The following is a 208,749-nucleotide window of genomic DNA, read 5'->3' as shown; positions in this document are numbered from 1 at the left end:
GGAAACAGCGGGCGTTCTGAAAATGGTCAGCTTTATCAGCAGGTGTTGTTCAGACGGACACTCCGGCATTATATGGTACTCCGGCCGAAAAAGGCTGGGTATTCACATTTGTGGCGTCTGCATCAGTGGGCAGCTAGCTTTCAGCTGTTGTCACACGAAAAGCTGTGGCTCATATCACTCCCATAATAGTGACCTAGTCAATGCCCACCCTCCACAACACCCATAACGCCTGGTTTTCTGCAGCAACTTGGCCGCCTACAATAGAACAAGACCCCCATGAATTGTTCTCAGCATAGTTGCTGCAGACAATCTTTACAAGGTCCCATTGGCTTGTCGTGCATTTAGCCAGTTTGCACCGGTGAAAACAAGGCGCCATCTTCTAGGATTGCCCATCTCATCTACTGCGGAAGAATTTGTAGCCCAGACAAAGGTGTTCATAGACTCTGACAGATATGAAAACAAAATATACCAAGACACCCGAGATTGTTGAGGTGTTATGTCTTAAAGAGTGTGCTTTCATTTTGCTTCACCGGCTCCATTCAAGAACGCGATGATCGCCATCTAGCCGTTCACTCTTGGTGCATGGAACGCGTCAGAGATTGCGCATTTGAGAAATGATGGCCGTCACCAATGCTGATCTTATTTTCTTGCGAAATAAGGGGCTCGGAGAATGTTGTCTGTGAAAGTTGCTCCGCTGTGCTCAGTCAAACTGTTTCACACAAGCTGTCGGGTCTGGGAGCTGAATGCAGTCAGGGTCTCAGGTGAAAATGCTGGAACCTGACCAATGGTACCGAAGACTCCACATCTAACAGTCAAGCACAGTTTACCAGCCCAACGATAATTGGGCAAGAAACGGAAATGTTTCTGCCTTAGATATTAAGTCTTCTGCGGGGAGACGCCTGCGACACCGGCACTCGGCAGTGACTCTCAAAGTCGAGATGAACTCCACGCGGGGAAAGATGTGACCGCTTTCGGACGTACCTATGGCTCGGTAGATTCGTCCCTATTCTAAGCGAGGAGTTTTTATGAGTTAACGTGACAGAAACAATGACCATGCCATTTGAGGTAACCTGTGCCCTGCGCGCGGGATATGTCTCGAAATCACCTCCTTCGCCATTTTAGGTCGTCATGTAGAAGCCAATCGGACACATCTACACTCTTCGGCCGACGCGGGAGGGCTGTCTGTGGCTGGCTCAGCTACGACAGCTAGGGATGCAAGCATGAGGACCCTGGCGTTTACCGACATCGCCTAGTTTCTCTCAACAACCACATCAGGTCTCGGGCACCCTGCAGATCACGAAGCTGCGAATGCTGCTTCATCGCTATCGAAAGCCATCGTTCTTGCCGGTAGGCTTCTTTGGGAGGAAATGGACAGAAATTGGGATCTTGCTAGTTTGGTTCGGTGCTGCTTTTGGACGTCAGCCATACTTCAGCTGTGTCTCAGCCTCTTAGGAACGAAAGTTTAGCTGATCATGCCCATACGCGCGGTATCGATGACCATTCTTTGAGATTAGCAGAAGCTGAGGTGACGGACGAGCCTGCCCGGCGAGTTCAAGGCCTTAAAAGTCCCGCGTCGCATGTGCGTTTTCGCCTGCCTATATCCGGCTCGATCAATTTGTTGATATTTCCCTTACCCCATGGCCGAGGGCTTCTATCAGTCTTTGGATTCTACACTTGCTTCACACTTTGGACTGCACGGCAACATGGCGACGACTCACGACCACAACCACGACCACTCCCAAACACACTTGGGAGTGGACGTTGACATCCCTACGCCGATCACTCCCGGCGAATCGGATTTGCTGACAAGCGAGATGTCGGGTCTCACCATCAACGAACGAAGCCGACCTCGTCTTCTCCCGTCTTACCCATCCGCAACATCTCCTCGTACAAGCAGTCCTACTGGGTCCGTCAGGAGCGCGTATACTACTAAGCGTCGCGTCAGCCGTCGTTCCTATAGCAATGAGTTCCATTCAAGCTCCCACAGCTCCAGCTTCAGTTCCGAAGTGTCGAAGGAGCTCACCCGCCAGGCAGAGCTTGAGTTCGCGGCGCTCCAGGAACTCATGTCTAGCATGTCGAGGCGAAGCATGTCGTTGCGCGAAGTCTGGAGCAAGATCATCACCGAGCGCGAGTCTGTTTACTCTGAGATGCATCGCATGACTGAGCGCTACGAGGAATTGACCGAGGTCATGGAGCGCAAGGAGAGGGAGCACAGTCACCACAACCACGAGCATGAGGGCCACAAGCAAGAGCTTGTCAAGGTGCGCCTGGAGCTCACTGCAGCCATCAATAGTGCTTCTAAGTTCAAGTTGGAGCTATCTGCACGAGACAACGAGTGCAAGACGCTCCGACACGAGATCGCCGAAGCCAAGGATACCTACACCTACATCAAGAAAGAACACGAAGAGCTGAAGAAGACCTCTGAGCAGACGAGACTCACCTTAGTGGCCACTACAGCAGCCCGTGCCGATCTTGAGGATCAGTGTGGCAAGTTGCGAGGCGAGCGTGCGGACATGGACCTGAAGCTCACCGAGCTGACCTCCAAGCACGAGGAGATCACTACCAAGTTTGAGTCGAGTCACAAGGAGCTTGTAGACATTAGAAAGAGCCACCTCATACTCAAGGAGGAGAAGCACGAGTGGCTCCACAGGCGGGGTGAGCTTGAGGACCACATCCGGAAGTGCGATCACAAGTATGATGAGCTCAAGCGGAAGTACAAGGAGATTGAAGAAATGTACGAGAAGAAGAAGTCTGAAGTCAAGGAGCAGCAGGACACTGTCATTAGAGTCAAGAACGAAAAGGAGGAGGCCATCACTAAGGTCAAGAGTGAGAAGGAAGAAGCCATCACTAGAATCAAGAACGAGAAGGAGGAGATCATCATCAAGATTCGGAACGAAAAGGAAGAGCTCGAGCAGTACATCATCAGACTCAAGCGTGAGCTTGAGGAAGAGCACTGCCGGTGGGAGGCGGCCGAAGACCACTGCGGTAAGTGGAAACTCAAGTGGGAGCACTGCGACCGTGAGATCATTTCCCTCCGCGAAGAGATCTCTCGTATCGAGATTTCATGCACCGAACTGCGGGAAACCATCACGAAGAAGACGGAAGAGCTTCGTATTCTCATCATCGAGAAGAAGCGCCTCAAGGACGAGGGCGAGCGTGCCGTCGGTCGCGCCAACGAGAACCATCGCCAGCTTCTGCTTGTGCAGGAGACCCTCAGCCACACTGAGAGCATTCTGAAGAAGTCGCAAGAGGAAATCCATACCAAGACGGAACGCATCGAGCGCCTCGACTGCGACCTGGGTGACTGCAGGAAGCAGATCGAGAAGCTCCAGATCGAGATCGAGAGTCACCAGTCCGCCTCGGCTGTGCTCAAGATTGAGGTCGAGACGCTCAACAGCAGGTGCGGCGCCCTCAAGGCCAAGTGCCATGAGTGGGAGGTCAAGTACGAGGAGGCCTATGAGAGCATCACCGAGATTGAGGAGGGAAGCTCCAGCTACGAGTACGAGATCTCGGCTATGCGTATCATGCTCCGCGAGGCGAGGGAGCAGAAGGAGACTGCCATCACCGCTCGCAACACGGCCGATCGCGAGCGCGACGAGGCTGTGGTGAGATTCGAGGAGAAATGCAGGGCGATGGAGAGGTTGGAGGAGAGAATGAGTGCGCAGATGCATGAAATGAGCCGATCTGGAACCAAGACTACTACGACGAGTACCACTCGCAAGTCGGGTCACCGAGTGAATAGTAGCGGCAGCGGCGTCATCTGCGTTGAGACCTGACATGGTGATCGTTGGCAGGATCGTGGGCATAAGATTTCGACCTGGCAACAGCTTTTTTCTTTGTAAACTTCATAAACGTGACCGGTTCTGAGTTATTGAATGGTCATTGAGCTAGTGCTAGTAATATCACACGTACACTCCAAGTTCCTCCCTCACTTTGCTCAAGCGGCCGTGATTCACAGCATGTGTGAGCAAATCATCAGATCCATTTGAATGCTCATGGTAACAACTCTTATTATATCTGTCTCAATTCGCCTTTTGGTATATCTCCGTATCTTCAACCTAGGTCCTGGGTATTATTTAATCTCGTTTGCCTTTTCCTCTAGCACCGTCCTCATCACTGCTCGTCAGCGTCGCCTCACTTGGATTGATCCTGAAGCTAAAGTCCACAACACCAACCAAACTGCTCACAGACCGTACCAAGCCCTCCAAGTCATCGCACACAAGCGAGCTGCAAACCTGTAGCACCGCGAACTCAGTATATCCGTGTTGCTCTACGTTCCTTACGTCGAGAATACTTCCGCTGCCAAGAGGGCTGACCATCTCCGATAACTCGGGCATACCCCCAATCGTTGAAGTATCGCTCGTCGGCGACTCCACCACTGACCCCACCACGCTAGGCTTCCGACCTGAGGGGCGCACTTCAGATCCTGTGCGGGTGTGCACCGTGACAAGCCTGTGCTCAAGCTCACTGCCTCTTCTTTGCATGGTCCGCGGCTCTGGGTCAGGGCCCTTGAGGTGGAGGAGCTTGCGGGTGAGCTCATTCGGTCTCGGAAGTTGCATGAAGGGCGGCAGTGATTGCCCTGACAGTAGCGAGTTGGACAGGAGCGTGAGTGTGGAGAGAATGGTATGTTGCGTCGGCTCAATTCCCGCTAGGACCTGATTGAGAGCGCGCAGCCAGGCCCGGTCACTGTCTGAAGAGGGACTGGCTGGCCTGTCACGCGGCTTCCATGTGATTGTATAAGCAATCAGCGTCAGGTACCGCATGGTGCTGGTCGACCGTCTGATGATATCTTCGTACGTGGCCCTAGGGAATTTGCCGCCGATATCGGGTTCCCACTTCTGCCATTGCGCATGCTGATCCAAGCTAGGGAGCAGCAATAGCAGCTTGCCTAGGATGCGACGCCTTTCCTTCTCCATCTTATGAGCAGGTGTGCCGGGCTTCTTGATATCGCCATGCGTCTCTTCCATCGTCGCCTTGATTGTCTCAGTCACAACACTGAAGTAGTTGGCCAGGAGATAGAGCGAGGCGCTGAGATCCCGTCGGAGCCAGCGTCGGTCGGTAATGGGAGCCGGGAATATGGTCCAGATGAACGCAATGAAACAACCGGCCGCTACACAGGCAAGACGATAGGGCGCCAGGAGGTAGGTCGGATAGTACGGTTGTCCCGTGGCTGCGGCGGCCTTTTCTCCGATCTTCTGAACCTGCAGCTCATACCCGATGATGAGGACTTGAGTGATGATCGTGATGAGCCACACAGGCATGAACCGCGGGTACTTCAAAATAAAGTACTGCTCGATGAAGATGAACAACCAGAGGAAGACGATGACTCCGGCGGTGCGCTCGACAACGATGTACCAGATGATGTAGGAGAAAATAACAGCAACGCAGGTTCCACCAACTCGACATACGAACCCAAAAATGGACTGGCCGGCCGTGATGGTCATGCCGATGGCAATCATGATCATAGCCCAAACCAAGCGTTGCTCAGTGAAAAACGTCTGGGTGCTCTGCAGGAAAGCCATGATGCCGACTGTCATGGTCGCAATGGCGACACGGAAGCCAAAGAGCGATTCACCTGATCCGACAAAGCCAGAAAATGCTCTCACCGAGTTCCCAAAGTGTTGCCAGACGCCGTGAGCAGGGAGATGTTCGGGGTCCTTCTTCTTGTTATACCCATCTCCGGCGTAGACGATATTCGCGCCCATCTCAGCGATATCCGGCGTCTGCTCGGGGGAAGCGTCCTCGGTACTGCAGATACCCTTGAACCATTTCTTGAGACGCTTCTGAGAAGGGATGATCAGGCGCTTCTTTGCCATCGTGCCGTCAGCCACCTTTGAGTCTGCGAATATGACCAGATCCTGCACTGCTTCGCCAAGGGCGAGCATAAGCTTTTCCATGTACAGCATCACATAAAGCTGCGTCTGGTCGCGCTCCCGCATCCTGGTCTCGAGCTTCTTCAGGTGAAGATCCTGGCGTTCCTGTTCTGTCGCGAGCTGCCTCTCCTTCAACCAGTTTCTGAGCAGCTCTCCCTTCTTGTCATTGAAGTCCTGCACCCTCTCGGCGAGGACTTCGGCGAACCCGGCTTCGCCTGGCTTCGAAGTCGCCTTGGCACCGGCATCCATCTCCACGTCGGCACCCTTCGTCTTCTTTGGCTTGGGTGTGAGTTCGAGGACGATACCGACGTGATCGAGTCCCTGGTCCATCGCTTCCGTCAGGATTTCGAATGGCTCCAGCAATTGGAGCATGATGTCGTTCCAGACTCTCTTTTCCCGTTCCTTCTCCGCGTCCGAGTCGCCGTTGCCATCATTAACGCCCCATCCGTGCTTTTCGGAGGCTCGGCGGAAAATGTCGACAATCGTGCTGATGCCGTTCAATGGGATCATGATGCTTCGCAGGCGGTTGAAGATCTCGCCGATATCCTTGGAGTTGAGCTTGCCGTAGGCGATATCCCTCTTGGCGAAGAGGATGTCTCCGTGCATCTTTCCAAACAGTGCCGAAATCGCCAAAGCCGTAGCCTTGAGCTCGCCCGCGGCCTTCGCCTCCTTCGTCATCTCGGGCTTCTTCTGTTTCTTGTTCTTCTTGAAGACGTTGCTGCTCTTCGTCTGGTGACGCTCGAGCATGTCGGGACTGGATAACGTCTTCAAGTAGTTGAGTTGCAGGGCAATAGACTTGCGAACAAGCCCAATGGCACCCTTAAATTCACCGCTCACCACCTTCCTGCTGGAGACGGGGAAAACGAAAAGTGAGACGCCGGTAGCAATACCCATGGCACAAAGCATGGCCACGGTCAGCCGCTTCACAAGCGACTCGGCGGCTGCGGTGGTCACCATGAGCGGGCCAAAAGTGCAGGCAACGTTCATGAAGATGGAGTAGATCATGACAGGCAGGTTCATCGCAGGGTATTTAGCTCTCAGGGTATTTGAAATCCAAATGTTGAAGAACAGCCAGACGCCGCAGACGGCAGACTGACTTGAGTTGTAGACGGGCAATCCGGTGGCCAGTTCCTCGGCAGAGGCGGTGTTCCTTCGTGCCTGGACACCGGACCACAGTGCCAGCATCGACAAGGCGCCGCCGATGCAGATTCCGGTGACATTGAGGACGAGGTTCTGCAGGTATTTCCCTCTGGGAAGGATGGCGAGCGCCAGCACTGAGATAATTGGCACGAGATAGCCCAGTGTTGTGAAGTACTGTGCCACGGGCGTGGATTGGTAGATGGCGATGCCGATCAGGGGCGGTAGTGAGCCCTTGAACATCATGATGAGCGTCGGCGCGTCAAGGCCCAATCTCGCCGCCAGGCCCGGCTTTGGCGCCGGTTTCTTTGTCGCCTTACTTGCGGTCGTCGGTGACCGCGCCGGGACGCCATCCGGATGAGTCTCAGTCTCTGGGGACTGCGACTCGGTGTACCGGTCAGCGTCCGGCTTCTGTTCGTCGGATGCCATGGTTCCAGTCGTTCTTTGCGTTTACGTTTACGGAATCATCGGCCCCTCAAGCGAACGAGCGGGCAGCTGTTGATTATTCGATTATGTCGTCGTGCCCGTAGATCACTCGAACATAATGGTCTCTTGATGTCTTGTCTCTGAGTGTTGCGATGATTTTGGGTTGAGTTTTCGCCCGGGCCGAGGGTGGGCGGTTTGTTTTGTCTCATTGGAGAATGATGTAATTGCGGAGTTCGCCGCGTCTATCTAGCCTTCTATCTACGCGCAGTACAGAACTCATAGTGTGCACGAATCCAGCACTGCAGGCAAGAGAATGCCGACAGAGTTTGCGCTAATGCCGTATTTTATGGACTTTGTACTCGTTTTCGGTCAAGAGGGGGGAGGGAAGATTACGGCGTAATAAGGCCCAAAATAGCTGGTGGCCTCTAAGAAGCCTCTACTCAAGGTGAGACGAGTCAGGATTCATGCACAAGCACGGGCCTTTATCTCAACGGTAGGACAGGGTGAGCCTGTGAGATGAAGTGAGATTAGATGAGATGAGCAGATCGTTCAGTCTAGAATCATGTCTTTCGAGTTGTGGAGATGCAGAATCTGCATTCATGATTTTTGCAAAGAGAATCACGATCGTGACCCTCATAAGCATTGGCATGGGGATGTGAATTATACATCTTACTCACGAATTGACAGGGGATGAGTAAGCCATACTGACACCTCATCTAGCGGCCAGAGATGAGCGTTGCTAGTGTGACACCAGCATCTAACCCCTCATCCTCAGCGCAGCGAAAGCTCAATGAGTCCTCACAAGTTCAATCAATGGCATTGGAAGAACTCCCAGAGAACCATGGTACAGCAGTATTGCTCTTCCCAATATTCACAATAACGCTGAAGGTCCGTAACCCCCTATCGGAGGAAATGAATGAAAAGAGTTCATCCGCATGTATCACCCCTGTATCTCAGCCCTAGAGGGCTTGAGAACCCCGCCACGTCGACTTCCCAACCACAAGCCGGCCGGCGTGTCCGGCAAAGCATAGTGGCAGAATTATAGCCAGTTCCGAGATCGTCCGCGGAATATTGAGACTGCTCCCCGGAGACCAACTCGATAGTCTCGCCGAAAACTCCGTCGGCCGTCGAAATAATGAATGCCAACCGTCTTGGATGAGTGCCGTGAGGCGGGTGGAAACTGAGGATCCTATGCAACTGCTGATGAGTCAGCCACGCTTCATGTAGCTTGGTGTTGGGTGGACAACACCACCATTTTCCCCGCACCCCGGATTCACTCCGGCAAGACGCCGCGCTGGCGATTAGCACCGGGGCCGTTGAGGCGAATCGAGGTGGGGAAAGTTAAGAGCCGCTTCTTAATGATGATGCATGTACTCGAGATAACGTGATATGCTCTGGGTGCGCCTCACGAACTGGCGTGTTGCAAAAGAATGGACTCGTTCATCTTTCATCCCGTCAATGGCTGAGCTTCTCGGAGTCTGATTCCTTCGCCGAGGGTAATGAAGGACCACTATTTGCTGCAGGCAGCAGCCATCTGAAGACTGGTGACCGAGCAAATCTCACCCGTTTTGTACTGGAAAATGAGGTTCTATCTCATCAATGTGGACAAGATCATGCTGCCAGGTGAATTTTCGAGTTGAAGTAGCTCAGACTTATGAAATGGCCTCGTCTTCTATCTACCAGAGCCTAGAACATGGATGTATTCGGCTTCTTACCCTCCATCCGTCTGACTGATTTGATTCCCTATCGTGCTCTTTTCAAGAGGTTTCGCTGGGGTCATTTCCCAGTTTGAGGCCGTTTCCTATGCACGGAAGACATCCTGTGCTTCTAAGAGCCTGATTATGCGAGCTAGCACATCAAATGGAAGCGCCAAAGTCATTCTGATCTCATCGCAAGTTGCATCTCTTCTGTTTACTCTTCGCGACCCTGCCGAAATGCGAACTCTGTGGATTTACGAAGTCTGCGTCGACCAGGTAAATTCATCCGAGAAGAGCACCCACATAAAACCCTTGCGGCAAGTCTTCGAAAGCCCTGTACGCGTGATATTCTGGCTAGGCTTTTCTGCCGAAGATGAAAGGAGTGATCCCGCACTCACGGTCCTCAAAAGGAATGCAATGCATAGAGAATACAATGATCAAGGCGAATACCTTGGTGGTTGAAGGGTTGGCTCCGACATAAGCTCCGAGCGTGGAGCTGGGAGGCCAGCGGGAGTTTCAGATGATGATGAGGGGGAGGACGATGAGGGTTACGGGAGCGGACCTCTTTCTGACTATGACCTTGATATCGTCGATCCCAGCACTTCTTCCATGGTCTCGTCTGATACCCAGGCCTATTTACCTTAGGGAGAGTCGATACACCAGGGCCACTTGTGTCTCATGCCGAACTTCTCCGGACCAAAGTCCATCAGGGGATTTCTGAAATCGCGTGTCTTCTTCCAACCAGATACCAATATTACTTTGTCTATGGCCACCTTACTGGAACCCATACCGATCTTTGAGAATCAGAAGAGCATGGGAAATGACCGTAGCCGCATGAGAGCTTAATCGGTCGCAAGTTGGCCATATCGCCTATGGAAGACCCGTTCTTTATGAGAGCCGCATGGAACACTTCTTCCAGGAACGTTACAAAGACGACTGGGAGTCTGTCGACAAACACCTTCAGAACCCATGGTGGAGCCAGACGTGGGCTATCCCAGAGGCCTGGTGTGCCAACGATCGAGCAATGATCCAGTGCGGGCAGCGGACGATCAAGTGGAAGACCTTGAAAAAAGCGCTACCGCTTGCTGAGGTCTGAGACGACGTGGGGAGACGATGATTGAGACAGGAATCGGGCGCATTAGCGAATGACCAGAAATGAGAGATCGATACGCCACTGCTTTCTACCTCTTGAAGCAACGACTAATGGATGGGAAACTATCGGATCTCTTGTAGAACATTTGGCCCAGAGACGCGGCCGATCCACGGGACAAGGTGTTTACGAGGCGCAGTCTCGCCGGTAGCTTTCGTGGCCGGTCCTAAGCGGACTACAACAGATCCGTGAAGAAGTTGTTCTGCGGAGCAGGAAGAGATATCATCCGTGAAGAGAACAGTCTCGAGATACTGTTGGCGGCAGGAAGGATGAATAGAGAAGATGAAGCGGTCTCACTGCCGAGTTGGGTGCCCGACTGGCGTAGAGGACAAAGCCCGCTCAAGGGACGGCCAAGCCCATGGTTGACCGATCCCGAATTCATTATCTCTTCGTCACCGGGTCTATAGAATCTCTCGTTGTCAACGGACATGGCTTTACGGCCTGCTCGAGCGCAATCCCAGTTGCTTGGTTCAGCCATGACCTAGACAGGTTACATGTTTGAGCTGTATTCATCGATGAAATGGGTACAATTGCTTTTCTACATGGCTCAAAGTCAGATATTGGCGTCAAGAACACCATAAATGATGCCTATCTCGTTAGTCAGGCCGCATCCTTTGATGGGATGCCTCGTTAATGGAGCAAGGATGAGAAGGATGGACTGCCTGGCCTGGCCAAGAGAGTCTTAATGGCCGGTTCCCATGGTATGATGGATGAAAAAGAGACTATAGGCGAAATCATGGTATTGCAGCGCTTCTTCATCACGAATAATGAGCGTTATCTTTGCATTGTACCAGAGGGAACAATGCTAGGAGACCGAAGTTTCGTTATTGCTGGGTGCAACCTGCACCTGATGCTACGGGCACATGAGCGGGCAACGAAGGATTTGAAGGGCCGATGCTATATGAGCCGGTAGGAGAGGCTTACGGTGCATCGCAATCATTTATTGTCTACTAATGGATCCTAACTGATTCCAGATGAAGTACACGGCATCATGCAAGGCGAAGCCATTGCAACCAGGAAAGCCGAGATCGAGTGGGAGACTTCAGCTTGGTGGCATGCCCCAAGGGGGGACCAAGTCTCTTGGGAGGATTTGAATATACAACGAGATTGAGAAACAAGACAACACCCCTTTAAATGCTCAGCCTAGCTACTCAGCCAGCACGATGCTGAGGTATACTCGGCAGCCCCCAATGTATATACATACTTATGTATAACAAATCGAAGAGATGTCAGATGATGGCCAAGCGGCATGCTCAGCTTGGTTTGTGCCGGTGAGGGCAAGCGAAGCTCCACGATGCAAAGATGCGTGTTCAAACATAGCTTTGGACCAAAAGCCACGGCCAAGTGTCTCTACATCGAAGAGGTAGGTCTACCTATTTGAAGTTACGGCTCGATATTCAATCATTACTCGGAAACGATTGGGCCAAGTAGAGAATTGGGAGGCTGGAAGAGAGAAGCAGTTATTCATTAGGCAGATATTCTGATTCACTTCTCGAAGTGTCTACTGCAGTTTGAGACCAAGAATGTATTTAGGATGTGTTGTAGGTAAAAGGGGCACCACTCTTGGACCAGAAAGATGTATGTTCATGCCTACGACCACCTTGGTGTGGCAAGTTGAACAAAGAGGGCCTATACTTCTGATTGAAGTTTGACAAAGGGAGTGCATCTTTGGCGTTGATTTAAACCAGGTAAAAACAACGAAAGACCACTCGGTCTGTCGATAAAGCCTTCCTGCTCGCACCGCCAGTCTGCGAGTGGTGATGCCGAGTAGTTCTCCGTCACAGATCAGATGAAATCAAGCATAGTGCTTCAACTCCAAGGTAAGATGCCATCAATGATCAATCACAGGCCTTGAATCTGAGAGTATTTCACGTTCAAAGGACCATGTTTGGACTGTCACGGGGATTTACCAACTCCATCGAGCTGACGGAACTCGAGGACCATAACACTCGTCAAATCCAAAACCAAACACCATAATCCAGCTTAATGACCAGATGTTGATCGGATTTGTGTCTCAATTCCCGGCCGCGCGTCTCTGTCACTTGCCAAAGCATGTCCTTGGTCCGCAAAGGCATTCTCCCGCGGCTCAGCCCAGGAGAAGAATAAGACAGAGGTCCATCGCGATCACATATAGCGGACAGCCCAACTCTGGGAAGCGCCCCAAGCCGATTGACTGAACGCTTCAAGAGCGTCATGTACGAAGAAATCTCAATTGTATCAAAGGTGTCGAAGGATATCGTTCGGGTTGTCGCGTCGAGAGGGTAGTGTCTGATCGAATAGTAAACCTGTTGACAAGATATAATCAGCGATACAACACCAATCAGAGCGGGGAGGACTTTGACACAAAAACCTCTCACACAATATCAATAGAGACTGGAAAAAGTCTGTAGAACTATTCAGAGGATTGTGAAAGAATCCAATGTCAGAATAGACCACCCATAGAGACGCGTCTATGTGGCGCCGGCCTGAGTACCATACCTTGATACACAATCATTCGGCGTCCGAAATGATTGTCCATCATCAGAGGAAAAGTATCAGATGAGGTCTCAGCTATTGCCGAGGTTCGTGACCCTTGAGCTGTGATAGCAGCGGTCGAGACACCAAGGTATTATTTTCTTTCAGTGGTATCGGAGCCAAGGTTTACCTACCTTAAAAAGATAGTGAGCGAGCTGATATCTTCGACAAATGGAGCCGTCAACCAAGTCTCACAGATATTCAATGTTCAGTTTGCATTTCCGACGTCCGAAGATCCTTCTCTTGGGCTTCTACCATTCGTAACCCGAGTCCCCCCCTTTCCGATTCTCTTCTCTTAGCTCTACGTTCGTCTTTCCGTTATCTTTTCTCGATTGAGACACGGCATCGCATCCCGGGCGCCGCATGGAGATGTGGTCTAGGCTCGCGATTCGGTTTCGTCGGTTTCGTTCAAACTCGATAGATCGGTCTTGGCATCTTCGTCGATAGCCGTTCGACTGGCTTGTCGCACGATTCAAATAAAGGACTACGAGTCATTAGAATAGTCCCATCGAGGCCTCCCTGACTCCACATGTGTCGATGGGATGGCAGGTGTTGGGTCAGGTTGGATGTTTATCGTCGTCTCCGTTGATTCATGGTGTTGAGACCAAGCATCTTTGGGAGGATTTGATATTGGAAATCGCCACGATAACGACTTCATGATGGATCAGAAATAAAAGAGAATGATTGCGAGGAAGTAATTCAGTATATGTATTCGATTTTACCGTCTACAATCATCATCCAGTCTATGCTACCAACATATCTCGCCCTCCAAACCAAACTTCAGCTCCTTCTCTCGCCCATCCAAACTATTAACAAGGCCGGCGCACCGCTCCCGGCTCTACACCATCCCGCGTTAGCATAACCGACCAAAGCAGTCCCTAAGCTTCCCAGGACCCATGGTAACCAAAGAATCCTAACCAGTGAACCACCCACCCAAGAATTGCAATTTCTCGTCAGAATAATAGCGACAAAACAAATGCGTTACCAAGGCTCGCAACTCTGCGGAACAACCAGAGCCTCAGCCTTTACAGAATCGTTGGTGTGGAACTACGGACCAAACCTTCCAAAGAGACCAGATCAGACCAGAGTCCAGACGGGCACCGGGGCCCTCTCTGCCTCCCCTCCTTTCCTTCTTCATCCCCCCTCATTTCCCCCATCATCCAGAGACTCGTCACTCAGATCAGAGGCAGAATAACTGCCTCAGCCTTGGACCTCCTGATCACCAACCACCTCACTTCCCATTTCCTTTTTGCCGCCTCTTCCTCTGAGATCTGTGCTCCGGGTGTTTCATTGACTGACTTCCGCGTCGTCATTTTACCGCCACGTTCCGCGATCTTCTGCAAAGAGAGAGAGAGTCAAGTTTTGGTCCTACCGCCAAGGTCACAATTAGAGAGGATAAGTGAATCTCCTATGCCGAACACGCCCCGGGGAGTGTATAGGCACAAGTGATGGTGGAAATCCGTCACTAGTGGCTGGGCCCTAGCCCAGCATGGTCCTTCCTGGGAGAGAGTGAGGATCTAGACAGCATTCGAAACTGCCCGCATGTCTAGTTAGGTGGCGGATCAACGCGGCCGAGTGGAAGTACGATGGGTTCAAAGCTCAGTCTCAAAACACATCTCGTCCCAACTTATCCATCGGCACATCTTGGCAAGGCGACATAAAATACCACACAGACTTGCGCCAAAATCTGGCCGCGGATGTTCCGATGCAATTGCTAAAGCACGTCACCTTGATCCGTCACATTTCCCGATTGTGAAAGCCGTTAGTAGATGACTGATCGGAGCCGTAGCCCCCCTTCTCCCCCACGATGGTGGCCAATGGACGATCCGATCGGTGGCTGGTTTGTCTCAACGGCTGTTAGACGTTCGATATCAGTCGTGGGCCGATGTCTAGTCCATTGTTCGTATGTGTATGATCGCTGTCGTCTCAACTATGCATTGACGCAGTTAGACTCTGTACAACCGGAACATCAAACCTGTCATGGTTTCTCTCTGCGCAGTGTCATTGGCAGAATAATCATGGCTGCATGACACTTTTCAGAAATTTCCAATGACACGAGAAACCCATATTGGACCAGCATCTTGCCTTGGTAGACCTGCAAACCTAGAGTCCAATCTCCACCGGACACGAAGATGCAGTATTGGCCATGGCTCGATTATGCTCCATTTATTTTACAGAGGCGGTATCTGTACTTCGTGTCTCTACTCCGTAGCCTCTAGGCTCTGAGTCTGGGGCTGGTGAGATTTTTAGCGTCTTAGTGCTCTCTGTTGGGCAACCCGATTCTAAGCGCGATGTAACGGCGGCTTGATGAACCGCCGTGAAAGTGCAACTGTGACCTCGATTGTGGACTCAACGGATTGCCTCGCCTACTAAGCCGTGCGATAATGCATGTACGCTGTCTGGTCCCACAAGCGGTGATTTGGAGACAGTTCGGTTTGTGCAAATTAGTCTAGAATATGTTTCCAACCGAGTTCAAACGAAACGAAACAACTAAACTTCCGGATCCATCACCGGTATTTGATCCAGAAGAGGGGCAAACGACAAGGTGCTCGAGACCCCGAGTGCGCCTCGGTTGATGATGAGGAAATTGGTCGCCTGGGGAGAGCACTCAGCACGCATGGGGGCTCCAGTCATTCGAGGGTGCGCATGGTGTGCGATGTGGAGAAACGGCGAGAACAAACTTCAAGTTAGAACGCCCGAGTCGATCTACCTAATTACCTACCTTAGCTTGAGCCTTGGGATTAGAAACATGTGGGTAGCCTGGGCTGGATACGATGCTATGGATGCTTTACCCGGCTTTCTGGCTTCGAAGCGAGGAATCTAGATGAGGGGGGGGGGGGGGGTCAAGAAGAGCAGGATTTCCGGAGAATCCGTGAATATTGGTTGTGCTTCAACGGTCTCCAAGGGGCTGCGTTGGTAAAGGATATCGTCAAAGATTGGCATGGCAGGGCATTAGTCGACCGGGCCACCTGCTAGCGAGCCGTGTCCCGCCCGATGACCCGGACCCCATCCAGGTTCAGATATGGAGCGAAGTTCTGGCCGACAACAGTGTCAGTATCGACGTGCGCTTCCGCTGTGGGAAGCTCGGAAGAAGTGCCAGAAAAGCACACGCAATCTGGGCGCGGGATGCCAAAGCCGGCCAGGAGATTGGGGCGGCGGATGGCTGGCGTGCTCCTACTTGCAGTGTAATATCGAACATGCAAGCTTGACACCAATTGACTCAGGGGACCGCGGGTGCGCGCGTTCTCCGTCGGCCGCAGCAGTGGCCGCAGAAGACATGAAAGGCCGCAGCTGGAGAGGAATTGTGTGCGACGATACCGTTCCAATCCATGATAGCCCTGACCGACGGCTGCAGAAGACTGAGCTCACTAAGGTACGTCTTGATTCTGTTGGTACATGGCATATACCATCACAGTAGAGAGTTTGATGGATGGCTTGCAGAGGTTCGTTCCTACACAGGAAGATCATCTCGACGACGCCTACGTTGTGCATTAGATGGCCCCTTTGGTCGTCTGCAGTGCTGCACTCCGCATTGCGCTCGTGGTAGAACCAGCCAATCCACAGTTCTGGCGCGCTGTCGGCATTCACCCTCGCAAATGACGCCAGACGCCCCGAGGGATTGCAAGGCATGGCGAGGCCAAAGCGATCCCATTGCATGCGTAAGCCAGGCTGTCTGCAACTTCTCTCTGCCCCCAGCGTCGATTTCTTTTCTAATCTCAAGATTGAATAGTCGCAGGCGTGCCTGTCTTTCCGCGATCATTTGTGCAGTCGCGCTGTGGAAGGAGGGACTCGAAACATTCATCAGGCGAGCCGAAAATAGCCCAAACATGGCGGCAATTCCCCAATTGTGCATGAAACATGGGGCTCGCGTTAGAACAAAGACGACATGGGTTCTCTGGGGTCCTCGTAGCTCGAACGACGTTGTTGCTTGGGTTCGGAGATTCGACTATTTGGCGACGATGACCGGCCGATAGCGATGCAGCGGACGGACGGGTTGACTGTCAACCTCGATTGCAACCTGGCCCAGCTTCCCATTGCTGGCTCTTGGCCGTCTTCTGTGCAGACATGTTCCATCATATAATTTCGCAGAGACCCAGTCTTCATTTCCCCATGTCGCCTGCAACGTCGTAGGTGACACACACTTCGCCTTTGAGGGTTGTGTCCGTATCCGTACTTTCACAGGCCAACAGCCATCTCTGATAGTGTGCAGTGGTCCACTGTCCAGCCATTGATCCTCTTCCCCCCTCCCAGCCAACCGCCTCTCGGGTTTCTCTTGCGCTCGGAAGATTTGTCGGGAGCCTTGAACCGACGTGGGCTCTTTGTGAAGCGCGACGAGCATGGTTGGCCAGACTGACGTGACATTGGGGGTGCGCCACTGACAGACCGGATGACAGGCTCAGGGTTTCTAGTGGGCCGCATCAAACGTTGCTGATGACCTGGGCTATTGGCCCTTCTTCAACGGAACTTTGCGATTCGTGAAATGGGTCTCCAAAGACCGTCCAAACGAGATTGAGTTTGCAAGGGCGACCTTGTTCTGCGCAACGAACCACAACCCGCAAGGCGTTGAGTCGACAGACAGCTGCACAATCACTACCACCACTGAGCATCCGCCACTGTCATTATATCGTTGGGGACGATCTTGGGTAACGCAAAGTCGTCCGAATAAGGTTGAGACCTTTGAGAACTCCAAGATTCCGACGAAAGCTAGACTTGACTCGATCGACGTTATAGCTAATTCTGTTCGTGCCGAGCCGTGTATTCTCGTCATTGGGCGGGTCAGTGACGTTCTGTCAGGCGCCATTAATAGCCGCGCATCATGCAAAAGTTCTTGATGAGTATCGTTCAAAGAGTGCATCAAATGTGCGAACGTAAACAACGGCAGACTCGGATTTGTTGTCTGATCACAGAGAGAGGCCCAATTGAACAGCCTGTTTTGCATGTCAGCTGCCGACACCCCGAATGAGCCTTGATTACACCTCTGAGCAAGCAGAATAATTGCCGTGACACTCGGTCAGATGTGAGAAATTGCCAATCTCTCCATATCCAAACCGGCAATTCGTCCGCAAGCAAGTTGTAGGGTGGTGATGTGCGTAGGTTGAATATTAAGTTCCCCAACGCCAGACATAATTGGGTAGGCTCATATTGAGTCTCAAGAGATCTCTGGCTAGGTGTCTGGCATCACATAAGAGTATACTCCTAAAACTCAATCCTTACATTGAAAGACGTTTCGAGATCGATATCTTGAACCGCTTTGCAAGAAAAGATCATCAAGAGATGGCTCTTGTTAGTGCAGTTCGGCCGAGTGCAAGTCTTTCGGGTTGTGGGTGGTGGGTGTGGAATGAAATGAAGTGGTGGGTCACAGAGCCGATCAGCACCATGCCGCAGAAGACCTTCGCAAGACTCCATGTGACGTGACTGCCATCGAACTCAAGAGCAGACCGTGACCAAGCTCCGAATGGGCCATCTTGATCCGACAAGACTGTTGCGTCCCATATGTGCAAGTCAAAGGCACCAAACCATGTCAAGCTGCCGTCAACTTCAGTCTGACCTCGAAAAGATGATGGAATCCGGGAGTTGTATCGAAGATCCTCAACGAAGCACGACTTGAACGGCGGGTTCGCAAGAACGCCAAAGCAAAACTGGGTTCTGAGGAATGTCTCTTCAGTTGACGCGATCCGTCTCGGGGGCTAACCATTCAGCCACACTAGTTATTATTCATCGGTCTGATCGACCTTGACGGGTATCCAATTCCCGTGTCAATGCCGTGCGCGGCATGACCCAGCGGAAGCCGTTGGCGGGAACCATGCCGTCAAGCTAGATTAACGGACGTTGGACGCATGGTTGGTATGCAGCCTCTACACTGTCGGAGCGTGCTGAAGAGGACGCCGCTTGGACAACACGTCAAATTTGGCCCACGGACAGAGTAGACAGCGAGCCAAAAGCGGCCACATGGGTCTCACTCCAATCCGGTGGTGGTGAATCAACGAGAATCTCAAGTCGGATTGAGATGGTGCCTGGCCTGTTCATGACTTCTGGTCTATCTCGTCTGTTATCGTTCAGGTTGGATTAGAGAATAGCTTTCCTCCTGATTAGGGGACAATCTCTGCGAGCATTCCAGCGTGAAGACATTTCTGGAGAAACTGATCAGCGGAGCGAAACCCAGCTGATAGTTCTTCATCAGTAGGCCCCTGATCCCCTGCCGGACATGGAACCTATTTCGAGGGCTCTTTTCTTGGAAGCCATAAATCGCTGCAGGGGCGTTTCACGTTATTCCAGAAAGATTGCCGACGAAGGTTGTCAAAAAGGCGTTGCATAAGCAGGCAAAATGGAAATCTGGGGGATGATGCCATCCCGCCTGTGGTAGAGGAAGTTGTGCAGGGGGCATCGGTATGAAATAGAGTTGTGAGTTCTTCTTCTAGAAGACCCAGGGATGAATGACAGGCTGAGGCGAAACAGTAGTCCAGCTGCAAGAGACTCGTAGAATTCGCAGCCTTGTCGTGTGGCCAGTGGCATGCCGGTCGAGACAGTGCAGTGCCTCCTCCTCGGACTTTGGTGCGGCGCGACCTGGTCATTGTGGTGCAGAGGGGGAATAGGTGGTGTCGGCGATTGGCAGGGGCAGAAGGTGGGCAGAATTCCAGGAGGAATCTGATATTGCATAGCCTTGCGGTGCTCGTTTGAAGGGGTGTTTGCTGGGCTGAGTGCGAGTGATTGCTGACAGACTGCGAAATTCTCCTTCGCGTCCCATGATGCCCCGCCGAAGAGCTTGCTCGCCGGTCAACACACAACGTCAAGAGCGAGGAGGCTGGTCTGAGAGGCAATCATGTCGTCCATCATTGACTATAGCCGTCGTGACCCATAGAAGGGGGGGTTCCTCGTTTTAGCTGGCAGCGATATTTATCGTGAGGTGGCTTATTGGATCCGATGGGCGTACTCCAGCCCAATGCGAGGCCAGAGTGATGCAGGCAAGCTGCAAACGATGCCATGTCGAAAGCCCAGGGAGGATGATATGTCATTGGTGATGACAACGGAGGCCTCTCCCAAACAGAACACATCGGACATTGCCGTGATATGCGAAATAACAGTCGGTGACGGAGTCATCTGAAGTGTTTGTGTCTGCCCAGCGACCGCTCTGGTGGATGGGGTTAGGCGGGCGCTGACTGGCAGGGCGTTGGAGTGGACGAGGGTTTGGAGGTGGACCGGAGCGGAGGACGACGGTTTATTTGTTTCATCAATGCCGAATTGGGTAGGCAGGTCGCAAGAACAGGAAGTGAATGCTGGCAGTGTCAAATGATTTGGAAAAGGAGAAGCATGTCGAGTATCCGTAGAGTCGATTCGGAAGCGAAACAATTGTGCATGTTGAACATGTCCCGCCGTGAATGGGATTGTGGCATTGTGTTCGGCGAATTTCTTCATGCCGGTGTGTGATGGAGGAGGGTGGGGGATGTGTCATGGGAAGGGACTCAGGAAGAAAGGGACGCCCGGAAGGGAAGGAATGACAACCCAAAGACGGAAGAGGGAGAAGGAGCCAACGGGAAACCTTGGGACTGGGACGTACCTAATGCGTCAAGTTTCTCACCTCGGGTACTGAGGTAGCTGCGTTCCCCATTCATTGGAAGGCAGGTGTCCATGCCTTATCCCAATGGAAAGTAGAGGCATCTTTTTAATATCAGCGATGAGTACCTGCCTCTTTTGAACGTTACGCACGATCAACTCAAAGTGACAAGAAGCAACCTGAAGAGGGCGATAGTACGTACGGATACGTACTGCAGATACATGGAAGTGGGAATGGGAGGAACGAACGACTTTGCAAAGTCGCAAACAGACAGCGGACTTATCCACTTCCTCAGCGGGATGGACACAGAGGACCAAGAAGAGTGGGGATATGTCACATTTAATGGGTCCGAAATAGGGAACCCGAGTACTTCGGTACGTATCCGCACGTCAACACCTCATTGTGGTGGAAGGTGCCCTGCACTGAGCCATTGTGCGAGGAAAGAACCAGCAGGGGAGTACCATCTCTGCTCTGTCTTTGCGCACCGTGATCCCCAGCCCACTTGCAGTGTTTGAACATCGTATTTTGTCACAAGTCAATGTTTTTCGCACAGTACGGCCAACCAAGGCAGGAACAATTTACCTGGAGTCACGTTGTGAGCGGGCATCGTCCCCATCTGTGCCTTGAATTCACCTCTCCTGCCCTGATCAAGGTAACTAGTGAAATGCATCAATACCAAGAAGAAAGTGAATCTGTCAGGTCATACCTCGCTCAGGTTGCTTGATCTGTTCCTCGTCAGTTGGGCCGCACGACGATGGATACGTAAGGCACCTTAAGGTAGGGCAAGGTCCAACCAGGCCCAGGCACAGGCAATGGAAGGCTGGGATCATTGACAGCTGTCAAATGAGCCACTCTCCGGAGCTTCAGGACCCTCGACGTGCCGCTTGGATGTTGGTCCTGCCAACATCGGCATTGAAACTGACTATTGTTATTGCGGATATCGCAGTATGCTAAGGTATGAATGCCTACCCGAGTCTCCGAGGTGGCATCAGAGTGTCAGGGATAAATGGCGTGGAGGACGACAAGACCACAGCCTGAATGTGTATGTGACCATTGAGCACTCAAGTTGGTGTGAGATGGCACTATCTATCTCAGATATCCGAATCTTTATAGAGCATCAGTCTGTGCTGTTATTGTTGTCAGCTGAGGTTCTCGTCCTGACAAAGAACTTTGAAGAACTCACGGTCCTCGACGAATCCCCCGTTTTCCCCGTGTGGCCCAGTCCGCCCCGTGTGGAGCAGCCCGGAGTTGGCCGAGGCAGGGCGCGATTGAAGATTCGGGTCAAGCATGTGCTTCATCAATACGGATAGCGTGGATAGTGCAAAGGAAGGAAAAATAAACGCGAGAAGAAAAAAGAACGGTCAATCTTGTCTGGTCTTGGAAAGACGTTTTACCCGTCAAGCCAACGTCTGTCCAAGCATTGTCTCAGAAGCTTCCATTCATGCCTTGATGCCTGCTACGACTTCTTCTTTTTCGCCGCGCACAGACGGCAGGGTGGAGCCGTAGACTTCCGGTCCGGGCACGGCACCCAAGGCCCCAGGGGCAAGATCAAGAGGAGCAGGGATCAGGGATGTTCGCGTCAAGGATCTTGTCAAGCTGTCTTCTCTGCCCGTCAGGGGACAGGGGGGAAAGTGGAAAGCACGGAGGCAGTGGTAGTGGGAAGTCGGAGAGGAGACACAAAAGTGAACTGTGAGGAAAGAAGTTTAGGCACGGGAGAGATGAAGATGATGGGCGGTGGGGGTTGACCAGGGGCGAACAAGGGGAGGAGAAAAGGACCCGGTCGTGGATGATGTTCTTCTCTCCGCAGAAACGGCCAAAGCACAGTGACTTGCAGCATCGACGGTCAAGAAATGGCAATGATGTGCCTACGCGTTGCTGAAATATTCGTTTATGCCGCGGGAAAATCGAGGAAGAGAGAGAGGAAAGACAAGAGATTGTCCCGATTGAATCTCAATCGGCCCATCTCTGGCGTTCACGTAATAGCTGGATGTAAACCCCTAGGGGACCTTATGCCAGGGCTGATTCATCTGAGATACAATCTATGGTGGCACTGTCTGTGTTTTTTTTTGTGGTCGGATCCCGCCGTCTCTTATTCACTGCACTTTGCACTTTGTACAGGGCAGAAAATAACCGGACAGAGCAGGGATCCTCCCATCTGGTGCAAGGCGAAGCCGCGAAGCAACAACGCAGAGACTACGGTAGAGCAGAGACGATTTCCGTATGCAGGCCCTACCACCCGAATGATTCTCCCCTGTCTTTTTTTGTTGCCTTTTTTCCCGACATCCACACACTCATTGACTTACTCTCACTCTCACTCACGTACTTCGTGCACAGTAGAGTCAGGGTAAAAAGTCTCGAGTCACTGACCTAATCACTCGGACCACCTGCACCTCTTGTTGACTACCTTACCTAAGGTAGGTAAGTGAGCCAACCTGAGGTACAGATGCAGCACCTCGCAGCTTGCCCTGTTCAGTCTTGCTCCTACCCTTACCAACGCAGCTGGCGTTACTTCACCCACCTTCACCTGCCTTAGCTCAGCTTAGCTCCAGATCAGGCTACTTTACCTGCGTTACCTGAGGCAGAGACAAGACATTCAACGCATGGTGGTGTACCTCGACACGGTCCAACACGTGTGTCGGTACTTTCTCGGGCACATGGAGCACATGAAGCAGAGACACCTTAAGGCAAGGCCAACGTCTGCGCCTCTGTCCAGACTCCACGCAGCAGGTAGGCCTCGAGGTGTGGAGAGAGAGGCAGAAGAAGGAGGGCAGGTTGCAGGACCATCTTTCCCAATGTGGTCTGTTGCTCTGTTTCCTGTTCCATCCTGGACTGAACTCGAGGAAGGAAGTACCTGCCTTCATTTTACCAGCCCAGCCCAGCCCTGCCCTGCCCTGCCTTACCAAGTTGCGACTAAGGTACCTTACCTACCATGGTGCGGTACCTGTCTACTTGTGGCGTACATCGAGACATCACAGACGACACACCCGCACCCGTCTCGAGGACGGACCAAGTATCGCCTACTTCCGCCATCCGTGCTTTCTCGTAAAGACGGAAGTCACTTTAGCCTGACAAGGTACCTTTAACTCAGGTAGTCCACGCATCTCCCGTCTCAATCACTGCTTACCTTCAAGGGATATCCTTCCTGCTTTACTGTGTGCGCAGCAAGCAACCGGCCTTCGCGCCGCGGTCCATCTGAACGCCCCTTCCCTCTCAACTTTACGGACCTGGCCTCTACTGTGGTAGGTATACAGACACGTACCTAGTGTAATAGGTCGTCGATCCAGACGTGCCTGCCATTCCACAACCTGCACGCTCCAATGCTCCATACCTAGTTCCAATGGGTGTGTGGATGCATCTGGGTATTGCCTGCCAGTGTCTCTTTCCCCATCTTTTTGATATGCATGGGTTATGGCCAATACCGACATGGAACGGTTACAGAGACTGAGCGGAATGGACATGGGGAGGCACGGTAAGGTAGGGTAGGAACGGGAGACCAGGTCCCAGGTGAACGCCTTCCACCTTCTCCCGTCCACCACCTTCTTCCTCCGTGTCAATCGACAACTCCTTCCCTTTGCTATTTATCCAAGACTCTGTGAGGTAAATCATTCTTGTTTACCTAAGATAAGGGAAGGGAAGGTACCAAGTCACTTTGACGTTGACTCTCGCGCCTCGCGCCTTGCAACCTCACTTCCTTCTTTTCCCCTCCACTGATGAATATCAGATCTGTTCCGTTCACTTCATTTCTCCTCTTCTGCATCTTTTCCCCTCAGAGTTCCCTGGCCTGACACTTCATCGTTTACAAGGCCCTCACTTTGGCCGGCATTAACCTTACATGAGATCCACTTGGACATCCCGACTGATGTGGTGAGGCCCTCTGCGAATGCTCCCGTCAAAAGTTCCCTCCCGACCATCTCCGGGACCCGTGCCGTGTCTGACTTAGTCCATCATCGTCTTTTTCTTCTCGCCGCATGAACGCACAGAGCAAGTCAGGACCCGTCAGAAATTGCTTCTAAATCCGACCGGACCTCTCTTTCATCTGCGCGTTCGTCTCAGGGCCAAGCCACGTTCTTCATCACGTCGTTGTTCATCTTCAAGTCATCAATTGCTCATCAACAACAAGACGGCACCAAGACTCATCTGGGCAGCAAAAACGCTTACTCCGTACCCTATGTTCGGATTACTTTCCGCCTTGCATCCACATATGATACATCGGAGTACCCAAGCTCAACGGCATCACCAAACCCATATTGAGGATTATTGATTATCCTCCGGTAGCAAGAACGCTCGCAATATCTGTTACTCGGCACAACACGCTCACTGCCAAACGACTTCCGCACGAGAGTCAAGTCAGCAGAGTCCAGCCCAAGTCAACCTGGCTTCCTTGACCGCCCCCAAACCGCCGCTTGACAGGTCGCTTCTTGCCGAAGGTTGTCGACTGACCAGACCCGGGACGACCAGGGACGCCTCCGCCAAGAGACTCGAACCTCGCGGCACAGACCAGAGCGACACAGGGATTCTTCATCGGTCTCTCCTCAATCTTTCTGCCCCCGTCGGAAGGCAACCAAGGCCTGGGCCTAGTCTATGCCACCCCAAGAGTTCCGTCCAGCATTTGGCATCCAGCTCTTCTAAGCATCCTGATAAGTGTAGGAAGTACCTGCTCTAGCAACCCACAGTCGACCAAGACAACAGAACCGGACGCCCACTTACCATTTGGCCCTATCTTCCGAGCTACGCCCTTGCCCATCCTTTTGAAGTTTGAAGGCGAACCCCGTTGCATTCAGATCGAACTGTTCGTTCCTGGGTTAGAACGTCCGGCACCTAGACATGGGCTTGGGGTTTCTCTGTGTATCGTCATTGTCTCCAAATCGCGGTTGAAATCCCCGGTAATCTGAGAGCCCCTTTCAAAGAGAAAGAAAAGGGGATTCATTGGTACGACACACCGTGCATCCTACCTATCCCACCTTGAACTGCCACACCCCCCTTCCATCTCCCACTCCCACTCCCACTCCCACTTCCAATGCTCCTTCATTCTGCTGTCTCCGTCCAGACAGTCCTGTCAGAGAAGAAACAGGCAAGCATTGGCCAAGTGAACCATCTCTTGGGACAGGGTTCATGGCGAGGCAGGTTGGGGAGACGGAGACGTGTTATTCCTCGGCACACCCCCCGCCATCCCCAAGCTTCTTTGTTGCTCAGTGCTCGCAGCTTGGCTGACCGTTTTCTTTTCACAGTATTCCCAGTCCTAATCCCATACACCCAGTTCCAGTCCTCGTCGTTGGACGCCTCTTCCCCATCTCCAAACGTCTCCATCTTGTACACACCCCTTCATGCGACCCCTGAGGTACGGTACCCTCTTCTACTCCACCCATCTTTCCCTGATCCTGACAACAGCTTCCAGGGCCGTTGAGACCTAGTTGGCCTGCCCGACTTTATATCAAGATCACTGCTTTACCTCCTAGTTGCATTTTCATCAACCATCTATCTACCACATCAGGTTCAACGGCATATCATCTCGGATACTCTCCCGAAGCCTTCTGCTCTCGTCCCCATCTCTTACTCTTCGCAGCAAAGCCAATCTTACCCGACACTCGACTTTTGATTCCATACTGGGCGACTTCAAGGTAAAAGAGGTTTAGGTTGCGTTTTGGTGGTTGTAGCAAACTCGGACAAGTATACGCGCAACGATTCGTGCGCCCGCTACGCGCCACTCGTGGACCTCGAGTTGTCCATTTCTGCCACGGCGCTGTCGACGTACCACTGTGCTCCTCAACTGAGAGGGACGGGTGTAGCTTGCTTTGCCATAGGTAGGCCAGACCCTGTCTATATCACCAGCACATGCTGTGTCTGTGTGGGTATGCTGGGAGAAAGGCCATTTTCGCTGACCACTTAGAAAGTAGAAAAGAGCCGCTTTCTTGGATACACTCCAACTCTGCTCTTGTTGCCTCTCCGCACAGGAACATTCCGATCAGTCTCCCCTGCTGCCGTCCTGTGTCCCACCTCGAGGGATCTGCGCCTGATACTGTACGGAGTACACTACTTCGCGCTACCATCATCCGGCAGGGGTTCAACAACCATCAACTTCTTTGTCGCATTAAATCTCCTCCTTCCACCACTTGCACTTCTTCCACCACTTGTCGCTGTCACGTATCGTATCAGATAAGCCTCACCCACCCGCATCCATCATCAACGGCTCCTCGCACTCGAATAATCAAATATCGTCTTTCTTACCACGCCGCCCATTTCGGAGATAAAAAGTCTCTCGTCGTCACGGCAGACCAGCTTTCCGGGTATCAAACCTACCCTGCTACACTGGCCCAACATCGAACGAACTGCCCCTATCTCCGACGTGTCAGGATATTCTGGACATAATAGACCAGCTATTTCTTTTCTTACCAAGGAATAACGAACCGCGGGACACCTCACAACACATTACATTGTCATCCAAAGTATACCAATCAAACACGACGACAAATGTCGTACCAATCTGGTTGGCACACGGGACCGGCTCCCGACCCCCAAGAGTATGTCTAAGGCTCAACATTATCATGGATGGGGGAAGATTGGGTGGAAGCTGACAAGTCCCAGCATAATGAGGGATAGGGACTCGTTGCGTCTGGTGATTGCTCAAGCACCGCAACACGCCAAAGTAGCAACTGGCAAAGAAAAAGGTTCGTCTGCGGTTGACAATGCTACTCGATGTGTACCTAATGCAACTTCACAGATCGTAAACCTATTGACCCTCCACCGATTCTCAAAATCGACATTAGAAGTCACAACCAGAATTACGCAAACTTCATTCTGTCTAGTAAGCTGCGAAATCATCCTGCTGAGCCCTGTCTGCGACCTAAGCTTGGAGGACGCTAACCGTGCAATAGGCCCTAGCTTGTTCGTCCAAGTCTACCTCAAGCCCGGTGATAAGAAAACCAAAATGGACCCCGAAACCTGTGCAAAAGGTCTGGTGGGATCGACAGTTTCGTCCCTGCAAAAGTACAAGAGTATCGATGGCCAGGACGAAGGCTACTTTGTTTTTCCTGACCTCTCTGTCAAGATGGAGGGCTTTTTCAAGCTGAGATTTGCGCTGTACAACATGAAGGGTGGCGAGGTGTATTTCATGACAGAGATGGAATCCCACGGCTTCCAAGTTCATACGGCGCGGTCCTACCCTGGAATGAGTTCCTCAACGGATTTGACCCGCCATCTCAGCGATCAAGGTTGTAGACTGCGGATTCGAAAAGATTCGCAAGTTGTCAAGAATCGCAAACGACAGTTCCAATACGGCATGGACTCTGAGCAAATGCGCAACGTCAGGCAACGCCAGGGCATGGCTCAACTAGCCCAGCAAGCCCAGCGCTCGAAAGATCTCGCACAACAGCAAGGCTTCTCTCACCAAGGCTCCGCGACGGGAGTTCCAAGTCCGGCATCGTCTTCTCACGGAAGTGCACAAGCATCTGCCGGGACAATAATGCAACAGACGAGTCGGCACCAAGTCCAGGCGGTCAGCTACGCGCATCCACAACCTTTGATGGCACATTCCATGCCAGGGATAATGGGCATGCAGTTGCCGCATTCGTCAGTGTATCCGCCACCAACGCCATCTTCTGGGCTGTCAGTTGCTTCGCTTCCCTCGACTTCGCCTACGCAGAGCCCAGACTTGGTGACTCCTTCATACTATCGGCTCGACGCAGGCCTCTACGATTATGCGGCAACTCAAAACAGCTTAGGGGACACTTTCTTCCAGCAGGCTCATCAGCCTTACAAGACTGAACAATATTGGGAGAGAGACCCGGATAGTAGGATCAACAGTCACGGACATGGTCACAGCCATAGCTAAGATGCTAGAGCTATGGGCAGGTGAACAGCAAGAGCTCAACCGCTTTCAGCATGAGACTTGGGCGAGAACATCAATATGGCGGTTATTTTGGGTTCATATTTGGCTTGGTGCACATTGGCGAGGGGTCTCTAAAGACGGTATTGCTTCAAGCGACATTGCATAACACCAGGAACAGTTGTTGGATATGGGTCGATCCGGCGTTGGTGGTTTCGAAGGCTTCAACAGAAAACAAGATACCCTTGGGATTCTTTCAACGGGCATTGGTTGGTAGCACAGTGGTGCAGCGGGAGCATAGAGTGGCATGGAATCTCAAGCAAGTCATCACTTTAGACTTTGTCCGTAGCAATAACAGTTATTTCCTTCCATACCTTGCATGGTGTGCTGGCTAGTTCTCTCTCAGGTGCAGGAATACCAAAACTAGGCAACCAAACCATTGGCAGAGGCGTAAGGTAGCGAAGAACCCAGGGCCCTGGTTTCTCGACGGAGCGGCCCTCCGTCAGGAATCCTTGCGCCATTAGGCCGAATATCTACGGAGCGCGCTATTAGACTTTCCAAGTGTATTGGACCAGACCCCTGCCCGTCACAATTTTGCTTGCGATGCGCGATGAATAGACCTTGGTACCTAGCAGGCAGACAGGAAGAGACCGCGATCCCCGCACTGGTACTACTTGAAACAAGACAAGCTAAGGTACGGCAGACAACAGCATGAGGTAGGTAGTCAGGGGGGTGTAAAGGAGGCAGGGCAATGTCAGGATAGGGCGTGAAGAGAGTTGATTGGAGTTCAGACCCTCAGCTTTTCAGCCTTTCAGGGACTAGAAAGGGAGGGAGGGGTTAGTGTTGCCAAGCTATCAAGCGCCAAGCATTCAAGGGAGGTGTCAAAATGTGTCAGGACTCTGGCGTATCCGGACTAAGTAAGGTAGGTATGTGCTCTGTGTATGTGTGTACGGAGTACGGAGTACGGAGCGTGTCTTATTGTCGGAAGATGCCGTTTCGGATATCGGCGAGGGTGCATCGCGTCTGGTGTAAGTGGTGTGTGTGTGTTGGTGTGTCATGGTTTTGCTTCACTGGTGTGTAAGGTATTAACTTGGGTACTCACTGACTGATGCGGCGCAGGTACCGCAGTGCGTCTCCGTAAGGCTTGTCCGGCGGCATTTCGGAGGGCCGGGCGCCCGGCCGGGTGTTGGGGTTGTGGGGCCTTAGGGGGGGAGGGGAGGGGAGGGCCCCATCACGGCGTGCCTTACCTTACGCTTGGTGCCTACAGGTATGCTGGGGAATGTGGACACGTCAATGAGAGATGGGTCCATTCGTATGAGCAGATTTCGACGGATTGATACTAGTCTGTGTGGGATTGGCTAAGGGAATGAAGAGTCGATGAGTGGTATATCCCGCGGTTTGCTTCGTGGGGGCACGGTTTTTCTTGGTTCTGTGGTTTTTGGGGCTGACGGATTGGGGGTTTCACGTAAGGTAAGGTACATGAGGTGCGGTGCTAGTAAGGTGGTAAGGTAGTAGATATCGGATGGGTGTTGAAAATTCTGTTCATGGGCCTTGAAATGCCTCAGACTCACTCTGAGCGACATTATTTCGTAATAGGGACATTGACATTCTACCTTAGGGGTATTGAGTAACGTAAAGGAAAGCATTGACGTTCGATTGAGTAACGTAACATTGAGCATGAGCATCGAGTGACGAATTGGCCCACGGAATCCGCGCAATTATTCCGTTCGTCTAAGGACGCCTTTGCCTCGGTCTCGGCTCAGCGACGTGGCTCGGGCGTGTGAAGGAATTTTTAATCATGAACGTGATTGCTCACGTGTGACCGAGGTTCTTCCCGGCAGGATCAGTATGAGTTTAGGTGAATCGAGTTTTCAGTAGAGCTCGGTCACAAGTCACTGCTTGCTTGAGAGAAGGAAAAAAAACCATCGTGAGGTTCGAACAAGGTGAACACAAAGTTTGGAAGCATCTTTACCCGGCAGCCTTCATGCGATGGATTCATCTAATACCAGCCCTATGAGGCTAAGGTACGACGCCAAAGTCAATTGCCGCCATGTGTTACACCGTCCATAGTGAGCGCAACCAGACGATCGGTCCTACGAGTGTGATGATTGCCACATCTTTTGGTCTTGGGCTATCTTTGAGTTCGAGCTCACTGCGGGTTGACCAGAGTCCTGGTGTTCATCGTGAGCCGTGTGACGGTTTAACTTGGTTGTGGCGTTGGCGCGCACGTGTGCCATGTAAAGTCAGGCACATCACAGCGCCTTAGCCTGTGAGACTAAGATGAGACGGGCTCGAGTGAGCCACGGGAGTCATGATGCGGCAGGATCAGCGCGCCAACTCAAAAAAAAAAAAAAGTGACAAGTTACGGGTGTTTGAACCTCTTACTGTGAAATGGAGCATCGTGAGATGAAGTCAACTTGTGAGGTTCTGCGCCGATGCGGTCAGTTGACAGCTACTCCCTCCCCGCACAATGGAGGGGCGGCGCGGGGCTGCGTCTGACAGGCCGCGGGGTCCCTGTGTGCGGGGAGCGAGAGAATCTGTAACACATGCTGCCCAAGTTCCCGGCACTTCGTCTCACTCTCACTCTCCCCACACCACCAACTCAACTTCAACCTCGACATGACGATTTCTATCTACCTACTGGGGTAGCTCATGAACGTCTCATAGCAGGTCATTCCAAAAGCTTCAGATCAGGGGCATTCTTACTGCTACGATCCGACTTGGCGACGGCAACAAAACACTGCTGATTCCTGTCACTCTGCCGTCGTCCCATGATCCAAGCTGCAAACCCGGGCCGGAGGGCGCAGCCGCCTCATCCCGACAGGAGATCATGACGATCAATCACCACCTGGTCGACACATCACACTCGGGACCTTCATGCGGCTCTTTCGTGATCCGACGTACCGAAGATGCTGCCCCCCTCGATCTCTTTACTGAGACTGTATCCGAACTCCGGAATGTGAGGCCTGCATCCATGCCCGCTCACAAACTTCACCCTACCCACCACCACCTCGTTCACCCGTGATCTGCAGCTAGACAGTGTGGTGATCACGCAAATATCCTGACACCCTGCGCCTCACGTCTGGAACTTTTAGAGGATTGGCCTTTCTATGGCATTGCATGCTGAGCAGGGCATCTCGGAAAATCCGGTGTTTGGGAGGCCCTTGGTGCATATGCGATTTGAGTACTACCCATGCCGTGTGCTGGGCGTCTCGACTACCCTTCACCGTTTATTCGTCTCATGTCCAGATGAACACCCCATCGACGTATGAGATATCGATCGGCCATGACGTGCGTTTCGAGGCACTTGAATGTTGAGGGGCAAGATCCGGTCGATCATACTTCAATGAACCACTGCGCCGTCTCTTCTGGAGTATTGACGCTTTGTTGCACGGGTTCTAGTGTAGAAGTTTACATCACTTCATATCACTTGGAAGGACATAGATAGATGGGGGAAATTTCCATTGGAAGAAGGTTTAGCTTGAGTTTATTTACATGTTCTAAATTTAGCTGTCCGAGACCGAAGAAGAAGGGTGCCCAGAGAGAAGAAGACTTTGCCTGTGATTGCCACATCGTCGGCTAAATGAACGTTCTTGAAGGTCGCATCTAGTTGCATGGAGATGAGGGTAAGGTGAACAACCTGTTGGAAATGCGAGTCGCACAGCGAACATGACAAACATCAGCCACCCGAGCTTGCTGGTTTCCGTCTGAATTTCAATCTCATGTACCCCTTGCCGCTCAGATTGTCACCTCGGATCTCGGGAGTACTGCATGCATGGATTTCAAAGGAAGCATCCGGACGATCATACGCGCAGAGGCCTCTTGACACAAATCTTCCCATAAATCGGCCAGGCACAACGAAAAGAACTGCTCAAAGAACAGAGACTTGATGATGTGTGACTGTACTTTGCAACTACGGTATCGGCTGGGATTGCTGCACCAGACACTGATGTCACGAGGCCTGTCGGATAGGGCTGCCAGCACGGCATTAACACGCTTCCGCTTCAAGGTCGGGAGATAGGAAAATGGAAACACTTTTCGACACACTTCAGACCATTTACGGAAGTTGGGGTGTTTCTGGGTGTGAGAACTTGCCAATTACCAGCAGCTTGAGTTTGGAGGGTAGGTGTATTCAGCACCCTTGATTACGATTTGCATGGCTCATGTAACATTTAGCAAAGTTAACTACACATTGACTAGGTATTTCGCAACAGAGAAACTGCAAATGATTGTGCGATGCCATCATGTTCGGTATTGGTGATATCGCATTATGCCCACTCAATTTCTGCTGAAACCTACTGATAAACAAGAACGTGGCCAAGCCGCGTGGCCACTCTTTTTACAACCTAACCTACCCATGGAGCACTTCAATTAGGTCGACATACACATTTGCATCTATCGATTTTGCCTAAAGTCAAACATTTAGACGTGATGGTGATGCTAAGAAGCCCTCACAGATCATATTGTAGTCAACCAAATCCCTTTCTCCATACCCTGGTTGAGGTGCATTGTGCATCTACCCCAATCAACCTCTAGATCTTAGGTGGCATCCAAAAAGCACAGGTAATGATTCATACAAGAAGCGCATGGACTTGGATGCTACAAGCCGGACGATCACACATAGCATGTCACGACGACACAGACCTTTTCGGGAGAGTTTTGCCGGCCGGAATTGCAATAGAGAGTTCCCTCAAAGAGCATCAAAAATAGCCGCGGGAAAGTTAATCCGGCAGTTCCGGATATTAAGTATTCCGAATAACCAAAGGTTGGCACAATACTCATCGCGTTCGGGACTCCAGCCACAATTGTATTTGGAGTCAGAATCTTTAGCCGGCATAGAGAGAGAAAGAGTTAGAGCAAATCGCATAGTGTGACACGCGAAAGGTCGGAATTTCAGGCGAGAGAAGACGGTGACGGACCGGATTTCTTCGGCCTTGAAACCCCACATCATCGGTGTCTGAGCTGAGCTACATTCGGAACTCTCCCACCGGAAGGAAGATTGCAGTCGGTTTAAGGTCTCAACAAGCATCCCATGCTAAAGACTTCCGGAAAAAGTTCAGGAACTCACCGACAAAGCATTCGGGATCCTCGCAACTCGTATAGACATTTTTTTGACCTCCGGTGGTCAAAAGACTTGTCTGCCGTCGGAGGTTTTCCAATTCGGCCATCCCGAGCGGACAGATGTCCGGATTGGTAATCCGGCATTTGACGAATACTCAATTAGGCTCAGAGATTTCCAAACTGGACATCTTGGGAGGAGATGACTGCCAAATTAAGCTGCTTGTCGGCAACTCGTCGAACGCCCGCCGCTCCCTGTTATTCAAGACGATTGAAGCCTATGTTCTGCCTTTCTGGATGTCGATCTTGGGGGCTACATGACTTTCATCCCATCTCCAGACGTCTCAATACCAGATGGCACTTTTTAACCGCATCGCGGGCAGATGCGACAGTTTCAAGTTTTCCGCTGGCAGGGCTGGAAAACACTCAGCTTTGACGAACGGTGCGCTCGTTCGCTGCACCTCCTAGGAGCTGGTTATGCTTGTTCTGATTCTCGCACGTTCGGGCCGTACGCCGCAACTCGACAACGCCGCCCTGCTTTACGGTTTGCCCACGCCCGCAACACAGACCTCGCATCTCCATCCGTGGATATGAAAATACTCTTTCAGTCTTTCAGAGACGTTCCGATCCCTTGGTCTGAGCTTAATTGACTTCGCTGGCACTCCCGAGCCAAGACCGAACTTCACTGAAGTATGCTCATGGTTGGTGGGTAGAACAATCTAACAGAGCCTACGAGGCATTTGGTAGGCCTCGTTCGGGCCCGCCCGCCAAGCCCCTGGCGCCGTTCATTATCGGTCTCTCCATCGTACGAATATTTGCTTTTTCTTTTCTTTCTGGTCTTGAACCCCCGGCTACTCTATTACGCGACGAGATCTCACATATTCCATGCTCGGCATCATCCAGATGATCGCCCTGATGCCATTGTCCGATGCAAGCCAGACATGGGTTCCTCGTCTGTCCAGCCAGCCTCTCCAGTCATTTTCAAGCTGCATACACACTACCGCCCGGGCACCCAGATGTATATGGTACATACGACTTGACCTAGACCAAAAGTCCTCACAGCAGTAGGCACAAGGTGGCACCTCCTGCAACGGCAATGAACAGGCATCACAGCCGGAATGCTTTAGCGACATGCAGAGATAAGCATATGCAAGTTGGTAAGCTATCCATCAGCTAACCCCAGACGGTGCAGACGGGCGCCAGACTGTTGGCTCACTCCCCTAGTGATCCCGCAACGCGCGGGCTCGCCTCGCCCCCAGGCCGCGCCGTACTAAGGATTTCCATCACGCATCCTACGGCGGGAGTGGCTGGAGAACAGAAATTTCTTTTACGGTGGACAGCCCGCTGAAGGCGGCATCTGCGTGAGAACTGGGCAATGATCGGATCAGGTAGTAGACGACCGTCAGACGGCAGGACGATCACCTATATTGGCGGAGGAGTGGCGGAAAGCTCCAGATTGGGATTGTCGAGCCCGATCCTGGCCTCCCCCTTCCACATGAGGACAATACTCAACTGCCCTTACCCTTCATACAGCTATATTCACCGCAACTATACCGTCCTCCATCATCGTTATTCCCGCCGCCTTGCTTCTTTCTCCCGTCTCGCGTCAGCGGTCGCTCAGACACCTCAAGACTGATGTGCCATTCATAGGTAACCCCTCACCTCACCTATCCCCCGCTCGCCCACTTTCCCATTTACCCCAACTGGCAGTTAGACTGGTGCTGGATGCCGCCGCCGGATCGTCATGGGTGTGTGCGGATCGAGACGACCGGGGTGCCGGGGGAAGTTGGTAGGGCCTTGCCGGGACTGCGATTCCGAGGCTTGAAACATTACGCTAGAAGCAGGGCCGATTCCCAACGGGCCTTACGGCGCGACGGCAAACTCTGCCCTTGGCTCCATAGTGGTCCTTTCGAAGAGACAGGCCGCTTCTCTCAAATGGTCATTGACGTGTATGTAATAAATGGGAGGGGCAAGACGTTACTTGGCACAGTCCAAACATCAGCAGATGGTGACATGAAGCTTTCAGGGGAACAACCCCAGAGCCGTGGGAAAAGACCTGCTCATTTCGGTGGCATTGATGGTGCCGATCCAGTTGCGAGCATGCATCGCACGGGACATCTGTCAACCCTCATCTGCTTGCCTGGCTAGTTCGACCCAGACTCTGCGGCCTTGGCCACCGACAGGCCGGGTTCTTTTGACATTTGCGTCTCATTTCTTTCAACACCCCCGGGTCTCCTCCCCCGCGCGCGGACGGTTTGCCTGCCGCAGGCCCCAACCACCTTGATGTTGACACCCATCTCGCCAATGTCGGGGTCTGGACCCGATGCCGCGAAAGACTTTCCGCGATTATGCGTTACACTGTCAACATGAGAGTCGGTGGCCTCGGCCGGGACACGATACCTCCCGTCCCTGGTCTGTCGCTTAGCTGCACCTTTGCCGCGCATGGCATTTGACTCTTACCTTGCACGCCGGTTAATTACTCCCGCTAGGTGATACGAAAGGACGTGTTCACTGTGGCCATGGGTTCACCTTGTGCAATAGCCCCGGTCGGTTATGGTGTTGACCTCATCTGACACCCATAGTTCAAGTCTGATATTGACATCAAATTAGCCACTAGCTATGGATAGACCTGGCTTCTAGACTTTCTTGCCGTGTTAGTGGCCCAAGCCCGAGGTATGGGCTCCGGCCCGCCAATGGTCAAAGCCAACTCTTCGGTCTGCAATGCTAGCTTGACGGTTGGTTGACAGGAAACCGTTATGAGAACTGCACGTGCAATGGAACGCCAAGGTCGCCCTTTTTTGGAGGCTCAGCCTTTGGAGTAGGGATCGTCTTCCCGTCGTCCGGATTGCCCAGCCGTGGCGTTGGGAATCAGCAGGCACAGAGGTTGTCAAACCGGACCTTTTGACTGCAAGAGAGTCTTTCGATGTGATACTCATGCACAGGGATACGTTCGGCACTGTGCCGAAGGCTTACAAGGGTGAAGTTGCTGTTTGGAATACATGCGCCGTGAAGTATGGTGGCGAAAGTGTTGGCAGCGATGATCGTTGCCCAGGCAATCTTGGCATATTGGTTTCGAAGGAGTATGCATCAACTTGTGAATAGCTTCACGTTCCCCCTGCTGCCGAGGTGATCTCACAAGGTTTCTCGACAAGTAGCTTACGATAAGAACATTTCCAACTCAATTTTGTCAGACCATGGCTCTTACACAAAGTCACAATAGTCATAAGGTAACAAGACTGGTGATAGATCCTAGTATTGTTGCCCATTTGAATAGCCAGTAGTTTCAGGACTGCTAATACATGTAGTTATGGATATTACCTCCCAAAGTGAAATGAAATTCGAGCATGTAACGTCCCTGCAACCGTTGTAGGTGCTCTAAGGAACTATTTGCGTTTTTAGGTACGAGCAGAAACACTCTGGGGGTTGTGGAAAATATCCTTGGGATCCCAGTGTGTCTTGATATCTTCCAGAGCAGCAAGACCTGACCCCCAGTATGACCTCTGAGCATCCCTAAGCTCGGTGTCCACAAACCCTGGGTAGGTGCCGGTGGCCTCAGGAAGGGCGTTCATCAGCTTCCTGTGAAAGTCTCCAAGAATGGTGCGAGTCGTCTTTGAAGCATCCGGGGCGTATGATTGATAGAACATGATCTTGTCTCTGTGGGCATAGGATGTGCTGCCAACAGGAACCTCTGCAACAGCACCGCCAGCAGCCTGGAACTTGATAGACCAGTTTTCTTCCATGAGCTCAGCTGGCAGACTGCCAAGAATACTGGCTATCTCTGTCCTAGAAAGGACGTCACTGCTGCTCAAGGCCAAACTCTTCGAGTAAAGCTTGTTCGGGGTGGAAGCCGTATGGAGAGCTTCTTCGGCAGCGAGATGAGCAAGGGAACTCTCCCAGGTCTCTTGACGAGTTGTGATAGAGACACCAGCGAGTTGAATGCGGCTGAGAATACCACTCTGCTCAAGCTCTGCCTCTGAGCCGACCCAGGTAGAAGAGATGCGAGCACCCGACGGGCTGAAGATCATTTCTGTACTGAAGCGCTTGTCGAGGGCAGGATCCGTGGCAACAGATTGCCAGGTATGCAGGACGTCGGCAACCTCTGCTGGGTGGCTATACAAATGACTTTGGCTAAGGTGGATCACACTTAATGGCGCCGGGTGAGTACTCATGACGAATTCGGTGACGATACCAAATCCTGCACCGGCTCCTCTCATAGCCTGTAGGAATTTGTCAGTAGTTGGAGCATCGAGAATTGATGTTGGGAGAAACTTACGAAGAACAAGTCCGAGTTCTCCTCGGAGCTCGCGCGTACAACTGTCGAGTTTGCCGTGACAACCTCGACTTCAACCACATGATCCAGGGTTGTACCCCACATACGGGACATTGGACCAATTCCGCCCTGAACACAATTTGTCAGTGTTCGTCTGAGAGAGCTCGATCTGCTCGAATTACTTACAACGGTGGCGTGGCCTCCGATGCCGATACCGAAGCACATTCCATGAGGTATCGCTCGCTGGGAAGTGCCCAGATGCTCATCGATTTGACCCAGTCTCGTACCGCCACCAACTATGATGTTGTTTGAGCTGGAATCTTGCGTATATTGGAAGTGTTTCATATCTACTGATACGGCACCGTCTTCGCCTCCAAGACCTTGCAATGCAGTTAGCAATCGCTCTATATTGTGTTTCCAGCGCGCAGCAATAGACAAGGTATGGGGATAGCGAACCATAGTTGCTGCCATCAAAGTTAGTAATAGAACGCTCAGCCTCTGTATTGAGGGTCAAACTCACCCCCAACCGTGACCTCCTGCCGTCGCCTGGACTTTGACTTCATGCTTGGCTGCGCATCTTACAATGTTGGCAACCTCTTGGGCGTCTTTGGGTCTGACGATCGCCGCGGGTGTGACTGTGCGACCGAGATTGAAAGGGACCATCCACGTATCTTCTCCCGCATTCTTTTGGTTAGGGAACTGAACGCAATCTGACCTTCCTGCACAGACGTTGTTCAGGCACGACTCGATCGAGGGGGTGGACTTGTGAATAGGCCTAGGAGCAAAGTAGGTCTGCGCCGTCAGGCCTGCCAGTACTGTAGCAGCACCAATGGACCAACAGTTCCACTGCACTCCTTTGGTAGCCTTGGCTAACCTAGAGGGTTGAGTTTTATATGAAGTGGACATGGTGAGATGTGCTAGAAAGAGCTCTGGCTTTTGCAGTAGGTCAAAGATGTGTGAAGTGAGTGTGGTGAGACCGTTGAACTGGGATGACGATGGCTGCTTCTTATAAGTCCAAAACAAGCAAGATACCCGATAGCATAAGATAGTTTCTTCACCGCTCCCTCAACTACACACCTACTAGAAGGCATGTGATTGTGGTGATGGACGACCCCTTCGGACGGTGGACGTTTGCCGGACCCGGCCCCGCATCGCCGATCGGTCTCAGCCCGGGTGTTCAGAATCCGTGGATCGGCGAACTTTGATAACGCAGCTGGCTTCCCCTTGGCCGAGTAGAACTGTTGCCGCGCGTAACGCGGTACCCAATTGCAGGGATCTCATGCAACGAGCCTGGAACCGGGCATATGTTTCGGGATGAGCCCCATCAGGAACGCTCAACTTATAACCCTTTACGGGTTGGTGATGTCTTGGATCGCTCAGCTTCGCCAAAGCTATTGAGACATCAGCCCCAATGCGTTCTCCATATGTTAGCGCATTCGTTCTAATAACACTGTTGAAAGCAGGATAGGATGCATAGATGCTGTCGATCGAACCGTGTCCTTGGCCTTTTAGATGTCTAGGTGCTTGTTCCGAGTTAGGCGTGTCTCGTTCGTAGGTTTCTCGTCTTAGACTCTCAAACCCTCCGAATACCAGTCAGTCGGTCGCTATCCAAAATATAATACATCGCGATTCCCTCATCAGATTCCGAGACACAATGCATAGGTAAGTACGTCATGTCCTGAATGGGAGACACCACTCTAACCCGGTGAGGAATCCCGCATGTCACGATAGAGCGCCTTCATGACATCACCCTCCGTAACTATTCACATGAAATTGAAAGTTGAAGATGAGAATGGCAGGACAGTCAGTAACCACTAAAACAAGGGCGTTCACTCTTCACTTAGAAGTGGGTGCTTGACTTGATGTTCCTCCCTTGAAATCCCCAGTCTTGGCCAACTTTTGTAACATTTCAAGCCTGAGAATGGTACATTCCACTCCTGTGGATATCGTGTGAATATCAACCACGCCAATGCAAGTTCTGCTAACCATTCATGCTACTGGAAGTACCCTAGATGCGAGTCTACGTAGCGCGATGCCGAGTTGTGACGATTTCAGCCTCCTGTTCGCCAGTAGTAGTCCTTGTTCGAAGTAGCTAATATCAGAAGCATTGTGAGAATACATGTGTCCTTGACTCATGATGCTAGGGGTGATTATTGAAGGCTTCAATATCTGAGTAGGTGGGTTCAACAGCACCATCTGAATATCTTAGCGCGGACTAATTTGGTACATCGCGCTCCATCGCGGATGAACTTCCCAGACTTTAGATCTCCACCGTTGCTCAATTTTTCGCTAGTCATCTCTTTCTACCCGCTGTCAACCTCCACCGCTTCCAGCCAGTCTTCCAATAAGATATTTCTCACAATGGCCTGTCCTATCATAGCACATCGACCCCAACAAACGCTACTAGTCTAACAAGCTATGACCCATGTAATCTTACTTCATCATGGTTGCCTTCAAGGGATCCAGTGAGCTGGTAAAGTCGGCGGCCTTGGTGGCCATATCAGTGGGGAAGCTCAAATGCTCGTGAATCCACTTCCACTGCCCCTCTGTGTTCTTCCGCGCGATTCCCGTCCTTCTAAAAGCTGTGTCAAATGGCACACCGCCAGCTGTTCCCCAGGTATGCTGTATCATGGTGGAGTAGGCATAGTCTTTGGACAGAGCCGTGATCTCAATGTCCTTGAACTCCATGTTGCCGTCATTCCAATACGGGAAGATGGAGTCAAAGTGCTCTTTGAAGCTGCCTCGGATGGTGTTGCCGAACATGTCGTAGCTGAGCATTTCATCAAAATCATAGAACCGCCGAGCGCCCACCATTCCGTTGTGGTAGTCTTCGCGCGACTCCTTGTTCCAGTAGTGCAACCAGCCGCGGTAAAGCTGGTCCATAACTTCTTGCTCTTCTGTCGCTAATTCTTCTTTGTGATACTTCAATGTAAAGGTCAGCCTATGCCTCGTCTGTTGGTTATAATGATATGGTATCACTAACTTTGCTGGCTGGCATGTGGAGAAATTCGATCTGCTTCCGAACATCGGCGTAATTGCTCTTTTACCAGTCAGTTTCATCTGCTCGCATGAAATTTGTTGCTACTGACAGCATCTTCGACAAAGCCCTGATCGTTCATGTTGGATGTGCAAGCAGAGTAATCAGAAAATTGTGTCTATCCTGTGAACGCTCCAGCAATTAGTGGGAAAGAGAGTGACGAGAGAGAGCAGTGTCTCCATATTTAGACTTCGCCATGGGCCTGAAACCCACCGCGGTTGGCGATGCGGCCCGCGTAGTCGCGGACAGATTCTGGCCATGAATTAGTCCGTCCGAACAGTTATTCGCAAGTTTCGCAACCACTTGCAAACTTGAAAAATGCCAGAACCAATTACACAAAGATGGTTGAGAGAGCAAAGGTAAATGAACCAAATAGTCCCGCCAGTCGAGGAAAACCTGCGGAAGTTTGCCCGCACCCACATAAGCTCGTGGAGTGATGAGCTCTCACATTTGGCGACATGATTCAACTGCATCATAAAGGTGCATGCGGTTCTTCCTCCTATCTCTCTTCTCAGTCAAGTGCATGATCATTGATCTCATCAGCTAGACTTCGTACCCTGCCGAGTCTCTTCCTAGTTCTGTTTACAATTTCTTCCCAGCAAGATGGGCTCTCTGTCCTCTCCCGAGTACGATACCATCATCGTTGGTGGTGGCTTCGCCGGATGTTACACCCTTGACCAACTTCGAAAGGCCGGATTCAAGACCCTTGTGATCGACGACGCAGCCGATCTTGGCGGTGTCTGGTATTGGAACTGCTACGCTGGAGCACGTGTCGACACACCCGTACCTCTCTATGAGTTCTCTGAAGAAGAGATCTGGAGGCCATGGACCTGGTCCGAGAAGTATCCCGGAAGAGAAGAGATCCGAAACTACTTCCAGCATGTCGAGTCCAAGCTACACCTCAAGAAGGACGTTATGTTCAACACCCGCGTAGTCAGTGCCGACTTCGACAAAATCGGTTCCCACTGGACCATCACCACTGGCGACAAGTCCGTCTTGACCGCTCGATACTTTATTCTCTGTACTGGTTTTGCTGCGAAGCCAAACATCCCAGACTTCAAGGGCCTTGAGTCTTTTGCTGGCGTCTCGTGCCACACCTCGAAGTGGCCTCAGGAGGGCATTGACTTCAAGGGAAAGCGAGTTGGTGTCGTCGGTAACGGCTCAAGCGGTCTCCAAGTCATTCAGGAGATTGCTCCCGACGTTGACCACCTGACAGTTTTTCAACGCAGCCCAACCTACGCCCTTCCCATGCGACAAACGCCCCTTTCTATTGAGGACCAGAAGAAAGAAACATATAAGGAGCTTTACGAGCTTCGTAAGAATACTTTTGCCGGCCTCGACTTCGAATTCAGTCCTCAGGCCTGTGCTGAGACAACCGCGGAGGGGCGCCAGGCATTTTTTGAGACGATTTGGGCAAAGGGCGGACTATCTTTCTGGTTGGGGACATATCAAGATGTCATCCGGAACAGAGAAGCCAACCAACACGCATACGAATTCTGGCGCAGCAAGGTCCTGGAGCGTGTCCATAAGCCCGCGATGCAGGAGCTTCTTGCCCCGGAGAAGCCGCCATACTACTTCGGAACCAAGCGAGCTACTCTCGAGCAGAGATACTACGAGATCTACAACCGTGACAACGTGGCTCTGATTGACACCAAGGCCAATGCCATCGCGGAGGTTGTCCCCGACGGTGTCTTCACCGCCGATGGCGAGCTGCACAAGTTTGACGTTCTCATTCTTGCTACTGGCTTTGACTCAGTGACGGGAGGTATCTTGGCGATCGACATTAAAGGCGAGAATGGGCAGTCATTGAAAGAGAAGTGGGCGAAGGGCACAACGACGCATCTTGGAATGATGACCGCTGGGTTCCCCAATGCACTATTCGTCTACGGGCCTCAAGGTCCGACATCGTTCTGCAACGGACCTACGTGTGCTGAGCTCCAGGGCGGTTGGATCCGCGACACACTTGTTCACCTACGAAAGAACGGCAAACGCTACATTGACCCTCGTCCGGATGTTGAGCAGGAGTGGCGAGATCTTGTCAACCGTATTGGAGACGAGACTCTGCTGCCGCAGACAAAGTCTGAGTACATGGGAACCAATATTCCAGGGAAGCCTAAAGGTAAGAAGTTATCCTACCCCCCTTTTTGCTCAATACTCAAAGACAACCGCTGACTTATAGCAGAGATGCTCAACTTCCTTGGCGGCGTCGTCGAGTATACTCGACGCATCAATGACTCGCTCAACATGGGCCTCCAGGACTTCATCGTCCAGTAAGAAGGGATAGAAAGCATTTAACAAGTGAAACCGTGCGGGAATTTGCTTGCTCGTGAGTCGTACATAGAAATATACCATCTCTTCTTTCCTGTTGAGGAAGCTCGGCGCCGACCCGGCGTTGTTCCCGGTTGCACGGCGCGGCAGCGTGCATACTGTATTTCTCGGCGGTGTCACATCGGGTTCGCGGCCAACAGGAAACCCCGATGCGGTGTGCGGTCTCCTCCGTGCGAGCATTGATCAGCCACTTGCAGGCTACGGACCGGTCCGTAGTGTCTTCCAGCCCTGGTCCGGCAGTCGTCGAGCAAGGATGGGCACATCCGTTGCGGGGGAGAGGCGGAATCAAACGTGACGTTGTGCAACGGAACAAATCATACAATAACGCCGCTATCTTACCAAGCGACAGCAATATGCCAAGAAACTGAGTAATGGAGTGGAGTCATGATGTTACAGATGTGATGGGGACTTTATGGGCATCAAGAGGGGGCTTCTCCGGTAGCACCTTGCGGGCATAAAGACTAATAATCCCAGCATTGGACCTGGCGTGAATTGAGTCGTAGACGCAACCAAGACCGACAGCTCAGTCTATATTATCACGATGGCCATGAGCTCCTTTTTGTTGTTGGAAACTCAGTCGCTGGCTCACATTGCTTTATTGGCACTTAGTTCTTGGTTGCTCTTTTATCTAGCTCGAGGCATTTATCAAGCGTATTTCTCACGGTTGAGCCACGTTCCAGGCCCCAAGTCGTGGACAATATTCCCTTTCATTCCCAAGTTTAAGATACTATTCGGCACCATCGACCAAGATATCCGCGAGTTTCACCGGAAATACGGCAATGTTGTACGCTATTCACCAAATGCGGTGACGTTTACGACAAGCCAGGCCTGGAAGACTATTTACGGACATGGGCACGGGCAGTTTTCAAAGTACAGTGCCTCGAAGCAACTCGACCCTGACTCCAACATCCTTGATGCTGATGATGTCAACCACGCTCGGATTCGCCGAGGTGTAGCCCACGCTTTCTCGCCACGGTCTCTGGCTGAGCAAGAGCCGATCATTCACGACTATGTCGATAAGCTCGTACGAAGGTTGTCAGATGTGGCTGAGTCTCGAATGCCGACAGAGATGGGAAGGTGGTTCCACATTGCTTCCTTCGACATTATCGGCGACTTGACGTTCGGAGAGTCTTTGGGTGGTCTCGACAATAACGAGTTCCATCATGTGGTAAGCTCTGTCCTCATGTTTATCGAGCGAGCCAGAAAGCTCTTCGAACTCAACACACTGCTTGGCCCGCTATCGTGGATCGTCTTGCCGATTTTAGCGCGGGATGTTCAAAGGGGCTTTATGGACCAATTTGACTACACCAGAAAAGCCGTAAACAAGCGATTGGAGAATGACTCTGAAATCACCCGCAAAGACTTTATGCAAGGTCTGCTTCGTGGGAGAGACGAGAAGAGTATCAATTCCATCGAAGAGATTGTCACAAACTCGAATACCCTCTTCGTCGCCGGTAGTGATACCACAGCCACTTTGATGACGGCTTGCACTTTCTACCTCTTATCGACCCCTCATGCACACAGAAGAGCAGTTGAAGAAGTCAGAGCTGCGTTCAAGTCACCCGGCGAAATCAACTTTACGGATGCTACGGCACGTCTGCCTTACCTTCTCGCCGTGCTCAACGAGACCTTCAGACTCTATCCACCTGTGCCGACTTCGCTTGAGAGAATTGTTCCAGACACAAAAGAACCAGTGTACATTGAAGGAATGTTTTTCCCCCCCGGAGTAAGTGCTTGATAGTCTTTGACCCTCTACTCGTCCAAGCTTCAAAGCTTGCTAACAGAGACGTGTTAAAGACTCGTGTTGGGGTTCATCACTCCGCTGCCGGTCTGTCAACTTCCAACTTCGCTGAGCCGGAGAGTTTTGCTCCTGAACGATGGCTTCCCAGTGTTGCCCAAGACCCTAAGTCTCCATTTTATGCGGACAAGCGGGACGCCATGCAGCCATTCTCGTATGGCCCTCGCAATTGCATCGGGAAGCACTTGGCATACAATGAGATGCGCGTCATCATTGCGCGACTGCTATGGGAATTCGATATGAAGCTCGATTCGTCTTCGACCAATTGGACACAGCCATATTCTAAGCACAAAGCCTGGTCCATCTGGAAGAAACCACCTCTGTTGGTGCACATCAAGAGACGTCCTTTGGCAATCTAGAACCTGGCCGAAAGTGGGATTAAACAAGTTTGCAACGTACCTGGACGACGAGGTTCCTTGCATTTGCAACAGTCTCAGCCAATTGGTATTCAAATGAAGAGGATGATCAGCTTCAATGCCGCCATGTTGCTCTACTATCTGCCAGAACAATTCTACACATTACTCTCCTACGGACCCAGGCCTCCCATTATCTTCAAAATCTTGCTTATGGGGCTCTTGAGCTTGTCTGCCTTCTTCCAGTACCCTGCAGCCGCCAAACCGGTGACTACCAAAAAGTCCATGTCCAGTGTTTGAGGGGGAACAAATAGTTCGAATACCGGACTTGGGTCGCCCGCTCGACCTTCGGGCTTTCCTGACCATCTTGCTAAAATTCGATTCCCATCAGTCTTGAGGTAAAGCGTGGTCGTCGACATGGTATTTTTGGACATAACCCATCGGTAGTTGCAGCCGTTGAAGTTGATTTCGTGTCCATGACTGTAGTCCGTAAGCCCCAGGCTTAGTTCTGATCTACGTAGGGTGATTTGTGTTCTCGAAGACATGGTGTGGTATTTGATGATACCAATAGCATTGCCTGCGGGGACCTGTGCTCTGGGGTCGGCGGAGACAATCGCAAGTACGCCGTTTTCAATGTTCTCGTTGATAGTCCACACTGGAAATTGTCGTCCGCTCTGATCAACGCGATATATGGTTCTTTGAGTTCCGCCGTAAACATCTCTCATTTGAAGAGTTTCGCAGACTGGGAGGTTGATCTTCGAGTCTTTAATGTAGTCGTCGGTGATTTCATACCAGCCCATGATGAGGATGGAACGCAGTGCAAGAGAAATCTGGATATATATTGCTTAAGCCTTGCGTGTAAGATAGGGGTCAAGCGATGTGTTATGGCACAAAATGAAAGCAGAGAGTGATGGCTCTGTGGATGGCAACGCTGCTACTTAAAGTTCGAAAACTGAGCTGGAGGATCCTCTTAGGATTGCCAGAAGACAAGACAGACCACATGATGTGTAGATGCACTTCGCCGCAAACCTATGCCGAAGAATTACATCATTGGATCTTTTCCGGCTCATTGAGACAAACTTGCCCGAATTAGGAAGTAAAAAGTCCTCTGTATGTGAAAGGCAGCAAGGTTGTTCCGCTAGGTCTTACTTCTCTGACCAGTGCCAAGCGTGGCTCATCATCGCAAGCGAGCTTAACAGGGGTCAACTAACCTGTCGCGACTCGCCAGGCTCAATATGAGGACGGAAACTCCAACCCTGCCGGTTTTCTTTTGTGATGACCTTACAAATCTACTTTATCTGGTCGTGTTCAACACGACTGGATATAAGTCCCATCTTCTCCAGACTTCATCATTTTGATTTTGCATTGACTTTATCTATCCCGATGTTCCATATTGTTGTATCAGCTTTTCGGAGCCGTTGAACTCGAAGGGAAAATGCTGTCAGCAGTGTATTCCAGAACCCATGTGCCGGCTTCCCAGGTTTCCCAGTCCTCCTCCTTCGCCGCATCTCCAAGCATCTTAAGAGCCTTGACGCGCCAGGTGTAAGTACCAGCCGGCACGGGAGCTTTGTTATCGTCGGAACCATCCCAATACCAAGTCGAACCGTTCCATGGGACCTCTGACGTACTCTGGTAGGAGTTGACCACTACTTTTCCAGTCTTTGCGTCTACCATGTGAATGCTCATGTTGCGCGACTGCAAGAAGAGGAAGACCTCGATGCCGGGAAACTCATTGCCTGGGAACGAAGCTGGAACATCTGCGGTGATGTTCAACGTGCAGGTATAAACGCGGCCTGGTTCGGCATGCGATGCCTTGCCGGCAGTTACATTGTATGACGACAGATAAGATTTGTTCCGGTTGATGCTGTGTAAGGTAGTCAATGGCGCGCCGAAGCCGGTGTAGGGTAGTGAGAGTTTGTTGATGTCGATTGCACCCTTGGCTTCAATGTTGATGTAGCCTCCAAAATAGGACACACGAGTTGAAGCTTCCGACAAAGCGGGCTCTTTTGAGATCGAGACTGAAACAGTGGCTGTCTTCCCTGGCTCAACTGAGAGAGTTGTGGGGTTGATGCTGACTTCGGCGTACACTGGATACACCACGGCCTCAGTGAGTTGGTAGCTATCCACCTTCTCAAGCACATAGCCAGAGCTGGCTCCAACATGACTCAGATCGTAGGTGGTAGCCTTCAAACCGGTGTTCTTGATTGTGAAGGTCAACTCTTTGGGGCGGTTGGCCGTGTCATTGAATGAAAGGGCAGAGGCACTGAGTAATGTGGTCGAGTGAACTGCTCCCCACGCGTCGACAAGACCAGACCCTTGTTGGAAGACGGGTGCCAGGAAGTCTCCAGTGTTTCCTTTTCCATCGTACCACTTGACAGGTCGTGATGTGGCTGCGATGACATTCCGGATGTCTTCAGAGCTGTAATCTGGGTGCTGCTGTTTGACAAGCGCAGCGATGCCGGCGACAAACGGGGTGGCCTGGCTAGTGCCTAACGTAACACACTTATCAATGACAGTGCCCGCATAGCTCGCGAATAGAATTTCAACTTACCACTGACTACTCCATAGCCTCCAAGCCATCCAGGGAAAGTACTCAAGATGTTTCCTCCGGGGGCATGGAATGCGGGCATGGATCCTGCTCGAAGAGTTGGACCCCAACTGGTAAATACAGAGCTCATGAGGCCAGAGCGGTTATTGGCCTTATAAGTGAGACTAACATCTGCAACGGAGACCTCATTTGCAAGGAACACTTGAACGGAGCCGTGCTTTGCCTTGGCATCCAGTAGTTGCTTTGCTGTTTCATAGTCCACCGTGACAGACCCTTTCTGGTTTGCTGCAGAGACCTTCAGGAATAGCGGGCCTTCAGAGACCGTGTAATTGCTCCAGCTGTAGTACATGACATACGGGATGCCAAACTCTTTCGTGAGAGAGACTGTAGAGTTATCGGCTGCCATCCAGCATTGATCAAACTGGGAGAGGAAAATGACTTTGGATAAGTCGGCCGGCAAACTAGACTTATCAGGGAGGAGCTGGCAACCATTGGTGTTGGGTGTGTCTGAAGTCCAGACTGTCAGCCCTTCGTTTGATGGGAAGTCGAACGGCATGCCAGGGACAAAACGAAGCGATCCGCCTTCACTTCCTGCGGTCCAATTGCCTCCCCAGTTGTAGTAAGGAGTTTGCGAGTTGTCGGTAGACCCAACGGCGGCGACAGCATCTGCACCTCCAGGGCTAGCGCCTGTGAAGATGCCAGGGCCACCGTTTCCAGCTACAAGGGAGATATAGGTGCCGTTATTGAACAGTCGTGTGGCTACGATAGACCAGGGGTCTTGAACCTGTCAGTACTTCCCCTTCTTTGAGTTTAGATCTTTAGAATGGGGCTAAATTACCTTCAGGGAAAGTGAGGGCACCCCCATACGAACAAGATATAACGTCGACGCCTCTTTCTGCAGCTTCGAGGAACGAGTTGATGATGGCGTCATCCGTAGTTCCTGAAGTACAACCTGTGATGCGGTAAAGCTCGTATGTGGCATCAGGGGCCACGCCAACGACACCAAACCTCCCCTCATCACCCTTGGCTCCTACAATACCCAGAACATGAGTGCCATGGAAGGAACAGTTGTCACGAACATCATTGTCGCCGTCTGTCATGTCGTGAGCATAGACAATGTTGGTCTTGCTGAGGCCCGGAGTATCGACGTCGAAACCGCTGTCAATGACTGCCACACGGATGCCTTTACCCGTGATATTGCTGGCGTGTAGCTTCGACACCCCAGTATCAACATGCGTCGGCAAGGTATCAGCTGCGATATTGTCTCTTACTTGGAGAGCCAAGACCTGAGACAAGTCGCGCTTGGACGATCCATGAGTGCTGCTTCCCCAATCGCCGTCAGAAATACCTGGAATTCTCGGCATGTGGACGGCTGGTGCTGCTGAAGTTACAGGCCATTCCCAATCGCCGTCAGAAATACCTGGAATTCTCGGCATGTGGACGGCTGGTGCTGCTGAAGTTACAGGCCAGGCCTTCTGAATGGCATCAATCGACTGTATGGTCGACAGCACCGCCTTCTGAGAAACTCCATTGTTGGTGCAGTCAACGTTGAAAGATCCGCCTTGAAATACAGCGTGAGTGAAATGGTATCGCGAAGATGCAGTGCAGTCTAAGCCAGAAGCTGCCAGAGATGCCCGAGTCCGGCTGATGAGATCCGCTGGGCTCTGTTGCTAGGTTAGTGGCATCTACGCTACCGGAATACACTTGGGTGGCTTTACCAATTGCACTGATGCATCGAACTCAACAACAAAGGCGTCATTGTAATCAGCCACAACCAACCATGGGAGGCAAGCTGCGAAGGCAGCCTGCTTAGCGAATGACTTCATGATGGTCTGGCGGACAGCTGAGTAAACCAAAAATTTCACCCGTGATCCTTCGGCCACGATCAATAATCGCCTCAATCCTTATAAAAGATCTGAGGTTCCTGGGGAAAGACCCCTGACTCGCGCAGACCATCGCTTGGCCCCTACTGTAAAGTGCAATACGGGCTTTCGCTTTCGGTGCAAGCCGAATTGCCAGTGGTCGAACTCTAACAAATTGAGCGCAATTACCGACTTCTCCGTACACCTTACTGTACGATCCTCGACGCGCTTCTTGCGCCTTGCCACAGAATTAGCATAAAGGGGTCGGTCCTGGATATCCGTTCTGTCCACTCGTCCTTTGGCCCAGTGACACCTTGAACGCTTAGCGTGCAGTACGCACAGTGTGGTTGTAGTTCTTAAATTCTTGCATCTGGACTGCACGTGGCAAGACCATGCTTCCATGTCTCTTAACAAGGCATTGATTTGGGAAACTGAGCTTGCATTTCTGCTTGAGCAAACTTTCCGTGCGATGAGCTGACACCCACAAGATTCCAGGTTCACTTTGAAGACAGGCAACCAGACAACACATGCTCGTACCCGCTCCGGTTTGGCCGCACCGAGACGTCCGTATCTGTTCGTTCCAACGGCCATAGAAGGGGAGCATCTCTCGTAGACCCGCTAGACCGGGGGGGTGAAAGTCAAACGGCTCACAGGCCAGCCATCGTGGTCAAATACCTCCGGCTCAGTCCCTTTGGGGCACGCACTTCTTCAGACACAAGTATGGATACTGTTCAGACCTGATACTGCACATCTGTGATATCGTTTGCCGCGGTTCTTAACGGCATTGGCTTATGCGCTATTCCCATGATCTGTGAATTTTGTTCACCAAGTCCCCGTGCAGCAACCCAAAAGTGATTTCGCAACTCATGTCGTCTGTCGGTGCACCAGGCACCTCAACAAGTGGATTTGACGGGGATAGTCGAAGGTTGCGCAGTCTTGCTAGGCGAGCTTTTTTGATATCAGACTACCTTGGATACCTGAGAACTTACATGTGGTCAAGTGTCCAATCCACGTTTGCCGCGAAACCGGCGCCATTAAGTACGGGCACTCCGGGACATGCAGGACTTAACAATACGACCATAGGGTGCGTTTTCAACCTACATATATCCAGTTTCAATATCTCAAGTAGTGGAGACCACCTGCACTATATCAATCTCTGCCAACAGCCCATTTGGCGGCATCCCTCAACCAAGAAAAGACCATGTCCGTTCCCTTTGACCCGTTTCTGGCAACAAGGCCCCTCTTTGGGTCGGGGTCTGGACCCGGCGCGTTGAAAGCTTCGACCAAGCGCGTGTTATCTTTGCCAACTTCCAGAATTGATCCTCCGACAAGAGCCTCTTCCTCGACGCATCGTAGCATTGCCTCAGCAACTTCTCGTGGGGTGACCCAACCATCCTGCGCTTCGTCCAGATTAACCAGCTTCTCCGGATGCTCAGTCCAGAGCGGTGTCTGTACGACGCCCGGTGCAACAGCGTTGACGCGGATCCCGTTTGTCCCTTCCAAGCGAGCGAGACTGCGGACGAACCCAGTGATAGCGAATTTGGAGGCTGCATAGAGAGGAGCATTGATGTTTGCAACCTGTCCAGCCACTGATGAGATGTGAACTATGCGCTTTGGGTTCTCGGGCGAAGCTTTGATAGAAGGTGGCAAGGCGGCGTTCGTGGCCTCCTTGGGATGAAGCCAGTACGAGATGGCCAGCTGCGTAGAACGGATGGGATGGGTGATATTGATATCAAGCAGAGCATATTTTCCGCCTTCTACACTATCCTTGCTCTCGGATGACCCAGGAGGGTGCCAGAAGTTGGACCAGTGCGGCTCATAGACACCCGCTCCGGGACAGAAGATGTCGAAGCTCCCAAATTCCTCGATGGCGACCTTGAACATGTTGGACAGTGCCGGCCATGAGGTCACATCGGTCTTGACGAAGACTGCGCGTGGCCTGGCGTTCGACTTGTCTTGGTAGCTCGAAACGAGCTGCTCCGCCTCCGGCCGAAGAGCCAGGTCAGCAATGACGACATTGCAGCCACGCTCAAGGAGCAGCTCAGCAAAGGAAAAGTTGATACCTAGATTTAATGGAATTACTAAATATCCTTTTAATGCGATGGTCACAGGTCCGCTGGGTTGATACCTGAGCCAGCCCCTGTGATAATGGCCGTCTTTCCGACCACGCTATAAGGTGCGATTGATTTCTTGGCGGGGTCTGTCATCTCGCCGAATACGTTGGAAGTATGGAAAGACCAGCTGCTAATCGATAGAAGTTTGACTGCCCGCGTTCGCAGTCCACGAAGGCATTCCTTTGAAGTAATGTACTACGGTGTTATGAAGGTGCTACGCTAGACGATTTTATGGTCTGAATAATGCTAGTCTTGGGGCACATAAGTCGGGGTAAGTAGCTCAGCGAGAACTTTGACGAGGGGTGAGAGCATGGATCGGCTTGTACACGCTCACGAGGCCGACGATCGGGCCCTGAGCTATGTCGAATGAGATGAACTGGCGAAAGACAAGTCCACGCAGTCTGTAACACCATGTATGGCTTCTCCACGGGGTGTGCTCCGTTTACCCCGCAGAGGAGCTGGTTGAGACGAGCGGAGGCATGGCTAACCTCATCCAGGCGCTTAGACTTGCCTCAAGTAGGTACTGTGACACCACAACATTTCTACCCACCAATGCGGACTGGACGAGAGCAAGGTCAACGAGTGGCTAGTTCACTAAAAACAAAGGAATCCTACAGAGTCGTATAGCAAATATCGGATGGGAGGACTGCTGATGTTCGAAGTGTACCAGCATTCTGATATGCTATTCAGGTGATGGCATTTTTAGAAATCAATCGCCCATGAATCTTTACTGCAACTAGGTGTCTGAAGGCAATCGCGATTTAACACTTGCCCATCAGAAAGACGAGAGAGGGCAGAGCCAGACGTACGATACCAAGGCAAACTCGCCAGATAACCTAAAGCATTATCTATTGAAGGGTATTGAGATTTTGAATCAGAAACTATCTTAGTTAATAGCTTTTCAACTATCATTCTTGAGTACCTTTTGCACTGAGTCCACCACGGAGCTGAATTTCCCCAAAGTCATGAGTGGTGAATTGACTGTCATCCGAGCGAAGAAGCCGAGCGTCGAAACCAGATATCTGAAGATCGTGGCCCGCTCATTCGCCCTTGAGATGAAAGTCGCAACGAGGCAGAAGGAACTGACAGCAATGCGCACCAAATTCCTGGAAGAGTGTGAGGTTAGTGCTAAGAGCGAAGAAGACAACGCGACGGAGACATACTGATCTGTGCCCGCCTTGGTGGGATCGACCTCGACGAGTAATTTCAGTATATCAATAGCAGACTCAAGAACCATTTGCTCTATCTTATCAGAGCTTGAGTCACCCAAAGAACTAGCTGAAAAACGTCCACAGACGCACAACACTAGCTCGAAGTAGAGCAGGCTTGCTGAGATATCCCCCTCTGAAGGTGTCATACACGGACTATTCGGTGAGGCGATTCTCGGATCCCACGTCATGGCTAATGCGGGCTGATTGCGTGCCGTGAAGACGTCAACTTTCAAACGCTGAAGCTGTTCCAGCCAGTTGTCTAGGTTCTCTGATGTGAAGACCGTCGACTGCGAAAGAGCTTTCTGACTGTCGAAGTCGCTAGCTATCCTGGCACAACATTGAGCTAGACGGTAATGAATCCCAAAGGTTTGAATCAACGGCTTTCTAGCTTCGATCCCGGAAGACAACGGCTCGTGGTCGATGTAGGCATCATTCAAAGCCTAGGCAAGAGTATGGAGGTTAGTATATGACTGATATGGCTAGTGCATAGAGTCGGCAGGCTTACCGAAGCTTGTCCGTTGCGCAAGCGATACGGCTTTTCGATGGTGTACAGCAGCCAGAACGCGTGCTTTAATGATTCGACCTCTTCGTTCGTTTGACAAACTGTCTTCAAGCATGCTAGGTTGTTGAGTTTAAGGGATTGGGCGCAGGAGACTGCAACTCCAAGCAACCAATCCGTGTCCGCTGGTTTCCACAAGGCTGAGGCAACGAGCTTTGCGAATAATGTCAGCTATGGAGGGAAACTTCACATACTAGTGTTTAGAAGCCTTTCGAATTCACTCTATACTTACAAGTGTAGTAATTGCCTATATAGTTCAGTCAGAATGGCAGGCTGTACTCAAGTTGCGCGATGTGTAGAAATACCTTGAAGCTCAGAGCTCTTGAAGGGCACATGTGCAATTTCTCGATGTGCACCATTGCGTTGCTATACAAGCATCTCATGTGCGATTCTGCCTCTTGTGACACTCCGGATCGCCTCATCGAGATCAAACATCCGATAGAAAGGGCCGAGTACACGATCGAACTATTGACATGGTCCGACATCCCCTTCATAACCACATCTTCGAAGAGTCGTGAAATTTCAGTCTCTTCTATGTATCTCAACCCACTACAAGAGATTGTTAGAAAACACTCGATCTGTAAGAATCGTACGCCATAATTTCGAATGACTCACAGATATGGTTCAGATGCGGTGAAAGCTGAGAGTCAAGTTAGCCCCAATTCCCATATCTATCCAGACTGCTCTTGGAACTGATAGCAGTGTACCATGAAGAAACTCAACTAGTGTTTCAAGGCTGGGTTGAACCCTTTGATAAGTGTTCTCAGGAAGCTTCGGGCTGTAACAACAGGTGGTGGATTCGTCTACAAGATCCATGAGGTTCTGTCCGAACTGTTTAGAATTGCTAGAACTCCGATCCCGTCCTATGAGGAGCTTCACCATATCGGTTGTTGAGTACGCAGATGTTACTAATCATCTTGTCAGCTAAGCTCAGATGTTCCGAAATCATGATACGTAATCATACCACGAACAGGATGGTCAACAGTGCTCTCGTCGTTGGCTGTCTGCAGATTTGAAAGATTCCAGCCGGCTGTTACCAGACCGTCAAAATCCTGTAGACCAGAAACGCTATGACCATTGGACAAAAGCTGTGTGCTCCAACAATACTCCAATGCCGAAGAGACTGGACTGGCGATGATCTCCGTGCTTTGTGTTCCTAGAGCTTCAGGCGAATTCAACAGACCACTTGACAACGGTCCCCAGTGTTCTTCGAGGGATTCAGTTGTCACAGGGGTCGGGAACTGCCCAAGATCCAAGAGTCTGTTCACTCCAGAGAGTGATGACTGAGTTGGTGATGGCCCAAAGTAGCGTAGATGGTCTGTTGGTGATGGGGGTGATGTAGACTGCTGTGACGCATAGCTAAAGTCTTCGAATGAAGCACTCTGTCTGGCTGTTGCGTTCAAGCCTGGGTGGTCATGCTTAGTTGCTGTATGGTAATCAACGCAGTCTGTTTGGATCTTCCTACTGTTTTGGCTGGATCTTCCTCTCTTCTTCGGTGTGACGTAGAAGCAGAAGGAGGCGGATGACTGCAGATCGTGAGACTCCAGTGGTATTGTCGAGGCATCAGTACACTTACAAGGCACTTATCGCAGCTCGGCCTGCCACCATCGCCTAGAAAAAGTCAGGTTGTTATTGTGAAGATTCATTTGAGCATCCCAACCCACATTTTCGCTTTCGTACTTTGCAGGTTTCGCAAGCGCCAGGTCGACGTTTGTATACTCTCCCGCCAACGTCCGTGGTGTTTACTGAAGTCGGCGAAGACATCGCATGAAATAGCTTGGAATGGAATATGATGGATGGGATGGCAGAGGAAACAGACACAAGAGAGCTTATATCGTCGGGGTCATGGTGTGTTGTGGGGGTCTTGGAATATGTAAACCATCCCCGCTTCATGTTCATCACAGCTGTGCGTAGTTCAAAGCACTGATAGACCCCGGGCCGTGATTTCCGAGTCGAGATGCAGGAGATCATTCTGCGAGGACCATCTGAGGTAAGGTAGGCTGGTAGCCCGATCCCTGTCCAATGAGTCCTGAAAGATCTAGCCGGCCATGGTTCTTGGCCTACATGTAACAAATATTATGTCTCTGGAGGACGCTACTAAACCTTGAACAGGCAATGCTTGAGTCCTGCAATCATTCAGACGCCTCGTGGAATGGATTCTGCTGGACTTCTAGCCGAACTTTGATGGCTTGACCCCCCTCCCCTCCCTACCCTTCAGCTCAGGTCCCCATTGTTTCTAGGCCCGTTCCTATTCCCTGGATAGTAGTAGCTTGGGTGCATATCGAGAGAGACACATGTCTGGAGGTCAAGGCCTCCGGTCCCCCTCTTTGGAGTCGGCCCCACCCGCCGCATCGTTCACTTCGTGTTCCTATCTAAAAGCTCAGTGCGACAGCCACGGAGTTCTATTGGAGAAAGAGTTGTGATGATCTGTTTCAGAAGATTCTTTTATCCGAAGAAGGCTTCCTTGACTATTCCAGATGGTGAGCATTACCCGCAGGTCTGATAGAGACTTGTGGATCAACTTCGGATTTCCCTTTCACACCTTAAGATCATACAATCAAGAGCATCGCTTCACGAGGTTGATATCTGTTCATCTTATAGTAGAGTTGCTTGCTGAATTCACAAGGTGATCACCCACTCGTGTTTTGTTTTGCGGCGGCCTGTTACTTTTCGTCGCCTCTTTCTCTTTCTCGCTCTGATATAAAACAATCACTTCATATGTACTCTTGAGTCTGGGCGCTGTTTCCCCTCGCTGCGTTGAACAGCTTTCTGGTCCTGAATGATGTCCGAACTAGTGTCTGAGACGAGTGACTTACGAGAGATATGTTCATTGTTTTCATCGCCATCGCAACTTGCATCGATGATCGCCATGGGAAATGGTATCAGCGCTGCCAGCCGGATTACTTCACCAGGCCTAGGAACTCAAACGGTGCACAAATGGCCTGACTTTGACTTGCCGTGATGTTATCCGAATGAATGTTGGACAAGATTAGACCTCCCGCTAGGGTCACAACTCAGGTGTCGAGGAACATATGTATGCGTTGACTCGGGTGCAGGTGCGCGAACTCTACTTATGACCCAATTCGTGGTTTGAAAGCAGGCCAAACCCTTGCTCGTAGTCTCCTGGAGTCGAAACTAGCGAAGGTTGGTAAATCTTCGGTAATGTTAAACTCTTTCGATTGCACCGTTTGCCACAACGAACTACCATCGTGGCCTGATTCCAGACTAAGCCCATGCCAGCTAGAACGGGCTTGGCCTTGTTCTGCCCGCTTTCGTACTTGGTCGTATTGTCCTCAGCCCTATCCGGCGGCCTGGGTGCTAGCCTCTCCAACCAGCAATCCCCAATCGCATATGACTGGGCGTAGAAAGTTTATTGTAAACCCCAATTGGGCGAGCTGACGCAAACAAAAACTCAGTACCTCGCGACTTCGCCAAGGTCGTGCGGGGAACTATCAGTTCCGCGGGGTACTGGTTCGCCTCAGTAAAGTTCTTGGTGCAAGTGACCGGCAGGCAAAAGTCCACGGTCCCCATCCATAGCCACCTTATCTTGCATTGGCTACCTTACATGAAGAATAGCTTATGCTGCTCCTAGCGTACTTACTGTGTGCCAGAGCTTCTCATCTGAAGTCTGGGTGGTATCAAGCATTTTGGAGTTGCCTACAGCAACATAGCGTCAACGTTTCTAATGGGCACATCCGAAAACGCTTCATATGCCATAAACATGGCCAACGGGGCGTGGCTGAGTCCACCCATATGAGCATAATCATTACAATGAGGAAATAACTGGTCGCTCCATGTGCTTCCGCATACGTTGTTCTCGATTTGCATATTTCACTAGCCTTGATATATCATTATGCACGGAAAGGGATTGGAGAGCCTTGTCATGTCGGGTCGTTTCATATCTCCGACATTGACTATGTTGAGCCAATCCGTCATGTAAGAACCCTCACGCGTTCTTTGCAGGGAGAGGCCGAACCTGGCCGGATATCCCGAGAGGACAAAACTCGCCGGGTTAACACACAACCGGGAGCAGCCGTGGCGTTATTCTCATGCTGGGGTCGGGTGTGAGGAAGGAGGGCAGAAATCTCCAGTTTCACACAAAACCCCCATCGTTCTGTCGTCTGAAGCTTTACTCTTTTCTCAAGATGACTTTTACTGTAAATTGAGTTGATGGGAAAGTCCAACCAGTCGCAACCTCTGCCGCCCCACGCCTCCCAATGCCTCCCCACGGCTTATTACCCACCGCGGCTATCCGGGGACGCTGGCAGTTACGGCTATATTCTGACTTCGGGCCATGTAGAAATAGCGATGCTTTCTTTGATAGCCACATTTGTCTGCAAACATAGACCCCGTTGTTCTCGAAGAAGACTCATGATGGCGATCATTGTCGGGAGGTCGGGCCTTGCCCCGTCAGAAGTGTGAGTTTCCGGCCGGTGTTCATTGCACGCTAGGTGAGGCTGTGCCTGAGCCGAGATCCGACCACGTCTCATGAACAGGTGAGGAAATAAGTCTAAATAAATCGCTCATGACGTTGGAGAATTCCTGATCAGCTATGACTGGGCAGATGAAAGTCGAAATGATGCTCCTGCCTCCCATCCTGCAGATATGGATAAGGCCGCCACAGCAGGCCGTGAGCGGCAGGATTATTCTTTCCAATGGCATTTGCACTGCAGAACCACAGACCACTAGACTAGCCGTAGATAGATGAACAGAAAGGCACAGAGCAGCCCATCGTCGATGCATTCAGAGCTCATACCAGCTATGAATTTGACCCAATCAAAGGATCCCTTACACGATGAAAAGCGATGGCCACGCTTTGCCTGACTCAGGAATCCGTTGACAGTAGCTTGAAGAGCCATACAGATGCGCCGACATCTAACATTGACCACAGTTGGCAGCAGATTCCTCCACATTCTCTAGGACGTTGAGCGTTCAGCTGCATATATGATGTGGATAGGGCCATGCCAAGGACCACGGACCAGGAGTGTCCGAATCGAGTCACTCAGTAGCTTATCGTCATTCACCTTCGTCTTCTTTTGGGGAGAGACCGTTCACTCACTAAGTGGACTAGCTCGATTAGGCGACAACACCCGCAAGCCAGATGCCACGGTGCCTCCACAGCGGGAAAGCCCTGCTTCCATGTCCTCACAGATGTCCTCACAGATCATTCTCTAAGTCTTCAGCACGGGGTCTATGAGAAACATTGAGTCGGACGCTGAACAGATACTGCCTAATGTTGAGTCATTTCGCCGAGATTTGCGGCTGACATTATAATTGGCGCATCAAGAAAGTACCAGGGCAGTAACACTACCAGCTCGCCCAAGAAAATAAGGCGAAATTTGCCTTCCTCGTAATCCTGTCACCGCTCACAAATGCTGCACTTAGTCAAGCTTAGAGTCGGCTAAATGGACCTTCCCCGCGCGTTACATCGTAGAGCCATTGAACCTTTTCTGCTATATCATGACTCAGTGAGAACTCACCAGCGATAGTAATGTAGTAACTACATGTTGAATTGAGACAAGAGCCACGATGAGGTCCAGCTTCTGGGGGTCTTTTACTCGATAAGCAGACTTGACAGCCCTGACAGCCCTGACATCGGCTTTTCCGCGGCGCTTCGGCCCGAATTTGCCATGATCATGTACCTCAAGCACAACATGGATCATTGACCTATCTTGCGTAGAGAAAACATGGAGACAGATCGCTGGCGGTGATCAGATCCTACCAAACCGGGGACAATAGGAGTAAAGACTGAAAGGAATAGCTGCACATACTAAAGCTGAAAAGGATATAATTGAGCTTATTGGAGAAATGTTCATGATGTAGGAAGTAGCAAAGTCATGCAGTCCCAAAAATACAGCTCTTGTTTGAACTTCAGGACATTGCCATTAATGTTGACTGCTCTCCTAAAACCTTGCTGAGATTTTCCACCCCACGGCAAACACCCTGACCGCGGCGTAGCAAATGAAAGCAAGAAAGTAAGAGACACCGGAAAACAAGATCAGTCCCTTCCAATTTTGGCCTCCTTCCTTTGCCTCGAGAATGGCACCAGCAATTGGCAAACTGCTCAGAGTGCCGAAGCTGGCCATCATCATTGCCGTGGACAAATACCGCCCATATTCCCTCGCGTCACATAATTGGCCTAGACATACCGGGACCAGGCCCAGATTACTTCCGCTTGCGAAACCGAATATAGCCACAAAAGCTAAGAGCATTGGTTGAGAGTTGCCCGAGGGCAGCCAAAGACCGAGAACTGTGATGAAGCAGAGGGCGATGGTGATGAGAATGATGTTGAATCTTCCGTACTTGTCTGCAGCTAAGCCCGGCAAAAACCTTCCCACTGCTGATGTTGCGTTGAGGATGGAGAGAATCGTATACGAATGAACGTTGCTGCCGGGCAGAGTCGCGGCATAAGAGATAATGTAGGTTATGGGAACAAAGAGACCCCATTCCATGAAGAAGATCCCGACTGCCGATAGGGTAAACTTGAGATTTTGGAAGACGGTGAAGTCAGGCCAGATGGATCCGGGTCCTTCCTTCCTTGGCAGCCGAGAACGAATAAAGAGAGTCGCGGGTACAGTGAGTCCCAGGAGAATGAAGCCAAGAATCCGTGCTGTCGGACCAAATCCCAGAGTCGGAAACAGGTTCTGAAGCAAGATGGGATACACTATTCCACCTATCGAACCAGCTGTGGCTGCTATGCCCGTGGCAAAGCCTCGGCGCGAGTCAAAGAAGTGAGCAATAGCGCCATAAGAGGGCGAGTTTAGCAGCGCACCACCCAAGCCACCTAGAATCGAGTACGCCAGAAGGATTTGATAGTACTCTGCGTGATACCCGTTAGGAAAATTGATGAGTTTAGCCGTGAGAAGGGACAAACCTTTGCATAAGCTCAATAAGAGAAGGCTTGCAGACATGCAAAGACCACCAGCGACAACGAGGCCGCGGGGACCATACTGGTCAAATAGGGGGCCAACTTGAATGCCAACAAAGAAGACAATAAAAAGGTACAGGCTGAATATCCATCCAATCTCGGATGAAGAATGATCAACGAGTTGGTTTTCAGAGAAATATGACTCAAAGACGGCAGCCGAGTTGATGAGGCCGAAAACCGAAAGCATTGCACAAAATGATCCAAAGACCACCAGCCACGCCTGCCAGCCGCCCTCAGGGAAGGTCAATTCGTTGAGACTCGCGGCATCACGTTCAACATAGCAGGATCTATCTCTTGACCTTGATCTCCCTTCGTCGTCGTGAAAGTCTGTAGATGGTGAAGATGCTATAGGGCCGTGAATGTTTCTTAATTGTATGGACGATGTTTTTACAGCCGTTTGCGACATCTTCCGTGCAGGTTCCGTCAATTGCACGTAAAGGCAAGTTTTGAATGCACCACTTCTTTGACTCGAGTTGGCTGGGCTTTTGTAAAGGAGTTGTTGAAAGGGGCCAGTCTCCTCTATCGCAGTGGTGGTGAATAGATAAAGTTGAGGCACTGTTAATGAAAGAAGATGCTTGACTCAAAATCCATTTTCTACTTCTTTGCCAGCTTTTGTTACACTTGGATCCACATGCACGTGTTGCGTCCTTTTGGCCCCATCTGGTTACTGGGAAATATCAATCTCTGCTTTGGATTGCCAGTTGAGCACTTTTAGTACGTCGCCAATCTAGCACTAAGACCGAAGATGGCTAATACCTCGCTCATCAGTGCTGTCGTAACGACGTACCTAGCTAGAACAAGGAGGGTACCCCGATACCGTAGACCAACAGCGCATTTAATCAGGGCCCGACCACATGGCTCCCTGCTCAACTTATGCTCACCTTTTTGAGAATCAATCCTTCAAATATTTCACAAGGCGAAGATATCTCATAGACATGAGAATAAGTAAAGGCAACTCTGATCAAGTGTGGGCTTGCTCATTTAGTAACAGAAAAATGAAAGACAAGAAAGGAAAAGACAGCCAATGCGCAGCAGGGTTTAGCAGCTCAGCAGCCCTTGCTTGGAGGGATCGACCCTAGCGACCGTTCTCCGCCGCTCTCCACCGTTGACCGCTGTCTCTCTTCCCGGGTAATTATTACTCAATTTAGACGCTTGACCTAATGACCATATGAGAACTTCCCCGAATAGGCTCATTTTGTCGGGGTTAAGGTGAGAGTTTCCAAACGAGTGACACCCGTAGGGTTTCAAGTGAAGCCACTTGGCCGATTGAGGTAGACACACTATTCCATGTAATTTATGATTCTCCCAGAAATCAAGTACTGCCCTCACTAAACCGTGTAGGGCAAACATACATAAACGGTTGAGTTAAAGACTCTCAGAATGAAATCGTGCCTTTTCCTTCCGATGACGAGGTTCGTTTACGCATGTCTTGGCTGATTGTGGTAAAGCCGCCACGTAGGTAGGTACAGCACCCTAGGACATAGGCCTAGGACATAGGTCGTGGTCTATTGGGTGTCTAACGCTGTAAAGGTTGGTGAGCCATACTGTACCAGATAACTGACATACAAACTACGTACTGAATGGCTGTAAACAACAAACACGGTGAATATGAGACCACCCCTTCACTCAACGCAACCAAGGTAAATCCAGCCTTCCGACCTCAAGACACTTCACCGCTACAGTTCGCATAAGGATCTGCGTTTTGAGTTCAATCATAGGATTGCATAGGTGATACATCATGCACAATCTTCGCAAGAGTTGTGTTCAGGCATGGAATGCGGATGGGCCCAATCATTATCGATCTAAGTAAGGTAAGTAATGTTGTAGTAGTAATACAAGAGCAGTGAAGAAAATACACAACTAAGGCTTCTATTAGTTTAAGAGGCACAGAAATCAATCCAATAGTCTATAGGGCGACTCCCGATAGACGTGAGGGGTCTTCGCAGATCTAGAGGCAAAGACCACTTTTCCTCTCGTCGTCTCAGACGATATCAGTTTTGTTTAGGAAAAGTTGGCATCCAAGTGCACACAATAAAGCTTGACCAAGCCGAACAAATACAACAAAATCCACTCGATCAAGCCCTCTGGTCTTTGAGCTTCTGGAGAATCTGTTTGCTGGTCAGATAGTCGGAAGTGCCGTTCTCCGGATCAGCGTCCGTGGCGTTCTGAGCACCGCAGACAGATCCAGCACTGTATTTGCCTGCAGGACCATCTACACCGGCGAAATCCCGCTTTGAATTTGCAAGCAACATGTTCTCGGCAGCTTCAGGAAGCCATCCATTGATGAAGTCGCCGTGTGTGCAATAGGCGGGGCCGCAAGCCAGTTCCAGAGGGGCGGTCCCCTCCCAGCCGTCAGGCAAAGCCTTACGAAGATCATAGCGGATGCTGAAGCGCAGTTGGGGCATCCTCTTCATACCAAGAGGGCAGCGGTTGGCAGGCTTGCTGCTTGCGGTCCAGTGTTGGGTTCCTGAGTATGTGGATTCGAGTGTCTCTTGGTTGACACAGTCGTGGAACAGGAGGATCGTCTGCAGATGGGTGTTGCAGGTCTTGGATGGAAAGCCATTGACGTCCTTCCCTATGCTGGGGCCACCCTCGCAAAACCATTGGATGCCCGCTAGAGGCTCGGTATCAGCTTCGGACTCTGCGGAGGCGTTGCCGACGACAGCCTTGTAGTCTTGTGGAATGGCGACTTCTGCCTTTTCGATTGCAACGTAGTAGGCACTGAATCGACTGATGGGAACTGGGGCAGTGGCGGTTCTGTTTTTGTAAAAAAGGGTAGGAACCCCTAATTTCGGATTAACAAACAGTCTTCCCTAACTTGATAGAGGTTATCTCTTTGACAGAGCTTGACTTACAGTAAGACGAGTAGTCGTTTGGGTTGACCGCTGTGGCACAGCCCGTTTGCAACTCTTTGGAGGTGGTTGTGTTCAACGTCACAGCATCAGAACCGAAAAATGTGTGCATGTGGCTGGCGTACTGGCCTGGTATAACCACAGGATCAATATTCTTGTACATGAATTTGTCAACGATGGTGACGGTGTAGGCACCAGCTGCACCGGCAACTGCCAAGATGTTTGCGACCTTCATGTTGCTAAGGTAGGGGAAGATTGGAGAAGAGAATAGAAAGATCGGCTTAGGTCGGTTCTCAAATGAGCGAACAAGATGCAGGCAGGCTGGCGTAAAGAGCGACGACACTGAAAAGTATATGATCAAGAGCGAAAGCAAAAGTTGAAGACATTAATCAAGCTGGACTATCGGTTATTACCTCGAGACTTCAAATAGTTCCCTGAAAATTCTTAAGACTTCTTCGCTCGATATCCCTTTGATGCCCCTTGTGTCTGTTTGACGGAGCAGTCCGCATGTTGAGATGTGGGCACGCTTCTTAAAGCAGGGGTTTGGGTCTGATTAAGGTATAGTCATCTCCACGCTAAGAGCCCAGGTGGGAATCCGATGGATGACAGTCACGCTTTCAGAAGTTTAGCGTATTGGTGAAACCCATCAGAATGCAGTAAACAGGCGTTACGCCGATCCTGAAATCTTCATTCCTGCGCGCTTACACGCTGACAGTTGGAGCACGGTGGTAACTTTGGACTTGATCCTAGCCTACTGCCACGAGGACGCCATGCTTTGATGATCGGACCTGGTCTTTCTTCCATCCTTATCCGTGAAACCTCTTTACGGCAGATGTTTTTAATTAGATGTGGTTTCAGTTAAAATACGTCTTCATCGCTTCGCATCTGCCTTGGGCCTACGCCATCGTTCATATCCCCATGTGGAATAGTGTCCTGAGAACGCATGTTACCTCAACCTACATACTCCTATGTCTTCTCCAGGTGGGAAGATCATTGTAGTGAATGTTTTCCTGGCTTGAGTGAATCTGAATTGGCAGAAACGGATGAATATCTCAAATACTCCGTAGTTCACCTTTTTGCTTCCAGGCAGGGCGAAACAGCAAAGCTCCATACCTTTACTACATCCACACTTCAGATTATCAACACTCGTGTATCTAACGAAACAATTTCAATCTCATCATCCTAATGTGGGATATCAGGTCATGGAGACGTCCTTTGTTGGGAAACAATCTTCCAGGCCAGGAATCTCGTCATGGATAAACTGCACGGATCGGACATCTCGTCCGGAATGTGAAATTTGTTTTCCCATACTGGTCCTGGAATCCGACAAACTTGCCCCGCCAGTCCGGCAGATCTGGACGCGCAGACGACGATCACTACGGCTCACCTGAAAACACCCACACTTGCTGGCTAGGAACCTGGTACGGTTGAACGGAGCGACCCGCATTAGCCCGAAGACAGCATCCACAGGGATGTAGTTCAGTATGTGTATGCCACTTCGGGGCAATGATTGTGCGGGTGTCTCCTCCAAAGCGAAGGCAACTCCAATTTGTCACAAATGCTGCAGTAAAGGGTTGGCACAAATGTTTCGCCTGGATAGGCGCATCGTTGATCGTGGACGCAAAAGTTTCCTTTGCTCCGAGAAAGACGGTTTATGCCGGCAAGTTCACCGTGGGGCCCCGCGTTTACGCTCAATAATGTGCATGAGATGGCGTCAGTTCAGCTCGACATGTCTTCTCGGCCGAAAGGTTGGGACTCAACTGGTGGACTCAGCCATCATATTGTCCGTGGCCATCATGGGAGACCTCAAAGATGAGAGGTCGTGATGCTCATGAGAGACGTATTAGGGGACTATCAAAGCTATAAAATGTTGCAAGTCAGATCGAAGAACTCTCAGAATCTCGAGAGGTCATCGAGCTCGATGAAACAAGTACATTCAGGCATCGTCAACAAAACCACCATTACTTCGCCATCGCTAGCTTTCCAGCTTACAAACTTCGCGTAATGAGATCCACCGTCTTTACATCAATTCTCGCATTGGCGGCGACGATGGCCATGGGGTCGGCGGTGACTCGAGCCAAGAAGCCGCCGTATTTCTTTCTCATCGGCGATTCCACCGTGGCGGTCAATGGAGGTTGGGGTGACGGCTTTCTGTCTTACCTCAAAGACTCCGCCGAGGGCGAGAACAGAGGCAAGAGTGGTTCTACCACCGTCTCCTGGAAGTCAAACGGCCGCTGGGCTTCACTCTTGCAGGGTATCAACGACACCAGGGCAGACTATGAGCCAGTTGTCACTGTCCAGTTTGGCCACAATGACCAGAAGAGTCTTACTTTGGATGAGTTCAGGGCCAATCTGGTTAATATCGCTACCGAGCTCAAGGACGCCGGGGCGACTCCGGTGGGTTCGCATTTCATTTGCAGTGTACCAAATACGGCGACTAATACTATGCCTAGATCCTCATCACGTCTCTTACTCGCCGTCGCTTCGAAGATGGCGAAGTGGTTCGAGATCTTGCTGAATGGAGGGGCAAAACGATCGCAGCGGCAAAGGCCAGCAGCGTTAGGTGGCTTGATCTAAACCTCGCGAGTACCGACTATGTCAACACCATAGGGGAGGAAAACGCCGAGTACTATAATCTGGCTAGCACCGATAGAACCCACTTGGGGGAAGCTGGCGAGATCGTGTTTGGCCGCATGGTAGTAGACCTCTTGTTGGAAAAACGCAGCGATCTAGAGGTCTACTTCAGCGCCGACCAAGAGATCACTGACGCTATTGCGAACGGCGAATTCACTACCGGAGGCAAGTGATGGAAGCTGAACAGACGACGACCTCCCAAAGTTCTCACAGAGCAGGAAGGACTTGGTACTTGATGATATTTGGTGCATGTGTACATACCATCAATTGAAGGGTGACTGTGATAGTTGAGAATCAACAACATAAAGCCGTGGTTGAGTTTTTTACTACGCACACATTTCTGGAGCTTGCACAGTGATGATTGAGTATCTAGCCAAGGCCAATAAGTGAAGAAAACGATGAGAGAGAATTGCAAAGCACCACCCAAATCAAGTGTTTTGAACACACAATGTAGGCTGGGAATAAGTGCATCGAGGACACAAGCGATCGTGTTTCTAGGATGGCAGATACCAGGACCATGGGACTGGTGAGTGGGTCCGGACGAAGAAACATCGCCAGACGATGTGGCCCAAATTGGAAGGTCGTCAGTGATCTGCAAGAAGGATGCTGAGATGGCAATGAACGAAATAAGGAGGCTGGTATACCACAAACCAACCCGAACCCCGCCTGGACACCTAAACCCCGCCTGGACACCTATACGCACTTTAGGTACAGACCTAGTTCTCTTGAACGATCCTCTCTTCTCACCCCTATCAAACTGTTCAATCCCAACTCTGTACTGCCATGATGAGGTACCTCCTTGCACTCATCTCAACTCTTGTCGCGAGCGCGTCCCCTCTTGCAGTGACGCGGGGTGTCCATGAGCGGAACGTGAACCTGACTCTGAAATGGGACATTCTACCGGTCAACAGTCAACAACAATTTCGAGGATTGTCGCCCGTGTCGGACCAAATAGCCTGGGTGTCTGGTACAGGAGGAACGGTTCTTCGCACCACCGACGGCGGTGCTTCGTGGCAATCAGTCGGTCCCGAATTGTCGACCGAAGACGCCGACCTGCAGTTCCGTGACGTACAGGCCTTCTCGGCCGAAAAGGCAATCATCCTATCTATTGGCGAAGGAGCGGACTCGCGCATTTATATCACGAAGAATGGTGGAGAGTCTTGGACACAGAGTTTTGCCAATGAGGAGGCATCGGCGTTTTTCAACTGCGTCGACTTTGAAGACGATGAGAGGGGCATTGCCGTGAGCGACCCAGTCGATGGCAAGTTCCGATTGATTGAGACGCTCGATGGGGGTAACACCTGGACCACCGTGGACCCCAGCGGCATGCCCTCGGCTTTAGATGGCGAATTCGGATTTGCAGCCAGCGGGACTTGCATCTCTACCGCAGCGGGTCGTTGGTATCTTGCATCGGGTGGCATCGATCCCGGCAGGGTCTTCCAGAGCGCAGACGGTTATGAATGGGATGTCTCGGGCAGTGGGATTGCGGGTGGTGCCTCGGCTGGGGTGTTCTCGGTACGATTCAGAGACGCGCAAAACGGCATTGCAACTGGAGGCGACTTCAACGTGGTCAATGGTTCCCTCCATACATCAGCATGGTCCGAGGATGGCGGAGAGACCTGGACCGCGTCGGAGGTGTTTCCGGGCGGATATCGATCGGGCTCATCATGGGCCCCGGGGCTGTGTGGGGTGGCTGTCGCAGTTGGACCATCTGGCTCCGACATCACGCTCGATGCTGGAAAGACTTGGGTTACATTTGACAGAGGCTCATTCGACGCTGTCGAGTGCGTTTACGGCCGAGTCTGCTGGGCGTCCGGCTCAGCCGGAAGGGTGGGCAAGCTTTCATTGAGATGATAAGGGATGGCCACATGCAGAAATGATGAAGGCCTTCACTGCTCTCAAGGAGAATCCATGGAGGGCTGGAAGTTTCCAACTCAATTCTTCAGAAGCTCACCAATGACTCCCCTGTGCTGCACGGGAGACAGGCATTGAGTAAAATAAACTCGTTTTCGTTCGATATTCAACAGCTCTCGGTTTGTGTGAAGGATGACCTTATGTCTTTTCGGCTTCTTTGCCCTTGGGAAACACGGCCAATACGAGTGCGATGGCGGAGACCACCCCGATTCACCTAGCCTTTCTAAGCAAGGTTCGAGACAAGAGGAAGCGATACCCTGCATATGCTATTCCACCCCTCCACGAACCTGCACTAACATGATCTGTATGCGAATGCGGTGCCATCATGTTAGGTCACCTCACGACCCAGAGCAAAGATGAGACGGCACGTACCTGAAACAGGTCACAGCGTGCCTCGCTTAAGCACGCAGGATTCGACAGACATGTTCCCAAAGTTCCAATCAAGAGCTCTTGTGGGGAGCAAACGGTGCCCAGCGAGGGGCATAATAAGGAACTTTGGAGGGGGATGTTGCTCGTTGTCAGAGACTATTGGAGGCAGCTGAAGAAGAAATGTAGCTACCTGATTAAAGTAGAGCTGTAGGTATCCGCCGGCAGCTCAAGTCCCGTCCAAATGACAGGCTCTAGCCTAGCCGCCAATGCAGCCAGCGCGTCATGACCTGAAGCCCAAACCAGCATTACCAATCGTCGACTCCTGAGCGGTCTGTTGTTAAGGTCCGAAGTTCCACCTACACATCTCCGTCTTACTCCTACACTCTGGGTTGATCTCAGTTTCTTTTCTCTGCAAGCTAGAGACGACGATGCTCAGAGAACGATAGCCCTGCTGTACACTACGTCACCATGGCGGGCAGTCTTCACGCCCAAATCACCGAGTCGCTGACGCCTGGGCGCGTCTTCAGCTCCCTCTTTATCGTCTTTGTTGGTTTGCTCATTCTCGATCACACATGGAAGCCCACATACCCAGAGAACATTCCCGTTGTGGGCTATGGGAAGGGGACCGTCGCACGCTTCAAGAACTTCTACTACTACATGTTTCGTTACCGAGACTGGGTCATTGAGGGCTATAAGAAGGTATGCTATCACTCCCAGCGCGAGCGACTTGGTGAGGCTTGAAGAGACACTGACTTTGTATGTGACAATGTAGTACAACAAGCAGAACCGCGCATTCGTAGTCCCCGCTGCCGCTAGTAGAGCGCCCGACATCATCCTCCCGCAGTCCCTCACGAAATGGCTCCTCGAGTACCCCGACTCAGTCGTTTCCGCCCATGAAGCGCATAACGATGTCCTCTACAGCGACTACAACTTCCTTGGAAAGGTTTATGCCGATGATGTGTGGCATACTCTGGTAATCCATAAGAGTCTGGCCCGCCACCTGAGCACACTGATCCCCGCGATTGAAGAAGAGGTCTCCGTCGCTGTCGACGAGGCCTTTGGCACGGATACCGAGGACTGGAAGACCCTCAACCTCTGGGACGCCTGGCTGACGATCGTGCCGCCCGTGACGAATCGCATGCTCGTGGGAGAGGGCGTATGCCGCACCAAAGAGTTCTGCAAGGCTATGGTTTCGTTCGTCGACCAGGTCATTCTCAACTGCTTTGCGCTGCACATGGTTCCCCAGACCATCCTGCCCATCCTCGGACCCTTGATCGCATTACCCAATTGGTGGCTTTGGCGCAAAGCCTCGAAGCACAGCCTACCGGTAATTAGGAAACGGCTCGACGATATGGCAAGGAAGGAGGCGGGGGATCCGGCCTACGAGAGCTGGGTTGCGCCCGAAGACTTCATCACCTGGGATATCCGCATGGCAAAGGCTGAGAAGAAATTCTTCGAACTTGACCCCTACGTTATTTCGAAGCGACTGTTGCCTATCCAGTTCGCCGCGATCCACACGACTGTCATTACCGGCCACAGCATTGTCCTAGACTTGTTGAGCTCCGACCCAGCGAAGGGCTATATCGAGGGTATCCGGGAAGAGGCAGAACGCGTTCTCCGCGAGGAGGGCGGCAGCTGGACAAAGAATGGACTATCGCGGCTGTATCGCCTTGACAGCGCAATCCGTGAAAGCCAAAGACTCAGCAACTTTAGCTGTACCCTGATGGAGCGTAAGGTCATTGCCAAGGAGGGCATCACCAACGAGCAGGAGGGGTGGCATCTGCCAAGAGGCACGTTTCTCACCGTTAACCTCGAAGGCCTCCACCACGACGACGAACTGAACCCCAACGCGAGGGAGTACGACGCCTTCCGGACGAGCAGGAAGAGGGAGGAGTACGAGGCGAAACCGCAGTCTGAACGCAACCTGGACGAGGGGCTTAGGTTGAAGAACCTTGGCATGGTCACAACGAGTGATGCTCATCTGCCATTCGGCCACGGACGACACGCTTGGTAAGCAGCTCTCTCTCTCTCTCTCTCTCTTTTATAGCCGCCATCTTCTCAGAACTAACGATATGCAGCCCTGGCCGCTTCTTCGTCGCCCACGAGCTGAAGATGGTAGTTGCCAACTTGTTCCTCAATTATGACGTTAAGCCGCTGGCTGAGAGGCCCAAGCACCAGTGGGTCGGCGTCACTGTTGTCCCTCCTGTTGACGCAAAGATCGAGCTGAAGCGCAGGAAAGGCACTGTATAGATAGGATGGTGACAGCGATTTATTTGATGGTAACGAATATCATGAATGACTGGCGTATTTGGACAGGACTGGATTACAGAACTCGACATACTTAATTGTGCACAAGATATCAATATAGCGTCGTTTTACCCTCATTGTCCCTGGTATCTAGCATTTTTTAAGCCGCCCCTTCCTGTTTTCTTCCATGATTTATGTATGTGGTTCTCGTCCAACCACACCGAATCTCAAACGAAGAAGTTGGCTAAAGCATCATACTCTCTGTAGCGGCCTACTCGTCGTCTCCGGTTGGCTTCGGCCGCTTAGCGATGGGGATTCATGTTCCCTCACAGCGCTCGGCGATGCTCCCTCAAACGTGCGTAGACAGCTTCGCCTCCAACATTATCCCAGCTAGGCAACTCCGACTCTGTGGACGCCTGAGAGCGTCCACCTTCTTGTTCCATGAATATTTGGACAGGCACCAACAGAGGAAGCTCGGCTCCTCCCGCCGAGACCTTGATCTCAAGAGTATACGTCCGCGAGATCAAGCAGGAGTGGAACGTAGGCGGAAAAACGTGACTTGAGGTTGGCAGTCCGAAATCGACTTGCGTCGAACATGTATATGTGATTGGTACACCATCATCCTGGGTGCTGCTGTTGCGTATCACCGTGATGTCTCTCGATCCTCGATTACCTCCCTTAGTTCTTCCTGAGTTCCCATCCTCCAGAATGTGAACATGTTGAATCCATGGTGTGATGTTTGTGGCGTTGACGATAGTAGGGGTAGACAGTGTGATTGGCTCTCGATTTACGCCAACGTTGGGAAAACTTTGTGCTGGTCGCGTAGAAGCCCAGTTTTGCGCCAATATACTCGTAGACTTGATCTTGACCTGCGGCGGTAGCATATCTGGCGCCGTAGGGCAGAAAGCAAGGTCGATGTAGGCTGACGAGCTGGACGCCGCGTGTCCATCAGAGCTCAAACGGATAGCTTGGGGTTGGGATGACTTGGCCCTGATCTGGCCTGTAGGTACAGAAAATATATTCTTTCTGACAGGTTTGGCACTTTCGAGGGCGTAATGAAGGTCGTTCTCGTCGAGGATTAGGGGCGGATCTTCCGGGGATGGCGCGAGGATGCTAATCGGATGCTCAGACTCTAGAATCGGTGCCGGTAGTTTTACGGGACTACTCTCGTCGATGTTGAAAACCCTGGCCCTCACACTGTATTGTATCTTTGCCATATTTGTTGCTAAATCATTCTTCTCAAATCCGGTCAATGAAGACGGCAGGCGGAGATGGTGGTGTCGCACTGCTTCTGTTTGGACTTCGTATTGGCATACATTGCTGGTGAGTTGATGCGGAATGATGAAGCTGAAGGGTATTGAGTAAGTGTGTCCACGTCTGAATAACCTCGTTGAAGGGTAAGCTGATTCGGACACAGGCATGTACAGCTTCAAGAGTGTCTGTATCGTTTCGGTCACGACGTGGACATCTTCCCGTCGAACAATGGCTTTTCCCAGAAGATTAATCTCGACGAACCCGAAAGCTGTATTTTGTTGCGTGTTTACTTTGACGGTACCGGAAACCTGGGATCCTGCGGAGTATATCTTCGAGGTGTAATGATTGTCGACATGAACTTCCACGTCACTTCTCGTTGGCATGCCGATCAGTTTTGTCATCGATATCATTTTATTTCCGATTGCTCGCATGGTTCCTTTCTCATTGAATATTCCGCCTGACAGTGCGGCAGAAGCACTGGATCTGAAAGCTGAAGCTGACGGCTTGGATCGGTGATTGGAGCCAGCTTGGTTGGCTGTCATGGTAAGGGATTCTGCAACATTCTGAAGTTCATGGGATTGGACGAAAGCTAAACCATATGACTTCTGCCAAAGTAATTATGGATGCTGTGAGAATAAGATCCATAACACACCTCTATTCTCAGATAGGTCAGCTGGTTCATCTTTACATGTGTGCAAGCCTGCAAAAACTTCGCTGCTCGTGTGCTTGACTCTACGCCGATTACGCCGACTACTCCGCAACAATATCATAATCCATTCCGTTGGTTAGCTGAAACTGTCCGGATTCTCAAATCCGCCTGCCGACTCTACTTTTCTTACCAATCAGTGAAGGACAATTTGAACATTTATCATGGATGGTAGTCATAGTTGACTCCCAACTCCAAGGCTATTGCTCACCCTGCTCCATACGTGGGCCACTTGGCGCCCCAGTCACCGAAATGAGTGCACTCTTGACAAGGTCTCCATATGACATTCTGCGCCCTTCACTAGTTCAAAACAGCCAGGTTTATGTGCTGGCTAAGCTCCCTAGATTTTGCACATTCCGATGTCGGCAATTCGACCCGGCCAGTTTCCAACCCGCCGTCAATCTAGCCAAAGCCTCACATCTTGGCCTTTTCGAACTTTCCATGCCTTCCCGCTCCCTTGGAAAATTCCGTTGCACCCTGAACACTCTCCGTATTGATCACTTTGATTCCCTGGTCGAATTCGTTGCTCAGAGCATCCTCAAATGAGCTAGCGTTGTATGCCGAGTAGTAACAGCTCGTTCTGTCAGTGTTCATGCAGGCCTGTGGGAACGCCAGCAATTGTCGAGCAATATTTGTTGCTTCTGCCAGAGCCTGGCCCCTGGGCACAACCCGATTAGCTAGGCCCATCTGCAATGCTTCTTCTGCGGATACTCCGCGGCCGGTGAGTATCATATCGAGGGCTCGACCGAGGCCCACGATGGCTTGTAGGCGAACAGTGCCGCCGTCAATGAGAGGAACGCCGAACCGTCGGCAAAAGACTCCAAAGACCGCATCATCTTCAGCAACACGGATGTCTCCGAGAAGAGAAAGTTCCAAACCTCCGGCAACGGCATACCCTGATACTGCACTGATGACTGGCTTCTTGATTTGCATTCGCGATGGGCCGATGGGACCGATATTGCGGCCTCGAACTCGATGACTGTGTTCGATGATGGGCCCATTGTAGCTTTCTTTCCCAGACCCATGCCCATACTTTGCCACTTCATGGAGGTCGAAACCAGCACAGAAAGTGCCATTTGCTCCATTGAAGACACAAACCTTCTGGACAGGGTCGTTTTCGAAAGCTAAGAAGGCGTCGGTAAGTTTGTGAGCAGTCGGTCCATCAATTGCATTCCTTCGATGCTCTCGGTTGATGGTTATGGTGGTAATACCATCGGATGATTTGGTCACTTGAACTGCTTGTGGTTCATTATGCGCCATTTCAAATCAAGTTAAATTGAGCTCCAGTACTTTTTGTTTGACGTCAGAGTGAAATTATAACTTCTTCGACCCTGCGAAGAGAATGGTCAGCTTCAGAGATGATTAACGCTTCCACGGTTCTATCTACGTCATCTTGACCGGTCTTACTGCAGCTTCCCCGCTATGATCATGGCCGAAAACCTTGAGCTGTCTTGTGACTATGACGGTCTCCAAATATCCAGGTTCAACCACTTAGGTATGTGACACTCGGATTACTCCGTTGATAGCTGAGCCGACGGCAACCGAGTATCGTTCATTCTTGACGTTCATCACGCGGGTTGATTCAGAGTTCATTAAAAAGGTGAATAGGTCCAGAAAAGTGACCTGCTTGTTAAACTAGCTGCAAAATTCCTCGCTGGAAGACCTTTTCGTAGATCTTCCAAGGGCACTCCGCCAAGCGTCAGGCACAAGGATGGGCCTCTGTCCCAAGCCCGAGCTCTGGGATGTTGACAGCTCTCCAAGCCCCCGGAAAAGGGTTACACACCATAAGCAGTTCCAATCAACGCGGAATCCGACAGGCGGTCTAGTTGGTTTCTGATTTTCTTCGATATACAATTGTCCCGCAGAAGGTCAGACAGCTCATGAGGTTCAAGCCTGAATCATCAGACACTTAGACTTCGGACCAAAGGCAGTTGGATTTCTTCCAGGACTCCTTAAGCATCTCTGATATCAATGCGCCGACATCTTTGGGTGTCAATCTCAGGACTTGTGTAAGAAGATACATGCCAAAACCAGAAAGACTTTCATGGACTGAAAGCCGGGATAAGTCCCCAGCTTCCTCTAGCTTTGGGTTGCTGGGCCATTCATAAAGTGGTGCCTTCGTTTTTTGCTCCACGATGTCAACGACTCCAGTTTCTTGTAAGAGATTCTCAATGTTGTATCTCTGGCAAGTAGCAAAGTCCGACCTATTTTCTCGCCGACCAAGTCCAGTTCAAAGTGCAATCGTCTGAGATAAACTCGACGTTCGATGGTACCCAGCCAGGTTGGATTGACCTTAGACTTCGGGTGCTGGTCCCCTAAGTCAATGGCCCAAATTCCGGTTCCTGTTCCAACATCGAGCACCCATCCAGGCCTATCGTGTCTGTCAATGGGAATGAAAGATAAGCGGTGATCCAGAAATATCTAAAGAGCATGGTGGATAAGATCGAGTCCCTCATTCTGTTTCTCGTCGTTCGGAGCCCAGTACCCTCCGGTCTTGCTATTTTGATATGTTCTATCGTGTAGTTGTCGGTATTACAGACTACTCGAGGAGACTGGAGTTGTAGATGAGTAGATGCTTAATGTTTCCTGTGCATGGGCTTAGACCTCTGCATCGAGGACAGTCGCTATCTTTCTACGTGGGTCCGATGTCATACTGTCGGTTTCTTGGTATTATCTTTCACCCGTTATTCGGGCTTCTCGAGGGTAGAGGCTCGTTCAAGGAGCCCCGGAAATTCATGGGCTTCATAGGCCGAGCACGCTTCCTTTAAACGCCCGAGAAGTTGGAATGATTCTGGCAAGCTTAAGTTGTTGCTGGTTTGTGCTGCATCTTGATACAGGAGTGTGGAGTTGAAGGAGAATTCACAGCATACTCGTTGAGGCACAAGCTACAGGGGTCTCGACTGGTACCCCCAAGAGTTTACATCTCTGTTCAAGCGTTGAGGATCCAGCAATCTTGGCTTCAACTGCATCTTTGATAGCAAGGCTGGCCCCTTGCATCACAAGAGTCTCACACAGAGCCACAGGGTAAGAAAGGCACGTTGCCATCAAATTTGTTAGGAAACAACATCAATAAGAGATGATGCCTCGATAGATTAAGCCTCCTTAGCTATGTGGACTGTTGTCACTTTACTCTATGAAACACATACACAAAGATCAACGCTCCTTTTGTCTGAGAGAGATCTCAAGTATCTCTTGCATTTATTCCTTAAGATGAGGTTGGTTGAAAGACTTTGTACACCGCAATCATATCCTGCTCGCTCAGGCCGGCATCGCTCGCCTGTCCGTAAATCGAACGACACAACTCTGCCAGAGGCGACTGTACGTTCGCCCGCCTCGTGGCTTCGGTGATGAGTTGCATGCTATTGTAGCAATCCTTCATAGATGCTTGTGGGTTCCAATCCCCATTGAGAATCTTGGCGACCTTGATCTTCGAATATGCGGAAGCCATGGGACCGGCGTCGAGTACCTGCCCGAAAGCATCGAGATCGAGGCCCTGCGCCCGAGCGAGACTGAACGACTCTGCAAGAGCGACCGTCATGGTGTTGAGGTAGAGATTGACCGCGTACTTGGTCTTCAGGCCTGAGCCGATTGGCCCGCAATACACGGCAGCGGTGGTAAGCGGCTCCACCACCGCCTGCATACTCTCCGCCACGGCCGGATCGCCGGCCATAAGACCCACTAATTTGCCTTGCTCCGCCGGGATTCTGCTGCCGCTGACCGGCATTTCAAGGAAGTTGCCTCCCGCTTTGTGAACATGGTCCGCTACTTGTTTGCTGACTTCCAACGGGATCGAGCTCGTGTTTATCAAAGTTTTGCCGCAGAGTGCCGATTTAAAGTCGTTGTTGAAAATCGAGATTAACGCTGGGCCGTCGAAGAGCATAGTGAAGATCACATCAGATTGATGGGCCACCACCGCCGGTGTATCGCCGATCTTAGCGCCAACTTTTGTGAGCGCTGGGTATTTGGAAGCAGTCCGGTTCCACACGGTCAGTGGAAACTTGTGAGCGAGGTTCAGGGCCATCGGAGTTCCCATGACCCCCAAACCCAGAAAACCAACACGCATTTTCCAAAGCCTGGTCTTCGAAGCTTTGTAGACGGTTGTCGAAAACGCGATATGGGGGATTGAACACGTATGAAGATAAGAACCGCAACCTTAGAATCTTACACTACTTTGCGGGAGATGGATAACCCGTTGGCTTTAGAAAAGTCGGGAAAACAACTTCCCATTAAACAATATTCGTGGATACAGGAGAGACAAAAGCTTCGCTCTAATACTCTGCACACGACTAGTACCTTACGAAATCACTAAATCCATTCGATGAGGGTGGACGAAGCATTGGTTTTTAGCGAGATAGACTCACGCCCTAGGGCGGCATTTCTATCAATAGGACAGGTTACGGAGTAGTCCCTGCTGACGAGCCCCATAAAATCCATGTCAACTGCTCCCTACGCCCTACTTGTGATCCAAATCGCAGGGCGCATGTGGATTCGGCCGGTATCGCTGCGATGCGAGTAAAAGGATGGTTTGTTCAAAGGTATCTTGAGTCATCATCTCTAGAGACTTCAATGGTGGACTCCTTTTCTAGAATTTTAGAATGACAGGCTCAAGTGCTACGCCTTTCGCGCGGAGTCTAACGCATGGGGGCTGAGAAGCTATACACCATGGACCAGTCCAATGGAATGATCGCCCAATCTCGTACAGCCACATTGGAGGCAAAAATCTTGTTCACGAGTGACTCAGTCCTGGGTCATCGTCAAGAATGCCCATCTCGCGCTTAAAGTCTCGAAGCCAGTCTGGGTTGTCCGCTGGAGTTTGATTCCATGGATCATCACTAAGCTATCGTCAGCTCTGAGTTATTATAAGTAAGGTAATCTTCAAGAGGTATTACTCTTCGAAGGAAATCCACCTCGCCTGATGTTGGAGTTCGGCATCAGTGGGAATTCGCCTGTTCGGATTGCGTGGTGACGTCGTGATGGTCACGAAACGAGTGAGCTCTTTCATAAGTTTCCTGTAGCAATTGTCGTCGTTGACGAAGAACGAGGAGGTCGAGTACACTTTGCTAATGTCGCCCGTCTTACCGCCGCCAGCATTCACCTGTGTCGGATCCGGTGTGCTACCTGAAGAAAGATTTGCCCCCGAAAACTCGAGACCGGCCTCAGCTGCTATGGAGCTTAGAATGCCTTCGGATACGCCGGACGGAGGGATAGCATTCGAAGCCTCCGACGGCAAGAGTCCAGTCCGATGACGGAATGCGGCAAGCCAGTGAGGAGAGCCATTGATGAGACTAAACAAAAAGTTTGTAAATATTTCTGACGGATTGGGCGAAGAGGCCTCGATCCTTTCGACGATGTTGCAGGCCTCTCGTTGCAATTCGTCGTCGGAAATTTGTGGCTCAATCAACTTGGATATCTCCACGTAGCTCTGCAATTGCTCTTCCAACCCGCAGGCCTCAAAGATGCACGCTTTACCGTTTATGCTAAGATACGTGAATCGTGACCTTGCGTTGTTCTTCATCGGTCGGACCCGCGCCTGCTGTACGATGGATTCCGATGACATGAGCAGATCTCGCAACCAGCTCTGGGTTGACGTTGCAGGTCTCTTGGAAAACGAAATTGAGTCGCATCCGAAAATGACGCAGCAGCTCTCGTATAAAAGTTCTGCATTCGTAGGCATCTCGTCCTTGGTGTTTTGGTGTTCGGCGGAAAAGTGTTCAAGCTCTAGCTTGATCAGCTCGTAGGCATTGGGCGGTGTCTCTGGAACACCTTGCTTCGTTGTAAACGGCCATGGTGAGTTGCGTTCCATGTGAATCAAGTCTGGGCAGCACCGATTAGATCTTTCATGCTTCGGTTCTCTAACGGCACAGCGGCACTTACAAGGCTGCACCGAATTCTCGACCATGTTCAAGACATTGTCGTCGAATCCCCAATCACCATGCCAATCTGCCATCGTCTTTCCGTCTTTGAAGTGCTCGGCCAGATGATCTATCCGGTCAGTCCACGAAGACATCGTGTGGCCGCAAAAGCCGCACCGGGAACGTATAATCTCGCTTTCGTATTTCCAATCTCCCATAGGCCACCTCAAGAATTTGGCATCATGAACCAGCTTCAAGTGTTGCTGCAGGTGATCTTTTCGATAAAACGTCCGGTCTTCAGGCTGACGGTCCCTACATGCTTGATAATTATGCTTCTCCAAATGTTCCTTATTCGGGTTCGCTTCGCTGCAAAAGATGCAAACCGACTGCCCGCTGGCGTCAGGGACAGTCGCACCGGTTGGAGCGCATTCCCAGCGCTCGAGAGAGAGATGCAATGACTTTTCGTGACGCTGCCAGTTGTGTTTGGTCTTGAACGTCTCTGTACAGAACGTGCACTGATATGTGTTGCTGGTCTGCCAAAGGGTTCCTGTGCCCTTGGCCTCAGGGCGTTTCGCCAGCGCTCGACGTCGTCTGCGCTTGACTGCACTTTTTCCAAGGGGTTCGAGAGACCTCAAAGACGTGTGAGAGTTGTGTGAATATGCTGAGTTGGCCGAGCTTCTACTGGAATGAGACGTTCCTGCACTGCTTGCCGAAGACTGCCCGTACAAGGATCGTGTCGGAATAGTGTCTGTCAATGATCGGTCGCCCAAGTCTTCTCCTTCTGACGAAAATCCAGACACAGCGTTGGCAATAGCAGATACGGACGCAGGTTCATGCTCTGGAGGTGAAACCTGCCATCTCTGGAGAGGGTTCAAGTGTTGGAAAGTGTCGGAAAGGCTGGAGCCTGCAGGAATGTCGATGGGCATGGTTCTCGAAGAGGTAATTGCCGGAGAAGGCGGACGTTTCGGCGGCACTTTGAAGCGCGTCCGTCTGCGGGTGTTGGCCAGCCAATTGGTAATCTGCTGTCTGCTGAGGCCGGTCTGCCGCTGTAAGATTTCCATGTCCTCGGTGGTGGGATACGGGTGATGATTGTTGTTGGCCAGCCATGTCTTCAGAATGCGGAGGGACTTGGATGAGAAGCGAGTTCCGATCTTCGGCGGCGTTGTGGTATCTGAAGGCTGGAGTGATGGTATGTTATTCCCTTCGTTGCCAAACAGGTGGCCCATAGGCTCTCCATCGCCCAAGGCTTCTGAAAACATAAACACGCCAGGCTCGTCAAATTGGTTGACGTTGTTCACGGGTTGCCTTTCGGCAAAGTCCATGCTGACATGTTGGCTACCGAGAGCGGTTGGGGCGGGGCCAATCGCAAATGCATCTTGTTGATGAGATGACTCAACACCAAGAACGCCGAGAGGCTCAATAGCACCAATGCCCTGTAAAGTCTCTGAAGTTTCGTTTTGTCCAGTTCCAAAGTTGGTAATATCGACTTGCTGATTATTAACAAAGTTCGACGTGATGAAGCCCAACTCAAGCGCGGCGGTGAAGTCGTCGATGCTGAGAGCTTGCGTGTCATTGGCTACAGCCGGTCCCTTGTCCATCATTGTGCGAGTTGTGTAAATGCTTGAGGATGCAGCGTGTCAACGTTGGAGAAGTGGCATCTGTTAGTGCTGTCCAAGAGCAGATAGGATGAAAGTTTCCCCGAATAAGCTCTCTACTTTCAGATGGTCAGGGAGGGCAGTCATATTGTGCCCGCACTCCCCGCAGTGAATCTTGTTCCCTTTGCTCGGGTCATCGTCAGCCCGGCTATCGACACACCTCTCAATTACTCTTTATCGCTCCTCGTCAATCTCCTCCCATAACGTGAGAGTTGCATGCTAGCTTCCAAGACAAAGCTCAGGAGAAGCTTAATTGACGTCAATATGCTGTGGATGACCCCATAGAGCACTTGTATCTGCGACAGGTTATGCGATGATTTTTCTTGCTTTTTTTGTATATCTACACACGCGACTTTGAGGAATAGCAAGTGATCGGCTGCCTTCCACGCACCACTCCGCTACCACACTCCCTTTCAGTTTGCGGATAAAGATGCGGCTCAATCACACAACGTCTTTCGTATCTCTGTTCCAAAATAGAATTCCGCATCACCGGAGCCGAGTCCGGCACAGGACTGCATGTCGGCAGGTCCGTTGATACCACGCGACACCGACTTCGGCTGAGCATTCGGCGACCGAGACGTTTGTTCGGAGCCGGCCGATCTCGGAGCTCTGGGCACTACGCAAATGATCCGTCGGGACACAAACGTTGCCGCGCTGGTATTGCTCTCGGTCAACCCCCACCATTTGGCCTTGATTGTTAGCCCCGGGGCGAGCCCGTCGGGAGATGTCCGTCGCGGCTAACCCCCGCGCCCCAACAATGCTACCATGAATTCAGCAAGGCGGTGTCTGATTCGTGGGGACGCAGTGATGACTTCTGTTTGAAGCAATTCATCTACCAATTTTGCGGGGACAACTGGGCTATTCCGAGGGATGATCTATCAGTCCAGTCACCGACTTCGGAAAAGTCAGCCAGGTGCAATGTGGTAGACGTTTCCGCCGGGTGGATTCTTCACAATGCCGTCGGTCAACATCCTTTCTTTGCCGAGTTTTTCGGGCAGCTAGCTCTGAAAAACTTGGATTCCCCATTCATTTTTGCGCAATGGCAGTACTATGTGGTCGCCAAGTCACGGTCTTTTCTAAGATTCATCCCCGCATGGTCGAACGGAGAAAGCCAAGCCAGGTCTCTCGTCCCACATCGGCAGCCCGCAAACATGTCCCACGACGAAGTCGAACAGTCTGAGAAGCCGGAGCCGAGCAGCGACGGCCGGCCCGAAACCCCGGACTTGGTACCGACTACTTCCAATGCGGAGAAGAGTGGCAGTATTGTGCCGGCCGTGGACGTGAACAATGCTGGTCTAAGCCGCCAAGACACCGAAGCTGTTTACAACAGATTCTCGCCAGCCAAGAAGAGGCTCGTAACAGCCGTTGTAGCATGCGGTGGGATTGCGTCCACGGTCTCTTCCTTGTTGCTTCTAGCTGCCATCCCCGAAATCGCTGCCGATCTCAACACAACTGGAACTACCATCAACGTCAGCAACGCCATCTATGTTCTATTCATGGGCATATGCACCCTCTTCTGGGGCCCTATCAGCCAAGTTTACGGTCGAAAATGGGTAGGTTGACAAGTTTCGCTTCAATATCTTGGCACGAGCTCACAGAAACTACGCAGCCCTGCATTATTTCAGCATGTACCTTCTTTGCCTTCAATGTAGGAACGGCCTTGTCGCCAAACCTTGCAGCCTTCTTCGTCTTCCGTATGTTTTCGGCGTTCACGGGAACAGCATATTTGGTGCTCGGCTCCAGTTGCATCGGCGACATCTACAAGCCCACGGAGCGAGGCACCGCGCTTGCATTTTTCCTCAATGGCACTCTCATCGGTCAGAGCTTTGGCCCATTTATCGGTGGCGTTATGGTGAACTTCCATAGCTGGAGATCATTGTTTTGGTTCCAGTCTGCTCTCGCCGGGCTCACGGCAATTCTTGCGGTGGCATTCCTCCCAGAAACCAGCCACCGACTGCGCTCAGACGAGTTAAGGGGATTGAGCACTAAGGCAAAGGTAGCTCAGGTCTGGGACTGGGCAAACCCGTTCCGTGTACTGGCTCTCTTGCTAATACCTAAACTCTTCGTGGCTGTAAGCTGTACTCGGAAGTTATTCTATATCATTCACTGTTCTAATCATGCGACCTAGGGAATGGCTGCCTCAGCCTTAGTGTGGAACATGCAAGCCTTGCTCACGCCTATCCGATACGTCATTAACCCTAGGTTTCACTTGACGTCGCCTCTCGAATCAGGGCTCTTCTTCCTCGCACCAGGATGTGGCTTCTTCTTTGGCACGTATGCCGGAGGTCGCTGGGCCGACCGGACCGTCAAGCAATGGATCAAGATCAGGGGCCATAGAGTCCCCGAGGACCGTCTGAGGAGCTCATTCGTGGCAATGGGAGCTGTGATCCCTATCTGCATCATTATTTACGGCTGGTCCATTGAGAAGGCGGTCGGCGGGATCCCACTTCCGGTGATCTGCATGTTTATCCAGGGCTTCGCCCAGGTAATCGCATTTCCCAGCATCAACACTTATTGCTTGGATGTGTTCAAAGGCCGGAGCGCCGAAGTCATAGGTTCGTCCCTCCTTTACACACTACAGCTTGCCTTGTACATCAAATATTAACAACTTGTGTTCATCCAGCGGGAAACTACTTCTTCCGATACGCTATCGCAGCCGTCGGTACTGCTTCATGTTTGCCTGCAATTCAAAGCATTGGCGTCGGCTGGTTCAGTACAATCACTGCCTTATTTGTGTTCTTCGCCGCGGTTGCTGTATACTGCGTCGTCATAATTGCCGCAAAGGAAGATGCCAAAGTCAATCAAGCGGTTTGAAGTAGAATCGCAGCTAGATCTAATGATACCACGTGGCTTTGGATGAAATGATACTTCTTGGCTCATCTTATCTCAAGACTACCTCCGCATTGAGTTTCACCAAGCCAGCTCATCTTTACCCATTCACGTGCCACTGTCGCGTAGCGCTATTGAATGCTCAATAGTCGATCATTCGGCTTCCGGGCCTGGAATTGATTCCGAGTAAGCATTATGCATATACTGTCCAATCTGATACAGCGAAGCTCAGCCAAGGCGAGGAAAGGTTTGGCAATGATCGCCAAGTGTACCAAGCAGCTACTTAACAGCGAACCAAAGCCCAATACTAGCAATCGCAGCGAACTTTGGGGGAGTATGATGAAACTTGACGTAAAAGGAAGCGAGAATCATGGCAGGATGGCATACTTTGCTTGATAGGCCGGGCAACCGCTCTCGCTCGGTCCCTCTATGTTGTCTGCACGGATAGCAAGACGAACTGGGACCTTTGTGAAGTGGCAGAGACCGAAAATGCGATCCCGAGTGTACCTACAAGCTATCTTGGCAAAACGGTCAGATGTTTCAATGACTCGATCGGGCGAACCTTGCTATTGCGAGAAGGTCGGGGGCAGCCGAGTCTTTCCCCATGATAGCATCCCGTGAAACACATCAAAACCATCTCGGTCCGGCCAATAATCATGTTGTCTTTCTCGGACTTTGTCGGCCCCGCTTGCTCCAGTTATCTCTATCGGGCTTACACCTAAGTTCACGATATTACAGGGTCAAAACAAGAATCGTCCATCGATCTGTGTACGAGCCTGAGCAAAGAAAGCGGCCTCTCTGGCCCCCTCGCCCCTAGATATGGCGCAGGTCAAGGGGGCGATAGGTCAGAACCTGTCAACCGAGGAGGCGATCGCGATTACGTGCCTAGCGACGGCTGGCATCTACAACGCCCTCGAGTTATACGTCCTAATCTTTACGAGATTTCGCCGACGAAGCGGACGATACTTCTGGAGCATGCTAGTTGCCAACACCGGCATCCTGCTTCATGCGTGTGGCGGCCTGGGTCGGTTTATGCAGCCGACGAAAACGGTGATACCGGGGATATTCGCCCATATTGGCTGGTACTGCATGGTCACGGGCCAGTCCGTCGTATTGTGGTCACGATTGCATCTCGTCGTCTACAATCGCATCACTATCCGGTTGGTGTTAGCGTTGATTATAACGTCCTTCTTCTGCGTTCACATTCCGCAGACGGTCCTCTTCGCTGGAGTCTGGGCAGGCAATAGCCCAGTCTGGGACACCCGCTTCAAGATATTCGAAAAGGCATCCTTGATGGTGTTTACTCTGCAGGAAATGATCATCACCGGAATCTTCGTCAGGGCTGGATTTCGAAACTTCAAAAGCCTCTTCGAGTTCAAGGCACAGGAGGCAAAGGTCCTGCTCAGCTTCCTTATCAGTATGTTCGTGTTGGTGTTCCTCCTGGACACCGGGCTCGTCATTCTGGAGTACACGGGCTATTTCGTCTTCCAGACAACTAGCAAACCCATCGTCTACAGCATCAAGTTGAAAGTTGAATTTGCGGTTCTGGAAAAGCTTCTGGCATTCACACGGATCAAGCAGTGCGACTGCCATCAGCTGGAGGACATCCCGAAGGATGCAGCCAAGTCTTTCGCCAACAATACTACACTCGCTACCACGATGAACACGATACCTTGAGGGCAACAAACTGAATACAGAAGATCAACATCAATTCTTGGGCAGAGAGAAATATGGTATGACAGCGAGGTGCCCTCGCGACGCTTAGACAGATACCAAGCGAGAAACCAGGGCCGTCCGACATCTTGGGTTGCCACCAAGGAGAATGACTATAACCACCAAGACTCTCTAGGCGCCGAGCCATCGTTAATGAAGCCCCTAGCTCATACAATAGACATTCGGAAAGCTACCATGGGTGAGTGCAGAAACGTTCTGCAACTGATTTGGGTCTCAATGTGGTGTATCATTACTAATTCCGAGTCATAGAATTTCAAGGAGTCTCTTGACCAAACTGTGTTACCAACATTGACTCTGCATCTAGTTGACTCGTCCCAAGGTTTCATCTGTGCGACAATTCGAAGACAATAACAGCATTTCAATGTAACTACAGACCGTGGAAGAGATCTGGTAAGCTGGCAGACGAGGTTGTATATGATAAGAAACATGTGTCTCAAGGGACGTACTATTAGACGGCGAACATACAGTCGTCAATAATATTTAGCTTACAACTCATATCTAAACTCTTTATTCTCAAGATCCGTCAAATCCCAGAACTCATGGTTCTCTTCCACTTTATAAGCATTTCCTAAAGCCGCCTTTTCAGCATCACGCTTTTTGTTTCTTCTCTCCAACACCCAGCGCATCAAGAATAAGTCGACCGTAACCAAGAAGTAAATAATGCAAATGGATATCTTTGCAGGGAGATATCTAGGCGCATCCCGGGCCTGGAAGGTCTGGGGAGATATGATGTTACCGATGGTGTATGCGATGGTGCCAATGCATGCGACGGTGACTTTCTTGGTGGAACCTGCAACATTGGTGCTCTGCAACCCCAGAATCGTGGTCCATCCGATTGGGATACCTCCTGAAGTGTAGTACCCGATCAAGGCTGGGACCTTCGAAGTTGTAGCCATGAGAATGGCACCGATAATGGCAGGGATGTGACCGGCAATGCACCAGTAGAGTCGTTGTCTCGTCTTCATTGCTAGCCAAGTCAGGCCGACCAACGCCACAATCTCGTAAGCGCCGAGCGGTGTGACGAGAAGAAGAGACTCCTCACTGGTATATCCCATGCCTCGCACTAAGATGTTGCCGAAGCTGGTTGCAATAGAGTTCGGGATGTTGGCCGCGAAGATCCAAAAAGCATAAAGCCAAGTCATTACGTCGAGCAATGCCTCCTTGACATGCTTCCATTTGAACTCCTGCGAGCCAATACCTTGCTCATTATCCCGGATTCGCTCAAGGTGAGTTGCCTTTTCTTCTTGAGAAAGAAATCTGGCAGTGGCCGGCGAGTCAGGCATGATGAAGAAGAACGCGATACCAACGAGTGCGGTCAGCAGACCAAGGAACAAGAAGATCACTTGCCAACCCCTCAAAGCTGCGTTGGGGTCTTTTCCAACGTGTGTTGCGACGCCATATGCGAAGAAGCCACCAAACATTTGAGCGGCACCACAGACAGAGAACCATATTCCGACGCGGAATGCCTGTTCCTGCTTGGTGTACCACTGCGAGGTGAAGAGAACCCATGCAGGCACTACAGCCGCTTCGAACGCACCAAGGAGAAAACGGCAGACAAGCAGGCCAGCGTAATTCTTGCATGCGGCAAGGCAAGCTAGGACGACGCCCCATAGAATGACATTAATGGAGGTGTACTTCGCAAGAGGAAACATTTGGATGAGTCGGATGGTTGGGAACTCGAAAGCGAGCTGGCCAAAGAAGAAGATGGAAGCAACCCAGTTGAACTGGTTCCCGTGGAGACCCGTGGATTGCTGAATGCCTGTGACGCTGGCATATGAGATGGCTGTCTTGTCGATGTATTGCAAGAAGTATACGATGCAGATAAGCGGCATGATGTGAGTATCGATGCGGCGCTTTAGCCTTCTATTCAGCTCCGGGTCAACAGTGCGGGCTATAGGGCCAGTTTCGTTGAGAAGTTCGAGGGCAGCATCGGCGCCAGTCTTCGGAAGGCTCTTGGCAGCTTGCTCCGGGTTCTTTGCTCCCGTCGGCGCCGAGTTCGACGCCACGGATGCGGAGCGCTCGTCTGAATTGGAAGTATCATCTGTAGCAGGTGGCTCTGCCACTCCCTTGATGTCGTGGTCGGCCATAGAGTGTACTGTCGAGTTACGAGACGACAATGCAACTAGTCGTTGTTAATCAGTGATCGGGCAGCTTTAACGTTGACAAAGAATGTCCGCAACAACTTATCCGTAGCAGAGTTGCAAGGAAAGATGCTTGCTCTTATCACTTGCATCTGCAGCATCACAGCATCGTTTCGAGCACACCATCAGCAACGCCTCGTTACTCATGGCTGGGCAAATCCATACGCAAGGTGCAAATACCAAAAGTTTTCACTGGCGATATCCACATAATTCCGATAAGAGACGACACATCCACCAGAAACCGACGTATCAAGACAAATGTCAGACGACTTTTGATCCTTCGTGTTACTCTAACAAGCACGTCATCGTGAGTCTGATGGTGCAAGCTTTCAGAAGTTGCCTATTGTAGATTGTGTACCCCACCTGCTCGGCTCCCCAGCGTAATGGTTCAACTCGGAGACCCACGTCACGGCCAACCAGAGCGGTGGCAACCGTGAAATGGCGGCTTGAGTCGGTTCTGGAAACCACAAGAGTGACTAAAATTCTATGCTGACGCTTTTGATAGTTTATCTCTCAGTAGACTCTTATCTGAGTGCCTAGATACCTGGGTTCTCTGGGTTCCGCCGCTATGGTTTAGCTCAACCCATGGGGTCCCATCATGCAGGCAAGACGATGGACTTGCATGAACGCCTTTCCCATTTGATGAGACCAGCAAGGCAACTTCCAGACACATGAAATGGCGCAGAAACGTGAATTGCGTAGTCATTTCATGAGGAGAACGTAGATCTCATAAGATTGGGACAGCTTCGATGGTGGATTCTGTCTTTGCTACCCTTCCTGCAGTTGGTATTGACAATGGAACACTAGTAATGCTCTTCATCGTTCCAGTCGCGGTATTGATGAGATTATCAAAAGCTCTCAAATGATGATGTTCCGCTATTCTAAGAAGGGATAAAGAGGGGGCGCAGGTTTTCCCGTCTAGTTTCTGAACCTACTTCGCCCAAGCTGAATCGTTGAAGAACATTGCAGGTCATAGAACGATGACGACCTAGGACAACAAGCCGATCAACAGTCTGTAACTTACCAGCTTGTATCGTTATAGTCGATCATTGCCATTAAATGCTGCTGTCGGCTTTAAGCTTGGTAATTAGTTGACCTCCCTCCAGGTTCCTCTCAAGTCCAGTATGGTGTAACTACATAATGAGACGGCCCACGTGTGCCCAATGGTGGAACCCGTACGCTGTTCAAGTGACGTGTTTGCCCAGCCTTCAAGATGTACCAAGGGTGATTTTAGGAGATGTTCTTTGCTGCGACTAGTACAATACACATTCGTACAGTCTCGTCGCATGAGTGAGCCGCAATCGGGCCCCAAAGGTTGCGGCGAACATGCTTGGAGTACTGCGCAATCTCAAACTCAACACCCCACCTCCTGACTATTGAAGCTGTTGCCAAAGGTTGTCAGCACTTAGCCGGCGTTATCGGGCGCAAGTACGGAGTCTCTGAATAATCACCGCTCAGTAAATCTGTTAATGATGACAATTCTATGAGGATACGACTGTCGAGCGATACTCCGCGTATCTCGCATCAGACCCGCGGAGAACCAACCAGTCAGATGACAACGCATGGCTCACTAAAGAGTCTTCCCGATACTCCGCACCCAAATCGCGGCTGGCCGTAAACGCGCCTTACAGACGCCCTAGATCGACGCAGGCCCCCGGCGACTGCGGGGTCGATATTCGCCGACACTTTGGAAGACTCTCCGCTTTCGGGGTGGTTGATCGGGATCCGGTTGGCCGGGCCGTTATCAGATGCTGCAAGCTGATGCGGGGAATCTGCTGACAGCTTTTCCAAGATCAAAACATTCATTACACGTACGATGTCAAGGTCGTGGAGCAGAGATCGTTCATCATATAAATCACTCGTCTGCCGCAGCCTGCAGCATAATTACCTCCAAGTCTTTGACGTTAAAGAAATCCATTATGCCACCAAATACGTTCAACATCTCCTGCCTTTGCGGTGGCGTCTCGCAGCAGGTTCAGCCTGTCGTTGCTCATGGAGAGGCTATCAAGTTGTCCATCAACCATGGTGACGTCGACCGACACGCCACAGGCATTCTCTGCGCCTCTTACTACCCCATCCATGAACCTCATCAAACGGATGATACGACTGCGTATCATGGCGTTGATGGGTGGACAAGATACTTTTGCAGCACGTGCGGGTGCCATGTCCTCAGACGCAGGGATATTGATGGAGTGATTGTATGGGAAGCAGCCACTGGCGTCCTACTACACAACACGGCCGAGGACGTTGGCGCGGACGCGCGTTTTGCAAGGCACACCGGCGTTTCCGATACCAAAGACGGCGGGATCTCGATATGGCTGTCCGAGATTGATGGACAGCGGCTGGAATCGACGACAACGCCGGTCACTCCATCATCACAGCCCACAACGAAGCTTCCTCCCACGCCAGCTGGCTGTTCAAAAGACTCTCTGCACGCCTCATGCGCCTGTGGCAGAGTGAGCTACCACATCACACGGCCAACCGAAGAAAGCTATCTACCGCACTCCGGCTTCCCCGACCTACAATATGCTCAAGTCGAACATTCCGCCGAGTTTATGAAGAACCCTGACACCGTCAAGTGGTGGATTCGAAGCAACGGCACAAAGTACTTGGCTGGGACCTGTGCTTGTCGGTCTTGCCGCCTCATCTCCGGATTTGAGGTTCAGACATGGGCATTCGTCCCCCGATGCAACATCTTCTTTCACGTCCCGGGACCAGACGACGGCCAGTCCGGAATTCTCCCTCTCAACTTCGCGGACTTGCCCGCCGGAATCGTGAGAACGTATGAATCCTCACCTGGCGTCTTTCGCGAATTCTGTGGTAACTGCGGTGCAACGATATTCTGGCGCGACAGTTGGCGACCGGACGTCATCGACGTCAGCGTAGGGCTGCTTCGGGCAGACGAAGGTGCGCGGGCCGAGACGTGGTTGGACTGGTGGACGGAGCGATGCAGCTTCGAGGAAGAGACGGAAAGGGGTCGATCAGGAGAGCCCGCGCGCATTGCCCGGAGGCTCATTGACGGTCTTGAACGAGGCTTGCGCTCAGGGGCCCAGTCAAAGTGATGCAGCTTGGTGCTACGGCAGATAGTCATACGTAATTTAATCAGAAACAAATCGTTCACCGTGACGCTCTTTGCAGGTCGCTAGCAGGCCTATAATAGGCAATTTGCAGAATCACGTTCTTCTTGGCGAACAGGATAACAAATCATTTTTGCTACGGACTATAGAAAGATGGATCAATCCGGCAATCTGAAATCTGGATTCCATTGTCCTACCCCTGAGATGAGCCAAGGATACCCGAGTCATCCCATGTCCGTTCCAAGTTTCGCAATGATTGAACTGCTTTCCAATTCGGATGAAACAGGCAGGTTTCTATATCAATCCAGAAAACATGAAAACAGTGCCCGTGAACTTATCAAGCATTGTTTAAGGGGCTATTTCGGCCCGCTTCCCAGTGGGATAGACTTGGCGTATGACTCGGGGGTCCCCTTTCGGGCCTGCCAAGCGCGCCGGGCCGGGCGGGGCCCCCTTAACGGACGGACACGGACTCTGTCAAAGGTCGGGCCCGCGGCGCCGGGTCCTGTGGAGGGACACGTGGGATATTGGCGGGATACTGGATTCATGGGACCGGAGTTGGCGGGATACCGGGCGAGCTCATACCTACCGACTTCTCCAGGTCGTCAAGCTGAACTCACCGTTGTCTGACCGAGCGGTTAGTTTACTTGGCATGCTTATGTGCCTTGGTGACAGCTACTCGGATCGATTCCAAGCCCCGCAATCCTCTGGGTGCTGACAGCTTACTGCTGCGCCTCGGGGTAAGGGTAGCATCACAAAGACTCTCACTTTCAGGCCATCCTGTGCCGTTGCACAGGCAACATCTGTCCGTATCTTCACAAGAGGTCTAGTCTATTGATGCACATCGTTGATCGGGATGAGTCTAAAGCGAGTATCGCGCCACTTCTCACTTTCTAAGGATGTAATACCGACTAGACCAAGGAGCGCTGACGAACCGAGCCTCCATTATTGGTAGCTGAAAATAGAAGAGGGCATCACCCGCTTATGCAGTGTGATGGAGTTGGGGCCTCAAGCTTGGCATGCACAGCTCAACCTAGTCCGCATCGCGTCGTTGGTTTGAGTTGCGACATAAGGTCAACGACATGTCTGCTTTCTTTGAATATCTCGGTGCTGTGAGCTATTTTCATCTTCATCTGTACTGGCAGAGGAACGTGGGCATCTGATTTGTGCGTCTTGAACTGCGGTTTCCAGACAAGGCGGTAATTTTCTTGGCTGCTGGCTGTGGAGTAAAATTACAGTGAACGTCAGTAAGGGCTCGCTCGACGTGGAACACAAGTGTTTACGACTTGAAAAACATTCAGTCAATTGCTCTCGGGTGTAAGTATGTCCGCGACGGAGTTCCGCTCACGAAGTCAATGCCATTTGAATCCGATACAAGCCCATGATCAAAAGCCGAGACGGGCATAGCCTCTTGAGCGGGAATCCGTTCACTTACACTTCCTTGAGCTTACAAACATTGTTGGAATATCACTCGTGACTACGAAATCATGTTGCATGAACTCGGCAGTGAGGAAGTTGGATGCCAAAAAGTAAACTTCTATAATGATCCATGCTGACCCTTCAAGTTGGTTCATCGCCGAAGACGAATAATATTGAGCAGTATTAAGTCCGATGAAAATTGACTTAGTAGCCCGGGTCTGTGAGTTGGGGAACTTTTGACTTTGCATGCAACTCCAAGGGAAGCTGGCAGAATTGATCACATGGATCACGGGTTGCATTTACCTGTCCTTCCCAAATGGAAATGTCGTCCGCCTCGGCATCCTAGAGCAAAGTCAATTGAAGACAATGGTAAGTTGAACGGAGTGAAAAACGTACTTATCTGTTGTCACTGTGATCCTTGCCGACTTTGACCGGCGTCCTATAGAATCGAGGCAGTTTATAATCAAAATAGGGTGCAGCCGAGTCGATCAAGGTTTCCAAGTTTACTTTTGGTATAGTGGGAGGGGGCAACGCGATATGATTCATCATTGGTAAGTTTGCGCGCGTGAAAGGGTGTGAGATGAACCCCGAAAAACAAATCTCCCAGTTCTTGAATAGCCCGTGCTCCCCTCCCCCCTATGTTGTGTGGCGTTCCCCGAGATGATATCGCAAAGGTAAACTTTCCGTGCCCCCTCGATACTGCATCCTTCGTATAGGTAACTATAGCTGGTCGTGCACGTGTTGGGGTGGACATGGACTGTGGTCTGTGGAGGAAAAAGATTATAGCATGCCACGGACACCGCGGACGCATACGGCAGAGACGAAAGAGGGTAATGTTTCCGGCAACTAAGTGTGCAGTGCCCAGCCAATGTGGTTCGACACATTTCTAGTACAGGCTCATGACCCGTCGGCAAGTGGGTGTCGGCCGAGTAGCAAAACCAGTCTACAAGGATGAACGTGATTCAGAGAGTTGCACGCTACGGTAGTTGACAGGGCGGCAATCTCATTCTCATCTCAGCCACTCTCAGCGTCAGATTTCACCTCTGCTGTCACCGTGCTCCCCATTGCGGCTTACCCCAGCAAACTCCCAAGGGCCTCCGGGTTCGCAGTTCCCAGCCAAGGGAATGGTGTTGCGTGTCCAAGGCCCAAGGGGACTCTGCATGTGATGAGAAGCCACCTCGCCAAGCATCTTGGCAGCACAGGTGGACGGGGTGACTGATGTGGCTATACACTACTCGGGGGCAATCTTTTGGCTCGGGCACAGCCGGGGTCGCAGGATTTTCGGCCGACAGCTCTCTTACTGTAAGGTGCATGCACGAATACTCGCGTACCTCAAAACTAGCCTTCCTGTTCAGGATGGTGGTGCTGGCTGGGTTGGCCCGGCCTGTCGAGGGTTTCTTTCGTGCTTGCAGCTGGCGTGCTGATCTGCCACGCCGCCTGGCTGCATCCCATCCCGCCCGCATGTCCGTGTGGGTGGTGTCACCTTGGAGTGTGGTTCCGAGTGTTTCTGTGCCGTGCGTTCCAGTCGAGGCCGTTGAAGGCCGCCATCAACGGCCGGCCGGCGCGCGGGGATGGATCGTCGAGGAGGGTCGTCTAGGAGGGGGGAGGCGTTCGGGTTCCAGATCCTCCCCTCCAGAGGCTTGCTTTTGCTTCTTCCCACACCCAAATACTTGCCCGCCGCCAGAGGGAGGTAGGGCTGAGTCAATGCACGATTGATGAAAAGCTTCCTTCATCCCATGTTGGGTGGTCGCGATTTGGGCCAAAACCTTGTGCGACTCTTTAGAGCCTAGACCTGTAATGGCAGGTTGTCTACAGCTAGGTTGTCTAGTCTCCCACCCGGCATTGCATTCGGGGGGTTTTGCTGGGACATGGATTCTCGAGACTCCTCTCTAGGAGTTTCGCTAGGAACAAAGTCGCAAGTCCGCAGAAGCAAGATGAATGACGGAGGCATCAATTAGCCCGTTGCGCGCGGGCAGCTCCGTACATGCTAAGTGTATATGCAGTCCTAACTTCTAAGTGGTGTTTACAGACAGGGTACAGCAGGATATAGCAGGGAGAGGGCGGGTTGATATGATCCGATTTGTTGCTCTTCGGAGTTTAGGGGGCGAAGTCTATTAGATTCAAAAGTGGCTCCCGCAGCTTGGAAACTGTCATCGCACAATTGGTCGCGGTTGGTGTGAATTATTGCAGGCTTTACAGAAATACTACCTTACTCTTCCAGTCACCCAGTAACTTGGCACCGGCCCGCATCAGACTGTTGACTTTTGGCCATCGGAGCAGGGAGCACAGCTCGTCAGCTCCCCGGATTCCCTAGCTTATGCCTGGCTATGGATCAACATCTGAACTCATGATCCCGGCCACGCCAGCCCGATCCTGGTGTGTTCTCCTCCTTGGGCCCCATGTCTTCTCCATACAAGTTGCCGTAAGTTTCACCCATATGGACATCGCTTAGGACACAATCCCCGCCCAAAAGTGTGAAAAGCGGACCAGACCACACCAAAGAGCCATCTGCCAATCTGCGTATGTTCACGCCCATCCTAATCAAACAAGATTGTTATTCCAGGCGCTTATTCTGGATCGCAAACCTTGCCATGGGAGCATCTTAGTGCGCAATACCGACTCGACTGCCGTTGTAGGAAGCTTATTACCAAGGCCCCCGTCAGCGATGCCTTGCGCAGCATTGGGGACGCCGGGCTTGGAAGCGGCCTTCGCAGGTCTTGGTATTGTTACTAATCATGGAGTTCTGGAATCAAAATATTCCCACATGGAGATGCTCCATCGTGGCTCGTGGTACCTGCTCAGAAGCCGTGTCATTGCTCGTGAGTCGTAGGTCGCCACAGTTTATTACTTATGTCCTGGGGTTCGTCCCATCTTGGAATAAAGATTTGTTTCCTCTTCTTCAGGAACACACTCATCTCTCACCCGTTGAGTCTGCTACCCCCCGGTCTCACTCTCACCTAGTCATTCCTTCTTTGAACGTCCTCTGGACCAACCTGTCTTGTCAACATGCACGCCAAACTTTCAAGCTGCCTTTTGGCGGCCTCTGCTCTCCTGCCCGCCGTCACGGCTGAGGGTTGCCCTTTCGCCAAACGCGATGGTTCCGTCACCAGCGAGCTCCCCAAGAGGGACACGGCCGAGGGCTTCGGCCGATGCTCGAGAATCAGCAACCAGGCTGGCGGCGGCACTCGCAGCCACGACTGGTGGCCATGCCAGCTCAGACTCGATACTCTTCGTCAATTCCAGCCCGCGACCAACCCGTACGGAGGCGATTTCGATTACACTGCGGCTTTCAACTCTTTGGATTGTGAGTAGATTCGATGGAGAGAGGGAAGAATAAACGATGTGTGGGAGGATCCTCACTAACACCCCACGACAGATGAGGCTCTGAAGAAGGACCTCCACGCCCTGATGACGGAGTCCCAGGAATGGTGGCCCGCCGACTTTGGCCACTATGGCGGTCTCTTCATCCGCATGGCCTGGCATAGCGCCGGCACTTATCGCGCCATTGACGGCCGAGGTGGCGGTGGAATGGTGAGCCGTTTTTTCTTCACTGCATCTCTTGGCTTATGTTTTACTCTCTTCTCTTTGGCTGTGCTATCCCGAAAGTCCTTCCCTCCCTCCCCCCGCTCTCCCGGTCTTCCTAGTGCTTTCCCCTTGGCACAAGGTAGCTGGAAGAAACACCGCGTTGTAACCCCCCCCCCCCCCCCCCCCCTCCATTTTAGCATATTTCTTATTCCTTGCCTACCGTTGCACTTGATCATCTCTTCGCGGTCCTATTCGTCTCGCGTTGGAAGATCAATTAGTTAGACGGAGGTTTTTGTCCTATCCCGGATCAAAGCCAAGAGGTGCTAAAGCGTCTCCGTCGACTTTTTCTCCACCCGCACCGCGTCACGAAATATGGACCTGGGCTGTTTGCATCTTATCACATCTCTGCATCAGTTTGATTCTTGAGGACTGGCGTTTACTAATATTGGACTGCTGCAGGGCCAACAACGTTTTGCTCCGCTTAACAGCTGGCCTGACAACCAGAACCTCGACAAGGCTCGCCGCCTGCTGTGTAAGATTTTCCGTCCTCATGCGCTCTTTTGCGATTCGGCCCACCCATGTTCGACTTGCATCATCGACTCGGGAGCAATATCCACTTTGCCGTGGCTCGATGGCGCGAGTAGAGCGATGTTGTGGGCCTCTTGAGAGATAGAGAGAGAAGAAACGTTTGCTAATCCTAGCTCTTCCATGTTTTACAGGGCCTATCAAGCAAAAGTACGGCAACAAGATCTCATGGGCCGACTTGTACCTGCTCACCGGCAACGTCGCCCTCGAGTCCATGGGCTTCACCCCCCTTGGCTTCGCCGCTGGCCGTCCCGATACCTGGCAATCCGATGAGTCCGTCTACTGGGGAGGAGAGACGACTTTCGTCCCCAAGGGCAACGATGTCCGCTACAACGGCAGCACCGACATCAACGAGCGCGCCGACAAGCTCGAGAAGCCCCTGGGTGCCACCCACATGGGTCTCATCTACGTCAACCCGGAGGGCCCCGATGCCAGCTCCGACCCCGCCGCTTCGGCCAAGGACATCCGCGTCGCTTTCGATCGCATGGGAATGAACGATGAGGAGACTGTCGCTCTGATCGCCGGTGGACACGCCTTCGGCAAGACGCACGGTGCTGTGCCTGCAAGTGAGTTGCACCTCATTCACGCGTCCCCTCTTCACCATCCCGGTGCTAGTCGGACGAACGCGCGCAAGAATTGAGCGTCTCCGGAGAGAGCTCCGGCTCACCCCCGGGAACACACGATTTTCACCGCCACTTTTGGAACATGCAAATGCTAACCGGCGTCTCTCATAGGCAACATTGGAGGTGAGCCCGAGGCCGCTGACCTTGGCGAGATGGGTCTCGGATGGCACAACAGCGTTGGCGATGGCAATGGTGTCAACCAGATGACTAGTGGTCTTGAGGTTGTCTGGACCAAGACCCCTACCAAGTAAGTCATGATTGTGATGAGTCTATTTCCGTTTGCATATGATTTGCGCCCCTCAGGGTCTTGGCACTCCAGTCACTCTCATTTCCCCTCTTCTCACTCTTGAGAGGTCTTTTATCTCATTTGCCGAATATTCGCCCATGAGAGAAAGAGAAGGTCATGGGAGAAGTGATGAGGCGACAAACGATGAGGCCAAGAAAAGCTATTTATACACCAACCACACCGGGTGATTATGCAGTGACACACCGACGCTAATCCTTGTACCTGCAGATGGAGCAACGGCTACTTGGAGTCTCTCATTCACAACAAATGGACCCTCGTCACCAGCCCTGCCGGCGCTCATCAGTGGGAGGCTGTCAACGGCACCCTCGACTACCCCGACCCCTTTGACAGCACCAAGTTCCGCAAGGCCACCATGCTCACCAGTGACTTGGCTCTCATCAACGACCCGTCCTACCTCAACATCACCACCCGCTGGCTCGACCACCCTCAGGAGCTGGCCGACGCCTTCGCCAAGGCTTGGTTCAAGCTTCTCCACCGTGACTTGGGTCCCGTCGCCCGCTACCTCGGTCCTGAGATCCCCAAGGAGACTTTCGGCTGGCAGGATCCCCTTCCCGCCAGGGAGGGTGAGCTCATTGACGATGCTGATGTGACCAAGCTCAAGTCTGACATCCTCGGCACCGCCGGTCTCGACGTCTCCAAGCTCGCCTCCGTCGCCTGGGCCTCCGCCTCGACCTTCCGTCACTCCGACAAGCGTGGTGGTGCCAACGGTGCCCGTATCGCCCTCGAGCCCCAGAACAAGTGGGTTTCCAACAACCCTACCGTCCTCGCCGAGGTCGTCGACGCCCTCAAGAAGATCCAGACGAGCTTCAACACCGGTGCCAAGAAGGTCTCCCTCGCCGACTTGATCGTTCTTGGTGGTGTCGCCGCTGTCGAGAAGGCCGCTTCTGACGCTGGTGTCGCCGTCACCGTCCCCTTCACTGCCGGCCGCGTCGACGCCACCCAGGAGCAGACCGACGTCCGCGCCTTCAACTACCTCGAGCCCCAGGCCGACGGTTTCCGCAACTACGGCAAGGGCACCGCCCGCGCTCGCACTGAGGAGATCCTCGTCGACAAGGCCTCGCAGCTTACCCTCTCCGCCCCGGAGCTGACTGTTCTCGTCGGTGGTCTCCGTGCCCTCGGCGCCACTTTCGACCAGTCCAACACCGGTGTTCTTACCGCCAAGAAGGGCCAGTTGACCAACGACTGGTTCATCAACCTGCTCGACATCTCCACCGTCTGGTCCAAGACCGACACCGAGGGCGAGACCTGGACCGGTGTCGACCGCAAGACCAAGGCCGAGAAGTGGACCGCCACCCGCGCCGATCTCGTGTTCGGATCCCACGCCGAGCTCCGTGCCATCTCTGAGGTCTACGCCAGCTCCGACGCTAACGAGAAGTTCGTCAAGGACTTCGTCGCTGCTTGGGATAAGGTCATGAACCTTGACCGCTTCGACTTGAAGAAGTACTAAAGTGCTCTACGCACTAACCCAACTGTTTCTATGTTAAGGATTTAAGGTGTTGGCGGCTATTCTTGTATCTACTTTATACCTCATATATTCTCTCGTCTGCACTCTGTCCCCTCCACAGTTCATAATCGTCGTGACTCATCATTCAGTTTAGTCGGTCGGCTTAAGAAGTCAAGTACATGCCCTTAAAACCAATTCCAATGTCGAGACACTCAACAGTACTCTGGAAGACTATTCAATTTCTAGAATGTCTAAAGAAATTTCTATGGACTTGTGTTGGGCTGACCTGACTTTTTCGACTTCGGCTTGATGAATATCGCAGCTAGAAGCATGCAACCAGAAACGCCAGCAAAGAATGCCCACATCACACGCAACGCAGACATGTAGATAGCCTTGCTAGCCCCTGGAGTTCCATCGTTCCCATTCTCAGAACCAAGCTTCCCTGCCGTCAGCTCTCCACCACCAAGGTTATGCTGCAACAGCACCGTCCCGATGACAATGGACATCGAAGAAAAGAGAGACCTCACAAAACTGAAAGCCGACATAGCAGCCGCCATATCTTTTTGCTTCGTGTGAGTCTGAATTGAGATCATGGGACTTTGGAAGAGCACACCGGCACCGAACCCAGTAATCATTTGGAAAGACACAATCTTGGCCCACTCCGTGCTGATGCCAAAGCTGATGAACAGGCCATTCCCGAGAGTCATGAGTGCCGAACCAAAGAAGATGGGAACAATGTAGTTGCCAGTCTTCCGGGTGAACAGCCCCCCGAGCATTGTCATGACCGTGAGTGGGATAAGCAGAGGAAATAGCGTTATTCCAGCGATGATCGGTTTGAAACCAAGGACGACTTGGAAATAGAGCGGGAGGAAATAGTCATATGAAATGAATACGAAGCTGTGGATGCAAGCAAGGGTGAAAGAGGCAATGTTGGTGACCTTTTGGCAGATTCGGAATGGAATAACGGGGTTCTTTGCGAAGCGAGCCTCCCATACGATGAAGAGCGCGAGAATGAGGACCCCGAACAGGATGAGGCAGATGACCAAGGCAGAGTTCCAGGGTACGATGCCACCGGCACCTGTTTCGAGGCCGTAGAGGAAGCAGATTGTGCCACCTATGATGAGAAGGAACCCAATCCAATCGAGGTCCCGAAGACCGGTAATGAATGGCTCTTTGGGGGTTTCAACCTTGAGAGTGAAGAATAACACCGCCAGGGCAACGCCGTCGAACGGTAAGTTGATGAAGACTATCAATTGTCAGCTCTATGCCTCCGTATTGGATTTGGGTTATCCTTCTCACAACACCATCTCCATCCAATCGTCTGTGTAAAGACACCTCCAAGTACTGGGCCGACCGCACTCGCAATCCCGTAGACGATGCCAGTCATGCCATAGTACTTGGCCCGATCCTCCAGCTTAAAGATATCGCCAATCACAATCGTGACCAGAACCAACGATCCACCTCCCCCGAGCCCCTGTACAGTCCTCCCAGCGATGAGAACTTGAATGTCCCCAGCCAAGGCCGCGATCAGGCTTCCCGCCATGAACGTCGCCGCCGCAGTCATAATTGTGAGCTTTCGGCCGAATATGTCGGACATCTTAGCCCAGACCGGGGTGGATGCCGTGCTGGACAATGTGTACGCGCTTCCCACCCACGCGTACTCCGATGCTGTGGCTGGTGGGCGGCTGTGGCATGGCAGGGCGTCCATGGCAGGAGAGGTGGAGGCAGGAGGCAGAGGAGAGTCAGGCAGAGGGCACACATGACGGCGCGGCGACGGATCGGGCTCATTTCAGGAGGAACATAAGATGCGGTTGTGGTTACGCGATCCAGAGCACTCTGGGTGTTTCCATACTGCTCTGCGTTCGTCTCTTGGGGCTTTTCGGCCGATGTTGCTGCAGGTGAATCACCCATGACGATCCTGCTAAAGCGACTGACGCTCTGTTGGTCCTTTGTCTCAGGAATCGAATAGAATGAAACGATGCAGACTGTCCATGGGACACACTATGACACTGCTTTTGGTATAATAAGCGGCAAGCAGTTCCTTCGAGGATTCTTTTCGTTCCTTGCGATCACCATGTGGCTCGGTTCGGTTCGGTTCGGGGATCTGGGGTAATGCAGGTCGATGGGGCCAGACTAAACGATCACTTGCAGCCAATTGGCCGATCTTTGCATATCAAATCTCTGGAATTCGCTTTTGATTCATTACTCAGGTTCATTGCACGTCTTTGAGCTCCAGAGTGAAATGCAACAAGACTTCCCTCCACCCATCCAACCAAGTCGGATATGGTTGAAGAGCTCGCTCGGCCGGAACAGTCGCCAGGTCCGATATTGCCTACCACTCGATGATCTCGTCCGCCACACCGGTATACCGATCAGTCAATGGTTTCCGCATGCCCCGTAAGTTCTTTTTGGATCCAACCGAAAATGCTCTCCTGAAGTTTGCGGTCCTGACTGAGCTTCGAACCAGATTCCGCCTTAGCAATAGGACCGTAGTATTGCCCGCTCTTGGCGTCAGGGCTCACGGCTGCCCAGATCTGCGATAAGGCACCCTTCTCCACAGGCGTAGCGAAGAAGATGGCTGCGTTCAGGAAAGGTTTGAGAAACATGCCGGTGGAAGCATGGTGAAGATTGGTTGCAACCATCCCCGGGTGGACAGGAACGATCTTGACTTGTTTCTCTCGCTCTGCCAAAGCCTTGGCGTAATGGAGGTCAGCAAGCTTCGATATGGTGTATCGTTGGGTAGTAGCTCGGTTAGGCATTGTTGTTCGAATTTGTTCGAACTTGTAGATATCGTTCGGGGCTAGGGCGTGAGAACCTGAAGACAGCATGACGACACGCGTCTCGGGGTTCGTCTTGGCCGTTTCGCGTATGACAGGTAGCAGAAGCTGGGTCAACAGCGCCGGACCCATCACGTTGGTTCCGAACTGGATCTCATACCCTTCCTTGGTAAGGCCCTCGGGTGTCATCATGATGCCAGCGTTGTTGACGAGTATGTCCAACCTAGATTCTTTCTTGAGGAATTCGGCCGCGGCAGCCTTGACGCTGTCAAAAGATGCTAGGTCAAGTTCGAGGAAGGTGACGTTTGTTGTCTCGGGGTTCTGTTGTTGGAGTTCTTGGATAGCCTTTTCCGCTTTGTCTCGGGACCTGGCTGCAAGGTAGATTCGGGCTGGGTTGTGTCTGCTGAGCTGCCGTATCGTCTCGAAGCCAAGACCGACGTTTCCTCCGGTTACAATAATCACCTGATCGCGAAGATCAGGGATGTCATTGGCGGTGAAGGATGGCATCTTGGGGCGGAGCGTGCAAACGGCTCGACTATGGTGGTTGGATCGTGGCAGGTAGAGAGACTTCCTCAGATTAGCATACGTCAAGATGTTGGCAAGGAGGAAGAGGCGATTAAATACATTGGCTAGAAGTAAACTTGACTGTGAAGAACGGAAGTCTGATGGGCGGCCGAAGGTGCCACGCGGGAGCTTCGACGAGCCCGAGGGCACAATGCTTGATAAGCCGGTCAAACGAGCCGATCTGGGGCGTAAGCAAGCCATTGAAAGAGGAAGATTCAGAACCAAAGAGGAAAAGAGAACGGAGCGGGCTAGAATTTTCTTCAGGAACTTCCAGTCCTCGGCTCTCAATTGTCAGCCATAAATGCTGTCGGAGGCTCTGGCATTCTCAATGAGCCGACTCGCGACTTCCTCGTTGCTTACACCCCTGTCGGGGTCCGGCCTGGACTCGAATTTGGCAACGCTCCTTCCCTTCAATGGGATAAAGTACCTAGATACCACACTGTACCTAAGGTACGTAGATCATACCTAGATACCTGTACCGGGGCGCGGGCCGTCATGGAAGGACGGGAGGTACGTAGTCGGGAGCTCGGCGTTTGTTTGGGCCGGGACAACATCCTCGTATCACTCCGTAGATCTCGGTGACGTCCCGACGGTTCTCTGGTTCTCCTGACTTGAAGATCACGATGCCCTTGTTCAGCTGGGCACCTTATATGGCTTCAGATAACGGGCGCGTCGTGACCTGCGGCTTGAAGCATCTTCGTTCTCTGGGCATCTTGCAGCGGATGCTGTCGGCTCGAAACTCACGGAGCCGCCCTCGGAATGTCAATCCTGAGGCTTAGACAAGCATCTACGGACAGGAATTTCTTATCCAGAACGGTTCGATCTTTAGAATAATTCGACTCCCATCCTCAAGCAGTACATAATACCCCGTGCTGTAGTGGAGCGCGCTGTGTGGTTGTCTCTAATAATCATGCGATCCTTGCTTGGTGTTTGGACATCTACTGAGGACAAACTCACTACTTCGGGGTTGCGTCAGGCGCGCAGAGTTTGCTATGGCTGGCGGACTTTCAATGGCTGGCGGGTTTCTATCGAGGAAATTACCACAAGTCATTGTACGGAGGTCGCCAGTTGGCAGTGCGCGGCGACCGACAGTATTGTCAAGTATGGCGGCGAACCCCCATTCCGTTGCGTCCAGGCCGTGATGGATGACTCGTGAGTTTTTTGTCTTTCAACAGACCATGACGGCTCAAAGGAGGAGCCTTTCCGGTTGGTCCTCGACCGAACAGACCAACCTCGAATCAGCCTAGAACAAGTCTGAAGATTCCTTCTTTGCCCCCAATACTCAAGATCGGCGAATGGCAAGCTGCCCCTTCAAGCCCCGTTGACAGGGGAGTAAGCAATCTATTTCTGCGACACAGCACGTCCCACTGGACCTTTGAGTGTAGTAGGTTCATCCCAGCTAGCAAGGGAGTAAGCAAACTATTAATCCCCCATAGGAACACAATTCTGAGAGAACATCGCCCACAGCATGCTCAATAATCAAGGCGCAAAGATTTCGAGATCATTATTTTCGAGATGGAACCGAAGCAAGTAAAGGCACTAGACGATGAAGACGATTGGACAGGCGTGGCGAGCGCCGCCGAAAGACGAAGACGGCAGAACAGGGTCCACCAAAGAGCCTACCGTAGGTCCATTCCACAACCCCGCTGTCAAACATGCGATCCCGTCGGCGAAGAAGGCTGACATTGCAATCCAACCAGGGCAGAAGAGACACCTGAAGCGCATTGCTTTCAACCGTACTACAGCTTCGGCTTCCGCAGAACCTCAAGCCGAGATGTCCCTGATCCCCGCTGCTGCGCCTAGTGCGCATAGACCCATGACCTCGTCCCAGATGCAAGAGATGCTTGGGATTTACTATTTGCTCAGATGCGCCGGCATACGCGAAAACGTCGCCGAGTTCCTGCAAAGAGCCTCTTCGAACTGGACCCTGCAGCTCCCTACCCCGCGAGACCTTCCCGCTCTCACGAGACTCAACGCGTTCGACGGGCTAGCAAGAAATGCGCTGGTGTTAGGCATCCCGGTGGAATTCATCGAGAGTGACGATGGCGACTCTCTCTTCATACATCAAGGCCCCGCGCGGCCTGGATCAAGCGAGGTCCTCCCCCCTCATCTCTCACCAACGGCACTGCAAAGGACTGTCAAGCATCATCCATGGCTGGACCTATTCCCAATACCAAAGATGAGGGATAACATACTTCGTGGTATTCAGTCAGGCGAGATAGACGAAGATGAGCTGTGCAACTCTTTGGTCTGCGACCTCTTGGATTTGGACTCCCCCTCCAAATCATCGCTTGTCATATGGGGAGACGCCTGGGACTTGAATGGTTGGGAGCTGGGTCCTGAATTCTTCAGGAGATGGGGTGGGCTAGTGCAGGGCTGCCCCGAAGTGCTTGTAGCTACCAACTACTGGCGACAAAAAAGAGGTGTAGGGAAAATAAGAGAGATCAACTCGGGCGGCTCGCTGGCGTTAGAATCACATGATGATTGAAAGTTGTTTTCGGCTATTTCAGTTGCAGCTCCCAAGTCTCTCCCACTCGCTTCTCTCCCCAGGCTTGATGTTCTTCGGTGGCTTTCAACTCGAACCCGGCCTTTGCATACAACCGCCGCGCCCCGATCAAGTGGTTATCTGTTGATAAGCCAATGCTCTCGAATCCAACCTCCCTTGCAAACTCGACACAAAGCCGTATCAACTCCGTTCCCAAGCCGGACCCTCTTGCGTCCTTTTCTACAAGGAAGCATCTCAGCTTCGCTTTGCCTGCTGTTTCGCGGTCCTTGATGAGCATGATGGAGCCCAAAAACTTGTCATCTCTCTCCGCGATCCAGCATCGTTCTTTCGCTGGGTCGAACTTGAGGAGGAAGTCTGCCGTGATTTGGCTGACCATGGCCTCGAAGAGCGCGCCATAATTGTATTCTTTGGAGTAGATTGCGCCGTGTCGGTGGGTGATGTAGCCCATGTCCCCCGGGCGGTGGTTCCGGATTGTAATGGAATTGAGAGCATTGGAGCCGTTGGTTGAGACCATCTTGTGCGGATCGGCAATGTGCTGCAGGCTGGACGAGTACTGGTCCCTTGAGTTCTCAAAGACAATGCAGCGACTGGGAGACTGTAATAGCTAATGATCTGATCGCGAAACTTCAAACCGTCGCCAATCGGATTCTCTTATCACTTGTGGGAGGGGGCCTCTCTTGATCAGCGGTGAGCTTGTTCCTGGCCTCGGGCCTCTGGTGGGGAATGTCATAGCCATGTCATCCAAGGGCGCACTGTACTTAAGCGCCACGCTGCATGTCATATTTAGTGTCACTAGCAGACACCAGTGACCTCAGAGAGTCAGCTTGGATGCTTCTAGAGGCTTCTGAATTAGCCCGCGCTCAGCAAAGATACCACTGGCAGATAAGATTTTAGTAGTGTCAAGCTATCATCAGAACTCGGGAATAGTAATGCAATCCTCTGGCAGGAGAAGCTAGAACTCGAAGTTCAGATACAGTCACTTAACCGTGTATCGAAAAGATTCTAGAAAGGACATGACTCAAAGCAGTGTGACTGGTCAAGTCTGGTTCTTCGCAGCAAATGACTTAAGGTACATTAAAGAGACGGGTGAAAGTTCCATATTGCAGCTCTTGTCACTCTCGAGCCTAAGAACCCATACGGAATTACTGTACAAGGATGGTCCGACAAGCCCGACTACTACAATGCCATCTCTAGATAGATAGGACTCCAGCGACAAGTACCAGTGAAGCACCTGCTGGCTGGCGTAACACGCCGTTCAACTCCTCCGGACTGCTAACCCCCGTCCACAAGACATCTCAGAACCTCGAATAATTTCGCCAAGCTCACCCGCATGTATGACATGTTAAAATCCATGATATTCTGAGGATGTTCTGAAATTCAGATAAAGTCTGACTGCCAGCTCTCCCGGCGATGCACCCAAATTGTCACTAAGCATTTCTCACCTCTCCAGTCCAACCATATCATGACACTGAATGACTCCAATAAACCAAACATGATGCACCCGAGAGCCGTAGATCCTCGGGATAACCTACAGACAGAATGCAGCCACCCTTCCTCGTCATACTTTGGTATGTCCATGACTCCACACACCCATATCTGTGCTGCAAGAATATCCAATCTGGAAACGGCAGAGAATTTGCGTAATTGAGGTCGAAGTGCGAGGATTGTCCAATACCGGCGAGCGTATATGCCATGGACATCAATGCGAGGATGACGCTGACGATTAGCATGAGAACAAGGCTGAATCGCGCCCACTGCACCATCTAAGATAAATCATCAGCTGGCGTTGTCGGCGGTAGCTGCGACCATGATCTCCATTAGTGTAGTCTACGTGCCTGGACAGGGCCTCGTGAAAAGGCACGAACGGCAATGAAAGAGACAGTGATTGAGGTGAAGAGACCGATTACTGCGTTTGCGAGGTGCAACTCGTAATATAGAGGCAGCATTTTTCGCGGATCGTATCTCATGGTTTGCCCGCCGCCGTAGTATTGGGAATTACCGGGAACCTGCCTGAAGATGCCGCTCTTATACTTATAACGGCACTTTCTCTCCTTCTTGGCAAGTCGGAACTTGTTGCAATGATGGCCCCATCACAAACGCTTCTTCGGGTCCCTTGAATGGACACTTGTCGCCTTCATCATAATGGGATGGACAGGAATAGTTCTGCTAAAGATGCTGATAGTATAAATCACCATTCATCTTCCCAAGGTAAGATAAGAATGAGCCTGCACAATGACAAGCATTACACGAGCATCTTCAAAGCAGATTACCGCTAGAACTCTACCAATCATTCGTGCTGATATCTCTTCCCATCAAAATTGACACCAAGATGCATTCCTCCACTCTCAGGTTAGCCTTGGTCGCTCTGATCGGATTGATTACTTTCTTCAACAGTTCCCAGGCCCTGCCCATATGCCTCGAGGTTTCCCAGGAAGTAAGTAGATTCAGACTGAACTGAGACAATTACACTAATACTTCCAGTATACTGAGAAACATCTTCCATACTGCATTCCCCGTCTCGATAGTCGAACTCCAGCACCACCATCCAAGCCTCCCAAGAATCCTGCTCTCAACGAAAAGTTGCCCGGCAGTAACACCCCTAGCGGTGCAGGCCGTGGACCCGGTGGCTTACCTGGCTCAACTCCACTAAAACAAGCACCTCCTGTAAGTCACTCACACAACACCGAAGCAACAAACTCAGAATGAAGGCATTTGCTGATGGTGAGTGGTAAAATAGACTGCGAAAACCCCCGAGCAAATCTTGGCCCCTGGCAATGGCTGGACCGTCACTATATTCGATGGACTTGCCAACAGGGGCTTCAAAGTCAACCATAACAAATACTCAAATGCAGTATCCGGCAAAGTCAACGCGAAAGAGGGATCCTTGATTGTGTCTCACGCTAAGATGAATGATGCCAACAAATTGGTTCCCCTTGATCAACAAGTCAAATTGTCGAACATTCAGGTGGAGGTCCTAAAAAAGGCAGGAATTACCCCGGAGAAAACGAAGAAGCTTAGTTGCGAAAATGTCCAGGAGTCAAGCACTATTCCGGTGCTACAGGCCGCCATGATAGAAAAGGGATCCGCGCGAGAGGTGGACTCTTTTACCGTTAGCGCCTCTGCCACTGGTGCTGACAAGAAGATTTTCGATGACATTTCGAAGACCATGTTTGGGAAGAATGCAAATTGGGTCAATTCGGACTACGTCAAGAAGGGCGTTTCGGGATATCGAGTCTATGGTGGCTTGAAAACCCCCAACTTGGACGCCCTCTTCCCTTGAGGCTCCCTTGCTTTATATAGCAACGCCCGGCAACAAGCTGTGCCTTTGCTCCTTCTAGAGGGCAACCTCGTACCCAGATCAATTCTGGCAACCAGGTGACGTTTGCGCATAGGCTGTTACAAATCATCTATCGCCAAATTCCTACTTTGCTTCTCCGGACTGGCTTGAGACAGTCCACATTCCTATCTTAGTTGATTCATGTTATCTTTGCTTGATTCAATCAGAAATACGAAATATTCGACAAAAGATTGAGCGTTGAAGATGTCTTGGTACCCCAAACTCCCTCACAGCCATCTTCTCTTTCATTGCGCTCTTGCAAGTGTGTTGCACTAATTCCACCAGCGTGAATTCCACCAGCGTTGACGTTGACCCCATCTCACTTGGTCTTGTAGTTATCATTGCAGGTGTCTCCATCGCTATTGACGTATACCGTGCCGTATACGTACACAGCGATGGAGACACCTGCAATGGCGTGGTCTTCGTCAAAAGGGTTGCATTGCATCAGACGGACCCAAAACGTTGGCTTGCATCAACCCGCGTGTAGCAACCAACAAACAAGCCAAGAGCTTACAGGGGAAAGAGCGATCCCCAGAAGATGAGTATAAATAAAACACTGAAGGCCTGCCCAAGTCTCGCGCTGGTAATACTATTGACCCGACTCTCCACCCCAAACATCAACGTAACATCCAACAAGCCGTGTAGCCACCGACTTCTCACAATGCACATCCTCGATTTCCCCCAAGAATTGATTCACAAGATTCTTTTTCACATGGTAATATCTAGGGGCGTCACACGAGCCATGAGATTGCGCCTCGTGTGTAGTAAGTAAAGTCCGATTTTCATTTTGGCCTTGCTTGAAGCGGGCGGTGTTGACTCATCTAGAGCTGTTCCGGGACTCTTTGAGGGCTGCATTGTTTGAAACTCGTCTCCTTGATGAATTCGAACACTTGTCACTGTACTCTGGTGGCCGAAACGAGGAATTCATGAGCGACTGGTACATAAGGGAACATCACGGCCTCGAGGAGTTTTGGCATGCTTACATCTCCTATCGAGTTCGAAATGAGACCAATCCAAACGTTGGCCGTCTACTTGAGGTTCGACAAGTTGCAGAGGCTTACTGCACTCGGACTGCCGCGGCGAACTTAGACAGCACCATCGACTCGCTGTGTTGGATGACCCTGGAGCGAGCCGCGAGATGGCCTACCGTTGCTCGCATGTGGACTCTGGATATTGAAAAAAAATGGACGAATTGCTGAAAATGGTGTAGTCACGGATTTAGGACTCAATCTTCCCAGTGCAGCAGCGTATCTCGGGAACTTGCCGCTGGCCAAGGAGTTGTTGGAAGAGGGCCACTGCCCAGCAGACACCAACGAGCTTTTCGACACGCCCTTGCAACTTGCCGCCTGGTCACGCAATGCCGAAATCTTTCAGCTCTTCCAAGAACGAACCGGTAGAACTTCGATTACGGGAGCTGCAATGTCCGGGGATGTGGAGATGCTCCGCTTAGCCATCTACCCCCCCTCGCGAGCCGATTCGGGCAGCACAGACTTCGCCGGGTTCCCGTATGGACACGTTCTCATTGACTCATCGGATGGCCAGGTTTACGAGCTTTACCGAGCAGTCTACAAAACGAGATCAGTGGACGCGTTCAAATACATCTGTTCTTTTTTGAGCATGAAGAGTATGGATATCATATGCTGAATAATGTGATTCGGCCCCATTGCGAATGGGGAAACCTGGATATCGTCAAGCACCTACTTGAATCCAGTGGTGGACTATCGTCAACGAGATTCAACGTTTATGGCATCAATTCTTCGGGTGACAATTGTCTCACCGGGGCTGCCCGTGGATGGCGGGAGGACGTCCTTGACTATTTGCTAGAGTCCGGCATGGACTCCAAAGGGGTCATGGGCGACATTCCCCCACTGGCCGCGGCAATACGTGCTGGAAGTCTTTCCATGGTACGGAAGCTTGTCAACCATGGCGCGAGTCCGCATGATTGGGACGGAGAAACCCTGCTTCAGTATGCCGTACGTCTTGAGCATACAGCAATACTTGAGTTCCTCCTAGATAGAGATGTCTGCCGTGATGAGCTGTCAGAGTTGGAATATGTTAGGCAAAGAGCAATGGATTTGGGGCTGGAATCAATGGCTGAAATTATACACCGACGGGAGAAAGAGTGGAACGCCAAGAACGTGGTGAATACATGTACTACATAGTAGAGGTGTTCTTGCTGACTTCTACGTCCGACTATTGTCAAATTAGCCTACCATATTCCTCTTAGTTCGCAGTAGAATCGAATAACCAACCAGGTCTCGTTTCCAACGGGTATGAGTGCTTGACACTACAGTCAACGCACAGGTCAAAGGTTGCATACAAAGGCCAGTGCCATTGTTCCTCTTTGGCATCTGGTCATTCATCTCTATGACAGGTAGAGTGGTCATTCAAATGGCAGGTTTTCGTTGTCTCTGCTCAGTCATGGCCAAGCTAGCAAGACCTCTTGATCATTTTGCTGGTCTTTGGATTGATAGCGATTCTTCGTTTGGAAGCAAGTGCCTTTGGTGCTGAAAAATCCGGAGAGCAATGGTAAGTTGAGCACTAGCATCAATGACACTTTCCTGCTGTGGTAAAGAAAAGCTCGACAGTCTCCTGTTCTGCCATGTGAAGGTTAGGGAGCTTAAGGCATGGAATTGGAAGGCTGTCACAGATTCGAAAATGAACATCCAGAGTGCGTTTAACAATTATTGCAATAATAAGTCGACCCACCCCCTTTTGGCCACCCCCCCCCCCATTTGGCCACCCTAACAAAACATAATATGGAAAATATCGTTACTAACTATACTTAATTAATTAACTACTTTTTATTACTATAATAATATAATTATTATTCTCCTTAAATAATTTAACCCCTATAAATTAACTAAGATTAACGAAATAATTACTAAAATCTTCCTAAGCTTTTATATATTTTAAATATTAATAAACTTAGTATTTAGGTTTATTAATATATTTTTTTAGCCTTAATTAATTAATTTTAGTTTTTAGAACTCGAATTTAGTACTAAAATATAACTAAATAATAAGTTTACTTATTAAAAGCTTTTTATTTTTTAAATAATAAGTATTAAATATTATAATCTAGACTAAGCTCTATAAATAATTTTAATTACTTATAAAACTCGCTAGTCTTTTTAAAAATTAACTAATTAATAATAAATATTATTAATACCTAGTTAACTACTTTTTAGTATTATTAGTTATTTATTTAATATTTACGGTCTTTTTAATTAATATAATTAGTATTAAAAGATTATAGGATTAATAAATAATTTAAATATATTAAAGGGATATAATTTAGTTACTTTTTACTTATTTTATATATTTAATAATATTAAATTAACTAAATAAATTTTTAAATAATAGTTTAAAAGTATTATTTTTAATAATAATAAAATTATTTATTATATCTTTTTACTAAGCTCTTTTTATATTTAAATTTAATAAGTTTAAAAATAGTTATATTTAATAATTAAAAGATATAAGAAGTATATAAAAATAAGAATAGTAAATAAATATTATTTTTATAATATTTTTATATAAATTTAGTTGTTATATAACTTTTATATTTATTTAAAATTAATAATTAAAGCTTATTAAATAAGTTAAGCTCTTTAGGGTTTAATTTATAATAAAAACATTATTTTTAATTATTTAAAAATAATATTATTAATAATTTAATTATTATTTATTATTATAAACTCTTAAGTAATATATAAGTTAAGTTTAAATAAAAATTATTATTATTATACTAACTTTTTTATATATAATTAGTAATTTAATAACTTAATTATTAATAAAAATATACTTAATTATAAATACCTAAGTACGTAAACTAAGCTTTTTTTATATTATTATAGTTTTAATTATATTTAAAATTAAGTTATTATATTTTTACTTTTTAGGATATTAATTTTATTTATATTATACTTATTAACCTATTTAATATTACTAATCTTTAGTATATTAAGTAATTTAAATTATAATTTAATTATATTAATAATAGCCCTATTTAAATACTATAAATTAATAATATAACTTTTTAAACTTTAATTAGTAAGTTTTTTTAAAAACGTTTATTTATCTTTTTTAAGAGGATTTATATTCCTTAAGATCTTAGAACTTATTTAATAAATTCTCTAACTTATTTATAAATTAATATAATACTTAAATTATATTAAATATAAATTTATTAAGCTAATTAATTTTCTTATTATAAAAGAAGCTTTTAGAGGTTTATAAATATTATTATTTTTATTTAATAACCTCTTTTATAATTACGAAATATTAATTTTAAAACTCGAACTTAATCGAGGCCTTATTAATTAAAAGACCGTTTTTAATAACTATAAAAGCCTAATTAATTTTATTTTTAATATATAAGATTATAATATATTAATAAATAAGTATATAAAAAAGAATTATATTTAGACAATTTTTATAATTATTATAATAGTTTATAAATTAAGGATAGGGTTTTAATGTAATAGCTAGGATAGAGAAATGGGGTAGCCAAATAGGGGGGGTGGCTAAAAGGGGGTGGGTCGACTTATTTAGGTGAAATCTTGTATCTCCGGAGTATATCTTCTGGTAATGGCCTTACCGAGAGGTCTGCGCCTCAGGCGCCTAGGGCACCTCGGTGAGGCCTTCAGATCACCAAATCACGTGTCGAAGAGGCATCAACATACACGCTCCTTCCTCTCTTCTGGATGGAAAGAATTTTAAGCGAGGCGCTAGTGAGGTTGTGTGCCTCACTGCTTCTTCGTTAGCTGCCCACACGATCTCCTCCTGTCAACATCACGATCCCAACTTTCCCATCCACCAACCTTGTCCCCCACAACAACCTCATCTAAACAAATCCACCTTGAGCGCACGTCGACGCTAGGTTCCCTTTTTCACGCCAGTCAAGGCGTGGAGTTGACGCTTTCCCACTCACCTTCACTTGTTCTCCCCCTACAGGCTACATCTTACCCCTGATCGTACACCTCGATACAGCAGCCAAGATGGTGGCGCACAGTCAGCTGTCTCTTCGATCCTGTGCTTCTCTATTCTTTTGGACTGCACTTGCTCTTGTCCAGGTTCCCCTTTCTTTGTGTGGTCCTGTCCACATTCACGATGCTTCGCCACGAGCTGCCTTTGTCTCGCTGGTGTCCGAACAGCAAAAGGAGCAGATGGTAGCCTCCGTTGCCCAGCTCGAGCAGCGATTCAACCACAAGTACCGCTACGATTGGGTATTCTTCAGCCACGAGGAGCTTAGCGAAGAGTTCAAGGACGCTACCTCCAACGCTACTGCCTCAACTGTCACCTACAACCTGATCCCCCAGCAACACTGGACAATTCCGAGCTCTGTTGACCCCGGTCGCTTCGAGGCTGGTCTGGTGCGCACTTAGGGAGTGCACGCCGACAAAGCCCTCATCAAGACTGCCCATCACAGGCGTCGCTGGTCTGCTGGACTCTTTGCCCGAGAGAAGCGTCTTCAGGCCTACGAATGGTTCTGGATGGTCGAGCCTGGCGTGAGTTGGCATTATTCTTTCTTCCCGTCTCCCCTTGGCTTTGTCTTGGCTAACAAGGCTCTTGTTCTAGACCAAGTTCCTCTGTGACATTACAGTCGATGTCTTCCGTCTCATGCGAGACCGCGGAATCGCCTATGGAGTCAATGAGGTTTCTTTCGAGGGTGCCGCTGACTCTGAGCTCCTCTGGAAGAGCACCAAGTCCTTCATGGATACGCATCCTGACATGGTCCGACCGACTGCCGATATCACCTGGATCCTAGGCAACAGTGCCAAAGCCAACAAGCCTACTCGCTCATCAGACTACTACGTGGATGGGGCTGACGATATGGAGAGCCTCGACCTGGGCTTGGAGGACGAGGGCTGCAGGGCCATCGGACAGGGAACTGAGGGTGACATGCTTCCCGGCGTTTTCCTTAAAGCTGATCCTCAGCAGTGCGAGCCAAACACGGTTGCCGATGCCTTTACCACTCGGCTTGCTGCGAGCTACGACCAGTGTGACATGGACACCCCTATCGAGATTGGCAATCTCAACCACTTCCGCGGACCTGAGCACAGCTCCTACTTTGACTTTCTGGACAATGCCGGCGAGTTCTACTATGGAAATACCAGCAACGTTCCTGTCCACTCTCTGAGTGCCAGCATGTTCCTCCCACGCGACAAGTTCTGGCTCCTCGGTGACATGGTTTGCGAGATGCACGGCCTCCACAGCTGCCCTCCGATGCCTCACCCGACCTTCAGCTCCAACCTGCAGACCGACAACAACCCCAACTACCTGGCCGATGTAGTCGAAGCCTCTTGGTTTGGCGCCTATAAGGACAACCAAGTCTTGCTCATCCACCGCGTCTGGGAGAGAATGGCGTCCGATATCGCCCGCCAGAGAGGTATCCCAGCAGCCCAGCTCGGACACACTGCCCTCGATGAGCGTAACTTCAAGCTCTACAAGCCCGAGAGATACCCAGTTGATGTCACACTGACTTGGTACTCGCTGGAGGATAGCTGGCGTTCCTGGTCTTGCGATCGCCTCAAGTGGTTTCTTGGGGTGTTGGGATGGTAAACTTTTGATATGGAAATCAGAGTTAGCCCCTGGGGCTCGGGCTTTCATGGAGAGCCAGAGACGGCGCTTCCAAACAGCAGGGCAAGGGGGTTCAGACTTGGGATTTCACTTGTTTCGCGGTACGATTTAACCTACACAGCTTCTATCAGCACCAGGTAGCCATCCTCAAAGAATGACTGATGATTCATACCTAACATTTCCGCCTGAACTGCCTAAAGTACCTGCCTATTCCACCTACGTGAAGTATTTTGTGGTTTTTTCTGATCAATATGACTGTGAGCATGCATGTGAACATAGCGCCAGGCAAGACTGTGAACATGGCGCCAGGCAGGACTGGGAATTCACCACACGGACGTGTTTTGGGAATCATCCATGGATACAGGAAAACCATTGAGCTAATCAAACTTGTACATTGAATGCTACGGGAAAAACAAATACGTTCCTTCGTACCTCAACCTCAGCATCGCATAACGAACCCACCTTGCCGGTAACAATGTCAACCTTCCCCATAATCTCAGTGGTCGTGGTCCTCATTGCGGTAAGGCCAATCCGAGTAGGCTTCATCATCTGTGCTATCATTCGCGTCCTCTTCCATCTGTCTCTCCCGCCCCATGGAAGCCATGGCCCTACAAGCGACGCAATTGTCCACCATCTCAATATAAGACACTGGCCCTGCAACCGTATACTCGCTGAACTCCATGCTGACTAGTTTGTAGTAATCGTTGAAGTCCGCCGTGATGAGTAGCTGATGATCGCGAGGACTGGAAAGGCCATGTTCGTCGTCGACTCTGTACCACGCATGGCATGCCATGTGGCCTTGACCGTAGGTGTAAAGGAGTGGAACAAACTTCATGCGGGGCTCAGCATTGTATTGGCTGGCGAAGTAATCGTTGATTGTCTCTCTGCCTTCAAACGTTGTTCCCTCGTAACGTGGAAGATCGATGCTTGTCGTCAAAGTCGCGTCGGCGGCGAACCATTCCCAGCTACTATGGAGACCTCCGGCGTTGATGTTGTCTATGAGGGGTAGGAAATGAGTGTGCAGTATGTCTTCGAGCCATTCTACGTTCTCGTCATTGGACCAGAACTGGCAGGCATCCTGAACGGGGTCAATTTCGGAGAAACCATTCATGGTGAAGACCTGAAGTAATGTTTAGCAATGCAACAATGACGGCAAACTTTCTCTCCCTTGCAGCTTACGGGATCAACGGGAAGTCTTTGCCTGTTTTCGAATAAGTATCAGACAATGGATGCGCTCTGCGAGGTTATGGGATGATGGCAAAGAACCGCGAGCGCAAAACGTAGATGGACGCCGTGTTGTTTTGGGTGGGGCGACAGAAGGCCAGGAGGAATTATGGCAAGTGATTCTGACAGCTCCTGCGGGGCCTTGGAGGTTCCTTCGCGTTTCCAGTGAGTAGGAGAAGAAAGAGCGAGTATGTCGGGCTTGCAGACGAAGGAGGTCGTCGAAGAAGTTGCGATGCAAAATCACCAGGCAGTCGTTCTTGAGAACGCTTGCCTGCCTGTGCATAGCAGAGCTCACTTGCCACTGAGTGCCTTCTAACGGTGATAAGAAATGATTTTTTTTTCTCTTCTTTTTTTTTCTCAATCCATGCTAATTACATATTCAAAAGGTAAGTTCCTCAATGTTTCCAATGATATATGTTCGAGCTTGCGCCTTCTGAGTCCCATCATTGCACCTTATTCTTTGCGGTAGCTGACTTCGAAATGCCTCTGCTATCACGCAGTTTCTTCGCTGACGCTTTCCAAGTGCAGATCAACTTTTCGGGCTCTTGTTGCCTCGACAAGCTGGTTGAATGCACAGTTGAGCGCCACGGTCTTTGAGTACCTGAACTCCACTCTCTTGATCATGACATTTTTGTCGAGGAATATCACAAGGGATCCCCCGAACTTGCCGACGCGGAAGTCCCCTTTCATATCCTCCTCCGCTTTGAGCGCCTCTTTAGTCTTTCTCGCCTCCTCAGTCTTGCTCGCCCCCTTGGTCGTGGCTTCCCGTATCAACCCCTCCCAGATAGAGAAGATTTGGCCCTGTATAACCAATGTTGAGATTGGGATATATCTGCTGGTTCTGACTTTCTCTGCAGATGGACTGTCGCTTCCAAGTGCTTCGATTATGCTGCACTTTTCATTTACGACGTAATCTGGGTACCTATTTTCGTCAAGTGACGGGTCGATCAAGGTGCAGTCGTCGGCAAGCCATTCTAGGACACCTTTATCGACCGTGGCCAATCCTTGCATGAAATTTTCAGCCGCCTCTTCTAGCAAGCGACGAACTTTCAAGTTGTTGTATTTGACCCCAGTGCCGCTCCCTTGTTCCTTCACTTCCTTGATAATGTCAAGGACAGGACGAATGGTTTGGTCAGAAGCAGCCACTACACACAATTTTAGATGGGTATCGCATCACTAAGGTGCATCTTCCTTACTTTCTACAGATACGTGGGCGAGCTTTTCTAGTGGTCGATGCAGTGAAGCGTGTGATAAGGCGGTGTTCAGGCGAGTCTTGGTCGATCAGATTCTGAAGATGACGTTTTGGTATTCTTTTCCGTTGTCACGAAAGTGCGCTTGGCCAAATTTGAAACTTCAGACTGGCGTTTGAACATTATTTAAGAAACATTTGAATTTGGGCCTCCTTGGTAGAGGATAGTACACGACATACGATGACTTCCAAGTTGGGAAAGCCGGAAGTCAAGACAAACAGGGCCCGTATGTTGGTGAACAGGGCAACAAGGCGAGAACAAGGCCACAGAATGTGGCGCCTGAGAGCGCGTATTATTACGGCAGTAAAGTGATGATTTAGGAGATGTGGCGGCGCAGGTATTCGGTAAAGGATGCAACCCTCACAATTTCGCTTCCAAACTCACATCACCATGTCAGTGGGTGTTGGGAAAGTTGTCGGGATTGAACAGACGAGAGCTTGGTAGGCCGCACAAAGATGATGCTCCCTTTTCTTTCTTATCTCGTCATGTCACTGTTCAGGTTGATACCCTTCCTATTCACTAGTTCAAGATCAGGATCGAGGGAATGGACCTTACGTCACGAAGGTTGATATTGAGGCACAGGCACTATGTGGCGTCACGATCTCGTGTTACCACTCCCCTTCAGGACTGAACAGAAGAATAACAACTTCACTTTGAGGGTGTGCTCCTAGACTTATTGAGGGAAGTTCAGAAGTCTGCTGACTATCATATGCCTCTGTGTCATCCTCAGGTCTAGACCCCTTAAAACCTCAATCTTCTTTCTCCTGTCATTGTTCACAACCAGGAACCAAACCTATCTTCCTCGTACAACCACATGTGACTCAATTAGCAGTGGCATGAGTACTTGAGTTTCCTGATCATGGTGCGAATGTTGGTGATACGTCCGCGGTCGGCGATGCGTGGTTTCGACACAGGTAGTGGTTCTATTGAACTCAGCAAACTGCCCCATGGCTACTTGTCTTACATGTCGGATTTTGCCTTGTCTACCTGAACATGGCATGGCCATACACCCTCCAGTCATCACTGATATAGCTTGATTTTGAAGTTTTCTTAGACCATTCCAGGCTTAGATTTGAACAAATGGCTCCGGTAGTAAAGTACCCTTGAGAGTCCATGTTCCGGGGGGCGGTTAACAGTGTGCTCGCGTATATAACTTTCCTTATCTCCGAACCTCCGCATTACCAAAGTGAAGGAGTGCTTGGGTTGCCCTCGCCAGACAATCTACGTCGCCATGTATGGTGATCTTCGTGACTTCGAGTTAATTTGGATCTGAGATATTTATATAGGTGAGAATTATGATTTCCGTCGACTTTGAAGAATGTTTTTTGAGACTTAAGGTGAACATTGAACGATGCCATGATCCGAAAAATTCAAGATCAGAGGCATGGGCCGCTTAGCCTTCTGAGGAGGAGGTAATACATCAACATCCACCTGCTGCCTGATACCTGGCTCGCTCGCGTACTTCCTTCGCGGTCTACCTAACTGACCGATACCAATGTGCCTGGGGACTTACCTACACAAAGTCCAAGCATCTCAGCTGGCCGTCAAATCTGGTGACTAGTGTCACTAGCCTGCCATGTAAAACCTGATTCGAACCTTGTTCAGGGACTGCAACAAGCGCGGATGGCCCAAGTTTGGAGAGGCGTTTGCCCAGGATGCGACTCTTAACATGAGACCAGATGTTCCGAGTCGAATCTACAAGAATCGTGACGATACTCAATCTCTCCGGCCGCGGCCGCGTCGCCTGCCATGTGCACGAAGTAGCAGATGGAGTTTCTCGAGAAGGCTGGGTCATCATCAGTCAGAAGATTTTCATCCTCGATATCGACAACGCAACCCAAGTCCAAAAGGTAGAGTGTCGATCCATCGTAGGTGAAACCCATCTGTTTATCAGTGATAACTTCGAGTTTTTCATGAGGGATGATGCATACACTGAGTCCACCGTCGAGCCATTCTCTATGCCTAGGGAAGCGATGGCAGTTTTAGAGTCGAGGAAATTCTGACCTCGTGCGAGTGACACTTTTTTTGATGCAATGGGATGAGGCAGTGAAGAATTTTGGCGAGTTCGGTGCAAGAGTCTGGTTTACACGAATGAAACATGCATTTCGTCCTCATTCTTCGAAGAGACCTGGCACGAAGCTCGCTATTGATATAGAAAAGGATGCCATTGTGCATTTACTTTGACCAATGCAGGTAGATAGTCTGATCGATCTATGACAGATGTTCGCGTTCTTGCTCGTAATGGCACAAAAATGTCACGAATTCAGGTCTAGAATGAGAGCTTGTGCTTGAAATCCTTTTCTGTGATTTATCGATCTTGGGATGTGCCTATCTTTCATCCTCAAAGGTTTTGACCGTCTCCTTGAAGCCCAGAGACCTTCTCTAGAATCCGAAATTCTCCTTCATGGCCACAACGTCCTTCTTAGACTCCTTTGCAGCGTCTCTCATTTCCTTGAGGCTACCGTCTGTGGTGATGGTCTCTTGATCTGTGTCTCGGAACTCGATGCGTCTGATGAGGTACTTCTCGTCCACATCAAAGATGCAGACCATGCGTGCTCGCTTGAACTTCGATGCAGCCTTGGCTGCGACCTCACTTTCGTAAACTGTCTCAATCCAGAAAGCCTCAAAATAGCAAGTAGCTCTGCCCCTATCGACGACTAGGAGCTTGACAACAGTGCTTTCATGTTCCTCTTGGTTATATTGATAGTATTCGATGACCTTGTCCGCACCATTGTAGATAGAACCCGGGCTATCCAGACTGCCTACGAGCTTGGCGTCCTCTCTCAGGTAACCCTTGGCCGCGTCCCAGTCTTCTCTCTCGATAGCGTTGTAGAAGCTTCGAGTTCTGGTGTCGATGACACTACGCATGGGGCGATCTGACACCTCGCCATTCACCTCAGCGGTGAATTGCTCAAGGTCATCTCGGTCAGCGGACATGATGACGTTCTTGCCGCAAATTTGAAGTCAGCATCAGTTTAGGAAGGTGCAGAGAGTATTCAAGAGTATACCTGAGATTTCTAAGTCGAGAGACCAGTCTGAATTTGAGTAGTTCGGAGGTGGCTTGGCTTGAAGGATAAGCGATGTTGAACGGCAGCGGTAGATGGCCGTGTTTGCGCGGTGCCTCCGGTGATTCTCTCATGCCAAAGGGGATAAATAATTAGAGCAATGTTTCTAAGACGCGATGGCGAAGCTGGACACCAAAGACCCTGGGTGGTGATTGTGGTGGTCGTGGCAACGTCGAGTGGTTGGAGGAGGGAGAAAGGGGAGATGGAGGGAGGGCTGGAAAGTGTTCGACTTTTAATGGGAATTGAGATAGGCGGAGAGCGGTAGAAGAAAGACGGAAGGTACGATTTTAATTCAAAGGGCAAGTACGTATCCAAGGCTTTTATTCCTCCTGGCGTGTTCTCATTCACGAGATCGTTCCAACGTACCTAGGCAGCTCGATTCACGTTTGGAGCCCTACCTAGCAGATAGGCAGAAGGACAACGCGTACTTGAATCGCTTGCTTCCTCTAAGACTCAGTCACTCTCTTAATCAAACTAATTTTGAGAGCTAGGCTTCCCAGTCGTACTCATGGTGATATCAAAGTCTACCCTCCTTCCTGAGAACAAAAGCTGAATGACTGTCCGCATCCTTGCTGATAACCAGCAGAGCCCATCATGTCCTCGAGCACTAGGATCTAGTCAGCGAACCTTTTAACACTCTTGCAACTGCCAGAATTCTCACAATTTGGACCGACTTGCAATAATAAGCGACAAGCTTCATTCTCTTCCCAGCCCTCTGGGCAGCAGCCCGAACCCTAAATAATCTGCAGTATGATCAGCCCTTTGACCCGTATTCTCCGTGTATCGTTTGAGCAGTTTACTCGAATTCAATTCTTTTTTTGAAGGCAAGATCATGAGAATAAGAGAAAATTGAAGCATAAGGACAGTGGTAATAGGGATAGAGGTCACCGATGCGATGACCGGCATAGCATCGTACCCCCCACTTGAAGCCCGAATGTCCCACAAAACTGCCCCCGCGACCGTGACAAGCAACGGAGCGAAGGGACCCCACCCGGAGCGAGCTTACCGAGAGAGGTATAGCAGGGAACCCGGCAGATGGTCTACCCCACCTCACCGGCCCAAACTTCCATTCCCTTCACAGACGGGTGATGGGTGGCTCGCAAAGTCTCAATCCGGGCGGGCATGACGTGAGGTGACGGACATTTGTTCGGAGGCGGGGGTTGAACGTCCCGCTCGAACCCCCTCCTCCGCATGCAGTCTCGAGCTCAACCCTCGTAGAGTTAGGTTTCGTACGGATCCGGGCACCACAGACCAAAGGTGGGAGTTTCAAGTATCTTCCAACTACATCCTCTATTCATTCATTCATTTGGGCATCGGGCCACGATGCCGAACCAGATATCTAAGCAGTGGTATAAGGACGAGTACCTCATCTCTACCGACCGGTCGCTAGTCGACCTCAACGCCGTGAACGATGCCTTTGACTCTGAGCTGCTATGGTGGACGAAGCGCGTTCCGGAAGTCGCTCTGAAGAGGCTGATAGACAATTCGTTGTGTCTGGGGGTGTACAAACTCCCACAGTCTACCTCCGACATTGCAGGTATGTCGACAAGCCTTCCGTCGCTTTTTCCCTAGGTTCGTTGTCTAACCCTCGAGAAGGAAAGAAAGGCCCTGAACTGGTGGGCTTTGCCCGCATCGTGACGGATTATGCCACCATTGGGTATCTGGCGGACATCTACGTCCTCCCCACGCACCAAGGCAAGGGACTAGCGCCGTGGCTGATGCAGTGCCTGAACGAGATCTTGGACGAGTGGCCCGACTTGCGACGCTTTCTGCTTCTGACGTCCTCGCCGCAAGCGAGTAAGCTGTATGAGCAGGCCTTGGGGACAACGGAATGGGGCGTGTCACATTCAGGGAAGCTGTATCTGCTGGAGAAGCGCGGCCCTGCAATGCCCAACGGTCCGTCAGACGAGGAGGATGAGGATTGAGTGCGGGCCGCTTTGTGGTATTAAATCGTTGTTGTCATAATCATGCCTTAATTGACGTCTTGCCGTATGCTCCGCCAGCGGCCTTTCTCAACTCAATTGCGCGCTTGTACGGGGGTGCCGTCGGTGGCTGGACAGGGTCCAAAGAGACGTGATCCTCGGGGAGTTGGTATGATGCGTCAGAATCAAACGCCGACAGGTCACCACATGCGATGAAGGGTGCAATCCACCTAATGTGCTTATCGTGATCCGTCGTCTCGTCCGTCTCGTCGTAGGCTTCCACCTCAACAACCTGGCCATCTCCCCTCGTCGCAGACGCCGTAGGAGCAGAGTCCCATTTTCCAGTTAGAGGGTTCTGCATAAGCGCATCAGCAATGACAGGCAGCTGGCTCCTCCTCTCTTCGACCATCTTGGGTAGCTCGTGACCAACACCAAGCGGGTTCTCGAGACTGGCCTGGAAACCAGCAGGGGGCTGGAAGTTGATGCAGACGATGAAGGCCTCCACACTGCTAGCACGAGAGGATCTCGGCTTCGCGACGATGACAGTCTCGAAGAAGATCTTGAGTTGCGCGTAGAGGAGATCGACGTTGCGGCCGCGGAAGATCTTGGCGACGAACTTGCCGCCGGGCTTCAGTACGCAAAGAGCGAGGTTGAGGGCGGCGAAGAGAAGCTGGGACTGGACGTAGATATCCAGGTCGTGAAGGCCAGTGACGTCTGGAGCACCATCGCTGATGACTAGGTCGACACGATGACTAGCTTGCTGGCTCTTGGAGTTGGCGGCGTCATAGTCGGGATCCAAGGCCTTGAGGAGAAGGGGTACCGTGGCGGGGTGCGTGATGTCGGCACGCAGAGTAATGATGCCGGGGAGAGGGCTGATGGGTTGCAGATCGATGGAAACGATCTTGACATCCTTGCGAGGTTGTGTCTCTTCGGGAGCAGTCTCGGTCTGGGTCTTCTGCCCTGCGACAGCAGATTCAGGGGTAGCCGGGAAGACGCCCAGCATCTCCTGGCGGAACTTGGCCTCACGATCCTCCCATGCTGAACGGCCAAACTTCTCTCCCTTGATGAGAACGCGAGACAGCACCTGGGACCAACTACCAGGGGCGGCGCACAGGTCAACGACTCTTGTCACGTTGGCGAACAGGTCAAACTCTGGGCCATCATTTAGCATTCATAGTCAGAATGTCACGGGATGGCGGGGTAAAATGAGTCACCTTCATCCAATTGCAGCAGCTTGAAGGCACTGCGTGCACGCCAGCCTTGCTCCTTTGCAAGACGGTAGTAAGCATCGCGCTTATCCTTGGAAGATTTGCCCATCTTGAAGCGATTGCGAATGTGGCCAAAAGGACTGTTGAGGGCTGATCTGAGACCAAAATGGCGGGGGAGGGGAAAAAGTGCCAGCAATATTTTTTTGGAGGGGTCGACGCCCGCTGTGACCGCCGAAGAAAATTTGCTGCAGCGCTGTTCTCGTAGGGCTGAATTAAGTTGCGGTCTGTGCATCGCCTGGCGCCCAGGGGGTTCTCTTCCCCGGCTGAAGTATTTTCCGGGCCCGCCAAAAATTTCGAGCAGCGCAGCAGCGGCGGCGCTCAATTGCAGTGGAAATGCGCATCGACTCTTTTTTTTTTTTTTTTTGATGTGAAGATTACTCGCGGGGCATTTTCCCATACCGTTCTTTTTGCGCTCCTTGTATATACAACACCAGGACCCTCAATATGCAACACAAGAGGAAGCAACAGCCTTCTGGGGCTGTTCAGAATCCCCAGAAGCGCCAAAAGTCGGCTGGGGGAAAGGCTGCGGCCCCCAAGAAGCGCAAGGTCGCCGTCAGTGCGCTACCATGGAAGACGGTCGAAGTCCCCGAGATGTTTGACGATGCCGAGGGTTTCTACGGCTTAGAGGTTATCGAGGGCGTTGATGTCGTCAAGCATGGCGATAACGTTGATTTTGTATGTCTTCCAGCCTATGCTTCTCCTCCTCGCCATCCCGAATGCGTTGCATGACTGACTGCAATCTAGATTGCTGCTATTCCCTCTGGCGACGAGAAGGAGAACGACGAGGACGAGTTCGAAGGCTTCAGCGACTCTGAGCCAGTATCTACACAAACCGATACAATAATGGAGGAGGCGGAGGTAGCACCAAAGGTAGAGGCCAAGAAGATCAAGAAGGAGAAGAAGGCTGCCGCCAAGGCAGAACAAAAGGCACAAAAGGCACAAAAGGTGGAAAACACAAAGGGGGACAAGCCTGCAGACAAAGCCGATGAGACAGACGCCGCTACACCTACACCCGCAGCCGAACCCGAAGGCAAGAAGAAGAAAGAGAAGAAGCAGAAGAAGGCTCAGCCTAAGCCGGAGGACGCCAAGCTTGAAAGCAACGTTTTCAAGGCTCTCGAGGAAGCTGAAGAGGCTGAGGAGGATATCGACACGGCTCCCTGGGTGGACCTCGGTCTCTCCCCGGCGACTGTTGCGGCCATCGCCAAGCTCAAGTTCGCCAAGCCAACCAAGATCCAGAGCTCGTCGATACCCGAAATCCTCGCCGGCCACGACGTCATCGGCAAGGCCTCTACGGGTTCCGGTAAGACGCTTGCGTTTTCGATTCCCATCGTGGAGGAGTGGCTCGAGAAGTTTGAGGGAAAGGAGGACGAGAAGAAGCCGGATAACACCCCCTTTGCGCTCATTCTGTCGCCGACGAGAGAATTGGCACACCAAATCACTAACCACATCAAGAACCTTTGCGCCGGTCTGACCCACGCGCCCTTCGTTTGCTCGGTGACGGGAGGTCTGTCAGTCTTCAAACAGCAGAGACAACTAGCCAAGGCAGATATCGTTATTGGTACGCCAGGTCGTCTGTGGGAGGTCATCAGCTCCAGCACGGAGCTCCTGAAGGGGTTCCGGCAAATCAGGTACCTGGTTGTCGATGAGGCCGATAGGCTTCTGAGCGAGGGACACTTCAAGGAGGCGGGAGAGATCCTAGACGCCCTTGACCGTGAGGTTGTCGAAGAGGATGACGATGATGAGAAGGAGCTCTCGGAGCGACAGACGCTGGTCTTCTCTGCTACGTTCCACCAGGGACTGCAGCAGAAGCTGGCCGGCAAGGGCAAATGGGGCCTCATGTCGGAGACGGAGAACATGGAGTATCTGCTGAAGAAGCTCAACTTCCGCGAGGAAAAGCCAAAGTTCATCGACGCCAACCCCGCCAAGCAGATGGCCGCCGGTCTCAAGGAGGGTCTCATCGAGTGCGGTGCCATGGAAAAGGTAAGAAAGAAGCGCTCGCCCAAACTATCATGATGACCTGATCTAACATGTTGCAGGATCTCTACCTCTACACAATCCTCCTCCTCAACCCGAACCGCCGCACTCTCGTCTTCACGAACTCCATCAGCGCCGTCCGTCGTCTGACCCCCATGCTCCAGAACCTCAACCTGAACGCCATGGGCCTCCACTCCCAAATGGCCCAAAAAGCTCGTCTCCGCTCCGTCGAAAAGTTCACAGCCACAAAAGCAAACACCACATCCGTCCTCATCGCCACCGACGTCGCCGCTCGTGGTCTCGATATCCCCGGCATCGACCAGGTCGTCCACTACCACGTCCCCCGTGCCGCCGACATGTACGTCCACCGCTCCGGTCGTACCGCGCGTGCCGAGAAGACGGGTCTGAGTATCATCCTCTGCGGACCGGAGGAGGTTGTACCGACGCGCAGACTCGCGGCCAAGGTCCACGAGAAGCACTCGAGCAAGAAGAAGTACTTTATGCGCACCATTGACATCGATCGCCGCATCGCGTCCCGCCTCAAGCCGAGACTTGACCTGGCGAAGAAGCTCACTGACGCGACGCTCGCCAAGGAGAAGGGCAACAAGGACGAGGACTGGGTCAAGGCTGCTGCCGAGGAGCTAGGCGTAGAGTACGACAGCGACGAGCTGGAGAAGGCAGGGACGTGGACGGGTCGCGGAAGTCAGCGGAAGAAGAAGCAACAAGAGGACAAGAACATTAGCAAGGCGGAGATGGGAGCCATGAGGGCGCAGCTGCGCGAGTTGTTGTCGAAGCGCGTCAATGCCGGTGTGAGTGAAAAGTACATCACGTCGGGTAATCTCGACATTGAGGAGTTGTTACGAGGCGGCACGGGAGATTTCCTGGGCAAAGTTGACGGCTTGGACTTGGAAGATCTGTAAGATGGTAGCCTCACGCATTCACAAAAAGACAATACCACTTGATTTCAATGTTGCAATCAAAACTTTTCATTCCTGGTCCTCTTGAGCTGCCCGTTCGGCTCAATACCACGACCAATCAGTATATCCATAGGGGAATTCCGTGACCATAACCGTAACCGTAAACGTGAACCGTGTCCTTCATCGTGACCATCCTATTATAAACGAAACCGAACCGGAACCAAAACCATATCCGTATCCGTGTACTGGGCTCGCCGGCCCTCGTCACAGAAGTATACTAAAACAAGAAAGAATTGTGTTCTCACTGAACAATAAGTAATCGAAGCTCGTGGCCTCACTCACTCCTCCATCACCGACGAAGGGCCCGCCTCACTCTTCGGAAGCTGTTCAGACCTTCTCCTATTCGGGAGTGGCTTCATCGGTCGCATCGTCTTCGCGTCTGAGCTTGACTGCGCGCGTTCGGGCTTCTTCTCCGGAGTTGACGTAACCGAGAGAAGGTGCTTGCCTTCTTCAATCTGCTGCAAGACCGTAGAAACACTTCCGGTCTGCAGGGCAGTGAGTCTGGGGCCGGACTTGGGGTTCTGAATCTGGTCCTCGAGATCTCTGACCCTCGAGGCCAAGAGTGTGAGGTCCTCGCGGCCCTTCTTCGTCTTGTCACGCAAGGTGAGCCTGCCCGTACAGCTCATGGAGTACTGCGACTCCAGCTTCGCAATCTTCTCGTCCTTCTTCGCAAGTTCGGCCTCCTTCTTCTCAAGTTCTTCCTCGTGAGTCTTCTTCATGAAGCCCAAGATTCCATCTTTGTTGGACAACTCTTGAGTCTTGTTTCTTTTGGCCAAATTGGCCTTCAGGAGCTCTTCGTTGGCAAACTTCTTCATCCTAGCCGTCAAGTTGGTGTTTTCGTTGAGAAGGCGTTGCACCTCCACGTTCAACCGTTCGGTCTCGGCGCAGAAATCATCCTTGGCCACCTTCAGGTTGCCCATGGTGTGAATTGAAGCTTTCTCGGCCTCCAGTGACTTCTGGAGCTTCTCTTGCTCCTCTGCGAGCTCCTCGATGTATCCCTCGATCTCCTCCTCCGCCTCCTTCTTCTCCTTGCGGACAGTGCTCAGGTCGATCTCCAACTTGGTGACTTGCACCGCCTTTGCTTGCAAAATCTCGACTGCTTTTTGCTCTACGACCTGGGCCTTTTGAATCGCAGCGTCTCTCTCTTTCTGTAATGGGGCAATCTGGGCGGCCTGGTCCATTAACTGCTCCACTTGCTGCTGTAGGGTATCCCTTTCAATGCGTATCTGCTCTGTCTCTTGTTGCAACGTAGCAACCTGAGGGCTCAGGGCAGCCATTTGCTCCACCTGCTGCTTGTAGTTATCGTTCTCGTCGCGCAATTGCTCTGCTTCGCTTCGCAGGTCAGCAACCACTCTCTCAGCTTCCGCTTTGAAGCCTGCGGCTACTTGGATCTGGGCGCCTTGCGCCTCAATGGTTGCCTTGGCTTCTGCCTTGACATTGACTAACTCCGTCTGGAGCGCGAGAATGTCTGCCGACGCTGATGCTTTGATATCTTGCTGAATGACTTGCCACTCCGTCGCAGTAGTTGCTTGAGCTTGGGCCTTGGCCAATTCCTCGCGAAGCTCGACAATGACCGTCAATAAGTTGTGCTCCGTGTTCTGACTTTCAGCCTTGAGATCGTTCATCTGGGTCTTGTTGATGAAACGCTTGAACGTGGCTGAAGTCGCCAATGCCTGATTTACCGAAAGCCTGGCTTGGGTTAAGGCGAGCTGTTCCTCGAGATACTGTTGGGCTTTGAGAGCAGTCTCTACCGCTTCAGCTTGGGTTTCCGTCGCCAACAGCTCTACCCGAGGGGGACTATCTTTCTGACGCTGTAGTGCCTTGATGTCGGTACGTAGCACGCCAATCTGGTCTTCCTTGCGCCGAGCATATTCTTGGAACTTCTCCTTCTGAGTGTCGATCTTCTTCTGAAGGTACTTCGCTTGCGAATTGGATGCCTCCCGACAGACATCGGCGTCGTGGGTCTGCGCTTTCTGGTACTCCAGCTCTGCCTCGAGTCTTGCGATGGTTACTCCGTCTGTCTCGTGTGCAAGGAGTCTCGCGTTTGCTTCCCGGAAATTGTGTTCGGCCTGTTGAGCACGGGACCGCTGCACATTGATAGCGTGCTGAAGCTCCAACACCTTCGCGTCCATTGCGCTCACTTCTGATGCGTAGGAGTTAGACTGCCTCACGGTCTTCGTCAGCCGTTCCTCGGCCTTGTCACATTCCTCTCGTTGGCGGTAGCATCTGTCAAGGTCTTCTTGCGCGGGCATAGGAACTGGTTGTTCGATTATTTGCTCCGGGAGCTTTCGGAGGGCAACTTGCTGCACCTCTGTATCCGGGACCGGCTGGCGAGATGCAGAAGCTCGGCGAAGCGTATCACACAGACTCATCACAGCAGTTTTGAGCCCCCAGATAGCCTCCATTATGACAGCGCCCACGCTGGATAAGACGCTAAGGGCGAGGTCTCCCGTAAGAGGATGAATAGAAGCCAGGGTGAAGATGACGAGGATGAGACATCCGATGCTTTTGGGATCGAGCAGGCCGTTCTCGCGAAAGAGCTGGTAGATCAGACTGCCCAAATAACTGAGAGCCATCAAAATGGTAATTATGCCGGCAAAAGCGAGGGCGACGCTGAACGGGTCGATCATGATGTCGGTTCCGCGTTCGTAAGAAGGATGACACCGATGGCGGTTGAGACGATTCTCGGCTAGCGATGAATGGATGGATGGATGAGAAAGCGAGATGAGAATTGGGGTTCGAAGTGAAAAGATACAATCTTCTGATGAGAATTGGTTGTCTGAAGAGAGATATGGTCGGCAAGAAGATGAAGGTTCTTGCGATAGTTGATTTCTTCGGCGTATGGTTGAGGACGGCTCACGAAGGGGTTGAAGAAGAGAGAAATTTGGAGGGATGGATGAGTGAGATGAGGGCTCGAGTGAGAGTCGAGGATGAAAATTCAGAGGGATTGAAAGGTGAGGAAGGCGCTGCTGGGAAAAGCTGATGTTGAGGGAAGGTGCGTCTGGAGGAAGGCGCGAAGGTGAGGCAGGTGCGAATTGACGGAGCGACAGAATTTTTGCAGTGGGTAGGGCTTCTATGAGGTCTTCTTCATCTTTTACTCACTTGCCTGAGGTGAGAAGTCGATCTCTTGGATTTCACAGGCACCTTTATCAAGGGCAGCTGTCTTGTCCTGCATCTTTTCACCTATTCATACAATGAGTTGGGCATACAAAGGGAGTGAGCTGAAAGAGAAGTGAGCTCACTCTTTTCAACCCGAACTCTTTGACACGAGCTGCTGTGTTTCAAAGCGGCCACCTTCTTTTGGCCTAAATTGATCAGAGGTAGAGACTTTCTAGGTCGAGGACGACGTTGATCGCGAAACCAACGCGATGTCATACAGTCTAGAGTTCGTTGGCTCAGAACTTCCATCACAAAGGTGTTGAAATGTATGGCTTAGCACATGAGCCCGATTCTCTGATTCTCGATGTGAAGAATTGCCAAGATCGGTGCATGTTGTGTGTGGTCGACCTTAGCTATTGTGCAGCTCCAATCTCATGATGTTGGAAGTCACCTTGTCCTCACCGAGATCTCACCTAGCTCTCACCGAGGCCCCCTATTTCAAATGCAAAGCGTCGGTCTTCACGTTCCGCCAGGCTGGACAAGTATCAGGGTATTCCGGAATCATAAATAGGAATAATTCATAGTGTCAAGTTTGCGGTAAGGCACCATATAGCGGCATGCAATTCCGGGTTTTGAATGACACTGGTAAGCCAACAATGGAGAGCGTTCGGTGAGCCGGTGACGGGTGACGAGTGATGACAAGGCCCCAAAGCCACAAGGCAGCATCAATCCTGGTAGCATTCTCCAAATCTGGTGCCATCGGCGAGGTATAGAGAATATCATCCGCAGGTTTGCTTTCACGATTGTTTCGAATCTTTCTCCAATCAGTGTCGGCTCATCCCCCGCCCACGGGCATACGATCGCATATTGACTAAGAGTGATTCATTTGATCGCCATGTACAATCAATCTCTATTCAAATCATTCATATCTGGTATCAAGTGGCGCTAACTCATAATTATTAATAGTGTAAACCTTCGTCCGAGGCCAGCCTGGGTGTCCATCAATTGTCGGTTTCATGATCTCATCTATGACCCTCCTTGAGCGAGTCGAGCTCAATTGAGCTTTCGCCTTCGCTGAGTCCTGTTAATCTTTCATGCCGCACTCTCACTTCTTCGGTCTTGATGATGCCGTTCATGCCCGGCAGCGGCGATGCCTGGCCGCCTTCCGCCTCTTGAAGGGCTTCCTGAGATTCTTGCCATCCTCCGGTGGACATGACGACGACAGAGTTCCGACCGTATTGCGACCCGGGGCCATATCTCTTCGTTGACCTGACCTCCTTCCTCGTTCCTGTGTCGAGTGCATGCGATTGTGATTTGTTTCGGGCATAACTTCGTTGAGTTGACTTGAGCTCTCGGTATAGCATTCTCCTACACGGTGTCAGACGTCAAGAAACAATACGCTTGATGAGGGGGGGAAGTCCACATACAAGACTGGGATAGACACTGCCATGATTGAGGCGGCAGGTTCGGTCAAAGTCCAGATCGTAAGGTCGACGCGCTCGTAGGTGATGTCTGGACTGGTCATGTTGACCACCAGGACAGCTTTCACGATGCCACATATTCCGGCACTGTCGTCGATGTTAGTTCACCGCAAAAGTGGCCAGGGTGGGATCCGGGAGTCTTACATGGCACCCAAGCTCATTGCTACGGCGACACCAAGCCTTTCGCGGCGCCGCATCGTTGCGCCCATGAGGATCGGCCACGGGAGGAACGCCAAGACAAAATCGAGAATGGCGGAGTAATCTGAAAGCAAGTGAGCATGCAAGCCTCAAGAGAACAACGTTTCGCGGCAGTCTTACAAGCAGCAAACAACTGGAATTTAACAAGCTTCTTCTTGTCCCAGCAACTTCCCGGCACGCTGCTGTCCCATACTCGTTGCAACGGTGTGCATTTGGCGAATCCAAAGATCCATACCAAGTTCATCGAGATGTTGATGGAAACGATGATGAAGATGAGAAAGTATTTCAACCATTGGTTCGTGACAATGCGGTACAGCGTCAGGGCGAACGAGCTTTTGCTAGTCGTCGTTGCGATGATTCCGAACGTGGCGACGAGGATCGTGTTGAGGTTGATGAGCTTGAGGTTGTCGCTACTGATCGTATCGATATGGCGTCCAAATCCGAGAGAGACAATGTAGGAGTTTATCGAGATGGATATCACCAGTGACACCTGCAACTATGAGCTAGGGGGGTAAGGGCAATGACGGCCGTCCTTCACATACCATTGACGCAATCAAGAGATGGTCATCCCACCATAAACCACGTCCACGCCATAGCTTACAATAGATACGCAACGAAAGCAGCGTAGCGCTAGCGACACAGAGAGACCATGTTACGGCGAGGAGTCTGGTGCCTCTATCGTCGACCATCGTCAACCTCACGGCACGCGCACAGTGCCACGAGATATGATAGAAGACGTCGTAAGAAACAAGGACGGGAGTCAATCAGTGGATCCCCGGGAATTCTGCTCAAAAATCGGTCGAGGTCAGCGCACACGCGGGAGGTGCATCACTCCCTCATATTATACATTGGCATCGCACATGATGAAATCTAAGATCAGCGTCCTCAACAAGGGGGCCCCCAGGTACCAGAAAGCCTCCTACCCTCCATGAACAGTCCTTAGTTTCGGGGAGTGCAACCGACTTTTCACGCTATGTGCCCCCCCTCGAAACCGGCGAGAGTATTGCCTGTGTCGGCGATAGGATTCTCCCCCTCAAAGGGAGAGAGGCAGGGAGGGAGGCGGAGTTCGGACGAAGTCCCGCCACCTGCCCCAAGGAATACCTCGTCACGGGCAGGCGAAAGACAGATCAGGCTTCGACCGGTGCACGACATATATCACGGCGGGCGGAAGCGGTAGATTTGGGTTCGTGGAAAAGTCGAGGCCGGCCGCCAACACGGCGGTGCTGGGACCAACGTTTGATTTCTGCTACTACGGGCACATTACTTCAAACAGAACTGTTGGATCGCTGGGCCAAGTTTGTTTTGCGTCTGTAAATCCACCGGGAGGTACGGATGCAAGGGAACTAGCAGCCTCACAAGAGTCAACGGCTCACCACTGACGCTGTGGCTGTTTTTGGTTGCAACCACACTTGTCTTGGAATGATCTGATGGGAACACGAAGTTGGTTACTTAAACAGTAAGGTAGGACTGGGACGTTCCCGTGGGCTTGTGGTTCGCTCGGGGTCCATCTGAATCGGAGATCCAGCGCCATGCTCCAACAGCAGCTCCGCATACGGACCACGTTCTCCTCTACAGACGCATAAAGGGTCCACTGGCATCACGCAACTGTAATCAATGAAAATGTAAAGGTGTGTGTGGTCTCGTTAACGGATTCTGCTACCAAAGTTCCTTTAGCCCTGCCAGGCCGGCCCAACCATGCCGGGGCAGCTGAGGAATGTGGGAATGTGCCCACTCCTCAACTCAAGATGGCTGGGGTACCGGTCTCTAGTGCCGAACTCTAATCCTGGGGCTTGAGCGGAGAGATCCCATTCGTGCGCCAGCGATTTTCCCCAGGATCATAGCCGATGGTCAATATTACATATCTCGTTTAAACAGTACCCATATGGAGTTTCCGGGGCTCTAGAAGACACTAAGAGAGTCTACTCACCAACACGAATATTGGCTGCGCCGTTACTGCGCAGTAGCGTGGTCTCACCATCGATTCTGCTAACCATAATGAGGTATGCTTCTCCGATGTTCTGCCAGGCCTTGGAGGGCAGCGGGCAACACGGACGGTTACCAACTACGGCTCCAATCTGCGGGGGATGCTGGGCATCAGGCCACGACCCGTCGAACCCGTGATGGATGAATTCCTCGGCCGAGAGATCGATGGGCGAGCCTCGCTATGCTCTCGTCATGCGACACAAGGATGAACTTACGTAGTAGCATCTGATCGAGCCCCCTGAGCCGAAGCACGCAAATCGTGTTGGAGGGCTGCCAAGTGCCATCCGCAGGGGCAATGAGACGGTACGGACTTCTTGTATGTGTCATCGTAATCTAAGGTATGGACTAAGTCTGCTAGGGGTGATCGGCAGAGCCTTGGAAGAGCCGGTGATTATTTTCCAAAACGGCTCTTAGTCTACAGTCGTCGTAACCCAATATTCCGGGCAGTGCAGGGACTAAGAGGCCGTCTTTACGGAAATTTCTTTTCACGCCAGCGGACGTTGAGGCAATTTCTAGACGATATGTCATGATTGGTTCCCGAGTAGCGTCGACGGGCTTGATCAAAATCTCCCTACCTGAACCTCTGTGCGACTGACATGAGACACACGCAGGTGTTAGCCTCCCTTTCCTTCTACACCGCATTCTAGAAGCTGCACCTCTTCGCCCGTTGAGCCTTGCCTGCCATGCGTTCCCACGCGTTTAGAGTTCTTCTGGCGTTTTCGTCGTGCTTGGGCGTGTCCGAGTCCTCCTCGCCCGCCTATTGGGGTCCTCGTCCCAAGCCCACGCCGCCTGGACCTCCTGCGGTGCACCTCTCAGACGGAACCTACGTCGGAGTGCGGAACCAGCAGTATGCGCAGGACCTCTTCCTTGGTATCCCGTATGCACAACCCCCCGTTGGCCCTCTCCGGTTCGCTGCTCCTCAACCGCTCAACGAGACGTTCGAGGGGACTCGATCAGCTGCCGAATATGGCTGGATGTGCATAGGGTATGGCTCCGATACTGCCAACTTGGGGAACCCCGTTTCGGAGGACTGCTTGACCATCAACGTCGTGCGTCCGGCCGGTGTCCAGCCAGGAGATGATCTGCCTGTTGGCGTTTGGGTTCACGGCGGCGTAAGTTTCTGCCAAGTGTAAGACAACCTTTACCTGGTACTTTTGCTGACTTTGTCGAAACAGAGTTATGTAAACGGAGGCTCGCGCGACCCGAGGTACAACCTCAGCTACATTGTCGACCAATCCGTCAAGGAGGGAAAGCCTATTGTGGCTGCATCCATTAACTACCGTGTTTCGTATTGGGGCTTCCTCTTCAGCAACGAGCTGCAAGACGCCGGTGCTGGCAACATTGGTCTCCGCGACCAGCGCCTCTCGTTGGAATGGCTCCAGCAGAACATTGCCGCCTTTGGCGGCAGCCCTGACAAGGTCACCATCTGGGGAGAGTCTGCGGGTGCTCGTTCCTTGGGCATGCAGCTCGTCGCCTACGATGGCCAATACAACAACCTGTTCCGCAGCGCCATCCTCGAGAGTGGCAGTCCCATCGCGAGGTTCGCCGACGCCGACGACTGGCAGCCGTGGTTCAATGCCCTCGTCGACAAGACGGGCTGTACCGATGCCGCTGACAAGCTGAGCTGCTTGCGAGGCCTTCCTTGGCAGACTATCAACGCCATCTACAACGGCACCAACCCCTTGAGCGTAACGCCGCCTACCATCAGCGCCGTGGTTGACGGCGACTTCATCACTGCTCAGGGATCCGAGCTCTTGGCTGCGGACAAGTTCGCACATGTTCCTCTTCTTCTCGGCAACAACTTCGATGAGGGCACCGCGTATGCAAAGCAGGGCATCAACACCACTGAGCAGTTCCAGGCCTGGCTTACTGCCCTTCAGCTGGACAGCGAACAGGTGGCCGCCATCTCGGAGCTTTACCCCGACGATCCCGATGTTGGAATCCCCGTCTCTCAGGTTGGCCGCCCTGCGGCGAACCCATTCGGCCTCCAGTGGAAGCGGGCAGCTGCCTTTGCCGGCGACTACCAACAGCACAGCGGTCGCAGGCTCCTGGCCAGCACCTACGCTGGTGCCGGACTGTCCGTTTACTCTTACTTGTGGAACGTCTATGTCAATGGCATCGCGGCCGTCTACGGAGCGACCCATTTCCAAGAGGTCGCGTTCGTGTTCAACAACGTGAACGGAGTTGGGTATGCTACCAACCCCTTTGCAGGAAAGCCAGAGACCTTTGTTGAGCTGGCGGACCTCATGAGCAAGATGTGGGTTGCATTCATCCACGACACCGATCCCAATGTCTGCAGCGGCCCCAAGACAGGTCCTACGTGGCCATTGTACACGGTCGATGAGCCTAACAACATCGTCTTTGATGTAAACCGTACCGGTCTGGCCTATGTTGAAGAGGATAATTACAGGGCGACAGAGATCGAGTATCTGTTGGAGAACGTCTTCGTGTAATGCCGACGCTTCAGCGTCCATCAAACTCATCTCCAAATCATGTCTCGCCTCAAGTGCCTAGATTAATAATACCTGATCGATCATTCTATCATAGCCTTTGTAATAGAGACACTTCATCTCATTGAGCTTGCTTTCCACAGGCCATCTAGGCCTTCTCCAATGGCATCGTTTCAAGTTTGAAGGAACCTAATTAAAGGATCTTCCACTCTTTCTTAAGGGCCCGTTTGTACATAGAGGAGTAATCAAGGAAATGCTCGGGATAATTCGGAGATTTTCTATAGGCGAGTCCAAACCGGTTGCGTTTGGCGGCAAGTCAGAGTATTTAGAGTTCATCGATATTAATATCTGCCCTTTGATCAATGCAAACCCAGCCGTTGCTCTGCAGCCTGTGGATTACTAAATGCTTGTGCCAAGACCTAAACCCGCTTCTCGTCACAATCCCGGTGTTGATCTCGCCGGTCTATCAATTACCCCGATCGTGAACCAAAAAATGCCACAATGCCAGCCACATCATTGCGGGGTGGCGGGGTATTGTAAACATACATGTATGTTCACAAAGAATCGTCAATGGTGACTAGCCATCTCCACGAGATGGATAAGCTAGCCGTAGGATGTATAGAACTCACGAGAATCGTTATGAGATCTTGGGATCACCTCACCGTGAGAACGGCACTCTTCATCAACGGTCTCCACCCCTGTGTCAACGACACATCAAGTCAACCGGATCAAATGAGAGCAGTCGCCAAGAAGGTATCAGGGACGGGAATAGCTGCTGAGGCTGCATCATCATCGCAATCCCCCAAGGACCCTGTTGACTCATTGACCTCTATGGCTATCTATTGGGCTGCCTTGTGTGGCGAAGGCCAATTGATCCAGCCGTCTTCTGCCGCAATCTTCAAAAATGAAGTGTCTCTAGAGCCTGGAACATTAGAGGAGCGTTATGAAGGCCTCAAACAAGATGTTGCACATCATCTGAGAACACATGCCATAGCAGCTTCTCATGCTCACGTTTTGACCGATGTCGTTCATTTAGCGTCAAGAAGATGGAGGGCGGACCGGTCAAGGTCCTCGCTTTGAGTAAGAATAAGCCTTGCGCCTCATCAGCCTAGACATGATCGATGGCTTGTAAGGTTTCCTGCTTCCGTCGTCAGCCTCGGCTATGAGGATACGGAGATCTGATATGACATGATCTAGTGGCGTGATGGCCCCGATGAATTCAAGTCCGATGTGAGCCGTTTCGAGACCTCTATGGGCGAGAAAGTATAGCACTGCTATGAGTATCTATGGATTTAAAACCTGGCTCATGTGTTTTCGGGCAAGCCAAGTTCTCGAGGGAAGGAGCAAGCATAACAACCTTGAACATGTACGGCATTCAATCAACAGTCCTCGGGAGGTCGCGAGATTCTTCCCCAATCAAGATGTCACCACCGAGGAAATCGGTTGGGCTCGAGAGGAGAATGAGCTGCTTCTCCGCCAGCAATATCAGCAAAGCCGCCCCTTTTATGATGGCGTTGGATAAGCAGCTATACCAGCCCTACAGCCCACGAACGCCTCTGATCATGACGCCTATACAGAAAGACGAGGTGACCAGCCCAGCTCGGCGACAGCATCAGAGCGGCCCTTCCAACGAGTCTAGCGTCGACAATTACTTCGAAATTCCCTACGATGCCGACGAAACCCGAGCCGCGCAATCCCCAGAGACAGTGGAGGAAGAGCATATCGAACAGGAGATGAAACAACACGAAAGGGGCGTCGCGGAGGCATGCACCTTTCTGGAAGGCTTTATCATTGAGCGATGGGAAACGCAATTGCAGGCGGGATACATCAAAATCGTCTGCAACTTGACCTTGGACGAGATCAGAGAGCTTGGGAGACTACGCATGGCAGAAGGCACAAGAGAATGTCGAAAGCTCATCACGGCTCCGGTACTTCACGATGCCATCGGCTATGCTCTCTGGCTTGAGATGGCAAATGAGATTGGCCGGCACGAGATGACCACACAATTCGCCAACACGAGCCTGGCTGCAGTGACCGAGAAGGAGGAGACTCCAGGACCTTCTGTCATCAAGTGGTCCATCGAAAAAGAGGTGGCCGAACGCAGAGCAAGATCGATGAGGAGGCGGGCTACAGAGGGCGACGTCTTCACTGAACCAACGCCCTCCTTGTACCGCTCAATTCCGTCCACCGCAGATCGTACGAGGCGAAAGAGCGAAATGCCCACCCTTCGACCCGATCAGATCATGTGCACAACATGTGGAAGCCGTGCGATGCCCGACTACAAATCTGACGAAGAGCAAAGCCAAACTGATGGGGACGAGAACTGTGATGTGGACATGAGCACCATACGAGAGAATGGCGACGTTGAGGTACTGGAGGCGAGAGACAGCATGGAAAGGCAAGTGAAAAAGCGGAGCAGCATTTCGAGGCGGCTGTCCCTCAAGGTGAACCAGACTCTAACAAAGTTCGGTGAGGGTCTCGCGCCTGGCTACATGTACGGTGGTGGCGCGGGCGGCCGGGTACTGAGTTGAGTGACCAGCCGCGAGGGGAAGTTCTGCCATTCTGAAAGTGTTTGGCCGGGCCCATCTATTTTCAATAGGGACCTCTCGTTCCCGGACAAGGTGGCAGAAGTCAGTTGACATGGATCGATGCCATCAACAAGTACCGTTTGGACAGATCAAGGATCGCGAAGCAATGTAGGTGGAGGAGGATACCCAGAATGATACCATCATGGTGAGAATGAGAGACTCCTCACTCCTGTATGTAGGAACCTGGATAGTCTGTGGAAGGTTGATCCATTTGTTTGCAGCTCTGCATCACTGACTCCGTTGATCCTCAAGTTCTATTCTGAATATGGCGATTATTAGCGACATTTTGGTTATGTCACGGACGAACCGCGCCGAGCTCGGCCGGGCGATGACCCGGTTGCCGTCGTTTATTGACTTGCCTTATGTAAGCTTAAATTGTCCTACTCTTCCCCTGGTGCCTGTGGTCCATCTTTGATGAATTCTCCTCTCAATCAGCACCTCATTATGAACCCAGACACCCCCGACACACAGTTAATCAAGGCTGCTGTGCTTCTTTTAACTTCACGCCAGCAAATTATGTTGGCCTGCCACGATATTCAAGACTAGCTTTGAACGGAATGTCTCACCTGGGCACGCCAATCGCGTCTACCGGTTTCTGTCGCCCCTGGTTTGTGGCGTCTGCCGGCTCCTGAGTCATTTCTGCCGCCAGCGAGGGTCAGCGCAAAGAGTTTATCATCATATTACCATCCCGACGCCATCACGATGGGTCTGGACAGTAGCGACAGATCGAACAACCGGTGTTGTCTTCTTTATGGATCACTTGTCGACTTTCTGAAAAGATGTTTTCCTCGCCAGCGAGGCAAATGAGTTGTAATCTGTTGCGAGTGCGAGGTCCATGGCTGTACACTACCACATCATCAACTTGGTTTGCCTAGCTTGCTTGGCCTAGGCTGAACCAGTGTTTGATTAAGAAACGCCATCGCGGCTGCAGCTAAGCTGTCTTGTGGACACCTCCAACGTTGCCCCTATTTCCGCGAGGGTAGAATGATAAGAGGCTCGTTGAAACGTGCGAAAGCTCTTTGCCAATTACCAGCACCCGTTCATGCTGTTCAACTTTGGCATTGCCACAGAAAATGATGAGACTTGATATCTCCAGGGTATCGAAGACTCCGCCAGACTCCGCGATGAGTCGGCTTTTTCGTGTTTATCCGGACAATTGACGCGGAACATGAAATCTCCACTGCGGAACCGCAGAAGCGATCACGTTGAAGCTATCCCTGGCTCAGCCCTTCAGCTGTCAAGGGGGTTGTGCAACTTTAGCGCCATGATGACAGGGGTTAGTGACCGTCGTGGTGATGATTGACCATCAAACCACCAAGTCTGCCTAAGCCGAGATAGAGAAACTAGGTAAGCTTTCACGCTTTTCACGGATACACGGGCTCAACGGTGGACTCCATTACCCCTTGCAGCGAGTTAGGAATTGTCTCTCCCCCGCGCTTAGCTTCCCATGCCTTGCCGGTCACTCTAGGCAGAGACATGGCCATTTGGCCCCCTCGTCCTTCTTGCATCATGCTTCGTGAAAGGCTCATCCTGTCTTTTCTGACTCTGTTGACCATTGTCGACGTTCCATTCCTTGATATCCTTTGATTGCTGTTGTGGTTTGCCTGGGAGAGATGTCGCGGATATTGGCCCAGCTATGGCTGTCTCTCTTCCTCATCGGCCTTGGGAGAGCCGCAAGTATCGTTTATGTCACTGATCTTTCCATTTACACGTTGTTGGTACGTCCAAAACCTTTGCCGGACTGCTGATTAGGACGATACTGACCCATAGTAGGCACCGTGTGTACAGACTGCCGTGTCGTACAACATCTTCTCCCAGACCTACTCAGCGTGCGGCGAAGCACCGACAGATTTGCAGTCATGTATATGCACGAAGAACAACAATCTCGCCGCCATCTCAACATCGATCGCGAGGTCAATCAGCTACAGCTGTGGCTCAACCGCATCCGATGACCAAACCAGCGCCGCGGCAGTCATCAGCCAGTACTGTAACCCCGATACGACGGTCAACTTTCCGACACCTACGACCAACATCGTTACCAAGTATGCCACCGACATCGCCGAGTTCGCCAACATGGCCCCGTGTGCCCAGTCTGGCGTGTCGTACGCCATCAGCTCAATGTCTACGTACTGCCCCGAAGCCGCAAGTCTGATGGCGCCCTGCATCTGCTCGAAGAACGACAACTCAGCACGCGTCAGCCGGTCCATCGCATCGCTTGTACGGTACTCATGCTCCAACGCCGCCGACGTGACTTCGGGTCTCGCTTTCTACGATGCGTATTGCGCCATGAATAAGGGCACCACATCGTTCCCGCAGCCTTCGCCGCCTCCAGGAGATATGACCTACTACATGACGGCGCTCTCCCAATACAGCTCGCTGGCCGCATGTGCACAGTCAGGGTTTTCGGATGCTATCTACTCGCTCACGAGATACCAGTGCCCGACGGGGCCTCAGGCCTTGGCATCTTGTATGTGCTTGAAAGATGGAGTGACTAACATCGTCATGAGCACGGTGACATCAGACATCAAGTGGTATTGCTCATCTACGGCAACGGATGATGTATCTTCTGCGGTTGCCGTGTTGGATTACTATTGCAAGGCTGCTAGGAACGAGGTAGTGGCCACTGTCGCCGAATCTAGTGAGTAGATCATGCTCAATGATCGCACCAGCCTTGACTAACCAGGTGATAGTTGCTCAAACTTATCCAACAGCACAAGCCGGCACGGGGTCAGGGACTTCGGGAGCCGAAGCCACTGCTACTGCTACTGGCTCTTCGGGTACTTCTGGCGACAGCACGAATGCCAATGGCAAATCGAAGTCCAGCATTCCAAGCCTTGCAGCCATCATCGGAGGCGTTATTGCTGTCGTTGGTGCCTTGTCCATTGCCGCTCTGATCGCGTTCATCATCTACCGCCGTCGGAAGAAGAACGAAGCTGGGTTCCCGCTTCCAGGTGCCGCCGGCCCTCCTGAAATGGCGGGCAAACCTGAACTAGGCGGCACGATGCTGTCTGAGCTGCCACCCAAAAGCCCTCAGATGAGCGTCTCTTACACGACCGGTTCTCCACATCCGGATATCATATCGCCCGCGTCTAATGCTGGTGGTGTATGGGCCCAATCGCCCACAGGCGTGGAACTCCACGGCCAGACGAGATTGCCGTCCGAGATGCCAGCCAATACCAACGGCCAGCTGCAGCCTGCCGGACAATATATGCCTTCGGAGCTCCAGGGACAACATGGCCAACCGGCATATCCGCAACAGCAACCATATGGCCAGAGCCTGCCTCTCCCACCCGAGCTTCAGACCAGCTACACCCAGCCACAGGTGCAAAATACTCTAGCAGAGGCTCATGGGCAACCGGTTCATCAGATTCCGAGTGGGCCATCGGCGGTATATCAAGGGCCGGGACAAGGCAGGGCGGAGCTTCAAGGGATGGGTTGGCATGCAGGCCCAACGCCAGGATACTCTGAGATGGATGGGGGCCGGCAGCGACAGTAATGATGGCGCTGGTAATGGCTGGACTAATGGTGAATTACTGGGAAGGGAGTTCAGGCGTAATGAAGACCTCGGGAAGAATGGTACCAAGAAGACACTTACACTTACTGAATCCTTAGCTCAGTCCAACGATGTAAGAAGAGATATACCCATTTTTACACCCCAAAGGACTCAACTTTAAGCATCGGTGTGAGAAACCAGCTACATGCGCTTTCACGGGAAGAAAGGTGTCGAGGGAGGAAAAAAGCTAAGAACCAAGAAGATCCATAAGAGGGAGGACGATAGTGAAGAGCCTGTTTGAGGGTCTAAGGTGAAGATGCAGCTCGTTAGTCTGGAGCTCACCCCTCGACGGCCTGGGGTTTCGGTGAAGTCTCACCGAGCAAGGACGGACGTGAAGATCGGCGTGCTCGGTCAGGAAGCTCTGACTTCATCCTCTCACCGAGAGACGGCCCCACCAGTACCTACCTTATTGAGCAGAGCTCTTGATGACTCAGCCGGATGATCCTCGGGAGTCTTTCCAGCTTCCTTGTGCAACGCCCTCTGATTGGCCTTATGAGTACCTTTGTCGCCCGTGGTTGCAGGCAGCTCCCCCCAGCCTTGTACCTGCACTGTGCGTTGGCCAGAAAACATTCGCCTGGTCGCGCTCTTCCCAAAATCTTGCGATCTGCCTAGTAGCCGCCAAATCCCACCAAATTCCTTGTCGCTTGGAATCAACTCTTGACCGCCTCAACCAAAATTGGTGGCTCTCGAGCGATTTCTCATCTTCTTCCGTGGGGCTATCCTCCCTGCTTCTGTTTCCATCACAACAACACCTAGGCACCTTGGCCTTCCGACCGGTGGGGTGTTTGACGCGCGACGCAGCGAGCCCATCGCCAAACAAACCTACCTACATTCCGACCGCAAACGACCTCGCAGTCCCCTTTCGATGTCTATGACTAGACCCTGAGCTTACGACAACATGGCAGCGGCGGTGGATGTAGGCTATGTGGCCGGCCACCTAGGGCTGTCCGAGTCGACGGTCTCGACAGCCACAACCGATCCGACCCCCGAGCTCGTCGCGAGCCTCCTCGAAGCCGTCATTGCGAAGGCACGCGAGCATGATGAGTTATATGCCCAGAAGCTTCAGGTCGACATCGAGCTCGAGAGCGCACACCACAGCGCCGAATCAAGATGCCAGATATTCAAGGCGACAGCCGACAAGGCCCTGAAGGATGTCGAGGAGATTCGCCAGAAGCTCAAAGAGGAAGGTTTGTTTAATGACGAGATTGGACGATTGGGGTGTCAATATCTGGGTGACTGACTTGACCATGACAGAAACGAAGCGACAAACTGTCGAGAACGAGCTCCAGTCGCTCAAGTCTCGCGGATCCGATCACGACTCTGAGATCACCACTCTCCGCGACCGCGTCGAGTCCCTACAATCTTCCAACCGCGCGAATATGGCTTTGCTTGAGTCTCGAAACGCCCGCGATTCAGAACTGTCCGAAGAGTTGGCGAAGCAGCACCAGAAGAACGTCCAGCTTCAAAAGGAGATCACGGCTCTACAGCAATCGGTCCAGGCCGCTCAGGCCGCTGTGAGTAGCGCAAAGTACCGAGAGGAGTCACTACAACAACAACTCGATCTTGCTCGACGCAATGGCGAATGGTTCGAGACTGAGCTCAAGACCAAGAGCGAAGAAGCTCTCAAGTACCGCCGCGAGAAGGGCGCTCGGATCGCCGAATTACAACGACAAAACGAAGACGCGAAATCTAGTATCGAATCCCTGAAGCGAGGTGAACAACAGCTCCGAGATCGCCTCGACGCAGCTCAAGCCAAGGCGGAAGAGGCCCTTACCAAGGTCCAGCAACAACAGGAAGCATTCGCCCGCAGCGAGGAGAGCTACAAGCACGAGATCGAGAGCAAGCAGCGCGTCGTCGATATGACCAACCAACTTGCCGACAGTCACAAGGCCCGTGTGCAGACCCTGGAGGGCGAGAAGGAAGCCTTGAAGGAGAAGCATGCAAACGAAGTCCGTCGCATTCAGCACGAGCTCGAACGCGAGAGGGAGACTTGCCGTGCCTTGGAGGAACGAGTGACTCAGCTTGAGGGCGAGGTCGACGAGCTTCACGCCCGCATGGAACAAGGACCCCCACCGGGATCTGCACCTCAGACACCCCGTATGAATGGATCCCTTCTCGGAAGGCCTGCCTCGCCTTTTGCTACTCCCGCTTCTGCGCGAAACAAGTCCGCCATCACCGCAACACAGGCTATCGACGAATTGTACAAGGTCAAGGGACAGCTGGCTGGAGAGAAGCGCCGCAATCAACAACTCGCCGAGGAGCTCGACAATATGATTGCTCTGTTGGAAGCCAAGACACCTGAGATCGAGGAGCTCCAGAATGAGGCCGATACCCTGAGATCCGAAATCACTAGAATGTCCGAACTATCTCAGTCAAGCTTCGAAGAGCGCGACGCAGCAAAGAAGAGCGCGCGAAAGGCTGAGAGTGCCTTGGCCAACGCTCAGGCCGAGTCCAAGATCCTCCGCACACAACTTCGCGACCTCAGCACACAGATCCAGATGTTGGTCTTCAACATGCATGCCCGCGAAAAGGGCTTGGAGCAGTTGACTCGCGAGGAGACTGTCCGCCTGGAGCAACTTTCTCGTGGAGAAATTGCCGAGGGTGCCCTTAACGACATGTCGGATACCCACCAGTTCATTACCCAGAAGTTTGTCGTCTTCAAGGACATTCAGGAGCTACAAGCCAAGAATCAAGAGCTTCTGAGGGTAACCCGCGAGCTGGCAGAGCAGATGGAGAGCGAAGAGGCCGTTGCTGCCAAGAGCCAGGCTGTAGAAGATCACCAATCGGTTGAGCGACTGCAACAAGAGCTCGCCAACATGATTGAGGAGACCAAGTCCCTGAGATCAACAATGGAGAGCTTCAAGTCCGAGCGCGACATGTTCAGACGTCTACTTCAGCAAAAGGCCTCTGCCGGCGAGCTCGCTTCCATTCTCGGCTCCGACGACGGCCAGCGCCTCCCGCTCACTAGTATCGAGACTGAGGAAGGCGACGGCCTGTCTCCACAAGCTGCGCTGCGTAACCTGCAAGTCGAATTCGACACTTACCGAAACGACGAGGAATCCGTCCGTCGCTCCTTGCGGGAGCAGATTGACAGGCTTTCAAGCGAGAAGAACTCCCTTCAGGGCGAGGTTGCAAAGATTACCAGCCAGATTACCCTTGCCTCCGAGAGATACGAGATGCTCCACTCCAATTTTGTTGCGCTGCAGAGCGAGAACAAGGAGATTCAGAAGCGCAACCAGTCGCTCTCAGAGGACTCCATCAAGCACGAAATCCGAACCCAGCAAGTTGCCGAAGAACTCATCGATGCCAAGGGCTTGCTCGAGAGCGTTCGAAACGAAGCCGCCAACCTCAAGGCAGAGAAGAAGTTATGGAAGGACATCCAAGATCGCCTCAATCAAGACAACGAGAGTCTTGTGCAGGAGAAGACGAGACTGAACAACCTCTTGGCAAGCCAGCAATCCATGCAGAACGAGCGTGACATTTCCGAGTCTGAGTACAGGCGGAAAGCTCAGTCCAAGATCGACAACCTTGAACAAGAGCTGAACAGCACGAAACGCAAGCTATCTGATGAAATGGAAGAAGGCAAGAAGCTTCAGCTCAGGAAGGAGTTCGATGCTCGCGAAGCCCAGAAACGCATCGATGAGCTCTCTACCAGTCTGAGCCAGATACGCGAGGAGCACGTCGCTGTTAAGACCAGCCGCGACCACCTGCAAGCTCGCGTTGATGAGCTCACCATCGAACTTCGTAACGCGGAAGACAGAGCTGGTCGCCTGGCGCCCCGACCGACGCCAAGGCCCGGCACGATGGCACCTCCTACCCAGACTGACCAAGACAGCGAGGCCGAGGTTCGCGAGTTAATCAATGAGGTTTCCGATCTCAAGAGGGAGCTTGACATCGCCAAGTCTCAGCTCGAGAATGCCAGGGAACAGACAGAGCAATACAAGCAACTCAGCGAACAAAATGAAGAAGCTCTTACCGAATTCACAACCACCACAGAGCAATTCAGGGAGGAGATGGATGCTGCGTTCGCGGCCAAGGACGCCAAGATTAAAGAGTTGGAGCAGCGTGTTGAAGATCTGTCATCGGAACTCGCTAGCTCCAACAAGGAGCTGTCCCACCTCCGCGACTCCCAGGCCGAAGTTGCCCGCAAGTACGAGGACGAGAAGACGATTCTAGACGAGGAGGTGAAGCGTTTGAAGGAAGAAGCGGACCGCCACTCAGAAGCCGCCAAATTCCACCAACAGGACCTTCGTGCTCAGTCAGAGATCACCGCCAAGGCTCAACAGGACTACGAACACGAGCTTGTCAAGCACGCCGAGGCTGCGAAGCTCGTCCAACAGTTGCGCACCGAGTACAACGAGCTCAAGAGCCAGACGGCGACTCTGAGAGCCGAGGCGGAGTCGGCCAAGGTTGCCCTGTCTCAAAGTGAAAGTTCTTGGGAAGAGAGGAAACAGCGAATCGAGCAGGAAATGTCAGAAATCAAGGCCCGCCGCGATGATGTCAACGCACAGAACAAGCTTCTGCACGAGCAGCTGGAGAGCATCACGAAGCAATTCTCTGCGCTCAAGGAGGGTCGCAATGCGGCGGCCGGGGACGCCAACGATAGCGCGGAAATCAACAGCGACGGTGCAGCTGACGGTCTTCGGGAACTCAACAACTATCTCAGACGGGAGAAGGAGATCTTGGAGGTGCAGTACGACCTCAAGGTGCAGGAATCTAAACGCCTGCAGCAACAGCTCGAGTACTCCCAATCCCAGCTCGACGAGGCTCGGTTGAAGCTCGACCAGGAGAGACGCTCACAAGCTGAGAGCGGCCAAGCCTCCATTGCCCACAAGGATCTGATGGATAAACTCAACGAACTCAACCTTTACCGTGAGAGCAGTGCCACCCTCCGCAACGAGCTCGCCCAGGCCCGGACGCAAATCTCGGAGAAGAACACCAGAATCGAGGAACTAGAAGGCAAGGTACAGCCTCTGGAGGCTAGGATCGAGGAGCTCCAGACTCAAAAGGGCTTCCTCGAGGAAGAAATCAAGCAAGTTCAGGAGGACCGCGACAGGTGGCAGAAGCGAACCGAGGGCATCCTTACAAAGTACGGCCGTGTTGATCCCGCCGAGATGGAGCAACTCAAGAAGACCATCAATGATCTGCAGGCCGAGCGCGACGCTCTCAAAGAGTCTGAAGGCCCTCTGCGAGCAGAGTTCGAGGAGATCAAGCAGACATTGGAGACGGAGAGGACCAATTGGGCGAACGCTCGCCAACGCATGACCGATCAGTTCAAAGAGCGGTCACGTAAGATCACTGGCGAGAAGAACGAGGCAATTGGTGCACGGAACGAGGCGGTCACGGAGAAGGACGCTGCGATTGCTGAGCGTGAACAACTGCAGCAGCAACTCAACTCTATAAACACTGAACTCGAAACAACAAGACAGAACTTGCAAGCAACAACACAGCAGCGCACAGAGTTTGAGCAACAAGTCAAGAACTTCCAGCAACAGGTACAAAGGCTACAGCAGGAAGCCCAAGCCAACCAGTCTGGCGCGCCACCTCCTGCCGCTCAACCCACGACAGACGGGTCTCCATCAGTATCTTCGGAAGTAGTCGCCCAGCTGGAGCAGCAACTCGCCGAGTTGCGAAACCAGTTGGAAGCCATCTCAGCCCAAAAGACGACCGCCGAGCAAGAGCTTGAGGGCCTGCGATCGCAATTGCAGACAGCCGTCTCCGAGAGAGACCAGGCTGTCGAGGCCGCACAGCAGGCTGCCCAGGCGCAGCTTCAGCCCGCCGCCCAGCCGACGGCGGAGCATGTTGCCACAAACGGCGCGACTGGCTTATCCGACACTGAGCGGAAGACTTTGGAGGAGAAGATTGCTACCGCCGAAGCCAAGGCTACAGAGGCTGAGCGCAAGGCGAAGGAGCTCGAGGAGAACATCACCCAGACCATCAAGGAACGGTCTGATAAGATGCGCAACGCACTCAATGAGAAGCTACGCCAGTCTCGCGAAAAGATGGAAGCCGAGTTCGCCACGAGGGTAGAGCAAGAAAAGGTTATTTGGAAGGCTGAGCAGCAAGGCGCCGCAGCTGCTAAACCCGCAGGAGAACAACCAGCTGTGCCTGCTACGCCCATCAAGCAGCAAGACCCGGACGCAACCCCGGCAACGCCAATGACCGGTACACCTGCTGGTGCCGCGGATCTATCTCAACTCCCCGATGCCGAGATTCGGAAGTTCCTTTCCACCAATGCTACCGTGCGGAATATTATGTCGGGAAATCTTAGAAAGAAGCTCGAGGAACAGACTGCCAAGGTTAAGAACGAGACAGAGACGAGTATGAGGGCCGAGTTCGAGCAGAGAATCGCAAACGCTCGCGAGGAAGGTCAGCTGCTGGCACAGAAGAAGTCTGCGCTGCAAATCAACATGAAGGACAATCAGCTCAGGGGGGCCAACGCCAAGATCGAAGTTGTGTCCACGGCCGCAACAAAGACACCTCAGCGACCCGTTGGGGAAGTTTGGGAGGAAGCTAAAGTTGCCAAACCAGCTCCCGCCGCGCCGCAGCAAAGCCCGGCGAAGCCCGCTGGCAACGCGCAACCCGCCGCACCCCGTCCTTCGATCTCGGCGCCCTCGGCTGCCGCACCAGCCCAAGCTGCTGCTCCGACAATTGGTGAGTTTATCCAACTGAACGTGCAACACTCTACTCTTTCTAACCGTCCTCAAGCCCCGCCAGCCTCAACCAACCAAGCACAACCATCAACCGGGGCCGCTACAAGTGGAATCCCTGCGCCGGGCAGTAGTATCCCTCAGAAGAGACAAATACCTACTCCTGGGGATACAAAGCCGGCAGCCAACAATGCTGCAGCGAACCCGTTCGCGGCCGGTGCTGCTAATGGCACTCCGGCCCCGGCCAACCCGTTCTCACAGAGTACACAAGGACAGCAGCAGCAGCAGCAGCAGCAGCAGCAGCAGCAAGCACCACAGCAGCAACAGAACCCCTTCGCTTCCAGTACACAAGGAGCAGCGGCGGGTCAGGCCGCACCGCAAGGTCATGGGCTACCGCAACCACCGGCTCAGGCTGCTCCAGGCCAAAGGAGTGGCATCCCTCTTCCCGGACGAGGCGGTGCGGCTGGTCGTGGTCGGGGTGGCGCTTACGCTGCCGGAAATAGGGTGTCAAGCGGAGGTGCAGAGAGAGGTGGTCTAGCAGGACGGGGCGGACGTGGCGGTGGCCGAGGAGGACAAAATGCCGGCTCGTTGAACCCTGGTGCCAACGATTTCCAGCCTGGTAACAAGCGGCCTAGAGGAGATTCCGAGGCCGGCGGAAATGCTGGCGCGAAGCGAGCCAGAGGAGGTGGACACTGAGTCTCGATTGGAGACACGAGTTCATGGGCGATGTGGTAATAGCGGTGGTTATTGCTTTCCAGCTTTCATTCTGTATCGATATACAAAAGGGGTGCAAGGTGGTTCACGGAATGGATGAAAACGGGCAGGCCACAACGGTCTGCAAGTGTGTATAACCAGCATTTACTCTACAAAATGAATTTTCCTATGTTGACCAGATGTGTTCTTGTTGCGAGTAGTGTGCTGCTGCAGTTCCACCCTCTTTGGTTCTTAGGGCAGGACGGCCGAATTTGAGCAACACGGCGACGTGCCTCATCGATTCGATCGGATACGACGCGCCATCGCATCTGTCGTGGTCTGCCAAATCTCCAGAGCCCATGAGTTGAGATACTTCTTCACCCCTGCCTTACCTACCAGGTGAAGACAACTTACTTCCACCCATGAGGCAACCCCAAGAGCTCTGGCGCAGCGAGCTACTCAAACGTACCATACTCGGACTTATTTTCCTTCTTATCACAATATTTGTAATGTGTTCCGTCGGGCAGTCTGTAAGTCTGAAACGGAAAAGAAGGCTAAACTGACACGTATTGCATACCGGACCGTCCACCAACCCCAACTGGGAGCACATCGGCCTGGAAACTGACTACTCGACTCGCGCAAAGGTAAACAGATGGTGTCATGGCGGATTTCTTGATCCCGGGACATCGTCCGGCCCCTCTCAAATAGTCTCCGTCCGGGACCCGCACCGGAGTCCATAGAAAAACAAGCCCTACCCTCCGGAAACGCGGTAACCCTGTCAAAAGACACAACGCGTCTAGAGATGGGCCGTGAAAACTATGTACACCACCCCGTCCGGTCCATCCACCAAGGGCTCCATGGACTGATTCTGCCTTCCTCTCGACAACACACCAAGCCATTGGATTCTATCCGCCCGGCTAGCTCAATCGGTAGAGCGTGAGACTCTTAATCTCAAGGTTGTGGGTTCGACCCGTAAGTTATAGCTCATCACCACATGGTGATCACTGAACATCATCACTAACTCTTCCCAGCCACGTCGGGCTCAATTCCCGTCAGCGATTGACGCATTCTCTTTTTGCCTTTCTCGAAACTTTTGTCCACCTTGCGGTTGACCCAATATTGAATTGTTTCTCCTCATTCATGCCTTGCTTCTCGTGTGTTTTCTCTTTCTCTCTCACAGCTCAATCTCTGGGGTCCTCGCCCTGCATCCAATAACCGTCCTTGGATCCGGCACAAAGCGACTGACGAACATGCTTGCCGGGGGCTTGCCTTCCACAATCCTCCAATCGTAGTTCATGATTAGATGCGCCAACACAATCTTCATCTCGTTGCTGGCAAAGAATCGTCCCGGGCACGCGTGCGTCCCATGGCCAAAGGCGAGGAACTCGGGACTCGTCGAGACGAACTGCCACCGATTCTCCTGCCCTGGCTCTTCACGCATACGCAGGAACCTGTGGCCGTCGAATTTCTCGGGCTCGGGTCCCCAGAGTGCTGGATCGCGGGTGTTGTGTGTGGCTACGGTGATTAAGGTGCCCTTTGGGAGGTACGTTCCGTCAGAGAGGGTCATGGCCTCTTCGACTCTGCGGTTCATGATATCTGAAGGGCGTGTTAGCAGGTCGTCAGTCCAGAGTGGCTCGCGGTAGGACCCGAATGTGCTTACGAGGACCCAATATGTGCAATCGCTGGCTCTCTTTCATACAGCTGTCCATCAACTTCAACTTGAAGAGACTGTTCTTGCTCCAACCCCCGTCCTCGGTAAACACCTTGACAATCTCTTCTCTCAACAGAGTAAAATACTCTGGGTACGCCAGCAAATCATACAATATGGCAGTCACCACAGAAGACGTCGTGTGAATAGCCGCAAATGTGAGAAACAGTTGTCCAGCAACGACATCAAACTTTCTCCCTCGCCGAACATCGTCAATCCACGATAGTGAATCCATAGGTCTCTCCTTCTCACCCCTCGCCAGTCTTCGCGCCGCAAGCTCGGGCTCCATAATCCTTCGTGCCTGCGTGATCTGACTTCGAAGGTAGTTGAGCGTCGGTACGAAGCGGTGCACAAGAGGACGAAGAAGAACTGGCCAGGCGCGCAGAGCTCGGCCTGCGCGGAGAATGACACCGGTGAAGTTGATGGAGACTGTTATCCACTCTTTATCGCGACAGAGACGGCCCCCGAGGAGGATCTTTGCAGACAAGCGTGCAGCGAGTTGAGTGGCCACGGGAAAGAATCTGACTTCTTGCCATTCTTTGCTTGACGGGAGTTGTTCTCTGAGGATAAGAGACGCCTCTTCGCGGAGTCGCTCCGTCAAGTACACTGAGATATAGATCAGCATTAGCGCTTTTGATGTCTTTGCCTGGTTCTCGCTCTTTCGAGGAGCTCACTTACCAAGTTCTTGGTTGAGGTTCTTCCGCATGGCTTCTTGTATGATTTCTTCCTTGAGACCATCTTGCAGGATATCTAAACCGGGATACCGCGTGAGCCATTGCTGTGACGGCCAAGGTTAGAAGAATTCTACTCATAGGCCCTGACCTTTGGTAATTTCAAAGTTCCCTATTCTGCAGACTTACTCGGTCGATGAACCCGGTGAATGTTAAGCGTTTGTCATTGCGAACTTCGTCGCACAGACTCGGGGGCAGCATCACTAAGGGACCAAACGGGGATATAACTTGAAATGGCCGGCCCTTTGTCTACGAAATCAAGTCAATATTATGAAGTCTCAAAGATTGAAGTCGGTTTCAGCATACTTCCTCGAACCCTGTCCGCAAGAGCTCAAAGGCATTGTTGTTCCATCTTTCCCTCGCCTTCTCGTACGACCACTCTCCTCGTTCTTTGCCGATCAACTTGAAGCCCGCATACGGCTTATCTTCGCGGAAATGCCAAGCTAGAAGTCCTAGAGCACCGAGACAAGCGAGTGTTAGTGTCGTCAATGCTCCAAGCTGGTTCCATGGATGGTAGTCAACGAGAGGTTGTAGAAGGATGCCCATGTTGTTTCGGAGATTTGGAAGCCCTGCGATGGTGATCCTAGTCTTGGACGCCTTGGCGTAGTCAGATGACGCGGGGAAGCTCGGCAGTTGAGCCTTGGTGCGAATGAGAATGTTATGGCTTTCGATTCCTCTTAGTTCTCTGCCCAGTGTGACGGGTTGTCTGAAGTTAGAATCGGATGGGTGCGCAGTGTCTTTTCTTCCTGCGTGTCACTGAATGGAGAACACGAGGGGTAGGCATCAGACATCCGGATGAAATGGGGTTCCTGTTCTTTTATCCTGAATTCCATGCTACATTACTCGGTGTGACAGTATTTTGACTTTGCCATGGTTCGGCTTTTTGAATCTAGCGAGGCCGTGCTGATACACGCTGCGAACTCTATTTTAAGCTGCAGCGGGAGATGAAATCAGATCAAATGCACGTACCCACATCGTCAGGGGTTCGTTAAAGACTGAAGGCTGATGCTCTTCATGATGTAGTTTACGGCGAGGTGAACAAGGACTCTTGATTCACAATGAGTACCGAGTATTCCACGGACAGAGTCTCGACAGAGACGTCTGATGATAAGTCACATGCCAAATAGAACCAGTCTCTATGTAGTCTATGCCAGATTTCGAGGCATTCATGTAGTTCCGGCTTTATAGTCGGCAGATAGACAGGCCTCGCGCGAGCTTGATCGGCAAGGCCAACATGGTGTAACAAACATTTGTATGACCTACCTTACACACTGAAGGCCAACTACTAACAGGACTTGTTGCAAAGACGATCCCTGTAAGCAGCCTCCAGACAAAAGAGCGAACAGTTAGGTACCTAGCGAAAGGGAATGTACCTGAGTTGAGCGAAGCAAAAGATGATCTTGAAAGGGACGAGACTCGAACTCGCGCGGGTTGCCCCACCAGGAAACAGATGTTAAGCTGACCTTAACCTGGCGCCATAACCAACTCGGCCACCCTTCCAGATGAGCCAGACTCCGTTGGAGCTGTTGTGGATGCAGGTTTGCGCTAGGGAAAGCGTCGATATTTCCAATGCACGAGTGATTTCTGCTTGTTGTGGAGCGTTAGAGGGCAGAATTATCAGTGCGGCCATCGAGGGAGCTTCAAGTGTCTTAGTGCGGTGGAGTTGGGTTTGAGTGTGGTTCTTCGAGTGATCCAGGCCCATCGCGGCCCGCAAGTGAAAATCCGGACTGGGCGAGAAGTTCCCGTAGAATAACACGTGCCATGATTGAGGATTCATCATGAGTGGTTCTCACGAATGCGAGTCCTGAATAAAGAAGTTACAATTATAATTCTAATATTGACAGCAAGAAAAAAGACGTAACTCGTCACGGCACTCGCTCTAGCCTGGGCCCACAACATGTACCCGCCTAGTCCTTTAGAACCCATGCCCTCGACGTGAACTTGAATGACCAAGGCACTCGAGGATAAGTATGTCTTCCGAATAGACCGCCTCTTGGTACAATTGGTCTCAAAAGCCTGGGGAGCTTTACCCTGGTTGCACTCGGTACATTCGTAATCAATTTTACTCAAGGTATAGATATTAAATATCAGGCCCTCATGCCATGCTCTTTGAGCTGCTTGACCATCTTAACCTCCTCTTCCAACAGGTGGTTGTCCTGTCCCACAGGCCCGGCGGTGGGATAGAGCAGATGCAGTGGTACCTCCCTGACGCTGACAAAATTGTCATCCTTGCTTCCAACCAACATCGTCTCCACAACATTTCCGTCGCCAAATTCAGGCTCGCAAAGAACGCGCATCAGGACAGCAGCGCATTGCTGTGGAGTGAGAGTCAGGTCGTCGGGACGCACTCTATCACGACAATACTCGGGATGAAAGATGGGAGTCTGCGGACATTCAGTATGCTATCGGTATGAAAGAGGGAATACGAGAAGAAAATAGCGCGATGTAACGCAGGCTCAGGTTCACTCACGTAGACCGCTCCAGGACACACTGCAGCGTTTCGGATACCCAGCTCCTTTCTGAGGCCACCAAGACTCTTGACCATGCTTACAATCGCAGCTTTGCTGGCAAAGTACATTGGCGTGTGCATTGAGTGCACGTAACCACCCAAACTTGCAATCCAAAGGAGGTTGCCTTCGATATTGCGATTTTGAAGCCAGTAATCAATGGCGATTTGAGCCAACCGGATTGGTCCAGTGGTGTTCACCGCGAACGTCTTGTACTGGCCGACTTTGGCATCAATAGGATCCTGTGCAAGGGGACAAACCCCAGGTATGTTCCAGAAACAACTTGATGGAGGCTCATAGACGCCCGCGCCATTGCAGACGATGTCTACCTGCGGAAAAGTTTCGAGTGCGGTCGCCCACAGTGAGCTGATTTGGTTCCAGTCGGAGACATCTGTCTCGTGAAGATGGCGTGAGCGCCACGAGTAGCAACAGAGTCTTTGCAATGTTTAGTAATGGTCGCCTCAGCTTCGGGCCCTAACTGAATGTCGGCAATAATGACTGAGCATCCTGCCTCCAAAAGAAGTTCAACGAATGCATGATTAATACCTATTCAACATACATTAGATTTCTTGCGTGGAATCTCATGTCTTGCGGTCTGGGACGTGGTGTTGACTTACCAGAACCGGCGCCTGTGACAATGGCGAACTTGTCCTTGACGTCGTAAGCTGACATTTTCGTCAGTATGTGTTAAATACGGTGACAATGCAAATAAAATAGAAGTAATACAATACTCAGGAAGGAGAGATGCCAACCAAGCTCTGTGAGTCCGATCGTACGTTTTATTCATTCAAGTTGGTTCCATGTCATATGCCCTCGCTTCGTCCTTCAACCCTGTCTCTGTTGGTCGTCTTTGCATCGGAGTGGATCTCGACACGGAGGTGCTTAGGGAACCTCGACATTCAGCGGGTAAGTAAACCGAACTTCCGCAGCAGATACCTTGCCTTCATTTGCAAGTAATGGAAACCCATGATCCCATCTCAGGTTCCGCTGCATGTCAAGTTACGGAGAAGATCGTGGGAAAGGGGTCTCATCAGCTGTAATCTTTGGCTACCTCAAGGTAAAGAGATGTCGCCCCGCCAAGTCAATGGGGTATACGAAGTTCACAGCTGAAAAATCGGTCGCCGGTCGGATATAACGATGCTTCTCGTTCGTGCTCCGGTATGGGCCCAGTTGCCAGTGTTTTGCACAGCCATGCATTCATGAAAATTGGGAATCAGCCACTTATCTGTCGCAACGTGCACCAAACGGAGAATGAAATGATCTGACCAACACACTAAGAAACTTGCGGAATAGACACAACCAGGGTATCATTGGGCAATCGGTTGGTTTGTTCGCAACGTTCTCCGATGCGGTTGGCAGCTCGACCACTGGATCAGTAACCAACGAAAATACGGTACATCTGATATTGGCTGATGTCGCATGTAGCCCATCATCAATCATGCCTGTGCTGTACTGACCATGCACCTGCAGCAGTAAGCGGAGGAGCACAGTAGTAAATCAATGTATTATGCAAGGATCTTGCCAGGCAACTATACCGAGAAGGGCATCGCTACTATCACTTGTTGTCAGCTCGCTAAAAGGGGAAGTAAATGTAACCCCATGTCCCTAAGAAACATGACCTCTTATCTAGGTATTCTACATGAACGAGCTGATAGCATCCTTTGTGATTTGGAATATGCAGATATACAAGGTATACTCGCTAACCCGCGACTCCGACTTCCGCATGCACTGCGGTGAATAGCTCAACAATCGAAGCGTTCATTGGGCCATGTCAAACAGTCACGCAACACACCACCAGGGGATCCACACACAGGGTAGATAGGCGGCTTCGGACCTCCTGCGTTGCAACACTCCCCCACGTCTATTGATGTCTATTGATTCTTGATGCCCAAGGTGGCCACCAATGTATCAGCGTCCTATCACCTTCTAGAAGATCACAAGTTCTCCTGCAGGAGGGCAGAGGAAGGTTTTGTACTTTGCAGTGGATGAATACGAAATCCATGACACCAGGCATTGACGAATGATCGATGTTGCCAGCGAAGAAAAAAGTAATGACTGCTCCTATCAGCTACCCAGACCTTTCAATAGTCTGAGTAGAATGCCACTCGCTTAGGGTCAGCTTTCATGTAGAGCTGAAACTTTAGTACAGCGATGTTCCCTCAACATTTGCCTTTTCATCGCGGGGTTGTGTGGACTCCCGAAAAGCACGAGTACGCGAAACGTTCACAGCCGAAAATACGAAAATCTGAGCCTTTGAACGATCATCAGCATCGTTGTACCTAGCAGCCCGCCGATGTGATTTCCTATTGTAGTCGATGTGGCTGGATAAGAAGGTGTGTGATTGTCAGCACTTATGCGACTGCATCGTCTGATCCACTTGACAAGCGATGCTATATGAACCAGCATCATGGCGCCCCAATGTCTACATTTACGGAAGGTGTCGAACTTGACAGAAATTGCATCTCAGGAAGTTTGATTGGTACATGCAGAGGGAAGACCCGTCTGACCTCAGCTGTGCTTGTTACATAATGTGTCTAGTATATTTACATAAAAAAGTCCTGTCCTGCCCCCTCCTCCAGACCACGCTCGCGAGACTTTTGCATCTGACCTTGAACTCTTGTCATCCTACCCGTCATGAACATTGATTCATCAAGGCTATTGGCGCTCTTTGTGTGTTTAGGGTTGGCAATATGTGTTGAGTCTCTATCCGCGACATGTCAACAGCTATCCGCATCGACGAAGATCCAACAATACCAGGGGATTGAGATAGAGTACACCCAGGAGCAACAAAACTATTGGTAGGTTCCTCAATACGGCGCTGAATTATCCTAACCGCCATTAGGTCGACTGCTTGCAGCAACCTGAAGCCAGGCTGTATCTTGGTTCCAACGAGTGCTATAGAGGTTTCAACTATTGTCACTGCCCTGCTCAATAACAAAGAACAGTTTGCTGTTAAGTCGGGAGGACATAACCCGAACAACTACTTTGCAAGCGTACAAGGTGGCCCTTTGATCTCTACCAAAGGGCTAAAAGAAGTCGTGTACCACAAGGAGAACAATACGGTCAGCGTCGGCCCCGGAAACAAATGGGAAGAGGTTCACGAAGCTCTCGAGGGAACTGGAGTGACTGTCGTTGGGGGCCGCATCGGGAATGTCGGCGTGGGTGGCTATCTTCTAGGAGGTATCTTGATGTCTAACTTTGACGCCTGTATGGAATGAGGTATCTAACGTTCTTCAAAGGGGGGCTCAGTTTTCTCAGCACCCAATACGGCTGGGCATCGAACAATATAGTGTCAGCGGAGATGGTACTTGCGAATGGATCGATAGTAACCGCATCCGATACTTCCAATCCGGACCTTTTTGCTGCCATAAAAGGAGGTGGCAATGCGTTCGGAATCGTAACAAGGTATAACTTGCAAGCGCATGCAATAGGACAGGTAAGTGCTGTGGTCCCTCGACCAGCGACTTCCCATTGGCGACAGAATCTGCTAACACAAGGGGCAGATATGGGGCGGGAACTTGGTATTTGGCGGCGACAAAACAGACGAGATACTCGCGGCGATTCGAAACTTTACTGAGAATTATCATGATCCAAAGGCAGCCATCATCGCAACTTCGGAGTTGACTGTATTGAACAGCGTCAACATCTGGATCTTTTTTCTGTTCTACGACGGGCCACAACCTCCATCTGGAGTATTTGATGAATTCTTAGATATCCAATCGTCGCTCAACACTTGTAAGACGAGGTCCTACACCGACTTGCTGAAAGCGAACAACGTCTTCGTCTTGAAAGGTAGTGTCTACACTATCGCTACGGAGACGACACCTCTTCCGCCAGCTGCAGCAGGCGCAAAGGTGATGCGATCTTACTATGACCATTGGTACAACACGTCAGCTGTAAAGTCAGGAATAGCTGGGATCATTGCCTCGATGGCTTTTCAGCCCATACCGAAGTCACTAGCCCGGATCAGCCGAGAGAGAGGTGGCGATCTGCTGGATCTCGACGATGGGTTCGACAGAATCATCTTCGAGTTTGATTACTCCTATTTGTTCCAACTGGATGACGCTGCAGTTGATGATACAATGGTCAAATTGTACACTGGTATGAAGTCTCGTGTTGATGGATTTGTCCAAGACGGCACTCTTCCAGACGCCTACAGGCCCCTGTTCATGAACGATGGTTACTTTCGACAGGACTACTGGGGAAGATTGAAGCCAGAGAATAGAGAGTTGGCGGAAAGAGTGCGGACTTCGGTTGATCCAGAGGGCTTGTTCCTCAACAGGACCGGAGGATTCAAACTCTGAGTCCAAACCTTCCAAATCCCAAGTATGCAGACTTTAGCCCGCGTACTTTTGTGACTAGCTTTGGTAATCATTCAAATTGCGCGGTGTTAGGCTAAACTTATGTGCTCACACCGAGCTTCTCGCGAGCGAATCATTGACACCTCGTCGCCTCGGATTCTGTTGAGTCTTGACCTCTATCAAAAGGGCAATATGAAGTTGAGATCAAATGGCCTTTGGAGAAGACTTTGGGTAAGCTGGGAAGTTACGTAAGAGCTCGTCGTATTACGCCGCAAATTTCCTCCTTTGTCAAGCTCTTGCTTAAAGTAAATGCGCATGTGGAAAGCTGCTTGACATTCAAAGGTTCTCTGCGTGTAGTTTTCAAATGAAGATATGCTCCAAGGGCCTCGTGCCGTCGGCTCAACCAGACATTGTCAAGATAAAGATAACCTCAAAGGGTGTATCTAAACTCCTTGTTCATACGATCAGTCATATCGCTGAACTCGACATCCTTCAAGTGGCCAAGCTCCCCTGCTTGAACAAGTCCATCCCGTCGCTTATTTTCCCAGATGTAATAGTACCTTAGCATCAACGTGAATACCATCGCCAAACCGCAGGTTACGATGATTGCTGTCTTAGCTGGGAGGTATCCGAGCGCAGACTCTGCCGTGAATGTCAAGGGCCCGATAATGTTACCAACACAGAAACAGATGAGCAAAGTGGCGTTCATAGTGACCTACGTTTTCATGCATTAGTTCTGGATTCGAAAGATTGTTGAGAAAGTCGCACGTACCTTCTTAGTGTGACCTGCATAGTTGGCACCAACAAGAGAATACAACAAAGGCAAAGTTGCCCCGATACAATTCGTCATGTAATTTCCAATCAGTTTACCAGCTTTATTGTCCTCTGGGAGGAAAGCCATCAGCGCAGCTCCGATGACACCGGGTATTAGAAGGCAAATAATGTTGATCGCTCTCTGATTGAACCTTCCTGCCACGGTGGTAGCCGCCAGAATCGAGACGATACTGACTGCACCTGAAGGGATAGATAGAAGTGCAGTCTCCTTGGATGTATACCCAAAGCCCTTGATGATGGTGGCCTGAAATGAGGAGACGGCTCCATTGGGCACATTTGAAGCGATGGTGATGAGCGCCAAAAGGTAGGTTTGTGGGTCTGTGAAACACTCGATTGCCTGCTCGCGCTTGAATCGCTTGTTTTCGACGCCAGTTTGGTTGCTTCTTAATCGCTCGATAGCCCAAATTTTCTCCTCACGGGAGAGAAAGCGCGCGCTCATCGGATTATCCGGAAGAATTAGAATTACCGTAATACCGATGGCAATGGTGATCAGGCCGCAGATGAGAAACATGATCTGCCATGAGGTAAAGCCGGAGCTGTGGTAGTGCTGAAAACCGAAAGAAATGAGGGAGCCGACGATGGTGCCGCCACCAGTGCCGAGATACCAGATGCCCATCCTAGGGGGCTGTTCTTGACGTTTGTACCACTGTAGACGAAACGTTAGGAAGATTACAGGACGCGAAAATACAACAAAAACTGACCATGGTCGTAATGACGATGAGTGAGGGAGCAACAGCACTCTCAAAAACGCCTAGAAGGACTCTGGTCACAACTAGCCCGGCCCAGTTGTGGCAGGCTGATGTAGTTGCCAACACCGTACCCCACATGCAGACCATCATCCCAATGTATTTTGCTGTTGGGAATCTCTGCATGCCCCAAGCGTGAGGGAACTCGAATGCTAGATAGCTTACGTAGAATATCATGGCCAGTTGAGAGTATTGATCGCCAGTGATGTTGGTGTCGCTCTGCAACCCCATGACGTTCGCGTAGTTGATCAAAGTCTTGTCGAGATACTGGAGAATGTAACACGCAAACATGAGAGGAACGATTCGCCAGTCAATCTTGCGCTTCAAGAGGCGCTCATCCTCCGCTGTCATGGGTGTGACCTCCCCCCCGTCTCGAAGGAATTCCAGCGCAGCATCAGCGTTCTTGATGTCCTTGACCTCTCCGACCAATACCTCGAACTGACCACCACCAAAGCTTGGGGCCTTTTCGACATCGATCTTTCCGTCGGAGCTCATGGTGATGGCGTGAGGAGACTCGGCTGCAACTTCAGGCTATAATGGTAGTTGGGACGAGTGGCTCGGCCATCATTATATGGGACTGCACGTCGAAACCCCTTTACTGATATCACGGCTGTCTATGACGCACCTATATATAATGGGGTGTAAGGATCGCGTGGAGATATTAAGCATGTTGGAGAACTCCCCATTCTCCCCATCGATAAGTATGTGGCGATCGTCAAGCCGTTGCTGCTCAGGCGAATCAAATGCTGCGTTACGCCGAGAACCATGCCATTGCAGGAAGGTGACTGGGGTGTTGGTTGGGCCCGGTAGTCGTTATCTCTCAGTCCGGAAAAGAAGGACCCGAAGATATCATCTTATTCCCGAATGTGGTGCGGCAAACCACGTCTGAATGCCGATAGAGCTGTCCATCATTATCTAGTTCAGCTGATAGCGCAACGCTGCAGTTGGGGGGTTTCGGGGAATGCTCGGAGTCGGCGCTGACGACCTGAAGCAGGAAGAGTTGGTCGCAAAGCCTCGTGGTGGAGCTTGCCGATGGCGGAACAACACAGTTGCTTATGAGATGTCTTAAGCTTACTTGAGTCAGTACTAGGAATATGCGACCAAGTCATGTTATCAGACAATTATTGGCGACGAGGTGTTCTGCATGATAGTGATATGTTGAGATACGTTATCAGGCTGCAGATGTAAGCAATCAAGAGGCGGCATCCCACTTCTTGCTCACTTGGCTTCCCTCGAAAGTGAGATAGTAATATTTTGTAATGGACACTACCCCACGTTGGTCCATGACACTACTTTATACACATCCGTCACGCTTGGTCCTGCTGATCATATAGATGCAGGGCATGCCCTCTTAGTAATCGTTGGAGCAATTGCTCGCCAATTAGCAATGAACCCGAGCAATTCCACTGGGAGTGATGTCTGCTGTGTGTGCGTGCACAAACCAATGCAGGCATCGAATCTCAACTGAACTATTGAGCGGGTTTAGTATATGAGAGTGGGCTGAATTTCTCAAGGGAGACCATGACAATCGATACGTAGTCCAAGCCTCATAGATAGGTGCTTAAGTGAAAAGCTTCTATTACATCATGGAATACTTTCTGCCCTCTCTGCCCTTTAGGTTGTATTATGGACCTCTATGAGCCTTGAGTGCGCCTAATCATTCGATATTACTAGCCTCAAGCCTTAGACACCGGAATCATATTGATTCAAGTCAGACTGGACCACGTAGTTCATCCAGTTGGCGCAGGTCTGGTTCAGCACATCCGTGTCATAGGTGATCTCCGACTCTCGCTCAACGATTTGCACGGCGAAACCCTCCGAGGTGTGCCACGCAATGTGGCAGTGCATCAGCCAAGCCTGAATTACACGGCAGTCAGTGGTCTGAAGATCTGGAAGCAACTTAATGTGATCGAAGAGGTACTTACACCAGGGTTGTTCGTCTTGAACGCGATGACCAAATATCCACTGCCTGGCATCATAGCTACGTCTCTTCTGGGAGCGTTTACCAAGGTCAGACGGTCAGTCTGAGTGCTGTCAAAGTTACCGTAACCAGAGTCTAGAACCCAGAAGTCGTGGCCGTGAAGATGCATGGGATGGTCCTGAGCAAAAGGCGAGTGAATGACCATGTACACCCACTTGTCAGCGTCAGGCAGGTGGATAACGTTTTGCTTCGTGAGCCAAGTCGAGTTCTTCTGCGAGATTTGCATAGCGGTGGGGTACTCCCATTGAGTATGCATGGAAGTCTTGTTCATCGTCCAGAGAAGGGCATTGTCTGTAACTTCAACGGCAACCTTCTCATCTGCGCTGATGTAAGTGTCAGACGCGTTGATGGCGAGGTAAGGCACAAGGTTTGAGGATGCCTCGTCCAAGCACGAGTCAGTGTAACTGTAGGCCGAGGTCGTGGGGTCCGAGGTAGAAGAGTTGGAGTAACGAATAATACCCTTGACATCGTCAACAGCATCAGACTCGGAGCAGGACTCTTGTGCAATGGATCGCAGCCAGAAATCACCGTTGGTCAGGTCCTTGGCCTCCACAATGATATCGTAGCGCTGGCCCATACCAATGCTCAACTGGGTGGCGTTATACGGGACGATGGGGACAAAATCTGTTGCGATAATCTCCATGGTGTGATTGTCGATCATGAAACGGAAGTGGTTATCTGCGGCGGCGTTGACTAGGCGAAGACGGTACCTGGTTCCGGGTTCGAACACTGTTTCGAATCTAGAGCCCATGGTGTCGTTGAAGGTGTTGGTACCGTTGATCAGACCGTTGACTGCTGTGGGGGGTCCTCCCGTAGCAGCTTTGGTAACGAGTTCATCTGCCGTTTGCTAGGTGGAAAAGTCAATCAAAAGTTCTTGAGTTCTTGCCAAACAATTCAAGCATTCAACTCACGTGGTACCAGTCGTTCAGGAAGAGGTGACCTAAGTCGACGTCGTAATTTGCCGAAGCCGGTCCGTTGATAGTGATGCCACCAAAGACTCCATCCCAGGCTTGAACGTAGAAGTGAGAGTGATACCAACCGGTGCCGTACTCAACAGCTCGCCATTCGTAGGTGTAAGTGTCGTTGGGGGCGATGGGGCACTGAGTGATACTAGGAACACCATCCATTTGATCCGTCCAATTCTGTCTGATGCCATGGAAGTGAAGACCGGTACCGTTTGTCTGAAGCGAGTTCGTTAGGTGGACGACTGTCGAAATTCAGTGTTAGCTCTTCAAGTCAAGAACACTTAAAGTAGGCTCGTGTCTCTGTATGTAGGTAAGTACGTACCAACAGTGTCACCCCAGTCAGCAATGATGGTTGGGCCGGGGAATGATCCGTTGATGAGCTGCACTGGCATCTCGTATCCATCTGGAGCGGCGGTGCCATTCTCGACATTGAACCAATATTCTCTCACTACTCCTGTATCCGGGACCTCATCGTAGTAGTTTGTGGATAGGTCGAAGCCTTCAGTCCAGCAAGCTCTGTTCGAAGGACTGTTGACGCAGGCGGCACCGGAACCAGTTGAACCAGATGAGTCAGATGAACTAGACGAGCTTGGACTGGCAACAGCCTCGGTGACTGGGGATACATCAGCAGCATCACCGGCGGTCTGGTGTCTGTTTGATGTACAAGCTGCAGTGGCACCAGTAATAACAGCTACTGCCCAAGTGGCGAGAAGCTTCCCGCAAACCATAGTGTTAACAGATAAGAAACAACGAAAGACTATTAGCTCACAGCCGAAACAGTGAGAAACGAGTGTTGAAGTTAACGATTAAAGAAAGAGTGGTTGGGGAAAACACAACGAAATCTGCCCCGTCTGCTGGTCTCATTTGTATCCTTTTGGGTTTCGATGGTCACTGAGAAGTTGGGGACAACCCTGAATATCTGGCGTCTCCGTACCTCTCTTCGCAATTCTTTGGACAATTGATTCTCTCCCCCTTTCATGATGCGGGATGTGGGCTTTGGTGATTAACAACAAAAGACGGATTTTGCCGTCGGTTCGGGCGTTCTTGCGGAGCAAGATGACTGTCGTCTTGTGGGTGCAAACAGAGTTTCTGCCTCGCAGAGACTAAGTTGTCCCACATAGTACGGTGATTCCGCACCGGGATAACCTCCTCTGCCCAGCAGGCCGCGATAGATTACACGTCGACTACACGTCAAACCTGCCGGTGAGGTGAGAAGAAAGCCTGCATCGGTGGGGCTGTGAGGACGGGTCAGATGGGACTGTCTATTTCCAGAGTGGCCGTGGGCATTATGGTTGATTCACCGTTAAATGAGATGCGGGTGATGATGGATCTAGCCACTCACCTTAAGCCGTGCAATAAGGCTGACCAGCACCCACAACGTTGGAAGAATGACAGCCGCAACAGAACTTCAGATGGAGGATCCCGGCACGGCCCCATTTCTCCAGGGGTAGAAACATCAGAGCCTTCCTAGTCAGGAATAAATCCACAACTTTGACAACGCTGACTTGTTTATTTTGTTGTCTGTGCTTCCCGAGGGTGGGCTTCGATTGCGTTTACGAGCTCGGAATTGCCCCTCTTTGCCAAAAGAACCAACGACGATCACCGGGCAAGCGGCATCTCGAAATCGGCAATGTGGGGGGGCAATGCTTAGCATCTCCTTGTGGGTTGGGTGTAAATCGTAAACTCCGCGGTCTTTAAGATATTACGCCAACCTGGAAAGTCTCTGCTATGTGAAGCGACATCTATGTGCTCCGCGTTCTTCGTTGCTGGATTTATGACTTAACCCGGCCGCATTCCTGTCCATTCAGCCCCCGATCTCGCCAAAGGTTCTTACATTCATTCAGTCGTTACCAAAATGCATTTGTCCAATGTTGGAGTTCTCGCTCTCCTGCAGGCCGGTCTCACCTGTGCCTCAGTTATCTCTCCCTCGTGGAACGTCAATGTCAAGCGAAAGGCCGAAACAAACGCAACACTTTACGCTTACGGAACGAACTCATCTTCATGGCCTATTGCTTATGGATTGGATGACGGTACGTATTCCAGTCATCGGTAAATCGAGTTTTGGGGTAACAACGAGCGTTGCTAACTTCACCACATAGGATATCTGTACATCACTCAGACCCCTGACGATGCCAATGCCAACCTTGTCCCGATCACTTGGGATCTTCCGTCCATCACGGGTGAGAACTGGAAGGTCAATGGCACGTTCGTGAACGGAACATCCGCTGGCTCTTTGACCATCACCGACAGCGATGATAATGCAATGGGTCTTACTCAAACCCCTCAGGTAGTCACTGTTAACCAGACTACCTATGGGTGGGCGCTTTTTGCCACACAGCTGGTGTACAACAATAATTCACAGCTGGAAGCGCAGTTCTGGGCGAAGCCATCTGAATGGGAAGACACGTATCTTCTGTTCTGGAACGCAGACGACCTCGTTTCCACCGGAAGTTTCCCTGTTGTCGTCAAAGGGGTAGAAAATTCTTAGAGTACGCATCGTCTGCGGTTTGTGAGCGAAGGCTATCCACATTCGCGATAATACATCTTGTCCAGAGATGGTGTAGGGCAAGTTGGTTGATGGGCTTAATGTGTGGTGCTATGAAAAGTCGTAATTACATCAACTATTTATAGAGAAAGGAGCTAGAATACTTGTTTCCGTCCAGAAATCTTTTGTCATCAGTCGGAGCTTAGTCTACCTAGGTGCAAAAACACTATGTGAGCACTTCATGCATTGTTCAACGAGGATGCTAAAACCTTCGAAGATACCAATTCTAACTTCAGAACTTGAATCAATGGAGACTCGAATTGGCAACAATGTGCACTCTTGGGGGTGGCAGTCGAAACTTTTACTATTTCTTTCTTCTTTTACGATTACTTGTATATAGCGACAGTCTTTTCAGTCGTTGTATGTTCCAAAAATCCGACGTGAAGCGAGTCACCTGTTCGAGGATCAGACTCCATGGAAGACACCCTCGAGGATGTCACGAAAATACCGCCCAAACATTTCATGCAAATCAATAAACGTCGCCTCTATGATAGAGGTCTTTCCGTGCCTTACTCTACCATGCCATGCCATGCCACTTTCCGCTTATGGGGGTTTCCATCAAAGCTGCTGCCCCTTTTCCTCGGGTGGGGCGACAACAATTGTAGCAGGTACTTCTTCATCTGCTGCGGTAGCATCTCGTCGCTTTCGCTTAAACAGTCGGCCAACAGGAGCAAACATTCTCCCGAGGAATCTGTACACCAGTACGAAAGGCTTTCCGACGAAAACAGCCACTCTTTCAAACCAGACATCCGGGAAAATACGAACCAGCACACCCCATGGCAAAGACATGAGGGCGATCACGACGGAGATAGCCCACTGAGTTCCGTTGAGGCCACCCTCCTTGATCTCAAACACGCGACCGCCAATAAACACTATTCCCACCTGAAGACCGACCATCAGGAGGTTGATGAAAATGAAGAATTGGTTGCGGTGGACACCCTCGAGCACGTTGAACTTGTTGTCGAGGCGTCGATTATTGAATTCGTTGAAGATTTGCATCCAGACAAAGGTGTTGAAAATGACCGTATCGAGTTGAAGCATTTGATCCTCGCTATTTCTGTCGTAGTTGAGAATCTCGGGGCCGGCGAAGTAAAGGGTGAGTGTGATGATGAGCTGGAAAATGGCTTGTCCAATAATCATCTTCCACATCTAAAGTCGGCTGTCAGCTGTGTTTGCAGGAATCAGCAACGGAGGAAGGCTTACGTTGATCGTGATAAGTGGTGCATCCTTTCTTTGAGGAGGGCGGTCGAGAATCTTGTCAGTCGGAGGATCCGTTGCCAGTGCAAGCGCAGCAAATGTGTCCATGATGAGGTTGACCCAAAGCAGTTGAACAGCTTTCAGCACCGGCTCCATATGAGGGTCATACATGGCTGTTATAAACGCCAAGAGAACAGCAGTGATGTTGACGGTAATTTGAAACTAATCGTGAACAGTTAGCAACCTGGTGATGCAGATTTGAGTGACTGGAGTCGACAGCCAGGTGACTAGTCGCCTCAAGCGAAATGGAACATACTTGAAGGAACTTTTGAACGGCATCATTGACTGCGCGACCCCACTTGAGTGCAGTCACGATCGATGCGAAGTTGTCATCCATGAGAACAATTGCGGAAGCCTCCTTGGCCACTTCGGTGCCCGAGATGCCCATCGAAAAGCCGACATCTGCGGCCTTGAGTGCGGGAGCATCGTTCGTACCATCACCTGTGACAGCGACCGTCTCTCCAAGCGCCTTCAATCTCGTCACGAGAATCCGCTTGTCTTCAGGAGACGAACGAGCCAATACCTGTAGCTTAGGAAGAATGTTATTCATGTCCTCATCAGAAAGCTTCCTGAAAGCTGGTCCTTCCATGATCACTCCCTGAGAGCCGGTGAAGATGCCGCACTCTGTGGCGATAGCTTGAGCGGTGACGATGTTGTCGCCCGTGACCATACGGACTGTGACGCCAGCATGCTGCGCAAGCCTGACCGCCTCGGGAACACCTTCTCGGACGGGATCTTGAATTCCAACGATGCCGAGGAACACTAGGTCAGAAGGCGTCAGTAGAGACTCAAGCTTGACGTGCCCATCTTCTGAAGGCATGTTTGCAGGCGGCCACTGGGGGTAGTCCTTGTAAACGATGCCAATGGTCCGGAGGGATCGTCGAGCGTATTCGTTGATGGTTGATTCGAGAGATTGTCGCTCGGTGACCGTCATGGGCTCTTCAGTCAAATTCTCCAGCTGAGTCTTAGATGAACAGTACCCAAGCATAATCTCAGAGGCACCCTTGACCAGCACACGATATCCCTTCGAGGTGTCGCGAAGTTTGATGACCGCGGCCATACACTTCCTTCCGGAGTCAAAGGGAAGCATCTGAACGACCTGCTCATTGGCGCGTGCCTCAGCAAGCGACTGGAGACCAAGGTGATCTTTCGCCAACTGTAAGAGGGCTGTCTCGGTCTTAGATCCGATGAAAGTTGCCTGACCATCCTCTTGACCCTCAAAGGCCGTGGAGTTCACAGCAACCGACTGAACGATAAGTTCCTTGGTTCCTGTAGGCAAGCCAGCGGCCCATGCAGTGACGTGAGGTGTCCCCGATGTCTTCTCATTGTCGGACTGGGACAATGCAGTGAAGCTAGTGGTGGAGAAGGTGCCGGCCACGACCGTCATCTTGTTTGTTGTCTGTACACTGTCAGTTGCTGCTCGGTTCATATCAGGAAGAACGAATCATACCAGAGTGCCTGTCTTATCCGAGCAGATTGTCGTTGCGTTACCCATGGTTTCGCAAGATCGAAGTACGCGAACGAGGTTATTCTCCTTGAGCAGCTTCGTTGTCGCGAACGCGAGGGCAAGAGTGACGGCCAGCGGCAAGCCTTCAGGTACTGCTACAGCAATGATGGCAATAGCAACGACAAGCAAGTCCATGAAAGTCGACGCCTTGTCAGCAGGCAGTCGGTCATCACCAGGAAGACTGGCAACGAATCTGAAAAGCAGGATGAAGAACATCAGAGCCGATGCACCTCCACCGAGCTTGGCGATGGCGATGGCAAGGCGTTCAAGCTTCTTTTGTAGAGGTGTAGCTTCGATATCGTACCGTACAGACATCATGATCTTGCCGAAGCTGCTGTGGACACCAACAGAGGTGCAAACGTAGGTTCCCATACCTGCATTTTATCAGCTTATAAGTTTGAAGGATAGGGGATAAAGATCGTACCTTCGAGGACTTTGGATCCTGAGATGATAAAGGGGTCCAGGTCGTCATGATTGTTGTGTTTAGAGTCCAGAAGCTTCATGACTTGGTCGCCAGCAGTCTTCTTGAGAACATCGGATTCACCAGTAGCCGAAGATTCGTCGCACTTGACTTCGTGTCCTTCGATTAGGATTCCATCGGCAGGGACCATATCGCCAGGCTCCAGATGGAGCACTTCGCCTACCAGGATCTCGTTGACATTGATCATGACTGATTTCCCGGAACGAATGACCTTGACTTGACGGTCATCCTTCTTGGTGTTCAACCTGACGAATGCCTTCTCCTTCTGCCAATCGTTGTGGGATCCGACGAGGACGACAATGATGACCGCAGCGCAAATGGCGACGCCTTCGACCCAGTCGACAGAAGCCGGTGCGCCTGCAGGCCTTTCAACGCCGAGTGTCTCGTATAGTCCGAGGGCCAGAGAGATGACTCCGGCAACCGTCAAGAGGATAAGTACCGTTTCATTGAACGCAATCCACATGAGCTTCCAGATCGACTTGGGCTTCTTTGGCGGCAGTACGTTGCGACCGTAAACACGGGTACGGTCCACGAACGGTGCTCCAGAAGACGGCACATGCTTCTCTGTCGTTGGTGAAACCGGTTTGCTATCGTTGTGGTTGTCGACTGCTTCATTAAAACTGATTCTTGATCTGACGCCTGCTTCGTCGACGCTGAGACCACTGCGTACATCGGTCTGAACGCCACGAGCAATACCTCGGAGCCCGCCGAGCGCCCTGAATGCTGAGAGGGACTTGGGATTCAGCATTTGTTGAGTTGACCAGGGGAAAACGCGAAGGGGTTGTTGTCCACGTGAAAGTCGCGCTCCGTGCCTGGGTCAGGCCTCAAAGACGATTCAACATCTTCAAGGTCGAGGCTCGCACCAGCGGTACTGGGGGCAGCGGTGGTCCCGGACGGCGTGAGAAACGGATTGGACCCATCCGGGGCAATAGTGTCGGCATCACTCGTGGCCCGTGAACGGGAGTCCGCATGTGGGGGGTTGGGGCTGAGAAACTTGTCAGCCATCATGAAGGGATGTCATGTACAGCCCGGCAGAAAAAGAGAAAGTGCTGTCGAGCTCGAAAGCAAGACGTGCCGAATAAGCGGCGCCCAGAGAATATGAATACTCTTCCAAGGGCAGCTTTCGCCGGGCTACCTCTTTCAAGCTTGACCATCCAACCTCACCTTCATCATAGCTCTCCACTTTCCGACAGAGCGGCAAAAGCAAAAGAACTCAAACCCCGGCCGAACCAGCACTGCCACACTCCAAGAGACTCATTACTGAGGAACCGATATTCCTGATCTCATCTGATAAGCCCGAATTAGGTAGATTGGGGCCGGGAAATCGTCCTGACAAGCTTAAACAAGCAGGCATAGCACCGTGTGTGTGGAGAGATGACCCGCCGGAATGCGGCCCAGGTCAGCCTCAGAAACCAACGAACAGCACATGATGCAGGCTTGGCAGTTTAAGAGAGCATTCACAGGAGCTCTGGTTGATGATCAAGAGTAGCTAGAGGTGTGAAGCTTGCAGAAAACGGGAAGGAGGAGGCGAGAAAGGCGAAGACTAGCTTGGGGATTGGCAGAAATCTTAGCAGAGACAGGGATGAACGAGGGATTTTCGAGCAAAGAATAAGCGAGATGATGGTAGGATCAGACGAGTTTGCGAGAAGAGGGGAAGGTTTAGCCGTACATGACAGACAAGAGTCTAGATGGCACGGGTTTTGCTTCTATTCCTCGCACTGGAGACAGGCCAAGAGTCAGGCAAAAAGAGGGGTTTCAAATCCTATTTGGCAACGGACAAACAAAAAGTTCTCCAATATGTCGTCGGCGGCATGTCAGGAGCTTCAATGGCAGGCCAGGCGGAGCACGTGTGTGGTTGAAACGACCTCGCCAAATCTTTCCCTGTCAACATCTCTCGTCACCTCTAGCGACATCCTGTTGGGCGGGGGCAACCCCACCCGATTAACAAGTGTTTCCAGCTTCCATTTGGTTGCACATCGGCGTTCGGGCGGAGTAAGCTCCAGTTCATCATTCGTACCGTTTCCCGCGCGCGCTTTGACTCAGGGGCCGGATCATGTTGCAAAGCTGTTGAATCGTGTGGCACTCTGTTTCTTGGCTAAAAGTGCTGTCGTTTCCGCTGAAAAATCTTCCTTTTGTCAACATTTCATGACGCCATGTTATGGCCATTGTCAAGACAGAGTCATCGCATTGAAGGACGTTCTCTAACATGCACAGCCCGGCCAAGAGTCTCGGAGAGCCTCACAGAGTCTGAGGTTGGCACGGAAATATGATCTTCACGGAGTACGAGACCGGTCATGTCGAGCCGAAAGCCCCTCACCCGCTGATCACACCTACTACTGCATCGCAATAGAAAGCCAAGAGTTTGCTGACTCCTTAGCTTCGCCATCTTATTTTCAAAATTTGAGCCCAACTCTCAGCATGCAAATATTGCCGTTGAATTGATGCGACTCTGAGCTCGGAAGTCACTGTAGCCGATGCGAGCTATTCAAGAAGTCCGGTCGGCAATAATTACTGGCGCAAGCCGGCGAGCGCTTACGTTGGTCGCCGGCGGGAGGTTGCAATCGAGCATGCGGGGAAATTTCAGTCTACAATTGACTCGCGTGCTCGCGTTCGCTTCGACATGCACTTCAATTTTGACCGCCAATTCAATCGGTGGTATTCTACGGTAGGCAGCGTCAAAGCCAACTGCAAACATGTCAATCCAGACTGCCGTACAGCGCGGAGTCTCTGTCGCCTCAATTACAGCTCTCTGCCTCAACCTAGGTAGTATCATACGCTGCTGCCTACTAGGTATCGCATGTAGAGACGAGTCCAGAATCTTTTGAATGCAGGGGACCTTACCATCCATTTTGAACTGTGTTTCCTCGGGCTTAAGCAAAATAAGTATCGATGGCAACCTTTTCCATTTTGAGCCTTAGCGTAACTCAGGTCTTAACAATGCGCACTCAGAAGGCAGTCGAAGGTATGGCATTCGCAGCAGTATCAAAGACAGCTTTTCGTTGGAGATTTAGATCTGCCCTCCAAGGGTTCAGAACCAATTCAATCACCAATGCAAGTCAATCAACGAGGTACAACAATGACCAACAATTTCCGAAGCTCTGATATTGTTTCGTTGCCTCGTCCATCTCTTGGTGTAGTGAAAGGACAAGCAGGGCGTTAGACTTGGCCTCGACAGCAGCTTAAGTTGGGTTGCCTCTGTTTCAGGCGACTGCTGTCTGTCTTCTTATTAGCATCAGATCGACTCCTTCATCTAGGCTAAACTCAGCAACGCACGACGAATAAATAAAGACCAGGGTGATCAATAGAGAAACTTCTGATTGAACAGTTTTCGAACCCCTCCTAAGCTCCGAGAAAGACTTACCTTTGCAGTGGGCAATAAGAATGTTCTCGGGTCAAGTTGCAGCAAGGCTCTGAGAACAAATAGCTGCAAGTATCAACATGCTTCTAAACAAAAGAACAAATTTCGGGGTTCAATGAATAGGAAAATATGAGCGTGAACACATGAATGATTATCTGGAAGCATCAAGCGATACGACTTGAATGGCGTCATAAAGGATATGCGTTGAGCACTCATGTGGCGACGAAGAAGGGAGTTTGAACTTGAGCAAGTCAGTTGAACAACACACAAGTGAAGGAGTATCCTCAGTTCTTCGGTACAAGTATTATTAAAAAGCTACCGGTCGGCTCTTGAATTGAACATCACGCTCTCAGCTACCTTACCTTAGACAAGTCTTGCACTTATAGCAGTGATCTTTAAAGTACTTAAGGTACCTACTTTATCTACCTTACCTAACGCAAATATTGATGCGATTTTCTAATTGTGTCAGCGGGAGCAGCTGGTAAACGCAACTTGAGCGTGGAGATTTTGGTGTTTCAAAACTCAGAGGGAGTTGGTCTGTCCCAATATGTGCAGATACTTTCCGCAAGATTGGATATTTCAACCGAGCTTCCAAACCTCAAAAACGCCTTTTTTTTTTGTCGAGTACTGATCTTAATTCAAATATTGCCGATACCACCCCAAGACAATCAATTGTCTCGATCCGCGTGATGGGCGGCCCGCCGGCCCTTTCTTGAGAACGAGTTCCAACGCACAGTCAAGAGCCGACTCAACTGGGCAAATTGGGTACTTGTCTCTCTGTATCGGGCGTAACGGTTTAGGCACTGACTGTATGAAACTTTCTCTTGTCTCATAGTTCCCTGCATAGACACGCATCGAGATTGTGGAGAGTCAGGCTAGTGGACTGACTACAAGCTTCATACTTGGGACCAAACATTTCTGGGGCTACCTATTGAAGCAAGCGGGGAGTAGGGCAGCATTGATTCGCATTGGTTAAATAGCGTTGTTCTCGGTAGACGATGACTTGAGCACATTCAATTCTCGTTAAAGATCGTAGCCAGGTCTCATTATCGTGGTGCTGGTCTTCTTGAGGCATATCTCCTTCTTGAACCTCCTCAGTCTGTTGAGTTAGGCCATATGTACCTTGGTACTCCTTAGGGACTCTTGCTATGTTCAAGCATACGATTCAAGAGGCTCAGAAGTGAAGTAAGTAATAAGATAATCAGGCTTCATAAGATACTTCACTTCGTCCTACCCACCGACGCTTCGTCGCAGCGGTCTAGCGCTTCTTCGCTGGAGAATGTGATTCGACCACTCGCACTCTATCTGTTACTCCACAGTTCAAACCCTGCGGCCCGAGCCAGTCAACGGGCGACTAGGGTTCAAATCCGACAGCTCGGTCCAAGGTCTGCTGTAGGCAGTATTGTCCGGTAAACACTCAAGACTCGGAGTCTAGACCATCAGGATCTAGCCAAGTATCATGGCCATCTGCTCAGTCATAAATAAGCGACATGCGCTCCGTAAGTCTCTTTGACCCCAACTCTTCTCTTTGCTCTCAAGGCACTCATCATCAAGATCTCAACCTCCCGCTGGCGATAAGTTACTGGCTGGCATATCATTCGATCTGGTCTTTCCCAACCATGGACCCTCCCAGCAAATGCGTCGCGCTCGTTTTCGGGGCTAGTGGGATCTCCGGATGGGCTGTCACAAACAATCTGTTCAGTTATCCCACAGCATCCACATTTTGCCGCATTATTGGTCTGACAAACCGACCGATGGACCTGTCAGCAAGCCAACTTCCCAAGAACGATCCTCGTTTAGAAATCTACTCTGGCATCAACTTGCGCGAGGATATTGAGACTGTCAAGGAGCAAATGAGAACCAAGATCCCCAACTTGCAGGACGTTACGCATGTGTATTACTGTGGTCAGTACTGCAGCCGTTCACGAGACATGGTATGTGAATTGAGACGGAAAGAGCCTACTCGAATGCGACAGCATATTCAGTCGACGTCATGGAGATTCGCAATATCAACGTCACCATGACTCGAAACGCTGTCAAGGCGGTTGATGAGATCTGCTCAAGCCTTAAATTTCTGAGTCTACAGACTGGCACCAATGTTAGTAAGCTGCCATTTGCTACGCTGCTGTATTCATCGTGTGCCACTACTCACGATACTTACTCAAGTAGAGCTACGGAGTGGCTGTCTTTCAACATCAGGACAAGATTGAGATACATCCTCCATTGAAAGAGTCTCAGCCAAGAATTCCATCTCCATACGGAGATGAAATCTTCTATTATGGGCAAGTAGATGCTATTGAGGAGTTACAGAAGGGCAAGTCCTGGAGATGGTGTGAAGTCCGCTCTGATGCAATCGTTGGCTTCGTTCCTGGTACGACTTCAATCATGACGTTTCTTGAGCCGACTGCTCTGTTCCTTGCGCTCTGGCGCTTTGTCCATGGGCTCGGAGCCGAAATCAAGTTCATTGGCACAGCTGCGAACTACACCCACACCAACACGGACTCATCGCAGGATACTATTGCAAAGTCTCATATTTATCTCTCGACTATGAAGCCGGAAGAATCAAACGGAGAAGCTTTCAATACTGCTGATAATGCAACTCCAGTGTCCTGGGTGGAGCGATGGCCCGTCATGGTCGATTATTTTGGGCTGCAAGGGACGCCTCCGGTTGAGGGAGCACAGAGTGAGTTTCTGTACCGCTGCTATTCCTTTTTGATATATCTTAACATATTACTCAGCAACATTTCCTGTCGAAAAGTGGTGGGAAGAACACCAAGATGACTACAAGAGGATGTGTGCCGAGTATGGCCTGAAGCACCGTGATATTCCAGCTGCGTCTTGGATCTTCACGATGGGGGTCGGCTTTTCTCTCTTACAGAGGAATCGGGCAATGTGCCTGGACAAGATCCGGTCTATTGGGTTTAAGGAGGAGTTGGGCATGACCGAAGGCTATCTCATCGCCTTTGATCGCATGGTTGCTGCTAATATTCTTCCCCCGCGGAAATTGAAGTAGACTTTGTGGGTCTAAGGCTGCAACCAACTGGTGACCTTCGCATTCCATGGTACAGGAGTAGACAATTGCTGGTGATTCAGTGATCACGACAGTGTAGTGGAACTTCGAACTCTCCAGTGAAGCGCTTCGCGGCGCAGAAGATACGCCGGATGAATGTAACCCTGCTTTGGGCGCACACATAGCTGCATTAACCCCAACCTCCTGTATCATTCACTACGAATGGAGCCTAAGTCTATGTATGTGCAGCGGGGCTTTCTGGTAAACCTCTCATAAGCCAACTCCTCCTTTTCTCATTTCGACCTTCATCGGAGCATGTTGTCGCCCAGAAGCCCCCGACCATGTCTTCATGTCAAGATTGCCGTCAGCTTGATCTTGCCGACCTAGTTGATGAGGAATGCGAAGTTCAAGACGTTATTCTCCATTCTTCAGTTGCTGATCTCGAAAGAAATGTCACCGCGTGCGATCTGTGTCAACTCTTTTACACATCTATCACCGAAAAGCTCCGGGTCGAGGGAGTTAGTGTTGATCAAGAGGCTTGGAATGACACAGACTCGCCGGTTATCTTGCGAGGCATTCAGTACACAGATGAGAAGTTCGAGTCTCGCGGACTCTTTTGGGTCAAAGTCCGCTGCGATCGCCTGAGCCCGAGGGCATACTGCTATTTCAGCTTCTATCCCAAAGACGAGACGGCCCGGCTAGAGAACTCCATCCTAGGCAGACCCATCAAACCTCCCGCTAAGCAACTCAGTCTTGTGAAAAACTGGGTGCGCGAGTGTGAAGACCACCACCAGAGTTGCCATTCAGCCCCTGCTACTCTGCCCACACGAGTTGTAGATGTTGGTGTCGAAGGAGTGATGGAGCCTCGGCTCGTTGTGACGAGTGGAGAAGTCGGCCGATACATGACTTTAAGTCACTGTTGGGGCTTGCATCCTGTTATTCGCACCACTAGCGAGACAATCAATGACCACATCAAGTCGTTGCCAATGTCCAAGCTACCTCCAACGTTCAGAGACGCAGTCTTGATAACGAGGTCACTTGGCGTTCAGTATCTATGGATCGACTGCCTCTGCATCGTGCAGGACTCACAAGAGGACTGGGAACTCGAGAGCGTGAAGATGGGCACTATCTACGCCTCTTCATGTCTGACCATCGCTGCTTCAGCGTCCGCAGACTCTACAGGGGGTTGCTTCTTACCGCGTTCAACTTCAAATCACGTTCAAGTCAAGTGTACTCGGAAATCGAACAATGAATCGGTATCTATCCCCGTATTCTTACGACCTAGACCGCGTGACTTCAGTCACCTGCCACAAAGCATCCTACATTCACGTGCGTGGGTAACGCAAGAGCGCCTGCTATCTGCCCGAATAGTACACTACGACTCTGATCAACTGCTTTGGGAATGTCGTGAATCTCGTCTGGCAGAAGATGGGGTACCGACAGATGCATTCGCAGTGCAAAAGTTAGTGTGGGACGAACGACTTCACCTTTCATACCCCTTTGCGCAAGGACGCCTATCCACATCAGAATTCGTGTGGGACTGGTACGATATGGTATCGGCATATAGCAGAAGAGGCATCACCAAGTCCTACGATCGGCTACCGGCGCTTTCCGGTCTCGCCAAGGTGATGGAGGAATGCACCGGACAGCGATACCTTGCCGGGTTGTGGAAGAACCACCTGCATTATGGTTTACTTTGGAGGAGAAGCGAGTATTGGCTTGAAACCCCGTCAGGTGGCTTTCGCGCTCCAAGCTGGAGCTGGGCATCTTTGGAAGGCGCTGTCATGATGCCCGAGATTGGAGACATTCTGCCCTCGGGAAACGAGATGGAGGTGGTGGTGAGGATTACTCAAGCAGAGACGACGCCACTCGGCTTGGACCCGAGGGGTATGCTGAGATCAGGATATCTGCAACTGGAAGGAAAGCTCAGACTAGCCGATCCAAGAGAAACCCCAGAAGCCCCGGGTTTTCAGAGGTTCTCGACCTATCGGAAAGAGTTAGCAATTGATTTTCTCAAGGAGAATGGGATCATGGTCGGATTAGCAGTGTTCGACAAGGATTACTGCGGAAATAACATCCCTCTCTACTACTTGCAGGTGTCGAGAAGAGTCAAAGAACCAAGCCGTTGGTACGGGCTCCTGCTAGAGGCAACAAGCCAGCCTCAAGAGTTCCGTCGTGTTGGCTTTTGCCGCACGGAAGAATATCCACTTCGAGACTGGTTCGCGCATGTCGCTGAAGGGATGATCACGATAGTCTGAGTATTTGTTTCAGTTTCTAGACAGTGCGGATTTTAAGAAACTATGATACGGTTTTTGAGCCCCTGACCTTGATGTGAATAACAAATATCTTTGGTCGGAATCAGGTACCGTGGGTACCGCTGGTAACAGCATATATCATTGTGCCGAACTCGTCTAGGTCCTCCAGCCATGCTTTTACTCTTGTACGCCTGTGGATAACTTCAGTCTCGCTGTAATTTCCAGGCACAGGCCATAATTCGTCGATAGTCAGCCAACTATCTGGCCATTCTGCTTGCTCAAGGTCATATCCACCTATCCAGTCGCGCCTCGTTCGAGCCTCCCACAACGCCTTGGACGCCGGCGCTGATAACCCGCGTAACTCGGTGGCAAGATGAGTTGGGAGGCCGTCGTGTGTCAACAGGGCGCTATCGAAGAGGCACATCGTGAACAGAGTTCTTCGCTTAGCCTCGGCGGCAATCCAGCACTCCCACTTGGGACGGGGCTCATCTACGGAAACGCAAGCGAGTCCTTTCTTTGCCACCGCACATGCGAGGTCCTGGGTACTCATCATGGCCTCCCGCAGAAATGGGTAGTAAGCTTTCCCGAATTTGAAAAAGATGACCATGGCGTAAATAAGATGCGCTTGAAATGCTGCGAGAAGTGTCATGTCATCGTAGGAGGTGTGTTGGCTATAAAGCCTCGCCATCTCTACCTTGAGTTCGTTGGCTACAGCCTCAGCGCCTGCCATATCGGGTCCGTCATAGCTTCGAATGACGAAAAGACAGTTTGACAAGGGTTGGCTTAATGGCAGAGTTATCTGGGACCAGTGTACAAAAGGAGGAACCTTGCGGCCGCGGATGGAAGAATTTACGTAAGATTCCAGAATTCTTTGGATAAAAGCCGATATACTCGACGAGTAGTTCTTTGCCAATTGTCCCGGTATTGGGACGAAGTTATTCAGCCATCGATTGGCAATGTCATCAGCGTTGATGGTGCAGACAAGGCTCATGTCCGAGAAGTCGAACACATCAGGCTTGAGGACGTCTGATCGATCGGTGTCTGTGGCCAGCAGTTCGCCCGCCCGAGATGAAGCGCTCGTGTCGCTTGACGGAATTATTCGAAACGGCGAGAACCCCGCGTTCGTTTCCACAGTCGCGGATATCGTGGTTGCTACGCGGTCCGTATCGACCTCGGCTTCAGCCTCCGTATGCAGACCGGCAGCACCCGGCGCGGATGAAGGGATCGTCCGAGCCTGTGGATAGAGACATGGGAGGCCCCGCTGGTGGCACCGGGAACATGTCACAGCTTTCCGGTCACATTTGGCTTTGGCGCTCGCGCATGGCTGACATGCCTTTTGTCGTGAGGTCGAATACCTGGTGGGCCGCATTGCTAGGCTAGCTCGGCTATAGTAAATGATCGTGTGTGTCTGGAGAATTTGAGCATCTTAGACCCGGTGGGATAAGCCGGTTTCGCAACGAGAGCCGCGTTAAGTGAGTTGAAGTTGCATCTAGAACACGAATCTGCATGGACACAGCAGAGAGTTGGAGACGAGCAAACTTCCCCGCAAGTCCAAGCGAGGCGGGGAAGATGAGCTTTACGTAATTGAGAGACTACGGTGTCAGTTCATGTACTAAATGTTATGGGGCTTGGAATAGGCGCTATAATGACACCGTAGATCGAAAATTGAGTAAGTAAAATAAGCAAAACTGATGTTCGGCTCTGGGTATGATTTGAACACACGACCTGCAGGACCGCGGTGAACGGCACCTGCCGCTCTCCCTACTGAGCTACCAGAACGTTATTTTGGCAATGATGTCCGCCAGAGAACGAGCGAGCGAGCGACTTGATGTAGTCAGATGGGAAGGACGCAGCATGATTTCAGGGATTGTGTGGGTTGCATTGGCTATAAGAGAAGCACACACACGCTGGCCGGGGTTGACACATAGGGATATGAGTCAACAGCTGTAAGCAAGCCATGGATCACCGGTGTAGCCTGTATCTCTGAGTCCAAGTGGTTGAGCTTCATTAAACATTGCCAAGTTGGAGCAAGGTGCCCAATCAAGACCAGACGTCAAGAGAGAATGTAGTCGCACGTTTGACAGAATGTTATCGTCATTGAAACATCAAATAATTATCGTTATGCTACCAGCAGCTTTTACCACATCTTTTCCCAGGTTCTCCTGACGAAAGACATCTCAGCCAGTCTCGCTCTCTCCACCTCCTCGATGCCACCCTCCTCCCAGTGACGGCACTCGGCATCAACCTCGGCCTTTCCGCTGATGAGATCTGCCTCCTTGGGGTGGACGAAGCGGGTCCTCTTCAGAACCTTCCAGATGAGAAAGGTGACGACGCCAAAGATGAGACCAAAGTAGGAGGTGATGAAGCCTCTCACGCTGAAGGGATAGAAGTTATCAAAACCGACAAAGATGAGAGCCAGGATGCCCAAAAGCAGAGCCAGACCGGGGAAGTACGGGGTCCAAGGAGACAGGTAGGGGAGCGTCTCGGGAGGGAAGTTCTGCGCCATGCGGGCGCGGTAGAAGCCCATGTAGGTGATGAGCATGAAGGTGTAGGTCATGATCAGGGCGGTGGTGGTCAAGTCGACGAACCAGAAGAAGACATCGACGGCGCTGTTTGACGAGACAAGGAAGGTGATGCAGGAGATGACGGTGACGACAAGGACGGAGTAGATGGGAACACCGGCCTTGGTGCACTTGAGGAGGAACTTGGGGGCCTGTCCGTCGCGGGCGAGACCGTAGAGAGTGCGGGAAGTCGAGTAGAGGTAAGCGTTACCGCAGGACCTTGAAAGCTGTTAGCATGATTCGAGAGTGAGCATCACGTAACAAGGGTACTCACCATCCAGAGAGGAGAATGAAGGCGTTGATGATATCGGGAAGAGCCTTGATGTGGAGGTTCTTGATACCAACAACCCAAGGAGAAGCACCAGCACCGGGCTCGCCGCTCTCAATGGCGCCGAGCAAGCCAGGGTCGCGGGAGCTGCAGATGATGCCGACACACAGAACACCGACAACGTAGAAACCGACAAGGCGGTAAAAGATGAGCTTGGCGACGCGGGGGATGGTGCGGCGGGGGTTCTGGATCTCACCAGCGGCGAGGGCGATCATGTCGGGACCGGCAATGGTGAAGGCGGCGTAGATGACAACTTTCCAGAATCCCAAGAACCTTCCTGTCGACCCGTCGGTAAAGTAGGCGTGGATGTAGTTGCCGTCACCCCAGTTGCGGAATCCGTAGGCGTCGTTCATAGGGTTGCCGCCGGACATGGTGATGAGGGTGATGAGGCACAAGCCGATCAGCAGGATGACCTTTGTCGAAGCCATGATGAACTCGGATTCTCCGTAGTACTTGACTGCAACCAAGTTGACTGCCACACAGGAGACCATGGCCACGGCAATCCAGGCAGCTGGGTTGATATCCGCGTTCCAGTATTGAATGACTGTTGCGACAGCGCTGTATTCCGTACACACCAACATGAGACCGGCGAAGAAGTATGTCCATCCCATGGCGAAACCGAGAGCAGGGTCAACAAAGCGAGAGGCGAGTTCGAAGATGGTACCGCGAATGGGCAGGTAGGCGCACATTTCGGCGACAGACAAGTTAAGCGGCCAGATGAAAAGGAGACCCCAGAAAGTGTAGCCGAGAACGAGAGAGAGAGGGCCGGCCTTGGATAAGACACCACCAATACCGACCTGTCAAAACGTATTAGAATCTCTCAATAGCTGCGCTGCGAATCGCAAACATCGTAAGGCTGTGAGAAGACCTACCCAAAGACCGGTACCAATGGAACCTCCGATAGCCATGAGCTGGACATGGCGAGGGCTGAGACCGCGCTGAGTCTCGCCATATTGTTGAGCAACAGCAGCATTGGTGCCAGACATGACAGTCCCGAGCTTGTTGCTGTTGGTGCTGTCAGCACGGCTGAGGCCGACAGTCTTTTCTTCCATCCCGGAAGCCATGTTGGGCGGGTGACGGTAAGATCTGTTGTTGTCTTTTTCTTCCGGTGATCCGACGTCCGACTGTCTAAAAACACAAGTCGTGCAAGTAGAGATATTTGCTGGCTGAGGTCGGGTAGTACCACTCTCAGAGACGCCGAGCAGATCGAATGGGATGCGACTGAAACACAACTCAGCAACCTGGACGAAGGAGGAGGGCAGTTATTCTATATAGATGAGTTCGCTGCGTGCCCCTGGCCCGACGCTACCTTGCGTCTGGCGGCCCCCCTTCCCCTCCATGGTTAGCTTGCCAACCTTCATCTGACGTCTCCCGGTTCCTGGGAGAGAAACAAGCCAATACGGAGCGTTACGGAGGTATTACCACTGGGTATGTGTGTAAGTATGCGACTTACTCGGGTCGTGATAGACAAGACCAACGGACGGGCCCAAGTGCCCCATCTAATAGGGAGCCCCGCAGAGATAAGCAAACCGCGCCGGGGGATGGTTGGCAGCTGGCTGGGGCGATCAGTAGTGTGGACGCGGGGGGGAGGAGACTCGAGGAGAGCGAGGAGGAAGCATCCCTGCTTGGGGGTAAGGGAGGCAACGTCAGAGCGGACGATACCGACGATAACGGAGAGAAAGTCATCTCGTTGAGAGCATCTTGACGCGTTTCTATGATCCATACCCGATGAAGATGCCCCCATTCCCACGTTTACGATTAGCCGTCCGAGGGTTCCACTGGCGTACACATCCGAATTCCGCGCCTGGTCGAAGCATTGCAGCAACGGGCCAACGGCAGGCCATAAGATGAGAATCACCTCAAGCATTGGGGTAAGACGAAATCTGAATCTGCTGCCGACGATAGCCACTGATCCGAAAGAGGAGACTTGGTGGAACAGATGGTACTGGGTAGAACAAGGGGCCCAGAAAATCCCCGGCAGTCGTCGATTGGGCGGCCCACGCATCAAGCATTTGCTGAGACTTTTCGCGCCTTTCGCTCCCTTCAGTTCTTCCCAGTTGGCGTCGGGCTGACGTGCTTTAGGTTGTAAGCTTGTCTCCAAGTCTCTCCAGAATCTAAGGCCTCAAGCCGCAAGCCGCAAGCCTTTGGTCATGAGCCAGACCATATCCTAATATCTTGGCAATGGGTCGAGCGACATCCGACGTCGGATTCGGCCATGAGAACCAGGAAGAAGCCCCCCCATTATCCGATAGACGTCGAGTTGATGGTTGGCTGAAGCACCCAAAAGACCGAAAAGACCCTTGGAGAAGCGCGGGTGAGAGGCGAAAACTTGGGGCTTAGCTCCAATTACTGCCGACAAACGACCGCGTTCTGACAAGACTGACGGCTCTGTACTGCTTGTGTCTGCCGGCGGCCACGCCGAAAAGGTGTGTAGCTTCCTCGAGGAACGCGGCAGCAGAAGCCCTGAAGGCCTGCTTAGCTCCGGGTTGGCATGTCCATGTTCCGTACCTTTCCCATCAAACAAGGAGCATGGCGGGATGATTTGCGGTGCCATTGCAGGAGAAGATGCACAGAAAGCGGGTAGAACCCCGACAAAGAACCCAGCCCCGGATCCAAGTCCCCCAACCTGAACGCAGGCACGCAGGCTACACAGCGCGGTCTGCCATCGTCCCAATCACGGCTGGCGGAAACGTTCGGGGCCTGACTCGCTCGTCTGCAGAGTGCAGACTGCAGGATTCGGAATGCCGTACCTAGTTTGTCTGTAGGGCGCGCGTCTGTCTAGGTTTGGCTGGCCTCGGTCCCAGTAAATTATCTTGGCTTTCTCAGAGTCTCAACTCTACGCCGTACGGTCTGTGTATTCGTACCGGTAACCCATCACTAGGACGCGGCGTTCGAGACGAGACAGAGAGACCTGATAGTAATCAGATGACAGTGGAGTGGTGTCAGGCACTAACGCATCCCCGTGTCGTCGTCCGGGGAAATTCACTATCACCGCGCGAACCCTCTTTTTCAAAGAGTTTTATTACGTACATTTGGTTGTATTAAATGGGTCGATGCGCCCCAAGATAGGATCCAGACCGAGAGGGGCGCCGACGCTTGACCGATCAAACTGGAACCAATTCGGCTTAAAGGAAGATAATGACAGACCGGTATGCCGTTTGCAAAATATATAATCAAGACCGGGAGCAATAAAACACGGGGAAGTGGCTCGCATGCGTGGGGTTTTTGAGATGCGGCGATGTGGTGCCCTCCACTGCGTGAAGTGCTCGCAGTATGCTCACCGAGACAGGTACAAGGCTTTCACCATTGCAATGTCAGTATGAACAGTAGGTCATGGAGGAGCTTCGTTATATGCTTCTTCACTCTACAAGGGCGCGCGTTTGACAACCCAACTGCCAGGGGATCTAATCGGATCGTCCAGAAGCGCATTCCCGGCTGCAAGGTCAATACAGCGGCCGGCGCAGAGCCAGGCCCGGTCCCAAACTCTCGGGGCGGCGCCATCTGAAAGTGAGACTACGAAGTAGGTATGAGAGCCTAAGAAGGGGGCATGTGGTGGTGTGAGCCGGGAACACGTCCCGGTCCTCTCCAGCCTAAGAACCGGCTACGTCCCGGCCGCCATCCTGCAACGCCCGCCCCGTTGACCAATATTCGCCGTAATTATTTACGCCTTACACTCACAGTTTGCAGACCGCAGATACAATTGCATACAAAATCAAATGTGGTAAGATGAATGGCAAAGAAAAGTATCGGGTCTTGACAGCGGATCCCGCCAAGCCTATGAAGATGCATGGAATCTCGCAATGTTTCGTCTACCAATCGTTGAGTGCCTCAATCGCGGTCCGACAGTCAGTCGCACTGGATATTGACAGGTCTTCCTTCGTTCCTCAGTCCTGAACTCGATCGTCATCTACACGCGTATTATGTGCTTTCTAGCGTCACGTTGAAGGGGCGGCCTTCCCATTCTCTCTGTCTCGCTCTCACACACACACTCTCTCTCACTAAGGCAGTGTCTTCTTCTATCATCCAGCCCTCCGTTGACAAGTTGCCCGATTGCAGGGTATCACGGTAAGAAAAACAGCAATCTAGACTTCCGCCGCGGTGACCGTAACTGTGATGGTCCCCTCACTCATCCCCTTGGGGGTCACAGTCTCGACGACGGTCTCCGGTTCCTCGTCGCCCTCATCCTCTTCCTCCGCAATCTCTCTACCCGACGAGTCTACCTGTCGCCGGTCGCCGCGCCGCCATCGCCCCTTCAACCAACGCCGTCAGCTCTTGCTGCCGTTCTTACTGCCGTTAACCACCGTCTTTGGCGGTCCCGCAGTCGCGCGAGGAGTGCGATCGCCGCTGCCTCGGGTGCCGTTTGTAGGAATGTAGAAATCGTAGCGGCTCGGAAAGAGAATGATGTTTGCCAGCCGCAGGAGTTCGGTCTCCGCTTCCGTCTTTGTCTTGTTTCTGATGCCCTCCTCGTCATCAATATCCATGGCATCCGCATGCTTGGGCGGAATGACACCCGCTGGTTCGACATCGTAGGGTGCCAATCCCATTGCGCGGAGACCGTCGACTCCGCCGTACTCCTCGACCTCCTTGGCACCGGGGCGGTCCTGATGCGAGGCTTCGCTTCCCAGCCCACCCAGCGTGTCAAAGTCCGGTCCCGGTTGACCGGTCTGGAATGCCTTTCTCTGGCGAGCGAGGAACAGGGCATTTGTCTGCGTCAGGGGGCAAACGGGGGTGTACGTGAGCAGGGAAAGCTCATTTGACTCGTTTTGCAACGACGGCGGGACGCCTAACCTGGTGCCGCCCGTGATGATGGAGTAGGCCTGGTCGCAGTGCCAAATAACGTAGTCACCGGCCTGTAGGCTAGGCATAGAGACCAGACTCCTGCGCAGGTGCAGATGCGGGTGCCAGCGTTCCGTGAGACGCTGAGCATGACCCGGGACAGCTCCGTGGATAATGGTATTCGGCTCCAGATCAAGCGTCCAGTTGGACGCATCAAGATACGCAGCCCACTGGTCAGCCTTGCCGCCATCCGGCTGCTCTGGCGGCCCACGCTTCGGCGAGAAGAATGGCCGCAAGAGGAAGTACGCAGCCACCAGCTTGGGCGACGGCAACACGCGCACCATGCCCTGCTCGACCTCGGTGAGCGCGAGAATACCCTGGAACATGCGGAAGATGCTGCAGGCGCCCGCGCCGTTGTACAGATCCGTCGTGGCACCGACTCGGCCGGCCGGGTCCCAGGGATCGTAGGACTCCCAGTCGCCGCGGAACACGGCTTCGTAGGTGCCGCCACGGCCGTAGCCGTCCGGTTCCCAGCGTTCTAGACTGCCGCTGTCGATTTGCGCGATAACGGTTGACGAGGCGGTGGTGCTAAGAGAGTCTGCGGCCGAGTTTCCGGTGGGTTGGCCGACGGCACCGAGCTTGTCGTTGTGAATGCGAAGACGATCGGCATAGCTCACAGGTGCGCGAGTGATGTGCACGTCGTCTGTCGATTCCCAAAAGGACATTGCGAACTTTTGTGCGCGCAGCATGTTGGGATGCGCGCGGGCGCGCACTTGAACTGGCGTCCAGAAGAGATCAATACAAGTAGGGTCATGAAGAGCGGGTGGCTTGAACTCGCGGTTCTTGTCGAGATACTCGTGAGTTTCGTGCACCCATTTCTGAGCATCGTTGGGCGGCACGACCCCGCGTATGACGGCTACACCATACCGGCGCAGCCTGTGCGCAAAGGCTTCGACGCGGACAGGGTCAGTGATGTCGGTGAAGTTGATGGACGGGATCAGCTCCGATCCCCGAGTGGAAATATCTGTAATCTCGGTTCTCAGAGCGTCGATGAGACGATGCCACGAAGCCTCAACGGCAGCCTCGTGGCCGACGATGAGCCGCTTCTTGACGCCGGCGAAGCGTGACGGCAACGGGATGGGCTCGGCCCCGTAAAAGGAGACGACGGGGGGCTCCATACTTTTGGGGAAGACCTTGCGGCTTGCAGCGGCTGCAGCAGCGGCGGCACCGGCCACTGCAGCAGTGGGAGTCGAGGTGGACGAGCGCGTCGTCGCGGCGGAGGTTGCAGCTGTGATGGCCGCAGAAGAAGGGGGCGAGGTGAGGAGAGTAGAGGTAGGGGAGACGGAGGTGGCCCGGGACACGGCGGTAGACGACGGCGGGGTCGTCTTAATAATTCTGGAAGAAGTCCTGCGTCTTCCTCCTCCTCCTCCTCCTTGCCCTCCTCCTGATGGTTGTCCAGGTCCTCCTACTCCTAGTATCCCTCCTCCTAATAACGGTATCCCTCCCCCAATGCTCCCACCGCTTCCGCTTCCGCTGCTGCTGCTTGACCCTGTACGTGTACCTGACCCAAGCCCCCTGCGAGTAGTAGCAGACTTCTTCCCCAGCCGTGATTTGGGGGACTTGACAGACGAGAAGGGTACAGCGGGAGCTGGTGTTGTGCTTCCTGAGCTCGAGTTACTACTGGTCGTCTCGGTCAGGATCGCTGTGTTGCCGGCATCTCCAATTCCCCCAACTGCTGCTCCTCCATCTCCTCCATCCCTTCCATCTCCATCTTCTCCTCCTCCTCCTTTCCCCCCCCCCTCATTTGCGGGGGGCGCCTCAGTGGGGCCAGCGGCCCAGCGGGCCAAGATCATCCGAGCTGCCGTCGCCCAGAGATCGAAAGGGGGGTGGTGTGGTGGGGGAGACTCAAGTAACTCTTATTACTCGAGACTCTCGAGTCGAGAGCGGCGTGAGCAGTGTGTCTGGATGCACACACTCACACTGATACACGCCTATGCGCGAATCCTGCAGCCGACTCGCGGGTCAAAGTATGTACTGATACCAAAGGCTTGCCAACTGCTCAGTCCAAGCTCAGTCCTGCTCAGCAGAACCTTTCGCAAGCCAACAGATGCGTTTCCCGATAGATGATCAATATTGCGTATGGGCCGGTCTAGTTCCTGGGTAGAGCAGAAGAAAGGGACACGTCAAGTGCTCAAGTGACTGTCAGACTGATGCGTTGTGTTGTCGAGAATCATGAGAAGTGAGATCGAATATCGTATCCAGCTGGCCGAGGTGAGATTGAAGCTGTCAGTTGATCCGATCGTTACCTCCAAAGCAAGATCCTTCAAATGAGCGAACGAAACGCAACGCGTGAACCCGGCTCTCAATAGTCTTCTTTTTATATATTCCGAAATGTCTCGTGACGGCGCAAACCACACCACAATGTCGTAGGCTCTCAGCGGCTGTTATTCCCAAGTGGTGGAAACTGGAGATAACTCCTGTCCTACAGACGTAATGATCCGAAAACTCGGACAGACAGCGGGCGGCGGCGCAGGAACAGAGCAAGTTCTGGGCCTAGTGTCGCTCGGGGGTTTTCTTGACAGCAGTTCCGAATCGAGTGAAGAATGATACCTCGTGACCGTCCCAAAGGGGGTTGGAAATAGTGGCGGACCCAGACGGCCGAAATTGTAAGAAACGGTAGTTGACCTCTTCGTTTGTATCGTGGCCAGAAGAAGACGAATACGAATATTGGTATGAGTGTCGGTGTGGCTGAAATTCATGGAATTCACAGAAAACCCCTTTTCAAATCAAAGTAAATAGGACAACGTGTGTACTCTTGGGGCATCACGAAGACTTTATCATCAAGGGATTCAAGGTCACGGCCCGCGCCTCGAGGCAGATTGTGTCCACAATTCCCATCTCTACCTTAGCGTCAGCATGGCCATAGGAACAACAGGATACAGAGCCGAGAAGCTGGTCCGGCCGTTCTGGGCTTGGCCTGGAGGGGGTAACCATCCATCTGCGACGAGATAGATTGCTTCAAAATCCTCACTTTGCACCACAATCGTCTTCTTCCGGGTGAAAAAGAGGATAGAACGGGAGGGGGCGCCACGGAGCTTACGGGCAGATCGAGCGCTCGTGGCCCCATCACGACCTCCGTCTGCGCTGCCCGCCGGGCCGCAAACCCGCGTAGCAGCGCCACGGCTAAAATGCGGAATGTCGCTCTGAGCGTGGGTTGGTCAGAGCCTGGAACGGCCTCCTCGTCCAGAGTCTCCCAGAGAGGCCGCTTCTTCCTTGAGCGGCATCCTTGTCATGGCCTTCAGTTCTGCCCAATCAACCCCCGGTCTCATGAATGCGTGCCATGGACCGAATCGTACAAGCCTCCTGTACGACGGATACAGACAGTGGTAGGTCCCGTGAAAGCCGCCCGCCCCCATGTTTGTGGGAAAACCTGGGCGAAGAGCCGTTAGGATTTAGGACTTGTTGGTCACTTTGAACATGGGATTTTAGCGGAGGGAGACCAGTCGGCTTTGCCTCATTCTCCCTGGAGGCATTCCTTAGTCTCATACAGACATCCCACTGGCTAGATTGCGGAGTCTCTATCTTTCTCTCTTCGTCCCCATCGGTAATGTGTCTGTATTGAAAATCAGTGTTGGGGGACCAGAAGACAGCCTGCAGCCTACCACTCAGACCCTGACCTTCGGGGCACATTGCGCCGCAGCTAAAAGGGTGACAAGACGCACAGAACTCAAACTGGGTCGCTTTCGACATGCGACTTCATGCCAAAAAGAGATCAATCACGCTGCGGAATTAAGAACATGTGAATGGTGATGGACAGCATTTGCAAACACTTGTCAATAAGCCCTTAAGGTTCTCCTCCTGACGCTACACTACTGCATTGATAATGGTCATGTACTATCGCCATGTTGTGCGCGTTTTCGGATACGGATGTGACTGGCAGCTTTTACGTACTTCTGAGACGCGGACCCGAAGAGCTTCGTGAGGGCCGAAAGGATGGATGGCTGAAGGACAACTCCGTTCCTGAAGAACACTTACTCGCCCGAAAGTTTGCAACGTTGCTGCAGTTCTTTGGGCCGAACTGCTGACTGGCCAGACTCAACATTTCCAGACGAAGGGGTGGACGACGCCAGAGAAGTTTATTGTCCATCTGGATTTTGAAGTCATGCTTGAGGGGGATACCAGAAGGACGAACGGCGTGCGTGAGCCTTCACTCACTCCTCAAGGTGAGCTAGGTATCAGAGCGTAGCAGCAGCGAAAGCGACATGAACGCTCGCGACCGATGGCGATGTGAGCCTCCAATTGCGTCTTTACTTGACACAGAGGGGTGGCCCAGACTGGACGGTCGGTTGGTGGGCGGGAGGATGAGAATCGACCTCAATCGAGATTTGCCTTTGGGCTCCTGGTTTCATTGCCAGTGTTTCGTGCGCATCAACACACACCACCTGTTCGTTGCAGACGGTCCATCGGAACCAATCTCTACCACTTCAAGAAGCAGTTCAACCAGTCAGTCCAAGGTATGTCTACGGAAACGGATGCCCGCAACCTGGAAGCATCCCACGAAAAGACTCCGGTGGCCCAGCAGTGCAGCACCTAGAATACCAAGCTGGCCGTTGGCCCCCAAATGTCGGGCAAACGCAGAGGCTCCGTCTGCCCCGATTCCCCGAGACACCCCGGCCAACCATTATGATTGCGGGGGTACGGAGTATCCGTAATGTGCTAACTCATAAGCAAGGCTTGCCAGGGCTTCTTCCAGCCGCCGACATTGCAGGAAGGGTCTCCCGTTTGCCGTCTCGCGTGGATTGGACTGTGGGACAAACTGACTGGGGCCAGAACTTCACGCGCACTTCCCACTGATCCAAATATCCGTGAATTACTACGGGTACTGCCTGCTTGGTCATCAGTAACCGAAGATTCTGCCCCGATCCACCGACCCGAATGGAGGCATACGACGGGCCCTTGAATATTGATCCTTGAGTGACCTTACCGTAGACGATCCCGAGGGGGGAAAAGTTCTCACACACGGCACACGCCGCCGTTGGATGGCACGTTGCCCGCATTCTGCGCGTCTTGCAGACTGTCAGACAGGAAAGGATCCGGCAATACGACGAACCATGGACTACGACGAACGAAATGTCCTGAAACCCGATGACCCTCCGATGCTCTCGGCCGCCGGGGGCTACCTTAGTTGGTCTAATGTTGCTTACCACGACTGCAACTGCCTGGCCAACCAGTCGCGTGCTCTCACGACTTGGACTTCTTTCGTGAGGAGATATGACTTGGAAAGTTGGAATAAGAATTCAGTTAAGGATTCAAACGGGCGAGCGTTGCATATGAGACGTTGGTTCTCGGACTAGGTCCTATCATCAACCAGTTTGGATAAGGGGTCGCGAGAGGGTGTACTGGGTGTTAGGTGTATGCATGGAGTCTTCCAATGCAGATACTCCGTCTGATTTTTGCCATTGCAAACTCGTTCTTCCGCATGCTTCTCTCGCAGCATCCTTTGTCTCCCAAAGTCACAAGCTCACATCAACCGCCAAACGTCTGTCTTCTTCTGCAGAATTCCAAGCTACCCACAGCAGCTGTTAAATCGGCGGCTCGGCCGAAACTCATATTGCTCCAAACGCCGCCGATTGGAGACCATTGCACGGATGGTGCCGACAGGCAGATCTCAAGCCCAGAGTTGAACGGAAGGCTACGTAATAAGCACCCAATCTCACAATCTCGTCTGGCGACCAGCTCCTCCCGAGATTTGACTTGGAGAGTCCTCATCTCCATCACGATCAGACTTTCTGCCCAGCAAATAGCGTAGCACGCAGGACGACCCCTCCACTGTCCAGTGCCCAACCCAAGCCCGCCAAACCTGTCAATAAACTTCCGCTTGAAACGGTTTTGGGCGAGTCGTCCGTGATAGCCCAGGGGTACCCGTCGACATCGACTTGCCTATTGCCTTCTAAGCGACTAAGCCTCCCGAGCCTCTCCATAGACTGCCAAGATTGACGATTTAAACTTTAGGCACGAACCTTGTTGCCATCAGTCGGACGGAGTTTGCATTTTTCTTGCTGCTCACACACGCACACTCTGCTTCACCGCTTGGCTTCGTCTTCGTCTGTTCTTTTGCAGTCGGACAGCGAATCCGTACCACAAAAGCCCTCCAACATGTTTGCGATGAAGCGATGAAGGGAAACCAAACAGGCTTGAACCCCGCCGACCCCGCGACTGGGAACGGGCCCAATCCATCACTCCCAGACTCCCCCAGCCGTCCTTCTCTACACCATCTTCCGCCGTTGTTGATACACCACTTGCGCCCGCCAGGGAAAATTTGGTGCACAATCACATCGTACCTTGCCTACCTACGGATACACCACTTTATCCACCCCTTGCTACCTCATGAGCAGCAAGCCTCGAGAGTCCAGGGGCCATGGCGCCGGGTTTCAGATGGCGGTTAGCACGCTCAAGAGAGCAGAGAGAGAAGAATCAGCCTTACTCTGCAAAGGGTACTCCGTACACAATCTACCTCGAGGTTTGCTGGTCTTGGCCCGTTGTAGCTTGTAATTAACTCGAATAAACTTTTTGTGATGCCTTCCCAAATCGTCAAAAGATTGTCGCAGTCGACGACCGAACATGCCGTATGCTTTTTTCCTCCCAACTTTTTGGCTTTGGCACGCCGTTGCCCTACTCCAGTCTCTCTACTCTATCGAATCCAGGGCCCAACGTGGTCTCTTTTCTCCACGCACCACATGTCAAGAGAAACTCTCGAGAATTCCATGTTCTTCATATTAAGGGACCTGGTCTCCCGTTCCCGTCAACCTTAGTTCATTGTCGTCTCCATCGGGTTGTTCTGGCAGCACACCGGCCGTCGTTAATTTGACATTTTGGTCCAATTTTGCAACAATCGTGTCCGCTCACTATTACACGAGTATCTCTCTTTCTCTCTGTCTCTGTCTCTGTCTCCCCTCTTTCTCTTTTGTTCTGCTACCCGTTTTGCCTCTTTCAAAGTCAAGATGAGCCGCGCCAGCAGTCGATCGTCAGACCGGCCGGCCTCGGCCGACCTCTCTGGCAGCATCTACCTCATCACCTCTGATGGCAAGACACTCAAGCTACCCATGCCGAGTAATTCGCCCTATGACCCGTTGAACTGGAGTTTGCCGAAGCGACTAGTCGCCATGGGAGTACTCATACTATACTCGATTGTTTCCATGCTGGAGACGCAAGCTGCCAGTTTAATGTACAAATCTCTCGCTGTCGAGTTCAACGGACAGGTATGATTTTCTGCTCCTATCAGGCAGTAATGCCTCATAACCCAGCCGATCAGGTGCTAACACATATTCCAGCAAGCCGACAAGTTTCCACTGAATATTCTCGTTTCAACGCCGAGCACAATATTCCTCGGTCTCGGAGCATTTCTCTGGATACCCCTGTCGGTAGCCATCGGGAGACGGCCAGTCTTTTTGCTAGCTTCGTGTTTTATGACAATCGCTACAGCCCTGGCTGCGAATGCCTCGGGTTTCTACCAGCTCCTCGGGGCTTTGAGTTTGCAGGGGTTCTCGGCCGGGTTGAGCCTGAGTGCGGTATGTGACGGCCCTTCTTTCTCCGTCCCTCTTGCCGGTGCTCGACTGACTTGTGTGCTCTGTAGTCCATCTTGATTGTCATTGACCTGACCTTCATCGACGAGCGCCCTAATGCTCTAGGCATGTTCTGGAGTATCGGGTGTGGCGGTGGCCTCGTGTCCCTCCGCATCGTCCCGGCGCTCGCGGCCCCGGGATGGAGGAGCTTCTATACCGCCTGGCTCGTCCCTTGTCTCGCCGTATTCGTTTGCGCCTTCTTCTTCCTGCCCGAGACGTACTTCGTCCGCCCGGCCGTTGCCTTTGACGGCCACATCCTCGTTCAAGGTGGTTCGGAAAAGGTCAAGATGTACGACGACTGGGAAGAGCTGCCAGGCGGAAAGACCAGCGAGGTGATCCAGCCCGAGGCTGTACCCGAGACGGTCTGGCAAGGCATGGTGAGGCGATGGGGAGTGCGCAAAAGCGGTGCAGGGTTCCGGGAGATGTGGACGTGCTATGTGCAGACGATGCTCTGCGCGTGCAATCCCCTCGTTTTCTGGGTCGCGATACTCAACGCACTCAACTTTGGCGCAATGATCTTCATTGGCGAAACGTACGCGGTGGTCATGTCCCAGCCGCCGTACAACCTCCCCGAGCGTGTCATCTCCATGGTCAACCCTGTCTCGGCGATCGGTTCCCTTCTCGCCTGGCCCGTGTCGACCATCCTGACTTCGCGCGTTGCCCGCCGTTTGACACTCCGCAACGGCGGAATCCGAGATGCGGAACACTACCTCATCGCCTTTCTCCCGGCCGTCCTGGCTGGTGCGGGCAGTATCTTCTTGTACGGCTTCACCGTGCACTACAAATGGAGCTTCATCTGGATCTTCGTCTCCTACCTCATCAACGCCTTCAGCGCGGCTGCGTACGGCATCGCTTCAACGCTCTGGGTAACGGAAGCTTTTCCTCGATGGGCGGCGCCAGCCATGGTCATCGTCGGCGGAGCGGGGTACATGTTGAGCTTTGCGACGAGCTACGCTGTTACACCATGGCTCAGGTCACAGGGCTACCTGGGTGCCAACTTCGAATTAGGCGCTATCCTCCTCGTCGTGGGTGGTGTTGCTGTGCCCCTTGCTTTCTGGGGAAAGAGTTTGCGACAGTACATTGATGGCCGGTGGGGTGTTTCGGAGGCTGGAGCGTTGCGTCCACAATAGGAAATCGCGGCAAACAGAACGTGAATGGAGTTTGCGTGCACCCATGTATGGCCCAGTCAGTATCATGGTAGGTTGATTAAATTACAGCGTTGAGGCCCTATTTCCTTGGTTCGCGTAGCTCATCAATGAGCAAGACCCGATCATCAATGATAATCATAGTTACTAAGACCGAGTGTGGACCCAATCCTTGCATTGCAATGCCCTGCTATATAGCTCTCGAGACATTGGTCAAGCTCAAACCATTCCAAGATCCTTATCTGGAGTAGTATGGTGATCAATAGTAGAGAGGAGACCAATTGGCGTCCACTCCCTGCCGAGCAGGTTTTGCTCCATGGCAAAATATGCATCTGCCCGAATGCGAGAAACACCGGCAGATGCTATGAGCGGAATCGACGCAGTGGGCGGGACCGGAGTATCTAGAGTGTGCTGAAAGTTTCCGCCCCGGTAGGAGAAGTCATGTTGCTTCCGTGTGGGGAGCCGTGTCTCAACGGACTCGGGGTTGCTATCGAGCCCCAGCACAAGTGACTCCTCTAGTTGAACGGCGGAAGGATCGGATGCGATACTTTCGTGACTATGGGATGAGTGTAACGCGGTAGTGTGAGCCTCAGTTGCCGGCCATTGACTATTGCCAAGACCTTGGGATAACGGTTGCTGGAGGATCCTGAGACTCTCGGCGAGTTTCTCCATCTCCAGGTCGTGAGCAAAGGTATTGCCGGAGCAAAATTTACCAAACAGGTATCGTATACTCGTGGTGTTTCTGAGCCAGTCGACAGGATTCACTGTGCAAGGCCACACATCCTTGGGGCGAAAGATTCGTACCAGGTCACAGAGCTCTTGATAGGACGAATGCCGGGAGTAGGGGAACGTGACAACTCTCGGTAGTTCTCCGCTTGGCCCGTCCATTGTTGGTTGCGTGATTTGTGTAGATTGCTCCTCCAGGTGTTTCTTCCGACCAACTGCCTGGAAGGCGTCCATGATGGCCGCTTGGTTCTTCTCTCCAAATGACGCAATGTCGAGATCCAAAGAAAGGCTTCGCCCGGTTTTGGCACCTGTCTCGAGAAATTCAAAGAGACGGAGTTTGGCCTCTGGGGATATGTCCGCATCTTCGATAAGATTTGAGACTGCCGCGATGTCTTCCGTTGACAGAGGGTCGAGCTCAGCGTCACGTTCTAGATCATCTCCGCCACCGCCAACGCCAACTTCAGCAATGTCAGCACCACCCCTAAGATGCGCGACAACCGGCTGAATTGACACCACCTTTGAGCTTTTGACCGTGTTGCAAAAGTTTCCCCTCTCGCAGCTGTGAAGTCGAACATTCTCATCCCGAGTGAGGCAGCCGGGGTGGGGTGTATTCCCACACACGTAGCCTGCCAGAGCAGGAGCTTCTGGACATAGATGAATGGAAGAGCTGAAGCGGTCGTTCGATATCTTGCTGGTGAGAGACGAAAAGATGCGCATTTTGTAGTCGTCGACATGAATTCGGGACTTGAGAGCTTTGGCCAGAGCTATCCAGACGTGTTCGTATCCATAGGTCCATGCTTGGATGTGGAAGACGGTGTCATCTGGGTACTGCGCTACTTTGCGGAGCAATTCCGCAATGCCTTCGGCCTTGGTCTGGAAGGGTATGTCCTTGATAAAGGAGGTGTCAAGGTAGATCTTATCGAGCGTCTTCATGCCGGAGGTGTACTCGATGACGGCTGGGTTTCTGGCAATCGTATTTACGAACCATGGCTCGCTCCGGATGTCGCCCGTGTAGAGTATGGCGCGATATGAATCCTCAATGAGAAACATGACAGCACCAGGACAATGATTTGCATCGAATAGCGTGACCTGAATGTGACTGCCCGGCGCCAGCTCCAACGTGGTGGGGGTCTCCAGGGGTAACGGCTTGAGCAGATTCTTCAGATGCTTGTAGGTCTGCACGCGTGCCTCGAGGATTCCTTTGGCGTAATTGATGCGACAAGGGTAACGCTCGAGACGGAGGAGCATCTCCCGAGTGGCTGCGGAGCAGTAGACGAAAGGAGACCGCAGGGAGTCAAGCCCAGCCAAGTGGTCACTGTGTAGATGGCTCAGGAAACATGCGAGAGGCGGAGGGCGGTCTGGGTGCTTCCGAAAGAAGTCAACTGTAGAATGGTTAGTGATATGCTGCGATAGAGATATGCCTGGTCGTGCGAGGTGAATTCCGTGAGGCAACAGGCGGATCGCTGTGTGCAGTATTGGGCAGGGGACTTACCTCGTATGTCAGGGAACTCCGCGACGAGTCCGTTGAATGTCGACATGTTGCCGGTCCTTCATTATTCAGGCGGTGGTAACACGAATAGCAATCATGCGATGCCGTTGAGGAGTGAGGTTGAAGTCGCGTCGGGAGAAGAAGGTGAAGTGACCTGAAAGATGAGCACGCAACTCGGGAAGGAAGCTCCGATTCACTCCTGGAAGCTGCCAGCTGGCCCCAGCCGCGCAGAGTGGAGTCAAACGAGCCGGACGGCCCATTCGGAAATAGTGGGTCGCGGTTCCGGCTCCGAACTCACAGATCCGGAGATCTCTGTACCTGAGTCTCGGTCTTGGGCTCATCCGTAAGGTAGGGATTGCCCACATTTTCCCGGCTAAAGGACCGTAAAAGCTAAGAACAAATCCCATTGAGTTCATCAGATCAACAAAAGCATTTGAAGCCTTCAGGAATGGGTGCAGGTATCAGGCCAAGGTGCTGATCGTTGCAGGGAACGCACTTGGATGATGGGGCAAAGTCTCAACTCCGAAGTAGTGGGGCTCAACTCCGGAAGCCGTTCGTTGTGGTCAAGTTTACGAGACATGGACATCCATTGCAGCCGTATTTAGACCAGCGCCTCCTTCTTTCGGTCTAAAGACCAAGAGAATATTTTGGAACTTCTCAAAATCGGCAATTCTACTTGACAAGATAAATGCCAAAGATGGCTCCTCAAAGTGCGGAAGAAACACTCAACGTCAACAACGCGGTGGAGCCCTCTTCATCTAACCATCCTCACGAACCATTCACCATTTTCGATAAACGCCAGAAAAGGGTAATCATTTCCTTAGTATCGATTGCAGCCACCTGTCAGTTCAGCCAATAATTCAAATGACCTCGACTCCTCTGCTAACCTAGACCACAGTCTCGGGCTTCGCCTCAAACATCTACTTCCCAGCCCTCCCCACCATCGCCGACGACCTCGACGTCTCAGTAGAGCTCGTCAACCTCACAGTAACCACGTATCTCGTATTCCAAGGTCTGGCACCAAGTATATGGGGGCCAATCTCCGACGTCAAGGGCCGACGAGTCGCCTACTGTTGTACCTTTGTCGTATTCCTCGGCGCGTGCATCGGTCTCGCAGAGACCAAAAACTACGCAACGTTAATCATCCTCAGATGCTTACAGAGCACCGGAAGCGCGAGTACGATTGCTATAGGCTCTGGAGTCATTAGCGATATCACGACGCGGCAAGAGAGGGGCGGGTACATGGGCGTCTTCCAGGCCGGCTTGCTTGTTCCAGTTGCCGTTGGGCCCGTCATTGGAGGTGCTTTGGCCGGATCTTTGGGATGGAGGAGCATCTTTTGGTTCCTTGCAATCTACTGTGCTGCATTTCTCACATTGCTGTTACTTCTACTTCCAGAGACTCTCAGGTCTGTCGTTGGCAACGGTACAAGAACACCAAAGAGTTGTCTGGGAAAGTACCCCTTGATTATCTTCCAACGGACCTCGCAGATATCATGGCATGCCGACAGACCAACTCCAAAGAAGGCGCTTGTCAAGCACGTCGACATCATCGGACCCATTCGGATCCTCTTCAATAGATGCGCTGCCCCTATCGTGTTCTTTCTCGCCGCTTACTACGCGGTATGGCAAATGAGCATCACAGCCATGTCAAGTCTTTTCAAGTCACGTTACGTCCTATCAGAAACCCAGATTGGCCTGACGTTCATCGCGAACGGTGTGGGCTCCATGATCGGCACGCTAGTCACAGGCAAGCTTCTTGACCTTGACTATCAACGTGTCAAGGCAAGGTATGATGCGAGCAACGACCAAGAGAACAGCACCCTTACGGGCTCGGACACCAACGCGGGGTTTCCAATCGAAAAGGCGCGTCTTCGTCTCATACCCATCTTTGCACTTCTCCAATCCGTCTCCATTGCAGTCTTTGGGTGGACCATCAACTTCCCTCGCCAGGTACACATCGCAGTGCCCATCATGTCGACCTTCATCACGGGCTGGACAGCCGTTTCGACACAGTCTCTGGTCATGACGTACCTCATCGACATCTTCCCCGACCGCAGCGCTGCAGCTAGCGCTAGCGTCAACCTCGCCAGATGTCTTTTCGCTGCTGGCGGCACGAGCTTTGTGATGCCCATGGTGAGTGGGATCGGTGTGGGGTGGGCTTTTACTGCGTGTGTTGTGGCTCAGCTGGTTGCACTTATAGGTGCGGGGGTGCAGTGGAAGTTTGCCGCGCGGTGGAGGGGGGAGATGGACAACAGCTGATCAAGATCTTGAAGAAAACCCGACAGATATGAAGTGTCTGAGACAGTTTTTGGTATGGTCTCAGTTCAATTAAAGCATACTAGTGCCCGAGCTGAAATAGATAAAAGCAAAGTACTTGGCCTCTTTTCTAGGCAGTTCAGATAGCATCGGGAAGAAAACCATTGTATTCAGCTGTCTCTCTCGGAAATGAGGAGTATAGTACCTCGGTAGAAGGACCTCAGCTTGGGTCCGGGAATCTCACCAATTCAAGGCATGTAGACGTCAAAGTGACTCATTGCTAATAGGTCATGCGGAGAAGACCTGGAGGGTATGACTTCAACTTGTTGGCCAGGTTGTCCCTTAGCCTGACATCGATGCATGGTGAGCTCTCCAACTCTTATGAATCCATCATTACACAGTCTAAAGAGCTCTTAGATCGGGTATCTCGGAGATATGAATCACTTCAAGAGAAGCCAGCGGCGAGGTCATCTTAATGCCCCGTGATGAGTCCTCAATTAAGGTAGGCATCTCCAAACCGCCTTCCCAATCACTGATTACTTCTCTCTCGTAGTCGGAAGCTTTCTCAACTCTGGGCACTGCTAGGATATTATACAACAACACCCTTCACTTCCGACTTTGCATAAGTGCAAATCTGTCCGAAAGATTTTGAAGACGCAGCGCGGGGGTGAGCAGACGGGGGCAGAGATGGTAAAGTCATCCCCGCCCAGCCCCTCCGCGATAGTACCGCGTCAGCGGCGCGGTCTCGAATACACATCGACCATCCTCCGCCGAAGAACGTTTTCCACTACAAGCTGGCCTCATGGAGTCCTGGAAAGATGTTAACCTTTCAAGCTTTGGTCTTGTGCTCGGGACATTGTGAGACTTCTGAATGCCCTATTCTGAATCCAATTCTAAATTTATTGAGTCATGTGCATCGCCGTCTGACGTGGAGAACTTTGCAAAGCGTTTTAATATTGACTCAATTTGGCCTTGAAGTACTGTTCATCTAGTCCCAGCTGGAGGCCTCTCTAATTGATGGGAAGCTTTGCCATTTCCTCTGGAGATATCAAAAAGGTCGTGGACTCCATCAAGTAGGTAGCTCCACCAAGGTCGTGTCACGAGTCGTTTGAGAGTGAAGTGTAAAGAAAAGTTTTAGTCGCAAAAAGCACGACAACCAGCAGTCGGGTGTACGATACAATCGACTCATGATGGATGAGGAAGAAACAGCCGGCAATAGTATTCAATAAATAGTCCATGACAGGTCGCCGAAGAACTAGAATCCCTAAACCGCGGTGGGGCTGCGAGATCTGCAAAGATTCAAAAGTCACCCTCCGCTGGTTTCAGGACCATCATAATCAGGGTTCGAATCATGAGTCAAGCAGATCGTAATACTTGCGGCGTCAAGGTGGTGTAACTTGCGTGGCTGCCGAGAGAGTTTCCGGGTTGACGAAGACGTCAGCCAAAGTTGTCTTCCCTCACAGCCTCAAGGACCTGATAGCTTTCGGCCCGGGAGACAATGTCGCCGACTCGTGAAGCCATCTTCGCCGAACCCAGCGAAACGCACATGAAATACGTAAGCCACCGAGAGTTACAAATGGAATTACCCGCAATCGAGGACCTCAGGGTCGCCGATCAATCGGGACCTGGCCTACCAAGGTCGTGCCACGCTCATAAGGGTACGTGCCTCCTCAGCATATGAGCCCGTGAGGATGCTCGTATTTCGAGATTCTGATACCAAGCTTAGTGTCTTTCTCATAATGATGCCGATTTCGATTAACATTGCTGTCCAGAAGCCGCTCCCTGGAGTCGAGCCTGACACGACTAACACCAAGACGGTTCAGCGGCAGTCCATGCAGCAGCCGGCAAATCGGCTCAGGTTCGACCTGAACTGCCGCTATTACGCAACTCGAGATGAAATTCCCCAGTGCTTGACATCCTTGTGGAGGTATCTGCTTCTCCCAAAGCACCAAAAACAACTGGCAGGATGGGAGTTGCTCGGGAGAAGGTTGAGACGTGGGCAAAATACCGAAGAGAAGACGCCGAAGATTGTATTCTTGGAAGTGAGTCAACTGTTTTCCAACCACAAATGCCCGTTCTCAGGCATCACTTACATAAAACAGATGAGGTTTGCTCATATCTGGCTGACCTACGACCAAATGGGCGTTGCGAGACGTGCGTTTCTGGATACTGTGGAAGCCCTCAGAGATATCATGTCAGGGTTGGCAGGGGCGAGTGCCGACGAACGAGGCACCCTTGATTGGGGAAAGGTTTTTTCGTTTGCCTGTCATCCTCGCATTGCCGGTGAATGTAGAAGGCCGTGGGGCATTGAGCCAGCAGGATACTACTGTCACCCTCTCGAACAGGGTGGGCCAAGTGGTAGTGCGCAGAAGGCAACCCAGGAACTTCTCCTCAAGTACATGGAGGTATGCTTCAAACCCAGCCGAGTCTTGACTTTGTGCGGAACGCTGAAAGAGCATGCTCAGGTGACAGACCCCGTCTGTGGAATGAAACTGGCGACGACCTCAAGTTCCGTCGCCCTTCGAGAGGCTCGCAGGCGAGTTGACCGGAGCGACGACAACACACAACCTCTCTGGAATGCCATTATGTTTTCTTCGGTTCTCGGGTCCAACCCTCTTCAGCTCGATGTTGACTTGGCCGTCTTCACAACGAAGAAGGTCGTCAAGTGGTACGATGAGCTTCTTTCCTTGTGTAAGGTTGCTGTGCAATCTCAAGGCATCGAGAGTCGAGTGGACATTGCGGTCGCCCTTGCCAAAAAACTACAAGTAGCGTCTGAACAGGTGGACGCCTCATCAGACAGAGTGACGGTCACATCCGAGTCCGCGTCCGAGAAGACTCTCTGTGGTGAGAAAGATTGGGGTTTAGGCAAGGTGACTGTTGTTGAAATCGAGGATGTCAGAGATTCGGCGAGGTACGAGGACGGAGAGGAGCTGGCTCAGCCCAGAAAGGCAAGATGGTGGAGAAGAGTGCTGGCATCTTTCGTCACCAAAGTCCGGGCCTCGAATCGCCAACGGCAACAGGATGAGGCAAGCAAGCTTGTTCGCCGTTCGTTGGAGATCAGCCGCAAAAGAACTGAGCTGAGCAAACGTGTTGTCGAGTGTAAGCCTCTTCCCGAATTCCACTTGAAAATTCATCCAGGTAACTGACACCTATGGTAACCTCCAGTCAGCGCCGAAGTCGAGCAACTACGGCTTACATCCAGGGGGTTCATTCTGCAGTTGAAACTGCAGACAAAATGGCGTCATGTCCAGGCAGTGGCGCAACGACCCGGAGTAACCATGGTCGAGGTCAGCAAAGTGACGACTGTCAATATTGACCACTTGTCGTGTGAGCGACGGCGGACGCAAGCGATCCGCGAGAAAGCGGGCAAATTGAACCGGGCAGACGATGCCATGATGCAGGGAGTAAGAGATATTTTGGAGCGTAGCAAGAAACTCAACAAGGAGCTCAAAAGCTTGCAAAAGGACCTCAAGAAGTACGCCTATCGGTATGAACCCAGAGCAAGCTTGGGACGGCGGGGGACACTTGTATGTTGCGGGTGATGGCCAGAAGGAGGGGCTGCAGTTAGTGGAGAGGATTTGTGCATAGGCGTGAACCATCAAGTAGAACTCCTCTTCCAAATCCTGACTTCGACTTTTGATATCCAAACGGGCACATCACATCTGCAAGTGCTCAGCATCGATTCATGAATGAGGGCTTTCCGACTTCTGAATTGCTTCGAACATAGTCGCTCGCGTGGGGTCATGTCCATGTGGGCTCCTAAAGAAGCGCGTTTGCGGGGCTCAACGTTCTGGCAGCAGCAGCAGCAGCAGCAGCAGCAGCAGGGCCAGCACGGACAGACCCTTGATGCAGACAGCGCGGCGGGGAGGCCTTGGGGCGCGCGCCGTTGGACGATCATCGCTGTGGCCACGATACCTACCCTGCAGCCCAGGGCGTTGTCTACGTCTGCCATTCTATGTACGAGGCGGCGTGCGCAGGCCATGGGGACAGGAAATGGCGAAGGTGCCGGCTTGACCGTTTGGCATCGTCACGTCCTCCCATTTGGTTGAATGCTCTTGGTCATTCTCGTTTCCCTTGTCCGTTTCCCTTGTCCGATACCCCAACATCCGGAGATGCCGCCCTGAGATGGAGAGCTCGCCATGTGAAGCAGGAACGGCAAGGTGAATGGGTACGAGAGCAGGCGTGGCGTTTGCTGTGGTCATGGGAGTCGACACGCTTGCGCTGCACGGTTCAGGCGGATGTTGCCGCTGAAGAAGGATGAAGAGTCGATCTTGAATAGAGTACCCGTCAACGGTTGTTTAGACTGTAGACACGGTGGAGGGGAATCTCGGCGAAGGCGCCTGTCATTACTCATCGGTGAAGAGCAAGGTGGACAGTAAGCCATCTGATCCGTAGCCATGAATGAGCCCGGGAACGAGAGCCCAGAGCGCTAGAGTCCAGAGTCCAGAGTCCAGAGACCGGGGAGTTGGGCGCCAGACGTCGCGTGCCGGGGTTGGTTTCGGTCGGTCTAGAACTGGCGCGTCCTTCGCTTGGGTCCATCATGTGCTTGGTCTATCGGGGCCGTCTGACGAGATTGCCATGGCCGCATTTTGCTCGAAAGTTGACTCGATGACCACTGTAACCATGCCGACGAGCGCTCGAAGACATGGCTACATCATGAGAAATGTAGACAAAGAAGACGAAGAGAGGTATCAAAGTAGGCCGAACCCAACGCCGAGTCTGAGAAGGCTGCTAGTGGGAGATAAGAAGGGTGCCAGGCTCATTAACAACCTAAGGTCGGGCTTCACTGGATTGCCGGGTCTGCGCCGAGGCGGGGAAATTAATGGAGAAAATCATAGTAAAATGCGGAATAGAGTAGAAAGGCAAAAAGAGGGGACGGGGGGGAAGAGATGGAAGATGGAAAAGAAATAAATGGAGGAGAACAGAGAGAGCCAAGGGAAAGGGGGGGGGACACTGGCAACTGCCAACCTTGAACATAAGGTAAGTAGGTACCTTAGGAGGTGTGGTGAAGAATGGATGAAAGTGGGAAGGAGCGCAATATCAGGCCGTCTTGCCGTGTTTGATTATTGATAAGACGCCCAAAAATGACGGGGATGGATCAAAACAAATTGTCTGGGCCAAAGAGCAGGAAGGAAGAACTTGGACCGTGTAGTCAAGATTGGAAGGTAACTGAAAGTACCTACCTTCCCTTGAGGAACTAAAGGAAGGAAGGAAAGGAAAAGTATCAGACGCAGCTGTCCAACTCTTGTGCCTTCCTTCCCTCCAACTTGGAAGTTCAATCACTGGCTGTCCCGCTCTTTCCTGTCTCTCTGCCTCTGCCTCTGCCTCTGCCTCTGCCTCTGCCTCTGCCTCTCCCTCTTTCCTTCCCGTCCCTCCATCTTGCCGTCGCAGGTGAACAAGGTGCTCCTTCCATTCCATCCTGTCGCAAATTCATCAAAAAAGAAGGCACGGCTTTACTCCATTCATTTGAAAGATAATGTAGTTAGCCGACAGAAAATGAAACATATGAAAATCAATTCCCTCCATATCGCCCACGACAATCCAATATCCTAAAAGATGTGTTCCGACACCGCTCCTCCCGTGCAAAAGATGTGTGTGTGGTGTGTGCCCCTTGTGACCGTCCACCACCAGCACCACCGACCGCCAGCACTCAATCAGCCATATCCGCAGTCCTCCCCCTCCCCTCTCCCCTCGCGCCGCAACACGAAACCACGTCACCTCCCATCTTCTCTTCTTTCACAACAACACCTCGCCATTCCACCACTCTTCGTCGTAAACTTGTCGTTTTCCATCGCTCTTTGGATTAACTCGATTCTGCAGCTTCAGAAAGCTCGAACGCGTCACTTTTCCATCATCTTCATCTAACCGTAAGTCTTTTAAAAACTACCAACTTTGGCCCGTTTTTCCCGCCTATCGCGCCATCGCCGCACGCCTTCAGGTTTCCCCTCCTCCTACGGATATTCTCTCTCTCTCTCTCTTCACGCCTCTTTCTCATGAGCGCATTCACAACCACAACCTCTTCTTTTCGTCGCATTAGGTCTATCGCGATCGCGTCAATCTCCTCATCGTAAACCAATAACTAACATTCCATCGCGACACCAGACCAAACGTCAAAATGGCACGTGAAGGAACCCGCTCCCAGACCGGCAACTCCAAGCCGCGTCTCTTCCCAGTCGTCGACACCGCGCCTGTTCGCAAGCAGAACACCACGACCACCACGACCGCAAAGAAGCCCAAGACTACTTCCACTGCTGCCAAGGCCGCGAAGCCTGTCGGCGTCACCAAGAAGAAGGCCACCACCGCCAAGAAGGGCCCTTCCGTCGCTACCAAGGTATGTTCATGAAGCATTGTACCTCACACACTTTTGGGAGGCGCGCAACTCTCTCTCTCTCTCTCTCTCTCTCTCTCTCTCTCTCTCTCTCTCTCCACACACCACAACGACCTCGTAGTTTTTCTGCGCCTTCTGGCGATAACCTTGACTTGGATTCAGCCACGCCATGTTGTGTTCTTGTTTAGCGAATCTGGGCATCCAGGTCGCGCGTGCCACAAGAGAGGAATCGTTTGCCCCATCCCTATGATACAGACCCTCTCTCAATATGTCTTCTTGCCATTACGTAGCAACTGAGCTTCATCACTAACACACCTCGCGCAGGCCAAGTCGGTAGCCAAGAAGGCAGAAACCAAGGTCGCCGCCGCCACCAAGGCAGGCAAGAAGGAGACCAAGCCCAAGACCACAAAGGCAAAGGCGACCCCCGCCGCCGCCTAAGTGTTTGTCTTGACTGCTTCTCTCTTCGAAGCATGCCTCACGCATGAATGAGTCTCTCTCTCTCCAATCTTCAGTACGGGGCTTGCCAGTGTCTTTTCTCCTCCAAGATACCACCTTGATTGTTGTCGAGCGAGCGGACTTTTTGGACCTGCTATTTGTGACTTTGGGTTCTTGGGCGGGCGTCATGTCTAACGGATAGCTGTCTGTCTATGCGCGCCTTGCTCGCATGTTGTTTTTGGGAGGCTAGCTTCTCGTTATCCCTCTCTTTAGTGTATCGTTTGGGTTGTTTCCGGACCATGGGGTGGGAATGCAAATAGGTTACTTACTTGTTGGGCTTGGGTCTGGGTTTGGGTTTGGGTCTGGGCTCGTCTGGTCTGCTTCTCGTCTAGTTACCGCACTGCAGCAAGGACCGAACAGGGGTCCAATCGAACAGTCAATTATGGATGAAGTCGGTTTTCGTTGACATCTTTGGTCCCAGGCCTGTGTTGGAAAGTGTTCATGACGTGTGGTTATCGTTGCGCGATTCGGACTCACGTCAGATCCGTTCCACCGCGAGGACAGTATGGTCGAGCACGTTACTCATCTTACCTTACAAGGTAGCACAAGAAAGGCGTCTAGCATGGTCGCACACTCATCCAACATGAACTAGAATAACGCGGTGGTCTGTTCTTACCAAGGATAGTCAGTAGCCAATGATCAAGGGGCAGTAGCAGCGGCCACCGAGAGGAATCGTTGGTAGTAGTATATTCAAAAGTATAACGAAAGTGGTATCAAGGTGCACAAAGTGTGCCAGTACGTCTATGACACTTTTCCAAAAACCCCATTGCCCCTTTCCGCCCCCCCTATTTTGGGTGGCATACATAGCCTTGGGACCCAACAACCTTCTCCGTATCGAACCATCGTCGTTATGCCCAACAGGTCTATCCACCCAATGCCGCCGAACGAAAGTAATGCTGATGCTCCATAGTTTAACCAACCGCAAGCGCCGTGTCCCCCATTACACCGACCAGTACAAGCTCCGTCAAAATCGAGAATAAAATCAGATGGGGAAGTTCAACTGCTGCTCCGCCCATGGAATGTTGTAGTGGTTCTCCCAGTTGCGTCCGTTGCGCGGGCCCTCCTTGATGAGCTGCATCTCCCGGACCCCGCAAAACATGCCGTTGCGCCCCGTCCGCTCAACCATCTTCCACCCTTCCCGGCGTTGGTAAATCTCTTCCATGAAGCGTTGCCCTTCAACAACCTCCCTGTGGGGGTTCGGGGTCGGGAACCGTGAAAAGTAGGTAATAATCTCCTGCGGCAGGGCCATAAGCCGTTCCCAATGGCGAATAACGCGTTCGAGGCGTTGTGTTCTCTTGCGATAGGCCACGCGCACGTATGGGTTCACAAACACGCCCATGTCTGGCTCTCCGGCCTTGTCCGCAACACTCGTAACATCGGCAAGGAATAGACAGCATTCGCAGGCGTCAAAGTAGACCTCGGGTTCGTAGCGGAATCGGACTGGTGTCGTCGTGTTGTGAGGGTGATCCGGGTTGATGACATGGTGCGCAATAGCTTGCCAGTCTTTTGTCGGCAGCCTCTTATCCAAGTTCTGGATGTACTTGGCCTGCATGGCCACCATTCCACCCCAGCAGCTCTTGACGGGGACCGCATCTGTCTGCGAGAGCATGGCCTTGCGTGAGATTGCCTGGCCCTTGTTGGTGAAGTAGGGGAAGATCGGGATTCCGTTGGAGTAACCTTCAGCATCGCGCTGCGCATAAAGGTCATACTCGAGGAAGGGATTCCAGTCATAGTCCAAGGAACATGCCGACAAGTAGTGAGCTTTGCCGTCTTCGCCTGCATTCGTGTTGAAGAGTAGATGAGCGGCGTCTACCGGCGCAAAGAGCGCGTCGTTGAGGAACAAGATCTTGTCATACTTGACAATCCCTGCATCCGTGTCGTACTGGTCCAATGGGTAGAGCGCGCGGTTGCGCATCTCGGACAGATACGCCAAGCGTTTCAACCTCTGTGTTCCATCAGGCATGGTGACATGCGGGAAGACGTTATAGTCGACCTGACCCTCGCTGACGATCTTGTGCTTGCATGGCACATTTTTCTTAAACTCCTCCAAAGCAGCAGTACCCAAGTCACCGCTGTCATTTTCGTAGATACTAAGGAATGTGTTGTCCTCGCCAATCATGTGAATCAGGTCCAGTACATTCTTGGCCCATTCTCCCCCTGCAATCTTGCCCTCCGGGTCAAACAAACTGACGGCAATGAATACCTTTTCGTTCTGCATATTGGCGCACCCGGAAAGGCTGTCGGACACCAGACATCTTTTCCTCAAATTTTTGTAGTGCTTCGGATGGCGCGTGTACGACGGGAAGAATATCGGTGTGGTGACAATGATGAAGAGTATGAACATGAACGTATATCGGAGTAGGAGCCGTGGGAGGGATCGAGGTTGTCGACGGAACTTTCTCAACAATGACTTTGGCCGTCCTTTGAGCCATGCAAGCAGTGTTCCTCGTTGCCTCCGGCGCGAGATCGAGGTCGAGCCGGGCAGCAATGGTTCCTTGTGTTCGTCATCGAGGTCAAAATCTTCTACGGATGATGAGGAGCGCTCTTCGGCGAAGGCAAATTCCCCTGATTTCGGCATTGCGGTACTTTTGTTCGTGCCAATGAAACGAGGCTCGGCTGGAGGGGTCGTGGTCGTGGTCGTCTTCGTCGTTTTCGTCGTTGTCGGCTTCGTTATACAAGTATGTGTCTATATGTAGGTCCTAGAGGGTATCACTGTGTAAGTCTACGCCAAAGTCGTGTGCCAAGACAAAGCTCACGATGATATTAAATGTCCAAAAAAAACAAATTCCCGTTGGCCGTGATCGAAAATGGATGTTACAGCAGCTACGCAGAAGCAAGGTGTCAAGTCTGGCCGTTGTCGAATTTTGTTTGGAACATGCGCGGTCAGAGGATCCAAGATCGGACGACGATTGCAGGGCTCGGACTGAAGACGAGCTGACGTTGTCTGAGCAGGGGAACAGGTCCAACGGGTCTCCTTGGCAGAGATGGGGAGAGGGGGGGAGGGACTCGGGAGCAAGGCGAGGAAACTGAGGATTAAACTAAGGTAATAAGGTAGACCAGGAGAAGAAAGAAGATGGGGGGATAAGCATTACAAGAATGGTAGCGGGTTCTTGACGAAGCACAGGAAGGGAAAGGCGTGGAGGCGTGTAGGTCTGGAACGACGGCGAGGAGGAACCAGGACGAAAAAGGCTTCGAGGAATGGGCTTAGAGTTTGGGATCGAGTTTGGGGGCAGACCAAACATCAGTCCGGCCCTGCCCCAACAGCAGCCACAATTCCATAGCAGACGACCCACGGTCCATGATCCACGACGGTCCACGGCCCACGGCGATGACGGCCACCGCTAGAGGTTGGCCGGGGGCACGACGCTTCCGAATTGGGAGCAGCATTGTGCGATTGGGGATGGTCCATGAGGTGGCTCATGGGACCAGTGACAGGACCTGATGGCCCATGGATGGATGGACCATGGGAGGAAGGACCTGAGCTGCACAGTCTGGCCCACAATCTTTCCGCTCCATAGTCGTAAAAACCAGTTGTACACTCTGTACGGAGTACAGGTCCGTAATTGTACAGTCGTTGCGTAGAGGCGTAGAGGCGTAGTGTGCGGGTAGAGAGTGTATCCTAAGGTAGGCGTGAACGTGGGAATGGATGGCGAGGTATGCGCAGCCGCAGATGCTAGGGCAGAGACGCTACATGGCGACAGCTTGACTCGAGAGCGGCATGGGTTGGGTCGGTGCCATCGGTGGCAGACAAAGGGGGCGCGCCGCGCGCAGCGTTTGCGTGGTTGCCAATTTTGCTTGCTTGGTGCCCTGGTGAGCCTGGTGAGTGAGAGTGGGTGCAGGGGAAGGGGAAGCAAGCGCAGGACGCATGTCGCAGGGCAGCGTGGGGACGCAAACCCTCGACGGCTTCGAAACTATGTTTCTGTTCCGGCAATGCGGCGCCATCCTGGTCTGGGCCTCATACACTACTTCGTACACAGTGGTAGTGGTGGTGGTGGTGGACTGCTGGTGGGGCCACGCAGAGAGCAGCTTCCATTTTGCAGCCTTGGTTTGCTTCATCCATCGTTTTCATGCAGAAGCGTCAATGGGAAGACGTGCGCCATTGGCCAAGAGGAAGCGGTGGTGGTGAACCGTTGGGGTATGGCGGATTTGCCCTCAACTGTTCAGGCATACTGCGTAGTAAGGTAAGGTGGGATGGCTTTGGGCCGACATTTTGCAGGAGGACTCGAGACAAGACTGGGTTGGTTTCCGTGGATGATGATGGCCAGATTGGCGACTGAGACATTGATGCCGATTTCCAAGTGTTGCAGCTTTCAGGTTGAGGTTGGGGAAATATCAAAGACAAGCGCCAAATGAGAGGGAACTGGAAAGAAGATCCTCATCCGCATCCAGTATCAAATGCCAGAGCAAGAACGTGCTCGGTCGAGGTCGAAGAAGAAGGTCCGGCTGGGCAAGCGGCAGACATGGGTAGCTCCGGCACCTGCCAGCTGTGCCTCTTCTTCCTTAGGTACTTGTACCTTTACCTTGGGAAGGACCTTGGCATGCAGCTACCTACCTACCTTACTCCGTACCTTACCTCAGGCACCTTGCCTCAGATTCCTGATTGTAAGGTACTTAAAAAGTTGGGGTGAGCAGTGGAAACAACGACCATGACAGCAACACACAATCAGGTTGCAGATAAAGTGCAAACAAACATGACTTGAATTGTTTAATTATAATCACTACGTATGTGTCGTTTGCACGGCCAAACATGGATGCCCAGATTGTCATGTACTGCGCACATGGTCCCGTTGGTGCCAGTTGCTAATTGCAGAAAGACAGGGAGGCAAGGGGCACGAAGTACCTAGCAGGCTCCGTCTCTAGCATCGAAGATCGCAAGGTGCAGCAGGGCTGCGAACCAAGGAGTCGCGGTAAATGCCAAGGCCCAAATGGAAGGAGGTTTTACGCAGTACCGTACGGAGTAGTAGAGCTCCCAACCGTGACAGTCACTGTGACACTAGACCAAATGAGGATTAGCGCCATACTACCCCTGCTCATGATCAGAAATTCAGAATCACCACTACCGGATGCACGGCCCATTTCTCATCTCGTTTCGGCCGACGTCTTTTTTTTCTTATTTACTTCCTTCCCAAATTTCTACCAGGCGGTAAGCAAGCAGTCACAACAATAACAAGCCAGGTATCCGTACCTTAGGTACTTACTCCGTAGATAGGTTCCTTTTAATTTTCCCACTTGCCTTCCTTTTACGCTGCGTGCTTACCTAAATTTGAAAGCACGGATGCCTCTTTCCTTTCCC

General features: G+C 51.7%; 59 protein-coding genes and 1 further gene across 59 annotated transcripts; 29 read left to right on the top strand and 31 right to left on the bottom strand.

Moving 5' to 3' along the window:
• Nucleotides 1–1,703: 1,703 nt before the first annotated feature.
• HER10_EVM0011458 (uncharacterized protein) lies at nt 1,704–3,776 on the top strand (the record flags this gene model as incomplete). Its single annotated transcript, XM_035480891.1, has 1 exon — nt 1,704–3,776. The coding sequence occupies one exon, from the start codon at nt 1,704–1,706 to the stop codon at nt 3,774–3,776; it is 2,073 nt and encodes a 690-aa protein (XP_035330096.1).
• Nucleotides 3,777–4,027: 251 nt separating this feature from the next.
• Nucleotides 4,028–7,610, bottom strand: HER10_EVM0007597 (uncharacterized protein). Its single transcript, XM_035477149.1, has one exon. It carries the CDS (start codon nt 7,437–7,439, stop codon nt 4,077–4,079), a length of 3,363 nt encoding a protein of 1,120 aa, XP_035329627.1. The 5' UTR covers nt 7,440–7,610; the 3' UTR covers nt 4,028–4,076.
• A 16,291-nt stretch (nt 7,611–23,901) lies between these two features.
• On the top strand, nt 23,902–28,479 carry HER10_EVM0002076 (uncharacterized protein). The gene is made up of 4 exons (XM_035471802.1): nt 23,902–26,867; nt 26,932–27,014; nt 27,068–27,151; nt 27,222–28,479. Exons 1-4 carry the CDS (start codon nt 26,818–26,820, stop codon nt 28,175–28,177), a joined length of 1,173 nt encoding a protein of 390 aa, XP_035328939.1. The 5' UTR covers nt 23,902–26,817; the 3' UTR covers nt 28,178–28,479.
• An 8,145-nt stretch (nt 28,480–36,624) lies between these two features.
• HER10_EVM0003222 (uncharacterized protein) lies at nt 36,625–38,444 on the bottom strand (the record flags this gene model as incomplete). Its single annotated transcript, XM_035472906.1, has 5 exons — nt 38,020–38,444; nt 37,956–37,963; nt 37,686–37,879; nt 37,503–37,628; nt 36,625–37,446 (listed from the first exon to the last, which is right to left on the bottom strand). The coding sequence occupies exons 1-5, from the start codon at nt 38,403–38,405 to the stop codon at nt 36,625–36,627; spliced, it is 1,536 nt and encodes a 511-aa protein (XP_035329057.1). The 5' UTR covers nt 38,406–38,444.
• Nucleotides 38,445–39,932: 1,488 nt separating this feature from the next.
• On the bottom strand, nt 39,933–40,618 carry HER10_EVM0001161 (uncharacterized protein; the record flags this gene model as incomplete). The annotated part of the gene is made up of 3 exons (XM_035470917.1): nt 39,933–40,421; nt 40,483–40,539; nt 40,589–40,618. The coding sequence occupies 3 exons, from the start codon at nt 40,616–40,618 to the stop codon at nt 39,933–39,935; spliced, it is 576 nt and encodes a 191-aa protein (XP_035328846.1).
• A 521-nt stretch (nt 40,619–41,139) lies between these two features.
• On the top strand, nt 41,140–42,810 carry HER10_EVM0000367 (uncharacterized protein; the record flags this gene model as incomplete). Its single annotated transcript, XM_035470152.1, has 2 exons — nt 41,140–42,655; nt 42,719–42,810. The coding sequence occupies 2 exons, from the start codon at nt 41,140–41,142 to the stop codon at nt 42,808–42,810; spliced, it is 1,608 nt and encodes a 535-aa protein (XP_035328752.1).
• A 595-nt stretch (nt 42,811–43,405) lies between these two features.
• Nucleotides 43,406–45,021, top strand: HER10_EVM0002527 (benzoate 4-monooxygenase cytochrome P450; the record flags this gene model as incomplete). The annotated part of the gene is made up of 2 exons (XM_035472233.1): nt 43,406–44,590; nt 44,662–45,021. The coding sequence occupies 2 exons, from the start codon at nt 43,406–43,408 to the stop codon at nt 45,019–45,021; spliced, it is 1,545 nt and encodes a 514-aa protein (XP_035328998.1).
• Nucleotides 45,022–45,188: 167 nt separating this feature from the next.
• HER10_EVM0003607 (uncharacterized protein) lies at nt 45,189–45,895 on the bottom strand (the record flags this gene model as incomplete). The annotated part of the gene is made up of 1 exon (XM_035473277.1): nt 45,189–45,895. The coding sequence occupies exon 1, from the start codon at nt 45,813–45,815 to the stop codon at nt 45,189–45,191; it is 627 nt and encodes a 208-aa protein (XP_035329108.1). The 5' UTR covers nt 45,816–45,895.
• Nucleotides 45,896–46,416: 521 nt separating this feature from the next.
• Nucleotides 46,417–49,389, bottom strand: HER10_EVM0012263 (serine endopeptidase; the record flags this gene model as incomplete). The annotated part of the gene is made up of 4 exons (XM_035481661.1): nt 46,417–47,504; nt 47,567–48,340; nt 48,402–49,227; nt 49,282–49,389. The coding sequence occupies 4 exons, from the start codon at nt 49,387–49,389 to the stop codon at nt 46,417–46,419; spliced, it is 2,796 nt and encodes a 931-aa protein (XP_035330193.1).
• Nucleotides 49,390–50,574: 1,185 nt separating this feature from the next.
• HER10_EVM0001708 (short chain dehydrogenase) lies at nt 50,575–54,125 on the bottom strand (the record flags this gene model as incomplete). The annotated part of the gene is made up of 6 exons (XM_035471448.1): nt 50,575–51,488; nt 51,554–51,666; nt 53,542–53,582; nt 53,615–53,858; nt 53,925–53,949; nt 54,017–54,125. 6 exons carry the CDS (start codon nt 54,123–54,125, stop codon nt 50,575–50,577), a joined length of 1,446 nt encoding a protein of 481 aa, XP_035328899.1.
• A 5,087-nt stretch (nt 54,126–59,212) lies between these two features.
• On the bottom strand, nt 59,213–60,643 carry HER10_EVM0012118 (riboflavin transporter MCH5; the record flags this gene model as incomplete). The annotated part of the gene is made up of 2 exons (XM_035481519.1): nt 59,213–60,129; nt 60,184–60,643. The coding sequence occupies 2 exons, from the start codon at nt 60,641–60,643 to the stop codon at nt 59,213–59,215; spliced, it is 1,377 nt and encodes a 458-aa protein (XP_035330176.1).
• A 1,669-nt stretch (nt 60,644–62,312) lies between these two features.
• On the bottom strand, nt 62,313–63,443 carry HER10_EVM0007217 (uncharacterized protein; the record flags this gene model as incomplete). The annotated part of the gene is made up of 2 exons (XM_035476779.1): nt 63,093–63,443; nt 62,313–63,022 (listed from the first exon to the last, which is right to left on the bottom strand). Exons 1-2 carry the CDS (start codon nt 63,322–63,324, stop codon nt 62,313–62,315), a joined length of 942 nt encoding a protein of 313 aa, XP_035329580.1. The 5' UTR covers nt 63,325–63,443.
• Nucleotides 63,444–65,093: 1,650 nt separating this feature from the next.
• Nucleotides 65,094–65,896, top strand: HER10_EVM0009918 (oxidoreductase; the record flags this gene model as incomplete). The annotated part of the gene is made up of 2 exons (XM_035479389.1): nt 65,094–65,486; nt 65,543–65,896. The coding sequence occupies 2 exons, from the start codon at nt 65,094–65,096 to the stop codon at nt 65,894–65,896; spliced, it is 747 nt and encodes a 248-aa protein (XP_035329917.1).
• A 610-nt stretch (nt 65,897–66,506) lies between these two features.
• On the top strand, nt 66,507–67,577 carry HER10_EVM0006814 (oxidoreductase; the record flags this gene model as incomplete). The annotated part of the gene is made up of 1 exon (XM_035476389.1): nt 66,507–67,577. The coding sequence occupies one exon, from the start codon at nt 66,507–66,509 to the stop codon at nt 67,575–67,577; it is 1,071 nt and encodes a 356-aa protein (XP_035329529.1).
• Nucleotides 67,578–68,474: 897 nt separating this feature from the next.
• On the top strand, nt 68,475–70,256 carry HER10_EVM0009412 (cytochrome P450; the record flags this gene model as incomplete). The annotated part of the gene is made up of 3 exons (XM_035478900.1): nt 68,475–68,705; nt 68,779–70,016; nt 70,085–70,256. 3 exons carry the CDS (start codon nt 68,475–68,477, stop codon nt 70,254–70,256), a joined length of 1,641 nt encoding a protein of 546 aa, XP_035329855.1.
• Nucleotides 70,257–70,579: 323 nt separating this feature from the next.
• HER10_EVM0004575 (arrestin) lies at nt 70,580–71,938 on the bottom strand (the record flags this gene model as incomplete). Its single annotated transcript, XM_035474211.1, has 1 exon — nt 70,580–71,938. The coding sequence occupies one exon, from the start codon at nt 71,936–71,938 to the stop codon at nt 70,580–70,582; it is 1,359 nt and encodes a 452-aa protein (XP_035329232.1).
• A 610-nt stretch (nt 71,939–72,548) lies between these two features.
• On the bottom strand, nt 72,549–73,473 carry HER10_EVM0005050 (enoyl-CoA hydratase; the record flags this gene model as incomplete). Its single annotated transcript, XM_035474675.1, has 1 exon — nt 72,549–73,473. The coding sequence occupies one exon, from the start codon at nt 73,471–73,473 to the stop codon at nt 72,628–72,630; it is 846 nt and encodes a 281-aa protein (XP_035329292.1). The 3' UTR covers nt 72,549–72,627.
• A 1,945-nt stretch (nt 73,474–75,418) lies between these two features.
• HER10_EVM0005201 (uncharacterized protein) lies at nt 75,419–76,423 on the bottom strand (the record flags this gene model as incomplete). The annotated part of the gene is made up of 1 exon (XM_035474824.1): nt 75,419–76,423. Exon 1 carries the CDS (start codon nt 76,274–76,276, stop codon nt 75,419–75,421), a length of 858 nt encoding a protein of 285 aa, XP_035329312.1. The 5' UTR covers nt 76,277–76,423.
• Nucleotides 76,424–76,703: 280 nt separating this feature from the next.
• On the bottom strand, nt 76,704–79,736 carry HER10_EVM0009303 (homeobox and C2H2 transcription factor). The gene is made up of 3 exons (XM_035478794.1): nt 78,088–79,736; nt 77,103–78,027; nt 76,704–77,045 (listed from the first exon to the last, which is right to left on the bottom strand). The coding sequence occupies exons 1-3, from the start codon at nt 79,664–79,666 to the stop codon at nt 76,940–76,942; spliced, it is 2,610 nt and encodes an 869-aa protein (XP_035329843.1). The 5' UTR covers nt 79,667–79,736; the 3' UTR covers nt 76,704–76,939.
• Nucleotides 79,737–79,983: 247 nt separating this feature from the next.
• HER10_EVM0003290 (major facilitator superfamily transporter) lies at nt 79,984–82,664 on the top strand. The gene is made up of 4 exons (XM_035472972.1): nt 79,984–81,273; nt 81,330–81,791; nt 81,849–82,275; nt 82,344–82,664. The coding sequence occupies exons 1-4, from the start codon at nt 80,872–80,874 to the stop codon at nt 82,532–82,534; spliced, it is 1,482 nt and encodes a 493-aa protein (XP_035329066.1). The 5' UTR covers nt 79,984–80,871; the 3' UTR covers nt 82,535–82,664.
• A 704-nt stretch (nt 82,665–83,368) lies between these two features.
• HER10_EVM0008796 (uncharacterized protein) lies at nt 83,369–84,226 on the top strand (the record flags this gene model as incomplete). Its single annotated transcript, XM_035478305.1, has 1 exon — nt 83,369–84,226. One exon carries the CDS (start codon nt 83,369–83,371, stop codon nt 84,224–84,226), a length of 858 nt encoding a protein of 285 aa, XP_035329775.1.
• Nucleotides 84,227–84,768: 542 nt separating this feature from the next.
• HER10_EVM0011221 (major facilitator superfamily transporter) lies at nt 84,769–86,523 on the bottom strand (the record flags this gene model as incomplete). Its single annotated transcript, XM_035480658.1, has 1 exon — nt 84,769–86,523. Exon 1 carries the CDS (start codon nt 86,368–86,370, stop codon nt 84,769–84,771), a length of 1,602 nt encoding a protein of 533 aa, XP_035330068.1. The 5' UTR covers nt 86,371–86,523.
• A 1,792-nt stretch (nt 86,524–88,315) lies between these two features.
• On the top strand, nt 88,316–89,486 carry HER10_EVM0009394 (glutathione-dependent formaldehyde-activating enzyme; the record flags this gene model as incomplete). Its single annotated transcript, XM_035478883.1, has 1 exon — nt 88,316–89,486. Exon 1 carries the CDS (start codon nt 88,344–88,346, stop codon nt 89,484–89,486), a length of 1,143 nt encoding a protein of 380 aa, XP_035329853.1. The 5' UTR covers nt 88,316–88,343.
• A 4,045-nt stretch (nt 89,487–93,531) lies between these two features.
• On the top strand, nt 93,532–98,066 carry HER10_EVM0005604 (catalase/peroxidase HPI). The gene is made up of 6 exons (XM_035475212.1): nt 93,532–94,221; nt 94,294–94,448; nt 94,902–94,974; nt 95,162–95,593; nt 95,762–95,897; nt 96,165–98,066. The coding sequence occupies exons 1-6, from the start codon at nt 93,924–93,926 to the stop codon at nt 97,402–97,404; spliced, it is 2,334 nt and encodes a 777-aa protein (XP_035329369.1). The 5' UTR covers nt 93,532–93,923; the 3' UTR covers nt 97,405–98,066.
• Nucleotides 97,665–99,312, bottom strand: HER10_EVM0002542 (major facilitator superfamily transporter; the record flags this gene model as incomplete). The annotated part of the gene is made up of 4 exons (XM_035472248.1): nt 97,665–97,960; nt 98,015–98,647; nt 98,701–99,075; nt 99,135–99,312. The coding sequence occupies 4 exons, from the start codon at nt 99,310–99,312 to the stop codon at nt 97,665–97,667; spliced, it is 1,482 nt and encodes a 493-aa protein (XP_035328999.1).
• Nucleotides 99,313–99,773: 461 nt separating this feature from the next.
• On the bottom strand, nt 99,774–100,685 carry HER10_EVM0006649 (uncharacterized protein; the record flags this gene model as incomplete). Its single annotated transcript, XM_035476229.1, has 1 exon — nt 99,774–100,685. The coding sequence occupies one exon, from the start codon at nt 100,683–100,685 to the stop codon at nt 99,774–99,776; it is 912 nt and encodes a 303-aa protein (XP_035329507.1).
• Nucleotides 100,686–102,229: 1,544 nt separating this feature from the next.
• Nucleotides 102,230–103,230, top strand: HER10_EVM0011100 (uncharacterized protein; the record flags this gene model as incomplete). The annotated part of the gene is made up of 2 exons (XM_035480540.1): nt 102,230–102,366; nt 102,443–103,230. The coding sequence occupies exons 1-2, from the start codon at nt 102,258–102,260 to the stop codon at nt 103,228–103,230; spliced, it is 897 nt and encodes a 298-aa protein (XP_035330058.1). The 5' UTR covers nt 102,230–102,257.
• Nucleotides 103,231–103,243: 13 nt separating this feature from the next.
• Nucleotides 103,244–103,842, bottom strand: HER10_EVM0006171 (MarR-family transcriptional regulator; the record flags this gene model as incomplete). Its single annotated transcript, XM_035475764.1, has 1 exon — nt 103,244–103,842. The coding sequence occupies exon 1, from the start codon at nt 103,760–103,762 to the stop codon at nt 103,244–103,246; it is 519 nt and encodes a 172-aa protein (XP_035329432.1). The 5' UTR covers nt 103,763–103,842.
• A 1,735-nt stretch (nt 103,843–105,577) lies between these two features.
• HER10_EVM0004788 (uncharacterized protein) lies at nt 105,578–106,528 on the top strand (the record flags this gene model as incomplete). Its single annotated transcript, XM_035474421.1, has 3 exons — nt 105,578–105,682; nt 105,730–105,912; nt 105,986–106,528. 3 exons carry the CDS (start codon nt 105,578–105,580, stop codon nt 106,526–106,528), a joined length of 831 nt encoding a protein of 276 aa, XP_035329262.1.
• A 1,694-nt stretch (nt 106,529–108,222) lies between these two features.
• On the top strand, nt 108,223–108,747 carry HER10_EVM0004289 (uncharacterized protein; the record flags this gene model as incomplete). The annotated part of the gene is made up of 1 exon (XM_035473939.1): nt 108,223–108,747. The coding sequence occupies one exon, from the start codon at nt 108,223–108,225 to the stop codon at nt 108,745–108,747; it is 525 nt and encodes a 174-aa protein (XP_035329202.1).
• Nucleotides 108,748–111,182: 2,435 nt separating this feature from the next.
• On the top strand, nt 111,183–113,291 carry HER10_EVM0000322 (glycolipid 2-alpha-mannosyltransferase). The gene is made up of 2 exons (XM_035470109.1): nt 111,183–112,097; nt 112,168–113,291. Exons 1-2 carry the CDS (start codon nt 112,083–112,085, stop codon nt 113,149–113,151), a joined length of 999 nt encoding a protein of 332 aa, XP_035328747.1. The 5' UTR covers nt 111,183–112,082; the 3' UTR covers nt 113,152–113,291.
• Nucleotides 113,292–113,665: 374 nt separating this feature from the next.
• HER10_EVM0000037 (uncharacterized protein) lies at nt 113,666–114,280 on the bottom strand (the record flags this gene model as incomplete). Its single annotated transcript, XM_035469834.1, has 2 exons — nt 113,666–113,912; nt 114,000–114,280. The coding sequence occupies 2 exons, from the start codon at nt 114,278–114,280 to the stop codon at nt 113,666–113,668; spliced, it is 528 nt and encodes a 175-aa protein (XP_035328710.1).
• Nucleotides 114,281–118,025: 3,745 nt separating this feature from the next.
• HER10_EVM0000327 (uncharacterized protein) lies at nt 118,026–118,580 on the bottom strand (the record flags this gene model as incomplete). The annotated part of the gene is made up of 1 exon (XM_035470114.1): nt 118,026–118,580. The coding sequence occupies one exon, from the start codon at nt 118,578–118,580 to the stop codon at nt 118,026–118,028; it is 555 nt and encodes a 184-aa protein (XP_035328748.1).
• Nucleotides 118,581–119,625: 1,045 nt separating this feature from the next.
• Nucleotides 119,626–122,015, bottom strand: HER10_EVM0011664 (FtsJ-like methyltransferase). The gene is made up of 2 exons (XM_035481088.1): nt 121,845–122,015; nt 119,626–121,782 (listed from the first exon to the last, which is right to left on the bottom strand). The coding sequence occupies exons 1-2, from the start codon at nt 121,945–121,947 to the stop codon at nt 120,674–120,676; spliced, it is 1,212 nt and encodes a 403-aa protein (XP_035330120.1). The 5' UTR covers nt 121,948–122,015; the 3' UTR covers nt 119,626–120,673.
• On the top strand, nt 120,032–120,633 carry HER10_EVM0002272 (acetyltransferase; the record flags this gene model as incomplete). The annotated part of the gene is made up of 2 exons (XM_035471991.1): nt 120,032–120,245; nt 120,305–120,633. 2 exons carry the CDS (start codon nt 120,032–120,034, stop codon nt 120,631–120,633), a joined length of 543 nt encoding a protein of 180 aa, XP_035328966.1.
• Nucleotides 122,016–122,342: 327 nt separating the features above from the next.
• Nucleotides 122,343–124,792, top strand: HER10_EVM0007099 (DEAD/DEAH box helicase; the record flags this gene model as incomplete). Its single annotated transcript, XM_035476665.1, has 4 exons — nt 122,343–122,480; nt 122,553–122,573; nt 122,643–123,878; nt 123,935–124,792. The coding sequence occupies 4 exons, from the start codon at nt 122,343–122,345 to the stop codon at nt 124,790–124,792; spliced, it is 2,253 nt and encodes a 750-aa protein (XP_035329565.1).
• Nucleotides 124,793–125,127: 335 nt separating this feature from the next.
• Nucleotides 125,128–127,479, bottom strand: HER10_EVM0010995.
• A 1,395-nt stretch (nt 127,480–128,874) lies between these two features.
• HER10_EVM0003335 (uncharacterized protein) lies at nt 128,875–130,902 on the bottom strand. Its single transcript, XM_035473015.1, has 5 exons — nt 130,170–130,902; nt 129,748–130,117; nt 129,574–129,691; nt 129,376–129,516; nt 128,875–129,316 (listed from the first exon to the last, which is right to left on the bottom strand). Exons 1-5 carry the CDS (start codon nt 130,314–130,316, stop codon nt 128,971–128,973), a joined length of 1,122 nt encoding a protein of 373 aa, XP_035329072.1. The 5' UTR covers nt 130,317–130,902; the 3' UTR covers nt 128,875–128,970.
• Nucleotides 130,903–131,783: 881 nt separating this feature from the next.
• Nucleotides 131,784–134,143, top strand: HER10_EVM0001112 (carboxylesterase). Its single transcript, XM_035482848.1, has 2 exons — nt 131,784–132,722; nt 132,786–134,143. The coding sequence occupies exons 1-2, from the start codon at nt 132,294–132,296 to the stop codon at nt 134,061–134,063; spliced, it is 1,707 nt and encodes a 568-aa protein (XP_035328842.1). The 5' UTR covers nt 131,784–132,293; the 3' UTR covers nt 134,064–134,143.
• A 1,156-nt stretch (nt 134,144–135,299) lies between these two features.
• On the top strand, nt 135,300–137,401 carry HER10_EVM0012292 (uncharacterized protein). The gene has a single exon (XM_035481689.1). It carries the CDS (start codon nt 135,347–135,349, stop codon nt 136,589–136,591), a length of 1,245 nt encoding a protein of 414 aa, XP_035330194.1. The 5' UTR covers nt 135,300–135,346; the 3' UTR covers nt 136,592–137,401.
• Nucleotides 137,402–137,647: 246 nt separating this feature from the next.
• On the top strand, nt 137,648–140,307 carry HER10_EVM0009608 (uncharacterized protein). The gene is made up of 3 exons (XM_035479093.1): nt 137,648–138,366; nt 138,422–139,286; nt 139,339–140,307. Exons 1-3 carry the CDS (start codon nt 138,262–138,264, stop codon nt 140,142–140,144), a joined length of 1,776 nt encoding a protein of 591 aa, XP_035329884.1. The 5' UTR covers nt 137,648–138,261; the 3' UTR covers nt 140,145–140,307.
• Nucleotides 140,308–140,771: 464 nt separating this feature from the next.
• Nucleotides 140,772–147,741, top strand: HER10_EVM0003354 (TPR/MLP1/MLP2-like protein). Its single transcript, XM_035473034.1, has 3 exons — nt 140,772–141,388; nt 141,456–146,855; nt 146,910–147,741. The coding sequence occupies exons 1-3, from the start codon at nt 141,100–141,102 to the stop codon at nt 147,545–147,547; spliced, it is 6,327 nt and encodes a 2,108-aa protein (XP_035329074.1). The 5' UTR covers nt 140,772–141,099; the 3' UTR covers nt 147,548–147,741.
• Nucleotides 147,742–148,718: 977 nt separating this feature from the next.
• HER10_EVM0004111 (cytochrome p450 monooxygenase) lies at nt 148,719–150,529 on the bottom strand (the record flags this gene model as incomplete). Its single annotated transcript, XM_035473764.1, has 5 exons — nt 148,719–149,140; nt 149,205–149,858; nt 149,931–150,030; nt 150,113–150,232; nt 150,290–150,529. The coding sequence occupies 5 exons, from the start codon at nt 150,527–150,529 to the stop codon at nt 148,719–148,721; spliced, it is 1,536 nt and encodes a 511-aa protein (XP_035329179.1).
• A 1,541-nt stretch (nt 150,530–152,070) lies between these two features.
• HER10_EVM0005535 (uncharacterized protein) lies at nt 152,071–153,162 on the bottom strand (the record flags this gene model as incomplete). Its single annotated transcript, XM_035475148.1, has 4 exons — nt 152,071–152,367; nt 152,454–152,885; nt 152,921–153,036; nt 153,108–153,162. The coding sequence occupies 4 exons, from the start codon at nt 153,160–153,162 to the stop codon at nt 152,071–152,073; spliced, it is 900 nt and encodes a 299-aa protein (XP_035329363.1).
• Nucleotides 153,163–154,887: 1,725 nt separating this feature from the next.
• HER10_EVM0006417 (FAD binding domain-containing protein) lies at nt 154,888–157,064 on the top strand. Its single transcript, XM_035476001.1, has 4 exons — nt 154,888–155,288; nt 155,333–155,670; nt 155,730–155,926; nt 155,994–157,064. The coding sequence occupies exons 1-4, from the start codon at nt 155,125–155,127 to the stop codon at nt 156,792–156,794; spliced, it is 1,500 nt and encodes a 499-aa protein (XP_035329470.1). The 5' UTR covers nt 154,888–155,124; the 3' UTR covers nt 156,795–157,064.
• Nucleotides 157,065–157,221: 157 nt separating this feature from the next.
• Nucleotides 157,222–159,079, bottom strand: HER10_EVM0000930 (major facilitator superfamily transporter; the record flags this gene model as incomplete). Its single annotated transcript, XM_035470695.1, has 3 exons — nt 158,327–159,079; nt 157,564–158,271; nt 157,222–157,506 (listed from the first exon to the last, which is right to left on the bottom strand). The coding sequence occupies exons 1-3, from the start codon at nt 158,864–158,866 to the stop codon at nt 157,222–157,224; spliced, it is 1,533 nt and encodes a 510-aa protein (XP_035328813.1). The 5' UTR covers nt 158,867–159,079.
• Nucleotides 159,080–160,054: 975 nt separating this feature from the next.
• On the bottom strand, nt 160,055–162,045 carry HER10_EVM0012153 (multicopper oxidase; the record flags this gene model as incomplete). Its single annotated transcript, XM_035481554.1, has 4 exons — nt 160,055–160,228; nt 160,297–161,199; nt 161,264–161,559; nt 161,640–162,045. 4 exons carry the CDS (start codon nt 162,043–162,045, stop codon nt 160,055–160,057), a joined length of 1,779 nt encoding a protein of 592 aa, XP_035330183.1.
• Nucleotides 162,046–163,172: 1,127 nt separating this feature from the next.
• On the top strand, nt 163,173–163,805 carry HER10_EVM0005861 (uncharacterized protein; the record flags this gene model as incomplete). The annotated part of the gene is made up of 2 exons (XM_035475464.1): nt 163,173–163,347; nt 163,417–163,805. 2 exons carry the CDS (start codon nt 163,173–163,175, stop codon nt 163,803–163,805), a joined length of 564 nt encoding a protein of 187 aa, XP_035329397.1.
• A 559-nt stretch (nt 163,806–164,364) lies between these two features.
• Nucleotides 164,365–168,538, bottom strand: HER10_EVM0001280 (calcium-translocating P-type ATPase). Its single transcript, XM_035471035.1, has 6 exons — nt 167,442–168,538; nt 167,051–167,372; nt 166,570–167,000; nt 165,376–166,518; nt 165,066–165,281; nt 164,365–165,011 (listed from the first exon to the last, which is right to left on the bottom strand). Exons 1-6 carry the CDS (start codon nt 167,853–167,855, stop codon nt 164,421–164,423), a joined length of 3,117 nt encoding a protein of 1,038 aa, XP_035328855.1. The 5' UTR covers nt 167,856–168,538; the 3' UTR covers nt 164,365–164,420.
• A 3,546-nt stretch (nt 168,539–172,084) lies between these two features.
• Nucleotides 172,085–173,478, top strand: HER10_EVM0006441 (uncharacterized protein; the record flags this gene model as incomplete). Its single annotated transcript, XM_035476025.1, has 4 exons — nt 172,085–172,370; nt 172,442–172,563; nt 172,635–173,148; nt 173,204–173,478. 4 exons carry the CDS (start codon nt 172,085–172,087, stop codon nt 173,476–173,478), a joined length of 1,197 nt encoding a protein of 398 aa, XP_035329474.1.
• Nucleotides 173,479–174,332: 854 nt separating this feature from the next.
• Nucleotides 174,333–175,733, top strand: HER10_EVM0010963 (heterokaryon incompatibility protein; the record flags this gene model as incomplete). Its single annotated transcript, XM_035480407.1, has 1 exon — nt 174,333–175,733. The coding sequence occupies one exon, from the start codon at nt 174,333–174,335 to the stop codon at nt 175,731–175,733; it is 1,401 nt and encodes a 466-aa protein (XP_035330047.1).
• Nucleotides 175,734–175,833: 100 nt separating this feature from the next.
• On the bottom strand, nt 175,834–176,862 carry HER10_EVM0004548 (uncharacterized protein; the record flags this gene model as incomplete). The annotated part of the gene is made up of 1 exon (XM_035474189.1): nt 175,834–176,862. Exon 1 carries the CDS (start codon nt 176,719–176,721, stop codon nt 175,834–175,836), a length of 888 nt encoding a protein of 295 aa, XP_035329229.1. The 5' UTR covers nt 176,722–176,862.
• Nucleotides 176,863–177,845: 983 nt separating this feature from the next.
• On the bottom strand, nt 177,846–181,909 carry HER10_EVM0000097 (amino acid permease). Its single transcript, XM_035469892.1, has 3 exons — nt 179,492–181,909; nt 178,566–179,416; nt 177,846–178,510 (listed from the first exon to the last, which is right to left on the bottom strand). Exons 1-3 carry the CDS (start codon nt 179,681–179,683, stop codon nt 177,868–177,870), a joined length of 1,686 nt encoding a protein of 561 aa, XP_035328717.1. The 5' UTR covers nt 179,684–181,909; the 3' UTR covers nt 177,846–177,867.
• A 792-nt stretch (nt 181,910–182,701) lies between these two features.
• Nucleotides 182,702–185,248, bottom strand: HER10_EVM0001700 (uncharacterized protein; the record flags this gene model as incomplete). Its single annotated transcript, XM_035471440.1, has 2 exons — nt 182,702–182,869; nt 182,918–185,248. The coding sequence occupies 2 exons, from the start codon at nt 185,246–185,248 to the stop codon at nt 182,702–182,704; spliced, it is 2,499 nt and encodes an 832-aa protein (XP_035328897.1).
• A 5,148-nt stretch (nt 185,249–190,396) lies between these two features.
• Nucleotides 190,397–192,147, top strand: HER10_EVM0006200 (major facilitator superfamily transporter; the record flags this gene model as incomplete). Its single annotated transcript, XM_035475792.1, has 3 exons — nt 190,397–190,654; nt 190,727–190,963; nt 191,029–192,147. 3 exons carry the CDS (start codon nt 190,397–190,399, stop codon nt 192,145–192,147), a joined length of 1,614 nt encoding a protein of 537 aa, XP_035329438.1.
• A 234-nt stretch (nt 192,148–192,381) lies between these two features.
• On the bottom strand, nt 192,382–194,426 carry HER10_EVM0005579 (artemis protein; the record flags this gene model as incomplete). Its single annotated transcript, XM_035475188.1, has 2 exons — nt 192,382–194,270; nt 194,381–194,426. The coding sequence occupies 2 exons, from the start codon at nt 194,424–194,426 to the stop codon at nt 192,382–192,384; spliced, it is 1,935 nt and encodes a 644-aa protein (XP_035329366.1).
• A 648-nt stretch (nt 194,427–195,074) lies between these two features.
• HER10_EVM0008402 (major facilitator superfamily transporter) lies at nt 195,075–196,636 on the top strand (the record flags this gene model as incomplete). The annotated part of the gene is made up of 2 exons (XM_035477926.1): nt 195,075–195,219; nt 195,276–196,636. The coding sequence occupies 2 exons, from the start codon at nt 195,075–195,077 to the stop codon at nt 196,634–196,636; spliced, it is 1,506 nt and encodes a 501-aa protein (XP_035329734.1).
• Nucleotides 196,637–198,248: 1,612 nt separating this feature from the next.
• HER10_EVM0011639 (uncharacterized protein) lies at nt 198,249–200,208 on the top strand. Its single transcript, XM_035483152.1, has 3 exons — nt 198,249–198,675; nt 198,736–199,732; nt 199,799–200,208. Exons 1-3 carry the CDS (start codon nt 198,325–198,327, stop codon nt 200,173–200,175), a joined length of 1,725 nt encoding a protein of 574 aa, XP_035330118.1. The 5' UTR covers nt 198,249–198,324; the 3' UTR covers nt 200,176–200,208.
• Nucleotides 200,209–202,335: 2,127 nt separating this feature from the next.
• Nucleotides 202,336–204,105, top strand: HER10_EVM0012381 (uncharacterized protein). Its single transcript, XM_035481777.1, has 2 exons — nt 202,336–202,964; nt 203,286–204,105. Exons 1-2 carry the CDS (start codon nt 202,749–202,751, stop codon nt 203,397–203,399), a joined length of 330 nt encoding a protein of 109 aa, XP_035330205.1. The 5' UTR covers nt 202,336–202,748; the 3' UTR covers nt 203,400–204,105.
• Nucleotides 204,106–204,239: 134 nt separating this feature from the next.
• HER10_EVM0013072 (uncharacterized protein) lies at nt 204,240–207,352 on the bottom strand. Its single transcript, XM_035482442.1, has one exon. It carries the CDS (start codon nt 206,032–206,034, stop codon nt 204,439–204,441), a length of 1,596 nt encoding a protein of 531 aa, XP_035330289.1. The 5' UTR covers nt 206,035–207,352; the 3' UTR covers nt 204,240–204,438.
• Nucleotides 207,353–208,749: the final 1,397 nt, after the last annotated feature.

The sequence above is a fragment of the Colletotrichum scovillei genome, assembly GCF_011075155.1.
Source record: "Colletotrichum scovillei strain TJNH1 chromosome Unknown Contig00009, whole genome shotgun sequence".
Lineage (NCBI taxonomy): Eukaryota > Fungi > Ascomycota > Sordariomycetes > Glomerellales > Glomerellaceae > Colletotrichum > Colletotrichum scovillei.
This window is presented reverse-complemented; position numbering and strand designations above follow the sequence as displayed.

Bases quoted from the DNA above. Each gene is read 5' to 3' on its own strand.
- HER10_EVM0003290 (XM_035472972.1), top strand. From the start codon at position 80,872: ATGTCCCACGACGAAGTCGAACAGTCTGAGAAGCCGGAGCCGAGCAGC. The intron at 81,274-81,329 runs GTAGGTTGACAA...GAAACTACGCAG, and splicing joins AAGTTTACGGTCGAAAATGG to CCCTGCATTATTTCAGCATG. The intron at 82,276-82,343 runs GTTCGTCCCTCC...GTGTTCATCCAG, and splicing joins CCGGAGCGCCGAAGTCATAG to CGGGAAACTACTTCTTCCGA.
- HER10_EVM0002076 (XM_035471802.1), top strand. From the start codon at position 26,818: ATGTCGTACCAATCTGGTTGGCACACGGGACCGGCTCCCGACCCCCAA. The intron at 26,868-26,931 runs GTATGTCTAAGG...GACAAGTCCCAG, and splicing joins CCGGCTCCCGACCCCCAAGA to CATAATGAGGGATAGGGACT. The intron at 27,152-27,221 runs GTAAGCTGCGAA...ACCGTGCAATAG, and splicing joins CGCAAACTTCATTCTGTCTA to GCCCTAGCTTGTTCGTCCAA.
- HER10_EVM0007597 (XM_035477149.1), bottom strand. From the start codon at position 7,439: ATGGCATCCGACGAACAGAAGCCGGACGCTGACCGGTACACCGAGTCG.
- HER10_EVM0011664 (XM_035481088.1), bottom strand. From the start codon at position 121,947: ATGGGCAAATCTTCCAAGGATAAGCGCGATGCTTACTACCGTCTTGCA. The intron at 121,783-121,844 runs GTGACTCATTTT...ATGATGGCCCAG, and splicing joins GCTGCTGCAATTGGATGAAG to AGTTTGACCTGTTCGCCAAC.
- HER10_EVM0011639 (XM_035483152.1), top strand. From the start codon at position 198,325: ATGCTCGTATTTCGAGATTCTGATACCAAGCTTAGTGTCTTTCTCATA. The intron at 198,676-198,735 runs GTGAGTCAACTG...TACATAAAACAG, and splicing joins CGAAGATTGTATTCTTGGAA to ATGAGGTTTGCTCATATCTG. The intron at 199,733-199,798 runs GTAAGCCTCTTC...GGTAACCTCCAG, and splicing joins GAGCAAACGTGTTGTCGAGT to TCAGCGCCGAAGTCGAGCAA.
- HER10_EVM0001112 (XM_035482848.1), top strand. From the start codon at position 132,294: ATGCGTTCCCACGCGTTTAGAGTTCTTCTGGCGTTTTCGTCGTGCTTG. The intron at 132,723-132,785 runs GTAAGTTTCTGC...TTGTCGAAACAG, and splicing joins GCGTTTGGGTTCACGGCGGC to AGTTATGTAAACGGAGGCTC.
- HER10_EVM0012292 (XM_035481689.1), top strand. From the start codon at position 135,347: ATGGATTTAAAACCTGGCTCATGTGTTTTCGGGCAAGCCAAGTTCTCG.
- HER10_EVM0009608 (XM_035479093.1), top strand. From the start codon at position 138,262: ATGTCGCGGATATTGGCCCAGCTATGGCTGTCTCTCTTCCTCATCGGC. The intron at 138,367-138,421 runs GTACGTCCAAAA...GACCCATAGTAG, and splicing joins TTTCCATTTACACGTTGTTG to GCACCGTGTGTACAGACTGC. The intron at 139,287-139,338 runs GTGAGTAGATCA...ACCAGGTGATAG, and splicing joins GGCCACTGTCGCCGAATCTA to TTGCTCAAACTTATCCAACA.
- HER10_EVM0006417 (XM_035476001.1), top strand. From the start codon at position 155,125: ATGAACATTGATTCATCAAGGCTATTGGCGCTCTTTGTGTGTTTAGGG. The intron at 155,289-155,332 runs GTAGGTTCCTCA...AACCGCCATTAG, and splicing joins CAGGAGCAACAAAACTATTG to GTCGACTGCTTGCAGCAACC. The intron at 155,927-155,993 runs GTAAGTGCTGTG...CACAAGGGGCAG, and splicing joins AAGCGCATGCAATAGGACAG to ATATGGGGCGGGAACTTGGT.
- HER10_EVM0000097 (XM_035469892.1), bottom strand. From the start codon at position 179,683: ATGGCTTCCGGGATGGAAGAAAAGACTGTCGGCCTCAGCCGTGCTGAC. The intron at 179,417-179,491 runs GTAGGTCTTCTC...ACGTTTTGACAG, and splicing joins CCATTGGTACCGGTCTTTGG to GTCGGTATTGGTGGTGTCTT. The intron at 178,511-178,565 runs GTGAGTACCCTT...ACAGCTTTCAAG, and splicing joins TTCATTCTCCTCTCTGGATG to GTCCTGCGGTAACGCTTACC.
- HER10_EVM0013072 (XM_035482442.1), bottom strand. From the start codon at position 206,034: ATGCCGAAATCAGGGGAATTTGCCTTCGCCGAAGAGCGCTCCTCATCA.
- HER10_EVM0003335 (XM_035473015.1), bottom strand. From the start codon at position 130,316: ATGGTCGACGATAGAGGCACCAGACTCCTCGCCGTAACATGGTCTCTC. The intron at 130,118-130,169 runs GTATGTGAAGGA...TCATAGTTGCAG, and splicing joins ATCTCTTGATTGCGTCAATG to GTGTCACTGGTGATATCCAT. The intron at 129,692-129,747 runs GTAAGACTGCCG...ACTTGCTTTCAG, and splicing joins ATTCCAGTTGTTTGCTGCTT to ATTACTCCGCCATTCTCGAT.
- HER10_EVM0012381 (XM_035481777.1), top strand. From the start codon at position 202,749: ATGGCACGTGAAGGAACCCGCTCCCAGACCGGCAACTCCAAGCCGCGT. The intron at 202,965-203,285 runs GTATGTTCATGA...CACCTCGCGCAG, and splicing joins GCCCTTCCGTCGCTACCAAG to GCCAAGTCGGTAGCCAAGAA.
- HER10_EVM0003354 (XM_035473034.1), top strand. From the start codon at position 141,100: ATGGCAGCGGCGGTGGATGTAGGCTATGTGGCCGGCCACCTAGGGCTG. The intron at 141,389-141,455 runs GTTTGTTTAATG...TGACCATGACAG, and splicing joins CCAGAAGCTCAAAGAGGAAG to AAACGAAGCGACAAACTGTC. The intron at 146,856-146,909 runs GTGAGTTTATCC...ACCGTCCTCAAG, and splicing joins AGCTGCTGCTCCGACAATTG to CCCCGCCAGCCTCAACCAAC.
- HER10_EVM0005604 (XM_035475212.1), top strand. From the start codon at position 93,924: ATGCACGCCAAACTTTCAAGCTGCCTTTTGGCGGCCTCTGCTCTCCTG. The intron at 94,975-95,161 runs GTAAGATTTTCC...CATGTTTTACAG, and splicing joins CAAGGCTCGCCGCCTGCTGT to GGCCTATCAAGCAAAAGTAC. The intron at 95,594-95,761 runs GTGAGTTGCACC...CGTCTCTCATAG, and splicing joins GCACGGTGCTGTGCCTGCAA to GCAACATTGGAGGTGAGCCC.
- HER10_EVM0001280 (XM_035471035.1), bottom strand. From the start codon at position 167,855: ATGCTGAATCCCAAGTCCCTCTCAGCATTCAGGGCGCTCGGCGGGCTC. The intron at 166,519-166,569 runs GTATGATTCGTT...GACAGTGTACAG, and splicing joins CGGATAAGACAGGCACTCTG to ACAACAAACAAGATGACGGT. The intron at 165,012-165,065 runs GTAAGCCTTCCT...AGCCGACTTTAG, and splicing joins CACCACTTATCACGATCAAC to ATGTGGAAGATGATTATTGG.
- HER10_EVM0009303 (XM_035478794.1), bottom strand. From the start codon at position 79,666: ATGATGGACAAGGGACCGGCTGTAGCCAATGACACGCAAGCTCTCAGC. The intron at 78,028-78,087 runs GTAAGTGCCGCT...GGTGCTGCCCAG, and splicing joins CGAGAATTCGGTGCAGCCTT to ACTTGATTCACATGGAACGC. The intron at 77,046-77,102 runs GTAATACCTCTT...ACGATAGCTTAG, and splicing joins AGGTGGATTTCCTTCGAAGA to TGATGATCCATGGAATCAAA.